Raw genomic sequence first — 236,707 nt, 5'->3', positions numbered from 1 at the left:
GTTTTTCTTTGATTTTGCAGAAAATGAGATTGCGGATGGAAAAAACCAAAATATAAAAAATATGAAGTGAAAGTGGGTTCTTCTTCTTCTCCTTCAAGTCTTTAGTATATAGAGGTGTGAATTTAGCTTGCTAAAAGTTGCGAGTTTGCAAAGGCCAAAGATGACCGAATGTTCAGTAGCGTCGGGATACACAATTTTAAATTCGATAAATAAATAATTTGCTTTATTGTCAACAAATTTTGTAGCCAAAGCTAGTAAAGTACTAAAAAACAAACAAAATATAATAATTAAAACCTGTGAGCGTCATTTAAATAATTTTATAATTTTTAATACGTTAAATAAATTCAAAATAGCCAAAATAATCAAAATAAATCATAAAAATAGAATAAACACCTTGTAAAACAACTGGGCGCTTAGGCGACTCCAAAGTAGAGATGGTGACGTGTAGACCTGAAATAATAAAAGTAACCTGAGCACACTTATTCCCGTAAAATTAATTAATTAAAAAGAAGTTAAGCAAAACTCATTAATATGAATTAATATGTTTTAAACTTGCTCAGTGATTTTACTTTTACGATAACCATTTAATTGATGTTCACCAACATTTAACCACTTAACTTAAATATCCCAAAATTCATTATTTACCAATTTATTATTTTTATCCGATTGTTAAATGTCCCAGTAACGACAACGTACTGATATGCCAAAACGCCCAATCGTTCAATATGCCAAAACGTGAGCATTACATTACTCACAAACCGTAGCCAAAATGCTACCAAAAACATTATCATAAAACATGAGATTGAAACAGCAATCTCCGATCTAGCTCTCCTGACGATTACACACTTTGTACTGAGGGGTGCAATGGACACCAAAACGCGAGGGTCCTCTCCAAATACAAAGCCTTGTTAAATACAACGAGCTGTGCAATGGTCCCAGACCAGCTCAGTATCTTAACAAGAAACAATAAACAATCGTCACAACAACACAAGCAAGACAATCAACAATCGGTTATTAAAATATTTCATTAAACACATTTTTAATTAAAAAGGTAAAACATCGGTGTAATCAATAAGATAGAAATAAGCATACTCTGTGAGAACACTCACCCTTTCTTGTAGTAAAACACTACACCAAACCAACACAGATTATTTCACGCCGCAACACCCTTTATTGTTTTTATTAAATAACTTCACTCTTTACTGACCAAAACTCAAATGAATTTTATAAACCAAATATTTATCTCAGACTCTTTTATCGAAACCTATAGAAATAATTCCCGAGGGGAAACGCTAAGTGTAAACCGTATTTGGTTACTTACGGTACCGCTGAGCTAGCTTTAGTTTTGTAAATATCCTGGACCTCTTTTCGGTCAGACCGATAAATTTCATCTTAATATTTCAATTCTTCAAAAGAAAAATATTTCAATTCTTTAGAAAATAAACAGGGTCTTACAAAAAATCACATCAAATAAAATATAAATACATACTATACATTTTTCTACAATGAAGTACAAAATCCCAATTCTGTGTACATAAAATTTTTTTCGCCCCTGTATATGATATGAAAAAAATTTAAGCTAAAAAGCTATATTTGTGTTCTGTGGTAAAAAGTGTTTGTTTGGAAATACTAATTTTAATTGACAATATTGGTAAATATACAAGGTGACCCAAATTCGACCCTCATCATTGGGACCTCGGAAACCGTAAGGGATACAAGGTCGGTTAAATCATGGCAAAGTTGATAAATTTGATACTTAACAAAATGACGTTTCAAAATTTAAAAAAATTTGAATAGTTCCGAAGATATCCGGAAAAAAACCGAAATCTGGAAAAATCTTTTTTATTTTTTTATGACGTTATTTAAAATCGTATGATAAAATTAATAAAATAAAGCGTACTATTGCATTGAGGATAATTGATTGAAATAAGTAACTTTGAGAAATAAGTGACTTTCAAATAAGTTAATAGATAGGGGAGAGGGGGGTAAAATGATCCCTGTGGGTTGAAATGATCCCGCAATTTAAAAGTTCCCATTTTATGCAAAATAAGCGTAATATTGGCAACAATGTTTTATGCGAAGAGGTTATAAATAGACCACAATCGGAATTGCGATTTAGTTCGAATCCAACAATCATAGATAATGTATTAATAACTAGAATTGCCAACAATTGGTACGTGAACTTGTGTTTTTTACGTTTATAATATAAGGTAAGGTATTTGTTTTGTTTTATTTAATTTTTTAACAATGTGACTGATCCATCTTCTTCTTACGTTGTTTTGTTGAGGAAGGGATGCTGAGTTGATTTGTGGTTTTTGTTTTCAATTAATATATGTCAATTAATTTTCATTTAACAAATGGTACTGCATGTCACCTTGGGGTAAAACGATCCTCTAAGCGTGGGGCAAAACGATCCCGTTTTAAAAAGGGGATCATTTTACCCCCTAGTTCTTACCAAATTGTTGTAAATCCTAATTTTTATTTACAAACTAATTTTACGTCGTATTGTTACAGGATGCCACGAACATATAAGCGAATAACCAATAGGCAAATATGGGATGCTGAGCACATGAAAAATGCAATAGCAGAAGTTAAGCAAGGAATGCCTGTGAAAACCGCTGCCCGAATCTTTAACGTACCAAGAATATCGCTTAAACGGCGTGACGACGAATTGACGAAACAGTGGGCTGCCAAGGCAGTTGTGCATATAGGTCTCCTGATGGACCCGTTATGCCCCACCGGGGGTTACCAGAGCACAACGGCCTTAGAGAAACCGATAAGGCTCTCTGGTATGAAGGACTTAAAGTTGCTCGGTACACTGAAAGTGTTACCCAAGTATTTGAAACTGGCGCGCGTGAGTGCTGGGCACTCCCCGACTACATGGTCAACGGTTTCATCCTCCTCACAGCACCATCGGCATTCCGGGTTGTCCGCAATACCGATAGTATGGAGATGGCTTCTTAAGTGCCAGTGACCGGTTAAAAGACCTGTCACTAGCCGAATTTCGCGTCTTTTTAGGCGTAGTAGATTTTTGGTGAGACAGGCAGAAGGTCTACCTATGTGCGCTTTGGCCTGTCTCGTACCAGGGGACTCTCTCAGTCTATCTTCGGTGGGTCCACTTGTCCAGCAGACCCTTCATTGACGCGACCGCAACGCATTTGGCGATACTAACTATGGGTTCCGGCTCCATCGGCACATTCGCGGATCCCAGTCTGGCAAGAGAGTCCGCTTCCTCATTACCTGCATGGCCTGCGTGGCCAGGTATCCAGGCGAGCTGGACCCTGCATCTAACCTGTACCAGTTTTTTCAGGACTTTTATGCACTCTAGTACCAGCTTGGAGCTTACCTTTGCGGCCGTGTTAGCCTTAATGGCAGCTCTGCTGTCCGAGCATATTGATACAACTGTATTGCGGTGTCCGCAGCTTAGGATTTTCTGTCCGCATTTTAATACAGCGAATACTTCGGCCTAGAAGACAGTGGCGTGCTCCCCCAGCGAGTATGTGCCCTACTGGTATGTGGGATCCGGCATTAAACGGCGTGTAATGGACAAAAATAAGGTAACAAAGCTAGAGATAAAGTCACTTTGGAGCTGCCACATTGTATTTTCGCCGGACAACTAGCTTATCAACTTGCTGAAAAGAACAAAATTCCCCACAAGTTTTCTCATGTAGAAAAAGCTGCTGGTAAAGATTGGTTAAGCGGTTTTAGGTGAAGACATCCAGAGATTTCCTTGAGGTGTCCTGAAGCGACGTCAGCTGCTAGGGCAAGAGCCTTTATTAAACCAGTTGTGACAAAGTTCTTCAATTTGTTGAAAGAGATTTACTCTAAAAATAATTATGCGCCTCACCGAATTTTTAACGTAGACGAGACTTCGATTTCTACTATTCCTGGGCGAAACTGAAGAATATTGGCACGAAAAGGTTCCAAACAAGTGGCAAGGGTAACATCAGCGGAGCGTGGGGTTTCAACAACAGCGGTGCTTTGTGTATCAGCTGCTGGAAGTTTTGTCCCACCGATGCTTATTTTTAGTAGAAAGCGAATGAAGGCCAAACTAACAGATGGAGCTCCTCCGGGTACCATTTTTGCGTGTAATGAAAGTGGTTGGATGCGTACCGAAGTTTTTAAGCAGTGGTTTACTCGCTTCGTATCTTTCGTCAAGCCGAGTAAGGATGCGCCAGTGTTACTTATATTAGATGGACATTTATCGCATACAAGAAATCGCGATGTTATTTTAAGTGCCAGAGAAAACTTTGTAACCATCTTGTATTTACCTCCACACTGTACTCACAGGCTGCAGCCGTTAGACGTTGCTGTTATGGGTCTCCTTAGTGTTTATTTAGACCAAGCATTGGAAAAATGGTTAAACCATCATCCTGGTAGAACCGTGACGGTGTTTCAAATAAGTCAAATATTTTGCGAAGGCTACTTAAAGGCTTGCATACCATCAAATGGGATAAACGGGTTTCGTAAAACTGGCATATTTCCATTTGACCCAGAGGTTTTTTCAGATGTTGGCTTTTTGGCCGCTAAAGTAACTGATCAAATACCTAGTGAGACTGATGAAACTGTAGAAGATGTGGCACCAGGTTCCAATCCACGTAACCCATTGTCCAATATAGCTTCTGATAATGACGCTAGTGATTCAAACGATCCGTACTTAAATCCTGAGCCTGGGCCCAGCTCAAGACGAAATGAACAAAACAAAAAAAATCATCTTTTTCAGTGACACCACAAGAATGTCAACTATTTCCAAAAATTCAAGGCAAGAGAAACACAGGAAAGAAAAAGTCTTGTGGAAGTGCAGTCTTCACCAGCACGCCATACAAAACTGCGCTTGAAGAAAGTATCAAGAAAAAGGAAGTAAAAGAAAACACAATTAAAACAAAAAAGAGAAATGACAAGAAGACACTAAAGCAGAAGACGCCGAAAAGTGGAAATAAAATAAAAGAAAGCCTTTCCAACTCTTCGGATTCGGAAGACGAGACAAATCTAACTCCACTGCTGTGAAGAATATTTTACATCAGTGGATGGTTGGATTCAATGCAAAAAGTGTTTAGAATGGGCTCACGAATTATGTGCGGGTGTTGAAGAAAATGAGGATGAATTTATTTCCGAACATTGCTCCGATGTTCCTTTAGCACTAGCAAAAGTTCAGAGAAACCTTAGGTTTTAAATACAATTTATCTCGGTATTATACTGTCAGAGTATTTTTTTTTAAGTTTTTTGTTGAAGGGATCGTTTTACCCCCAATACGCGGGTAAAATGATCCCTTTGCGACTCTTATGATTTTGTTAAATTTTTAATAAGTAAATAATTTTTTTTTGTTAATAGTGTGGCTTTATTAAGAGAAATTACTCTTTTATAGGCCTATTCTATCAAACAAGTTTAAAGAAAATATTTTCCCATTTTAAAGTATTTTTTTCTCAGGGGGATCATTTAACCCCCCTCTCCCCTAGTGGTTGATACTCTGAGATTTCTGAGCCTTTTTAAAATATTTAGTGTTAATGTATAATGATTTTTTTAAATATGTTTATTTATAGTCCTATGATTGGAACCTTTGGTGTGATGCTCAAATTACGAGACAGTTTTACTACTAACCAAAGCTCTTTATTTTTAATCTCGACACGTGTTTCGCTACCGACGTTCTGATAAGTTGAGTTCAGTTTTAATCTTCTCCTTACAACTTACAACTGAATTCAGTTTTAATCTTCTCCCGAAAATGCTAACATAGTTTGCGGAACACGTGTCGAGATTTGGTTAGTGGTAAAACTGTCGCGTAATTTATGTTTTTTTTATGTTAATTTTAAGTATTTTGCCCCACTTGGTATTTAATACTTTTTTATTTTAAGATGTAAGTATGTTTTATCAATGAAAATTTATATTTTTTGGCTGAATAAAGCACTTTCGACTTTGATTATATATTTTTTATTTAGAATTAAATAAATAGTAAAAATTTGGCAAAATAGGCAGGCCGTTCCATTTTAAAAAATTTATTTGACAATGAAAACCATTCACCAATACTGTCAACAAAATTATCATTTCCAAACAAACACTTTTTATCCTAACTTTTTCTTCATATTCTACACAGGGGCGAAAAAATCATGTGTAAATAGAGTTGGGGCACCCTATATAGCAAAAAGTAAAAACATTTAAATAAAATAACATTTACAACCTTAAATAAAATTATTTAACGTTGAGTGCATATAAGGCTCTATACACCAAATGTGAATTAAAAGACTTGCGAAATGGGGAAAAACATTATACATGAGTACATTATAGAGCTTTTAACTAATTCTGACCGTGGGGTTGGTAGATACGGATCATGCGCCCCATTCCTAAGTGGGTCATTTTGAGAAAGCATTTTTGGAATTGCTGATACGTGCTTGCAAATTAAGCAAACGGATTGAAATATGAATAAGGATAGAAGAGTTAATATTTATATACATCTGGTATGAGGCAGGCTAAGCCACACATACATAGGCTGTCATCTGCCTGTCTCACCACACATTTACCGCACCTTAATAGACGTAAAATCCCGCTAATGACTGGTCTTTTAACTGGGCACTGGTACTTAAGACGCTGACCATGTCATTGGGTATCAGTACTCAGTAGAGAATAAAAGGCCTTTCTTGACCTGCTTATTAAAAAGTCTCTCACTATCTAAACTTTTGATTTCCAGGACATTGCTAAATATGTACTTAAATATTTTTATTCCCTCATATACGTTAATACAAGAAAGTTTTTGGAATGGTTAATTCCAAACTTTTTTTCCGAATCTTGTTACCATCGATGGCATTGTTCTACTATTTAGTAATCCTTTGTATTTTTTGTAAACCATATTTGCAGTCATTAAGATAAAAAGTGAAGTAAAATTTAACATTCCTTCGCGAATAAACAGAGGCTCGCAAGTTGCAATTAGGGGCCAGAACAAAAACGGACTGAATCAAATGACTGTGTGCAAAACCCCAAAATTGTATTGCATACGTTAAGTAGGACTCTATTACTTGAAACATTATACCCCAAATTTATTTTTGCTACCCTTACCGCAAAACATGATAATGCCAATTTTTTTTCGCAAGATCTGTATATGGCCATCAAACTTCAACCTACCATCAACCACCAAAAACTTATGTTTCTTTGCTACTTCATTAAGTAGCAAAGTTAGTTGCAAAGTAGCAATGTTTAATTCATTTTAAAGTCAAAGTTCTAGCTAATGTCCAATGGGTGAACTTTGTCAGTTACAGTACATTTAAAGTTTATAATATTAGTTTTCTCAACATTAAAAATCAACCTGCCACCATTCCACTATTGTTTCAATACAGCACAGTTTATAGTATTCCTCAATAAGTCAGTATCAGATCCTAGCCACAGAATTGATGCATCATCGGCAAACAAAGTAAATGATCCATGAATATTGATGGAAGCTAGGTCGTTTATATTATAAAAGAAACAGAAGTGGGCCAAGCATTAAGGAACCCCATGCTCAATGTTGTGCCCTGCCTTTAGGTTATTTAGACACTTCACATATCGTTTCCGATTAGGGTTGCCAGATTTAAAAAATTGAAAAGCGAGAGGTGGGTAATGGCTTTGAGGGAATAATAAATAGAGGCACAGGAAATTTTTTGGGGTGCCACGCCTTAATTATGCCACATTCTAACATAAAAAGCATGAACATATAGTAATAAAACATAACTTTATAAATCTTGAAATAAAGATAATTTCTTTTGAAACTATTAAACAAATCTTGACTAATTTTTCGAGGACAAGGCGATTAAGTAGAAACAAATCAAAACGTAAAAGAATATTTTAGAACCTTAAACTAAACAAAAAAATTAAATAAAACCTTCTTCCTAAAAAGTGGGGCAAATCAAAACATAAATACATTTATGTATGTAATTTAATGACAAAAATAAAATATCACTAAACTTTATCAATATTTTTGTCTAGATTTAACCTTTTTAATAATAATTGCGCCATCCTTTTTTAAAAATTTAGCAAATTCTTGGCAAGATTGAGTAAAATTATGCTTGGCCATTAACTTGGCTTCTAATTTTTTTATGTCCAGTCTGTTTCATTTTTTTCTCCATGCCAATAAAGTGAACCCATTAAATTAAAAATTCTTTCGCTCACAGTATTTGAATGCGGAACGGAGAAAACTAATGAGAAAATAAAAAAAAAACAATTGGAGGGATTATTTCTAATAAGGAAATATATTCTTCAAAAAGTAAATATTCGTCAACTTCCATAGAGTTCACAAATTTAAAAAAAAATCCTAACAACCCAAGAATGAGTTTGGCTCCATTATTCATTATTATTAAACTTTATTCCATTTAATTCTTTAACAGAAGGTTGTTTTCTTCCTCTTGATTTGAATTATTTGTCTCAAATACCGGAAAATATTTTTTCTTGCTCATCATCTTCGTCAACTCTTATTTGCCCAACACAATAATTAATCTAATTACTTAAATCAATGTTGTAGGAAAGATCCATATTATCAACCTCAAGAAAACACACAGTTATAAACTAATAGAAAAAACGTGGATAAAATACCGTACGTATTTTTTTAGTTGCCAAAAGTAAGACTGTGGCCAGTTGAGAGTAACTCCTCGAAAACCGTAATAAGTTTCTGCACCAGTATTCCTCGATTCACACAATCAAATGCCTGGGAGAATTCACAGAACACTGCCGTAGCTTCCTCTCCCCGATTTAGACCAAGATGGTCTTTCAAGAAAATTATACCGCATCAAGAGTATTTCTGTCACTTTGGAATCCAAACTGGCTAATATTTAAGAATCCATATTTTTAAAGAAAAGTCATCATTCTATATTTGACTATGATTTCTATAATTTTAGAAGTGGGAAGAAATGATCATAGGACGATAATAAGGATCTTCAATCACCTTTAAACCGAGGTCTTACCAAAGCTGATTAAGCTATCCAGGAATATATGCTTTTGCCCAATATTTTGAGTCTGTGTATAGCACAGCTGGCTGTTCCGATCATCACATAAATAATAAAGAATGGGGCACCTTTGTTTTCAAAAAAAGGTATGAGAGTGATGTGAAACTTAAACCTAAAAAATCTACCGGCCCTGATGAAATTCCTTCTTATATCTATAAAGGTTGTACTGAACTTTTAACAAAACCCCTAGTGTATCTTTTCAACTTGTCAAATGAACAGGAATTCTTTCCAGATATTTTAAAGTTATCAATGATCTCACCAATTCATAAAAAAGACAAGAAAAATTATATATTAAATTATAGGCCTATCCATCTCTTAAATTGTTTATCTAAAATTTTTGAAAATATTCTCTATGATAATTTATATGAACATGTTAAACATAAAATTAACAATTGTCAGCATGCTTTTGTTAATGATAAATCCACAGTGACAAATCTGTGTATCCTCTCAGACAATTGAGTCTAAGGAGCAGTTAGATTTGCTATACACCGATTGTGAGAAGGCATTTGACAAGGTAGATCACTGTGTGCTTTTAAATAAATTGGTTGGCTCTGGTTTTTCTAAAAAAGCTTGTAATTTCATGAAATCTTATTTATCTGGGAGAAATAACGTGGTTAAGATTGGTAATTGTCTATCAGATCAATATATGTCAACCTCAGGTGTTCCGCAAGATAGAAAGCTTGGTCCCTTGCTTTTTGTTCTTTTTATTAATGACCCTCCTCATCTGTAAGTCTGATGTATCCTGATGATTTTAAACTATATAAAACTATTGCTGTCAAGGAAGATGCTGTAAAATTAAAAAATGACCTATGTTCTGTGGTTGATTGGTTTAAGATTAATAAGATGTCCCTTAATGTTCAAAAATGTGCTGTGGTCACTTTCACTCGTAAAGTTAACTATTTTCTTGAAGACTACTATATTGATAATACCAAAATTCCTAGAAAAAACTTTATTACAGATTTGGGAGTAACTTTTCAGACCAATATGAAATTTAATTGTCACTATAGTGAAATAGTTAATAAGGCTTACCGTTCTTTGGGTTTTGTAACAAGAAACAGTAAAAATTTTAAGTCAGCACTATCATTAGACTTTATAATGTTAGGCCACATATGGAGTATGCCTTTACTATCTGGTCACCTGAAGCATTATCACATTCAGACATGATTGAGAAGGTACAGAAAAGATTTTTAAGATTTCTGTATGTCAGAAAGAACGAAGAATACTAATATGTCACACCGGGGGTTGGGCCAGTGTAGGACAAGGCCGTGTGACGGTTACATGTATGTAACTGTGACCTTAACCCATTTATGGCCAGTGATGCGTATACGCAACACTGCACTAATGATTTATTTACAAAAAAATAGTGCTTTTTTCGCCTGAAATATGGGCTGGTACCATTTACGCAAGGTTGAACAAAAGTGACAGAATTAAATTTGAACCATTTTTTTCATTTGCTTTCTTGTACGAATTTTTTAAAAAGCCAGATTTTTTCATATATGTGGCCGCACATTTTTAAAAATCATATACTCCTATTTAATGTTTTTATTTTCAAAGTTTTGTATTTTTTTAACACTATAATTATATAATTATTATAATTACATTCCAAACTACACCATAAAATTGAAAATCGGGGCCTAGTTGAACCAGGGTTTTCCTAATTAGGTCATAAATTATGCTGTTGCGTTCTCGCATCACCGGCCGAATAACTGAAATTGCCTGTCACAAGTGTGTCTAGACAAGTCTAGCAATTAGTACCCATTATCATGTAGAACCTCTTACTTCTGCTAAAAGATATAATAGAAAATCGAAAAAAGAAGTGTCAATACGGCAACCAGCTGTAATTTCAAGATATAATAAATACATGGGAGTAGATTTGCATGATAATGGCGTGGCAAATTATAGAATCGGTGTGATGGGTAAGAAATGGTGGTGGCCACTATTTAAAAATACAATAGACAGTACTCTTGTCAATTCCTGGAAACTCTACAACACGGGGAATCACAATAATATGTCACAACTGAATTTTAAATCATTCATCGCCGTACGCTTATTAAAAACAAAGAACTTTGTCGCTAGACCACTTCCATTAGAACCACCCAGTGAAGTGAGGGTTGATCACCTATCACCTATCATGAACATGTAATCAGTAGGACTGACTCCCGAAGAAGATGTCGTGTATGTAGAAGGCAAACAATTTATATGTGAGCGTTGCACTATTTATTTACACGCTGACTCTTTTCGGCAATATCACTTAACACTATAGGCCGTTGATGCGTTTACACAACACTACTTATTTCAGAAATTAGCAGATTTATTTCTTTTTTGATTTCACATATGTGTTTTCATAATTAAAATATAAAATTTAAAAATTTTAAGTTTTATTTTTTTGTTTTTTTATATTGTGCTTTAGCATTGAAACAAAATATATAGTTCACTAAATACCTTGTATTAACAGCAAAATATAATTATAACGATTTAAGTGGAGTTACCCAAATAAAAGAGCTAATTTGACAAGAGATAAACTAAGATCGACATAATAGGATTAATAATTTAAGTACATAGGAATATGTAGCGAATTCTATAATTCAAGTGAAAGTAATGTTACGTAACTTAATAAAGTGACAATGATTGTGATCTTCTTCGATATAATAAAATGTTGTACTTACATTATTATTCTTGGAGCAAACATTTTACAAAGCTTTCTTGCACTGCTTTCGGTCACTTCCTCTTGCCCGAGGCCCGGTCGTATATATGGTGTCATATAGGGCATTGTTAAAAACGTTTGACTTCCAGATGCTCTGTACCAGAAGGCAGAATCGGGCAGTCATTTTTATATATTTCATTGTAAATAATGTTAAATACTTGAGTTGTGATCTAATTGAATACATTTCTTTTAAGATACCAAAGACTAGATTAAGAATAACTAATAAAGACCTTTTTTATATAAATAATTTTAATACTACATCTCCAATCAATAATATGTTAAGGATTTGTAACAATGTCTTTGAAGATGAAGATATATTTAATATCAGGCTTAAGGAAATTAGGAGGTTGCTTGAGCATCGGGACATAGTTTAGGAATCATGTTTTACTTTTTTCTTATCTTTTTTTTTCTCTTAGGTTTAGTGTTATTATTGTGAAATTATTTTAATATGTTTTTTTTTCCTGTTATAGGCTTTACATGTAATTACTATTACCCGATTTATAGTGTTTGTAAAGTTTTTTCAATAAATAAATAAAGATCTTTAACACACACTCTGACAACCTCATAAATATTTGACTAAAACTTCGTCAATTTCTGATTTGTCTAAATATGGTTTTAATTTCATTAATACGTATGAAATAAGCTTAAGGAATCAGACACTGAAGAATCTTTTAACCCTTTCTTTACCGGTCATAAATGTCATTGCAGTGGCCTCATTCCCAGACTTTTGAAAATGCCTTGAGCCCCACTGATGTATTTATACGACACTCTAAAAATGAGACAAAAAGTTTTACGAAGGACTTTATTTCAAATAATTTACAAAAAATTAACAAAAAATTCTAAAAAATATTTAAGAAAATTTTTTAATCGTTTTTTTTAGAAATCCTTCATTGTGTGGTATTCAAAACAGGGAGCGACACACAATCCCACGTTGCATTCGTTGCACATATATCTGGAATCTCGTCGCTTCTTTTTCTCCAGAATTTTGGATTGTGAACAAACAATGCATCTTCGAACTTTGTTGTTTGGTATGATAGCAGGAAAATGACGCCCCGTAAGACGTTGATGACTTGGTGCAGCCCTTACTGACATAGTTTTTGGAGCAACATATCTAAAAAAAAAATAGTTGAAAATAATATGCTAAATATGCACAACGTGAAAAAAGAGTTTCTTGTACCATTTTAAAGTTTTTCTTACGCATTCTGTCGAACTTAGCATCATATCAGTCCTATCAACTGCTCCCATATTTTGGTTGTACTCCACCACACATGCTGGTTTTTTTACAAATTCCCGCGTTTTTCTATCTTTTTTAGTCAACTGGGTCATTTAATCCCTGTGGAAAGTTGTCAACATGTTAACGTCTCTTCGATCCTTCCATCTGACAGCTAAAATATTATCACTAGACATGGATTTTGTTTGACCCTTGTCCAATCTTCCTGATAGATCCGGCATTTGCTTTTTGGTACTCCTAACTGTACCACATGTGTTTGTTTTTTTTTTAAATAAATAGGTGGAAAGAGCTGGTGAGGTATACCAATTGTCAGTATAGAGGGAATGACCTTTGTTCAAATAAGATTCCATTAAGGTTGTTACAACCGACCCTGTTATGCTAAGATCTTGATATAACTCAATTTCGGTTTTTGAGCCTATATATATGATAAAATTTAGGACGTAGCCTGTCTCACAATCACACAGGAGGAATAGTTTTATGCCAAAACGATGTCGTTTTGTTCGTATCAACTGCTTGAATAGCAGACGTTCTTTAAAAAGCATTAGGTAAACTCTCATCAATCACCAAGTTCTGGAATGCAACAAATTTCTGGGCAAACGTAGTTTTAATTTTGTCAAAAATCTCTCGAACTTTGTGGAATGAGTCACCTTTAATTTGTTCGCCATTGTCTGCAAAATGAAGCATGCGTAATATTATTCGAAAGCGGTTTCTGGACATCACTTTTCCAAATATCGGAGTGTATAGTATTTCATCGGTGGCCCAATTCTCTACTAATTTGTTTTTTCTATGGCGAGCAGCAAGAAAAAGTACAGCAATAAAAGTGAGGAAATCTTCTTTAGTAAGTGGTGTCCAAATTATTTTTTTATTTATTTCTTTTTGTTCTAAGGCATATTTATTTGTTTGAGTGATTATCATATCTATCACTTCATCATTCAAAAGTAAAAGAAAATAATCTAATTCTGTCAAAGTATTTGTCATATTTTCCACACAAGCGCCAGAATTTGAAGCGTCAAAGTCATGGTTTAAAGGAATAAATTTGCGGTTAGACCATTTTATAGAAAAATCTTCATATAAAGCGTTCTTTACCTCTCGCCTTTCTCTATTTTCCTGTAAATTATAGCCCTGTTCCTCAATTATTTCATTGTCACTTTCACTTGGGGTATATCAATTTCCTCATCACTACTTGCCTCACTATGTGTTGGTACATACTTACTTCCACTGTCAGCGTACGGATCCTCAACAGAATCCAGACACCCTAGAATATTATTTATTTCATCCTCTGCAAGGCCGCAAAAACGATTATTTTCTTTTTCGCGATGTATTCGGCTCACTCGACGCCATTTTATATTCAGACTGCCGTACCTACTACGAGCAATACCGGAATAGACTAAAAATCAAATTACCTTACCAGATCGATGACAAACAATGCGATAGGACATTTTTGGGTATTTTCGCTAATGCCGAATATATGCGACACTGGTTCTAGTGCCACTTGTATTTGAACGAAATAATACAATGGGTTTAGAAGCACCTCAAGGCTTACGTATGAATGTGGCGGTGGGTCTACAAATACTCAATTAATTAATGCCTCATCGGACTTTTCCGATTGACGTGCGGTAACCATCGATGAGGCATGTCAAATCCATCAAAAGACCTATACGTCCAACAGACCCCCTTTGCTGCTCACCTTCACCAAAATTCGATTCAGTCATTTAAAAAATATAATAACAGAAATAAAACACATTTTTATAAATCCACAATTTATTGAACAAATAATGTACAACAACACTGGCAATAAACTGTGGTTTAGTAACTTAAAAACTCTAGAATTTTAGCCTATGTGGGTATTGGCTCGACCTCAGTCCAAACATAGAAGCGAGATATCCCACAAGAAGTTTCCTGGAAAAAAGATCAAATTAAAAAGAAATTCGATCAAGATTAAATAAAAAAAGTACAAGAAGTAATTGATTATTTTAATTGTAACAAACTTTATTTATGAATTTCTCATATGTATATTGGGAAACTCATGGTAAAAGCTGTTTTGATTTAGTCCTCAAGCGAAACTATAAGCTTTTGACGAACATCTTATAGCATTAGTAAGGACTATAATGTCATATTAAAAATAAACATACCTGTCGGCATGTTTCTTGATGGCTGCAATCACTTGTTTGTCAACTTCCTTCTGGTCAGCCTTCCTGGTGTCACTTACTTTGTATCCCTGAAAAGGATTTACTTAATCATTTACACCAAACCAGAATTTTTTAAAAATAATCAAAATTAAAATATAAACTCAGTCCCACTATCGGTTTGTTTCATGGTACATCTAAAGGTGTCCTAAGATAAGTCATCATGGTTTTTACCAGCTAAATTATATAATATACACTTGAAGAAATTAAAACTTACTTCCTTCTTCTTCTGGAAAATATCTCCTTCCTCTTTCTTTGCCCTCTTTTGCCTTTGCCTTCTGAAGTATTCATCATTGATAGTCTCTGGGATTTTGACACCGCTAATGTCAATTTTGGTTTCTGTCCCAATGACATACCTTTGACTGATACGTCTCAGAGGGCAGGCATTGATACCAAAAGGTCCTTAAAGAAAAATGACTATTATAAAGATGCAATATTTGATAAATAAAAAGTATATATTTATGATAATAACTTCAGATAATAATGATTCATATCATGGTACATCTTAAGGTGTCCTAAGTATACTCATCATGTTAAGAACTTAGTTAAGCCCTACAATGATAAAGTTGTGGTAAGACTTACCAGTAACTAAAAGTAGACCGGAACTCAATTGTTTAAGGAAAACAACCCTTTTTCCTTTGTGTCCACCAGCCAGCAAAATTAAGACAGTTCCGGGGGTGATTGAGGGCCTCAAGTACCTTTGGTGGTTTTTGAATAGTTGTTTAGCTGGCCTCTTTGCAATCCTGAAATAATTTTATATGGTCACATATCTTGACTAGAATATTATCAAGGCAAAAAAGATTAAATTGGATATTACAACCATGATAGAAAAATGTAAGATATTCTTAAAAGAATCTCTGATTAGTTTACTTATGTTGAAAGTTAATTATAGTAAATTATACAATGTAGAAAATTTGTTTACAGATATTCCATGGGTAGGGAAAATCCATGGTAAAATTCTCAATGATCTTGTCCTTAAGCGAAACTCTAAAATGTTTAAATCATTTTACAGCATTAGAAAGGACTATACTTTTCAACTACACCTTACAAGGGTTATACTCCGTAGTAATAAAAAGTGCCTTTTCTTTGCATTATTTAATCTTTGGTTTATACATTATAACATTAATGTTTTACTTACTTTTATTGTATTAATAACAGGAGGATTAATTAGTGACACATATTGAATCATGTTTTACTCAGAAAAATATTTAAACAGCAGCTTTAATTTTTTTGATAATAAATTTAGGATAATATATTGAAATTGTATACTTTGCTGAATAGAATCAAAATATTTATACATTGTTTTTATTAATTTGAAGACATTTTAATTTTTGAATAAGTATCTATTCTTAACTAGATTTAGATTTACTGAAACCATAAAATTAGTTGAAAAAGTTTGTTACTTTTTTTTTAGAAATTAGAATTCTCTTTAATGAAACTTACTTAAACATTTATTATTAACAGCAATAGTACAGTACTAACAATATTCAGTGTTCTAGTGATTTATTTAATCAGCTACTTTACCCTCATACAGTTTTTTTTAATGAACTTGAAAGGGTGACACTTCACATGTGCAAAAAGTTTTGTCCAAAACTACCTTCTCTCAAAATTTAAGTGCACTTGAGCAGAGTTCTGTAACACTGAAATTGTGTGTGGAATAAAGAATGTTATGAAATTTAAGATTACCAACCTAGCAAACAGTACATACAACAATATGGCCTTAATATCAGCTCAAAGAAAAACCAAATAACCATCACCAAAAGACATATAAATGGAGATTCTCTTATATGTTGACAGAAACCTTGAAATCATCATAAATGAACAATGGGAGAGTGCACAAAAAATAAAATGTATATGAAAAGCAAGGACAATATTTCACAAAATGAGTGCCATCTTCAAAAGCCACAACATTAAAAATGAAAGTAAGGCACTTTACATGCTGTCTTTTTTTTGTTTTGTATGGAGTAGAATCCTGGATAGTCGCAGAAGGCACCACTAAAATGAAAGCATTTGAGATGTGATCATTAGAGAAAGAAAGATCGATACTCCATACTACAAACCACATTACAACCAGAGGTATAAAAAAAGGCCTGGAAGAACATCTTGGTTGCAGAACCTACAGCTTTGGTTTTGGAAAAGCTCAGTAGAACTGTTTCAAGCTGTTACAAGGTGTAATTTCCAACATTCAAAACAAATAGGTACTTAAAACTAGCGAGAATAAGAAACTGTTGAAGCTATTTTAGAAAGTACAAAAAACAAGCACTAAACAAACTTTTAACACTAAAGAATATTATTTTTCTTTTACAAACAAGTCTGATTCAGGTCATCAATTAACTGATTAGCACAGTCACATATTTCTGTTACTTTCATATAGGTTATTAATTGAAATGATGACAAGCAACTAAAGTTCTTAAAATAGGAGCCTATCATTAGAACCTTTCGTGTGACACTCAATCACAAAACAGCTTAACCACCAACCAAAACTCTATTTGAATCTTAACACAATCATTAGTGAAATGTGCCAAGAATTAAAAAAAGATTTTTTTAGTGGTATAGGGTCAAGTGGGGTAATTGTAAAAGGCGTGTTTGTCAAATAGGCGCGGGCTTTAGGCTATAATGTCCATGATCAGGTTGCATTTGTATTTCGTGGGATGAGGTTTTAACGCACGTGTTTTTGAAATGTGTCGAAAACACCAAAAAATGGTTTTATAAACGTTGAATGTTTTTGTAAAAATTTTGAGTGTGTATTGATTAATACTTATTCTAAATATTTTTAAAAGGTAAGTTAGCCATCTTAGTATCTGACTAGCAACAATTGTGTCTTTTTGACAAAAGGGTTTTTGTATATTTTTGATAATTTACAATTACCCCAAAAAAATTAGTATTGTAAATAACTGTTTGCTTCTCAGAAATGCCTCGCAAATATACGAAGAAGCGCCAGGGACCTCAATATAGCAGAGAAGATCTAAGAAGAGCTGCGGAGGATGTTCTCAATAAAAACAAGACATATCAACAAGCTGAAAACTTTTACGGTGTTCCCAAATCCTGTATTTTTCATCAAATTAAAGGACGCAATATCTCTGTAGATAAAATAGGTGCTAGGCGTCCATCAGTGTTGTCAAAAGAAGAAAAAGAAAAGTTGGTACAGTGTATTAAACCTCGTGCTAGGATGGATTATCCCTGTGACAAAGAAGAAATTAAGAATAATGAGGCTCAATATGTCAAGATTTCTCAAATTAAAAATTCCTTTAAAGATGGTATACCCGAAGACAATTGGTACTACGGGTTTTTAAAACAGAATCCCTCAATTTCATTTAAAAAACCTGAACTACTAGAAAAATCAAGAAAAGATGCCAGAGACCCTGAAGTTGTTTACGATTTTTATAATGAACTTTCGCAGCTTGTAAAGGATTATAATTTGGAAGAAAAACCATCATTTATTTTTAACACAGATGAAAGTGGATTTGGTACTGATCCACACAAACAAAAAGACATTAGGAGAAAAAGGAAAATGTAAGTTTCCTTAATTTTAACATTGTATTACCTTCCTTTTTGGTTTTAGCTTTAGTACATGTCACAGGAGGATCAGGCAGAGAATCCATTTCAGTGTTGGCAACAATTTGTGCAGATGGTTCATATTTGCCCCCCTATATACTATTTAAAGGAGCAGCAGTTTAACCAAGAAGGATTTCAGGAAAAGCTTACCCAGGGACCCTATACACTACTTCATCCAATGGTTGGATGGAGGAACCCCAGTTTTTTGAATGGTTTTCTACAGCTTTTGTGCAAGAGGTTCAGAATAAAAGAAGGACATGGGGAACACCAAATCAAACAGCTCTTTTAATGTATGATGGGCATAGTTCTCACATAAGCTGTGGCATTGTAAATGCAGCACTTGATAACAACATTCAAGTTTACAAATTTCCGAGTCATTTGACTGATAACATCCAACCATTGGATAAATGTGTCTTCGGTCCAGTGAAAACTGCTTGGACAAAAAAACTAATAACCTTCACGAAAAAACAAATTGGTAAAGGTAACATAAGGTTATCAAAATCCCAATTTGTTGAGTTATTAGGAGAGGTTTGAAGAGATTCTATGAAACATGATAACATCATTAAAGGTTTTATTTCTACTGGCACATTTCCAGTTGATTCAACAAAATTTCCTGAGGCAGATGTTAATCCTGTTTTGTTAAGAAGGTATCAAGAAAATCAGGTAAAATCTAAAAACTCATCCACACCATGCACTAAGAAAGAATGAAAGAAAATGTGCTATATTATGTAAGACAACAAAATTTTGTGTACAAGCATCCTAAAAACTAAAAAATTCCAAATTCACTTTAAATTTCAAATTTCAAACAAACATAACATCTAAAACACTTTACCATAAAATTTACACACATTACCAAAATTAATCATAACAAAACAGATTGAGAAAAAAAAAGCATCTTTTTGATAAATTTCATTAAAAAATAAGTAAAGCTATCAATAAAACAGAATTTAGAAGAAGTAAAATAAATTATTTAACAGGAAACAAAACTAAAACACTAAAATGATGTCAGAGCACAGGTTAAAAGGTATCATTAAAAAAATCGTCAAGGCTATAATATGTCCTGAATAATAAAAGTGATTTTAATTCCTTTTTGAATCTCTTAACTTCTTCTGAGACTCCGTATATGGTCCTCAAACTTAAGCTCCTTGTCAATCACCAGACCCAAAAACTTATTGTTAGAATAAGGCGGGACAGGGCAGTTAGCAATAAGAATATTATCAAGACTACGGTTATTTGTAAAACAAATTAGTTTGGTCTTCTCTGGATTTAATGATAGTAAATTTGCCCTGAACCACTCATATATAAGTTGAAGATCAGCCAACATGGCTATTCTCAAAGAGTCGGTATCATACCCATGCCAAAGAATGGTGGTGTCGTCAGCAAAGAGTGTGAATTTTCCCTGGATATTAAGTCAGATGAGGTCATTAATATATAGGAGAAAAAGTATTGGTCCCAGTACCAACCCCTGAGGTACTCCCCAGGCAACAGATTGATATCAGAATACTCTGACCCCACACACACTCTCTGATGACGACCCTTCAGATATGAAGAAAACCAACTCACCACCAAGCCCCTAAAACCATAGTGGAAGAGCTTCAGCAGCAGAACCTCTTGACTGACACAGTCGAAGGCTTTTGACAAGTCACAAAACACAGCAGCAGAAACTCCACCACCGTTAATCTGGCAGTAGACATCACTCATAAAGTTAAACATTGCGTCATTTGTGTTTTTATTTTCTTGAAAGCCAAATTGAGAACCACTAAGAATAATCTTTGATTTTAAATAAGACATCACACGTTTTTTAACCAATTTTTCAATAATCTTTGAAAGTGTGGACAGAAGGGATATTGGTCTAAAGTTTGATGGTTCAGCAAGGCATTGAACAAGCATTGAAGGCATTGAACAAGTATCTATAGATGAGGGGGAAATCTGTCAATTGTTTTGGAAGAGAAGATAAATATTCTACTGTTTTTGCTGCTCGAGAAGAACCAACTACAGAGATTGAGTTCAGCTCAATAGTAGCAATTTTACCAGACCCCAAAATTAAGTTGGAAAAAAGAAAATTGCTGTATATTTTTCCTGGCTATGTTAGTGTATTTGAAAAATAGACCATAATTGGGCAAAAACTGAGTTAACTAGAGTTAAGTTTTTTATTTTTCTTTATGTTTTTTTAAGAAGTGGCTTTGTAGGCTTTTTTTCTTTAATAAAAACTACTTTCAAATGTTTAGTATTATTTAATGGTGTATTTATAAACGTTGCACATGGGGTAATTGTAAATGACAGATCTTGATATAAAATTAGTCAAGGAAAAATTATTATTGGCCCATTTGTTTCCAATTACCCTTTGTTTTGAAACATCACCCATATTTAGACTAAAATTAATTTACCCCAAATATCAGAGGAAATTGTAAATGAACCATAACTCCATAAAACTGCAAATAACTTGATGGAAACCATCTTAGATGGAGGATGGTGGATAGGAAGGTTATAATATATCCTATGATTTTTTAATTATTTAGAAATATATTTAAAAATATTTACATTTACAATTACCCCACTTAACCCTACCTGTTTTTTGATACCACTAAAACAAATTTTTTGGACCAAAATAGGATATTAACAAGTATTTTGGAAAATGATTGGTAACAACTAAGGTGTTTATTTAACTTTTTTTAAATTGAACTGTATGTATTTTTTGCTTCCTTATCCACTATCTTGTTACCCATTAATCCTGAGTGACTATTATTTTGTTATATAGACTAAGAGACTAAACAGTGGCTTTAATTTTGAAAATTAATGGATGGTTAAAGCTATGTTTAATACCTAGAGTTTATATGACTGATCTAGAGTGCGATAGAATTAAATAATAGAGGAGGCGTTAGCATTGTTTACAAAATTGAAGCATTTTCTTATTTATTTTCCTCTATATGCTGATGAATATGCTTAGTATTTATGTAGGCTTCCACTTATAGAGTGTTTTTGATGATCCAATATTTGACTATTAAATTGGATATTCCAAATCTATGGATTTTTTTAACAAGGTTTATCAATAAAATACATTAATTTGATATAAACTCAATCCCAGATGTGTTAATTTTAACATTTTATTCCCCCCATTAATGGGACACTGCTGTCTGAATTATGGTGAAAATTTTAAGCTATAATATGTAGAATAAACAAGGGTACAGAGACTCTTTTTTCTCAGTTTTTCATTTTACCTTAACCTACAATCCTCTACAAGTATGGACTATTTTTTCACTAATAAAACACATGGTTATAATTCCTATATTGCCCTCGTATTTTTCAATAGTTTTAATTGGTGAAAAATTAGTGGTAATAGCAAAAAACATAGAAACAACCATTAAATGAATTTATTTCAATTCTTAAAGATCACACATCTGATAAAATGAATGCTCTAGTTACAATGCATAAACTCTAAAGGCAAAAAGCTTAATAGGGTTGAAGGTGTATCTGGATCTAAGCTTAATGGAAATGGGGCGTATAAGTGTGAATGTTACAATGTGCTTCGTAAACTCCCATGTGGTCATATTTAATTCAATAAATTTCACAATAAAACATGATGAAGTTTAAATTCACTTACTTGTCTTGTGTTGGATACACGGCCCTACGTTTTTGCACCAAAACGAAACGTTTCCCTCCATTTTTCTCACCTCCGATTTGCTTTTCAACAACCCTTGGTTTGGCAGGCTTCTTCTGAGCAGCAACTTTTTTACCAACAAACTTGTAAAGGGCCTTTTTGTGGTAAACTTTTGACCTGGAGAATCTGACGATTCCGTTACCCAGGTCGTAGTTCCTTGGGTTCGATTTCTTCTTTGCGGCGGGTGCCATCTGAAATAGAAACACCATGCATGTTATTAAAATTTAGAATCAGATGTTTGTATAAGATATATTATAATGAAAAATTCATCAGTTTTGAATAAAATCGACATAGAACTTTCAGCGGTGTCCTAAGGTTTGAATATCATCATGAAAATTTGAAAATCTTTACCGGAAAGAGGGAATAAGCAATGAAACTTAAGAATCACAAATAGAAAGATCTAACCTAAGTATGAATCAAATTTTTTAAGATTTTTAGATAAAATAAATGAAATTCGGAAAAAATACTTGCTAGAACTAGAAACTAGGAGCTTACACAATAAAAACCATTATTTAGGATATGGAAAAACTGTGAGATGATTTAAATTTTACCAGATTCTTCGCTTGCTAAAATGAAACAACTCACCTTTCTGAAATGTTTATGGCGAAAGGATGACAATGACGTGAAGCGGATGCCATTTTGATTTTATGACAAATGACAACACACGGACGACTTTGACAAATGACAAGTATTACGCAGCGCTGCCAATAGTAAAGTTTTTTTGTTCCTGAGATGTAATTTACCGAAAACAAAGAAAATTGGTAGAAGGGTTTCCTACTTAAAGTAGATATATAGACAGATAATAGCGATGTATATATTAATATATTAAATACAAATCTGCCTGGCATACTTTAATACAGAACTACACATAAGTTAATCCAACTTGCAGTTAAAGGCGCCTACACATGATCCAATGTGCAGGGAAGCTGTATATTGTGTTCTGTTAAACTTGGGTACACCTTTTACACGACACAAGTTTTCAGTAAGATATTATATAAGTAAGGTATAAAGGGTGTTTTTTTGAGAGGTATACAAGTTTGAAGTGAAATAAAACTATAAAAAAAAAATTACTGACATGGTATTGGTTTTATTTAAAAGATATTGTTATGCCATTAGTGCTTAAAAATGATTTCGGGCATATGAGCGCCACGTCTGGTTCGAATGTAGCGTAATCACAGAATAAACGATCTCAGAGTTCTTCTGAGATCGTTTATTCTGTGGCGTAATCGGGAAGTCCAATTTTCGACCACATTTTCAAGCATCTGGGGCCGTATCTCGGCAATAACGCGGCGAATGTTTGCTTCCAAGTGATCCAACGTCTGTGGTTTATCTTTGAAGACATGTGACTTCACATATCCCCAAAGAAAGTAATCCAGGGGTGTGAGCAGTGGCGGCTCCTTCTTAGGGTCAATTGGTCAATGACCCCCCTTAAATAATCTCATAAAAATACCAATTTTATTATAAATATCTTTTATCTAAAACTTCATTGTGAATTATAAAATTCTCTAAGCAGTCTGCATTAGCAAAACAAATATATTATTAACGTCGCGTTTCGCGCGCATCACAAGCCCGTGGCTGGGCCGTATTTTAAATTGTCCCTATACAGTTCTTACGGCTTATGAAGAAATGCATGTAAAATAGAACAAAGAAGGCAGATTAGAATTTCGTGAGCGGGAGTGAGAGTCACCTTTCAGTCCTATATCGCCAACGTAGTCGACGGCCCGACTGGATGAATGTTTTCAGTTTTGTTTTAGATAGTTACTGTTTCCCGCCCGCACGAAATAATTGCCTTAAAATCTGCTGGAACATTAAGTTATGATGTTCCAGCAGATTTTAATTTAAATAATTATGACGGCTTGAGAAAAAGGAAAGTGGTTGACCAAAACCAAATATGAATTTAAAACAAACAACAAAGGATAGGGGTAAAGATATTCAAAAATATTTTAAAGAATCAATGTACAATTTGTGTGATTGGATTTGTGGCTGCAGTCTTCGAATGACGCTGTATGGGCGAAAAACGGAGTAATTGACATTAAGCATTTAAAAGTGAAAATTACAAAGCTTGCTTCTTCCACTACTCATATAAATTCATCAATGAGTTACGCAAGTTTAGGACGTGTTAACACAGTCTAACAGTTGAAAACTATATACTTTGGTGTTAACATATGACAGAAACTTGATAGTGTATATCGTAAATCTGTGCATGACTTTAATAAATCGGTTTCTAAAAATAGGTATATTTTAAACAAACTAATCGGCTGTATAAAATTTTGCGGAGTTTTCGAAATTGCATTGCGCGGTCATGACGAAAGTATCAGCTCCAATAATCCTGGAATTTTTCTGGGCCTTATCGATTTTGTTTCTGAACTGGATTTAATGTTTAAAGAACATATTGAAAAAAGTACAGTATTTAAAGGCACATCAAAAACAATTCAGAACGATATTTTAGAATCAATGTTAGCCATTGTACATACTCATATAATTAAGGAGATTGGCCAGACAAATTTTGTGGCAATTCAAGTAGATGAGATCACAGACAGCTTCAATAAAACGCAGATGATTGTCATATTGCGATATGTATTAACTGATATTGTACATGAAAGATTTTGGAAATTTGTTAACCCTTCAGGTGCCACAGCACAACATTTAACTAATGTAATATTGGAAGAACTTCAATTATCAAAAATTAATCAAGCACCTGAAAAATGAATTGCCCAAAGTTACGATGGTGCATCAGTCATGAGCGGTAAACTGGGAGGAGTACAAACAAAAATTAAAGAAATATACCCAAATGCACACTTTATTCACTGCTATGCCCATCAACTTAATCTTATCCTGCAAAAAGCGGCGAGTCAACATAAACCGATAAAAATATTTTTTGTAAATTTATACGCATTTTCGGCCGATCTCCAAAACGTACGATGGTTCTGGGTAGAGTGGTTGCGATAACCTGTTTATACCCTTTTTCTTATATTTTAAAATATTTACTCTAATAAAAAGGCAAAGTTAATTTTCGGAAAACGATTTAAGCATTTAAAGTTATTTTTACCCGCTTAATAGGGTAAATATCTCGGTAAATATTATTGAGTTTTATCTAAGTCTGTATTTTTTATCTAAAATATAAATGCTAAAAGATCTTTCAATTACTTTAAAAAATCAATAGTTTGATTTGTTTTTTTTCTATTAGAGTAAACTATACGTTTTCAAACCAAAATGACCCCCCTGAAGATTGACCCACGAGCCGCCACTGGGTGTGAGATCACACGATCGTGGAGGCCAGTTCACAGGTCCATTGCGTGAAATTATGCGATCATGGAATGTTTCCCGCAATAAATTGATAGTGTCACGCGCTGTGTGGCATGTTGCACCATCTTGTTGAAACCAAAGCTCTGCCACATCAAGTCGGTTCAACTGAGCAACAAAAAAGTCGGCAATTATGGCTCTATAACGTTCTCCATTGACTGTAACAATCTGGTCGTTATCATCTTTAAAAAAATATGGGCCTCCTGATATATTCCTCCTGACCATAAAGCGCACCAAACTGTGACTTTTAATGGATGTAAGGGCGTCTCAACAAAAGCTTCTGGATTTTCTCCATTCCAAATTCGGCAATTTTGCTCATTCACGAAGTCGCTCAACCAAAAATGAGCCTCATTGCTGAGCAAAATTTTGGATTGAAAAAATGGGTCAAGCTGAATACTATTTTCCGCCCATTCACCGAAGGTACGGCGCGCATAATGGTCACGCGGTTTCAGTTCTTGCACAAGTTGGATCTTGTAAGCTCGCAAGCCAAGATCTTGCCGCAAAATCTTCCACAAAGTGGATGGGCACAGCCCCAATTGTTGTGCACGATGGCGAATCGTCTCATTCGGGTCCTCTTCAACACTATGCTCCACAGCAGCAATAACTTCTTCTGTGCGCACTGTATGGCGTCTTTGTGGATGCGTATTATCAACTAGAGTATGCGTGGTACGAAAACGATCCATTTTTCCATCAAGAAAATTGGCTTCTTATTAGATATATCTAACCTGCTAATATAACTATTTAACACCGTTCTGGAATACGCTTTTGGGATTTTTGAATGGAGCAGCAAGAGTTTAAATATAGGGCTCTTGGGTTTAAATACTTAAGCTGCATATGGTAGGCTTGGGCATTTATTTACGAGTAATCTCCCAATGTGTCGAAAGCGAAAGGATTTTAATTAATACAGTTGATCGGTTATGACCTATAACGCTAAAACCTTAACTCTGCTAAGAAACCTAGAATAACACCACGCAATTGGAAAGATCAAAGCTCGGTGTGTCACTTCGGGACCACGTTAGAAATGAGGATTTACGGACGAGAACATGAGTCACGGATATTATGTACCAGGTGGCTCAAGTAGAACTGGATCGGACATGTTGCCCATATGGTAGATGGACAATGGATAACCAAGAGCTGACAAGAGAAACATGGAAAGACCTCCCACGATGGATGCAAAGAGCTAATTGATCATGATGCTGGCATTTCAAAATTAAAAAAAAAACTACAGAAAAAAATGTAATATTAATTTAGTGTGTTGTATAGCAATTTTTGATAATGGAAAGTTCTTATTTAATACAACAAATGAAGAATACATTTAATATTTTTTGCGCTGGCGAGTTTGTACTTTTATTAAAATATTTTTTTGCAACATAAATATAAAATCTAAATAATCACGTGAAAAAATTATTAAAAAAATATACAGCACGTTACATAACGTTATGTCTTGCAATATACTGTTTTTGTTATTCTTGATATATTTGTGTGCAACTCGTAATTAATATACAGAGATGATACTAATCCTGTTACAAAGATAACAAATAGTATGATCATAAGCCTTGTAATTAACAGGGTATTACAAGGCAAGTAGTAAGTACGATATGTATTTTTCTTTATAACTAATAGTTTTTTATGTAGTGTTTCTTTGCAGCTATAATGGATAAGCTAACCGAAGTATTGTATTTGAAATGGTTCTAAGAAGTATTATCGGATATTGAATTTCAGTCGAATTAGGCTTCCGACTTATCTGATGCCGTTTCTGAGCATAGAGTTCACGATACTTCACTTAGTCGTATTGAACAATCTAGTAATGAATGGATAGCATAGCGTCAACCTGTAGTTTGGCTGAAACATAAACCGACTCATAAATCAGGTAAAATAAATTCTCATGGACGCCCTCGGTACTGTTTGTTGTCAGATGTAGAGAAAATGATAGCTTTTTTCGGTTTTGTTTACATGGCTGGCATTAAAAGGGAGCAACATTTGAAAACTCACGAGTTTTGGGTGCAGGACGGAACTGCTCCAGATTATTTTCTATCTACCATGTCGGAAAGACGCTTTTAGGGAAATACCCATTAGATTTGAAGACTTTAGTGACCGCGCAAAGATTGAACAATATTAGATAACTTGACTCTAATTCGCTTTCATTCCAAGCTTTTATAGAAAAGTGTTGTAACTACTGTACTCCAAGTCAGTATTTTGACGAAATGTTTGACGCTCTATGTGGTAAATGTCGTTTCCATCAATACACAGCACATAAGCCGGCCAAATACGAACGATTCCCCAACCTTTTTCGTGTAAAACATAGGGGCATATCTACAGGACAACAATCGACTGGACCTTTTCAAGTTCTCAATGATGCTCTAAGTGTTGGCAAACGTTTGATAATGTCCATTGACAATTTCGGATGAAATATCACTAATGCTTTCAACTTTCCACGACCATAACAGTATCGAGCCTGAATCCCTACAGGTAGAACCAGAGGTTACATTTTAAACAATGGAAATTTGCATAAAAAATAAGGCACGGCGACCGTCACTGGCTATTAAGTTCACCCAACCGCGTGAAATTGTTCAGGTACCCGATAAAATTTACAAATTAACCCTTGACACTAGCCTAAACATAATGTAATATGCAAGAAGCCTTTAAATTGTGTACTTCATCAGGTTGCCACTGAAAGGGGGTTGTGCCTTATGTCGAAATAGATTTATGTATGAGTTCAAAGCATAATGAAAATAGTGCAGCGAAATAGAGAACTATACCGAGGCTACGAGATTCCAGAAAGCTGTCAATAAAGACTCATATCAGGAAATAAGCAAGCTAGGGGGAGGATAGCACATTCACTATTAACCACCAAAAAAGCACTCAGCATTACGGAGGACCGGATAGAGGTACCTTACTTTTCCTTAGATGCGGATTGGCTACTTGTTGGTCGGTATAATACATGAGGAAAAACTTTAAATCCCCAGGAGCTGAAGGCATCTATCTAGCACTATTTCAGTGGGGCCTGAAACAGTTATTTTCAAATCTAGTGGAGATGTTCAAATCGTCCATAGCGCTAAGATACGTAAATATACCTCTAAGGCATAAAAAGAAGTTAGAGTTGTGTTTCTTTCGAAACCAGGAAGACTGGACTATAATAGTCCCAAAGCTTATCGCCCTATTGGCCTATCGTATTTTTGCTTGAAATCTATGGAAATCTTTGGCTCTGCGAAAGATATATAAGGAAGCAAATCCTGATGACTAACCTACTTCATCCTAACCAACACCCATACACTCCAGGGAAATCAGGAATGATGACCCGAGGCTGTCTGCAGGGAGGGGTACTGTTCATCCGCCTAATTAGTGACTATCACCACATAATAGGAATGCATTTCTATCCGTTAGCCTATGTAGAAGTCTTTGTCATTCTGCAAACGGGTAAATTTGAGCAATCGCTTTGCGAACGAAAGCAAGCGGCTCTTCAAATTGTGTAGGGAATATTCCCTATCCATTAACCACACCGAGATGGTGTTATCTATTCAAAAGAGAATAATAATATCCCTTCTAGCACCAAAACTATCAGGCACCTCACTAAAGTTATACTTCAGAAGTAAAGTACCTCGATAGCAAACTAAATTAAAACTTTTACGGTTCAAAGAGACTACAGAAAGCATATATCTCTTATGACCAGACATGTGGGACACTTTGACTTTGATTAATAGATATGACGTCTTCGCTAAGTTCAATGTTGTCCGAAATGGCTTAATTAAATGAAAGAGAAAAAATTGCATTAACAAGCTTTAGCGGTTATAGAGATCGTGTTGGACCGTACGAAGAGATCGCTAATTTATTTCAAAATCGAAATCCAATTACTTTATCAACTTCTCAGAAAATAGTAAAGAAGTTCGAGTTTCAGGAAACTGGCAGCATTTAAGAGAGGGCTACATCTAGTCAGCCAAAATCCTCAATAAAAGATGAAAGAAATTTAGAAGTTTTACAATGTTCCGTTGAAAATCCCTACAGTTCGTTGCGAAAAACCGCTTAAGAAATTGGTATGCCTCAACCATCAGCTGCAGTAATATTAGAACATAATAAATTCCGTCCTTATAAAATTCACTTGGTGCAAACTTTTGGAACCTGATTTTAACAGGCGGGTCAAATTTTGTGAAACAATCATGGTAAAACTACACTTTAATGAGGGAAACCTGACTTTCGTAAAGTATTTAGAAATGCTTAAAAACCGCATGGTTCCTGAAATTAGATATTTGTTCGGTCCAAGTTACAGCCAAGTATGGTTTCAACGAGATGGCGTACATTTTTAAATTTTACTTGTTCAAATAGATGGATAGGCAGGAGGGGACCATAGAATGGCCAACTAGGTCCCGAGAGCTGTCCCCCTTAGATTACTTTCTTTGGGGCGATTTGAAAAATAGAGTATTTGTCACTAAACCTGAAAATATAGAGGACTTAAAACAACGAATAACAAATGAAGCTGGTCAAATTACGCAAGAAATGATTCAAAATGTTATTGACAAATTTGATTACAACGTATCGTCATGAAGTGCAAGGAAAGCATTTTGAAAATTTGTTGTTCTTGTTCAATTGATGGCTCTGCTACGATGCAATCTGCCAGCACGATTTGGGATAACTGTCGGGTATGTACCTTGTTCCCCGAATCGACACTTTCTATATTAAATCATCAATCACAATACAAAATTTTTCAATGCACGATGTCGTTTTCCCCACGATCCATCCGGCCTGGTTATCGGCGTGAATAGGATCAACTGCCACCGGTAAGGGGTAGGGAAGGGTCTGGGAAAGGGATTTAAAGGATAGGAAGGATGAACAACCACGTGTTGATGGGATGACGGATAACGCGGAAGTGGGATAGAAACTTTCACAAAGTTTAATTCTGAAATGCACGTTGTAACTAACGGCAAGGGTTAGAAAGGGGTCAAGGAAAAGAATCCGTAGGATAGGAAAGGACGAGAACAACCACGTGTTGACTGGGTGAAGGATGACGCGGAAGTCTTGATTTTGAACATTTAATTACATAGTAACCTTTAACTAAAAATTTGTTTTTTTTATTTAAGCTTCAGTTAAATCTAAAGTTATTGTTAAACGATAGCTTCTGAAAAACTAAGATAGAAAATTTCAACTCTTATTTCTCCTAGTTAAATCATTTAGATTTTAAAAGCTGGTAAAGTTTTTCAAAAATTTTGATTTTCAGTTGTTGATATTTCGAAAACAGTTTACGAAAAGCCAACAAAATTGGTATAGAGTGTTATTCATGAAAGGTGTTTAGACTTGATCATAGAATCCAACAATACATTGATGGGGTGTTCCATTTAAAATAATGTTGACAGCTGCCCAGTCTTCTGGATGCACCCTCTATTTATTTCAGAAATCTGAAAGCATGCAAGAAAATAATACAGAATTAACGTGTTTCAGCGTTTTCCAACAAAGTAATTCGTTTGCCTGTAAAAGGTATTTTTCAGACTTTCTGAACACACTATATATCAAGCATCACTCTACTCACAATGACGCGGTTTCGCTCTACTGGCGTGAATATAAATGTAGGAATAGGTCTGTAAAGAGCTCGCCTCTGGCAAGAGTCAACACATTCGCTTCCTCTAAATGAGGCTCGGGTTGGCCTTACCTTACCAATCTTTACATTCAACGTAAAGTGCATTGGTATCAGTAGCAACGTTAGCGACTGCAGAAAGGTTGTTCTTGCGCTGTCAAGACCATGCCTCACATCAGAATTAATGCAATTATGCCCTCACACCATCGTGGAAGCTTCTTTCAAAAATATAGTGGAATTCAGCTGGATCAAGAGGCAAGAGGAATCGGGCTATTGCTCTTCCACCTGGATGGGTCTGATCATAGAAAACATCAAAGAACTAATAAAATTATACTCTCACACGTTTTTTAAAAAGCGGCGGCATGGTACTTAAGGCTGCAATTTTTCTAAGGAGCTTTTCAACTACTCATACCAACTGGAGGCAATCGGCAAATTATCTGACTACGGTAAGGGAAAGCTACGTCTTACAACAGGCATTCTTACTTTAATCTGTCGATTAAATGGCTTTTAAAAATTAAATTAGGGAGAAGTCTATGATGTAGAGCTTGCAACCATAGAGACAATGGAGCATATACTTTGCGATTACTCTGCTCTTTTGTCAACATGCAGCAGAATTCTCGGCCTATCCCTTAGGAGATCGGGAGGTCCCTTGGCGATGTTGTCGCTCTCTTTGGGCAGGACGACGAGCTGAAGGGAAGCTTTCCTACTCCTTCATTTTTGTACCACTCTCTACAGATTATCATTAGATTATCACATATCATCCTTGCCAGTATTATCAATTTTCTGGTGCTCACTTTGTAAAATACGAAATTAAAGTTAATTCTCTAATAATAGTATGATCCAAATTTCTTGTTTAAAAAACCGAAAAATATTTAAAGCAATTTGTTGGGTTTGCACGTTTAAATCCTTAATGTATAAAGAAGTTAAGTAAAATAAAATTAAATTTAAATATACACTTGTCTTGAACAATGCCAATTTTGTTGGTGAGCCTCGTTCAGACCGGAAGGAGAATTGAAAGTCGTGTAATGATCATAATAAACTAATAGAAAACAATTTAAATCGGTTTATTACTAATATATACTTCTGTCGCTAATCACATTATTGAAGTTGGACATAAGTTTGAATCTAAAGCGAATACTGAAGTGATGCATTTTTGTCGGTATGGGTTGGATCTCTTTGTACTTCTGAAAATTAATAAGGCAACATAGAGAAATGAATATTAAATATACATGCTTTTAATTACTCTATGTAAGGCAATAAAATCACCTGTTTATGTTTTCTGCTGAATTATTAGTTTCTCTTTATTTATTTGTAGTTCTAGTCTTTAATTATGACTATGCTCTTTGTAGACTTTAAATCGTGTACTATTTTAAATATATAAATATATTTTAGAGACCGATGAATCAGTGGCGACGCCAGAGGGGGCCGGGGCACCCTCTGAATTTCAGCCGGCCCTCCCTGAATAGAAAGCTAGATTTCCTGTTAGATCTCTTTCGAAAATATAAAAAAATTAAAGATAATGAAAGCCATAAAAAAAAACCTACATCACAAATTATACGAAAATTCGACTGCTGATCACATGGTCAATTCTTGCGAAAATAAGATCTAAGCGTTTTTAGGGGAATCACCGGACTGGCACAACATTGGCGATTGGCGTCTTGGCGATCACTCGAAACGGGCTTGAAGGACACGTGCACTTTGCGCTTCGGCCGCTTCACAGAAACGTTTTTTGTCTGTTTTAGGTTTTAGTCATCAGCTATTACTAAGTGGTTGCGTACGTTAATACCACGACAAGTAAACAATTTTTGTGTGCTTTTTTTAGCTTTTCGTTTTCCATGATTTTTCTGAGAATTAATAGTATAACACCTGATTCAGTTTTATTTTTAAACTACAGGTGAGTTTTTTTTTATTTAATAACTAAAAATGCATACGAAATTGTATTTTAGAAACCAAAATGGGCAGTAAGGGTTCAATAAAAGATTACTTTTCAATAAGAAGCAAATCACCATCACCAGACCACAATAAAAGAAAAAATGAAAATGGTGAAGTAGCTGAGTTAGGCAAAAAAAGAAAAACCGAAAATAATGAGCAGATTGAAAGAGAGAAACTTGAACTAGATGAAAATGGTCCAGAAAGCGCGGATAGATCGAATGAAGATATCAATGAGGCCTCAACGTCAAGTTGCAATGTGGAACGAGAAGAAAATAATTGGAGTCAATTTTCTTTCCCCCTAGATTTGTCAAAAAGTCCTTATGAAAAGCCCTCACAACCAATTTTACGAGAATACCCAGGAACAAAAATAGGAGATCGTTTAAGAGCTTTTAACAAAAATGGTTTAAAACATTTCCTTGGCTAGAATATTCTGTTATAGAAAACAAAGCTTTTTGTTTCTACTGCAGATTCTTCTGCAAATAAGATATGGAAAAATCATTTATTACTGGGTATAATAGGTGGAAAAAGGCTATGAAAACTAATAGCGGAATTACTGCACGCAGCAACTCATTAGCACATAAAGAACGTTTGCTAAAATATAATGAATTTAAAAGATCTTCTTCGATGGCGTAGAAAATTTAATTAAAAATAAAAACAAATAACTTATTGAAAAAAATCGGTATTACATTAAAACACTAGCCGAAATTCTTCTATTAACTTGTAAGTTAGAAATTGCACAAAGGGGCCACAATGAATCCACTGAGAGTGCAAATAAAGGAAACTTTTTGGAATTAACGGAGTTTGTCGCTAATCACGATCCTATGTTTAAAAAAAAGCCTCAAGTGCTGCAGGTAATGCAAAATACCTTCATTCTAGTATACAAAATGAGTTACTGCAAATACTTTCTAATGAAGTTCTGCAATCTGCAAGAGATGAAAAAACTAAAAATACCCTATTAAAAAACGGTATTTTCTTGGAAAACTGCGTAGGACAAGCATACGATGGCGCTAGTGTAATGAGTGGCCATCTGAATGGTGTTCAAGCGTTATTTAAAAAAGAAGTTCCCAGTGCAGTTTACGTACACTGCTACAATCATGTCTTAAACTTAGCAGTCGTAGATTGTTGTAAAGGTATACCAGAATTCTCACAACTTTTTAATATGACAGAACAGTTATATATATTTTCCATTCATCTATACACACGGAATTTTTAAATGTGCAAAAAAGAATTTATCCTGGCAAACAATCCAAAGAACTAAAACGCCTACAACAAACAAGATGGTCCATTCAGTACAAAATGTGTAGCGTGCTTGAAGATACATTTGAATCTCTATATGTTACTTTATATTTACTATCTTCTCGTAAAGTGACAGAGGGCTAGAGGCCAAAGGACTATTGCATTCCTTAACCAAAACATTTATCACTTACATAGTATGTTTTAAAGATTCTCAACATAATATCTTCCTTATCTGACTATTTGCAATCAAAAGATATGGACTATGCCCGAGCAAATATTTTGGTAGAAGAGACCCTTCAGCAACTACAATTAATGAGAGTTGAAAACTCATATTGGGATGCCATTTGAGAAAGAGTGAATATATTATGGTCGCTAACTGACGGTGGCGATTCGTCAGAAGCAATCCCCAAACGTAAAAAACAACTACCCGCTCGTTTTAAAATGTTTTTTACAGAGCTTGAGGCCGAAAATGAATTGGATACATCGAAAAAAGGTCTAAAGATTGGCGTTTTTTTCCAGTTTTGGATAAAATAATAACTGAACTTCAAGCTCGCTTTTCAAATAATAAAAAGCTATTTAATGGATTAAGTTCATTGCAGCCAGGACACGAAAACTTTTTAAAGCTATCAGACCTTTTGTTAATTGCTGGTTCGTATACCAATATCTGCTCAGATTGGGACGAAGAAGCATTAAAAGCTGAATGCATCCTTTTAAAGAGATTAATGGTTAAAAAATCGAAAATCAAACACTGAGAGAATTATTGAAACTGCTGGAAGAATATTATTCAGCTTTTGAAAATATCTATGTTTTAACAAAAATAGCTATGACAATACCTGCCTCAACTGCTTCTTCAGAGAGATCATTCTCTTGTTTAAGTAATGAGGAAATGTAAGCAATGAGCAAATCTATGCTTTGCTACAACGTACTAGCCAAGATGTACAGGACATTAAGGAAGAGTTTGCTGCTTACAAAGAAAAAATAAACCACCTGGAAAACGTCACGCAACAGCTTCAAACGGAAAACAGTAACTTGAAGAAAAAAATCACATTTCAAGAGGAGCAACTAAACCGAAGAAATATTTTAATATTTGGTCTGGCAGAGGCAGAGGAAAAGTCGTTCGAAGATATTTTGTTAGTTTTTTTAAATAAAAAGTTAGATATTAAAATATTACCTGGCGACTTGGACAATTTTTATAGGATTGGCGGGCAAAACAGGACTAGACCCGTTTTAGTCAAATTTGTTAGAGAAATCTCTGTGCAACAGGTGCTTCGAAACGCCAGGAAATTAAGGGGCAGTGGAATCAGTGTCACCCAAGACTTACCTCAAGAAAAACGACAAGAAAAGAAGGTTCTGTATGATTATTTGAAAGTGACCAGAGAGAAAAAATTTACTGCCAAAATACAAAGGAATAGACTATTTGTAAACAACGAAGAATATACGGCAGAAAAGCTTAAAACAATAGGTCAAGATACATTTTTGGAGCCAATCGTAAATAAATCAACTCTATTTCCGAACAACAGCGCACCTCCAACGCCCACGATTGAAACTACAGAACAAGAAAGCTCAGAAGACGAACACAGCATCAGGGTCTTTAGGGACATACAGACTGGAGAGGAAGAGTCTTCCGAGGCCCAAGAGCAACAGGAGACATCCAAGGCGACAAAGAATAAGGGAAGAAAGAGAATATCGACCGTTGCAGATATTCATACTCCAATGGCATCTGGACGAACTAGAGCAGCACTGGCAGGCTACAATCAACAAATACTAAGAAGAGCAACACAGAAAAAGTAAAAGAGAGAATAGGTATCATATTACTTGGAGAGGAAAAAGAAAAATATATATTTGATTTTTTTTTCTCTTATAGCGTTTGATTATCTAAACACAATGGCAGAACACGGATATGTGTCATTAATAAATGATTCTACTCGAATACAGAGGGAGTCAAATTCATGCATTGATCACATATTTCTTAAAGGCAACATAGAACGACATCCGAAATCATTTATTTTAAAAAATGACATTACAGACCATTTTCCTATAATATCTTGCTTGGATATCAAAAAATCGGCAAAACCGATAAGGGATAAAAGTGTGAATTATTACGAAAATACAAAGCAAAAATTATACCAGGAAACTAAAAAATTCCCCAACGACATCGAAAAAATCAATACATATAAAGAATACAAGAAATATTTGGAAAAACTTATTTATAAACCGAAAATAGAGTACTATAAATCTCAAATTACAGATTCAAATAATGTCCCTAAGAAGTTATGGAAAGTAGTTAATTCATATGTAGGTAAACCCGATATGAAACAAGAAATTACTCAGATTTGTTCCGAAGGAAAAATAATTTCAAATAAACTCGAAACTACTAATGAATTTAACACCTACTTTTCAAAATTAGGCCAGGATCTGGCATCTAAGATACAAAAACCTTTAAATTCTCCCAGAAAGTGTAAAATTAATAATAACAAGATATTTCTAAAATCCCCGAAAGATGCGGATGTAGTAAATGTAATAAAGCAGCTTAAGCCTAATAAAGCTCCTGGGAAAGACGGTATAACAACACACCACATAAAACTCGTCAGCTCTTATATTAATAAGCCGCCACCTTTTTAACCAAATTATTTTAACAGGAAATTATCCACAGGATCTTAAATTGGGTATAATTAAGCCACTGCACAAAAAAGGAGACAAAACAATTGTATCTAACTATAGGCAATTACTCTAATTTCAAATATTTCAAAGATTAGTTGAAATTATTGAAAGAACAAATATCCTCCTTCTTGGAAAAATTTAATATTTTATCTCCTAAGCAATATGAATTTAGATCAAAAATATCAACAGAAGACGCGATTGTATATCTTACTAATAAAATTCATTCAGGTTTAGATAAAAACAAAAAAATAATATGCATATTTTTAAACCTAGCGCGTGCCTTTGACACTGTAGACCACAAAATAATGCTGCAGGTATTAGAAGCAAACGGATTTAGAGGTAAAGTTCTGGATATTTTTAAGTCATACCTTTCCAATAGAAGGCAACAAGTGCAAATAGATGATTTCTTAAGTAGAGAAACCAAGCTTGAATTTGGTTTACCCCACGGCACAGTTCTTGGACCAATCTTATTTTCTATCTATTTTAACGGACTATTGCAGGGTAATTACGAAGGGCAAATCTCTTCCTTTGCGGATGATACAGTCGTGTTTTATGAAGGGAATTCCTGGGGTGATGTGAAGGCAACAGCGGAGCGTGATATGTTCTACATTAAGGATTGGTTTGATGAAATGTATTTAACCATAAATTTTGAAAAAACGAAATGTCTTGCATTTAGTTGTCGCAAGAAAAATGGACCCGGATTTTCAAGCTTACATATAAATCAACATCAACTGAATATTGAGGAAGCTCAATCCATTAAATATCTGGGTGTGTATATTGATAATTTATTAAAATGGAATATACATATCGAGAAAGTCATAAAAAAACTTAGAGTAATTATATTTAAATTTAAACAAATTAAGCAAATACTAGATACGTTTCAAATAAAGGTAATATATTACTCATTAGTATATTCTCATATTAAGTATGGAATTTTGGGTTGGGGTGGGGCCTATGATGTACATCTAAAGAAGTTGGAGATAATGCAGAAACTTTTTCTAAAAATAATGTTTGGCAAGGAAAGGCGATATCCAAGCGATTTACTGTACAAAGAAAACCGCTTATTAGATAATCACCAAATCTTTCGTTTTAAGATGCTAACAAGGCAACACAAAAAGAGGACCGAACTGCAAAACATTACACACGATCACAATACTAGACATAAAAATAATAAGATAAATAAAACTGACAGGACATATAAAAGAATTGGGCAAAGATCTGTACAATTCTTGGGACCACATGTATACCGCTTCATTCCACAGAACTTACGAAATATTTTATATATTCCATCTTTTACAACAGGCCTAAAAAAATTACTGGAGCAAGGTAGAACAGCTTGCATAAAGTATATAAACTTATATAGATTCTAAACCTAATTAACAAAAATAATCAAGACAATTTTGAAGTTAGATAATAGTGAATATTGGGATCAATGCGTGAGAATTCGTTCATTGTATTACTGGGGTAAGGAAGGAAAAGGGAAAAAAAGGAGGGAAGGAAGGAAGAGGAACTACAATAAAATTTTGATATATAGACTTAACGCTAACATAAACATTAATTAAATGGGATAGATTAAAACAGGAAAAATAATCCCTAATATAATGGGGCACTCATTTATTATTAATATAAAGTTTGCTTATTGTTGTATATATTAATGCTATTATTAGGTATTGGGTAAATTTAAGTTATAAATCTAAACCCACGCACAAACCACTGGTTTCAGTGGGGTTTACTTATTATTTATTTCTTTACACGCTTTAGAATTAAGGAAAGTAATATAGGTTAAATTGTAATTTGGAAATAAATAAATTAATAAATAATTTTTTTTTTTTTGGGTCTTGGAGAAATTCTTTATGAACACTGGTTACGCGGCGCCGCCCCCAGTAGTGTGGGACTCAGTGTCGAGTCTGTTTCGTCCTATACCCACTAAAACTCCACCGCTGGGTGGTGCCTTGTGGCTCCCTACACTGCGGTCTGCTAAGAAGCAGTCCTATTGTGTCTCATATGTTTAGTCCCACAGGTTCAATTCTGTAGCTTCAAGGAAGTCCAGGATTGTGCCCAGTGGTAGATTTCTTCTACCCTCTGGTGAGGGTTTCTCTTCCCCCAGGCATGTTGCCCTGGTTTGATTAAATGCTTCACAGAAGCACAGTATGTGAAGAGTTGTTTCGTTGTCGTCCTCCTCATTGCATCCCCTACATAGCGAGGTAACTGATTTCCCTAGCGTATGCAGGTGTTTCCTGCTGGGTGCATGGCCTGTAAGTAGCCCTGCGACCCTTCGCAGTTGTTGTCTGGAGAGGCCCAGTATGTTCTCACCCTTCTTGAAGGGTGGGCTGCCTATAAGTTGTTTGGATTGTTCCATCTTTGGCAGCTGCTCCCAGTAGAATTTGTTCTGGTTTGTTAGCCAGTTGCCGATTTCCCTCTTCCAGGTCTTATCGCTGACACAACATGTTGGTTCAGGGCCTACCAGGCTGTTGCTGGCTCCCTGGGTTGCAAGTTGCAAGCCCTTCTTGCAGCCTTATTGTTGCCCATATTCTCTGCTAGGATTATCTCTGGCCTATTTTGCGCTTCGGCGAGGTTCCTGAGATCCTCCCAGCAGCTTTGCACAATCCTTGACTTAGTCTCGAACTGTTGTAGTGCAAGTGTTGCAGCCTGGTCTCCTGTGAAAATTGCGAAGGTTTTGCCTCTTGGCAGCCCTTCTCTCATCAGTTCGACACAGGTTTGTATTCCTATTATGCTTGCCTGTAAATTTGTTGTTTCGAGGCCCAGGTTTAGCATAAGTTGTCTGCCCTGTTGTTCGTCCTCCACCATGCCCACAGCTACCCCGATCTTGGATCGTTTGGTTGCCGTGTGCCATACTGAGTAACCTCTTTGCCTGAGCCTGTTCGCTTCTGCGTCCAGTGGTCCCCTTTTCTCTTTGATGACAAAAAGTTTGTCTAGGTATGTGACCTTGGTTCTGTCTGTTCTTAGGGCCAGGCGCCCAAGGTCCTGTATCTTGTCAAATAAGGCATTGTGCCCATCTTTCGATAGGATTGTTGCGCCATTTGACAGCAGTCTTTTCGCCCCCGTTATAGCTTCAGCCCGTACCACTAAGTGTAGCGGGCTTAGTCCTATCAGGTTCTCTAGAGTAGCAGTCGGCATTGTTGACATCGCTCCTGTTATGCCCAGACATGCTATTCGTTGTGTTTTGTTGAGTATCTGTATTACAGTCCTCTTTTCTGCCACATGCCACCATATAGGTGCTGCGTATGTAATGATGGGTCTAACCATTGTCGTGTACATCCATGTACCATTTTTGGTGACAGTCCCCATGATCTACCGAACATTCTCTTACAGTACATAAGAGTTTTCGTGGCTTTATTTGTAGCCTGGATTACATGTTTCTTGAAGCTGAGTTTTTTATCCAGGGTTATACCTAGATATTTGACCTCGTCTTCAAGTCGCAAATTTTCTCCATAAAATTTTATGTTTCTAATGGGCTCTAGTTTCCTTCTTTTGGTAAAGGAAACCAGAGTAGTTTTTGTGGGATTTACCCTTAGTTGTTCTTCCTCACACCAGTGCTCGACAGTAGTCAGGGCTCTTTGCATTTTTTCGAATACATGAGCCTGACTACCCCCTCGTGTAAGGATGACTATATCGTCAGCATATCCTATAGCGAGGATAAGCTGCCTCTCCAGTCGTGTCAGCAAGCTGTCCGATACAAGGTTCCACAGCAGCGGTGACAGTACGTGACAGTACCCCCTTGCGGTGTTCCCCTGCACACTTTGGCCTAAACCGTTGTGCTGTTGAGATTTGCTGCTACTTTCCTATGATTTAGCATTTGGGTTATCCAGCCGCCAATCATGGGATGTATTCCTCGTGCTGCTATCGCACGGTTGATTGAGTCATATGATGTATTGTCGAATGCTCCCTCAATGTCTAAGAAAGCTCCTAGGGCGATCTCTTTGTTGTTTAGAGATTGTTCGACCCTCTGGGTTATCTCGTGAATCGCTGATTCGCAAGATTTACCTGTTTGGTAGGCATACTGGTGTCGATGTAGAGGGTTGACCCGTAATACATTGTCCCTGATATGCCTTTCTATCAGCTTTTCCTCTGTTTTTAGGAGGAATGATGTAAGGCAGATTGGTCGGAAGGATTTAGGTTTCGCATAAGAGTCGCGTCCCGTCTTTGGTAGAAATACTACTTTTGCTTCCCTCCAACTCTCTGGTATATGCGCCGTGGCTAGACTTGCCCGCATTATTTTACATAGTGCAGGCAGCAGCAGTTCGCTACCCCGCTGTAACATGACTGGCATTATGCCATCCATTCCGGGAGATTTAAATGGTTTGAAGAAATTTATCGCCCATTTAACCTTCTCGTAGGTTACTACCTTTTTTGCTAGTTCCCAGTGTTCCCTGTTCGGAATGATAGGAGTTGGGTCCTGGGTATGTTCTGGTTGGTGGAGAATTTTCGATCCCGGAAAGTGCGTGTTCAGCATTAAGCCAAGCGTTTCTTCCTCGGTTGTCGTATATTCTCCATCGGGTTTTAGACAAGAGCCTAGGGTTTGTCGTGGCCCTTTGGATATTGCCTTGTGGAGTCTAGCATATGCTGGTGTCTCTGTTAGGTCCCGGCATAGTTTCCTCCACCCTTCTTTCTTTGCTCTTTTTATAGCATCATTGTACCTGGTTAAGTGTTGTCTGTATAGATTCCACTCGCCAGTTCTTTTGGCTCTGTTAAAAAGCTTTCTTACTGTCTTCCTTAGCTCGCCCAATTCTTGGTTCCACCATGAGTTGTTCCCTGCTTGACGCGGTTTTCTTAGTGGACATGAATTTTCAAAAGCAACTTTAATAGCCTCAGTGTAAATAAATAAATTAAGTAGAGTAAAAACTTATTCAAGGACTACAATGCTGAATAAAAGACTTCCCTCAGTTTCTATTTTAAGCATTGAAAAAGATCGGATTAAAAACATTGATCTCAATAATATTGCGGATACGTTTGCGAAGAATCATAACAGAAGAATCTTACTGCTTTAAATAACGAATTGCTATACGTTATAAGTTTGGACATTTCACGTTTTTTGTATCTTTTAATTGTAAATAAAATTTGTGTTTATAACCTTTCTTTCTGCGTATAATTATTTTAAATATTACCATACAACGCTATTTCAACGTAAGTTAAATTAAACGTAGGTAAGTACCACAGCAAAATGTAAAAGTAAGTGCCCCTCCTAAGTTTTTCTGGCCCTGTCTGGCTCCCCCTACCAGAAAACCCTGGCCTCGCCACTGCCGATGATGAGTTTTTCCATCGGAATCATTGCATCACTCTTAAAACGAGATTGGCATTTTATTTTGTGAAGAAAAGACTTCCTTCTAAAAAAGTATCTTCCGTATTAATTATTCACTCCCCTTCCAAAATAGACTTCTTTAATAAAATATATCTACTTAGTAGTTATTTCCATTAGGTCTTAATATTGCTAAATTAATTTTAAAATGCCCATTACCTTTTGTACCAGCGTTTGTAAGAAATATATTTAGGTTAAAATTTAAACCCAAAAAACTTTTAAGCGTAATACAGGCAATTTATTACATAAACGTGGAATGAATCTCATAAACCTAACATAAACATTATATAATTTAAAATATAAAATACTTCTACGCTATAAGGTGAATAACATTACTATGATAATATATAAATACCACAATAGCACGTACAGGTAATGTAAATATTATTCAAGAATGGTTTTATCGAAACTATTTTCCGAGTTTAACACTTTATAATCTTAACTATTACAAAATTGCCTAATTCTTGCATATCATATCATAAGCTTGGAATACATAGGGAGCCACCTCGACTGACCTCGATTTCAAGCTAAGCGTAGCGTAATTTAATCCTGGGGTGAGTTTTAACTCGAGCAATACCCAAATGTTATTGGTCAGTTTTAGGGATTGATACAACATATCTTGACCCTCCACGTTTCTTTTCGCAATAGTGAAAATGTTGTTTAGGGTCATTTTGTTAGACACTGAATCTGTAGTTCCTTTTACGTCGTTTAAGGTGTACTGGACCTAAGGATAAATGAAATAAGACAAAATTAAGTTTTAAATATTGCTTTAGTATAAGTACTTCATTAGCGGATGGGATATCCCTCCAAGTAGTCAAGAATACTCTTTTGTCCAACGTTCCATCTTCAATAAATAGGATTTGAATGGGTATTTGACAAGCATAGTAAAAAACATCAACGTTATTCTTTATGGCCACCTACATCAAAAAACACAATTTTAATGAAAAAGTACAATTTAAATTACTAATCTCTTACCTGTAAAGTAGTTAAAGGTTCCATCCTTTGTACAGGGCCCGTGGTATTTAATGGTAAACTATATTCGAGACATTGTCCAGGTTGCAGAGAAGTTATATTCATCGGAGCAGCCGGTGACAATCCGAAACTGTTTTTGTTAAACTGAATGGCGAAACCTGTCATAGCCTAAAAAAATCCTCTAACTAATAACGTTTCTGATATAAAGTCACTTTTCCATACCTGCATAGCTTTATTCGTTAACGTCATTTCCATGTAACTTTGCCCGGCTCTCCTAGAAAAGGTTCCTTGAATTTCTAAACCTTTACCCTTATCGGCTGGCAGCCAAAGAGACTGGAATTAAAATGATAAGTAGTAAAATACCAATAGTAAAATAGTAAATAACCTAAATAATATAAACACGACTTTACTTTTGGTGGAGTATACATGGTGGGAGCGGTGGTAATTCCAAATATGTCCCCAAGAAGTCCCGTGGTAGACGGTGCTGCTCCCCCGCTAATCTCCGGACCTCCACCTAACTATAAATATATTTTTAAGTCACATAAACACAAAAACAAAAAAACAAAAGACGCAGTTTGGTAAATTATTGAGTTAAAAATTTACCAAAACATCTAGGCCACCGCCCAACAAGTCCACATTGCTGGTGGGCGCAGCGACCGGAGCCGGAGTGGGAACAGTAGGTCCACCCAGGTCCATAGACAATAAATCGCCAATGAGACTTTCTTGATTTGGAATAACTGTGGCCTCTTGACTTGGAGCCTCTTCTAAACCTTGACGAGCTGGAAGAGATTTCCTGATACCTAAAAAGCCGAACGTTTCACTAAGATTAACAAAGAACTAAAGACAATATCTTTACCGGCACTTCTACCCTCAACAAAAGCCGTCGGTGGTTTATGATAGACACTAGCAAGTGAGGAGATATGACAGATAAGTTCGTCTAATAGAGTGGGTTCTAACAAATCAGTTTCTTCAGATATTAATGGCTTGTCGGCCAATACAACTTCTTTTGCTGCTGCTGGATCGGTACTTAATAATCTGGTCAACAAAAATATTATGATTTCTGAAAAAAATAGGTGTTATATTTTCTAACAATACCTCCAGTAAATAAAGCCTCTATCCCTCAAATCTGGATTGTCGGAGTCTTGAGTGGCCAAGCTCAAAACATGTTGTACCAGTCCTTGAGTGTGTTGAGGCCTCTTTAAAAATAGTTTCACGACTGCTGTTAGTAGTTGCAGCTGAACTTGGGCGTTTTCATCAGCAAAACCTAATAAAAACAGTTTGTATAGCTATCACTATAGAACTCTCCAATATGGTAAATATTGAACAGTTCAATTTATGACAAACCTTCCAAAAAGCTATCCAAAAGTTCGTCAGCATTATCGATTCTTTCGGCATACTCTCCGATAATCCATACCATAGAGGCTCTGGCCTCTGGCTCGTCCAGGGTGTCTAAGTTTTCACACAACGTACTGATGATGCTTTCGTATTTATTAGGGTATTTTCTAGTAAATACATAAGGAAATCATTATTATTTGGAAATTTTATCCAGAGTTTAATTATTTAGTAAAAGTCAAAATACGCTTTCCTTGTCCACAAAATTAATTGTTTTTGACAAATCTAAGAAAATAAAGTATAGATATGTTAAAATGCTCAAAGTCGCATAAATCCACACTAAAATACTAAGATTAAAGCATACTGTACATAAATTATAAAATATAAATAATAACATTTACGTTATTGAATACATCATCATCTCGAGCCACTGTTGAACCTCTGAAGGTTGCTGTTTAAGCCTTTATCAAATTCCGCCACATATTTTGATCTTGTGCTAGATTGGAATCAGTTCCTACAATTCGTTTTATATTATCTGCTAGCCTGTGGATGGTTTGCCTGTACTTCTAAAATCTTCTATCATGGTTGCCAATCCCTACTCTTTTTCGTTCATCTAACATCTATCATTCTGGCCATTTGAAGAATTCACGCCATTTCAGATGATGAATAGTTTCAACAGCGTCTCGTACTCCTGTTTTGTATGGTGTGATTAGGCATTTTATCAAAAAGCTGGATTCCTAGCACTGCTCTTTCCATTTTTCGTTGCATCACCTGTATTTTGTGAACATTCTTCTTCATTTTCGTTAGCGTTTTCGCGTAACGCACTTGGACTTTAGTACTGTGCTTAACTTGCCAAAAGCCGCTCACGTTGAGAATATTTTTTGTCGAATCTTGTGTGTTTGGTTGGCTTGTTCGATGTTAATTTAGTGTTCTAAATATTTATATATGTATGTTTGTTCTAGACTTTAATTTTTAATGTGTTAGGACCAGATAATTTAGTTTTCCAGATTTCTAAATTATGTTCTAATTTATTTAAACTCGATGAGTCTATTCATCCATATCTCGTCAGTCTATTCGTTTGTCTATCTCTCTGTGCGTTTATTTAGTATAAATACGATTTGGTACCGGATTTAAGTGAACCATGTCTAACTCTATAGAGACACCTCGACGAAAGAATCTACTTTCAGCAGAATGGTGCATCTCGCCACTAGGCGGCCTATGTATATATCATTTTTTACAAAATAAATTAATTGGACAATGGAGTGGCAGGAAAGACTGCCTGATTTAACTCTATTACATTATTATATTTGGGGTTTCCTCAAAAAGCAAAGTGTATTTTAAACAAACATTACATGTTGTTTTTAATTTAAAAACTGGTTTTGCTCTAATATGCACATATTTTTTCTAAATATAACCTTTTCTTTATCTCTAATAATTAGCGAGATATATTGTCATGAATTTTGAACAGAGTGTCCCAAATTCGAGGGTAAATATTGGAATCTCGGAAACCGTAAGAGTTACAGAGTCGGTTAAATGGAGGCAAAATTGCGCAATTTAGAGCTTAATAAAATGACGTTTACAAAATTTTAAAATTCTGCATACTTCGTCGTTTTTACCTTCTACCGACTCCGGATATCTCCGGAAGTATCCGGAATTTTACAATTTTTTAAACGTCATTTTATTAAGCTCTAAATTGCGCAACTTTGCCTCCATTTAACCGACCCTGTAACTCTTACGATTTCCGGGACACCCTGTACACCTTAAATTTCAACCTCCTGCCTCATGCTTAATTCGAATATTCCGCGTTTTTCTTCATATGACTCGGTCAGTGTTGTAACTACCTGCAATATCAATTATTCATATTTATTTTTCAAGTAGTTCCAATGGCTGCGAAAGGTGCGCTCTAGTCGCGTTGTAAACGTGAGGGTATATCTGGTATAAATGCGATTAAATCCTCTTAAAATAAAAGGTGGAGGTGTATTAATTTACATTAGAGACTTTATTAATGCCAAAAAACTTAGATTACAGTACAATTCAGTTGAGCAATTGTTTTTAGCTTGTAATGTGGGCGGGAGTAGTTTTGTAATTGGAGGGGTGTATATCCCACCTAGGTCCAATACGGATTCTTATGAGGGACATTGTCAGTCAGTTGATATTCTCAGACAACAATTTTTAAACTCTGACTTTGCTGATGCTCTTTGGGAAAATGATGACTTTGGAACTGTTGTTAGATGCCCACCTAACTCATGTGGATTAATACTTGGGGAGTTTTATTCTTACCTTAACTCTTTTCAAAGGAATTTTATGCCAAATGATAGAAATACCTTTCTTGATCTCACTTTTACAAATAGGAATGATCTAGTGGTGAGTGAAGCTGCTGTGACTGTGTTTTTGATGAATCTGTCTATCATAAGCCTTATCATTTTGAATTAACTTTTAACAATGGTAAAGAAAAAACTTTAAATTTTGTACAGTTCTTCTATGACTTTAGAAATGCAAATTATTTGGGTGTTAATAGTTATTTGTGTGGAGTTGATTGGGACTATGTTTTGAATGTAATTAATATTGATGATGCGGTTTCAGAGTTCTATCATATATTGAATATGGCTATAGCTTTGTTTGTGCCTCTTAAAAGATTCAAAACCTCGTCTTTTCCCAGTTGGTTTTCAGGGGAGTTAAAGTACTTGATCCAGCAAAAGAAAATTTCACATACAAAAGATCAGTCTAGTCATACTGTTGCAGACTACGAAGTCTTTTCAGATCTTAGAGCTAGGTGCAAAACTCTAACGGAGACTTGTTACCAGAACTTTATTTCAAATTTGGACCAGTTACTTTATACAAACACCAAAAGTTTTTGGTTTTGATTTTGATAAAAGGTTCGGTGTGAATAAGTAAAACAAAACATTAGAGAAGAAATATGTTTATTCAATTTTATTATACACTTACTTCTTATCTTATTTTCTTAGTTGTACAGGGTGTTCCTTAAAGGCATTATACATAGAGTGGGTGATTTTGGGACGAGTTTCAAGAATTTTTTTTGCATGAACGTGTGTTCTTCCTAATTATTTTTGAGATAAAGACATGTTTATGAAATGTGGAACATATTTTCTATAAATAAATATGCATTTTTGTTTAATTTAAAAATTAGATTGACATGGTATAGTTTCGTAAGTGTCGATACCTTACTTAAAATTAATGAATGACAAAAATTAACCATTATATCACAGATTTAACTAGCTAACGCAATTGCGTTAAATCTATAATAAATCTGTGATTATATAAATTAGATAAATTAAAGACTTCCAAAAGTGTTGAAATCACTTTAGAACTCATTTCGTATAAAAGGATTTTATCTTTATTATCTCAATCCTTTATCTTTGTATCACTTTTTGACATTTCCTAAGAAAAAAAGACTTTGTTCAAAGAAGGAAAATTAGGCATTATAACAGAAACGTCTTTATTAAATATTATTATACAGTATTAGCTTTTTTTATGTATCTTTTTTTGCCATTTTCAAACTTTAATAACGCCATTTTTTTGATAGGATCAACATTTGTTGGATTTTTTTTTAGAAACCGTGCAAATTTTTCATCCTTGCCCTTAGCAATAACATTTACTCTTTTACTCCAAAAGAACAACGTATATATCGACCAATTCTCGTTTTCCTATTTGAAATTTCTGGAATAATACAATCGACTTCAGGATATAATGGCATTACGCCAGGTATTATTTATCCTGTTATAAAACACCTTAGAGTATCTAACGCCCCTTGGGTTTGATCCTCCTCGCAATTTGAGTTTGGTGATCGTGACGACAAAAAATTACTAACTATTAATGCTTTAAATGATTTTTTAAAAAGAGATACAGAGGCATTGATATTTCTTATACCATGTGCCCTAACTAAGCCAAAAAAAATTTCCAATGGATCTTGGTTAATTTCCCTCAAACACAGAAAAAACTTAGGATTGTCCTTCAAAATTATTTTTTTTACCTGAATAAAACTTTGTAAAGTGAAAATAAGATTAGTTAATGATGTACAGTAACTAATTTATTATTCTTTTTATCATGATACCTCATACTTTTAAGAAGGCTTATTTTTTCTAGCCAATATTTCTCGTGCACTGATAAAGCCGTGAGAGCCCCTTAAGGGGTTTGCTGGACGGGGCTACCTTGCAGTGAGAGTTGCAGCTGTCAAACAGCTGATCCAATAAAAGGATAAGTTCTGCAGTATCCATGGCCTTTCTTGGCAAACCTTGAGCATCTTTTATATCTGTAAGACATTAATTGTTGTTATTAAATACATATAACAAATATAGTTAAACAAAAACTTACCCCACTTAGCAATCCTATACATTAAATATCCTACTTTATTGCTAAAGACTTGGGTGCAATGGGACACCTTCATTTTGTTCATCTTTTCAGGAAGGACATGTGCAGCTGACAATGTGGGACATATTCTGTTTTCTTCATCCAAGTCCAACAAATAGAATTGAACAATGTGTTCCCACTTGGCCACTTTCCTCTTACCCTCAACTTCAAAAATTAGGTCTTTCGTCAAAAGATTATTGCGAATTCCTTTAAATAAGTGGGGAATGTCGTAGACATGGACAATTTTATCTCCGTTGGAGATATAATTATATATAATATATCTCCGATGGCGATTATCAACATTGTGTTTAATACATTCTTCTGCTGTATCTTTCAAAAGTGAATTGATGGCAGCCCGATTATTTTGACCTTGGTCACAAATCGAACAAATAACCTTAAAGCCAACTCTCCGGCATTCTCTAATTACATCAACCAGCAATTTTTTAAGCTCTAATCCTTTGCTCGGCCCATTAGAAAATGAATATCACAGAACAGAAGGTCTTTGCAATAAAAATTTATTTGGTCATAAATAAGACTGTCTAGAAGTTTTGGGATGGCAAACTGTACACACACTCCTGTAATTGATCATTTCATTAGCAGCACCACATTTAAAAATAGGCGTAATAAAACTGAGTTTCCACTGGGATGGAAAAACTGTCAAGTCTAAAGACCTACTGAATAAAATAAAGAGGGGGTAATAGAGGGCACATACACATTTTCTCAAAAAATAATTGGGTATACCATCAGGGCCAGCACTAAGTTTAAGGGGTAATCGAAAGATCTTATCAAAAATGAATCCAATAGATAATTTAGGATTTGGAATAACCATGTTTACACCAGCCTGCCGAGAAGGTAAGACATTATTATCTCTATTATAGACAGTAGAAAAAAACCTGGCAAACCCCTCTGCAATTTGTTCACAACCTGCAAACTCCCCATCATTATAGGTCATCAAATCAGGAAGCCTATTCGTTGCTCTCCTGTTATTAAACTTATATTTATATAAGTTATATGTGTTCAAAAGATAAATTGCTTTCATACGAAATAATTTAACGTGCTTTGAACACTTTTAGACTTTCTTGAAAACAAGAATTTCGAAAATAGTAAGTGCAATACAGGATTTAATAAATTCGAATTTCCCGCCATTTCAAGTTAGTTACGGGCCCACACACTAGCGGAGCTGTAACTTATTTCCAACCTTTACACGTGAGAAACTTCTCTATTGGTGGTTGCTTTGTGAAATTGATTAAACACAGCGAGCGCGGACTATAAATAGGTTGCGACCGGCATATGCTGCGTTCTCGATTTTGCTTGCTGGATATCGATCGGACGCTAACTTCACACACATCAAATATTTGTGTTTCGTAATTGTCAATGTCAAAGTCAAGCGTCGTTACAGCCACTGGGACCGGGTAACCCAATTTTTCCATTTTATAGCAAAAAAATAATATGATATAATCCAAATATTTATACAAAAACCCATAAAACTACTAAGCAAACATTTTCAGCTTATTGGCATATAATAAAATTCAATAGCCTATTAAAATTATTGCCTAACATTCCACATCAGCAGGTTCCACCCTATCCAGCACAAGCATCCTCTGTTTAAAATGCCTTCCCGAAAAGCCCCCATTGACGAAGCTCTGCTAGCACAAAGATTAGCTGAATTTACTCCTGAGCCACTGGTGAAATACCACAGTCAAAAATCGAAACATGAAATTGAAATCCCAGGTATTGTGGAAGATGATAACACCATTGACTTAGCAAAAACTAACTTTTTAAATATTTTAAATAATGAGGATATTAAAAAGAGGTGTGAAGCAACTATAAGGAAGTATGGTGTTGGTACATGTGGACCGAGAGCCTTTTATGGTAAGTAATTCTATCTTTAATTATTGATATGAGATATTTAATCATCACTACCAACTAACTCTTCCTGTGTTCGAGAACAAGAGTTTAATAGAATAGAATTTATTAATAGAATAGAATTAATAGAATTTGTTATAGCATTAAGGTAAAGGTCTAGTTTTGCAACTTTTGTGAAAATTGGACCTAAAATTATAAGAAAACATTTAAAATGTCTGGAAAGTTCACAATTTCATGTAGACATTTTTTGCCAAAAAAAAAAAAACAAGAACATTTTGACATTTAATCACATCTGATCTGACAATTATAGGAATAGGGTTAAAATGTGTGTAATTCCAATTTAATCACCCAACCTGACTAAAAAACCATTGAAATAGTTTTAGTTTTGACCTTTGTTGTGCAGAAAATTCTGATGATATGATCTATGAGGAATATTTTTATGATTTTGGTAAGGGAGATTACATAGCAATTAATGATTGTCTTGCTGGGATAGACTGGAATCAATTGTTTTTGGGAGAGACATCTATTGATGTCATAGTTTCAATTTTCTATAATGTGATCTATTCTTCAATGGAAAGGTTTATTCCTCTAAAGAGGTACAAGAGTTCTTCTTTTCTATGTTGGTTTTCTTCAGAGCTTCGCAGTTTGATCATAGAAAGAAACAAATTCACAAAAAGTTTAAAATTCTGCAATTAACTTATATGAAAGTCACTGCCATACTGTTGACATTCTCAGGCAAGAATATTCAAGCTGTGATTTTTATATTTTTGGTGATTTTAATGTACCTGATTCAAGTTGGGGGAATGACGACAATGGTGTGGTGGTGACTTGTCCTTTAAACTCGGCGGGTCTAGTTTTAGGTCAGCATTATGCTTATTTGAGTTTTTATCAGAATATTACAATTACATCAGAATATTACAATATTTAGAACTAATTTTTTCAAGCAAGCAAACTCTTGCTGTAATGGAAGCAGTTGATTGTCTTTTTGATGGATCATTAAATCACAAAGGGTATAATTTTGAAATAGATTTTAGTTGTGAAACTCAGTCGAATTTAAACTATGTAGAGTTTTATTATGATTTTAAAATGGGTGATTATATTGGTATTAATAATTACTTATGTGGAATTAATTGGGACTTGGTTTTAAGCTCAGCAGACATTAATATAGCAGTCTCACATTTTTATCATATACTGGATATGGCTATAGCTCTTTTTGTTCCCCTAAAGAGATACAAAACTTCAAAGTTTCCTAGTTGGTTTTCAGCTGAATTAAGATATTTAGTTAGGCAAAAGAAAATTGCACACAAATGCTACAGGGTCAGTCATAATGTGGCAGATTATATTACTTTTTCAAACATTAGGTCTAGATGTAAAACTTTGACTGATATTTGTTATGATAATTATATTTTAAACTTAGACCAACTACTCTACACTAACCCTAAAAGTTTTTGGTATAACATAAACAATAAAAGATCAATTAATAAACTTCCTAATTTAATGTATTATAATGATAATGAGTTCGTTGGCTGTGAACAGATAGCTGAAGGTTTTGCCCAGTTTTTTTCAACAGTCTAAAGTCCTATTAATAATATAAACAATAATGGTGCTTTTATCAATCAGCAAGCAAAGTTAAATATGACCATTCCTAATCCCACCCTTTCCGTTGGGTTGATTTTTGATAAAATTACCAAGTTGCCACCCAAAGTTAGTTCAGGACCCGATGGCATTCCGAATTATTTTCTAATAATGTGTGTATGTACTATTTCATACCCTCTTTTTATAATTTTTAAAAGATCTTTAGATTCTGCAATTTTTCCAACCTTGTGGAAACATAGTTTTGTAATGCCAATTTTTAAATCTGGCGACAATAGCAAAATCAAGAATTACAGAAGTGTTTGTATACAATCAGCCATTCCGAAGCTCCTGGACAGTCTTATCTATGATCAATTATATTTTTATAGTAAAGAGTTGTTACTTAGCGAACAACATGGATTTATTTCTGGAAAGTCTACTGTGACTAATTGGTTAGTGTTTCAGCAGAATCTGTTGAATGCCTTGGAGAGGGGATGTCAGATGGATGTAATCTACACCGACTTCTCCAAGGCGTTCGACAGAGTTGACCATGGTATTTTGGCAAAAAAATTGGATATTTTTGGATTTTCTAATCTTATGGTGAATTGGTTTGTAAATTTCCTGTCAGGGAGGACCCAGCAGGCACGAATAGGTAATGCAAGATCAAGCTATATTAATGTCACTTCAGGTGTTCCACAAGGTGGGCACTGTTCACCTTTGCTCTTTAATATTTTTGTGAATGATATTGGTGCCTGTTTTGAGAACAGTGACTTCCTTTTATTTGCTGATGATTTGAAGTTTTTTAGAGAGATTTTATCAATACTTGATCAGATTTTGTTGCAAAGTGATTTGGATAGATTGAATGAGTGGTGTGTTAACAACAATTTGTTTTTGAATGTAAGCAAATGCAATTATATAAGTTTTCTCAAGTGAACTAAAAAGGTTGTCACTTCAAATAACATTCAAGGAAGTACACTTCAATATTGCAGCATAGTTAAAGATCTTGGTATCTCGTTTGATGTTCATTTAAACTTTAATGCACACATAAACAATATTGTTCTCAAATCCTCTAAGAATCTGGGTTTTGTACTAAGGAACTGTAAAGAATTTTCTATAGAGACCTGTAAGAGGTTATACATGTCATTGGTTGTTTCATTGCTGGAATATGGCTCAGTTATATGGTCGCCCTTTTACATGAATAATTGCTTGTCCTTGGAAAGAGTTCAGAACAAATTTATTAGGTTTTGTCTCTATAAACTTCGAATAAGAATTCCGGATGATCATGTTTATGATATTGTTTTAGAAATGCTTGATATGAAGACATTGAGACAAAGACGGATATATGCAGATTTAATTTTTTTGTATAAATTATTGAATGGTCAGATAATTTGTCCAGAACTTCTGATGACAATACAATTTAATATTCCATCTAGGAATTTAAGGCAGTATCGTGTCTTTTCATTACCATTTCATAGCGCCAATTATGCATTACATGCTCCTATTGAAAGAACTCTAAGAATTGTCAATACTAGGGAGGTTGAAATTTTGGGCATTTCCTTATCTAGATTTAAGAGTCAAATAAGAGAAATTGTTTAATTTTTTTTTTTTAGTGCAATACTGAATATTATACTTTAGTAGGGTATGTTTTTAGTATTTTTAGAATTCTGTTATATTGATTTAAGTTATAAAACTATTTTCGGTATTTTACTGTTAAGTATGGTTAGGTTCAATTGATTTTGTATTTAACTTACTGTTGTAATGGGGTTGATCCCGTAAAATAAATAAATAAAAATTAGTGGTCAACAGCAGGAATATGATGAATTTGTATTTTTGAGACATCAATGTGAGTACTTAAGAGAGTTGTGCCATCAACAATATATTAATAATATGGAAATGAATCTCGCTAGCAATCCGAGGTACTTCTGGTCATATATTCATAATAAAAGAACTGGTTTTAGCCTTCCCTCCAGAATGACATACAATAACAGGATTAGTATGAATATCTCAGATACTGCGGATATGTTTGCAGAATACTTTATCCTTCTATTCGGATGAGCAAGTCAATGACATTCCATCTTTTGATTTTGATAAATCAATTTGTCTGAGCAATTTAACTCTGTCAACGCAGGATGTTTATGAGGTTATTACTTCCTCTAAGAATAAGCTCTGCTCTGGACCAGATGAGATTCTGGCATTCTTCCTAAAGAAATGTGTTTGTGTTCTTACGAAACCAATACTGTTCATTTTTAACAAATCTCTAGGTACTGGTTCTTATTCCACTCTCTGGAAGAGAAGTTTTCTAAAACCCATTTTTAAATCTGGTAGTAGAAATGAAATTTCCAATTATCGGGCTGTGTAAAACCAATCTGAGTTGCCAAAGCTGCTTGACTGCCTGGTCAGTCATAGGATTGCCTGGAGTTTTAAATCTTTATTTAATCCTGAGCAATTTGGATTTATAAAAGGCAGATCTACTGATGCTAATTTGGTGCTGTATGTCAACTACCTCTACCGCTGCTTGGAGAGGGGACTTTAGGTTGACTCAATATATACAGATTTTTCCAAGGCTTTTGATAGGGTTAACCATGGGGTACTTTTGCAGAAGCTTAGGGCTTTAGGTATTGTGGGGCCTCTTCTTCAGTGGATCTCGGGATTCATCAGAGGTAGAACCCAGATTGTTAATCTTGGAGGTACATGTTCCTCTGAAATTTTGGTGCCATCTGGGGTGCCACAGGGCTCTCACTCAGGCCCTGTTTTGTTTTGCCTCTTTTTGATTGATTTAGTTTGGAAACTTGAAAATTGTCATGAGCTAATATTTGCTGATGATGTGAAGCTATTTAGGCCTATCACATCCCTTTCCGATGCTGTGCTCCTGCAAAAAGACCTTAATTTGTTCTTTGATTGGTGCCACTTGAATCCCTTAATATCAATAAGTGCCGTAAGATTACTTTTTCTAAGCACAGAAACTCTATTGCTTTTCTTTATAAAATAAATAATGTAGCAATTGGTGTCAAAACAGATGTTTCTGACTTAGGAATATTTATTGACTCCAGGTTGCCTTTCAAAAGTCCCATCAATCAGGTGACTGGTAGGGCAATGAAAATGCTGGGTTTTATTCAACGGTCTACAACTGATTGTCTGTGAACTGATTTGTCTTTGTTCACTTTTAGATTACTTTATTGCTCTCTTGTTAGGCCCATCTTGGAGTATGGCTCAATTGTGTGGTCCCTGTCATATAACTGCTACATTGAGCAGATTGAAAAAACTCAAAATAAATTTTTAAGGGTGGCTGCTTTTAGATGTGGTTACAGGAGACAGGAGTATTACTATCAGTGGGTCAGAGATAACCTGAACTTACCCACATTAGTCACGAAGAACATTACTCAACTTATGTTTTATGCATAAGGTTTTAAATGCTACTATAGATTGTCCCGAGTTATTGTCTCTTTTTAAACTTAGGTGCCTTCCAGACTGAATAGACAATATTTTCAGTCCCATTCCACGTATTAATGAGCCAATTATATAAATGGCTCGAAGTGCTAATGGTCTGTCAGGACAGATAAGCTTTTTTTGATTCTAGGATTACATCTTTTAAGGGGCAGTTAAAGAATATTATTTCATAGAGGCTTTAATTAATTAACTCATCTACACCTTTCATTGATTTATAGATAGTTTTGTATCTGAATATATACATATGGGTATGCTATGTAACACTTTTGTAAATGGATTCCGTAAATAAATAAATAATTTTTTCGAGAGAATTACTCATTATCGTAAAACTATAGTATAGGAATGTTTCCTCACATCTTAAAACTAGACCCTACTTTTCCATACTTTTAAGTGTGGGTTTTAGAAAAGTTGGTATGGGTTGGATTATTGTTCCAGGTACAATTAAACAGTGCAAATGTCAAAATTAATTATATTTTTGAAAAAATCTAATTGAAAATTTGCTAATCCTTCATCAGAATATTGTCCAGTAAAATTAAACACATTTCAAGCCTTTGCCCATAATTTTAAGTGTAATTTTTTAGAAAAGTTGCTATACTACATCTTTACCAGCATTAATGAGTTTTTCTTTATATAGTTTTATGATAGTATAGTGGTATAAGTAAAATCTGTATTGTTGTGATGAATTAATAATGAGTTACATATTTTGTGGTTTTTCCTAGATAGTTTATCAAAGTCTTATATATTTATTTAAACATTTAACACATAAAATATTAAAAATATTATATGATGTAATTAAACGTTTATTTTTTTATATTTCCAGGTACAACCGATGTACACCTTGAACTTGAAGAGCACATTGCAAAATTTTTAGGAATGCAAGAATCAATAGTTTATTCCTACGGTTTTGTCACCATATCAAGTTCCATTGCCGCATATTGCAAAAAAAGCGATATTGTGTTTACAGACAAAAATTGCAATGTACCAATACAGCAAGGGTTACAAATGGCCAGAAGCAGAGTACGTATTTTCAAACGTTTTTTTGAAAGAAAATAATATTTAAATATGACTTAGGTAATATACTTTGATCATCAAGATCCAAAATCATTCTCTGATGCAGTAGGAAAGGTTGTTCAACAAGAAAATGAAATGAAAAAGAAATTCAGAAAATTTCTAGTTGTCGAAGGTGTATCCTGGAAAACTGGACAAGTACTCCAATTACCTGAGTTTCTAAAGGTCTGTGAGGATAACAAAATAAGGGTGTTTTTAGAGGAAACTTATTCTATTGGGGTTTATGGAGAAAATGGGAGAGGTTTAATGGAACATTTTAATATTGAGCCTTGGAGATTAGATATGGTTATTGCCACTTTGGAGGCAGCCATTGGATCTATTGGTGGATTTTGTGCAGGTACGGAACATGCAAAATAATTTTTAGTTTCATAATTTTCTTTATTCTTGGAAAATTGTTCGTTAATTTTAATATGAGTTAAGGGAACTTTATATATCCTATTAACCAGTTTAATTTAATTTAATTAAAAGGAAACGTTTCCTTTTTTTTCAGGATCTCATACTACAATAGAACACCAACGTCTCTCGGGTAGCGGCTATATTTTCTCAGCCTCATTACCAACTTTCCTAGTACAGGCTTGTATTGAGTCAATAAACCTACTTGAAGCTAAACCACACCACAAATTAAGAAAACTGGCACAAAACACACATGATATGCTTCTTGACATTGGTTTTGAAGTGCAAAGTGATCCTATATGTCCTTTTAAGGTATTTAATGTGCCTGTTGATAAACCAGAAAGTAGAAAACTGAAGGAACAAATGATTCATGAATATTGCAAGCATAATGGCCTACATTTTATTTTAAACGATGACAGTTTGGTGATTAATTTAAATGTGGTTCTGTTTGAGGATAAACAGAGATATGGAAAAATCGAAGACATTTTGAAAAAAGCATATGGAAAAGTGATGGAAGGTTAGGTGATATTATATCTTTAAATCATGTTGAAAAATGCACAATCAGCACATTCCTTAAAAACTAAAATGTTTAAGCCAAAAATATGAGCTGTTAAGTAGTATTTATATGTTATATAGTATTATGTATGTCAATCAGCTTGCAAATGACTAGTTATACAACATTTTTAACAGTTGTTGGGTATTATGGTAAAAGTAAAGTTTATTTATGCTTTTTAACGTATTTCATTTACCAAAACTCCTTTTCCTGTCTTTCTTATATTGTGTCCTTGGAATAGGAGAAAAAGTATTTAGATTGTTAAAAATAATCAAATATACCCAAGGGAGAAGTCAATATTCAAGTAACGGAATTTAGGAAACATACTCTTTATATTTCTTGGTGTCACGCCAGGAAATGTGTTTACTATTCATACAAAAAATAGTGTTGAAACGTGCCAGAAATTAATAGTAATTACCATTATAATAAGGAGAAAACTTAACCTCTGAATTAAAATTTCAAATGCATCGTCTATTTGTCGGGTTACATGTTTTTTCCGGCATAATCAGACCTAATCTAAATTAAAATTTAGCATCCTAATTTAATATTAAAACTATGTACCTAATGGCTAAACATCACTTTTACAGGCAACATTTACCTCATTAAAATTAAATGACACACACTAAACCTAACCACCTACGTAAATATACGGGGTGTTTCAGAACTATGGGATCAAACTTCTGAGGGTTGTTCAGTGCAACAGAAGAATCCATTTGAGTATGGGAACCCATGTCCGGAAATGCGTCACTACGACCCTAAGACGCGTTAAAATTTATAAAAAACATTAATTACCTAATTAGGATCTGCTGCATTTATTTCTACCTTTTGTACATGATAGCATAACAACAATTGTTAAAAATCAACGCTTATCAATGTCAATTCTCAATGTCATGTTTAAAAATTTTATAGCTTACAATTTTTAAACATTTATTGCTAATGGAAAACTTTACAAATCAAGAATTGGCGGATATGCATTTGGCATACGGAGCAGCAAACTGCAATGCATGAGCAGCATCGCGGTGGTATCATGAACGTTATCTCGAACGACAGCATCCTGGATACAAAAAGTTTATTGCGGTTCATCGGCGGCTCGCTGAGACAGGTATATTTAAGACCAAGATGCATGATACTGGTGTTGCTCGAACCGTAAGAACGGTCGAAGTTGCCGATGAACCATCAAATAGCACACGTGACGTCGCTAAGAATATGAATACGAGTAACGCTTCTGTCTGGCGGGTACTACACGAGCAACAACTCCATCCTTACCACTTCCAGAAAGTTCAAGGTATGACTGCAGCCGATTATCATCCTAGAGTTCAATTTTGTCGATGGCTTCTGGATCACATCATTGCACAACCAAATTTTTTACGATATGTTTTGTGGACCGATAAAGCCTCTTTCACAAGAGACGGTATTTTTAATAGTAGGAATAGCCATGTTTGGGACGAAGAAAATCCTTATGCAATTTTTCCAAGAAAACATCAGAATCGTTAGTCTGTCAACGTATGGGCAGGCAATGTTGATGATTATTTAATTGGGCCATACCTTCTACCGGAACGGTTAACAGGACCTATTTTTCTGGGTTTCTTGGAGGAAGTTCTCCCAGAACTCCTTGAAAATGTGCCACTAAACGTTAGACACCAAATGTGGTTTCAGCATGATGGAGCGCCGGCTGACTTTGCTGTACAAGTACGCGAGTATTTGGCTCAGCGGTTTGGGCACCGTTGGATTGCCACAGGTGGAGCAGTTTCTTGGCCTTCTAGGTCACCCGATTTAACGTCGCTCGATTTTTTCTTGTGGGGACATGTAAAGTCTTTGGTCTACGAAACTCCAGTAGAATCAGAGCTAGACTTAATTGGACGAATAACAGCAGCATTTGAAATCATTCAAAACGAGGATCAAATTTTTAGTGTAGTCCGCCGAAATCATGTGCGGCGTTTAAATCGGTGTATTGAGGTTGGAGGAAGACATTTTGAACAATTGTTGTGATGGTATCATATACAAAAGGTAAAAATAAATGCATCAGATCCTATTTAGGTAATTAATATTTTTTCTAAATTTAAACGCGTCTCAGGGCCGTAGTGGCGTAGTGACACATTTCTGGACATGGGTTCCTATCCTCAAATGGATTCTACTGTTGCACTGAACAACCCCTAGAAGTTTGATCCCATAGTTCTGAAGCACCCTGTTAAGGTAAGAATAAAAATGTACAACATCGTGCATCGATATTACTAAAATCTGATACATTTCTGTCATATAATGTCTACAAAAAATATATTAACATGATATAACAAAATATAAGAAATAATTTTTTTGCTAAATTAAACGGAAATCGAACCTGGGACATTCGGATCTAAACTCAACATTTCAATGAAATCACTAACCCGGTGGCCAGATAAGGTTGTTAAAAAATATTGAAATGTTGCATGTATTTATGAGAAATATTATATTTACGAAATTAGGCGACAAAGCTTATGGAACATGAAAAAAGCTTCCTGGAACAAGAAGTTATTTCAAAATTGGAGGAAATTCATAACTGAAACAAGGACATTACAGATCTAAATGGTTGGGGAGGAAGATGATTTCTACCATTCATCTATCTTTGTTTTTCTAATATCAATGGCTCTTCTGGATTGGCGGATGATTTTTTATTTCCGGTCTCTCGACACAGTCCGTATGAATTTGTCTTTTCAGTAGGTACCACATATGTCAAGGTCTCTGAAGTATACAGTAAAGTTTTTGATTTCAAAAGTGCTGATTTTGTATCGTTAAATAATTTTCTTGCATCTATGGATAGGTCCTTTCTTTATAAACAACACTTTTGTTATAAATATTTCCCTAAATAACTTTTATGACCTTTTGTATGAAGGAATCAGGTATTTTCTGCCTATTAAGTCCTACAATACTAATAGCTTTCCTTTAATGTTACAAAGCGATTACTTGATTTTTTCTGGGCTTTGGCAATCGTGCGGTCTATTGAGCCGTCAGTGTTGCCGCGACTATATTTTTCGTACCGAGAATAATCTTTTGTTAAATCCTAGGGTATTCCTTGAAATATGAAAGCAATGTTAAAAAGTCAAATAATATTCCCTAACATATGTTTTTGAATGATGAAACTAGTTAGGAGGGTAGAGACACGGTTAATTTATTTCGACTGTTTACTACCAATACCTTCTATATGCAAAAACCAGAATTTTACAGGAGGAAAAAAAACGTTTAAAAAAATAATTTAATAATTTTTAAGTGCAAAGTTATTAGAACATTATTGATTAGGAATTTATTTACTTTAAGTGAAACAATTTTTATGTAATTTGTAGGAAAAAATTCGTTTTTAAGGTGTTTTTGTAACATAGGAGTTATTGGCATAGCTTTTATTGAAGATAGGAGGATTTAAATGAAATATGGATACAAACCTTAAGTTTTTATTTTAAATTAGGCGTAATTAAACAAATATTAATTAAAAATAATTAGTGCTTTACATATGAATAATTAGTCTTCTTTACATGGCAGAGTATCATAAAAACTGTGACAGTCATCCGGTATCACATTTTTAAGTTCCTGTAAATGTTTATATTTTGATTTCTTTATCGGAATGTTGGATTTGTTAAGCTGTGGATAATTAAGTATTACTTCGGATATTTTCTTAGGCCTTAAGGGTAGTGTTTTGCACTCATCATCAAATAGCAATTTGTATTGAATTGTTCCATCTAATTTGTAATGTAAAGCACGAATATCCGTGACTGTAGGACCGATCATTGGCTTTCCTACCTGATCGAATATTTGTATACTTCAAAAAAGAAGTTTTTGAATAGTCTTTAAAAAGTCATACCACAAATCAATATAATAGTCTTTAAAAAGTCATTTCACAACTTCGTATGGGAATGGTTTAATTCTTGCTTTTCTGCTGGCTGAAATATAGTCACTTGGCAGGTGAATATCTCTGTTTTTGAGCTTCCGCTCAATGTGAACGGAGTCCCACTCCATTTGAATGTGACCCCGTTCAAGAAATTTTTGAGTTACAGGAATCTTATTTTTAATGGAATAATTAAGCAATGCATTGGCCAAGACTTTGTTCCGGTTTTGATAGGTGCAACCGTCTGAATATATAATAACCGGTAATTTTTTGTTGGTGCAGTGTCTGTCTAAATAATCAATAATGCATGAGGTAAACGCAGAAGCTACCAACTCGCAATCATCGCATTCAGTGAACCAATAACATGTACTATGATGGCTAGTAATATCGTACACCGTAAAATTGTGGCCACATAATTTAGTCTTGAAAAACACACTGCTTGCTTGAACATTCGGACAAATTTTAACCGCCTGGAGGTCCATACTAAGAACAATGCAGTTTTGTTCCTGAGCTGAAGCTTTATCATTTTGCTTTTCTGTTCGTGCTCTATCTTTTTTTTGAATGTGAATTAAGTGCTGATCATCACGAATATTCCCAACAGTATGACCGACGCAAATATCACACTGGTTCTTTTTTCGGTTGACATATTGCCAAATTACTATCATTGAATTGACAGTAAAATATTTTGTTTGAAAGGTGTTTTCTATCTGCATTTTTACACGTTTCACAATATAATTGATAAAGCCGGCTTAATGATTTAAAAACAGGCTCCAAATAAAGTTTTGAAGAGTTGACCCTATTGTAATGTGAAGGCAATTTTGGTAACTGGAAAACTGTAACTAAAAACTGGTAACTGTAAACAAAAAAAATTCTTTAGGAACTTAATATCTATTTGATAAGGGTTGTTTTTCATGCGACTTAAATTTTGTGCTTCCTTGCACTTATGCATAGAATGGATACTATTTTTTGTCCAGCTCTGCACAGCAAAGGGTTCTTACCCAAGGGTATTCAGAAACATCTTTCTGCAGACTAGATATTTATTATTACTGAAAGTGAGCGTATAATATAAGGTTTCACTTCTGCGAGAGCTACCGACCTTTGTTTTCCGTCTTGGAACAACCCTGGTAACGTGACTAACTACAAAGATTTTTCTTTGGTCCCAGTTAAGCTCAGTCCAAAATTTATCACTGCCTTTCTTTTTCAGTAAATCTTTTACACATTCTTTTCCTTTGATTTTGCACAAACCGAAGAAGTACAAGTAGGTTTTATGGATCTGGGTGGTCTTATTTCATTTTGTTCCATTTTTTTCCTTTTGGTTTTGTATACCCCAAGTATTCCTTCCCTTCCATTCTTAGTTTCTTATTCTGATTTTTCTTCCATTTATTTTTGTCTGCCTTGTGTCTTCTTTTTCTCCCCACGTTCATGTTTCCGTATTCTGCAATATCTTCGTCGACAATATTTAGTTCATCATTTAGCTGGTTTTCAGTTTGCTCTACAATACTATCTTCATTATTAGCATCAGCTGACTGTTCATCAGAAATCAATCTGGGATCAGTATTTAGAAGAACAAGAATTTCATTATTAAGTTCAATTTCATGTGGCTCACAACCAACATACGAGATCTCGACATTGTTGTCAGCACCATAATTATTTAGCGTATCTTGGCAATCGAAATTATTACAGTCCTGAAGGAATTCCAGCGAATTTTCTTGTGTAACTAACACAAAATAGCTTGAGAAGGCGTCAATGGAATAGATTGGTCTTCAAGAGATGCATCTTCTGTCTCTTTTCTTACCATGCGAATAATTTTGTCTTTTCTCGTAGACATTTTGATCTAAAATAAAATACAACAAACTCTAAGTATGCCAATGGATTCTACTAAAAAAGTTGCCTATAGAATATTTTCAGAATTTTGAATTATCTTGAACAATAAACAAAATTTAAAAAACATATTTTTTATCAACATTTTTCAATACACCCACTTGTCCTTTATAAGTAACTTGATGCCCCTTGTATATCTTTATATTATTAATAATTTATTATTGTTTTTTTTAGTTACAAAAATATTATGGTATCAATAATAATAATAATTCACCCATATTAGGCTTGCTATGTATCCACAAAACCTCCTAACTGCAGCAAGTGTGCAAAATATGGGAATGGAAATAACTCTTATCTGCATACTGCTTTATTTTAGAGGTTTTTGTGAATAAAATATTATGTCTTTTAAACAATTACAACAGAAAATTTAAGTTCTTGGTTAACTAGAATACTTTATAGTAAGAAAAATTCCTCGAAAACATTTATTAAAACATTATAAATTTAAATAAAACTTACCAGCTAATTTACGCGTGGTGCTGTCCAACGCAATGCGAGATAAGAGGTATTTCTTCCACAATATTTGGCTTGTGCAGATTGGTGATAATGACAGTTGAAAATACGCGGGAACTTTAAAATATTTATACTTAGGAGGTGTTTCTATTCGATAGATTTAAAAATAAACAATTTAGTCAAGTAAAAATCTTATATTAGGAAAATGTGGTAGATAGGAGGTATTGGTAGTAAACAGTCGATTTGTCAAACGTATATTCTGATAAGGCATTTAAAATATCTGAATATTACATGACAGGCCTTGTAGATCAATTTGGTGTCAAATATATCGATTTATCTTTAGTAAAGGTTTTTGACGTTTTCCAGTGCAAGACATGCGTATGTACTATGCGGAAGCCTTTATCCAATCTGTCTTTAAAGTCGGGAGTATTTCCCTCTTTTTGAAAGAATTCGTATATTACACCGATATTTTGAGTTTGGTAATACTTGTAATTATCGGGGAGTTAGTTATACAGCCAATCTTCCCTAAACTTTTGAATGAACTTGTAACCCAGCAATTGTCATGGCAATGTAAAAGCCTTATTATTAAGAATCAACAGGGTTTTCAAAAAAGGCGTTCCACCGTTACTAACTTAATATGTTATGAAGATTATCTATCTCAGTTTAATGCTTTTGGTAAAGGTTCACAAGTTGATGCTATTTATACAGATTTTCGAAGGCGTTCGACAGAGTTAATCATGCGATTCTACTAACAAAGCTTCAAGCTTTGGGTTTTGGATCAAGTTCCAAAGTGTTATTCAATAATTTCTAGAAGGATTCGCAGCCTTACATTGTTTGATTATATTATAGATTCCACTACTTTAAAAAGGGTAGCGGAAGTTAGGGAGTAATTTTTGATTCTAAGTTGACATTTGTGTCTCATACTGAAAAGTTAGTTCAGAAAGCGTATACAAATCTAGGATTTATAACTAGATGCAGTCAACACTTCTCATTCTCTGTCTTTAAAATTCTTTACTGTTCGTTAGTCTGTTCTAGTTTGGAGTATGCTAGTTCTGTATGTCTCCATTTTATAAATCGCATATTGAAAATATTGGAGAAAGTCCATAATTAATTCTTAAGAAATTGTTCTTTTAAACTTAAGGTTCCATTAGCTAATGGCCACACTGATTACAATTCGGTCAAGACACTTCTCTCCTTGGACCCACTTGAGTTACGGCGTAATGATTCAGACTTGTGTTTTATTTTTAAATTAGTATCTGGCATGAGTGATTAAGGTTATCTTTTAAATAGGCTGAATTTTCGAGCACAAAAATTGATTAAGAGTTAAAAAAACTCTTCTATAGTATTTTTTATGGGCAGCACATCCTATAACTAGAATGCAACACTCTTCAATAGGTATAGTCTTGACTTGCACGTTTCTTCGAGGAGTTCTCTCAGATTCATTAGTGACTTTAACATATTTCTTGAAATTAATTTGTAACATTGATTTATGCCTTAGTATTATCTAGCTTAAGTTGTATATTATTATTTAGCTTAATTAGTATCTTTTGTATTGTATTTTTGTAAACTTGGTGGATACTGTTAATAAATAAATTAAAAAAAAACATTTAAAAACATCTACTGAGATCGCTTTATTAAAAATTTATCTAAAATCCCACATGAAAAAGGTATTTCCAAACTCTGACTCATATAATAAAGCTGCTGATATAGAAAGATGTAAGTTTCAGCCGCAAATACTACTGAGATGGCACGGCACAGTAGTATTTGAGAAGCTTATTCTACAAATTAAGTGAAGCAAGAGGTAACACAACTCTTGCCAATCGTAACTTTAGGTGAATAATCTGTTTATAGTTTTTATCTTTTAACGATCCAAATTTTGTCAATTGTCTGGTAAGATTTTGGGTTTCGGGATCAGTGAAATAAAAGTCCAGTTCAAGTTAAAATAGCCGACGTTTTGCAAAATATATTTGCTTCCTCAGAGCGATTTTAAAATTCTGAACCTAGTCATAAAAATGAATATAAACATAGACGGAAAAAACATTTAGGTATAAGGGGCAAAACATGGATATTTGTTTACACAAGACAATACACGTACACAATACAATTCGTATAAATCATATTTTGTATGTTTTCAGAAAAAAAGGAATTAAAAAGTATGAATAGAAAATTGAAATCAGTGGTTTTTTCTTTTTTTAGTAGAATAAGTTTTAGAGGCTTTTAAATTTATATAAGCAGCAATTTTCAAAACCGCGTATCTTAGAAACAGTTAAAGTATGGCATGTGATACATCAAAATGTTTATAATTTTGTGTAGCATCCAAAAATGTAATCATATACAGGGTGTTCCATTAAAAAAAACATTTGTTGAAAAAATGCGCAACCAAAAATATTAATGGACATGTGCGAGCGTTTTTTCGAACCCGCTCTTAGTTCTTGTTACTTGTTTATTTCTTTTTCCTTGTTAATTAACTAGCTTCAAAAATAGTAATCTTTTATTTTTGACAACTTCGCCGTATATTTAACGAGTAGGATCTTTAATTAGTTACTTGCATTGATTATTATGAATCCTGGATTTTTTAGCGTCTGCACATTCAGCCGGCATCAAGAGATGAAATCTATCAGAGGCATTGTGACAGCGTAGAAGATCTAAAAGATTCATACCGGAAGATAAGATGATCATTGTTAGTGATTACCATCTATCCTAGGCCAAGTGCTGTATGGATGAGTTCAGTCTTAGTGTGGACTATCCGGAGACATCGGTAGTCAAAATTGTGGCAAGTAGTTATGCCTTTATGGCTCTTTTACAATATAATATCTTTGATAGTAGAAGAATACCGTTAGTTTTTAGTGATTTTGAGAGAATATTCTTAGCAGAACCTAGTGATAATATCTTTTAAAATAGTTTTCATCATAATGCAATTGTTCTTGATATATGTTTGTCTCAACCATTTCAAAAAATGTATTTGTGTCAAGCATGCTTACGATTTTAGGAATAATAATTTTATGTTTATTACGGCTTAGCATGTATAAATTGGCATGAATTATTTAAAGGTGCAAGTGTTGACGACGCGTGCTGCAATTGCAATGATATTTTAAATAACTTGGTTTGTTTGTATGTGAAATGAGACTCAAACTTTCTTTTTTTCCAAGGTGGTTTGATGCACACATGAAACACCTTATTTTCAAGAAAAAGATTGCTCATAATAGATATGTCGTAGCCAGATTACAGAACCTGTTGTTTTATAAACGGCGGCGGCCAGATTGTTAAATATTAATTGTCAGCTCATTATTTTGCTATCTGGCTAGCCATTTTATAAAACGGCTAGGCGTTTTATAAAACTACGCTGACTGCTTGGCCCGATTATTAAACGCTATAAAGAAATTTCATCGTTTGATATTATGACATTGTGACGAGTGATGCATTTTAGTCTTTTAAAAAACGGCGGCCAGTATTATCCAGATACTCAAATTTGATCCATAATTTCAGTTTTGCTTAGTTCGTTTAGTTACAACTCTTCTTGGTTTGTTTAAGTACTCTAAAAATATGGCTCCTGTTAAAGTAGCAGCGGCGGGAGTAGATAAAAACTACTTTTATTCCCAGTTAGAAGAGTTTTATAAGGGTAAGTATGTAACATGATACAATAACACATTAATAATAATTATAATAGTATAGTTTAATTAATAATTATTTATGAAAATTTCATAAATAATTATTAGTGTCCAATCGATGTTCATCTTTTAAGCTTTGTTTGGTGTGGATTTTCAGGTTGGGCTTTATTCAAGTAGCTTACAGCATGAAACAGTTAAAAGCATTTCGATATAAGAGGATTTAGAAGATATGATGAAGGAAAATTCAGTAAACAGCTTCGAGGAAAGCGACATTATCGTAAAAAATATTCCAAATGAGACAGAACCAGATTCAGAGATCTTTAACATTGATGTTGTGAGAGAAGAAGGTCCTTGTAATGGGCATCAAAGTATTTCCGAAGTGGTAGTAATGGATCAGGACAATGTCGAAGAGAATAATTATATGGATGGTAATATTATTTTACAGACAACGCATGAAATAAATCAGGTTGAAGAATTTTCAAGTTTTTTGGGTAATGGGTTAACTTCGGCGTTAACGATTAACAACTGTATAACTGAAAATGAAAATGTCTTAATAAAGAAAATGGGGCAAAACGAAAACTGTGCTTATCCTGTGATGAAAGCGAAGCGATATGCAATCTTTGTGAAAAAGAAGAATTAATAAAAACACAGAGAACACAATGTACAATTGGCCAAAAACGTGCAGCTGACCAAATGGCCCAAATAACTAAAATAAAATTCAAGGATTTGCAAGTGGGGTAGCATATATCTGTAGAAGTTCCGAAATTTGATAGGGGTCCCATTGACCCAAAAGGGGTACTAGGAAATATTTTGGATATACAAAATGGGGTATACCAGATAGGTACAGAGCATGGTCGCCTTAATCGATGGTTTTCCAGAGACGAATTAAATCCAATTGGCAATTCCAACTTTAATCCGTTTGTCACACCAGGGAAGCAGTTTCTAAGGTTTCGCAATTTGGAGGACAAGGTTTTACGAAATGTCACCGCTAACCTAGTAAACTGCAATGCTGCACTAAGAGATGCCTTTGTTTTAAGGTTCGCGAAAAATGTACCACTAGGTGCCATTTTAGTGGTCCATGTTCCAATAAATGAACTTTTTTTTCATCAACGCTTATTTTGTTTTTTTTTTATTTAAGTATGCTTATGTATACATAATAAGAATATTAAATGTTTATTTATTTGTTTTATTCATAAAATAAAGCGGTGAAAACATTACCGTTTGACATTCTGGTAAAGCTGTCATAGTCGTTTTATAAAACGCCTAGTCGTTTTATAAAATGGCTAGCCAGATAGCAAAATAATGAGTTGACAATTAATATTTGACAATCTGGCCGCCGTTTATAAAACGACTAGGCGTTTTATAAAACGACAGCTTTTATAATCTGGCTACGACAGATACAAAAGTCACAAGTCAGATGTGTTGTATAGAGAATTCTCTGACCTAAGGCAGCAATGTAAGGTCTATCGACAGGAGCGTTACCAGAGGTATCTTAGCCGACTGCAGGTAAATTTTTATGAAAACCCGAGATACTTGTGGTCTTTTGCCCGTGAGCACCAGTCTGGCAATGATGTCCTAGAATCAGTGTTCTTTAAGGATACTTAAGCTATTGAGAAGACGGTGAATATTTTTTCCACATATTTCTCCTCCGTCTATGCACCAAATACTGCAGTTCAGATACCGGCTTACAATCTCCAAAATAAACTAGATTATGCAATACTTATCATATTGAGTTGGCCAAGCTTTTTGATGCAATTTTTAAGCTCCCAAACAAGTACAGTTCTGGTCCGGATGATATTCCCGACATTCTTTAAAAAAACTGTGTCTGCACCATAGTTAAGACACTTTACATGTTGTTTAACATGTCTGTTTGTTGAAACCAATTCACTCAATTAAAACCAATCCATTTTCCCTATGTATTGGAAATCTAGCTATTTAAAACCTGCCTTTAAAAGTGGCCGAAGAGAATAAGTGGAGAACTACAGGGCGGTTTCTATGCAATCTGATATTCCCAAGCTGTTAGATTCTTTAATTAGTCATAAGTTAAAAAGGTAGTCACAAGATAGCTCACATAACAGACGCTGTTCTATTAGCGGAATGAAAAGATAAAAAAAGATGAAATCATAATCATTTACTTAATTGTTTTTCAAGAATTACCGGCAACTTTTGCTAGTAGTGGAGTGCTTTGTCAATTAAAAGAAAAGCTCGTTGCAGCTTTTTCTCTGCGAGAAAATGTATTTTCCGAAAATAACACTTATCAATAAAAACAATGTGTGTGGCAAATAAGATTTTTCAAAAACAAGAATGGAGCTAAAATATGCAAGCTCTGAGGTGAGTGATCTTTGTAAACAGGCCCGGATTTACAAAAAATGCCGCCCTGGGCACTGTGAAAAATGCCGTCCTTTTTTTTAGGTGATTTTAGCTTGCGAAGTTAGGGTAGGTAAAATCGTATGATGAGGTTTGTTATTTGTTGCTGGTCAATTTCAATATTAGATTGCATATTATCTAAAACTATTATATTGAAATACTAGTAAAATCCTTATTTTAAAAATTAATTTGTATCCAATTAAATATAATTTGCTTTCGTCTTTTTTTATCACGAAGGGAGGTTAAGACAAAAAATATATAAAATAACAAGAGAAAAATACTTTTTATTAAGAATTGAAAGATGTAAAATGTTCTGTCATTTAATGCAATTGCAAAATGTGAGTAACATTTAATAATAATGTAAATGAAATAATATTTCACTTTTTTAGATTTTACTGTGTAGCTGTAATATAAGTGTTGTCATTATCTATTTATTAAGTTAGAATAAGTTATACCTATAGGAATTTTGAATATTATATGTTATTTTAAACCTTTTATTAATCGATGCTGGACTCCATCATTTTTAAATTGCCTTCAAGCTCCTTTTTCGCATGTAAATAACAATAGGATATGTCACTCAACATTATCAATTACTTTAGATTCTACATTGTATTAATGCAAATAAAATATATTATTATTATTATTAAAATTGCGCGATTGTATCTCAGACTCAATTAAAGTTTCCTCTGTTTTCCACAGGGGTCTCATTCAGGACCAATTTTATTTACTACAGGTTAAATGATATTTCTCTCTCAAGACGAGTCAAAGTTAAGGATTTGCTCTAACTCTTGATTCCAAACTTTCTTTTACACCACACTTCCACAATTTTACTTATGGGGAATTTTTGTCCATACTCAAGCTAAACTCATTGGAACATAAGTGGGATTTGCTGGACATGTGTTTTCTTCTACATGGTGTGCTCAGTTCTCATATAGATTGTCCTGAGATTCTGGGCAACATAAAGTTTAATGTTACGACCAGGCAAAATCGTCACACTTGCATCTTCAATATCCCCTTCCTTTCAACAAATTAAGGGCAAAATGAGTCCCTCCCTTACAAGGATTCCGCATAAAACAAATAACATAACTTTAGAAAATAAGTGTTGCCTTTTTGATTCCCCCATTTGCCGTCGTAGGTGTATATTAAAAAATTACTTTTGATGTTTTCCATTTTGTTTGCTATTTGGCCTCTTCTCTTAATATAGGTATTTTAGGATTTTATTTAAAGCGTATGTGATGTTTTAGGATTTTAAATATACTTGTATGTATACAGGATGTTTTATAATGATCTCATAATTATTACTAATTTGTAGCGTCCATGCGGGCTAGAACCTAGTGAGCTCTTCAAAAAAAATTGTACGCCAGTGCTGTTTTCTTCAAATAAAAAATATTTTTCAAATTCTCATTTAATTTAGAGTAAATTTTATTTCCTAGCTTTGTTCTCTCCGATATACCGTTTTTGCATAAAAAAATTAAATCCATTGTTCGAAATTTATTTCTCGCTAAAATTTAAATTTTTAGTTTTATTCGTTTGGTAATATTTACGGTAGGTATTCATTAGAAAAGAGATAGCAATGCAATTCTTAGATTTTTAGGTTTTATAAATATCTACTATGAGATATTCTATATTTACTAGATATCAAATTCTTAAAAAAAAAAACATTAATTTTTCTGATAGCTTTTACGAGGTACGTCCAAAAAGTAAGTGCCATTTGGTAATAAAAATAAATTGTGCACAGATACCGGAAAAAATATTTATTGCACAAAAATCTGTCACCTTTGCAGTGTGTGGTCGTGCATTGTCGTAAAGAAAAACAGCACCTTTTGAAAGAAATCCTCGGCGTTTATTCAGTATTGCGCCACAGAATACACGATCTCGTTTGTTCTGTGATTGCGCGGCGCAATTTGCTAAGTGTCTCGTAGTAAACATCTGCATTGATTGTTTGACCTCGCGGTAATCAATCAGAAAGATGCCTTTTCTGTTCCAAAAAATCGTGCGCTCAAATATTGAAAAGAAGAAGAAAATAAGTTTGTCCAAGTCCCTCTAAGTTTATCCCACTAATTATATCCCACTAATTATGAAACACCTTGTATATTTATAATTTTAGTTTAGATATAAGCTAGCTACTTTTGATCACTTTGTATTGAAAATGGATGAACCGTAAATGAATAAATAAATTAAATATTCTATATTTGAATAGAAGTCCATATTTTGTAGGAGAATGTGTATATAAAGATTACAAAATGGGGAAGTCTTTATCTCCAAGAAAAATGCATGTAGGTCACTTTGGTAAATGTATTATGCATTTCGGCTGTGTAAACAGCCATCATCAGATACAGAACATTACAAAAAACATATACGTTCACCAAATAAAACAAAAATTATCCGTTATCGGGAATAAAAACAACAATTGTTGTTTTTAACAACAACAATAATGTTCTGTATCTGATGATGGCTGTTTACACAGCCGAAATGCATTTTGTAATCTTTAAATATTCTATTCTTATGCTTGTCTATCGGCTTTCACACTTGCAGCAGCTAAACATAATTAATCTTATAGTAATTTGCATTGTTATTATTCCAGACAGGTTATGTTAGAAAATGAGGTTGATAGAGAAAGTCTGGATAACATGAACATTAGTATGTTTTAAGAAGCTCTAAGATTTTATAATAAATTATTAATAAAAGATCATTTATAGTCTGTAGAATTCTTAAATAAGTAAGTATTATATATATTTTTTAATTAATATTGTATATTCCTTGATTAATGGAATAGACAAAGGGAAATTGATCGAAGCCAGTTATGGCAAGGAGACGGAGTTCCTACGAAACAAATATTGGCTCGTATAATAAGGAAAGAACTAAAAAATAATGAAAAGAAAAGGTGATTTTGTTTAACATAGTATATATAAGTACTTTTATTTCAATGAAATTTTGGATTTCAGGATCACAAGCTGTAGGTTTGTGTAATTAGCCAATAAATTATATTTTTCCACAAAAAATCAAGATATTTATCATAAGCCTCATGTAAATAAAAAAGATAACTTGCCTAAATTATTTCATCACTATAGCCAAATTAGAACACTACAAGAGAATTGGAATATTAACAAATAATATAACAAATAACAATATTTGACGTGAATGTCGTGAATCTGTTGAAAAATCTAGCGTAGTTTTATAAGATTTTTCTTCCCAGCTAATAAATAAATAGTTGAATTTTCAAGCAATTTGTAAATATTATATGTATGTACTAAAATATTTTTTCTAGACCGTGATGACTATGATTGAAATGAATTTGTCTTGTGGCTCCGGAATAATAATGAACCGTTTCCAAAAGTCCACAAATATTGGGCAGAGATATATGAGTATGTAATAATAAAATAATAAGTATTGTAGAGCAGTTATTTAAAAAAAAATTAAAATTTATATTTTCAAAATCGGAGTACATCAATGTTTTTTGCAAATAAAAAACTAAATTAAAGATCGTTTAAAACTAGAGGCAAAAAAGAGAGCAAAAAAAAAGGAAAAACTGTTACATTTTGTGAAGTATAATTGTTTTTTAACAGCAATTTATATATTTTTGTTAAATTCTATAGCTATAGAAAATATTTGTAAATGTTAAGGATTTCCTATAATATAATTTAGGTATAAGGGATGAAAAAAAAACCCAAACTTGACCGTAATAAAATGTGATCTAAAACAGATGCCTAAATGTAGCATTGGTTCTTTATCTTTTCTTAAAGCTTTCGTTTTTTTGTATGTTGTCACGTTTAGGGAAAACCTTTGCAGAACCATCAACATCTGGGGGTATAAGGGTTTTTTTAGCAAGGGACGCATCTGCGATGCCTCCTTAAATTTAGTCGTTTTATAGCTTTTGTCAAGAACAGTTTGAGCTTTATTTTGTAAACTCACAACTTGTTTTTTTTCTGGTTTATTAATAAATACATTTTTCGTTTTGGAAGTGCTCTGTGTTTTTTTTATTTGTTGAACATCAACAATATAATCAATAATTTTATTTCGTTAGTGCCCGACAAATAGTAACCATTTGATGTCTAGAGCGTAGCAAAAAAATGTTAAACAGATTTTCCTAGAAGAATATGTTACAAATAGTAAACTTTCTTTTACATAAAATGTGGCATCAAACTCTACAATTTTATTAGAAATTTTTCTACTTTTCGTATGATCCATGATTATTCAATTTTGTACCAGTATCTCCTATATATCAAATTTTTCGATAAATTGTATGTAATTTGTTATCAAATTGCAATACTTCAAATCACAATTTTATAAAGATATTATAATAAGTAAAGAAATGCATCCTTTACTTAGTTTTTAATATATTTCTTTTTTTTTTGGATGAGAACATTATTAATATGGAATGCATTACTTACCTGAAAATATCTTTGATAACCACAATAGCCTCTTGCACCACATAATTCACTTTGGTCTGAATCAAATCGAGCAAAGTAGATACGCATCGTTCAGCAGAAGGTTCGACTTTAATAGCGCATCGACCAATCGCTCTCACGGCTTTTCTTACAAAATCAACGTCAACCTAAGAACAATTGGATATTATTTGTCAAATTCCCAGTTACTACAAATCAAGATTTACCTCAGTTGCATATTCCTTTAGTTCACTCAGTACTTGGGCAATGTTAGCTTGGGAAGCCAGCCGAATCATAATGTCCAGTTTTTCCAGTTTCACATAAATAGGATCATTGTATTTGACGAAAAATACCTAGAAATTACGAAATTATACGGGGAAAGTTATCAAAAGTTAGGTCTTAACCTTCATTTCGTGTTTCAATATATCAGGCTTCTTTTGTACAATCAGATTTATATTTCTCAAAGCCACATATTGAACCTAAAAGAAAATCCATTAAATTTAGACGTTATATTATTTTTTATGCTTTACCTCTGGTTCTGAGCTAAGCAAAGTTACTAGGGGAGGAGCAAGTTTCTTGCTCAATGTGTTGCAAAACTCAACGTCGCCCTAAAATAATAAAAAAAGTGACGTTCTTAAGTTCATGAGAATTAAAAAAAACTTCTTCACCTGCAAAATTTCCATCATTTTAATTAGGACCTTCACAGCAGATAGAACGACAGCGGCATTTGCATGAGCCAATCTAGGTGTGATTCTCTCACAAATACTCTGAGCTTCTCTGTCGTCTCTCGGTGTGTAATTGGAGAGGGAATCCAAAATGAAAACTTGGCCCCATTCAGTGCACTCATTTAAAGCGGTAAGTAATTTGTTTATTGTTGAAGTGCTTAGTTCTGTAAAAAATAAGAGGTGCCTATGAAGTTAATTGCAAAAAATATCAATATCTATTAAGGGTACTTCCGGAAGTGGCTGCTTAGCTTATAGATAGCAATTGTTTGAAAAATATTATTAAGGCTAAAGCTATGAACTTTCAAAAAGCTACATTGCCTAATATTAGTTTGGCAGCCATCAACAGTGAACGTGCTGAGTAGATTCAAGCAAAAATGGTTTTTATGCAAAGCTCTATTTCAATTTTGTATTATTTATTTATTTATTTATTTATTCATCGGTCAACGTATACAAAATTTCTAGTACATATTAGTAGCTAACAGTAATCTTCAGTAATAACTACTTCTAATAAACAATACTTAGCTAAGCTTAACCTAAAGAGTAAGGGCTAGGGTACTATCCCAAAATAATAGCCTTAGCTGAAGACTTAAATGTAATTAAAGAAGTACCGAAAAAGTCAAGATCTCTCCCAAATCTACTCACTGTAGAAGCTATTCTGTTAATAGGACTATTTAGTAGATAGTATGTTCTGCAAAAGGAAATATGGAAAGACTCCTGACCTCGTAAGAGGATACCTGTATAGAGAAAAGGTACAGACACTTTGGACTTCTAACAATACCATTCAGGACTTTAAATGCAAAGTAAACATCAAAGAACTGCCTTTTGGTTGATAAAGAGTTAATACTTAACATAAATTGACAAGGATCATGCGTTTGTCGAAACGGTTAAGATACTTTATACAGATATGATCATTCTAACTTCGCCTATAGAAATTATATATCGCGGTAGGTCTGGCAACGTTGTGACAACATACTCCCAGCAGCGGACCCCGCCGAAGCCCGAAACCCTTTCAGTATTCTTAAGGCGTTCAAGCGGGGATGCACTGCTCTGTGCCAAATTAAAAAAAAAATTGTTTGAGTCTTTGCTGCTGCCTGTCCTAACAGCAAAAAATATACTAAAAACCGACTGCAATAATGTTGTAAATATAAACTAACTAAATATTGGAAAGGAAATAAAAAAAATAATTCAAAATAAAGCAAAAAATCAAGTTCATTCGTGCCTATAAATTTGTTCTTTTAGGTATCCCCAAAGAAAAAAATCATTGAGGGCTAAATCGAGGCTTCTGGCGGGCCATTTAATAGTACCGTTTCCACTGATTGTTCGATTAGGGAAAGATATTTCGAGAAATTGACGTACCACTAATGTGTTATGAGCGGGACAACCATCCTGTTGAAACCAAACTTGTTCTAAATTGATATTGAGCCCTCGAGTAGCAGGAAGAACTTCATCCCTCAAAAGATTAAGGTATTTGTTGGCATTAAGGTTTCGATCGATAAAAAAAGGGCCTATAATTGAATTATCTAAAATGCGAGCCCATACATTAACCTTTTGAGTGTATTGTGTACGTGTTGGTATGCTTATGTGCTTATTTTCCCTCGAATAACCCACTGTAATGGACGGATTATGTTTACCACAAATAGAGAAAGAGGACTCGTCTGAAAACAAAATGTTACTAATAAACATTTCGTCCCGATTTGCCCTTTCCAATACTTCATGACAAAATTCTATCCATCTCTCATGTTCCTGTGGAAGAATTTTTTTTTGGTTTTTTTGCAACTTATAGCATTTATTTCTTTGTAAAATTCTTCTAACCCTTAAAGGCTCAATATCCGTTTCTTTGGCAATGGTTGTACTATTGCAAGGAAAGTTGATTTCAGCAACAGCACAAACATTAACCTCTCGAAGCTCCCTTTTTTTGCCAAGTGGTCTAACAACAGGTGGTTGCTCATTTGCGTAGCATTTCCTGCAATTTTGCAAGCACCCAAAGGTTTCAAACCTATGGATAATTGCAAAAATTGTGCTGCGTATGGAAATGGGCCGATTTTCGAACGTGAATGCAATTCTGCCTGATATTTCATCGACAGAACTGCCGGCCTAATACCGCTTAATAATTTGCTTTTTTTTCCTCAAGAGAACACATTTTACAAGAAAATAGCGAGCGGTTTTAAATTTAATCTTTGCTGATTAAGCAGGAAGCTAGGAATAAAAATAACGTTAAACGTTTAAAATGCAATCTCATATTGGCGGAGCAGTGTGGTGGGGATAAGAATAGTCTCGTTTTTCGATGAGCGAGCGGAGAGCCGTGCGGCAGAAATATCAGTGTTGCCAAAAGTATTAATTTGGAAGCGGCATGTATTGTTCCCTCTGTCTGTCTTATGCGTACTCCGTAATATGTCCCCACTCGCTTACGCTCATAGACTATTTCCTATAGGCGAAGTTTGAATGATTATATCTGTATATAATCAGAGTTCAAAATAAAGGCTTTTACTGCTTTTTTAAACTTTGCTCTAAAGTGCATTATTTTCTTTATATCGGTAGAAGGTAAATTAAATATTTTAGGTGTCATTTAAAAAATGTACTTTTTTAAATTGCACCTATTAGATTTTTTGATATTTCAGCTGCTATTTGTCTTATCTGTCTAGTTTCGTACATCTTTTTGTTAAACAATTTTTATTTTGTTAAGGGTACTTTGAAACATAGCATAAGAGACTGTTTGTATTAAGTTGCCCTACCCTAAGAACATTAAACTCTTGAAATAATAAATCTGTAGGGTACATGCGGTTTTTATTTAAAATGATTTTTATACATCATTTCTGTGCTTTTTCCACGCTACTTAATGCAGTTTCATAACTGCTTCCCCATGCTTTTATGCCATATTGAAGAATAGACTCAAATAAGCTCTAGTATATACTCAATATAGTCTTTAAAATACTTTTGTATTTCATATAAGACCTTAATTTCTTTAAAATAAATATGATTTTCTGTAGTTTGGTACTTATATATTTTTATTTTGATTGCGGCTAAAAAGAGTTTATGTACACATGAAATTGGTATCCCACTTGTTGATGTGGATATTTATCAGATCTATTTGACTTTTACACATACCATCTCCATCTCCACTTCAAGCCTATTTAAGCCATTGTGAATCCGTTGAACATGTATATAGTAGATATTCAAGTAGTTTGTTTGTCTTGGCAGGTGTTTACAATTTACCACATGCTAGATGGGAGAATGATGATCTTGGTTTGGTGGTTGTCTGAAGAATGACAGAGAGTCTGTGCTTTCTCTGGCCAATGCTTTAGCTTCTATAACTTTTTTCATGTAAATGGGGTTTTAAATACCAACGGGGTTGCCTTGGATCTTGTATTTAGTAGCTCAGATTTAATTAGTGTCGAACGTGCAATAGACAAGATTTTTGAGAATAGTTGCACCGTACAGCAATTAGTTTTGACCTTTGCTGTACAGAAAATTCTTATGATATGATATATGAGGAATATTTTTATGGTTTTGGTAAGGGAGATTACATAGCAATTAACGATTGTCTTGCTGGGATAGACTGGAATCAATTGTTTTTTGGGAGAGACATCTATTGATGTCATAGTTTCAATTTTCTATAATGTGATCTACTCCTCAATGGAAAGGTTTATTCCTCTAAAGAAGTACAAAAGTTCTTCTTTTCCATGTTGGTTTTCTTCAGAGCTTCGAAGTTTGATCATAAGAAAGAAACAAATTCACAAAAAGTTTAAAATTAGTGGTCGACAGCAGGAATATGATGAATTTGTATTTTTGAGACATCAATGTGAGTACTTAAGAGAGTTGTGCTATCAACAATATATTAATAAGGTGGAAATGAATCTCGCTAGCAATCCGAGGAACTTCTGGTCATATATTCGAAATAAAAGAACTGGTTTTAGCCTTCCCTCCAGAGTCCAGAATGACATACAATAACAGGATTAGTATGAATATCTCGGATACTGCGGATATGTTTGCAAAATACTTTTCATCCGTCTATTCGGATGAGCAAGTCAATGACATACCATCTTTTGATTTTGATAAATCAATTTGTCTGAGCAATTTAACTCTGTCAACGCAGGATGTTTATGAGGTTATTACTTCCTCTAAGAATAAGCTCTGCACTGGACCACATGGGATTCCGGCATTCTTCCTAAAGAAATGTGTTTGTGTTCTTACGAAACCAATACTGTTTATTTTTAACAAATCTCTAGGTACTGGTTCTTATCCCACTCTCTGGACGAGAAGTTTTCTAAAATCCATTTTTAAATCTGGTAGTAGACATGAAATTTCCAATTATCGGGGTGTGTGTAACCAATCTGAGTTGCCAAAGCTGCTTAACTGCCTGGTCAGTCATAGGATTGCCTGGAGTTTTAAATCTTTATTTAATCCTGAGCAATTTGGATTTATAAAAGGCAGATCTACTGATGCTAATTTGGTGCTGTATGTCAACTACCTCTACCTTTGCTTGGAGAAGGGACTTCAGGTTGACTCAATATATACAGATTTTTCTAAGGCTTTTGATAGGGTTAACCATGGGGTACTCTTGCAGAAGCTTAGGGCTTTAGGTATTTTGTTTTTGGCTTTGTTTACTTTTAGATTACTTTATTGCTCTCTTGTTAGGCCGATCTTGGAGTATGGCTCAATTGTGTGGTCCCCGTCATATAACTGCTACATTGAGCAGATTGAAACAACTCAAAATAAATTTTTAAGGGTGGCTGCTTTTAGATGTGGTTACAGGAGACAGGAGTATTACTATCAGTGGGTCAGGGATAACCTGAACTTACCTACATTAGAGTCACGAAGAACATTACTTGACTTATGTTTTATGCATAAGGTTTTAAATGCTACTATAGATTGTCCCGAGTTATTGTCTCTTTTTAAGCTTAGGGTGCCTTCCAGATTGAATAGACAATCAGAAATATTTTCAGTCCCATTCCACCATACCAATTATGGTATTAATAAGCCAATTACACGAATAGCTCGAAGTACTAATGGTCAGTCAGGACAGATAAGCTTTTTTGACTCTAGGATTACATCTTTTAAGGGGCAGTTAAAGAATATTATTTCATAGGGGCTTTAATTAATTAACTCATCTACACCTTTCATTGATTTATAGTTTAGTATCTGAATATATATGTTTGTATGGGTATGCTATGTAACACTTTTGTAAATGGATTCCGTAAATAAATAAATAAATTTCCTGTGTGGTATTAAAAATGCATTTGGCCTTTTTAATAATAAAACCAAAATATTTTATTTTCTGGACCATTTCAACGTAATTAACGCATTTGCATGGTAGCGTTTTTATACAAGCATCTTCATGTACTATTATTAAGTTTCCCAACTGGGGTTTTGATCAAGAATCTATGTGGAATGGTAGGACTTTTAATTTCCAGTTAGACTTAAGACATTCAGGTCTAAGCAATTTTTAATCCATTTTGAGGTCTTTTGGAATTTAATCTTAAATTTTTCCCAAGGGTTGCCATATATGAGACACACACTGTCGTCTGCAAAAGAAACAATTTCAAAATCCTCCTAATGATCCAGAAAATCATTCAAGGACAGAATGAACAACAGCGGACCTAAAACAGTTGCTTGGAGGACTTCATATTCCACAATACTTTGTGAGTTTTCACTAGTACCAATAGTAACTCTTTGGTTACGATCTTTAAGGTAACTCAACAGCTGTAATACTATATGGAGCGGAATCTTGGACTATAAAGGCAAACAAGATTGCCTTCTTGGGAAATGCCAATTGGGAGAAAACAGATGTTGTGGGCAAGGAACATCAGACAATTAGGTCCGGTCAACTGAGGTCCGGTCCACCTAAGGCGATAAAAGAGCGTATCAGTATGATAAGAAACAGAAATCAATTCCAACATATAGTTGCCAACATCATAGCCTTCTACTTATTTTAAGACAGTGTCTGATTCCACAGTTGAGTGACTCCGATGTCCAGCTTTCTTACGAACGTTTTGGAGGTCTTCCTGGTGGTCTGCGATTGGTTGGTTTCTCTTCTTTTGCGACTTTAGCTAGTCGATTGTAAGGCATCTTGTCGACATGATCTCTCCAGGCTCTTTTTCTTGTTCTAGACCATCTTATAACATCTTGTATGCCACATTGGGATCTGATGTCGCTGTTTCTTACTCTGTTTCTAAGAGTCTTTTCTATAATTGACCTTGGTGTCTTCATTTCCGTTGTTCTGAGCAGTTGCTTAGTCGCGGCTGTTTCTGCTCGTGTTTCTGTAGCGTAGGTCATGAATAGGTCGTACACATGTCTTGACAAGACATGACATTGACACAAGTCTTGCTTCTGATACTTATACATTTATTCCTGCATATTAGATATCGGAGGTATCCTGATACCCTAGCTGCCGCCATTATGGTTTGTGCTCGAACTTCTTCCTTCAGGTTTCTATTACTTGTGATATTAACACGTAGGTATTTAAAGGGCATGATCTGTTCTACGCTTATATTGTAGATTGCTAACTTGCACCTTCTCGGTTCTCTTGATATTGTCAAAGACTTCGTTTTCTGGACAGAAATCACCATGTTTACTTCCTTTGCGATTGTTTCGAATCTATAAAGTAATCTTTGCAAATTGTCGTCATCTTCTGATATTATCACTGCGTCGTCAACGCAGCAGCAAATTATTTTAAATTCTTTCATACCGATTTTCTATCCTAATATTAATAATAATAATAATAATAATAATATACTTTATTTACCAACAAAATCGTATCAAGGACGACAAAGCAACGTCATACAAAGGAGGATCTAGCTCCCATAGGATACATTAATTTTGCTTATCTAGAACTCATAGAGGCACTAGCCTTATATAAATAAAGTAACAAAATTCAAAATAAATATTCTAAATATCTAACATAAGTTACAATTATTATCTAAAAGTAAAATTATAAAAACATTTAACCTGCAACCAGTGGTAAACAGCTTTTTTAAATTGGACTGTAATAAATTGAAGGCGGAGATCGCTTCTATGTCGTGTAATCATAGTCACATCCTCAGCGTACATTGCCCTATTCTCAACAAACAAATGATTGTCTTTTTTAACGAATAACACCAAGGAATAAAAGTATAAGGAGGGAAGGGTGAGTATTTTTAGTTTGCTGAAGTAAGGTCTACAGGAAGTTCTGTAGGTCAGGCCCAATAAACAACGAATGATACGCTTTTGCATTCTAAATATATCTAGAGCTCCTCATGCTGATTCCTAGAAACAAATACCATATTGTAAGATCGACTGTACCTGTCCGAAATAAAATAGGCGAAGAGATACCTCAGACACTACATCCCTTAATCTTCTAATTAATCCGCACAAGCTAGCTAGTCTGGAATAAAGGTTTTTAGTATGTTTCTCCTAATTTAAATTGGGGTCAATGTGTATTCCTAAGAATTTAATACTATTGGCTGCAGGAATTGACTGCCCACCAGACCACACAAGTAGAGATTCTGAGACAACAGTGGCCTTCGAAAAATTAATCAACCCCGTTTTACTCGAGTTCAAAAACAACTTACTGTCCAGGCACGAGGTCCTCATGCGCTCCACTGCGGTTGTGCAGCCCCGTGAAAGATCTGCCACTGTCCTCCTGGCAACTATAACTGATGTGTCGTCGGCGAATTGACAAATCATATCAGAAGGGAACAGCTCAGGCAAACCATTGACATATAATAGGAAGAGCACAGGTTCCAAGATTGAACCCTGAGGCACACCTTTTCCTATAATTTGAGGGCGGGAAAACGTTGGTGAGCCGGAATGTGTCACACAAACTATTTGTTCTCTTTGCTCTAGATATGAACTGAGTAATTTAGATGCTGCACCCCTGATGCCATACCGTTCCAGGATGTCCAGCAGTAAAGAATGGTCAATCGTGTCAAACGCCTTAGACAAATCGAAGTACAGTCCAGCTACACTGGCCCTTCTCTCAAGATTCTCCATGATATATTGTATTGCACTATGAACGAATCCGTATTGGTGTTTATTTATTATTTGATGGTGAGTTAAATAATTCTAATATTAATAAATAGTGGTTATTTGAAAAATATTATAAAGACTGAAGCTATGAACCTTAAGTTTGAAGTTTCAAAAAGCAATGTTGCCTAGTATTAGTTTGGTATTTAAGTCAAGTATAAATAATAAGACTGTCAAAACGCTAACAAGTATATATTTCTATGTATCTATGCTACTTTTAATTTTCTCCCGAAGATGCTAAGATATACACTGTTGGTGAAACACCTGTCGAGAGTAAAAATAAAGAGTTTTGGTTAGTGGTAAAACTGTCTCATAATTTAAATTAAAAATGAAATTTAAAGATAAGGAAGCTTTGAATTTTCTGAATTGGTGACTATATCTAGACTCCTCTTTTCACAATACAATCCAATTAGTTCAGGATATAAAATAATTTGTAAATCTAGCTTTACTAAAACTTTAGTTAAATTATCATTATCTTCATTTTTTATAAAATCCTTTTTAAAAATGTAAACCCAATTCAATTTTTACATACACGAATCATAAAGAATCTATTGTCAATTACCCAAATTCTAAATTGTAAGTACTTGAATCCAAATTAAATAAATTTAAGAAAACTAGTTTTAATTTGTGCGTTTTTTTTTCTTTTATTAAATTTCATTATATTTGTTTAACCAATTTAAAAAATATGTCTTAATTTTTAATATACAAATTAACTTTTATGGTTACATTTAATGACCTAAAGAAACTATAATATATTGGACAAAATGGTGGCCAATCTAAAGAAATCTAGACTTTTGTATTTATTGATCTCTAAACACATTGAATCAACCACTTTGACTGCAAAAACATAAATATTCCACTTACCAACCAAAGGTTGCCCTGTTGGGCTGCTCTCATTAATTTCTGACAAAGCGGCCACCGCATTTGCCACTACCATTGGGTTTGAGTCACTTAGCAGTTCCTTAAGTTGCTCTAAAAATCCTTGATCCTCAACTAGACCTGTAATATATAATTATGATTACAGAAATACTGCAACACTGATAATCACATACCTGAGGAAATGTCATACAACTTTGCCACACAAACTGCAGCAGTTTTTCTAACATAAGGATCCTCATCTTTTAGGCATTTTCTCAGAGGTTCACATAAATATTCTGTGATTTTATCAACTCTGATACAACCCATTGTTCTTACTGCTAAAGCTCTGATTAATGGGTTTGGATCTTCACAGTCCTAAAAAATACATAGTAACTGCTAGAATCCACATGAAACTTGCAAAATTGTATAGTTTGCATATATAATAATGGATGTAATATAAATCTAAATTTATTTATTTCACAAGCAATTTCAAAAAAACTATATAGCCTATTTTGTATACATTATACCTGGTAATGTGATAGAGAAAAGAAAATCAACTAAAAGGTTTAAGGTAATTTTATTCAAAAGTCTTGAGTAAAATGATATGGAGGAGAATTGCTTTAAATCATCTTATGAGATATTAATTATCAATTTGTAAAGCATTGATTAAAAGGTAGTTAAAAATAAAATTTTGGGCCATTGATTGCCCTCTTCCCTACAAGATATCCAGAGATAATGTATTTTTATTTATAACATTATGGAAATCCCCATTTTAGTTAAAGAATATCTTTAACTAAATCAGTAACTGAGAATCAGTAACACATGAAGCATTGCTCAGTACAGAAAAACATTACACGTAAGAATTAATTATTAAAAAAAAAATTTTTTTAAAAAGCTTCACATTCAAGTGTTATCATCCTAACCAACAAAGTTTAGATTTGAACAAAATTGTTGACCCTATAGTTTACTCTACTTTCCTTTTTTTATGTCAAGAAGATCTTTGAAAAATATAACTTATTTTTGTAGTTTTTCAATTGGATAATTACATACATATATAGCCAAGCAACCTCAAAAAATCAAAACCACCCAGTAGGTTTTTATGAACTTATAATTATTCTAACTCTTAGTGTATGAATTTTTTTATCCTTTTCAGTCTTCAAAGATATGCGCAAGTAATAGCTAAGTTGGGATACTGTGAGTGTTGTCAGCAGGCTTTTGTAAAATTTTTGGAATCTTAACATTTTCCTCTGTATATCCTGCAGTGTCTTGTGTGTGCCAGAGATAATCTCTCATTGTCCACTAATAATAGTAATCACAATTATCAGACCAGGCATGGGAATGATATATTGCCTAACTTTCATCGGCTCTTGAGAACCAGGCTTGAGAGGAGGCACCAGTTAACTACTGCTTTAAGTTCTTTAATGTGCTTTTTTATCACATTAGGTGTTTAATTTGTTTGATTATCCTGACATTCTTCGTTATCTCCCCTTTGCCATTAACAGATTAAATTCTCATAATTCCAGAATATTTTACTTAGGGTATCCACATACAAACCTTTACAAAAACTCCATATATAAACTGCTATTATTTTAATTTATACTCTTCAGATATAGATATTGATTCACCTAGCCTCAATTAATTTAGAACACTCGTCACAAATAAACTTAAATCCACATAACAACTTGTTTCTCTGGTTTTTGTCTCTTAAACATGCAATTCTAATCATTGTTACCTTATTATTTTGTTATGTAGATGTCAGATATGACTTAGTTGGTACTTTAGTGTTTGGTGTTTTTTTCTATTAACTTAGTTATACTTTATATTACTTAGTATTTAGGTTGGTATCTATAAGTAGCTTTTGGCTGTTGATACTGTGATTAAATAAATAAATAAATAAATAAATGAAGCAAAATTTAAGGCTACTTTAAAAAAATACCTAATAATAAAGAGCTTCTATTATATTCAGGAATACCTACGCAATGATTTTATTATGTAGATGATTTTGATATGTAGTTGTGATATATTGTGTGAACTATTTCTTTCTGTATTTTATCTCTGGTAATTTGCATCAGTTTTGTGATATTGAAATTTGCATACCTACTGCCTTTTTTTAAAATTTTATTGTAATTTAAGAAAAAATTTGTTACTCTTTGACATGTAAAAGCACATTATTGTGTAATATTACTTGAATTTAGCAATACTTCTAACAAAAAAAACTTTTAATAGCCAATATAACTATAAAAAGATAGACTTTTTAAAACTTTACAGATTGTTTGTAAATGTAAACTGGGAAGAGCAAAAAGCAGTTCTGATGTAAACCAAGTAACAAATATTTTTTACAAAAAAATATATGATATTTTGGATAAATGTGAACCAATGGCACGTGAATGTAGAAAGGATAACCTACCGTGGTTTACTAAAGAAATAATTTTAAATTTAAAAAAGAAAGGAAAGATTGAGAAAAAAATACAACAAATCTAATAGTCTTGCAGATAGAGCAAATTTCATTTATATCAGAAGTAAAGTAAGAAGTGACATTCAAATTGCATATTAAAAATACATAGAGGAGGTAGAAACAAAAATAGCTAGCGACCCTAGTAACTTCTGGAGGTACACAAGTTCAACAAAGTCAGGTACTTATTCATCCAATACACCAATGTTATACAGAGACCAGGAAATAATCGAGAACAGGGATATCGCTGATGCTTTTGCCTCGCATTTTTCTAGTATTGTTCAATCAGATCCCTCTGGCTACAACCTGGATTTTACTCCGGCGGTTCCTCTGACAAATGCGACTTTGTGTGTAAAGGGCATTATTATGGAAGATATTAGTGTCACCGTAAAAAAATTAAAACCTAAAAAATCGGTCGGGCCAGATAGATAAGATACCACCCTATATCTTTAAAGCATGTATTGATTTTCTAATTGAGCCCTTATTAATAATATTTAACCTAATATTGGAAAAAAAATGTATCCAGATTTATGGAAAACCTCAAAAATAGCTCCTATATTTAAAAGTGGTGACAAGGTTGATATTTATATAACAAAATTTATAATCATATAATCTGTGTTATCACTGAAAAACAGCACGGTTTTATGAATAAGAGGTCAACAGTCACAAATTTAACCACATTTTTGCAGAAGCTGAATGGCGTGGTTGACTCTAACGGACAGCACCGAACATAAACTAGAATAGAAGGATCACTCTAAGCGCCGCCCAAAATGTTGTCTTTCTCACTCGCTTTCTGATGCTACTCTTTTTTGCTGCCCGGTGGCGAATTTAGGTCTCATTCGGCCCGTCGATGTTTATTCGTGTTCGCGTACAGGCTTACTTATCGCATAAAACTTTTGGTGGTTAGTATACAGGGGCGTCTTCAATATTAGAACTATAATAGCGTTGTACGGAAATTTTGGACTTTAAAAATTACATAATTTACTGCTGTGACTAATGCATATTATTTAGTTTATGATTAAATAATAGAGTACTGTTGGATAAAAATAAATATTTTTTTCATTGGTTCTTAAAACTCGAGCTATGAAATATTAAATATATGGTGTCATATATTTTATTATGACACCATAACTCTTCTATATTTAGAGTGTCCGCCGCCTTTTTTTATTGGAAAGACTACCCGACTCAATACAGTGAATAGTAAAAACAATACGAAGTCTCAACTCAGAGCTAATCACAATTCTCTTGTTGGTACAGGCTGAAATATCACTAAACATTGTGTTCAAGATAAGAATAAACATCATGGGAATCTCTGTAATGGCAAATAATACCAGGTTATATAAATGGAGGAAAGTCTATATACAATTTTTTTAAATAAAAATGGATGAGTTCACAGAAAAAAATACACGCTTTTCTTCAGTATTTCTTAAATATCTCGGAAAATTAAGATCCTACAAAAAAATCTAATAAACAAAAGTTGGTTTAAAAATAAAAGATTGGCTTTTGTTTGATTTATCTAGGTGCTATAGGCGCCGAGATACAACTGTGTGAACATAACCCCTTTTTTTAGATAACAAAATATAATGACGTAAAATAATAACTTGAAATAATTTTAAAAAATCACGTTTTTTAGACAAATATCTAGCACGTTTTTTCAAGTATGTACTATCAAAAACTTTAAAAATAAACTTGATTGTAAGTCATTAGCATAAAAATTAAAAAAGTTAGGAATAAAACAAAAATAATTGCAGTTTTTAAAAAAAATTTCATAAAAAATTATATATTTATTTCAAAAATTAAAGCGTAGCCTTCTACAATGGACTTATATATAGGTACCAATAATATGTTCAAAAAGTATTAGCGATTTAGAGTACATATTTTTTTTAAATCGTGATTTTAATCTAAAAAAATGCAAAATTTTTGGTAATATTCTGTTATTAGTGGTGGTTTTTAATAGTGAAAGCTATCCGATTTATTAATAGTTGCATTGCAATCATTTAAAAGATATAAATTTTAGCCACTTAACTGTCTAACCATACTTAAAACTGCATTTCTTTCGTCATTAAGGGTGATTTTTAAGGGTTTAAGTTTCAAAATATTGATGTGTACTATAATCCCCAATGTAAAACTATATTTATTTTGCATATTTATATGAATTCTAGGTTGTAAAACACGTATTTTCGTTTTATTTTAATTTTAGTGGTTTGTTCTTTCATCCCCTATTTTAAAAGCAAATAATTAGGCATTTAATAATAATTTTTTTTCAATTTTGTGGGTTTGTTGGTTCACCTCCTAATTTAAAAGCAAATAATTTAATTAGTTTAATTTAATTAGTAAAGGCATTTAATAAGTTTTTTTTATTTAACTGCCTTTTTATATTTCACTGTTACCGAGTTCCATATGCTGAGTGTTGTTATCACATTATTATGTAAATTTTATTAAATATTTAAAAAATGGGTATATTAACGAAGTTATTATTAATCAAGTGTATGTAATATTAGGTAGGTAGTTTTTTGGTCAGTTGAGAAAAGAGCGTGAAAGGAACGTAAAGCTAAGATTCGGTTGTGTACATTCTAATAAACTTAATTTTAAAGCTATCTACAAAGTGTTTTTTATACAGTTATTTGTTCAAAAGATATACTTAATAATATTCTTTCAATTTCATTTTAACAATAATACAAAGTGCCTTTAATTTCAAAAAATTCCATATATTACACGCCGCCCGCCGCGATGTACGAAAATATTCCTTATTAAAAATGTTTCAAACACCCCCCGTATCGTAAAGGATTGCCGCCGAAACTAAATAATGATTTACGACCGCGTAAAAAAAGTCGGCACTGTTTAGAAGTCCCTACTTCAAACGGCCGCAAGAGAGTGAACCTACTGTCTTGTTCTTTATACTTTGCGGACAGGTAGATGTTATATATACCAATTTTTTTAAAGCATTCGATAGAGTCAACCACAACATTTTGTTAAGAAAGCTAGATTGGTTTGATCTTCTTCAGTTGCTTGCTTCATTCTTGCAATCAAGGATACAGTATGTAGTATATAGAGGGTGTACATCTCGAAGTTTTGTCACTTTGTCAAGGGTGCCTCAGGGGTCTAACTTAGTCTAACTAAGTCTTATCAACGATCTACCATTGTGCGTAAAATATTGTGATGGTGAAATATTTGCCGATGATTTTAAATTTTATAGAGCAATTAATAGTATTAAGGACTGAGAACTCCTTCAGCATGACCTGAATAGAGTAATACTTTGGGCAAAACAAAACAAATCATCTTTTAATGTTGAAAAGTGTATTACAGTAAATTTTACCAGAAAAAAAGTGCCAATTAATTACAATAATTATAAAATGGGTACTAATATCTTAAAATGTAAAACAGAAATAAAAGACTTGGGAGTAGTTTTCGACAATAAGTTGCATTTCAATGCTCATATTAACACAGTTGTTAATAAGGCATTTAAGATTTTAGGATTTATAATTCATTTTGCCTGTAATAAACTAATTTAAAGACCATTACTACTCTTTATAATGTCTATGTTTGCAGCATATTGGAATATGCCTCGATTGTTTGGTGTCCATTCTATTTGGTTTATGAACAAATGTTGGAAAAAGTTCAAAAAAGGTTTTTGCGGAATTTGTACTATAAAAAACATGGTGTGTATCTGATGGATATATCTTATGAAAATCTTTTGACAGAATTTCATTTAAAAAACTTACTTCCAGAGGAACTGCTGCCTGCTGGTTGTTTACACATAAAATCCTTCATAATAATATAGATTGTTCATTTCTTCTTGAAAAACTGCGGTTAACAGTAAATATTCGTAATAATAGAGATTTAGGAACTTTTTATATAAAAAAAAGAAATACCTATTTAGGTAAAAAGTCTCCAATTTTTTGAATGTCCAGAATTGCCGCCAACCTACTATTTCATATTGACATATTTTACGAATGATTTGGGAAGTTTAAAAAAAATATATCTAATCAAGAATATTTTTAAGTTTTTTCTTAAGTTACCAAATGGATTTGGTTATGGTTATGGTTTGATTTTATTATGGATTTGATGAGACCGTGACTTTGTGATTTTACCTTTGTTTTGTTACCAATTGTGTTATCTGGGGGGCAAAGAATCTATTTTTTTTAAATTTTGTAATATGTAGTGCTTATTAGTCATTAAGGACCAATTATTGCAATCATTTAATAGACTTTGTGTCTGTAGATTTCATAAATAAATATTATAAGTAAATATTTGATTTAAGACTGCTGGTAAGTGATTTATTCATCTGTGACTTTTATAAGATTATTACTTCAGGTTTATATATCATCACGTGTGACCAATGTAGTAATTCTAGCCACATTGGTAATGCAGTATTTCTAAACCTTAAGTTGTAGACACTAATAGATATACATTATAAGCACCTATAACTACATGGTGCGTCAGTAATATTGTATTCAAAAACTTACCTTCACAAATGTGTTAACTGCCATAATAGCCATATCAGGTTGAGATTTTGCATAGTTCATTAGATACAAGTAGACTAGCTTTTTCAGTTCCAAATTATCAGTTTGCATACAATTTACAACATCAGGAAATAGAGCAGAGACATCTTTCCCCACAGTCATCGAGGCAATCACCTAAGGAAATGAAAATGTAAGTTTCCAATTAACTCAAACAAACATGAATGAGAGGTAGATCTGATATTCTTACCTTTTTAACAGCCTCCTTTTTCTTCTCTTTTTTGTCATTATTAAGCTCAGATTTTAGTTCAAAAATCTCTCCTTTTTTAGTGGTGGTGAAATACTTTGAGTCAGTCATTTTGGACTACCTAAAATTATCAAGAGATAGTGACATCAGTATTATTATTCTCTATAGGTCCTGCTTAAACACAAATCTTACCGTATTTTCGGATATTTTTTTAAAATAATAATGTACTGTTACAGGATAACAGGAAAACCGCCTCCCAAAAATATTTTGGTTTTCGGGAATTTTTGACGTTTATATGTGTCAAAACGTCAAGATGACGTTTACAAAAGGCAAGCGGTAAATGGCGACATCTAGAGATCTTTACACAAATCAACCAACAACAATGACAACTAATGACTCTAGAAAAAGCGAAAGAGAGTAAAAAATAAAAATGATAAGACCAATATAAAACCAGAGAAAAAAAATTAATAAATGAATTTACCAAGATAAACAAAATTTTAACGTTAAATCTATAACGATACTATGTACTTTCAACGTTAAGTCTTTGATAATCGATTTAATCTTCGTTATCAAAAATAATATAAGAAAGTAGACATTAAGACATTAATATCATAAACAACAAAACAAGTATTTCATCACGGTAGTCTCTACTCTGCAGTCTTTATAAAATTCATAATATGAGCAAGGCATATAATATTATATGCCTTTATGGTCGCACCATCTATCGTACAAAAATGTACGATAATTTCGAATAATATCCCAGACAATAATTCTTGACGGGTCATCTGGCAACACTGTTGGTATCCTTGCATTAAGTTTACATTGACAGATGACAGACAGGATCGCGACAACTTCGGGCCAGTGTTTATTTATGGCTGTCATAATATAGAGTGGTTGAGTAATTTGTGTAATCGTTATTTGTTTATAAAAATGGCAAAAGACTGTGTAAAAATCTAAGAATGGGTGCAAAAGATTCAAAAAGGAGTTGTTTAAGCTATGAGGATGCAGTCAAACGGAGTAAGTGGCTTTTAATCACAGAAAGTGTACAGTGGCCGTCCAATATTCCCTATCACATGATTGATAAATGCAAAGGTTTGCCAGAACATAAATACCATTATGATAATTCGTAATGTGTATAATGTTATTTAAATGTCCCCGGGCGACGGAAATAATTGAATTCCACCGTTTATAACAATTTCCGTCTTATTGGTAGGTTTATTAAAGAACAAAATTCCCTGTTAATTTCTCATTAGGTCACCTTATTATTTAATTTAATTGATGTATAACATTGGTTTATGCTTGATAATGCTCTTATTACTTAAGTGCTGTTACGCTCTTTCATGTGCGTATTACGGAGCGCAATAATACACATTTTATAAATTCCTTTAATGACTTTTTATGTCAAGCTTGTTGGTTGCTGTAAGGAGGCAATTTTTCATGAAAGGCATGTTAATCGCACAGTAATGGGTACTTATTTTTTCATTGTCAGGTTATTAATGAATTGAAATGTAATAATACATTAGTATTTCATCCATTAGTAATTAATTACCTTGCAAATAAACAGATGAGATATTGAATTTTATTTTAATATTTTTAAACTTTAGATAATTATATAAGTTGCTTTTAAACGAGATTTAAATTTTTAGTAAAATTATTTGGATAAGGTGCATATGGATGTACTATAATTCTTGACACCAAAAATGAGTGCAATTTTTGTCAGCATTACTTCCTGTATTACACATAGAATAACAAAAATGTTCAGGCTTAAAACATTCAAATACATATTATATCTTTTTATTATTTACTAAGTTGGTACAATCAAAAGTGTTTGTCTATTTTGAAATAAAGGAAAGTTTAAAAACAATAAATGACAAAGATGAATTATTATTATTACACAGAAATTTTCTTTAAAATATTTTGAAATATGGTACCATTTTATTGTTCTTGTAGCATCACGAGCCTTCATGTTTCGTTTATTCAAAGCATCTTAAACAAAAAAAATTTAATTGTAGTGTATAAGGCCCTTGTTGAACCATTGCTTAGGTATGGTATGTTGGTGTGGGGTGGTATGTACAGTATGAATATGGAACAGTTAAGGGTTATACAAAATTACATAATTAAAATCATTTTTAAAAAACCAAAACTCTACCCTCCTTACATGTTATACTCAAAAGAAATATCTAATATTAGAACACTATATGTAATAGAAGTTTGTAATTATGTCCATTTAAATAATAAATTTAGTTGCAACATCATATCACATAACTATCCTACAAGAGGTAGATCAGACCAACTACATAACTCTATCTTATGTAAAAATACTATGGAACAACATATTGTAGATTATTTAGGGCCGAAACTTTACAATTTGTTACCTCACAATATAAGAACTATAGAAATCATGGGTACATTTAAGAAGAAATCTAAAGAATACATCTTATGTAACATCTTAAATTTTTTAGAAAATTTTTCAATAATAATTAAAAACAATGTACCATAAATCAAAATTAAGTTTATCTTATATTTTTTAATTTATTAATTTATTAAGCGTGTTAGAAGTAACTAGAGCGTTTAGAAAATGAGGTAATTGTTGTAATTTTTAGAGTATTTGTTGTATTTTTCAAGCACATACAGGTACTGCATACCTAGGTGCTAATATTTATATAGATTTTATATTTTGTTAAAATTGTGAATTACTTTATGTTTCTGTTTAAATATTAAATAAAAATTAAAAAAATCTAAGCATCTATTTATAAAACAGGACAAGTTCCACTTAGTTAAAATCAGTTATTACCCCTATTTACAAATTAGGACTAAAACATGTTATTGGCAATTACTGGCATGTTTTGCTGAAAGTTTTAAAAAAACCAATAATTAGGCATAATATATTAGATAAAAAATATGGGTTTTTACCAGCTCATAGTACTTCATGTGCTTTATGCAAACATATTTTAACTTTAACCTTTATTGCTTTATTAAGTACAGTCTATAATTAAAATTTAAAAGAAAAGTTACTATAACAAAAAACACAATATAATTATTAATTAAAATCAGTCTTATATGCCAAAAAGTAAACTAAGTAAAACATTTTAACATTATACATATCACAATAAAATTCTAAAAGATGCACAGTTACAAACCACAAATTTAAAAAGCTGCACTACACAATGTTCAGAATGACAGGAAAGCCCCAAAGAATTTGCCAAGAGAATAGTAGACATTATCAAACAACATTTGCAGCGACCTTTTCAACTGTCTTAAATATTCTTATGGATTTTCTGGGTGCATATAGACTGTTTCAGAAACTCTGTTGACCAGATTCTGTAACCAAAATGTTGTTTGGCAGAAAGGGACATGGAAAAGTAAATGATTTTAGGTTGACTAAGGCAGAACATGGATTGAGATGAGAGCAATGCAGTCAGAACATCTTATTCCATTCTGAACCTTCAAAGCAAAACATAAATAATAAATCTCACCTTGACAAATTTGTGCTGCACATTTTCAAATCTATTGATATTTATTTGATAGTTTGGGGAACAAATTACATTAGAAAACTGAAGATTAGATCTGAGCAGAATTTTTACAAAGATTTAGATGCAGGAATACTACTGAAATCCGTACATGATCTCCTTACAATGCCCACTACTCTTTGCCTTATACTTCCTTTACTTAATCAATGTGCTTTAAAGTTGTGTTATTAATAGAGTATTCTACAGGATACAGGCTCCTTTTTTTGTTAAAGCAACATTTATTAATGTTAAGAGACATGCTATATAATAAAATAATAAAAGCTTTTGGTATCACCTCAACAGTAGGAAGGCAGTAAATAAAATTCCAAATTCAATGTATTATGGTGATAATGAATTTTCTGATTGCGAACAGATAGCAGAGGGTTTTGCCCAGTTTTTTTCAACTATCTACAACAATTATTATATGGGTCAACAGGTGGGAGAAAATATGACAATTCCTAATCCCCAACTGTCTGAAAGAAAGAAAGAAAGAAAATGTCCTATATTACGTAAGAATAATCTTGTGTACAAGCATCCTACGAAAAACATCCTAAGAAAACAAAACAAAAATACAATTTCAAAAATTGACAAAACAATGAACAAAATTAAACACAAGAAGACAAAACTTTTTGAACATACTTGAATTAAAGATAACTAAATAAAGCAATCAATTACCAAATAAAGGTAAACTTGTTGACAAAACTAGAGAAAAAAACTTTCCAACATGTCCAAGGTTAAAACCTATCATTAAAAAAGTCATCCAGGTTATAATATGCCTTAGCCAATAAAAGCGTCTTTAATTCTCTTTTAAATTTCTTAACATCCGATATATGTCTAACACATAGAGGAACATGATTGTAAATTTTTTTACTTATGTAAATTAATGAGTTTTTGGTAAGGGAAGATGTAGGAATAGGTAGGGGAACATTATTTACACGACGAGTCAAATGGCCAGTGTCAAAGGGTAGTTTGGGAATTTTGTGAATAAGAGCAGCTGTTTCTAGATAAAGAGTGAAAAAAGAGTTAGGATTTTTTCATAAATGAAGAGGGGTTTGCAAGAATCTCTTAACTTAGCAGAACACAGGTATCTAACTGCTTTTTTTTGAATAACAAAGACAATGTTAGGTAGCCCCTTATTGGTTAAACCCTAAAAAGGCAAGCCATACCGAATATGAGATTCAATAAGTGAGAAGTACACTGAACGTGCAACCACCCCTCCCAGCTCTTGTTTTGCCATTCTTACTGCAAAACATCCAGAAGACAATTTCCCAGCTAAATGTAAAATATGATCTTCAAACCGAAGGCGACCATCAATGGTAATTCCTAGGAACTTGCAGCACTCTTTATTCTGCAAGAGGGAATTTTCGTCAAACATCAGACCCTGAACATCGCACTTAAACCCCATAATAGACGTCCTTCTTACATTACATGATTTTTGATAAAATTTTAAAATTAAAAGCCAAAGTTAGTTCAGGTCCTGATGGGATACCAAACTATTTTTTATAAAAATGTGTCTGTACTCTTTCTCGCCCTCTATTCTTCCTTTTTCAGAAATCCCTTGGCTCAGCACTCTTTCCGTCATTATGAAAGCATAGTTTTGTGGTACCAATATTTAAATCAGATGATAATGACCAAATAGGCAACTACAGGGGCGTTTGTAACCAGTCAGCCATTCCAAAACTGTTGGACAGTCTTATCTACGACCAAATTTATTTCTATTGCAAGAAGCTGTTGCTCAATTAGCAGCATGGGTTTAGTTCGGGCAGATCTATGATCACTAAATTCTTGATCTATCAGCAGGATCTGGTGGATGTCTTGGAGAGGGGATGTCAGATGGATGTGATTTATACAGACTTCTCCAAGGCTTTTGATAGAGTTGATCACAGAATCTTGCAGGAGAAACTTAGAGTGTTTGGTTTCTCCAATCATATAGTTGTCTGGTTCACAAGCTTCTTGTCAGGCCGGACTCAGCAGGTTAGATTGGGTAGTGCTAGATCCAGCAATATCAATGTATGTTCTGGTGTACCTCAGGGTGGACACTGCTCACCATTGCTCTTTAACATTTTCATTAATGTTATAGCTAGCTACATGTTTTGAAAATAGTGCCTTTTTATTGTTTGCAGATGACCTGAAATTTTATAGAGTAATCCAGACTCCCAAAGACTAAATGTTGGTAACAGAATGACCTGAATAGGCTAAATGATTGGTGTGTCAACAATATCTTATTCTTAAACATAAAGAAATGTAATTATATTAGTTTTCACAAAAGAAGTAAAAAAGTTGTAACATCATACAATATAGAGGGAAGCCCCGTTCAGTATTCTGATACAATCAAGGATCTTGGCATTTATTTTGATGATCATTTAAATTTTAATATACACATAAATAATATAGTGGTTAGGTCCTCCAGGGTTCTGGGTTTTGTTCTGCGTAACTGTAGAGAGCTATCAGTCGAGATCTGTAAGAGAGTGTACATGTCTTTAGTGGTTTCTTTATTGGAGTATGGCTCAATGATATGGTCCCCCTATTACATGAACAGCTGTCTGGCCCTTAAAAGAATTCAAAATAAGTTTTTAAGATTTTGTCTATGAGACTGAACAACCAAAAACAATTTTTTCCGGCAACGAGCAAAGCTGACTTGATTTATTTCCATAATTTTTAGAGATGCATTTTATGCATAAAAGACGTTTTTTTAATTAACGATTACACCCAAACGGTAAGATTTACGGCAAAAGTCATGGGGGAATTTTTTGTTTATAATTGATTGATAAGATAAAATCATAATTTTTTTCGTAAGTCAATGGCGTAGTATTTTTTTTGTAAAATTGTATTAAAAATTCATCATAGCTACGCCACTGGTTGCTAAAAAAAAGTAGGTGAACATCTAAAAAATGTGTTTTTATGCCATAATATCGTGTGCCAAAATTCAGTTCAATATTTTAAACCGTATTTGAAAAATTTATTAAAAACTAAAAAAAAATAAAACTTTAACACCCTGTATCTTAAAAACTAAGCATTTTAGGACCCATGTTTATATGAACTTTTCGACCTTAAATCGGTACAGGAATGTCCCTTTTAAATTATGACATACCTTTAAGTAACACCCTGTATATACCAGTTAACATAAATAAACCCAATTATATACCTAAATTTGCCTGTATACAAGTGTTTTTATTGTAGATAAAGCATATTTCGTCTTGTTTTTTTCTGTGAAATAAAGGCTCGATTTGCATCTATGTTTCTACCTGAGTACAGCAAAATAGAGAACATTGAGATGTTCGAAATTTAAATATTTTGCCATATTTTTAAGGCATGATAGGCAGTGTTGATGTTCCTGTAAACACCCACCAAATGCTCTGTCCAATCAAGGTTCTGGTCAAAATCATATGATTTTAATAGTCTATTTTAATGTGTGTGAATCAAATGTTTTAATTTTTGGATGTTTTAGTAGTTGCTGTAACTAAGATTTATACATGAGATTACTTCTATTCTCATTAAATATAATAAAATTTATGTCTTTTTAAAAAGGAAGACTAAAGTTTTAGTTTATCCTGTAGCTATAAACTAAAATGTCAACAATACTGTACTAGTAAGGTTGAACATTATAAGCAATAACCTAAACTCTACTAAAAATATTAGAATTTGCTCTATAATTGCATTCGTCATTTCAAAGATACCAGAATGCCAAAGAATGCTTTTTTAAAGAATAATTAGGGTAGGGGAGGTTGAGAAACATCAGCTATTATGAGAAATACTCCTCTGCCCTTGTGCATTATTTATTATTTCTGTAATACAGAAAATAGAGTATTGGTAAATTGAAACAAATTTAAGTTGAAGAAAGTAATAGTTAATCTTATAATTTCTCAATAATTCACAGTTTTTTTAATTCATTATTTTTCTTGTAAGTTAATTAAAAACATGATGTTTCATTAACACGCTAAATTTAGTTAAATCTGTAAATCAGTTATGAGCCAATAAAAACCTCTGTAATTTTAGAAATTTGGATTGAAATCTTTGTTTTTTTTTTTAATTTTATAGGTGTTCTAACTAAACTACTTTTTGTTAAACTCTTTAATCTAAAAGTCTAGAATCAATAAAATTTAATTGTTTGTAAAAAAATGTGATTTATCAGATATTTAAATGTTGATTCAATATTTATATTTGAAGTAAATATAAATAAACCATCTTAAATGTAGGTTAAGACTTTCATTTATAGAGTGACAAATCATCAATTTGCTGCAATAAAAACAATGGAAATTTACAACATTATTGATTGCATTCAATGAAAATATTCCTAGGTACATCTTATCATAGGTGATTTTTAAATTGTTGATTACAGTATTTAACCTAATCTGCTAAACAAATAAAATTATAAGTTGAACATATTGCATATTTCTGTTTTGGCAAACAAAGTGCTTTAAGTGTTAAAAAGATTACCTCCTTGCAGTTAGTTATCATTTAATAAAAGTGTAAACTTTGTTATTATCAGAAATAAAATTAAATGTTTCAGGTTTTGCAAGTTTAATATCATAATTATTGCTAAGAATATTATGTGTATGTAACCATTTGCTGAACTCGCTGAGTTTCAGAGAATGTGTTATCAAGGTGCAAAGTAGTTCTAGCAAATTGTTATTTAAATAATTATTGATGATTACATTAGATCTTATCACTATCTTAATTCATGAAAAAAAACTTAATTGTCATATCATCCCTCAAATTTACAATTTTATAGTTGTAAAATTATGAAATTACCAGAGTTGGTATTCTGTATTCTCTATATATAGGCCTGGCAGTTCAAGGCTGAAAATAAAATTATTGTTTATGTAAGCAAAAGCTAGCTATATTGGGAAGTAGACAATGGCAGTATTTACTTAAAATTTAGCCTTATCATGCATTCTAGCCCTAATATACTTGACTGCTTAATTTATAAATTCTGAGTATTTACAAGTATTTGATAAGGTACAATAATTATCTGTTAATGGTTATTAAGTGCGGCACCAAAGGTGTGTGATTAAACAATAAAAATGTTGCTATAAAAGTTTGTAATTGTCTGACCTAAAAATAGAGGCAAACTTTTTATTGTTTAATTAATTGCGGGAGTCAGCGTTTATATGTGTTGGTTATTAATTGAAAGTGTTAATGCTTAAACAATAAAATTTGTTTATACAATAGAAATGAAGATGCAGTCATATTCAAATTTGACTTAAAGAAATCTCATATAAAGGGATTATTAATGCATTCAAGGAATTCAACCCATGTCACAATCTAAATTTTATAAGGCGCCAATATAAGATCCAGACCTATAAATAAATTTATCAAATTTTTAGGGCCAAAGTCTGTAAGACTAGTCATTTATCACCCTTCCTACTGGAGCAGTTCTCCTTTCATATTGTGATTGTCCTATTAAAAATATAAAATTCTATTCTTATTGTGTAGGTAAAAGCGCTCGAGTATCGAGTTTGAGCCAAAAATTGTTTATAAAGCACCATTATGTCAGGCAGTTGCAAAATAATTGAAACAACTGCAACAGAGCTGATGTTGCTGAAGTTAAAAGTAACCTTCATTTAGTGGCCGACTTAGTAATACAGTTTAAGAGTCAGTCTTGCTGCACAGCCTGTAAGTGTGAATAGCAGTGAGTTGGTATCGAATTAGATGGTTGAATGAGTAAAAAGGTTATGTAACCTAATGGTCTTAATAACTTTCCCGAGAAGAGAGAAAAGGAGGACAAAACTGAGACTCCATTGTTCTTGTCCCAACTAACCAAATTGTCCATTGGAAATCAATGATGTTACCAGCATTGGCAGAAACTTACAGGAGCTCCTTCAGACCTGTTGGCCTACTTCCAAAATGTGAGAGGAGTCCATATCATACCTTTAATGCCTCATATTCTCATTACAACATAATTGTACTTACACCAAATTTTTCTGATAAAGAATTGCGCCTACATGAGTACAAAATTTACAGGAAGGATAAGTTTCCCAGTACCAGTTCACCTTCTAGGGAAGGCAGAATACTCATTGCAGTACATATGAGCCTCAAAAATAAGCATTTAACCTGAGATCCTCATGTTGAACAACTATTTGTATTGATTGGCTCTAAGGCAAAACAGTGCATTTTATGAAAAGCATCTTTTCCTTGTCCCACAATGACATCGTGAATAACTATTTCACTGTGAAATTTGCGGTGACTTTAACCTGTCTCACTGCACCTGGACAAAGCATAAAAATGGACCTGCGGTTGAAACTTTGCCGGTTCTGACGACTATGCTCTCTTATCATAACCTCTATCAAATCAGTAACATTGTTAATGATCCTGACTCTCAGCTAGATCTGGCGATGTTATGACTCCCTCTCCAGTCGCAATTTATTGATGGAAAGTTTGTCTTTGCTCCTGCTTGTGCTACTGAGTTAAATCTTCTATTATTTACTGGATTTCTGGCCAATTCCCTGGAAGAAGGTTTCCAGGTCCATGCCTTGTACACAGACTTCTCTAAGGCCTTTCGACAAGGTCAATCACCAAATGATACTATATAAAATAAAGAGAACCTTTTGTACGAGAAACAATAGTCTGTAACACTCTTACAAATTATGTAAAAAATTTTTTACACCTGTGAAATTTCGGGAATTTCATGATACCAACGCGTCAAATTTGAAGTTGTCACATCGACCTTTAATATCTAAATTTTAGTATTTTCTGAGACACTTTTTCAATTAATATTGCCAAAATTACCAGTACAGTATGGGGGACGGTGTCACCAGAAAACTGATTATACCCAAAGGGGTTCTGGAGGAAGGAAATAACGTTATCGACATACCGGAGTCTTGCGAGGAATCGCGAGTACTAATAGCTAAATTACAGGCCAAATTGGCCAACCGTCCCCCGAAGACTACAGACATCAAATTCGAACGTAGAATCAACGATCAAGTTGTGGGTATGGGCTTGCAACCCTTAAGTCCTGTAAAAGAGGAGCGCCATAACTACAACTACAGTTTGAGCCAATATGGACAATCAGCGCCCTCCCCATATGTAAGCTATCAGCCATCTTATTTTAGCGAAGATTCTTCAATGAATTCTACCGGATTCTCCGGAAAGTTTGGGGTTTGTCCCAGTTCTACACCGGTTCCTCAAACCCCTTTCGAATATGGTAGTCCTAGAACAAGTCCTGTTAGATTGGGCAGAGATATATTTGCTCCAGAAGCGTCTGCGTATAGATCCGCGTTTACCCCATCACCACGTTCGTTAAGTCCAGTAAGACCAGCACCAAGTAGTCCTTCTCCAAAAAAACCACCACCAAAAAGAAACCTGTTTCCAGCAGTTGCTAGACCTCCGGTCCCCAAACAACCCAATAGTCAAGATATCAGTTGTTCTTTTGGTGATTTAAGTGACTTAATGGAATCAAGTAGAGGTCAATCGATGTCGGCACGGGGCACCTCCGGAATATCCGGAATCGCTCCTTTGGATGACGATTCGATTCCCGAGGAGCTAGATAATAGCGCGATCAATGAATCGCTGGAACTGCTGGAATATGTAGAGCTGGATGAGCTGAGAAAGGTGCAGGACAAAATGAGGAAGTTTCAGGACGCGCGGAGGGAACTGATGATCAGTGTCTTGTGTTTGCATGAGGTGGATCCAAATCAGGATTGTTCATGTGGTAGTAATTAATTTTTTTGGTGGAAATATACTGTCTAACGTTGAATATACTGTAGTATGTAGTTTTATCGCATTTTAATTATTATGACTCTCTGTACAGGCCTTGTCTAACTGCTGTCTATAAAATTCAAAAAGTACAAAATGCGTGCTGTAGGGTTTTATATGAAATACGTAAATGGGACCATGTCTCTCATTTGATCTCTGAATGTAACTGGCTGAATATGGAAAACCGAAGAACTTTAAATTTTGTTCATAAATTGCTCACTGAACCGGAAGGAATCTTAACTTCTTAAATTCAAATTTTTACCACGCACAGCGATTCACAATGTTAACGTTAGATCACGACATGCTTTTACTGGACCACAACATAAAACAGCCATGTTTCAGAGATCTTTTATTTTTAACGCATATACAATCTCATACCAGACAATTTTAAAGATATAAATAAATTTAAATTTAAATCTGGACAATTTCTAACGAACAGATAGGTGTGAACATGCAAGGAAATGCTGGGTGATGACCTGCGGTGGGCGCAGGGTGCCTCGATGCTTTTGCTGCAACTGAGGAGGGTCGAGTGTCTATTTATAACATGGGTATAGTCATGAACCGACAGGGTATTTTTTTTTAAATTTTGTTGTAAATTGTAATAGTTATGCAAAATATGTCAAGAATAGCGCGTATTTAAATATTTTCTTTGGTGAACCTTAAATGGTTTGAGTGACAAAAGCAGCTTGCTAAATTTCGCTCTTTAAGTTTACACAAACTTTTTCTTTGTTTCCATTGTACTTAGGTATCTTTTTTTTTTTAACTTAAAGATTAATCAAAGTCGTTTTTATTCTTTATTTATTTATTGTATTTGTTTCTCTTATTATAATAGTCATTCACCTAATGGTTCATATTCTTGTAATTTTTCCATACTGATATAAACACGCTTGTTTTAAATAAAAATTACAATATGACGTTATTTGCTTAAACCGAATTCTTCGTCATAATTGGATTATTTTCACACTTCAAAAAGTGTAAAAGATATCTGTAGTATACACAATTATTTAAACAAATACACAATAGATTCCGTGTATCAATAAAATATATTTCTTGTCGCTTTAGTAAATTATTATTTAGTAATTCCAGAATAAAAATAAGTCATGTCGATGATGACAATATAAACTGCTAGCAATTCAATCTATACTTCATTATTTTTTGTTTAGATTGTTTTTTAAACTGTTTACTCATAGTATGTCTTTAAATTTAGAATAATGTTGGTTAAAAAGATTTGTATAAAACGACATTAATATATGGAATATACAGGGTGTATGTAAAAAATCTTTGAAAAAACTCGTTACATAGTCTTCAGAACAAAATTAAAGTATTTAAGTTAACTTACTATCAGTCCATGGGCATAGAATATGGGTTTTTTAATAGTTGCTTGTTTAATATGGGTTCTAAGTAAATAAATAAAAACGCCTTTATTTTTAACTTGTTGCCGTAAAGTGATGATGATCTTGGTCCACAATGCCACTGATGTATTAGAATAGTAAAAAATTAGTGGGTCAGATCAGGATAATAAGGATCTCTACTTTTTCAAAGAAGCCGAAATGACGTCAATGCTCTTCAAACATAAGTTCTTTATCTAAATTTAGTCTCAAGATTTTAATCTTATCAGGATTGTTTATATCTTCTAGGTACTTTAATGCACCTATCAAAAAGGTCTAGGGGACAAAGGTATTAAAAGACAATTCAATGAAAATTTGGAAAATATTGAATTTAAACAAACACACACTGAATTTATTTTGGCAACATTGCTGAATATTAATTTATCGAATACAAACATTCATTGTAATATACTGGGACAATTTAAAGGCGTCAAATATTCAAAATTCAGAAAAGGTTAAAAAAAGAGTTGTTAATTTGTTATTAGTGTATCACCAACCCTATTGTTAACTATAGTTCGACATCCGTTTGACATGCTCCTAATTAAATTGTCAATGTTGTTTTGCTCAATTTATAGCCGTTGCTCTTGCATTCGATTCAGGAACTCTTCCCTTGTCTGTGGACAGTATTTCTTGATTTAAAACACGCTTTTTAATATATTCCAAACCTGCTTAAGAGTATCTAAGTCAGGGGATTGCGCAGGCTATGACAATACCTGAGTATGGTGCTACTCCAAAGTTTCTAGCGGTTCTTACATCATACTGACGTGAATTATCGTACATAACATTTTTACCAAATTCTGTAGCTCCTGGATAAACAAGAATAAAGGCAGAAATTGATTTGTTCGTTCGCTGTTAAAAACTCTTCAATGACAACCAGATTAGGCCGAAAAACTATTGAAACTCCAGCCCAAAATCCTCTGACCCCTTCAAAGTTCTGCTTCAAAACGGGATAGGGATATAGGTACAGGGTGGTGCGATTTCGACTGTTTTAACAGAAAACTCGTATTTTCCGAACAGATAGAAAAAAATTGACTTATATGTTATGAGCTCAAATTTTGTAAAAAAAATTTAAAGTTATCAAAATTTTACTATGTGAAATTGTTTGGCCGCTAGGGGGCATTTCTTGAATTTGGTCGATTTCGGTAATTAGCCATAACTTTTTTGCTATTAAAGATAATTGACTTCTGAAAACACTTTCTCAAAGTACTTTTTAATGATAAATATTTTTATCTTATATATTTTTATACAGGGTGTTTCATAAAGTTGATATTCCAAAAATTACACATATTATTTTCTGTCTCTATTATTTCTATCTATTTTATTTCTATCATCTGAACACATATTATTTTTTTTATAAATTCTTAAAGCCCTTGAAATCCTCTTTTCAAAAATATGTAACACCATATATCTCATTTTAGCTGTTTCCGATATTACATTGTCATTTTTCCATTTTCCAAGTCTTTTAATTTTTATAGAAGTAGGCTTTGGTAAAAAACAGCACATGTCATATGTGACAGCCAGATAGAAAATTGTTTATTTCTGCTGTCAGTAACTTTGCTGTATTTAGAGCTATATAGTGCTTAAATATTTAGAGAATTAAAAAAAAAAATTATGAAAATTACGAAGAAGTTGACATAAAGTGCTGCTATTTTCTGTCCAATGAAAATTCCGAGGCAGCCAGTGAATTATATTTAAATACCTTTCCTGAACGTCGTCAACCAGATAAAAGAATATTTCCAGTGTTAAAATTAAATCTTATGAGGCACGGAAGTTTTAAAAAGCCAAGACCCAAAACTTATGCTGTTGATGTTGAAGCTGAAATTCAGGAACTTAATATAATAGGTGAGGTTTTAGATCATCCTAACAAGTCTCATTGAGCAGTAGCAGAGGAAATAGGTGTTGAGAAAACCAGAGTTTTAAAAACGCTTAAAAAGCACACATTTAAACCCTACAGGGTTAGGAAAGTTCATCACCTTCAGGATGGCGACTTTCAGAGAAGAATTGCATTTTGTGATTGGTATGTCAATAAGTGCAGTTTGGACGAGAACGATAATAACACATTATTTGGACAGATGAAAGCCGAATAGACACTTCAGGAATATATAATAGGTATAATTCTTATTACTGGACTACAGAAAACCCACATGTTGTATGCGCGAACAGACAGGGACGGCTGGGCTTCAATATTTGGGTTGGAATTTTTCGAGGTAGATTTTTGGGTCCTCATTTTTTTAATGAAATGTTGACTGCCCAAGATTATGTAAATATTTTAAAAACATATGTTGCACCATTCTTGGAAAATTTACCATTAGCGAGAGTTCGAAACACGTATTATCAGCAAGACGGTTGTCCTTCGCACAACGCACGAATTACGACTGATTTTTTAAATCAGGAATCATTGGATTGGTACTAGGGGACCTATATTGTGGCCTGCTAGGTCTTGCGACCTAACGCCGTTAGATTTTTTTTTATGGGGGAGATTCAAGGATTTAGTTTTTAAAGGAAGAACTATTGAAACACAGGAAGAGTTGCAAGTAGCGACTAGGCAAGCTTTTCGTGCTATAAGACCTCTTGAACGCTTGTAAATCAGTTAGAAAAAGGTGTTTATTATGTATTCGAGAAGGAGGTGTTTAGTTTGAACACCTACTTTTAAAAAAATGGTTCTAGTTTGTAATATTAGTTTATAATTATTATTAAAATCTGTAAATATGCCTAGAAATTATTGTTAATTGCTTTATTTTTTTTTATAATATGTCGAAAAATATTAAGTTTATAATCTAAGTGAAGTTAATTTTTCCATAGCCTACTTCTATAAAAATTAAAAGACTTAATTTTTTATCAGATTCTTACGATTTTGCCATCAGTTTTTAGATACATTTGTTGTGATTTTTTAATTTCAAAAGACCCTGTAGGAAAATTAAGGTGGATAATTCTGTTTACATACTGTTCCTTGTAATCTTTGATGTATTCTAAACATTTCGATTTTTGATTCATTCCATTATCTAATTTCTGCTGCGAGCTGCAAATTTTTTATTAAAACGCTAAATTGAAGCGTATTTTTATTAGGAGAAACAAACACTAGGTATATCATAAAGTTAATTAAAAAAAAAAACAATTTTAATAGCGTGTATTTCCTCCTCTCGCAGCAATAACAGCTTTCAGTCTTCGCGGCATCGAATGAATAAGGTTCCTTATTCTTTCTTGAGGAATAGCCTCATATTCTTCGATCAGCGCTAGTCGTAAGTCTTGCAAGGTTTGTGGTTGTACAGGACGACGACGAACGGCCCTTTTAAGTTGATCCCAAAGATGTTCTATTGGGTTGAGATCCGGGCTACATGCGGGCCATTCCAATCTTGGGAGTCCAACTTCATCCAGATATTCGCTCACTACATGTGCAACGTAAGGTCTAGCATTATCATGCATTAATGTATAAATTGGTTCCCAATAAATGGAGCAAATGGGACAACAACTTCTTGAAGGATTTCCTCAATGTAACGGTGGGCGGTTAGAGCTCCGTTTTCAATAAATACAAGATTAGTGCGTGCTTTGGTAGAAATACCCGCCCAAATCATGACTGAACCGCCACGATATGAGATTTGTTCTGAAATGGTGCAGTCAGCATATCTTTCATTTCTACGTCTGTATACCCGCTCATGACCATCCGGCGTCCTTAAACAAACCCTGGATTCATCTGTAAATAGTACGTTTGCCCACTGTTCTAGAGTCCACTCAAAATGCGATCTTGCAAACCTCAGTTGGTGTTGTCGATGCCGAGGAACTAATTGTGGACATCTTGCTGGCCTTCGTGAATAAAGTCCAGCTTCTGCTAATCTTCTACGTATCGTTCCTTCACTTACACTTACTCCATGAAGTATTCGCAAGTCATTTTTTAGACATACAGCAGTAGATCTTCGATCTCTTAAAGAATTAATGGTGACAAAGTGATCATCAGCTGCAGTGGTCATTCTCCTTCTGCCAGAGCCTTGTCATCTAGTAAAAATTCCCGTCTGTAAATACCAATCCCAGGCATCTCGAACTGTAGACCGCGGAAATCTCAGAGTACCGGCGACATAACTTTTGCTACGGCCATCCTCTATTAACGCAACAATTCTACCCACGTCTGCTGGAGTTAATACCATATTGACACACAACAAATTATAATAGTTTCACTGTCAAACTTTATGTCACATTAATTGCGTTTTTAGCCAACGTCGATAATTTTTAATCGAAAACTTGACATTAATTATCTAAAAATAAGCTTCAAATCAGCGTTTTAATAAAAAATTTGCAGCTCGCAGCAGAAATGAGATAATGGAATGAATCAAAAATCGAAATGTTTAGAATACATCAAAGATTACAAGGAACAGTATGTAAACAGAATTATCCACCTTAATTTTCCTACAGGGTCTTTTGCAATTACGAGAAAAAAACAGTTTCTTTTACTCCTGTATAATATAGCCTAATCGAAAAATGCTACTTTACAAAATGCTTTTAAAAAATCACAACAAATGTATCTAAAAACTGATGGCAAAATCGTGAGAATCTGATAAAAAATTTATAAAACATCAAACTTGGCCAATATTTCAGGGTGGCGGAATTTTGTGCCGGCGAGTATATTTTTGAAAAGAGGATTTCAAGGGCTTTAAGAATTTATAAAAAAATAATATGTGTTCCATAAGAAAAAAAAATTTTTGGAATATCAACTTTATGAAACACCCTGTATAAAAATATATAACATAAAAATATTTATCATTAAAAAGTACTTTAAGAAAGTGTTTTCAGATTATCTTTAATAGCAAAAAAGTTATGACTAATTACCGAAATTGACCAAATTCGAAAAATACGAGTTTTCTGTTAAAACAGTCGAAATGGCACCACCCTGTACATATAAATGAGAATTCAACTTTTTCCTTTATCTGCTATATCATGCTTTGGTTTTATTAATATTGTCTGGATCGTCTTGGAAACAGTGTTTTTCAGGTTTAATTGGTCCAATTATAAAAGAAAATATCACTTTAGTCCCAACCCCTTCCAATTTTCAAAATGAGATAGGGTTATACAAATGAAGGGTCGGGGGAAAAAAGGAGGTAAGTCAATTCTTCACGAAACTGAGAAAAACAATTTAATGTTAAAAACGCTACAAAATCAGTATGAGAGCTTATCAAAAGACAAAAGAAGGTAAAAAGCGAGTTTCCATGATGTCGGTTGTATCCAGATTGATCCAGACCTGAAAAAAAAACCACATCAATGTAAGGTGACTGTAATAAATTATATTTTAACTTGCATTAAATTAGTCATGGGGTAGATTGAGAAAGAACTTGACAGCAGAGGGGCTACAAAACTTCATTAAACTTTGCAAATCGTTGAATTTGGCTCTGGAAATTGGCAGGAGGCCTAAAAAAATAAGATTTTGTTAAAACTAAGTAATATTTATTTATCTAGCTAGTTTGAAAAGTAATATTTTTCCACGCGATGTTTGTAAAAAAATATATTTAATAGAACATACCATTGTAAGCTGGAGAGGGAAGCTCAAACTACCCCTTTGGCAATGATTGACTGTGCCGCGGTGCTCTAATAATGTCTGTCAGCATTTCTCCAAAGTACGTCGTGCGATATTGTAACAAACGGCTATGGCTAGAAGAAGCTTGTATGACTTTGATAGGCTGCGTTTTAAAAGGGCATTTAGCGGCATACTTTGATAGCATTATTGTCTTCCAATCCAATACAATTCTTTTAGTAACACTGACCACAGTAAAACGGGATTGTTTCGATCGTGATAATTTCACCATTTCTTCGAAATCTTTTGGTATTTCCATTGGTGCTTTTATGTTCCATAGACCAACATTTTTATCGCACTCCAAGTATGAGTGTCCACGTATAGGAAATGTAATTTTAATGTCTGTGAAACCATGGATTCGATTGTTCGTTAAGTAATGAATGAATCTAAATATCGTGTAGTTTTTGTTCTGCCCTCCTTCAGAATCACAGAAAATTTCCAATTCCTGAACTTCATCATCCAAATAGTTCATAATAAAATGAAAAGGGAATGAGGCCACTTCGTTCGGTCCTTTTTTGGCAACACTTTCATCGTACACGTAAAAAATGGACTCATCAGTTGCAAGAACGTGGACATCGAAGGAGTACATAGAAAGTTGACGTTTATAATATACATCGTTGGTAGCTATCTGCGGCAGGGAGACATTTTTAGCGAAATCTATGCAAATAGCTTCTTTCTTTTTATTTTTTCTTGCCTGGATTTTGGCTTTCTTCTTATGGTTGTAAAAACATTCCGCCCTCTTCTTATGAAGAATATTGTTTGTTGTTAGCTGTTGAATTTGTTGTTTATCAGTTTCCGCAGATAAAGCTTTAACTTTTGCTGTATATTCATCACACAAGTGTCCGTGCGGGGATACCCAAAAAAATATTAAATTTCATGTTCAAAATCATCCGGCAGGTATCGTAAGATACCACTGCTGCAGGGTGTAATTCTTGGAATAGTTCATACATTTTCTTTATGTTTAGACTTTCTGGCAAATAAGTTTTACCTGAATCTTTAAGGCTATAATGACTCTGGCGACTTTTAAAACTTTTGATATGGTTCTCAACCAGAGCTGCAGTGACCCTATTTAGCTGTCTGTGTTCCTTAGAATGCTTACCCCTTCTATCCTTAGGTGCACAACCCATTGATTTTAAACTTTTCTGCACATAGTAAATCTTATTTTTGCTAATGCCATGTAATGAGCAAAATGCCTTTGCACATACAGTAATATCAACCTTATTTCCCGCCTCGTCGGTGACTCGAACTCTATATGAAAAACTAGCATCACGCAACTTCGCCTCCTCTTCTTGGCAAGGGGGACCAGCTTCATGTGTCGCAAGTCTTAATTTTTTATTTACATCAGACATCCGACGATTTTCTTCCTTTTTTTTGGCTCACTACGAAGTTTATCACTTTCGACCGAGCTTGACATTACATTACAAACACAAAGCTAAATAGATGATACAAAACTAACGAAACAATAGTAAACGAAAAAGAATCTAACGGCTTTAAATGCTGTTGACACACTAATAATGCGGTAGCAGGAACCGTGCCAGGTGGCAATGGCGGCGGCGGCGTTTCGTAATAATTACTGACTAGCCTGGTTTTTTCCTCTTTTCGCTTGACTTACTTGCTTTTTTCTCTTATAGTACAACTTTAAAGCCGTATATCGGCTGACTGGCCTGCTTTTTATCCAGTTTAAGTATTTCTAAAGATACTTACGCTAATTCTGAACTGAATGCTCCCAATATCTCAATATATCAAAAAAATTGACTTACCTGCTTTTTTCCCCTAACCCTTCAAATGAGAATTCAACTTTTCTTGAAATCTTTGCCATAACAATCTATTCCTGTGGATAGTTGGTATCCTGTACCGGGTGGCCAAATAAGCGGCTGTATCTCAGGACCTGTACATCTGGCAACAATGGAATTTTTTTTATTATTATAAAAGTGGCGATGAGAAAATTCTGGAAATTATTTTTAAGTTCCGTATTTCACCGCAAGAGAGCGTAACTAAAAATTTAATAAGAGAAATCTCTTTTTCTGTGAAAACTTAAACATTAACTTATACTTTGAATTTTTGGAGCAAAATGAAAAAACTGGAATTATTACAAATTGCTCCTTCTGGCGGTTTTATTAGGAACTATAGGGTAGTGATGAGATTAGACTTCTAAAGCAGCTACATTTATCTTGCAAATAAATTTTGCTAGAGATTGTCACAGAGATAACATGGAGAGTTTTTTCGAAAACATTAAGCATAACACAGTTGGTTCTATTTCCTTCCTAAAAATAACTAATCAGTTGTCTAGATAATTAACTAAATTCGTCTTTGGTGTGTGAACACCTTTAGTGTCAAACCTTGTATAACCAACCCCATTCTTTATTTCCAGTGTCAGAAGCAGAATTGAGGCGAGTATGTGAAGCTTTTAAGCGGCTAACTAATGGAGGCACCCTCCTAGGCCAATCTGTGTTCGCCCAACATGTCCTAGGAGATGGAGTGCCTCCTCCGATAGTCGAGAGGTTATACATAGCGTGTGGCGGAGGTCCAAGAGGAATCGGTCTTAGAGATCTTATATGCGGTTTAGTATTGCTTACTAAAGGCTATCAAGATGAAAAGATCAAGTTAGTAGTATCTAGTATTGTGATATCGTAAATTATATCTCGTTTTTTTATTATTCCAGGTTTCTTTGGACTCTTTACTGTAATGACTCCGGAACGTACATTACAAGGAGTGAGTTCCACGCGGCCCTCCAGATTGAGGGAACGCTACCGCCCTCTGATGGCGGCACAATTAAACCAAATATTAGCTGGGACAGGACTATTATGTCCCTTTTTGGAGTGGGACAGGATAAGGTTGGATTTGAGGATTTTAAAGCATGGATCAAGTATAATAAGGACTCGACTATTTTGTCTAAATGGTGAGTGTCTACAAGATTAATATTACTTGACGCCATTATCCGCCGTTTCTTTTTAAAGATACGACCTGCGTCGTAACAAAAACCAATTTTTACCTTTCTAACAATGAACAGGCAATTTTGTAAATAAAAAGTAAAGTGTATACCTGTTGATAACAAATGAAGTACATGAACTTAAATTTTAAGTTTAGGACATATTATCTACTTTTAAAATGCAAATAAATGATTTTATTTAAAAAATAAAGAAAATATAAAATACCGATAATTAAATAGGCTCAAAATAAAGGTTATCAATATCACACTCATTAAAAATTTGGTCAATTGCAATGCGACAAAAATAAATAATATCATGGTATACATCGGCTAATTTAAACATAGAGATAAAATGTTTTTTACAATCGAATAATAATCCGTAGCTAATTATACTGATTATTTAATAAGAGCCATAATTCCCTAGCATAAACTATAGACAATTAAAAATTATTTTTTAGGTGTCTAATCAATGGTTAAGAAAACTAATTCAGTCAACTTTATGAAGTATTTAATTTGTAGACAGGTCAGAGCCATATTGCTCAGAATTAGATAAATAATTAAAAAAGTTATAATATCTAGGATATTCCATTTAAGAAATCAAAGTTCTTGCTACTTTTTGCAATAAGCGCAACAATATAACGCTGGTAGCCAAATTAAAAAAAAACTATTCCTTTTTTCCATCGGTCACCCTGTAAAAAATATTTTTTTCTCATAGTTTTTACTACTAGAACCACCAAATATTTAATTTTTTTTCCAAAGCAGTTCATTTTATCGAAAATGAACAGGTGCCTTTTCTTTAGTTTAAGGTTCAGGCTATCCATATTTATTATTTCAGAGTATCATACCGGGTGCTAAAAATTTAACCAATATAATATACTATCGTGCCGAAAAAAAACTGGGACAGCAAAATCTCCTAAATCTCTTGGTCTATTAGAATAATATATTTTGATGTCAAAATTAATTTAATTTTGTGACAGCCGCGTTAACAAAATCGTTCTTTCAAAATGCCTGCAATATCTCCTCAACAAAAAGCGATAATATACACTCGTCTGATAGATGGAGTTCCTATAAGAAGAATTGGGCATTAGTAAAAATTCCGTTTCCTTAGCTAAGGCAAAATTGTAGAATATGGAGCTATTGTAAGAAATCCAGGTTCTGGTCGACCAAAAATTTCAAACGACTTTCAAGATAGAGAGTTAGTTGGCTTTCTAGGAAACAATCCGTTTGAAACAGCAATAAAGGCGAAAGAAGACACGCATTTTCCTGGTTCTGCTAATACAGCTGCTAATGAAGCAAATAAACAGGGAAGCTTAGAATTTGCCGATCAATATGCACACTAAAACAACATATGGGAAATTCTAATACCTTCTAATACCAGATGTGTTGAAAGATATACACATAAGACTAATCAAAGTGGACGTTTTAGTATAAACGTTAATTAGTTTATTCTAACCTGAATTAGTTTTAGGGCCGGTTGTATAAACACTTTTAACTGTAGTTTATTGTTGAACTGCAGTTCAAAGTAAAAAAGTTGTTGTATCAATAATATTTGACACTGATCTAAGTTCAAATTCGAAGTTCAAGTGAACGCCCACTTGTCGCTGTTCAAGAAGCCGAACTTTCGTTCAAGTGATTTTCTAACCTCACATTCACAAGTTTTGTGCTTTGTTTATCTCCTTCTCATTATTATTGGGTTTATAAAAATGAATGAATTTAACGACGAAGTTATTACTGATGATGAAGATTTTTTGGGTCTTGTGAATGCTGTAATGAATCCTAGAATGCCACGGACATTCAGAGAACGTCCTGATCATTTTACTAAATGGATAGATAATGAATTTTTACAAAGATTTCGCTTGACGAAAAAGACAGTTGCTTACATTAGTGAATGTGTTTCTCCCACAGTCTCTTTCACAACCAGAAGGTAAAATTAGTATATTTTTATTTATTTTACTACGTATTATGATATAGGTACTTATTATATTTTTAAGGAATCACGCTCTATCGGCTTCAGAAATGGTACTCCTAACTTTAAGGTTTTTTGCAAGCAGCTGGAGATTTTTCTGGTGTAGACAAATCTACAGCAAGCAGAGTTATTAATAAAGTGTCCCGGGCAATTGCACATATGCATGAAACCTGTATATCACTACCCGATGAAGAAATAAATAATGTCCGACAGGGTTTTTTCAACATTAGCAGATTCCCAAGATGTATTGGGGCTTTGGATTGTACCCACGTAAAAATCCAATCTCCTGGTGGAGAAGAAGAATTTTTGGAAACCGAAAAGGTTATTTTTCTTTTAAAATACAAGCAATATGCGACTCACAACTAAAAATTTGGGACAATGTGTGCAGATGGCCTGGGTCTGCTCATGACGCAAATATATTTAGGAACTCAACAGTACGAGCTCGATTTGAAAATGGTGATTTTGGCGAAAATTTATTAGTGGGTGATAGTGGATATGGTAACAAACCATACCTGATTACACCACTTTCTAACCTAACCACTCCTGTAAAACATTTATTCAACGAAGCACAAATGAGAACGAGAACGTGATGAAGATGCTTTGGTGTATTAAAACGTCGATTCCCAATATTGGCATTAGGAATTAAATTAAATGTGCAAAAAGTGGAAGCAATATTTGTCTCCTGTGCAGTGCTTCATAATATTGCATGCATGTTGAGAGATGACGTTCCCCTTGTAAATGAAGAAGTTGAACCGACTGTTGAATTAGGAAATATCCCTATACCTGTGGTACAACCAGGTGTTGAGAATATAGCCCTAAATAATGTGGTTCGGCAAGCTTTGATAACTGAGTATTTTCAGCCTTTGTTAGATAATGTAGCACATGAGTAGAACTCAAAATTGCAATAAAAACTTTTTTTTACGGTCTTTATTACTTTGACACCCACCACCCACCACAAAAACATTTTTAATTTTGCATTTCCATACATAAAATTAACAAGAATTGGTTAAATTTTAAACACATTTTTTTATTTTATAAATAAAATACAACTTATTTTACATATACATATTTTTAAATTTTTAAAACAGACATCATTTATTAGCAGATAGCAGCTGATCTTTTTTTCAGTTGAAGGATCTCCAGCTCTAGTTCAGCTTTCTTAGCTTGAATAAGAATTCTTTCATCACTCTCCTTTGTTTCTAGTGCCATTTGATGTTTGTGGCGTTCCTTCATCATTTCTACTCTCAAAAGATGTTCTTTTTCAGGATATTCTGTCTCCTTGGAGACTAATTCAGCTTTATTTGCAGCCCAGGAAATAATTTTATTTGACAGAACATTTTTATTTTCTTAAAATTAAAATAAATTTAAATAATTTGAAATATAATAATTATTACAAAATTTACCCTTATTAGCACAAGCCTTCTTCAAAATGGTTTTCCATGGCTTCGATTTTGGAGTGTGAAGCTTTTCTGGGGTTATTTTGTTCCAGTTGGTAGGTAAAGCAGCTAAAATAAGAATAGTCAGAATAGAAGAAAGTGTCATCTAAACATATTGTTTATTAATACTAATAATTGAAACATAAGTATAGGGATAGCGTTTACCTATACCTGACAATAAACTATCTTTCTCATTAGAATCTTTGCCATCTTCCTCCATTTGCTCTATGTCTTCATTAGGTAACTCTATTGAAAAAAAAATCATTGATAGACGCTATTAATTAAAAACAACGATAAAGTCTTACCTGAATCAGAAATATTAAAACGAGATCCCTCAGGAGTTTCCATCTGCATGTTGCCATATTCTGAAACAAATACAAATTTTAATTGAATTATTATTAATTTTTCTAAAACTTACTACTATCTCCATCAAATTCTGAATCAAAGCCTGTCATCTGAGTACCTATAATTTCTTTAACTTGTTTGTCGATATCGTCAATTATCTTAGGTTTTACAGGCCCTCCTCCAGTTCCTCGTAGGTATGTTTTTTCATCAGCAAATTTTTGTTTTGACCTTTTTTTTTGATTTTTATACTTGCCACGAAGAACTTTTGCATCTCTGAAAGGATCTCCACAAATGCTATTAAATTCATTTGATAGACGCTCCCAAGCTTTCTGCTTTAAATCGTTGTTCATTTTGTCAGTCTTTCGACATTCGATTGTGCCCTTATATTTTAGTACAAGGCTCATTAATATGCCAACCTCCTTTTTACTGAAATTAATAGTTCTTTTCTTACAAGGATCCATTTATAAAATATTCCACCACCAAACAAGAATTTAAATTTTAAATAATAAATACAAAAACTAAACACTGTACCCAATAAAATAAAAGCAATACTTACTACAATAAAATTTCGAAAGTATTTAACGGCTTGCAAAAATATCAATTTCTACTTACCTATAGGTATATAAAATCAAGTTTAATTAGTAGTACCAGCCACACCAAGTAGAAAATACACTTTTTATAAACTTCTACTTTTTTTTACTTGCAAGCAACCCAGCCTGCCAAATCAAACAAAAACAAAACAAACCTCTCCTTTTAGGTTATGTTAAATGTCAAAAATAAAAATAAACCAAAAGTAACTAAATATTTGTAGTGCCAACCTAAACTAACCTGAGTTCAGCTGAACTAAAGTTCAGTTTACATTGAACAACAGAATATCGAATGAACGCAGTTCACATTTTGATCGGCGTTCCGTTGAACCTAAGATCAAAATTGATTTATACAACCGGCCCTTAGAGGACCAGGCGTTTGTCAAATAGTGCAGGGAAGGCTTAATGCCTTAGGATTTTGCAATGTTCTTAACAATGTTATGATGCCATCGGTTGGTATAGTCTATGGGCAAGATTTTATCTTCTACATGATAATGCTTCTAAACATACTATTCAAAACTATCTAGATGAAAGACGAATTCAAGCTTTACCGTGGCCCTTGAAAAGCCCTGATATTAACCTAATTGGAAACGTTTGGGGTTAAAATGGCAAAATATATGTATGAAGATAACTTTAGGCCTAGAAATCAGAATGAATTACGCCTAAAGAAAGATGACGCATGGGACCAAATAACCGAAGAATATACCAGAAACTTCATGTTAAGTATGCCTCGAAGTTTGCAAGCTGTAACTGATAACCACGGTGCGCTTACTAATTTTTTATTACATATTATCAAAAAAGATTAATTTTTAAGCAAGTAATCACGGAAAAATAGTTTTCATTAGCTTCGTTAGCATTTTATGACTTAAATCGTTTACACGCCTATTTACAATGTCCAAACTATTAATTTTGGCATTTACTTTATTTTTTTAAATAGCACATTATTGGGAACAACCACTAGTTAGTTTTGGTTTATTTATAAAATGTGTTCTAAATAAAAATAAATATCGAAAAATAAAAATGTTTTGTATCAATATTATTATTTAAATATGTAATTATTAAGACTCCAAAAATTCATAATGCGTAAATATACATACCATACCCAAGGAATGCGATTTACTACAATAGACTAGGAGACAATTCCGGGATACCCTGTATATAATTTTGCTATTAATTCATTAATTTTTTGTAGCAGATATGGTTTAGAATCTTTGCAAAAACTTTTTTTTTGCTCTATTTGTTTAAAGTAGACATTCGCTCACGTTTTATATACCTGATGTGAATGAATCGACAAATACATTCACCCATGTAACATATAATATACACTCGCCGGCCCAAAATTCCGCCACCCTAAAATACTGGCCAAGTTTGATGTTTTATAAATTTTTTATTTTTTATCAGATTCTCACGATTTTGCCATCAGTTTTTAGATACATTTGTTGTGATTTTTTAAAATCATTTTGTAAAGTAGCATTTTTCGATTAGGCTATATTATACAGGAGTAAAACAAACTGTTGTTTTTTCTCGTAATTTCAAAAGAACCTGTAGGAAAATTAAGGTGGATAATTCTGTTTACATACTGTTTCATCACATCTTTGATGTATTCTAAACATTTCGATTTTTGATTCATTCCATTATCTCATTTCTGCTGCGAGCTGCAAATTTTTTATTAAAACGCTGATTTGAAGCGTATTTTTATTAGGAGAAACATACACTAGGTATATCATAAAGTTAATTAAAAAAAAACAATTTTAATAACGTGTATTTCCTCCTCTCGCAGCAATAATAGCTTGCAGTCTTCGCGGCATCGAATGAATAAGGTTTCTTATTCTTTCTTGAGGAATAGCCTCATATTCTTCGATCAGCGCTAGTCGTAAGTCTTGCAAGGTTTGTGGTTGTACAGGACGACGACGAACGGCCCTTTTAAGTTGATCCCAAAGATGTTATATTGGGTTGAGATCCGGGCTACATGCGGGCCATTCCAATCTTGGGAGTCCAACTTCATCCAGATATTCACTCACTACATGTGCAACGTCAGGTCTAGCATTATCATGCATTAATGTAAATTGGTTCCCAATGAATGGAGCAAATGGGACAACAACTTCTTGAAGGATTTCCTCAATGTAACGGTGGGCGGTTAGAGCTCCATTTTCAATAAATACAAGATTGGTACGTGCTTCGGTAGAAATACCCGCCCATATCATGACTGAACCGCCACGATATGAGATTTGTTCTGAAATGGTGCAGTCGGCATATCTTTCATTTCTACGTCTGTATACCCGCTCACGACCATACGGCGTCCTTAAACAAACCCTGGATTCATCTGTGAATAGTACGTTTGCCCACTGTACTAGAGTCCACTCAAAATGCGATCTTGCAAACCTCAGTCGGTGTTGTCGATGCCGAGGAAGTAATTGTGGACATCTTGCTGGCCTTCGTGAATAAAGTCCAGCTTCTGCTAATCTTCTACGTATCGTTCTTTCACTTACACTTACTCCATGAAGTATTCGCAAGTCATTTTTTAGACACACAGCAGTAGATCTTCGATCTCTTAAAGAACTAATGGTGACAAAGTGATCATCAGCTGCAGTGGTCATTCTCCTTCTGCCAGAGCCTTGTCGTCTAGTAAAAATTCCCGTCTGTAAATACCTATTCCAGGCATCTCGAACTGTATACCGCGGAAATCTCAAGAGTACGGGCGACATAACTTTTGCTACGGCCATCCTCTATTAACGCAACCATTCTACTCACGTCTGCTGGAGTTAATACCATATTGACACACAACAAATTATAATAGTGACACTGTCAAACTTTATGTCACATTAATTGCGTCCTTAGCCAACGTCGATAATTTTTAACCGAAAACTTGAAATTAATTATATAAAAATAAGCTTCAAATCAGCGTTTTAATAAAAAAATTGCAGCTCGCAGCAGAAATGAGATAATGTAATGAATCAAAAATCAAAATGCTTAGAATACATCAAAGATTACAAGGAACAGTATGTAAACAGAATTATCCACCTTAATTTTCCTACAGGGCCTTTTGAAATTACGAGAAAAAACAACAGTTTGTTTTACTCCTGTATAATATAGCCTAATCGAAAAATGCTGCTTTACAAAATGATTTTAAAAAATCACAACAAATGTATCTAAAAACTGATGGCAAAATCATGAGAATCTGATAAAAAATAAAAAAATTATAAAACATCAAACTTGGCCAATATTTCAGGGTGGCGGAATTTTGTGCCGGCGAGTATATAAAACTTACAATAATATTCGTAATAGAATAGACATGTAATTGTGAAAACAGTGGGCTGCCAGAGGCAGTTGTGCATATAGGTCTCCTGATAGACCCGTCAGTGAATTTACAATTCCTCTACCATTACAGTCACGAGGGTGACTGAATTAGGGTAGTTTTTGTTTGCAGAATATTAGTTACATATTCTATTCCACTACGGGTACAGAAATTAACTGTATTGGTGTATGATTTGTAAGCGAAATTTTTGATTACATATTGAGTAAATATCTACACTGTTTCAGTCATGTATGTAAAACTAATGAAATACGCACATAAATTAATTTATTGGACTTTTATGTACACAATGTTCGCGTCCGGTTATAAATGTACCGCCCCTTTAACTTTTTTGTTTGACGTTTTCGGTAAATAGAAATTTAAATTTTATTTGATTTTTGGATTCTCCTTAAAATTCTCAACATTTAGGCAAATACATAACTTATAATAATGTACAGTTAAAAAAACTTTTGATTAAAGTACAATATTTATATTTCAAATCCTTATGGAAATGCTTATCAAATGGGGTAATTCAAGAAAATTGTTGCACACTCAAAGACATAAGAACTAAAAACATAAGAACTAATGTTATTAAGAACCTAAGAACTAAAAAATCTCTGTAACATGGGTATTTATTAATATTACTTACTAAATTATTGAACTGAGTTAAGTTAGTGTTTTTTTGCACTAGACTCGTTTTTTTCTATGCTTAAACTAATGTTGTGAGGTTTCTTCTTCTTTTTTTCCAGAGTGGTTGGTCTTCCAGACTGTATACGATTTTGACCTTTTAGTCCCCTTTCCTTTCTTCGAGCTATAGCTGTAGGTTGTACTAGAATTTTTCGGTTCCTGGAAAATCGAGTCGTGTGAGAAAACATAGATACTATTTGTGACGAAGTCTGCATTTTCTCCAATGTTGTCACAAATTTTTTTAGCACTGTGATATTCGAAGGACATTGATCTTTTTTTAATATATCCGAAAGTCTTATAAATTCGGCTTGCATTCTATCAATAGTTTCGTTGTATTCTTGATTGAGTATTTCGGTAATTGGCAAATCAAACGAAATGTTAGTTTCAGATTGATGTGATTGAAAAATAATATTATTTTCTGGGTAACACGTTTCATTACTTTGTTCGGGATGGCAGTGTTATACTAAGTATTAATAATTTTTTATTCCATATTATCAAAAAAGATATTAGTTAGTTTTGGTTTATTTATAAAATGTGTTCCAAATAAAAATAAATATCGAAAAATAAAAATGTTTTGTATCAATATTATTATTGAAATATGTAATCATTAAGACTCCAAAAATTCATAATGCGTAAATATGCATACCATACAAGACTAGGAGACAATTCCCTCCTTCAAAAGTTATTCAAGAAAAACCGATTACAGCGGCCTCTTTTTTTACTTCATAGGGAAGGTCTATACTAAATTTTTTAATAGGAAATTTCCATATTATTTTTTTTATTTTCTACCTGAATCCGAGAGATTTCCCACATTTTCCGGGATACCCTGTATATAATTTTGCTATTAATTCATTAATTTTTTGTAGCAGATATGGTTTAGAATCTTTACAAAAACATTTTTCTTTGCTCTATTTGCTTAAAGTAGATATTCGCTCACGTTTTATATACCTAATGTGAATGAATCGACAAATACATTTACCCATGTAACATACAGTGGTGGCCAAAAGTATGGAAACTTTAAACTTTTTCAAAAAATGCAGAAAATATCGCAATGCGAAAACTCTCAAAAATATAAATAAACAGCTTATCAGCAAATAAAGAAATTCCAATGGAGGTAAAGCAAAAGAATGTTGTTTATTAGTTTTGATGAAAGAGGAGTTCATCATTGTTGGAAAAGTTCTTTGTGGCCAAATGTTTGGAAACCTTTAATAAAATCATAATAATTGTTTACTACAAGCTGTTTAACGGTACGATTTTGTTTGAGTGAAGACAGGCATCATGCCTAAGTGTAAATACTTATCTAGTGATTTAAAAAGTAAAATAGTTGAACTATACCAGAAGGGTTATAAACAAATTGAAATAAGTAAAAATTTAAACATTTTAAAAGGCACTGTTTCAAAAATAATTAAATAATTTGAAGAGAGAGGAAATGTTTCGGTAGCCCACAAGCAAGGAAGACCAAGAAGGTTGTCTCAAAAGGGCTATGACGGTAATGAAAAGAATATCGATGAACGACCCAAAGAAAACTTCTATAGATATTTCTGGAGAAATGAGTGAAATGGGGATTTCTGTGTCTGCTCGCACGGTGAGAAGAAGACTAAATGAAGTGGGGTTTTTTGGAAGAGTTGCTGTAAAGAAACCACTAATATCAAAGAAAAATAGAAAGGATCGCTTGAAATGTGCATGAGATCATCTTACCTGGTCTCACCAAAATTGGAATACTGTATTGTTTAGTGACGAAAGTAAGTTTCAATTATTTGGGTGTGACGGGAGACGTTATGTCCGGCGACCAAAAGGTACAAGGTACAGCCACAAATACCAAATGCCTACGGTAAAACATGGTGGTGGAAGCGTAATGGTGTGGGGTTGTTTCTCCCGATCAGGTGTTAGCCCCCTGGTTAAAATTGATGGAATAATGGACCGTTTTCTATACAAAGACATATTGGAGAACAACATGTTGCCTTATGCTGAGGAGGAAATGCCCTTGAGATGGTTGTTTCAGCAAGAGAACGACCCTAAACACAAGTCCCAATTTGTGAAACACTGGTTAAATGAACAGAGCATTGCTTTAATGGATTGGCCTTCACAGTCCCCAGATCTGATTACCATAGAGAATTTATGGGATCATTTGGACAGGAAGATTCGAAACCATTCGATTTCAAACAAGGCTCAACTGTGGGAAATACTGCAAACTGAGTGGGCTGCCATTTCCAGTGAAGACTGTGCAAGACTTGTCGATTCTATGCCACGAAGATGTAGAGAAGTAATAAATTCGGAGGGATATGCCACAAAATATTAGCAGATTTTGATTTAGATGTAATTTATATGAATAACTTTCTTCAGTTTCCAAACTTTTGGCCAAGAAAATATTAATTTTATTTCATTTTCTTTTTATAATACGTTTAATTTCAAATTAATATGTTAAGTTAGGTAATATATTATATATACTTTATCACAATATGAGTAACTTTATTATAGTGCCTGGTTTCTTAAAAAAAATACAAATTAAAAAAGTTTCCATACTTTTGGCCACCACTGTATAATAAAACTATAATAGACTTACAATAATATTCATAATAGATAGACATGAAATTGTGAAAACAGTGGGCTGCCAGAGGCAGTTGTGCATATAGGCCTCCTGACAGACCCGTCATGCCCCACCGGGGTTACCAGAGCCCAATTGCCTTAGAAAAACCGATAAGGCTCTTTGGTCTGAAGGACTTAAAGTCACTCGTTGCACTGAAGGTATTACCCAAGTATTTGAACCTGGCGCGCGTGAGTGCTGGGTACTCCCGATTACATGGTCAACGGTTTCATCCTCCTCCCAGCATCACCGGCATTCGGTTTCACCGGTTTCAATCACCGGTTGTTTGCAATACTGATGGTATGGAGATGGCTTCTTAAGTGCCAGTGTCCGGTCCAAAGATCTGTCACTAGCCAAATTTCGCGTCTTTTTAGGCGTAGTAGATTTTTGTGAGACAGGCAGAGGGCCTACCTACACTACCGGTCAAAAGTATTTGCCCACATATGACTGTTTTCACTAAAAATAATAAACCCATCAGTTATCTTTATGAAATGGTTTATTTATAACAAAATGAATATAAACAATACATTTTTCAATTAATTCAATTTAAGAAAATCAAATTTTGGATTCATCTACATGTCTGCCTCGATTTTTAATAACAGCTTCACAGCGTTTCGGTAGTCTTCTAATTAATTCGTCCAAAGTTTCCTGAGGTATCTTGTGCCACTCTTCTTGGATGTTCCTCCACAAGTCTTCTTTTGATGTGGGGCATGATTTTCGCACTTGTCTATCCAGTTCATCCCACAGTAATTCGATAGGATTGAGGTCCGATGATTGTGGGGGCCAAACCATAACTTTCAGAAGATGTTGCCTTTGTAATTGACCTAAATATTGCTTGCACAATTTCGACGTGTGCTTGGGGTCATTGTCATGTTGAAAGATAAATTTTTCCCCAATTATTCGAGTACCAGAAGGAAGTACATTGTCACTTAAAATTGTTTTGTAACCCTCTTTTCGAAAAATTCCCTCTGTTCTAATTAGATCGCCCACTGCAGATCCTCCGAAACAACCCCACACAATCACTGAACCACCACCGTGTTTAACTGAGGCCACCGTACAGTTCTTAGCGACCCTTTTATTGGCATAACGGCGAACAAAAACTCGCTTCTTCGTTCCAAAAACCTCGAGTTTCGACTCGTCACTCTAGAGAACTTTCTTCCAGTTATCAATAGACCATTCTTTGTGTGATTGGGCCCACTCAAGTCTTTTCTTCTTATTAACATCCTTCAGTAGCGGTTTTGATACAGCTAAACGTCCTTTAAGACCAGCATTATAAAGTCGTCGTTTTACTCTCGAAACACTGACCGCTTTTTTACGCCCCTTGTTGATTTTTGCTGTGATTTCAGGGGCGGAAGGTGTCTATTGCGTTTTCTTGTAATTGTAATATTTAAATCCTTCTTTGAACTTGTTGCCTTTGGCCTTCCCGATCGAGGTTTGTTGCTAATAGTTCCTTCTCTGGTGAATTTCCTAACATTATAATTGACAGTCCGCCTTAGAATTCCAAATCCGTCGAAATTTGACAGTTAGTCTTTCCAGCCTTATGAAGTCCAATGATAATACCTTTTGTTTCTACCGATAACTCTTTTGATTTAGCCATTTTAAAGAATGTTGAAAAACCAGCGAAGAAACGGTGACAATCGTCAATAAGCAAGCGAAATTATTTACCAATGTTACACAAAATCAATTCTTCAAGACTAAACACCTTTAAATGTTTCAAATTTCATTGGAAATGAGCTGTAAACAGATTAGTTTTTTAGAAGAAGTGCATATTTTCACTACATTGTTTGTTATTTGCAAGACTATTTTTAAATACTCAGTGTTTTTCAACGAACCATAGTTGATAGGTATGCTGTTTAAGCATATATGCAATTTACAAAAGAGATACAATCTAAATATAGGTATAAAGATAAGATTTTTGTATCTATTTTAAAATATTAAAAAGAATACATGGTGGGCAAATACTTTTGAGCGGTAGTGTATGTGCGCTTTGGCCTGTCTCATAGCAGGGGACTCAGTCCATCTTTGGTGGAACCACTTGTCCCGCAGACCCTTCATTGACGCGACCTTCATTACGCATTTGGCGATAATGAAGGGCATAACGATTAAGCGGACGCAATGGGTTCTGGCCCCATTGCGTCCGCTTAATCGTTACCTGCGTGGCCAGGTATCTAGACGAGCTGGACCCTGCAGCCAACCTGCACCAGTTTTTCCTCGACTTTTGTGCACTCTTACAGGCTTGAAGCTTACTTTTTCGCCCGTGATAGCCTTAATGGCAGCTCTGTTGTCCGAGCATATTGGTACGACTGTATTGCGGTGTCCACAGCTTAGGATTTTCTGTCCGCATTTTAATACAGCGAATACTTTGGCCTGGAAGACAGTGGCGTGCTGTAGAATAGACATATTTAGAACCAATAACATTAAGTTTTTAGCAACTGTAATAGCTTTACTTTAGCATACAGTCGGGTTTTCTTATTGTTAAGTACTTTAACATTTTATAATTCTGTTAAGTGCAACTAATAAATATTTTTTTTGTAGGCTATTGTCGAATCCTTGCGTGTCCCTCAGTTCCGAAGTGGAAACCCCTACTTTCTACCAAACATTGGCGGGAGTAACTCATCTGGAAGAGCAAGATATTTGTGAGTTAGAAAAATGTTTCTGGCAGATCCAGAGTTCCTCGGTAACTGGACATTTGGATTTTAATTGTTTGCTCTCGCTAGTTTGTCCTCCGGTGCCTCCTAAAGCCTGTCGTGGGTAAGTCTAGCAATAAATGTATTCATTGATTTACCGACGCAAATTTTGTAAATAATAATAAATAACGTCAAAAAAAGTCAACGAACGATTATAAAACTGTGACGTGCTTCTCGTGTCTTATGTTTACAATTTAACTATAGTAAGCGTGATTAGAGGCTTAATTTTTAGTTTGTTTTTGGGGCTTGACGTTAACCGAGATGAACACATCGACTTTAAAGAACTATGTTGTGGAATATCAGCGGCATGTCGAGGCCCGATGGCCGAACGGATGAAATGTAAGTCAATATTACTTTTAAAAGAATGCTAATTAATTCAGTTTAAAAGAATGTCTGTAAGAATAGATATTTTTAAAACAATGTCTTGATCTAAGAATAATTAATAATTACTGACATACTAACAGTTAATAACTTCAAGAATATCGTAATCTAAATCCTCGAATCAACAATATATATTTTAAAAGAGGATTTATGATTTAAAGTACACAAGTCTGGTCAACTGAGATCTTGGGTGCGGAAATCAATGTATCAACTTGTCAAATAAAAAACGCGTTTCTCTAGCGTTTCTCCTATTCCCCTCTACTAATTAGTGTTCTACTCAATGAATTTCTAACTCCATCCATGAATTTCTACTCCAAATTGAAAGTAGAAAAGGCCGAGACTTTTCCTCTATCGGTACTCAAGTGAGGACTCGGTAAATCATGTTTCTTCTCTCTTTGACTAAAGACTTTAGCGATTATTGCAAGTAAATGCATGAGTATTTTGGCATCCAAGAAGTTACTCAGGCCTGAATAACTAGAATTTAATACGTTTTTAATAATAATAAATGCCTTTATCTACAACTATTAAAGAAGGATATTTTTAGTTTGCTTTAAAATCTTCGATATGGACCGAGATTTATATTTGAACTCAGAAGAACTGGAAAATATGAAACAAACGTTGCTGTTTATCGCGAACGAAAATAAGCTGACTTATGCTCCCCAGTTTTTCATCGATCAGCCTCATACTAGCGAAAGTGATCCGAATCATACTAAGGCTTTGGATGCTTTGAATAAAAAAGTAAGTCAGTTTTTTCTTTAAATATATTTTATATATATGTGTACATTTATGATACCAATGACTTGAATAATGACCAATAACTTAAACTTGTCAATTAATTTTAAATATTTTAAATGTTCTACCAAATTTATTTAGGTATGAGGTACAAAAACGTTTGCTTCACATCTGAAAATTATTTGTTCACTATATTTCACTTCGTTATTATCATTCAATATCTACTTTGCCTTTGATTAATGAAACTATTAACAGATTCACAATAATAAATCAATCACAAAATGTTACAAAATAACAACACAACATTTACTATAAAATTGACGAAAAACAAAGAAAAACACAAAGTCACGGTCTCACAACATGTAATTAAACGGGCTACACGTGTTTCGCTCTAGTTAGAGCATCATCAGGCCTAAAATAAAAATACTACTTAAACAAAACTAAAAACTTACATAAAACAATTAAAAAAAAACTATTTACAATTAAAAAAAAACTATTGTTTTATGAAAGTTTTTAGTTTTGTTTAAGTAGTATTTTTATTTTAGGCCTGATGATGCTCTAACTAGAGCGAAACACGTGTAGCCCGTTTAATTACATGTTGTGAGACCGTGACTTTGTGTTTTTCTTTGTTTTTCGTCAATTTTGTATGTTGGTCTCTTAGAGAATAATGGATGAGATTTTTACATTTACTATAATTTGAAAATCACTTTTTTCTTGTTTCATTTTATTCCAAGAAATTGGAATTCGGATAATAAAACCAATTTTTATTAATCAAAATCAAGTTCTTTGTGAGAAAAATGAGGATTCCAAGCCCGTTATAATAAGTAAATTTTAATAATACGTTTCATATCATAAAGTTTCATCGTTTACTTAATGTAACTTTCTTTAAATTTCAATGTTCTTCTCTTTTAATCTTCATAAACTTTGAATGGAATTTTTTGGATGAGATCTACTTTTTTAAACCTTAACTTATTCAAATTTAGCTCTCAAGCTAAATTAGTTGCTCAACACTATCTATAAACTCTAATTCTGAGCCCCAGAGGATGAACATTTTGTGTTTGAAAAAAACAACACACTGGTACATTTATATATATACAGGGTGTTTTTTTATATATTGCGACAAAATTCAGGAACGTTTCCTAAGAACTTTGGACAAAAATTCGCAAAAAAGTGCCTATAAACATGGGTCCTAAACCTTTTAGATTTTCAGCTACAGGGTGGTAAAGTTTTAACAAAAAAATTATTTTTTTCGATAACTTAAATACCCCTGTAGATATTTGTACAAAGATTGGTATGCAGGGTCTATGTATCCAGAGCCATTTACCAACATACTTTTAACATTTTTATGTTCTCCAGTGGCGTGTGTGCGGGTTTTCCGCTGAATACTTTTATAAAGAAAAATGGTACGCCACTGGTTTTTCTTGTATTAAAAAATATTTTTAAATTCCCCGTTTTATTTGCAACATTTTTGATCCCTTGGACTTTGCCCGTTAGATGCACGGTTTTCGCACAAAAAATTAAAAACCATGGACATGTTGCTCATATTTGATTAGACTTTCTTTATTCTAGTAATTATTCGTTTTTTTTAGTTTATTGCAATTTTAATAATAAAATTTTTATTAATTAATTTAGTACAAAAGCCAGCCCAATTTAATAAAATTATAATTGAGGATTTAAAACTTTTGCTTCTACAATCTTTAATTTAAAATACAAGTTTTTAAGTGATAAAAAAATATTTCATTTTTTATTATTTATTTAAGTAATATTATTATTTTTACAAAAGTGTGCTCCTCCGACATCAATACAAGCATCTAATCGACGTCGCATTGATTAGCGGACACGTTCAAAAATTCCTGGTGTCTGCCGAATTATGTCACAAGACGTTATAATGCGATTACGCAATTCCTCCACATTATCAATTGGATTTCTATAAACCAGTGATTTAAGGTGGCCCCACAAAAAAAAAATCCTGCGGATTTAAGTCGGGAGACCGTGGGGGCCAAGGGTGAAACATTAAAGCTTAGCAAAAGCCAATGATAAACTGTAAACGGGCAATAAAGCAGGTGCGCAGGGATGAGTACTTTTAAAATTACAGACATTCATAGAAAACCGAAAAAATGTACCCCCCTGTTGATCTTTTTAGTACTGTGGTTACACATTTTTGAATTTCTTAATATTTTTTTTAATGTAATCCCAAATAACCCTTCGATATAACTAAATTCAAACGCAACTGTTCACATTTTTACTCAGATTTTTGCTCAACTTATTGTAGGGAATATTAGATAGAGAAATAATTTTTCCCTTTTGTCAAAACCGTTGATTCTATAAGAATTAAGTTGAATAAATAAAATGGTTGTTTTCATTGTTGTATTTAAGAATTGAAAATGTAATACGTGGCGCCCTCTGTTAGTGATATCAAATTTATCAAAAAATTTAAATTTAGCACCTTAGAAAACCTATAGGGGTTTATCCTGGGTATATCTTATATTGGCTATATTCCTATAGAAACTATAGGGATATACCCAATTTCATTATTCTCGTTTACTTTCAAATTATTTATAACAATTGAAAGAGGAATTAAAATTTCAGCATAGGTTTATAAAAAGTTTTTTCAATATTTTAACCCAAGGAATATTATTATTTTTTATTATTTGGTAAGTACAGTAACCCTGTATCTACCCCATTTATTATCTAAGTATATAATATACATACAAAAGAAAAAAAATTAAAGCTTAACTAAACTAATATATCCAAAGTGTTTATCCCAATCAAAAAATTTACTATTAAATATGTAATACCCAGATAAGTTTACAATATTCCAAACTAATAAATAACAGCGACTCTCCTAGATGACTTAACACCTGTATGTGTCGTACTGTCATCCAATACACAATAAATAAAATAAAATTATAAGAAATATCACAATTTCCAATAAAAATTTAAATAAAATTTCTAATAGTATACCTAAGTTATATAAAAATAATTTCTAAAACTGCTAGACTTTGAATTTGCATACCTACCTTATTAACACTTGCAAACTTAAAGTTACATCTAAAAGAGTTTTTTGAAACTTTCTATGTTTTCAAAAATATGTGATCGACATTTTTTCTTAAAAGCATTGATTTTTTGGCAATTTTTAATTTCAAGGAAAATAAGATTATTTATTTTGGGTGCAAAATTATTAACAAATCTCAAATTTGCATTAGTATTACTTTTAGGTAATTCTAGCTTTTATTTCTTGTTTCATACTTATGATTTACATATTTTTTCATTTCACAATTTCTTTATACAAACATTCTTATCTCCAAGATGTATAAAGACCGTACATCAAAAATAGTCTTAGAGTATAACAACCTCGAAGGGTATTTTTCTATAAATTACTTTAAGTAAATAATTTTGTACAACATTCAACGAACTAAATGAACTCTACATACAGTATCGGACAAAATTAGAGAGACTCGACTACTTACGTCTTTTATGTAAGATAAAAATGATTAAATTCCTCTTTTTGTGCTGAAGGATGTTATGTTTTGAAGTAGTTTAAAAAGGCACTAAAATAAATAAAAAAAAAAAAAACATTTCTCAAGATTTATTAGGAAAAATAAGAAAATGCAAAAAATTCTGTGCGACAAAATTAGAGAGACTTATCCTTAAAGTACATTTGTACCCTATACTAATAAAACTAACCTAATACTTTGTCCAGTACCCTTTATTCTGGATAACTTTTTCACATCTATTCGGCATCGATCCAATGAGATTCGAAATTACAGCCGGATCCATTGATTTCCAGGCATTCTCGATTTCTTCAAATAATTGAGCACGATTCCCGATGTTTTTAGTGCGAATCTTTTTCTCTATAATCTCCCAAAGATTTTCAATTGGGTTCAAGTCCGGCGATTGCGGTGGCCATTTTAAAACTTGAATTTTGTTAGCCAAAAACCATTCCTTCACAAGTTTGGCCGTATGTTTGGGGTCGTTATCGTGTTGGAACGTGAATCTTAGCGGCATTTCCCATTCGGCGTAAGGCAACATTACATCTTCCAGTATAGTCCGATACATAAATCTATCCATAGTGCCCTCAATTTTGTGGATAGGACCCATTCCATAACCCGAAAAACAACCCCAAACCATTAAATTGCCACCTCCGTGCTTCACAGTACCAGAAACATATTTTGGATCAAGCCTTTTGTTTGCTGGGCGATGTACGAACTGCGCTCCATCACTTCCAAAAATATTATATTTAGACTCGTCACTAAACAAAACCTTATTCCAGTCCTTAGCTGTCCAGTAACGGTGACGTGTTGCAAATAACATTCTAGCAGCTACATTTTTTTTTTTGATAGATGGGGTTTTTTTGCTGGTCTCCTTCCAGGAAGCCCCGCCTCCACTAATCTCCGCTGCACAGTCCTGGATGAAACCCCAGGCGCCTCCAATTCAGCCAAAATCTGTGTTGAAGATAGACGCGGATTATAGAAAAAAAAATAAAAAAAAACACGTCAAATTAGATATACAGGGGGACGTTTAATTATGCATTTACTGAAGTTCTGTCAATCACCTCCTCACCTCCAGCTAACCTCACTTTAATATGTCAAATGGGCACCCCCATCGTGTGATATATCATAGTAAGGAGCGTAAAATTCTCTATTCAACGGTACCAAAAAAAAATGAAATCGGTAAATGTGTAAGCAAATAGTTAGCGAAGTTGTCTAGAAATAATGAATGTTTTATTTACGCCAAACTTTGGTATGACAAATGGCTACCCCATGGTGTGATACATTATTTTAAAGAGCATTCATTATGCTATCAATGGTTGTAAAAAAAAAAAATGATTGACCAAGAAGCAATTAAAGTGTAAATCGGTAGGGTAGAAAAACAAATTTAGTTAGTTTAACAAATGTATTTTATTAAATGTTCAAAATGCGCGCCGTTATTAGCAAGACAATAAAAAAGCCTATTTTCAAACTCCTTACGAACATTGGCAAGGGTCTGCCCGCTAATTTCTCTGCATTCTTGAAATATTCTATTTTTTAAATTCTCAATACTCTCAGGTGGGGTTTTATAAACTTTGCTTTTTAAGTAGCCCCAAAGAAAAAAGTCTAGTGGGGTTAGGTCCGGAGACCGCACAGGCCATTCAATCCACTTTTCTCGAAAATTTTCATCAAGCCACTCTCGAACTACCAAAGTGTAGTGCGCGGGAGCTTCATCCTGCTGAAAATGTATATTATTTTCATTCAATAATATAGCACCATCTTGATCTACTTGATTTTCCATAGATTGGATGATGGAAGGCTATATTGCATTTTCTAAAAGGTTTAAATAAATTTCGCCAGTCAAATTTTCTTCCAAAAAAAATGGCCCGATTATTTCATTCCCATAAATTCCTGCCCAAACATTAATTTTTTGGGGATATTGGGTATGGCCTTCCCGAAAAACATGCGGATTTTCATTATCCCATATCTTCAATAAATGGGGATCGTCGTCATTTCGCTGGCACATCACTTCACAAAATTGAATTCTCCTATCAAAATCATCTTCTCCGAGTTCATGAAGAATATTAATTTTAAAAGGAAAGAACTTATTTTTTGTTAAAACTTTATGTACGGAACCAGTCGAAATATTTGTTAGTTTTGCGGCCTTTGGTATAGACAAAGTTGGATCCATAGCAAATTGTCCTAGTACTTCAACTTGGCATGCTTCATCGACAACTCTATTTTCATATTTTTTCTTATTGCAAATCGATTCCGTCTCTTCAAATTTTCGTATCAATTCTAATACGTATTTATGGCTCACGTTTTTATCTTGATACCTTTCATTAAATGCTCTCGCGGTTCTGCGAGCACACCGATCTTGACCTCCATAAAGGAAAATTATTTCTATTCTTTTGGCTAGCGTATACACCATTTTATTAACTCACTGTTTTAACTAAAATTGAAAAATTTCACGCGTCAAACTGACAGTTTTAACAATATTAAATCGCCTGATTTTTAAACGCCTTAAAAATGTAAGGTATTGCAGTGTTTTTTTGTACCTATTAGGTAGGTTTCGCAAAAAATATAAGTGAAATAAATACACATACAAAGTTATAAGACTGCAAAGATTTTTGCAAAAAATTTGAAGACTCTTTTTTCTCGCAAATAACGGTCCCCATTCTTTACTTAAAAAAATAAATAATTTGCTTGAACTAAATGTACTGTTTGTTACCACACATTTTAACTTCTTAATTGCTTGTATTTTTTTTTTGATGATCTATTATAAAAAATGTGAGAATTTTAAAATGATGTAGGTACCACACTAAAAGTATTCATTTAAAATACCAAAGTTTGGCGTAAATAAAATATTCATTATTTCTAGACATTTTCGCTAACTATTTACTTACACATTTACCGATTTAATTTTTTTTTGGTACCGTTGAATAGAGAATTTTACGCTGCTTACTATGATGTATCACACGATGGGGGTTCCCATTTGACATATTAAAGTGAGGTTAGCTGGAGGTGAGGAGGTGATTGACAGAACTTCAGTAAATGCATAATTAAACGTCCCCCTGTATATCTAACTTGCCGTGTTTTTTTTTTTTTTTTAAGAAAGTTATTAAGGGTGGATTGTTTTGAAATGAAAGCACTGTATACAGATAACAAAAGGTTTTTATTTAAAATGTTTCTTAAGACATAAAATTTATATACAGGGTGTTTAAGAACTATGGGGTCAAACTTGTAGGGGTTATTCAGTGCAACAGTAGAAAACATTTGAGTATAGAGACCCATATCCGGAAAAGTATCACTACGGCACTATGGCCCTAAGAAGCGTGAAAATTTAGAAAGACAATGAATTGTTTAAATAGGATTTAATCCATTTAATTTCTGCCTTTTGTACATGATATCATCATAACAATTGTTTAAAATGTGAACGTCAATCTCAATGTTTAAAAATTTTATAGCTGGAGATTTTAAACAATTTACCAGCACTTGTGTGTTGTTATCTTTAAAAACGATAACAGTGGAGCAGTTTCTTGGCTTCCTAGGTCACCCGATTTAATGTCGCTAGATTTTTTCCTGTGGGGAAATGTAAAGTTTTTGGTCTACGAAACTCCATTAGAAACAGAACAAGGCTTTAAGAAGTATTATAGAAGCTATTTGGAATAATTCAAAACAAGTATCAAATTTTTAGTTATTTTAAATTTTAAGTCCGCCAAAATCATGTGCGACGGAAATCGGTATATTCAGATTGGAGGACGACATTTTGAACAATTATTATGATAATACATTTACAAAAGGCAAAAATGAAATGCATAAGATCCTAGGGTAAGCACCCCAGTAAAAGCCAACTTAAGACTTTGAAAATGTGTTGTGAACAGCAAACTTAATTAGTTATTCACTTATTATTTTTTCCAATAAAATGGTATGTTGCTAAACAAAAGCCATAGACAGATCGGCTAAAAACATTTTTTTTAAATCTAAATTAATTTTGAAAAAATGCTACTTTTCAGCAGTAGCTGCCAATTTTATCCAGTAGTCACCCTATTAAAAACCAATAATTGCCAATAGTTATGTTTACATAATTTTATTTAGAAAAAAAAATAAAAAAAACTACAGAAACATGTAAAGATCTTACATCTAAATTTTCTACCATGTTGTATTTTATTTTAAATTTTTTGTACGGAATTTTAATTTGTCTTAAGACTAATTAAAATTAATGTCAACTTTTTGGGGCCAGTTAAAACTGTTTTCGGATGATTCTTTTAAGTACTTAATTTTTAATCTAGTTATATAAGAAAATAGGTTCATATAACATTCTATTAGATAATTTATCGTCTTTTTAAATTTTAAAGAATCTTATGACCATTTTCCGGACATGGTTTGCTATACTCAAATGTTTTCTACTATTGCATTGAATAACCCCTAAAAGTTTGATCCCATAGTTCTGAAACACCCTGTATAAGTTATTTTTCTAATATGATGAATCAAGTTTTTCTACTTGATTTTCCCATTACAGATATCCAAGTATCCATAATGATGCCCGAGTATTTTATTTTTAAAAGCTCTTTCATTTCTTGCTTTGAGCTTTTCACTTCTATGCTGTCAAAATCCGGACGGTTTGCTAATGTTATAGAGAATGCCATGTAATTTGTCTTGTTTAGATTTAAAGTCAATTTAAAAATATTTAACCAATTTTATGCCCTTAAATTTTTTTGCAATAATAATGACTCACCCTGTATAGTATTATAAAAGTGATACGATTGAATCGCGGGAGCAGACATTTAATGTCCATTGCTTTCTAACTATATTAATCATAATGTATACTTTTGTTTTGAAAAATTAAAAATGACATTTTTATTGTATCCATGTTCCCAAATTTCAAATATTTTTCTATTCAAAGTTTTATTTATAATCCATTGGCGGAATTCTCGGAGAATCTTATAGGCATAGCGCCTACTCCCTTAAAGAACTAGCAATTGTTGTACGCTATGTTTAAATATATTTTGACAAATTGAGACAGTGATCCAATAACATTTTGTTTAGAATAACAATCAAGAATAAAATCTAAAACCCTCGATATTTAATAAAATATGTTGACTTATTAAGGTGGACAAAAAAAGTGGCCTGACCCAGGAGGACTTCTTAATGTGGGCAGTGGAAGACAACAGCTTAGTAGCCCCTTTACTCGAATTGCTGTTTCAAGTATGCCACGTCTCTTTAGGGCTGAAACCGTATTGCAGACATAACGAATACGAAATCGGTTAGTTTTTTTTTTAATCTAAAATTAAATATTTAATTTTTACTTGTTAAAATTTTAGTGATGGGCTGGTTGAGTCGAGAGGAGCGCAGAGGGTACCACGTTGGCCAATTTTGGTACTTGGTTTCATCCGAGTGGTGGCAAAAGTGGCACGACTATACCACAGCTCAAAGGTAAATTTTCAAATTATCTTAGGTAAAAACTCTAAGAAAAATTCGATTTAGGACGAATATGGATCATTGTCAGTGCCGTACTGAGCCAAGAGGCATGATTGAGGAGGGTATTGTTTGCGATGAGAGTTTGGTCAGCAATACTACCGATTATACTTCTCACAGTAACGAGTTTAATTCAAACAGTATGGAATCTATGGGGGATTTGTTGAGTCGGGGAGACAGGTTAGTTTTTAGAATTTTATAGACAGGCCCTTAGACTAGTTATTAGATAGGGTGTTAGGTTTACCCACGTACATCTGAAAAATGCTTGAGTTGAGGGAACTCTGAACTATTTAACCATTTAACTATCATACAAAATGTTAGTTATTTCAAGATACATATCATCATAGTTTCAGGCCTTAACACGTTAACTGCCACGTGAATCAAGTGTGTCTCACAGGTAGCATATTAGTTTATGCCACGTGAATCAGCCGTGATTCACAGGAAAGCTATTGTAATTATGCCTGTAGCTCGCCGGGGATTCTCAGTAGCCATATAAATCAATGGTAATTTAAAAAGCGTGGCCTGGCGTATAAAATGTAATAATTAGCACACGAAATGTTTGTATAAATGGCGTTAAATGCAAGGTTTTTTAATTTTTGTCGAACAAAAATAAAGTTTATTTTTGAAGATATTTTTATTAGGAAAAATTAAAGACATTTTAGAAGCTCAAAGTACAGATTAGGTATACAAGGTACACAGTTTTCAAAATCATAAAAATTATTATTCTTTTAAGCAGATATGACACCCGGTGAAACAAGTCACGCAGTAGTACTTATTGCACTAAATGCATTCCATCTAGTTTGTGCAGAATTTTTAGCTGGCACAGACCTGCCCTTTTCTTGGGATATTTTGGAATAACAAGAGCAGCATCTTCGCCGCTTAGCAGTACCGACGTCTTCCAAAATGTTTCACTCGATTTGCATTTATTTGTGAATCTCTTCGCTCATTTTGATTTTCTTGGGAAAGATGTAAAAGGGATGTAGCAACTTCTTCTCTAAATGCTGTTATTGTCATTTTTTGTCCAGTTACTACCCTAAACAATATGTACGCATTTACCATAGCCGCTCCCAAAAGCAATTCCACTGCAATTTTTCGGTACCATTTAATTCCCTTTCTTAGAGCTCAGGAATATGCTTTGATTTAGTCAGATAAATCGATAAAAGCTTTACATGTATTATAGTCAGCAACGACATCTGGCTTCTCTATATCCGCATTACGCCGTGTTGATACTTTGATCATTTGACCAGTATGCTTGGTAGATAAAGTAAGAACATCCCATTTGTCTTGCCATTTTGTAATTAAAACTCCTGTATTACTCTCTTGACTATATGCTTCGCCTTTCTTTAGCTTTTTTTATAAGATCTTTTGGATTATTTTTACGATTTTTTTCTAAGCGTACCTACTAAATGAGTTTTTCTTTCTAGTAACTTGTGTGCCAGCTCCATACTTGTGTAGTAGTTATCTACGTAAATGCACCGCCCACAGTCCAAAAGTGGTTCGCAAAGGTTCATAACAACGTTTTTTGCACGCTTGATCCATGTATTTTTTCCTTGCGACAATATATTTTCAGATCATAAGTATATCCTCCTTCAAGACATAATTTTTATTATAACTTCACGCCGAACCTATGTTTATTCTTGATGTACTGCATAAAAGCCAGTCTTCCACGAAAAGGGACAAGCGTTTCGTCAACGCATATTTGCTTTTTGGGAATATAGAACTTTTGAAAATTCCCTTTCAGCTGGTCCAAAAGGGGTCCAAGTTTGTATAATCTATTGGAACTATCAGCATTTTCATTATCTTGAAAATGCCAATTTGCCAACAATAACTCAAACCTATTGCGTGACATCACATTTGAAATTTGGTTTACATAAATTTGCTTTTTGGACTAATAGTCTGCCAATTTAGGTGCACGAAGTAACCCCATCCAAATTTGAAGACCGATAAAAGTTATAATCTCCTCAGGATTAGTATCTTTCCATTTATTTATACGGGACCATTTTAAAAGTGTTGATTCTTTTTTCTGCTCAGCGAAACGATTAGTTTCCGTCACAATGTTACTTACAACATTCACCATCAGCTTTAAAAAAAAACAGGAGGCATCAATGTGTTGAAATAAGTTATTTACAATACCACTTTCAGGAATATCAACTGGAAATTTCTTTAGGTATTATCCAGTCACTTCTTGTCACATCAATCTTGGAACAAGTTCCTCATCATCTGAACTATCTAACTGAAACTGCTGAATAACTGCCTCTATGGCCTCCGAAATTGCGTCATTTTTATTTACGTTTTGGAAAAATGGTGGATCATCAGCTCTGTTAAGAAGTTGCGTACTGGAACCTTCTCCACCAACATCTGTAAATCCTAATGAAGTGCGCATGTTTATTGTTTTCTTCTTTTTTACTAATGGCTCGTTGCTATTTTCCGAACTACATAAAGATGATTAAGGCGAACTATCAGGTTCATATTCATCTGAGGATTCTCCGAAAGGATCGGGCTCTTCATCAGAAAATATCTCGTTCATCAGCTTTTGAAGACGCTGCTGTTCTTTATTATAACTATCCATCTTTTCAAAAAAAAATCTAAAATTAGTTAAAAAAATTAGTCTAAAGTTAGTCAATAATAAAGACCGCTAATAAACAAATATCAAAACACTTTTTTTTAAAACACACATTATTTCAAAACACAAGTTTTTGTTCTTTACTGTTTGATCACACATAAATGACGATAAACAACAAGAATAGGCTAGTTTTGTTTTGAATCAAGTATGATTCACGTGGCCTACTGTGCAATTTTCGTCAGCCAGGCCTTATGAGACACACTTGATTCATGTTCAAAAACACAATTTTTGACAGGTATTGATAAGTAATTAATTGTGGCTCATCATTTTTATTATTTTGGCAGTGAAACAAATAAAAAATAGCTTTTGGCTCGTGGGGTAAAAAAAATTGTATTGTGGCAGTTAACGTGTTAAATAAACTCAACACTGCGCGCAAATTAAATAAAATGTGTAAATAAAAAAATCGTCAAGATTAATGTTTGCTTTTTTGAATGATGTAATAATAGTCACAAAGTTAAGGTTGCAACATTGTAAACAGAGAACCGGTATGCCCACGCGCCTATAGTGTGATGTCATATTTAGATATTAATTAAGTTTTCTTCACAAAAATTGTCAATTCATAAAGAGAGAATGTTGAAACATAAAATAGTGGGCGCATTTTATATTTTTATTATTGTTAAATGTTTAATTATTGTTAATTAAAAGGAATGTATACTTTTTATACAGGGTATCAATTTAAACACTTTTTATGCGAATATCTCTCAAATTAAAAAAGTTAGAAAAATCAAATTTAGTACAAATGTTTTATAGGTAGAAGAAAGAAGAACTACTCATATTCAACTCATGGGATGCAGTTATTTTGGGCTAAACAAAAATACTACTAAATCTATTAGAAAAAATACTAAATATATTTAGAAATACTGTTTTTGCAATAGATGTACATTCTGTTATAATTAGTTGCCGAAAATTATCAATGGAATAGGGTTGTGTTTTAAACACCACTGTTTTTAAGTGACCCCAGAGAAAAAATCGAGGGTTGTTAGATCTGATGATCTTGGCGGCCATTCTATTGGACCTCTTCTTCCAAACCTATAATATAGCGTTTACTTCCAGACCAAGTCATTTTCAATTTCATCAGCTTGGAAATATGCTTTTCTTCTACCAATACCTAAAGTTTCTTTACCTCTTGTGCACGCAGACTCTAAGGTTTTGACGAAGGTGATGGAATCTCAAATGCGACTTCATATACAAAGGTACCAGTCTGGCTTTCGTTAAGGTTTTGCAGGTTTAACAGCAATGGCAGCGGTAGTTGGCAACTTACTAAAGTCATTGGACCAGAGTCTTCTCTCTATGGTTGGGTCTTCATCACTATGCAATGCATCACTGGTGCAAGGTTTAATTTTTCAGTTCTGTTAAAATCCGTCGACTTTGCTATCTCCTGGGTCATGTCAATAAGAACAGTCAGTTTCACAAACAAAATATTTTCTGGCTGAAAAAATTGTACTTTATACCCAGGGCCCAATACTGTAGCAATGGCATAATTTTTATTCAGGTGAATTAACTGAAATATTTTTTCAATCTCTAGTGGTTCACACAAATAAAGTAGCGTAAGTAGCAAAAAAACCCGTTTTAAACTAGCAATTATAGGAAAAACATCTGAAATTATTTTTTATTGGTGCTTATTTTTGTTACTTCTTGAAAGCGTCGCATAAGTCTTATAATGGAGTTATGTAATTCTCACTGGCTGCTGGTAAAAATGTTAAAGCGAAGATTTTCTTGTTCGGAGCAATAAATTATGATGGACCTTTTCAATCTTTTCACCATCCAAAATATATAATTCCACAGAGTCGGGACATCCTGTATACCTTTCTTGATGGAAAAACCATGCTCTTCTTGATTTTTTCAACTCGTTACAAGCTTATGAGAAATTACTAAAATGGGTAGCTGTTTGTTTTGCAACTGCAATTAAGTCAGTTCCATTAAATGAATATTTTATGTTTTTATATGCAAAGTATTTATAACGTCAAATTTTGTCAATTACAACTCCTGGAAATGAATAGTTCAATATGAAATGTTCCTTATCCCAATTGTCGCAGTACCACCGAATATCAGATGTCAGGGGGAGCCATAAATTGTTTTCTTTGGTTTGAGGATTTTTTCACATATTTTTTAATATATTGATCAATATCAGAAAATATTGATATATTGGTATTGTCAGAAACTTTTTTTTTGGATGAACATGAGGTAAGTCTCTTTGATCTATGACTTCTAGCAATACTTAAAAAATGAGCGCACCCATAATTTAGATATTTTTATAGGCGATATAAACATCAATCTTTTAAGCGATTCTTCTTTAAAAACAAATGAATATTTAAATTTAATGAACGAGAGTGGTTTTTGTTCCAGCTTGAATAAAGCTACAAGAGTTACTTGAGATTCTTCGAGTTGTATAGATCATATATTTGTCCGCTACAGTAAACAAATTATGCCTAAACTCTCTTATAAATAAAAAAATTATTTATAAAAAAATAGATTACAAAATATTAAAATGGCATCTATCTCGAGAGACTTGGGAACCTTGTACAAGTCAAAGCGATGCTCAGGCTGCTTATCAAGAATTTATGGTTGTCCTAGAAAATTACTTAAATTTGTCTACCAAATCTTTTATTGTTGAACAAAAATATACTAGGATTAAACCTTGGATTTCTTTAGGGTTAATTAAATCCATTAAACATAGGAATAGCCCAAAACAGCAACTACTAAAAATTTTTTCAGCGGAAAGGGAGGCGCAGTACAAGAAATATAGAAACGTATTACAAAAACTAATTAAAAAAACTAAATATAATTACTACAAAGATAAAATTAACGTAGCAGGCAGGAACTATAAAAAAATATGGGAAGTTATTAATCAATCTATAAACACAACCAATGATAAAAATGAAATAATAATAAAAGACGAAACAGGTGCGATTATAAAAAATAAAGAAAAAACATCTTCACTTTTTAATAACTTTTTTGCCAAAGCTGGAAAAATAGGTGCCAAATTAATAAAATCAATACATACCTGTATTTTAAAGCCTTTAGTACATATAATTAATTTAACTTTTAGTTCTTTAAAAATGCCCGTAGAATGGAAAATTGCTATAGTTATTCCAGTCTTCAAAAGTGGCGACCCATATCAAATGACAAACTATAGACCAATCTCACTTCTAAGTAACTTTTCCAAATTATGGGAAAAATGTGTTAAAGCCCGCCTCGTGGAGCTTTATCTCATTTATAGTAAACAGTTTGGGTTCAGACAAAAAAAAAATACTGAGAATGCTGTATTTTGTTGGTACCGGGATATACTATCTAAAATGCAGCAAAATAAATTTGGAGAATCGTATCCAAAAAGTACGATGTAATTATACATTAAGTAGCGGGACGGTCATTGTTTGACAGTTTTATTTTTAGTTTATATTAATGAATTGGGACAATTGCTGAAGAATGATTGCATTATTTGCTTTGCCGATGACACTGCAGTGACATTTACAAACAACAATTGGGAAAATGTATTTTTGAAAGCTGAACAAGGCGTTAGCGTTTTACAAAAATAGATAAGTAGCAATAAAATAATCCTACACGTTGTAAAAACTAAATTTGTAGCATTTTCATTAACGGCTGCCGATCAACCCGAACAATCTGAGATTAAAATTCATGCCACAACCTGTAGTTTATTAAATACTACTTGTAACTGTCCAAATATAAAGAAAACATATAAAATTAAATATTTAGGCTTTAACAGATCGTGTTATCGTGAGCTACGTATTACCCAAAATAATGGCAACACCGCTTGGTTGCGGCTTGCAGGCGGCGGAATTTTTCGTTTTTATTTTTTGAACCGGGAATCAGCAGACCTCACTTTGCTGTGTTACTGCACGTTGCATCAATAATTTTTGAGCGTTATTTTCGTGTTTTTTTCACTATGGCTGTTTATACCCCTTCCCAAAGAGTTCAACTAATTAAATGGTTTTATGGAGGCAATTCGGCAGTACAATGTAGAGATTTGTTTTCAGTGACATTTGAGAATAGACCGATTCCTTGTGCAAAAACGGTTTTAAATATGGTTACAAATTTTGAGACATCTTTTTGTCTTCAAGATTGTAAAAAATGCCACACAAAACGTCAAGAACCACCTGTTGAAGTGGTCCAGGATATAGAACGGCGGGAAGAAATGGTTTGCAGTACCCTAGAACTTGATTCGACACGGTCCACTAGTGTTGGAGAGGAACTGGGAATGAGCAATTAAACTGTTGCTCGTATCTGGAAAAAATATGGGTACAAATGTTTCAAGTTTTCAAAAACTCAGGAAATATTTCCTGAAGACCAGTGGCAAATGAAAACGAATATTTTTTAAAAAATATTTTGTTTTCTGATGAATCTTTTTTTTCATTACATGGCAAACACAATCCTTCCATTGTTCGTTATTGGTCTCAGGAAAACGAGCACAGAAGTTTTCAGTTTCGTACCCAGTATCCTCAGAAATTGAATGTTTGGGCAGGTATTTTGGGCGATAATGTTATAGGGCCATTTTTTATTGATGGCACTTTAAACGCCCAAAAGTACCTTGAGTTGCTGCAAAACCAAGTTCTTCCTGCCATTCAAATCCTACCTGATGTAGACCTGGGATCGGTTTATTTTCAGCAAGATGGCTGTCCTGCTCATAACGCGGCTAGGTTAAATGAATTTTTAACAAATACTTTACCTAACCGCCTTATTAGTGGGACTGGCGATATTAAATGGCTTCCTAGATCTCCAGATTTGTCTCCAAATGACTTTTATCTATGGGGTTACCTTAAGCAGACCATTTACAAGCATGAATTTAGTAGGCGAACAAATTTAGAAGAGTTGCGAAATAACTAAGGCGGTTTATTTGAGCCTTTTATTTAAAAAATTATATGTTAAGTTTGTTTATTAGAGTTTTATTTCTGATTTTTTATTATATTTTTATCAGAGTTGATATTTTATTTTTTATTATAATAACGCTTTAATTTTCATTATGCAAAACACAGCTTATTAAACATTTTAAGATTACAATTCTATGTGGGTTTTACACATTGTCATGTCTGTAAAACCCGCATTAGAATAAATATTTTAAAAATGCCTGGATTTTTTTGGAAGTCAGATGTGTACTAATCCCGTCCTCGGGCCGGCCGGGGCGGTGCTCTGTCGCAGGCACTCGTACAGACGTGACGTTGCAAAATTTCGCCTCTATGCGGTTTCCTATAAGTAACGAACGAAAACACGATCTGTATATTGATCAACATCTTCGCTGGAATGAGCACGCTATCGAAACGGCAAAAAAACTTCGAAAACTATATTACAAATTTTACCAGCTTTGAAACATCCTAAATGGAAAAAACAGTTTTAAATTAATAAAAATAGTTTATAATTCCCTCGTAGAGTCTATTTTAAGATACTGTTTACCAGTTTGGGGTGGTCTTCGCGAAACTCCATTGCAGATTTTAAAGGTGTTCCAAAACAAAATCATAAAGATAATTCTATATAAAAATAGTCTGTATCCTACAATTAATCTTTATTCTAAATTTAATGTTTTAAACCTAAGAGGATTATTTGTAAGTACAAGTCTGTATTTCTACAAAACTAACACAGTTTATTACACGAAATTATAATAGTTTTAAAAAGTTATTGATGAAGTAATTTAAAGTGCATTTGTTAATTATTTTTGATTATCAGTTTACGTACTTGCCATTTGTCATAAAATATAATTCCCTGAAAGTCGATTCACTTGTTTTGCAATTTTATTTGAATTTTTAATTTCCTCCTAGTTACTACTTGTGCCTCCTCCGCTCCTTATAGTAGAATAACATATTTATTTACTTACTGTTAAAAGTTCAATATTCAGATGTTCTGCATCTTTTCCCTTTTATCGAGAATTCGTAACCAAAACACATGGCCCATGCCATTAAGGGTGGTCTTTTATCTTTATGGCCATGATAAATTATTTTTGGTGTCATGGCTTGGGTTCTTCTTGTGAGAACTTATTTTACTTTTCAGTCTTTTGTAAGGTTTTGTTAACACCACACCATATTTTATTTCAAATAAATAATATTCACTTTTTCTACAAACGTCGCGTTTTAATTGCTAGTCCGCTTGTTACTACCCTGCAACCTCGGTCGTTTCTCTTTTTTATATTCCAACACTTACAAAGAAAACAAAAACTTTTTTTTTGTATTTGTATCAATGTTGGAAATGAAAAATTTTGAACACAGGCCTAATTTGTGGTCTAGTAAAATTTTTCGTTTCATTCTAATGGATTCATTGTTTAATTGAGATAATATGAAAAATAACAATCTCATTAATTTTTATTAATTTTAGTGAAAATATCTATAGTTAGTACTATGAATTATATTATAACTTTTAAGTTGTGTTTATAAATTGGATTGTGTATTTGTGAAAATTTCCGTAATATTGTAATATTGTTGGTTAAAAAATATATCTGTTTTAATATATCTGGTAAAGTATTGTTTCGAAAAAAAAATGCGAGATTTCATTTTATATTAGGGCGAAAGTTCACTTAAACGGACAATCAAATTTGCGTTCATCATCTGTGGTCAACAAAATCTCGCTTGGATGAGATATCTTTAAATGTCTCAATAATCAGACCTTCAGCGACAAGAAGTCGAAACACATTTTCCTTCAGCTTCACAAGAACACTTATTTTTACATAACATGCACTCGGCCAAACATTTATTTTCTTTACATATTTCCAAAAAAAAGCTCACTCTATACTTTTATTACTTAACATTTATAATACATTAATAAAAAAGTTTTTAAAATAAAATAAGCCTCTAGATACCTTAGTTCAATTCACCTGTAAGTTCAGAGTTCGGTAATTCCGCAAAACATGAGTCCATTCCATCTATAATTATAAGCCTTGTCATAATTGAATAACAGGAAAATTAGAGGTTGAAATCTTTTTCAAACAAAAGTTACTTGTACTTTTCATAAAACAAAATTTATTAAAAAATAGCAAAGTTATTCTTAAAAGCATGTTTTAAGTATTTTTCTTTTATTTTTGTTTCTTGAATCATATCAAAAATTACCGGTTTAATGTTTTGACTTTATGAAAAAAATACTTTTATTTTCGTAAATTGCTTATCCCTGTAAACTATAAATATTCTTTACGTTACGTCGCTAAATCCTCTTTTTCTTATAGCTGTAGCATAGCGTCAAGTTCCGGGGTATCCAGCAGTTCAGGTACCGCATCAAAAAGGGGATTGTGCCCACCCGGTCCCATCGACAATAGCAATTTAGTCGCAGAAAGTACACTTAAAGTGCCCACTTTAACGGGGGAAGGTATATTATAATTAAGATATTTAGGTTTCCTTAAAATATTATAATTATTTTATTTATAGGTGGCCGTTTAAAAAAGGATACTCCGTTAGTTCAGCACAGAGACTTTGAACTTATTCCAGATTCTTTATGGAAAGCATTATCGATGTGGTACGGAGGGCCGCTACCTTTACCACGTCAGGTGAAATTATTTTTAAACATGTCTGGATAAGATATTAAATGTTTAATTTTGTTAGGTGATCAAACCTCCAGGTAGCTCGGAGGTGGAGTTAGAGCTGTATCCGCTCAATTTGAGAATATTGAGGCACCAAATACAGCAACCGATTAGTAATGCTTCGACTTGGAGCAGTGTTGTTGGAGGGTAAGTAGAAAAACGTTAATAAAAAATAATATTTACTAAAACCACACCTGCAAATCATAAAAATTAATTATTTATAATATTTAATTTCAATTTCTACAATATGAAGTTTATTAACATTGTCAAGACAGATTTAAATTTAAATAGTAGCTGTATTGTCTTAAACATAGTTGTTGACAAGGCCTTACTTAACATAGGTAAGCAAAACTTAAAACCACTATAAAATAAATAAATAAATAAAACAAAAAAATATATATACAGTGACCGCCTAAAGTTCCGCATAAATTCGATAAAAATTAGAGACATGATTTTTTGAGAAAACGCTCGGGCCCGTCGATTTTTAGTAAGTAAGTAAGTTGTAAGTAAGTAAGTAAGTTGCGCATTATTTCACATAAATTTTTGTATACAGGGTGGAACAAAAAAAAGATATGACGTCATCGGTCATTTTTTTAAATGGAATGCTATATTTTTTATTGCATTTATTCTTATATATTTTATATTGCAAGTTTCGTATAACACACCTTATCTCAAAACTCAACTGTTTCCGAAATATTTACATTTAAATAACAAGAAAACAAATAAGTACGTCTATTTACAAATTAAGGTAAAATCGAGGATATAAATAATGTTAAAAACACTGCCAATTGTTTCTATTTCCATGGTTGCACTTATAAAGAATCTCCATTTTCAAATGTCACTGTCAGTTCGAAAATTAATAGTTTTTATCAGAATAAATTATGGCTAATTTAATGGAAACCCAACGAATTGAAATTTTGATGATGCTAGGATACGGGGATCGAGTGCGCACGCAAAAAGAAGTAAGTGAACTGTTTAATGCCAAATACCCAAACCGTCCTATTTCTCAGTCAACAGTTAGTAGAATAGGTGGTCCAAAAATTTCTGAACAAATAAAATTAAAGGTTCTGCTCTCCGTCGAAGAAAATCCAAACAATGCAACTTCACAAATTTCAGTTGATAATGATATAGCCGGAACGTCAGTAAGAAACGCATCTTAAAAGCAAATGAATACCACCCTTATAAAATTAGACTAATACACGAATTAAATAAGGACGATCCTGATCGAAGAAACCAATTTTGCGAGCAAATGATGAACGTTTGCAATAATAACCGTCAGTTTGTGTTACGAGTTTTGTTTTACGGATGAAGCAACTTTTTGTTTAAACGGTGTCGTAAATCGGCAAAATTGTCGGTACTGGTCAGCGTCAAATCCACACTGGGCAACTGAGGCTCATACACAGTACCGTAAATCTATTAATATTTGGGCTGGTATCGTGGAAAATAAAGTAATAGGGCCATACTTTTTCGAAGAAAATTTAACAGGACAACGCTATTTGAATTTTCTTCAAGAAGATCTCATCCCTGCCTTGGCTGCCCTATAGCCAGACGAACAAGACCCTGCTGTCCCGACAGATAATTTGTGGTTTCAGCAAGACGGCGCACCGCCACATTTCATTCGAGATGTCCGTAATTACTTGGATACAGTGTTCCCAGGAAGATGGATAGGACGAAGAGGGCCAATAAAGTGGCCGGCCAGGTCACCAGACCTAAATCCCTGCGACTATTTTCTATGGGGGTACCTGAAAAGTAAAGTTTATGTTGAGAAGATAAACAACGTAAAAGATTTGAAAGATAGAATTAGATATGAAATTAGACGTATATCACACGAAATAATTGATAGTGTTTTACATGAGTTTGTAAACCGTCTTGCTTTCTTGTTGGTTAAATGTAAATATTTCTGAAACAGTTGAGTTTTGAGATAATAGGTGTATTATACGAAACTTGCTTGGAATATCTCTTATATTTGATAAATGCAATAAAAAACATAGCATTTCATTTAAAAAAATGACCGATGACGTCATATCTTTTTTTTTGTTCCACCCTGTATACAAAAATGTATGTCAAATAATGCGCAACTTAAAATAAAAATCGACGTGTCCAAGCGTTTTCTCAAAAAATCACGTCTCTAATTTTTATCGAATTTATGCTGAACTTTAGGCGGTCACTGTACATATTTGGTAATCACGATGGTCATCATTAAAAAAACTCGTCTAGAGTATGATATACTTTCCTGAGCAAAATTAAAGTGTTTCCTAAATCTAATAAAACTCATCCATACAATTTATAGACAAAGCAATTTATTACTTGCTCTGTATGTAGAAGAAGCAACCGAATGGTGTATGCACGACGAGTTATAAGATTCCCAGTTTAGGTTATTATAAATCAATTATAGTCTTAAATTAATAACTGTAAATATTTATCATTGTGTGTGGACATACAGTAGTGGCCAAAATTATAGCAACAAATCTGAATTTTACTAATATTTAATAATAACTATTATATGTATGTTTTAATCGTAAAAGTACGCCACTGGTTTAGATGGCCTCTTAATATTTAAACAAAATTTCTCATTCAAATAAAAAAAAGCCTACCTGTTTTTTTGCTGACAATAAATATTTGTAATTGCAAATATTTCACCTGGTCATAATTATAGCAACATTTGAAATTTAGTGCTCTTTCAATCTGTTGAAGTGCAATATTGAAACAATTTATATTGTGATTTCTTGGTAGTTATTAACTTATTTAAATAACAGTATGAGTCGTGGTAAAACCGTGTCTGTTGAAGTGAGGCAACTTATAATTAATCAGTATAAGTCAGGCATCAAACAGTCATCCATTGCAAAAAATTTTGCTCTTCACAGATCAGTTGTATCACGTATAGTGAAAAGATACAATAACACAGGGCTGGTAGTACCCAAAAAAAATTCGGGACGTCCCCGGAAAACTTCAAAAAAAAGTGACAAGATGATTGTTCGGATTTCCAGGCAAAACCCATTTTTGTCCTCTTCAAAAAATAAAGGGCTTTTGGATGGCAGTGGGTGTTCCGATCTTAGTGAACGATCCATAAGGCGGCGTCTATTTGAAAATAAGTTGTTTGGACGCAGACCAGCAAAAAAGCCTCTTCTTTCCAAGAAGAACGTGAAGGCCCGACTTGAATTTGCTCGAGAACACCAGAGCTGGACTATTGATCAGTGGCGCAGAGTTATTTTTAGCGATGAATCAAAATTCAATTTATTTAAAAGTGATGGTGCTGCATACGTTCGACGTCCTGTAGGCAAAAGATTTAATCCTCGGTACACTTCTCCTACAGTTAAGCATGGTGGTGGTTCAGTTTTAGTGTGGGGCTGTTTTTCGGGGTATGGTATGGGACCTCTTCACAGAATACAAGGGATTATGGATCGATTTATGTACAAGGATATATTAAAGAATGTTATGTTACCCTATTCTGAAGAAAATATGCCGCTGTTATATCAATTTCAATATGACAATGATCCAAAACATTCTTCAAGGCTAATAAAAGAGTTTCTCCATGATGAAAAAATTAATGTTATGAAGTGGCCCTCCCAATCTCCGGATTTAAATCCAATAGAAAATCTTTGGGAAATTGTGGATAACAGGTGTAGAACCAGGAATTTCAAAAATGCTGGAGAACTTTTTGAAGCTCTTCAGGATACTTGGTTGTCAATCGATCATGATGTTATAAACAAACTTATTTTATCCATGCCAAAAAGATGCATTGCTGTTATAAGGGCTAAAGGGTACTATACTAAATACTGAAGAATATTATTGTATTGTAATCTTATTTTGACTTTGGAGAATAAATAAATTGATATTTCTAAAATGTGTTGCTATAATTTTGTCCAACCCGTTTCCTAAAAAAAATTCCCATTTTTTATTTCTTTCATAAAGTAACAAAAAAATAAACATAAATAAAAAGCTTTGTAAAAAATACATCATAATATATACCAGTTTTTTTTCTAATCTACCACATCATATAATTTGAAGGAAAAATGTACTTGTTGCTATAATTATGGCCACTACTGTAGGTTTGGTTTATTTATATGTAATAATATTTGATAAATTGACTTGCATATACTTAATTTTAGAATATCATTATATGATTTTTTTGCGTTTAAAAAAAAAATTAAAAATACTCTGTTGGGTTTATTAGAGAGGATATTTAATAATAATCATAGTAATAGTTATAATAATAATAATAAATCGTCTTTTAGTAATCATGAATATACAGTACATAGATATAAAGTCCAGTGCAACGATATATTAGAATGGTCACCCGTCAAAACACCAGCATTCCACCTGTCAAACAATGTCATCCACCTTCTATTTACATTGTTTGAGAAGTAAAATGCTGGTGTTTTGACGGGTGACCATTCTAATATATCGTTGCACTGGACTTTAAATCTGTTTACATAGGTATATACATAAAGCTTAAAAAAATACCAATGGCGAAGTTTAGCCATAGGCTACCCTTACACTTCTACATCATTCCTATTCTAAATCAAAGAAAAGCTGAGAAGTTTACATAAATCATAAAAGTATTTTGCAAATTAAGCCGATAAGTTTTAAACTCAGACCTAAAAACTTTTGAACTGATATTTTTAACATAGAGATCCAAGGAATTATATAAAGATATTGCATTATAGGTAAAACCTCTCTGAAATAGTGCTGCTGTTCCGGCATAGTCAGATGATTTCCATAACGATGTTCACGGTTATGAATGGATGTTCGATGTTTGTATAACTTTCAGTCGATTTTTTGTAACTAAATCTAAACAGGGGTAGTAAACTATATCACAATAATAAAAAATTAGTAAAACTAGACATTCATAGAGTTTTTCCTAATCTTAAATTCTAAAATCAATCTGTTAGCATAAAGAACTTTCATTTTCATATAGCTTTTTTGAACTAACCTCCTCGCATGATCCCTGAACCTTAAGTCCGTATCAATAACAAGTCCAAAGTTCTTCGCATATGTAGAAAATCCCAAATTTGTAGCACCCAGTTTTAAGGCAACCTATCTTCTAGCAGGTTTCTTCGTTTACCTGCGCAAAATAGAAGTACCTCTGTTTTGTCAGGATTTAATCATTTATAGATTTAAGATCCTCATTAAGAGATGCTTCAGTGGTCCAATTATAGACCCTTGAGGTACACCAGATATTACTGTCTCAGCAGAAGAAAAATTATTACCAATTTGTAAGCACTGTTGTCTATCTGTCAGGTAGCACCTGAACAAGGAGACAAAGTTTCATGAAAGCCCAGATATTTTTATTTAGTACACAGTAAATCATGGTCTATCAGATAAAAAGCCCTAGAGTAATCTTGCAATGTCTTTGTCTAATGCCCTTATTATGTTGTCAGTTAAGCTCAAAAGAGCAGTAGTAGTACTATGACCAGACCTAAAGACTGATGAACTGGAAGTAAATTATTAAGATTTAAATAACTTAATATTAATGTGTGCACAGTTCTTTGGAGAATTTTAGATAGGTCAGGCAAGAGGCTTGCAAGACGAAGTTCATTCACAGCAGTTCAATTGAATCGCTCATTTCAAAAACCACATAAGTCAATTTTTTCCAATATGTCGTTTTTGCCATGAAACGGCTTGTCATGTGTTCCTACACGTTATAGGCAGAAACCACGCAAGTCAAATAAACCGATATAGAAATGAACCGACTCCAATTTCAGAATTCACTGCAAAAACCACATTAGTCAATGACTTATGTTGTTTTTGCAACGATTATCTTATCAAGAGTGGGGGCGTCATCATGACGTTTCTTCTGTGTGGCTTTCTTAGTTGTTTACATTCTCAGTTTGTCGTTGAATGTTAGTCGTCGTAACGTAATTTGTTATTTTGGTACGTAAATATCGTCGAAAAATGTCCGATAGTTCAAGTAGTGAAATAGAAGATCGACCAGAACCTCTGAAAAAGAGGCAACGGCGACCAGAATCATACAAAAGGAATATTATCAAGAAATCAAAAGTTAAGGGGCTTGAACATATCAACTGGAAAGGAAAAGTTTTGCCGCCACGTGCTACCGGACCCCGTTGCACGTAAGTTTTTCGTTCTAATTGGCATGCATTATTAGTGAGATATTTTAATATATTTTAGATGTAAAATGGCATGCTTTGAAAATCTTACTCAAGATGATTTGGCATTTTGTATTAGTAAAATCAATTCTTTTCAAACTAAGAATAAACAGGATATTTTTATGCAACAGCTTATTGAAAAAAAAACAGTGAAGACCCACCGACCACGTAAAGAAGGAGCTGTACCTAGAGATTATGCTTTCAAATATTTCATCGTTACAAAATTGAAAAATAAAGTCGTATGCAAGAAACCTTTTATCTCCATTTTTGGCATAACAGAAAACCGAGTAAGACGCCTATGCGACCTACTTGTTAGATCGGAAACTCCTCATGACAAACGAGGCCAACATCCCAAGGCCAATACTACACGGCCTGAAATTTTAAAAGAAATACACGATCATATTATGGATTTTCCTCGAAAGAGAACTCATTACTCAGGCAAAGATATTGAATATTTAGATGCAAGATTGGATGTTAAAACCATGCATGATTTGTTCAGAAGAAAACATCTGAATTTAAAAGTTACCTATGCGTTCTACGCCAACTATTTCAAAAACACTTTTTCTTTACGGTTTGGAAGACCACAGGTCGACACATGCATTACTTGTGAAGAATTAGGGGTCGAAATCAGGAGCCCCACTTTAGGACATATTGCGAAAATGGCAGCCGACGCAGAGCTCGCGGTTCATAAAAGACGAGCGAAAAAATTTCATAACAAGATTGCAGCTGTAAAAGAAATTTGTCAGAATCGAGAAGATCTGGCTGCTTTAACTGATTATATGCAAAATTTGCCACTCCCAAATATACCAATACAGGAGATATTTTACCTTAGACAACTATGGGTCAACTGTTTTGGGATCAAGAATCTCAAAACTAATGAATCCGTATTTTACGTTTACCATGAAGGAGTGGCAAATAAAGGTGCCAACGAGGTTTGTTCCATGATCCATCACTATTTGGATAATTTTTTGGGGGAAAATATCCAAGAACTTCACCTTTTCTCAGACAACTGTCCAGGTCAAAATAAGAATAATACAATGATAAGATTCTTATTATCTCTAACTGACACAAAACGTTTTTCGAAAATAACACATTATTTTCCCATACGCGGTCATTCATTTCTTCCCAATGACCAAGACTTTGGCGTTATGAAGAGAAAAATAAAGAAATGTGACAGTATATATGTCCCTGGAGAGTATTATGACATAATGTCAAAGGCAAACCCAAGCTTTTCCGTATTTTTGTTGTCAACGCGTGAAGTCATGAATTTTTCAAAATGGTGGCCTACCTACTATAAGAGAACATGCCTATCAGATGAGAGTTTTGGAAGACACGTTCCAAAAGAAAATAAGCAGTCATTTTCTCCAGCCACGTATATGTCCTTTAAATATGATAGGAATAAAAAAGGAGCCATTGTTACCAGACAGTTCATTGATGGCTTAAGTAGACATACGTTCCAGTTGGTTAGAAACAAAGCTATGGAAATATCTTTACCAGACAAGCAGGCTTATCCATTGGGCCACGTTCCCATAAATCCCAAAAAAATTGAAAACATCAAACAAGTCAGAAATAGCATACTTCAACAGCATATGCCATTTTATGAGGAAATTTTTCGATGGCCAACAGGAGAAGAGCAAGATTTCCAAGAGAATGTCGAGAATGACGAAGATTTTGACTATGTACCCTAAATATTTTAACCTATTTAACCTACCTGTTTTTTTTTGTTTGAATTTATAATTATTTTTGAATAAATATTTTGAACATGTAATTTTTAGTTTATATCTTCCTAAAAATGCAAAAAAGAATTTAACAAATTTTCTCCGTGCAAAAACAACGTAAGTCGAAATTTTTATTTAATTTTTTTTAACAACAAATTCTAGTTTTTTGGAATATTTCTCGATGCGTTTGCTTTTGGTAACTATCAATCAATTGGATCAAAATCACTTCAAATAAAAAATATTTATTTCTACTAAAAAACATACTTTTTTTAAATAATCAGTTTTTTATGTTTCCCGAAAATTATACTTTTTTGACTTACGTGGTTTTTGAAATGAATGATTCAATTAAATATGTGTGTCAAACGAGGTAGGATAGCAGGAAGGCTTCCTTTTCCAGTTTTATCATAAAAAGTGTCAAATTGTCATGGCCAGATTTAATAGAATAAATATTTTTTTGTACTGAATTGGAATCTATCATATTAAATTGAAAGGGCAAATTATCCTTAACTTTATTTGTATTATAGATAGCTCATTTGTCATATTTATTTGATTTTTTAAATACACTCAAAAAGTTAGTCATTTGCGTGATCAGGCCTAATAGAGTCAAGTGGAAATTCCCTATTAGAGATTTTTTTAACTTATATTTACATTCATATTCTTAATATTTCTCCAAAGCAACTTGTTGTTCTTTTGCTGTAATTTAAATAACCCTTTTTTCCCCTTGGAATAAAAATAAGAGCAAAGTTTCGAGTCTGATTATAAGCTTTGAGATCAGCTGATTTTGATTTTTTATATTTTAAGTTAGCCTTGTTACGTTATTTCAGAGCTACAGCATGTGTAAGCCAAGGTGCCCGCGTTACGCGGACGGTTTTTATCGGATTTGATTTGATTTCTGATTTACTCTTTATCGAAAAATATTTACAATTATTTAGACACTTTGTTTTTTCTATTAATATTTTTGAGAAATATCCAACCATGAATACTAGATCACGTTTCTAAACTGTTTTATTTGACAAATTCGATATTTTCAGATCGAAAGAAGCGAAACTATTTATATTGTTTGTAGATTCAGTAGGCTCTATATATTCAGTAGGTATAGCACTTCAATAGGCTGAAAATAAAACTTCACGGTCCAGTTGTAAGAAATCTTGGATCTCTTTTTCAAAAGTTTCACTGTCCAATGATTTTTGCAATCTAATATTAACGTTGCATTGCAAATCAATTTGAAATTGCTGCACACTTGGCTTTGCATTGTGTTCATACCTATTTTTTATTACAGAAAATAAATTCTGCTTAGTAAAAATATATTCACAGTCAAAGAGTGTCAAATATTCAAATAAAACAAGGGCTAAATTAAGGGTCCGAATAAATTCGTTAATGATCCAATGGTCCAAATAAATTCGACAGCATTTGATCGGAGCCATCTTTAGTACCAATCGAACGCACTTTTCATATGTTTGAATTTATAATCGACTAAGAAATGTTTATTTTAGATATGGAACTCTGACTACGGCTGGTCTACCACCGTCCTCCCCGGTAACGTCGATACGTCGCAGTTTGGCACACGTGGCCGCGTTTTCTCGCCTCGCCACTGTCCAACAAGTTGCCGATTTTTTGACCGAACATTTGGGCATTAAAAGCGATGACGCGCGGCTTTGGCTGTTCAGGGATCATCAGCAGCCGTTTCTTTTAGAGGACGAGAGAGCTCATTTACAGGACTTGGGAATCAAGTAAGTTATCTCTATTTAAACAAACCCTTATTAAAGGCAAGTAGTTTAAAAGTCTAGATATAGAATATTTATTATTTGTGGAATGGGATATTGTTAAGGGAAAGAAAATAAAGAATCAAAATCTCCTTTATTAGGTGAAAACTTTAATTAGATCGACACGTTTCGGCTGTAACTGTTGTCAAGAGCAGCTTTGTCTCTATCTAAAAGTGTTATAAATAAAGATATTACATAATATACTAAAAGGGCACAAGTTATGTCACTCTGATAATACAAAAGACAATAGGAGAACTTTCATTTAATTAAAACGCATACGTCAACAGCAATAATTATAAAATACAATACAAAATTCTTGATTAATATAAACAATGTTACTTATCTATTACTTAATAATACTAATAAGTAAAATTAATAAGACTCTCAAGTAGAAAAATATTTCCTCCAATTTCCCACCGATTTTCATGAAAGTTGAAATTATGGAAAGGGTTTTCCATTTAAAACGTGTATCTATAAAAATTTTGAATATTTTCAGAGTAAAAAATTTAATATGAAAAAATGTGTAAAATTAATTAGATTCCCAAGTAGAAAAACAGGAATAATTCCCCAAATTTCCCACCGATTTTCATGAAAGTTTGCTTTATGGAAAGGGTTTTTAATTTAGAACAATAAGTGTATCTATAAAAAATTTGATAAACTGAATATTTTGAGAGTAAAAAAATAAATATGGAAAAATGTGTAAAGTTAATAAGACTGCCAAGTAGAAAACAGGAATAATTCCCCCAATTTCCCACCGATTTTCATGAAAGTTGGATTTATGGAAAGGGGTTTTAATTTAGAACAATAAGTGTATCTATAAAAAATGTGAAAAACTAAACAGTTTCAGGGTAAAAAATTACTAAATTTTAGGAAAAAATACATCAATGAATCCTTAAGTTATGGGCTACTTTGCTACATTCTGCTTAAATAATATAATCTTTATTTATGAAAAATAAAGTACAAAAGAGAAAAATTTAAATAGAATTTTTATACTATCAACTAAATTTAAAATAAGAGAAAGGAAAAAAACACTACAAAAAAGAAAGTACCGAAAATATAAAGTAAATAATAGACATAGATAACTAGATAAATTGAATTAACTTAAAAGTAAAAGATAATAATTTATAAGTAGTATCCAATATCGATCCAATTTAACATCGCAACATAGAAACGCAACTGGAAGACTTAGAAAGAAAATATTTGTTGGCTATGATCCAGGTAGAAATTTTATTTAAATAACTAGAATTTAGTCTAAGAAAACTTTTTAGTTGTATTGGCAAGAGGTTGTAAATTCTTGATCCAATGAACATGTCTTTGTGAGGATGTAAAGTATGCCAGTGGCGTCACCAAATTACCCCTGTTGTCTTGTCGCAAAAAAAACGACCAACGTCGCAATAAAACCGATCTTGTCGCAACTCTATGTAAAATTGATTGTTTTTTTTTCTGTTCTTTCTATAACTTTGATAGATTGTCATTACAATAAATGGTTTGATTTGTACCTGCCATTTCGCAATGAGCATTTTTTTTATGACATCACTTCTTTTTATGGACGAGACTTTAATGCCTTTTTCATATTCGGTGTAACCAGTTGAGAAATATTTGATCCTTCTTCTACTTCGTTAATCTATAACGACAACGACAACCATTGGCCTCTCTTTTTGCTTTCTCTTGCAGAAATCTACGGTCTTCAATTTCTTTATTTCCTTTTTCATGGTTTGATTATCCGTTTTTAACTCAGCTAATTTGTTTTTTAAATAAAATAAAGTTTTTGTTTATTTATTTATTTTTTGTTGGGTGTATTACGGAAACATTTTCAGGTTCCTTTATATTTGCTTTTTTGAGCATTTTTTTTTCTTTAATTACTGTTAACTATAAGTTAAGACTACATTATTTAAAGTGCGTTTCAAGTGCCATAATTATTTGGCACATGTGTGTTATTTAGCATTTATTGAAATCTGTTAGAGGGTTGAGTTTGAATAGCCCTAGGCTAGACTTCGCCAACTGATAGGTTAAGAAACATATTATAATACAAATATTATGTAATGAATTTTTGCAAATAAAAGTCGTTTATTATTATTATTATTATTATTATTATTATTATTAAATTCACTGTTGTTAATTTTCTGCTCCTCAAATTATTCTTTGACCGAGTCACAAACCTCCAAACTCAGATCTCTTCTAGATGCCACCAAATCGTCATACGACTGATGTTCTAACGAGTTTTTTCTTGCTTCCTAAGTTTCATGTTGCATGTTTTCTTGCTGCGACCTAGTTTGAGTTTCTACCCTGGCTTTGCATGGTGGGCAAACCCAGTTATTACTTACTTTTTTCGTCACTTCCGTTAATCCAGTGCTTTTCAAATGATGCCAGAGTTTGCATTCTCAATTTGTAATATTTTTCTTGCAGATCAGGCACGGTTTTGGTGGCATATGATATTACTTAATTAAATTCAGATGTAGATATTCATATTCATTTATACATTAAAAATTTCTTTACTTACTAACGCAAAAGAGTAATGCGGAAGTATACGGAAACAAATTCTTAAATTCTACTAAATACTTACTTTTAATCAACACAATAATTTTTCGTTTTTATACCATTAAGCAAGTCAGATTTGGGGCTCAACAGTATTAAAATTCAGAATTCTTTACGTAAAATCACTTAAATGAATCACTAAAAAAATTTAATGAAAATCGTTTTTGTCTAGCTCTTATAAAATTAGAAAATTTTACAAAGGAGATTAGAACGCCCCACGCCCTCAAATTTAATGACATACTTATAATTCTTTAATAACTTCCTCATATTTGGTAATATCTTTCTAAATCCCTATATATTGGGAAACCCATTTTAAATTAGGTTGGAAGCATTAATTGATTTCATTCAAAACAATTATTAGGGATGCCGATCAAATACTCTTAGAAGTGCGAAATAAAGATTTAACATGGCCGGAAGAGTTGGGCCAATTAGCGGCAGGTAGTAACAACGAGACGGCCTTAGCAGAAAGGCGACCAACCATATATTTGCCACCAGGTAATGAAGTGTAATTTCGAAATTTCAAGCTAATTTTTAATAATCGTGACTCTAGGCGCAACGGGTTTGCATAACTTGGGAAACACGTGTTTCATGAATGCCGCCGTACAAGCCGTCTCTAACACTAGACCCTTAACGCAGTATTTTCAATTGGACAGTCAACTTTCGGAGCTCAACTCAAATAATCCGGACAGTACTAAAGGGACGGTGGCCAAAAAATATGCTGAGCTTTGCAGGTCCGAAAAGTGTTTTTTTTTTTTTTGCTGTCGTATTAATTTGTTTTCATTTAGGGAATTATGGGCTGGTAGTACCAGGAGCGTTGCCCCGCTTAAATTACGGTACTGCGTCACGAAATATGCTCAGCATTTGAGTGGAGGAGGTCAGCATGATGCACAGGTATATATTATTATGAAAATGTAAATACGTTAATTATTCTCCTAGTTTTTGTACTATTTTATTCGGGATCCGGTAAAGTTAAAGGGACGTCTAAAAACAGATTGTGTTTGCAAAATTTTTAAATAGAATGTTGAGTTTGAACATTTTATTGATAAAAAAGTGAGGATGAAGTAAAAAAATGCAAAATTTTAAAAATTACAACCGGCTTCACTACACTCTATTTGCAAGTAGCCATCACGTTGATCACGATATATGCTATTAATTTAAATTTAAAGCCTTAAGTAATCAAATTATGTAGCTTATAAGGATTTACATCACTTCTTTAGGTCATAAACACAAATTTCCACACGCAAATCAGGAATATCAAATATGTAAATACGGATTAATTCATTTTTTATTTAAAAAAGATTGACAAATGTCACCTACGTCAATAAATATTATTTTATTATTTATTGGGAGTGGCTACTGTACTAGTACGATTATTGGAATTTTCTGTCGTGTCTCCTTATAAGTAAGTATTTGTTTATTTATATAATCATAATATATGCACATGGAACTAGGCGGTAGGCCCGTGTGCGTACATGTGGAGTTGGGATTGCAAAAAGGGATTGGAACCTTGGGTTGGCGCTAAATAGTGGGTTAGGTAGTCGTTAAGCCCTATTTAGGGAATAGGATAATAGCTAGGAAATGATAATTATAGACGTGCTACCCCATTGTATATGCGTGTGTACATACAAGCGTACGCTCCATGTGCATGTCAACATGCTGGAGGTAGCCCTGTTAATTATTAGATTATAGTTTTGGATATAAGTTCTTATGGTTGTGCTTAGTTATTTATGTCAATGTTTTATTAATAAAGATATTTATTGTTTTGACTATAAGTTAATTTACATTAAACCTCATCGTTATTATTTACCTTTTAATAATTAAATATTTTAAATTGTTTTTTTTTCTCAAAATTTATACTTATTATATATTAAATTACATAAAATATCAAATAATTTAAATAAATAATAACTATTTTTGAACACCTGATAAATGTGTTTTGTTCATGTAATATAAAATCTAACTATATTATGCCTTTATTATCTAAAATTGAATTCACAGCCAACCCATCCAACTAAAAAGTGTTCCAGACAAAACCAAATAATACTACTGGGGACATAGTGAAGCCACTCCCATTTTCGCCAATAAGGTTGTTTTATTTTTCGTATGTGTAAATTACAAAATATGTAATTATAGGGGTACAAAGCGATAAAAAATCCTATATATTTACAATTTTAGCCCCCAAAAAGTTCCAAAATTGCTTTAATATATATGTTACGGTTAAAACCCGAAATTGAATAAAACTAGTTTTACCCGGGTAGCTTGAGTTTTATCCAATTTAGCTGGATAAAACGCAAATCAGTGCAATGACTTCTTACTTTATCGGGATAGTTCTAGATTTATCCAAGGGAAGATGGATAAAACGCTTAAATTCAGATCTGGATAAAAAATACTACATGCCACATTAAAAATCAAAGAAATTATTGATGAAAAACATGTATCTTAAACTAACTGGGTAACTTGAACTTAAACTAACTATAGGTAACTTGAACTTGAACGCGAGCTTGAACGTAAAGTTGAAAATATTTAGTTTTACTTGGATTTACTCTTACTTATTTGAGCAGGATAAGCTCGAGTGACATTTAGAGTTACATAGTACTTCTGAAGACTTACAACGACATTTTAGTGTAATACATTTTGTTTTACAATGACATGTTTCGGATGTCAATATCAAGGAGTTGATTGTCATATACTGTAAAGTGGTTTTTTGAGAACATTTCTTCAATTGTTCCACTCTCATTTCCTACAAACAGGATTATTCGATAAATAAGAATATAAGTTTAACAGGTACCGATAGCTTACCGAAACGATACATGCCTTCTCCATTTGTTTCTACTACTACCATTAAAACGTTTCTAAAGTCGCCTCTTCCCCTATCTACATCGGGTATCCCCCACATTACATGGAGGGAATTTAATTGCCGATATTCTTTTCATGTTTTCAGCTTGGATTTCCAAGTTTCTTTTAGTTACCTTTCGAATTGAAAGAATTTGTTTATTTCTGTCACAAAATGTACAGATTCCATCGACTAATGGGCTTTGTTTACTGCAAACTGAGCAAGCATTAAGTACATTGTCCTGACTTGTACTTGGAGCATTTTCATTTTCTCCGATGGTCTCCTCTTCATGGCAAAATTCATTAATGATTTTTTCCAAGTCCTCTTCGGTTTCAAGATCTTTTATAACCTATTAAAATAAACATTTTTATGGAACATATCCTATAACATCTATAATCGCACAAAAAACTGGTTTACCTTTTTTATATTCGTGTAATTTAATTTAAAAATAATAAGAAATATTTGATAAATAATTTTTAGTATCTAATTATAAAATATGTTTTACCTCTTGCGTTAGCGAGGAAGATTTAAGTCCAACTTTGATTTCAGATCCAAACATTGCCTTATATGGTGACAGTATAATTACGTCATGATATGCCCGAATCTTCATGAGTTGGACGAATCTTAACACTTCTGACCAATTAGTAGTATTTTGGTCACTCATCCAGGTCATAAGCTTATTTTGGATGTCTTGATTTGCTCGCTCAACACTTCCTTGGGATTGACTATGCCTAGGCTTTCTATGTACTATTTTAAGTCCATCCCACATCAAACACAACTCCTCAATAATACGATTAGCAAATTCTCGGCCTAGTTAAAAAAAAATTACTTTAATATTTATGCCAATTAATAGTTTCAAAAACGTTAAAATAGAAAAGTAAGAACTATTGTTGTCATCAATGATCCTGTATAAGGAATTTTTTTATAGTATCTACTCACCGTTATCTGATTGTAAAATCGACGGTGCCCCAAACATACAAAATATGCCCAATAAATTTTTGGCAACTCTCTTTTTAACAACTCGGCTGTTTTTGATTGTACGGGCCTAATTTGTACAAATTTTGTTAGGTGGTCTTGGTAGACCATTATAAACTTATAACCTCGATCTGGATTCGACTGCATGTCTATTAAATCCACTTGGCATCGACTATTCATTTTCGAAAGCACCATGCGTTTGACGACAATACCTTTTTTCGCAGATTTCTGTTTCTTTTAACATGCCATACAAAGTTTTAGGTATGTCATGATGATTTCCTGTGTTATGTTTTTATACTTTTTATTTATCTCATTCAACATGCGATGCTTTCCGCCATGACCGATAGCCAAGTGAGTCTCATGTGGAATATCAAAAATTTCATCAATTTTGATGAAATACCTTATATTTGTTTCACCTTCGGCAATAGGAGCAATAAGCCTTTCAACACTACCAACTACACAGACATCAAGTCTTTTTAAGCGACGATATTGTAATGTCGATTTAGATTTAGCATTTTTTGCCACTTTTACCGATTCCAAAATATCACTATATTGTGTAGCATTCATACAAGACATATTTAAGTCTTTACGTGACACCAAATCACAAAGCATTTCATTAAATCGCGCCTTAAAACGTGAAAATGACTCTAAATCACTCATTTTCTTACGCTGTCGGAAAGGTAACTAAATAATACTTATTGCATCATTCACATGCAGCATTATCCAAAAGCAGTTGGAGAAAACTACTATTAACCGGATAAAACTAAAATTCAACGAAATTTCGGATTTTATCCACTTTGTTTGGATGATTCGAGCTTTATCCGGGTAATTCTAGAATTATCTAATATTCGGGTTTTATCCGTAACGTATATATTTTTTAATTATAGCAAAATCAAGAGCTAAAAAAACCTTCGGCAATAATTCCGTATTTAACGTAGGTAGAAAAATCTTCATAATTTCCAAAGTTTTGTATTTTTTTCAATTACCCTCACGGTAATTCTGCAGTTTAGCGGCTTTTGTCAAAACTAACGAAAAATGGTCGGGTTTTTTGCAAAATGGGTAGATTTGGATATATATTTTTCATTAAGAGTGGCGGAAAGCCAAATTTTATCACGAAAAGGGTATTATCACGCACTAAATCACTCACTATAGGACGCGATTAATCATTAGAATATTCACTTTTTTACAATATTTTGACCACACTCAACATTCTTTGTAAAAATTTTCAAAAAAAATCGGTTTTTAGACGTCGCTTTAATTTTACCGGACCCTTTATTCGTATTCTGTAGTTAAAGTTGATTCGTAGGGTTTCTTTAGGGTTCTACTTACGTTTGGTTTAATATTTTCATCATAGTGTCCAGTTTTTAAGTAGTTCATCTTGTTTGAGGGCCCCATTCTGGCCCCAATTTAGGTTATATTATTGTAAATCCTTGTAATTTAAATTTTTTAGAATTTATTTACTTGCATGCTTTGACTGTCAGTGTTCTCCTAAAATTATTGGTCTCTTTCGGCAAAAACAATAAAGAAATTCTAAATATTTCGAAACTGTTCCATCGGGCTTTAAAAAGGACGCTCTTCCTGATATTTTATTTAGTTTTAATGGTTTAGTCAGTTTTTACCTTTGAAACAATTAAACGACAGTCAAGGTGAGTTAGGTTAGTATTTTTGACGTTGCCCATAAAAGTGTGTTCCCGAATTTCGTTACAATATTATATATAAATTTATATTTTATTGATAATTAATATTTTTTCGTTTAGGAATTGCTTGCTTGGTTGCTGGACGCCCTTCACGAAGACCTCAACAGGGTACCTAAAAAGCAATATATTGAACAGAAAGATAGCGATGGTCGACCTGATGAGGTTGTAGCAGACGAAGCTTGGCAGTACCATATGAAAAGGGAAAATTCAATTGTGACCGATTTGTTTCACGGGCAACTTAAAAGCAAGGTAACTTAATAGACTTTTCAAATGTTAACTTATCTATGAAAAAATCGTCCATAATTCTCAAAGAGATTTTATATATTCAACAAGGTGACGCGTGTTTCGCCGTCTTGCACGGAATTCTCAGACCTAAATAAAAATACAGTTGCAAAAGGTATTTATAACGGTGTCGCTTTGGGTACTACCAACAAACTTTATTATAAATTCTTAGAGAAATAGAACTTTCGTAAAATAAATAGAAAATGTAGAAATGTTAGTTCAGGCCCTGGTTGAATAGAAGGTAGTAGGACTTCTTGTTGAAGCTTTTGGGAGAGATGAAAGTTTCCAACAAGTTTGGCGAGTCGTTTAGATTGTTTACTAATTTTTATAAAAACTGCAGATCATCTGATTTACGTCAGTCATTAAGCGATTATATGGAAAATCTGTTGAGTAAAATTTGGTTGAACGTTCATGAATCGCATTCGCATTAAATTATAACGAATGCCCAACGATTTACGTAGGCCAATCTGCAATGAGAGTTTCTACTAGGGTTCGTGAGTAGTAGACAAATTGAAAAATTCAGATATCGTTGAAATCAAGTCTGACTTCCCGACACTTTTGTTCTATTGAGATAATAACAAATAATCTATAAAATCGTTTAATGTAGCAAATTTGTTGCTACGTGGGGTATTGGAATAATTATATTACATTGTCTGTATATTTCAAACTCGATTTCTTAAGCTTTAAGTTTTTATTGATAACTTGTATCAAAAGATCCTTAATAAGTAATTTTAATACCAACCTGCATTCATAAGATTTGTCATTTTTAAAATTTGCCAACTCTCTTCACAATAAAATTGACTTTACTCTTGAAATAATTATCTTTTCTAGACCTCTTGTTAACAAGAAAAAATAATAAAATCGAGTTTGAAATATACAGGAAGCTCTCTTCTACAGACAATGTAATTCAATTTAATTCCAATACTCCTCATAGCAACAAATTCGCCAGTTTTAACTCCCTTATTTATACATTATTTACCATAGCTTTATCTCGCCAAGCATTTAATAGATTAAAGCAATCGGTTCGTAAATAAGTACAAGATATATTTTAATATGAGTTATTCGGATAAACATATAGATCCCCTTCAAGAATCTTGGCATTGTTCATGTGTGCTTTCTTAACAACAAGTACCATAAAAGAACACTTAGAAAAAATTAAAGATAAAATGAGCCTTTTTCTATCTTCCGGGGTATGTGAAAGTAAATGCCCAGCTTGCCCTGAAGTTTATGTAGGTTATAAGACAGAAAAATTTTGTAATGGTATATTTCGTAAATGGCTAACAACCATTTAGCGCACATTTCATTTTTTACAAACTAGTTGAGTTAGCTTTTTTATTAGCATAGACACCCTTTTTTTTACATAACTGATTATGTGTTTTTATGAGTATATTGTAGATATCTCGTTCGCAAACTGTATTAGATATTGCCTATCTTATAAGGTAAACTGCTACCATTGTACCGGGTGGCCAACTAAGAATGGACGTCGGCGATATCTCAGGCCCTAATAGTGGTAGCCTCTTGAAAAAAAAATTTTGTGATAAAAGTGGCCAAAAAAAAATGCTGGAAATTATTTTGAAGTTCATTGGTCAACCGCTAGAGGGCGCGACAGCTTCTTTAAATCTTAAAATTGCATTTTTGCCAAAAAACCTCCAATAACGTACACCTCAAAATATTATATTAATATTCTAGGAAGATTTCCTCATAAAAAAGTTTCTACAAAAATTTCTGTCAGTTGTCAAATAAAGTGGTAGGGGGCGTTTTTAGCGTGTTTCACCAGTTTCTTTGGTTTTCTTCCCCGCTTTTAATGACGTAAAAAAATATATATAGTTGCATTTGAGTTTTTTGAAATAATCCGTCAGAAAGGGTTAGTCACAAGTCAACGCCCTAGCGGATTTTAGGAAAAGTAATTTGAATTATTTTTTTGGTTGAAAAAATAAGGCAACAATAGACTTTAAAAAAAAATATGTTTAAAAAAAATCGGTCCAGTCACAGCTGATTTTCAGCTGTTTTCTTTATTCAAGCTAAAAACGCCCCCCACCACTTTATTTGACAACTGACAGAAATTTTTGTAGAAACTTTTTTGTGAGGAAATCTTCCTAGAATATTAATATAATATTTTGAGGTGTACGTTATTGGAGGTTTTTTGGCAAAAATGCAATTTTAAGATTTAAAGAAGCTGTCGCGCCCTCTAGCGATTGACCAATGAACTTCAAAATAATTTCCAGCATTTTTTTTTGGTCACTTTTATTACAAATTTTTTTTTTCAAGGCGCTACGACTATTAGGGCCTGAGATATTGCCGACGTCCATTCTTAGTTGGCCACCCGGTACATATAGTTTGTTTAAGCTTTATGAGGTATTACTTTATGTATCTATTTACAGATGTTACCAATAAATATATTTGGTTAAAAATTCAGGGCTTGGAGGGATACAAAGTCAAAAGTCTCAGATTATGTTTATTTTTTAAAAAACTAAACAAATACAAACTCTCCTATAATTTAATCCATAACACCGGCATTAAAAATTTTAGATTTCATTGCCTCACTTATTTTGGTATTATCTCTTCCCGATTGGCTAAATTTTTTAAAAACTATAATTTACAAATAGCATTCAAAAACTTCCAACACATTATTTAAGAAGCTCGTAAACATTGAAGATAAAAGAGAACCCTTAACCCAATCGGGAGTTTACTCACTTAACTGCGGAGACTGTAGTGCCATTTACATTGGTCAGTCTGGAGGAAAAAAAATAATATCGTGATTGCAGGAAAACTTAAGAGAATATAACAAACAGAAAGATACCGAAATCACCGACACTAAATCGGCTTTTACAAGCCATTTATTGTCTTCAAAATACTTTCCTTCCATCCCGGAAAATGTAAAAATCCTTTATGAGTGCCCCAAGGGAAAGAAGCTTGACTTATTAGAAAAGATGGAGATCACAAGGACAAAAAGGAGTCCTGTACTGTCTTGTGTGGATGATGTTTTTACCTTTAAACCGCATTTAATTTTTAACAATATAGTCCTGGATAGCACGTAGGTTCAATTCTTGACCAAGTCATATTTCACTTTTTATTTCTATTTTTTGCTTTATTTCCGTTCTCCCGTTCAACTTAACCTCATTCTGCTTGTTTTGTTTACTTTTATTTTATTTAGTTTTGTTAATGTGAACGTCAGCAATATTTTTTATGTATTTATTTTTTGTTTTAACTTAAATGTTTGCGATGTTAAATGAATATTTTTACCGGTAAGTCGGTTGTTTTTTATACTAGGGTTGCTTTCTACTTTTAGATCTGATGATGCCTTAGGGCGAAACATGTGTATTATAAAATGTGTGCGTTTTAAAAAATAAACATAATCTGAGACCATTGACTTTGTGTCCCTCTAATTTCTGAATTTTTATTATTAAGAGGTCTCTTTGAGAAAAATGGACTACTTTTTTGAATATTTGTTTAAAGTTAAATATTTACAAACTTCGATAGTCATGGAGTGTTCGTTGTTTTATTGCTTGCTAAGTGTTTTTATTTTAGTTCTAATGTATACGGGATATTTGAGGTTTCCCTTTTCAATTTATTATAGGTCTGATGATGCCTTTAAATCATGTTTCGATTTCAAAATCAAATCAAATATGCTTTATCTTCACATAACATAAAAATGTTGCTGACTTAAATATAGAGTAAACAAACATACAATAACAGAAACAAATGGGAACACATAACAAATAAACTGATCAGTAAAATTAAAATATCAGAATTTATAAAATATTTAAATGTCACATAACAAAACATAATAAAAACCTTTAAAATAGTAGTAACTAAAATTGGTCAAAATCTGTGTCGTAATTATTAATCATGCAATACTGTAGAAACCACCTTAACCCTTTTAAGGCATATTTTTAAATTTTGAAGCTATTTCATTTAAAGTTGAAAAAAATGAAGTGATAAGATCTCAAAAACATTAAAAATAACCCAGATAATTTTTCCATTTGGAGAAAAAGCAATTAGTAGGTGGTATCACCATGATACCACCAAGCACTAAAATTATACAATGCAGATATGTCTGAAACATATATGAAACATATATTTAATTAAGATAATGTTACAAAAAGGAGTTTAAACTAAAAATATACATCTTATTTGCTATGATATTTTTCAAAGCAATTTTTTTTGTCAGTGAGACACAAACCGACATTGCAAGTACTGCACGACCATCGTGTACGGTGTTGTTCCGCTTATGTGCTGCAAAATGCACATCTTCTCGAAGACGAATGTTTTGCATCTTGGTCTATGCGCTTTTCGAGAGGAATATTTACTTTAAATTTGTTAGAGGGCATCTCAGTACTTGGTCTACCTCTTCGGGGATTTTTAGAAGCTGCACCAACCAACCCACTTGTTAAACACAAACGAAAACTTTTCAAATCTAAGGATTTTTCCTTACACCTTTCAGTGTATAGAATATATGCATTGACTATGGTGACATCAACAAAATGCCGCATAATTCTGTGCCACCATTTTCGACTTTTTCTAACCAGTTCATAGGTTGATTTTAGCATATCAGCTTTATCAACATATCCTATATTTGCATTGTAGTCCTTTATAATGACAGGACATGCAATCGTTTCTCTCTCTCCATCCTTTTTCTTTCACTCAACGGTCTCTATTCTTCCCGGCATGTGAAAATGACTTGCCATTGCAACTACTCTTTTATCCTTCCATTTCCAAAATGTGATCCCATCATCTCGAAAGTCACTCTCGCCTCGTTTCAATGCTTTGTCTTCTTTCACATCCCTTGGTATTCCTACACGATTTTGCCTAATTGTTCCGCATATATTTTATTTAATTTTAGTTGCCGCAAAAGCACTAAAGAGGTAAAATAGTTATCAAAAAAGACAAAATTATGACCATTCACTAATGATCTTGTAAGGTCAGTTACCACCCTGGCACCCAAATGTTTTTCTGCATTTTCTCCAATTTTTTCCCGTATAAATTTGAAAATGATCTACATATCTACTCTCTGACGCTCTAACCCACACTTTATACCCACGCTTGATCGGTTTATTCGGCATATACTGGCACAGGGAAGATCGACCTTTGAATCTAATAATTGATTCGTCGATGGAAACGTTTTTCGTTGGTTTATAATTTTTCGCATAATATTCTGATAGAATCTGTATAACTTATCGTATTGGGGATCTCCGCGTTTGGGCATTAGGTTATCATTCAAATGGACGTTTCCTAACAACCAATCAAATCTTGTTCTGGGTATAAGACTTCAAATATAGTTATCCCGAAGCTCAATCTGCGTCGAGCAGAAGTCCCGATAAGAGGGTAGACGCTTTATTCCCATGAGTTTATTTATCGCAAAAAATATCTTCATTTCCATAGCATTCGTGGGTGTGAAAAGTTTTCCGGAACGGGCGCTTGCTTGTGTTGCGTACAGGTTGTAGGTATATACAAATATAGAGTAAGCAAACATTCAATAATAGAAACAAATGGGAACACAAAAAATAAACTGATCAATAAAATTAAAATATCAGAATTTATAAAACATTTAAATGTCACATAACAAAGCATAATAAAAACCTTTGAAATAGTAGTAACCAAAATTTTTCAAAATCTGTGTCATAATTATTAATCATGCAATACTGTAAAAACCACCTTAAATCAACCTTTTTTTAAATTAATTATTAAACCTGAACCTCTAAGTAAGTCAATAAAATCAAATAAACTTAAAAATGTCTTCTATAGTGTAGTAGCCTTTTACAACTAACATCTTTCTTACTTCTCTCTTAAATAACTTATAAGAAACTGTCTTACGAAGAGGCCGTGGAAGATGGTTAAATATTTTTTTACTTTGGTAAAAAATCGATTTTTTGGTTAAGGAAGATAAAGATGTAGGGATGGGTAAATATATATTATGTGAGGACCTAGTATTATTCACATTGCCCGATTTCCATTTGATTAAGTTTTATTAAATGTACTGTGATACTATGGATTTTGTGTTTTTGTTTTGTTTAATGTTATAACTTATTCAAAAATATTTTAATTTTTTAGGTGACGTGTCAAACGTGCGGCCACGAATCCGTGAAATTCGACCCGTTCAACCACCTCAGTTTACCATTACCGATGGAAAGCTATACTTTATGTGAAGTGATCGTGGTCCGATTGAACGGTGAGTGCCCGATAAAATACGGACTTAGACTGAACTCCGACGCGAAATACGGCGAACTGAAGGAAAAACTACGCGAATTATGCGACATTGAGGATAAACGGTTGCTACTAGCCGAAGTTGCCAGTTGTCAGGTAAATCCATCGGTTTAAAAATGTTATTAGGATTGAATTAATTGGCATAAAATGTTTATTTGTTTTTCAGGTAAGATCGTTACTGCCAGACGAAACAAAAATAAATCCTTCCACTGCTCAAGAGCTATATGCCTATGAATTGCCACCCGATTTCCCTGCTATTGATCATGAAAATAATCGAGACGAATGTGAAGGAGGTGATGTCGAGACAGGTAATAAAAACAGAGAATTGTTGTAAATATAGTGTGTGAAAAAAGTCCCGGAATGATTTTAGGCTTACCTAATTTGTAAATGCGCCTTTTTATCAAAAATTTTCCCAAATAAAAATATCTTTACATGTGCAGTGGTCATCACAACACAGATATAGAAGTTACCTTTTTTTTAATGAAAAGATATTTTTTTTAACTCGAATTAAATAGTAATAAATTAAACTCGAAGTCACAGATCTCCAATATAAGGTCAAAGGATTACCCGTGTTTCGCCTGTACCAGGCATAATCAGATCTACTGTAAGAAAGAAACAGGAATCATAAGCTTTACAAACACCTATTAATTAAACCTGGTTTACACTAAAATTACAAACTAATAATTTTATAGCTTGCGCATTCACTAATAAAAAAGCAAAAAAAAATCACTACATGAACTACACAAGTCAAGGCTAGAAATTAAAAGTTAAAATAGGACGGAGACTAGTTACCAAAAAAATTAAAGTTACTAAAGAACTAAAGAATTAAATAGAGAATATATAAAAAAAGGTTGGTGGAATCATTAGGAATCGAACCGCGTACCTCTGTGTTACTAGTTAAGCCTTGCGTTAAATTGGCTTGGTGTAGTGCATTTGTTTTATTTAAGGAGAATCTGAAGGTAAGGTAAAATTGTTGAAAACCACGTTCACAGTTGAGCACTGGATTTTTCGTGGTTTTTGTTACTTCCACTTTTTCTAGAAGGTCCCACTTTTTACCTCTAGAATGTTCATGTAATACTTTGAGTCCGGGAGGCAACGACATAAATTTCCGGGTCATTTTCTCCCGCTTTATTTTTTGAGCACGAGTTATTAATATAATATGTAACTATAATATATACGTTTTCCGTTGCACCCTTACGACATGTGGTCGCAGGGGGGTTGCGATTTCCGCCGAAAATTATTTAAAAAAAGTCATAGCCTCTTGCCTGAAACTTTTTTTGAATTTAAAATGCAAAAAAAATATCGTCTTCCATCTGAATTCCACAATAAACTACGTCTTCCACCCACATCAATACACTCAAAAAAATGAAGTTATACAAAAAAATTAAGAAATTATAGCTTGAAAGATATTAATAATAATCTTCCACTTGTAAACTACAACAAAGGGCGTCTTCCAAGCCGATAAAGATGCACTCGATACGCGGCATAAGCCAGCGCCGCGGCTACACCGCTGCGTCTTTACCTGTTTGAAAGATGAGAATTGAAGTTAAAAATTGTTAAAATAGCAGCACAACGTTATTATTTATATTATAAATTATTCATTCAATCGACTTTAAGTTTAGATAATAGCTGTACGGAAAATGTATACATGAAAATGAAAACTATATAAGTAAATCGGTGGAATGTGATAAATGCTGTTTAATAAAAACGTATATTGAATAAATTAAATTTTCTACGATATATTTAGGCGATTATTTTAAATTGTGGAGCATTTAAAATTTTGTTAATAAAGGTCAGTAAATTAAAACACACATACATATATATGTATTGTATATATATATTTTTTAAATTTATTTATTTAGGAAGCTAAACATTGATTTTAACTAACGAATTTCAGATTTATTATTTACATTTGTTCAGTCTTCGCTATCGTATTGGTCGGTTAAGTCGTTGGTTTCATCAATTACAAACTTGAAATTCTCAATGTCAGAATTGCGGGGTTTTATCTTCTTCGTCTAACTGATCTTCATCGTCTTTATTGTTTTCTTTATCTGTAAATATAAAAATATAATAATTTATAAATCTTCACGTAATTATTTTTAGATACTTGTTCCTTGATCATACCTTGGTTTCCTTCTGAGTTAATTGCAATTCCGTCAATCGATTTTGGCAGTTGATCTCCATCGAACCATTGAAAAATTAACTTATTATCTAATTCCTCCCAACCATAGTCGGTAGGGGAAAATTCTGTAGGTTGCGGGAGGTAAGCATGCCTCCAAAGATGAGAAATAAATGCTGTTCTTTTAATATGTTTGTGGAGCTCGGCTTTGCAGGGTGGTAGAATTGCTCCGTCGACATTTTTCGCATTTGTTGTAAATATTTCATTACCGTCATTGATTTTATAATTTTTCATAAACACGGCCACACGAGCCTCATCGACATAATTTTTTTTAAGCCGTACATTCTGCATACAAACTCTTTTAATACGGCATGGACTTCAGGGGTGTTACCTGTGTTTAAGCAACACCCACTCAAAGACAAGGCCTTAGTGCTTGGCGCGTGACGTCATCGATGTGGGCCACCGATTTTTAAAAACCAAGGGATTTCATATGCTTATATCTCAATATTTGGCTTATTTTAAAAAATGCTAGGAATAGAATAGAGTTCAGGAAACATTCAAAGGTATGTTTTAGTTCTGGTTGAATGTCAGGTTAAATATTATGGTGTAATATTTAATGCAGACTCCCAACTCCCCCACATCTGCACCAAAATTCAACATTTGTATTTAGGTATTTATAATAATTTTTTTATACCATCAAGTAGTAAAAAATGTTATAATATACACATAAATACATATATTGACTTTAAAAGCTTAAAAAGCTTATCATACTCCAGTTCATGTAATTTTTTAATTGCAGAAAAAGAAGCACATTTTTTCTTCGAAGTGTCAAAATCAGGAAAATAAAATTTTTGGTCTGGTTTAGAGTTAAGCCAATTATTAAATACACATTTAAGTCAGTATACTGTGTCAAATAGGTAAAATAATGGTCTCTGGATTATCTATGGGATGAGGAAAAACAATGCTAAGTTGGTCTGCAGTTGACTCATGGCTTTCTCATTAATGGCATTATTATCACTTATAACACAAAAAACTATGTACCCAATCTCCTCTAAATTTTCAATAATTGTCTTAATAAAATTATGAAGTATGTCTGATGTAATTTTGGAGATGGGAGCTATGTGAACTACTTCCTTAAAGCTGGAACACACACTTGTAATCATAAAAGTAAATTCCGAGGAAGCTAGAGACTTATTATTGACTGATGTTCCAGTGATATTACCGCCTTTATAGTCCATGTAAGGATCAATATGAATTTCATCAAAAAGTAGTGTCACAAATCTCTCATGATCCTTTAGTAAACTAAACACATTTCGGGCATAAGTTAAGAACATTTTTTTTTTATCTATGTGGGGATCGGTCATGTGTTTGTTACAAATACCCATTATAGTTTGAGGATGTGGTAAAATTAGGGATCCATAATCTCTTAAATATTTGTATACATGAGGACTAATAGTATAGATTAAAGAAGTCAAAATTATTGTACTACATACTTGAATATCTGTACCTTTCCTTTGCAGTTGTAAGCAAAGCTAATTGTTCACAAATAAAATCTAAAGCATGCACTATTTTGTTGTCTTCAAGGTTTTTAAAACTTTTTAGTATGTTTGACACAAAATCGAACACACATTTTATTTTATTTATGTCATCTGATGGTTTGACATGATCGAGAATAGTATTGCCAAGGGTATTGGTAAAGTCCAGTCATGTCATCCACCTTCTATTTACATTGTTTGACAAGTAAAATGCTGGTGTTTTGACGGGTGACCATTCTAATATATCGTTGCACTGGACTTTACCAGTCTCGGTAGCAGAATTTAGATTTAAGTCACAGTCAGGGTTGTCATTATTGGTAACATTTTCCTCCAAAGGCAGGGTAATAATAGTAAGGTCTATTGCTTTAAGTATTGCATATAAATCATCTAAACTATGGGAAGTATATGGAGTTTTTAATTTTGATGTTAAAACACAAACTGGCTCGCTATATAAAAAAGTTTCAACATTTAAATTAAAATTAAAAACAATTGCCCAATTAATGCATGGACCAGGTGTGTATTCAATTTTAAAAATTGTTAGCTTTTTGCTGTCTTGAGTATCACTGTGAGCAGTAAACCAATCTTTCGGTAGTTTAAAAGCAGAAAATTTTTCAATAAACTCTTCAAAACTGTCAAAATTATTTTGTTTCTCATGCTTGCCAACGTCAATTTTGCTTAATTCAAGGGCTTTTGCTAACTTCAACTTGTCAATATTTTTAAACCTTTCATCTTTACTTGGCTTTACCCATTTTCGCCTTAGATTTATATCCTTAGGAAAACCGAAGACATGCACTTTAGGTCCGTTTTTATAGTGTCCGTTACAACCCGGAACACAACACTTTTGAGGCATACTTACACTCTGGTATTAACTACAAGCCGAACTAGGAGAAAAACATTAAATTAAACACGAACTAAAGTATTAAAGTCTGATATAAACAAATAAATCCGCGGCGCGCCGGAGAACCGGTTTTTCCGAGGATTTTTCTAGTTCGAAAATACGATTTTGCGATTTAAAAGTACGCGAAGACTACATAAATATTAACATACACGTTTCGCGGAAATAAACAGTTCCGATTTTAGAAAAAAACGCAATAATGAGCTAATGTTTACTGCGGATCTCGTCAGAAATACCGGCAACCACAGAACATAAATATAAACAACCTAACCTCTCGTTTCATCAGGTGGCACAACTAGTAGATGCGCCGTTGTCAGATTTATATAGAAAGAACTCCTATTGGCAAGTAACAAGGTATTAAGTAGATAAATGATAAAATTTGAAAAAATGGAAGTTTAAAATATAAAAAGAGAAATAAGGATGCACTCTTTTTTTTAACTAAATTGTAAAGTAAGAGCAGTTAAAGATATAGATTTAATTATTTTAAGATAGTAATAGAGCATCCTAACGTTCACGTCACTCTTGAATTTATTAATATGGCCCAACAATATAATCAGGATGTCAGTATCAGAGCATCGTACGACCACATTTGATTCATAATCAATATTATGTGATATGTTATTTCCGTATCAGCCTCTTCGTGTTGGGGACACGTCAAAATATCGTCAATCTCTTTGGTAACAATATTATTAATAACATTGTATTTATAGCATTGCTCATAATTCAAAAAGATTACTTTATTATTTATGAACGGCGCTACGGAAAAAATTAATATTTTTTAATTCAGCAAAAAAATCTGCTGGTCTTTGATCCGGACCATGTATATGAAAAGGACGATCTTCTCTTGACCCTCTTAATACGTGTTCATTATCTTTTATCGATGGCGTGATATACTGATCAAATGTAACTTTTATTGTTCTTGCTCCCTCGGTGATACACATTTTCAAAAATTTTTGATTTGAGATATTCCAGCAAACGTGAGAGGAATATCTTTCATGAGGTGTAGTAAAAAAAAACCATCATGGATCATGTTACGCGGATGATCTTTATCTGTGACTTTTTCTAATAATTTGAATAATGCTGATTTATCAGTTTTACAAATTGATCCATCAGCATGACACAGCGAAAAAGGCATTGAAGTTAATGGATACGTCAATACTTTGTCGATATCCAAAGTTTTTTCCAGTGAAATTCGTAGAAGAAGTCCGAATAAGTCTCTCTGCATGCGCAATTCTGCGACTTTTCCGGCGACAGGTACATTTTTTTACCTTCTTTTTTGTATCGAGTGCATCTTTAGTGGCTTGGAAGACGACCTTTGTTGTACTTTACAAGTGGAAGATTATTATTTGTATCTTTCAAACTATAAAAATAAGCATCACACTTAGTTTCACTTGAGAGGCTATGATTTTTTTTCTCATTTTTTTGAGCGTATTCATGTGGGTGGAAGACTCGGTGAAAGACGTAGTTTATTGTTGAATTCAGATGGAAGACGATATTTTGTACGCATTTTAAGTTCAAAATAATGAGTAGAGCCAGTTTCGTGCAAGAGGCTATAAGTTTTTTTTATTAATTTTCGGCGGGAATCGCAACCCTCCTGCAACTCCATGTTGTACAACTGAAATGGAAGACGATGATTTTATTGTTGGATATCATTTGAATATTTTATGCTCAAAAAATAAAATGAGAGGAAATGGTGTAGTGAAATTTGTCGCTGCCTCCCAGACTATTTCACATTCTCATGTATGTAGAATGTCCGACAGATGTTATGGTTAACAAAAGTTGATTTTCTTGATTTGTTATACAGACTTGAGTGTTCCAATATCCTATTGTGAATGTGAGATGGAGGAAAAATAAATAGATTGTTTGAATTTTATGACTTATGTTAATGAACATCATACTGACAGAGCTCACGTTAGAGAAAGAAAACCAAAAGAAACTCGTCTTCATAGATTTAATACTCATTATAAAAAATGAAAAACTTTCCTTCGAAATGTACAGGGTGTCCCATTTTAGGTACTTTTGCGGGGTATCTCTGTTATTTTTAACATTAGCGTGATGCGGTTTTCGCGACAGTGCTACTTTTTCGTGGAAATAACGATGCCGTTAACAAAAATTCCAAAGCCCTCTTAGTTTTTAAGATATAGGCCATTTTTTGAAAATTCGACATTTTGGGACCCCCCTTGTATTTCGGTTATTCGTTAACTTATGGAAACTGTAAAAAAACAGTTTTATTGATTTTTTTCCGTAGAATGCAGTGGCGTAGATTTTTTTTTTATATTTACTGTTTTTGAGTTATAAGCCAAACTTATGTTTTTTTAGTGGAACACCCAGTATATATATATGCAATAATAAATTTGTCTTCTTTTTACCTTTTCAAAAATATATAATGGTATGCACTTTTTTTTAAGAAACATACAAATAAATGACAATTTTCTAAAATTAAGGACTATAAAGCAATAATATAAATATAGCTGGTCAGAAGTAGTCTAGATATTTATAAAATAAAATTAGTATAGTATTGCTTCTCTTTAACTCAAGGTGCAACATGCCACGCGGAATTAGATTCTCTCTTGATTTAAGACAACGCATTATTAATGCATATCGCGCGGGTGATCGTCAAATTGATATTGCTCGTAGATTTGATGTTAAAAGAAAAGCTGTTTGGGCAATTATCAAAAGATATGAAAGGACAGGATCATTACAGCCAAAAAATAAATCTGGTCGACCAAAAAAATGGTCATTAGAGCTGTACGCAAACAAATTAGCCAGAATAACACAACAAATTAGCCAGAGTAACCCTTTCATGACTTCTCGTCAAATTCAGATATAATTACAGGCTTTAGGGGATTTGTAATGTGTCCTCAAGGACTGTAAGACGAAGGTTGGTAGAAGAGAATCTATTTGCACGTAGGCCAGCAAAAAAACCATTGCTTTCAAAAAAGAATCGCTTAGCCCGATTGGAATTTGCCCGTCAGCATATATACTGGACAAAGCATCAATGGAAACGTGTTTGCTGGAGCGACGAATCGAAGTTTAATTTGTTCCAATGGAATTCAATATGTTAGACTTGTTATCCTTCTGGTCAGCGTTTAAATCCCAAGTACACAAAACCTACAGTTAAGCATGGAGGTGGATCAGTGATGGTTTGGGGTTGCTTCTCAGGTTATGGAATGGGCCTGTTACATCGCATAGAGGGCATAATGGATAGGTTTATGTACAGGGATATTCTCAGAGATGTTATGTTGCCCTATGTCGAAGACAATTTACCATTCAGATTCCAATTCCAGCAAGATAATGACCCGAAGCATTCTTCCAAAATTATGAAGCAATTTTTCGAAGAAGAAAAAATACCAGTTTTAAAATGGCCATCCCAGTCACCCGATTTTAATCCCATCAAAAATGTATGGGAAATTATAGATCGTGATATTAGGGATACAAACTATTCAAATAAAGGTGAATTATTCGAAGGGTTGCAACGGAAATGGAAAAATATTGGTTTTAAACTCATAGACAATCTTATTGAATCAATGCCACGTAGATGTTATGCTGTAATAGACAATAATGGGTATTTTACAAAATACTAATATTGTAGATGATTTAGTTTGTAATTTAAAAAAAATACTTCGAAAAAAAAAGTATTGATTATTTTTTAAATTTATCTATCTACTTTTGTCCAGCATATAATTAGTTATTTCTTATTATTTACCAAATTAGGTAATTGTTTCTAAAGAATGTTTTATTATTTTTATACATGTTTATGTTGCCCATAATATTCTTAAATATCTTTATTATAGAATTTTTATTTCCTTTGATTTTTTTAAAAAACCATTTGTCTATCTACTTTTGGCCATTACTGTATAAATAAATACATATGTATAAATAATATCTTAGGGTAATTTTAACAACTCTTAAAATACATCACTTCAGGCTTTACCATTAATAGATTTAGTTTTCATCCTCAACAATAACTCAGTTAGTATTGTTCCCAACGGTAGCCCTATTTTAGAGTTTTTCCAAGCTTCATTTTTTTTTCGAAAATATTGTTTATTTTTTCTATTTATCCGACACAAAGTTCATAACTTAAAAAATTGGCCAAATGTCATTTTAAAAAATTTTATACATATTCCAAGAATAATTTCATTAGACACCTATTTTAGAGTTTTTTCGAAATTTCAAAAAAGAATTTGAGAAAAAAATATTTTTTAAAAATATTGATTTTTTCTATTTTTTCGACACAAAGTTCATAACTCAAAAAATTGACCAGATGTCATTTTGAAAGTTTGTACACATAATCCATGGATAATTTGGTTAGACACCTATTTTAGATTTTTTGCAAATTCGTACCAGAATTTGAGAATTTTTTTTTGAAAATATTGATTTTTTTTCTATTTATTCGATACAAAGCTCATAATTAAAAAAATTGACCAGATGTCACTTTGAAAGTATGTACACAAATTTCCATGAACAATTTCGTTGGAGACCTATTTTAGAGTTTTTCCAAATTTATACAAGGATTTGATAAAAAAAAACATTTTTCTAAAGTATTGATTTTTTTCTATTTATTCGACACAAAGTTCATAACTTAAAAAATTGACCAGATGTCATTTTGAAAATTTGTACACATATAATTTTATTGTAACCATAACCTAAACAATAACTTTAATGAAAATGCTCATATTCTTGATAACTTAATTAATAAAGACGAACCTCTATCAAATAACCAACACATAAACCTGTAATTATTTATTGTTTATTTTCACAGATTTAAACAAATGTTTTGGATGGGAGGTTCCCCTGTATGTTTTTTCTTTTTTCAGTAGAATATTTATTATTACATTTTTAAATTATTGTTTTTTTTTAATTTTTATTTTTTGGCCTCAACAGAATTTAGGGAGCCTTTTCTGTAAGGGATATCTCTGTAAATCTGCATATTATGGCCTGTTGGTCACCTTGCATTATTAGCTTTTTTATTTAGTTACAAATTCTTCGATTTTTTTTTGTTATTGGTAAATGATGAAATACTCAATACTTAGTGAAATTTTGTAAAAGTTAGTAAACTATTAGTATTCTTGTTTAATTGCTGTAATTTCTTGGTGACTAATAAACGTCTTATTATTATTATTAAATAAGTAGCCCTGTAAAAAACATGTTTTATTCATTTAACCTAATGCATATTAATCAACTGATAAGAATGATGGATTAGGTTTTTTTAACATTCCCATGTGAAAATGTACCTACATTGTTTAACAGTTTCGGCAGAACTGTCTGATCATAGTCATCAAAATGTTTTACATTATCCACTTCTATCAATAAAAGCTAAGAAACCTGGAATATATTTTTTTTAACAAGGGCTCTTTGAAACAGTTCCATCACCTTTTAATAATAGAAAAATTAACTATCAATAATTTCTTTTCCATTTTAAAAAGCATTTTTCATCTGGGTGTAGCTACACTACCGCTCAAAAGTATTTGCCCACATATGACTGTTTTAAAGTTATAACTAAAAATTAACCCATCAGTTATAACAAAATGAATATAAAAAATACATTTTTCAATTAATTAAATTTAAGAAAATCAAATTTTGGATTCATCTACATGTCCGCCTCGATTTTTAATAACAGCTTCACAGAGTTTCGGTAGTCTTTTAATTAATTTGTCTAAAGTTCCTGAGGTATCTTGTGCCACTCTTCTTGGATGATCCTCCACAAGTCTTCTTTTGATGTCGGGCATGATTTTCGCACTTGTCTATCCAGTTCATCCCACAGTAATTCGATAGGATTGAGGTCCGGTGATTGTGGGGGTCATACCATAACTTTCAGAAGATGTTGCCTTTGTAATTGACTTAAATATTGCTTGCACAATTTCGACGTGTGCTTGGGGTCATTGTCATGTTGAAAATGAAGTTTTCCCCAAGTATTCGAGTACCAGAAGGAAGTACATTGTCACTTAAAATTGTTTTGTAACCCTCTTTTCGAAGAATTCCCTCTATTCTAATTAAATCGCCCACTGCAGATCCTCCGAAACAACCCCACACCATCCCCGAACCACCACCGTATTTAACTGAGGCCATCGTACAATGGCGAACAAAAACTCGCCTCTTCGTTCCAAAAACCTCGAATTTCGACTCGTCACTCCAGAGAAATTTCTTCCAGTCATCAATGGTCCATTCTTTGTGTGATTGGGCCCACTCAAGTCCTTTCTTCTTATTAACATCCTTCAGTAGCGGCTTTGATACAGCTAAACGTCCTTTAAGACCAGCATTATAAAGTCGCCGTTTTACTGTCGAAACACTGACCGCTTTTTTACGCTCCTTGTTGATTTTTGCTGTGATTTCAAGGGCGGTAAGGCGTCTATTGCGTATATAATTATAATATTTAAATCCTCCTTTGAACTTGTTGCTTTTGGCCTTCCCGATCGAGGGTTATTGCTAATAGTCCCTTCTCTGGTAAATTTCCTAACATTATAATCGACAGTCCGCCTTGGAATTCCCAAATCCGTCGAAATTTGACGGTTAGTCTTTCCAGCCTTATGAAGTCCAATGATAATACCTTTTGCTTCTTCCGATAACTCTTTTGTTTTAGCCATTTTAAAGAATGTTGAAGAACCAGCAAAGAAACGGTGACAATCGTCAATAAGCAAGCGAAATTATTTACCAATGTTACACAAAATCAATTCTTGAAGACTATAAACACCTTTAAATGTTCAAATTTAATCGGAAACGAGCTGTAAACAGATTAGTTTTTTAGAAGAAGTGCATATTTTCACTACATTGTTTGTTATTTGCAAGACTATTTTTAAATACTCGGTGTTTTTCAACGAACCATGGTTGATAGGTATGCTGTTTAAGCATATGTGCAATTTACAAAAGAGATACAATCTAAATATAGGTATAAAGATAAGATTTTTGTATCTACTTTAAAATATTAAAAAGAATACATGGTGGGCAAATACTTTTGAGCGGTAGTGTAGTTGTCTTTATTTGTAGAGTTGCAAATTATTAAGTTTTTCCGGAACTTTTTGCACACACTATATATATATATATATATCATATTCATTAATAATCGTTTTTTTATAACATTTAGAAGCGTCTACAGGCGCGACCGACAGCCCCCTCGCTCGCAGTCCAGAGGTAAGGAGTGGTTCGGCCATTTGCATGCCCAACATTCTATGCTTTAAGGTATGCACGGCCTAGGCCTAGTGTATTTTAGTTTTTTTATGTCATTTTTATTTATGTCAAAAAGGTAACAGACATTTTAAATCTACGAATTTCAAAGCGGACAGAAGATGTTGGGAATGGATCAAAATAAGGTTAAACCTTATCAAAAATCATTAATAAAGAATTTTTGAATTTTTTAAGTAGATACTTTTAGTAGATTCCAATGTTATCAGAATTAACTCCGAGGTATGTGACCTATAGGGTGAATTTATTATTTTTAACTGCATTTTTTTATTAGAAAAATTTAGTTATTTAGTTTTTTTAGTAGCTATTGTAGTGTGGAAATAATAATGAGTCTTCGAACTATTAGGTGAAATTGAAGGGAAATATGAGGTTTTGTATATTAGATACAAAATAAAGATGCAAAAAAATCCGCTCTAGTCACTGTGTGTCGTTATAATGCCAACATTGCACTTTGTTTATGGTATTTTAAAAGATATTGGAGATGTATAAATCTTGCTAGAGACAAATTTGAATAATTTGAGTTCTGGTTGATCGATTATTTTATGTTCCATCCTAATAACCCAGCAACTAATTTTTTCCTTCAGATTAAAATAACTTTTATGCTTCTTGCTAAGTGAGTTGGATCGGGGTTCAAATAAAACTCAGGCTTTAGATTTTAATACTGCCGACGTTTCAGCCTATATTAGGCCACCCTCAGGGCGCTACAATGGATGTAATTGGTGCTTATTTTAAATTATAAAATAATTACTGTTTTTTTTCTTGAACTTTAAAATATTATAAAATAAAACTTAATATAGACAACAAGATACATTATTAATACGATTGGACTATGGATAAACTGCTACTTTTCAGTTCCTCTAACCTGCCATGTTTCTACCCGTAATATATACCCAATAAGTAAGAAACATACGGATACAGCAAAGTAAAGTAGACAAACCAAAGCGGTAGTTTTTCCTTTTCATTGGTCGAATAATGACCTTGTACAACTCTCTTGATATAGTTTCACATATAACAAATACATTTTTGAGTGGAGTTTATATTTGAAAGAACATTAATTATAATTCTGATCGATCATGGTAAAAATCATGTCATACGTTACAAAGCATATATTACCGAATTTATCCGAAATTGATTTAAGTGTCCGAATTCACTAATTTTATTTAATACTAATTTCTTCTGCGCAAAGAAGTTCAGGATCTGTCTTAAAAAGGAATGCGAGGATTTCTATGCGCGATTAGCACTCGCTAACCTTTTCTCTATGTCACTCGGCATCGTTCGGCTTTAGACATTCTTATTCAATTCATTATTATACAATACATACAATTCATTTCTTAATCAATATTTTTATAGCTAATGGGATTATTTAAATATATTTACTATTAAATTTATAATTTAGGGGAGGATGGGGCAAGTGAGACACCTTAAGGCTCTGCGGCGTATAACTTACTAAGTTTTAGAAATAAAAAAACTTTCATCATTTGTAACACGAGTTTAATTGGTTTCAAACTAACATAACCTTAAAAATAAACTAAACATTAACTCTTTGGAAAAATATGAAACTTAATACAAAAAAAGGAAAATGACTCTCTTGTCCCAAGTTATAGGGGTAAGTGAGTCACCCACATGGGGCAAGTGAGTCCGAATGCTAATTAATCAACGACAATTGTCACAAACATAATTATTAGTACCTGGCTCATTATCGGAACAATCCTCATGTAACCAGGCACCACATTGCATGCACATTATCCATTCTTCATAACAAGTGTGTGTAACATAACAAATGTGTTTTTCTCTTCGTCCGGCATAGCGTTTATGTTGTGTTATTTCTCTTCTGCTCTTGACGTGGCACTTTGCTTCTTTTGCTTAGAAATTCCTTCTTTTAATTTTTTTCCATTACTAGTACTTGTCCCTGCTTTGTCGTCTAGTTTCTTTTTTACTTGCTTAGCTTTCACTGGTTTTAATTTTTCTTCCAATTGAACTTTGTAAGGAGAACTGGTTATTATTTTAGATCCTTCTATGCGCCTAGATTTGGATTTGGCATTTTCTTTCTTTTGAGACGGTTTTGGAACTGGGCTTAAAGTTGAAACTGAAACATAACTACTATGATGGTTGCTCTTGTTCAAAATTGTTTACTAATTCTTTAGTAGTACTCTGGATATCATCTTTTCTCAACAAGACTTCATCACTTATTACGGGACCCTCGACGGGATTCATGTTTTCTGTCCTACATTCCTTTTGAAGAATGTTCTCGGCTGGCGCAAAGTCACTCTCTTGAAACACATCTGGATTATATGGGTAGATTCCTGTTTTTTCAAAACCCTTAATAATATTTATAGATGTAAAAGCCTTAATAAGCGCATTTTTAATAATGTGATCCATTTCTCCTGCCAGATAGGTTTTAAATGGTCCAAACACACTTACGTCTAGCAACTTATTTTATGTGTGAGGAGGTAAGGTTATAATAGAAACTGATTTTCTAGCCAGGTTTACTAAATTAATAAACTTATGACTTGAATGTCCATCTAGTATCAGTAGACTTGGACAATCTGTTGTTGTTTTGGTGCAGCCTATAAAATAATTTAAAAATTTGATAAATAGGTCAGCATCCGTCCAGCCTGAGAAATGAACCGCTCAAAAAACCAGGATTCATTCGAACACGAGGGAAGACCATAAATGGTGGAATAAACCTACCTGTAGCGCTGACACAAGCTAATAAAGTAGTGTTTTTTCCTCTCTCTAAAGAAGTTAATCTTCCCACTTGCTTTCTTTCCTTTTCAGCTAAAATTTTTCCCGGTTTTTGAACGCAGGTACGGGGATTACCTACGTTCTACTCATCACAGTTAAAAATCCGATGCGGCGGAAACTTAAACTTATCCAAGGTCTTTTTTAAGTTTTGAAAAAAATCATTAACCCTAGATTTGGAAAATCCTGTTACTCTTGTAATGCTGGTTGCTTCAGGTCTTCGAATGGAAAGGATTTTCTTACGATTTAAAAATGAGCTCACCCAGTCTTTTGCTGCAAGTTTTCGATCTTCATTAAAAGGATGACTTATTTGATTGGCTTCAGCAAATTGAAATGCAATCCTTCGAAGATCTGTGGTCGAAAGTCCATAAAACAGTTTTTCCAACAAAATATGTGTTCACATAATTCCTTTTCCATTTTTTCAGTGAATACGGGTTTGAACCTGCCGTTTACAAGTGGAGTGGGCTGTCGACGCTTTAATCGTGATTGTAAGGTGGTTCTCGGAATACTAAAAACCACACTAGCTTTTTTAATTGACATCTCCTCTGCTCATTTTTCCTCTGCAATATATAATAATTATTTATAAATATATTTACAAGAACTTTTTATACTACAGTGGGGTAAGTGAGTCAGACATGACAATCGTTCTTAAAATATAAAAATCTAAATCTTGAAAAGACAGATAAATGTGGCAACATTCTAAGCATAACGCGGTATTAAGCAAATATAAGGTTATGGTATGCACTTCATACAATATTAAAAAACTGCCTTTAAATTGGGGAAAATCTTTATTGATTTCGCTTAAAATATTATAAAACAACACGCAAAATTTAAAAAATGTTAATATTTACCTTAATTTTAGTAATTTTCAGCTAAATGCTTAAGGACACAATACGCGCTAATAGACATATACACTACACTGATCATTGTCGTGCTATGATGCCGGTTGCTCGACATATTTCTAGAAACGCACTTGCCCCACTCTCCCCTAATATTTGTCTTAAAATATAGATTTAAGATAATAATATTATTAATTTTGCCTTAGAAATGGAAGAGAAAGAACAAACGATTGAATTAAAGATAAAAGGATTATATATATATATAGTATTTTCAAAGTTTGTGAAGAGTAATAAAACCTATTTTATTCCCTTCTGTGGAATCACTGGGAATTTCCCAATTTCGGGGCGTAAATAAGCGTGGATAAACTATGTCACCTTGAATATGAATTTCATAAACTTAATGATCGTTTTAAACCTGAAAAAAGTAGTTAGGGGAGAGGGGGGGTAAAATGATCCCCCTAAGAAAAAAATACTTTAAAATGGGAAAATATTTTCTTTAAACTTCAGTTTGATAGAATATGCCTATAAAAGAGTAATAATTTCTCTTAATAAAACCACACTTTAAACAAAAAAAAATTATTTACTTTTTAAAAATGTAACAAAATCATAAAAGTCGCAAAGGGGTCATTTTACCCGCGTACTGGGGGTAAAACGATCCCTTTTACAAAAAACTAAAAAAAAATACTCTGACAGTATAATGCCGAGATAAACTGTATTTAAAACCTAAGCTTTCTCTGAACTTTTGCTAGTGCTAAAGAAACATCGGAGCAATGTTCGCAAATAAATTCATCCTCATCTTCTTCAACACCCGCACACAATTTGTGAGTCCATTCTAAACACTTTTTGCATTGAATCCAACCATCAACTGATGTAAAATATTCTTCACAGCAGTAAAGACAAGTTGGATTTGTCTCGTCTTCCGAATCCGAAGAGTTGGAAAGGCTTTCTTTTATTTTATTTCCACTTTTCGGCGTCTTCTGCTTTAGTGTCTTCTCGTCATTTCTCTTTTTTGTTTTAATTGTGTTTTCTTTTACTTCCTTTTTCTTGATACTTTCTTCAAGCGCAGTTTTGTATGGCGTGCTGGTCAAGACTGCACTTCCACAAGACTTTCTCTTTCTTGTGTTTCTCTTGCCTTAAATTTTTGGAAATGGTTGACATTCTTGTGGTGTCACTGAAAAAGATAAATTTATTTGTTCATCTCGTTTTGAGCTGGGCCCAGGCTCAGGATTCAAGTACGGATCGTTTGAATCACTAGCATCATTATCAGAAGCTATATTGGATATATCTGTCAATGGGTTACATGGATTGGAACCTGGTGCCACATCTTCTACAGTTTCATCAGTCTCACTAGGTATTTGATCGGTTACTTCAGCGGCCAAAAAGTCAACATCTGAAAAAACCTCTGAGTCAAATGGAAATATGCCAGTTTTACGAAACCAGTTTATCCCATTTGATGGTATACAAGCCTTTAAGTAGCCTTCGCAAAATATTTGACTTATTTGAAACACCGTCACGGTTCTACCAGGATGATAGTTTAACCATTTTTCCAATGCTTGGTTTAAATAAATACTAAGGGAACCCATAACAGCAACGTCCAACGGCTGCAGCTTGTGAGTACAGTGTGGAGGTAAACACAAGATGGTTACAAAGTTTTCTCTGGCACTTAAAATAACATCGAGATTTCTTGTGTGCGATAAATGTCCATCTAATATAAGTAACACTGACGCATCCTTACTCGGCTTGACGAAAGATACGAAGTGAGTAAACCACTGCTTAAAAACTTCGGTACGCATCCAACCACTTTCATTACACGCAAAAATGGTACCCAGAGGAGCTCCATCTGTTAGTTCGACCTTCATTCGCTTTCTACTAAAAATAAGCATCGGTGGGACAAAACTTCCAGCAGCTGATACACAAACCACCGCTGTTGTCGAAACCCCACGCTCCGCTGATGTTACCCTTGCCACTTGTTTGGAACCTTTTCGTGCCAATATTCTTGAGTTTCGCCCAGGAACAGTAGAAATCGAAGTCTCGTCTACGTTAAAAATTCGGTGAGGCGCATGATTATTTTTAGAGTAAATTTCTTTCAACAAATTGAAGAACTTTGTCACAACTGGTTTATTAAAGGCTCTTGCCCTAGCAGCTGACGTCGCTTCAGGACATCTCAAGGAAATCTCTGGATGTCTTCTTCTAAAACCGCTTAACCAATCTTTACCAGCAGCTTTTTCTACATGAGAAAACTTGTGGGGAATTTTGTTCTTTTCAGCAAGTTGATAAGCTAGTTGTCGCAAATCACGAGTTGTGAGTCCATACATCCTGCTTTCAAAATCTAGGATATGAGTTACTAACTCTTGTTCTTGTTCCGGCGAAAATACAGGGTGGCAGCTCCCAAGTGACTTTATCTCTAGCTTTGCTACCTTATTTCTGTCCATTACACGCCGTTTAAGCGACATTCTTGGTACGTTAAAGATTCGGGCAGCGGTTTTCACAGGCATTCCTTGCTTAACTTCTGCTATAGCATTTTTCATGTGCTCAGCATCCCAATTTTGCCTATTGGTTATTCGCTTATATGTTCGTGGCATTCTGTAACAATACGACGTAAAATGAGTTTGTAAATAAAAATTAGGATTTACAACAATTTGGTAAGAACTAGGGAGTAAAATTTAAAACGAGATCGTTTTGCCCCACGCTTAGAGGATCGTTTTACCCCAAAGTGACATGCAGTACCATTTGTTAAATGAAAATTAATTGACATATATTAATTGAAAACAAAAACCACAAATCAACTCAGCATCCCTTCCCCAACAAAACAACGTAAGAAGAAGATGGATCAGTCACATTGTTAAAAAAATAAATAAAACAAAACAAATACCTTACCTTATATTATAAACGTAAAAAACACAAGTTCACGTAGCAATTGTTGGATTCGAACTGAATCGCAATTCCGATTGTGGTCTATTTATAACCTCTTCGCCTAGAACATTGTTGCCAATATTACGCTTATTTTGCATAAAATGGGAACTTTTAAATTGCGGAATCATTTCAACCCGCAGGGATCATTTTACCCCCCTCTCCCCTAACAAATTATAGTTCACTCAAAGATATACCGTTGATGTTTTGACCGCAATAAAACCCTAATTATCTGTTGTAACCAAATGATTTAAGTAAGTTATTTTTTTTGTGGACTTTTATGGTTTAACATTTTCTAATAAAATACTATTCTTTATTTAATTAGTAAGTTTCATCTAGAATCACTTTCAAGCCGACCCTATTCTCTTTATCACTTTTTAAAAACGTTGGTCCTTGCACAATGGGGCTTAATGGTCTAATATGAGAATATGAGAATTCGTTGATTTTCAAATTTGCTACAAAAACATCCCCACAACAAAGATAAATACATGTTTTTTTCAATGTACTAAAAAGAGACGAAAGCAAGACCATACAACCTCTTTCTATATTTCCAGCTTTAATTTGAAGTTCAAAGTATGAGGTATTTTGCGAAGTTTCTTTTATATTGATGATAAAAGTTAATTTTAAAAAAAAACTGCAAATCATACATTTTTAAATCGCAAGTTACTATATAAAAAGAAAAACCTTAATAAAAACTAAAATTGAATTATAACGATCATACTTTCAGTAATCCTATCCACATTTACAATGTTTGAAAATAGCTAGCTAAATAACTATATTTTATAAATATTTTGACTCATGCAATAAACCTGATAAAGATTACATTGTCAGATTACTCGGCATCCAAATTTATTAAATTGTCATCTTGTCCCAAGGCAATCAGAACCAAAGCCAACTGTCATTTTTATTACATCGTTGCTTACCTGTATACTAGTATTTAAAATATGCGAAAAAAAATTGTTGAATGTTATATGTTTGTAAAAAAAAATTTTTTTTCACAAACATATAACATAAACTCGTATAAATTAATATTACAGTGCAGGTACATTTACTTTTGTAGCATATTATATTAACAAGAAAATTACTTTTGATTAATTTCTAAGCTACGATAGTAAAAAAGATATATTCTCATTTTTAACAAATACCAGAGCTAACCTAGACCTGAGCTTTAATTGAGCTCCCTAGATCACTGACAAATATTATTTTCGTAAAATTTATTGGATAAAACTAATAAAATATGACATTAATTCCATAATCATTTTTATTATTTGCACAAAGTTAATAGAAACATAAGATTAAAAAAAAAAGAAGTTACTATTAGAGGATAAATCTTATCGAACCAAGGCTAGTTTTGAAGACTCATTATTTCAGAATGACATATTTTGAAAAGACTTATTTTGAGTATGGAATCTTGGGTATGTTTTCAGTTTTCAGTAGTATATGTAAAACTTGAACTTTTATCACACAACTATAAAAATTGATCATAAAGGCGCCGTTATTATTCTAGAAAAAGGAACCAACTCTAAACAGATCTGTACCCCTAAGAAGCTCCCGGATATCATTAAATTCCACATCATCAAGCAGCGGTATGTTTATGCAATAAAACTCTACCTAAAGATGATTTTATTTTTATTTGTTTAAAGGCGCTTTTGATGCTTCGAATTTGAAAAAGCCCCCTTCTTACCTCATAGCGGTACACCGAAAATGCGTACGTCAAGACACGTATTTCTTATCGCAGCAAAAAAGTAAACCGAGCCTGTTCGGAATGCCGCTTTTGCTCGGTTGTTGTTCCAGTAGCACGTGTCGAGATCTGTACGATTTGGTGTGGGGTCAAGTAACGAGGCTTCTGAGTCCGTTGCCGCAGAGTGACCAAACCAACCATGCAACAGATTGGTAAGTTTTTTACTAATCAATTAAACGGTTTGGTATGATAAAACTTAAAAAATATAATTTCTTTTTAAAAAGAAGCACTAATGCAGAAACTAGCATAGTGGTCGTCAACGATAATATATTTTCTTTGATCCAAGAGGAATACTTACGGGCGTTTATGTACTGTATAGTTAGCATGTATTAATATTTTTTATGGAACACATCCAGTCTATCTATATAACCACTTTTAAACAACAAATATTTTCTTTCGTTTAAAATGTGTTCATAATATTTAATATAACTTACTAACTTATTATATTAATTAACTAACTACAACTCGTCAAAAATACGATGATACTTGGTAAAAAAAAATCTGCGTAGAGCCCAAAGCGAGAACGCATTCGGAGTAACGAGGATGCATATATCTAGCCGTACACGGTGCCTACGCTCGCGTAAGTACAGGGTGGCCAAATAAGAATGCGAGGTACTGTATCTGGGAAACTATTCATCGTAGAAGCTTGCGATAAAAAAATTTATTACTAAAATGGACAAGAGAATGACCTGGAAAATATTTTCAAGTTTCTAAAATGGCCGCTAGGGGGCGCAACTGCAATCTTGAATCTAGAAAACTGATGTTTCTGTAAATTTTGCTTAATTAACCTATCAAAAGAATAGCTGATTATTAAAGTAGAGACTAATCCGAACCTTTTTTATTTGAATAGTTTTGCTGTATCTCTAATAATAAAGTGGTGGGGGGTGTTCAAAAGTTGGGTTAAAACACACCCTGTATACTAAAAACGCATTAGCCGATTTTATCAAACTTGGGCTAGTTGAAAAGAGCTATTATTAAGCTACGAATATTATTATATTTCATGTTTTTTTAGTTTTACATCTCGCCGCTAGAGGGCTTTTTTCGGCTTTCTGACACAAATGACTAATTTTCTCAAAAAACTTAAATGCGTTGATATGATTTTTTTTTCATAGAAAAATAGCTAAATGATGTCTAAATAATCTTGCGAAAACCGCAACTCGATATCTTGTTCCTAACCTAAAATATAGGCCAAAGAATATTTTATACCCTTAAATTTTAATTTTTTTATACTAACTATTTTGGAATTTTTTAAAATTCACTACTTTTGAAAACAAAATTTACCATTTTTGAAAATATTACCTAATATCACTAAAAGGTAAGTATTAATAATGCTTATATCAAAAATCAGACCTATTTTATGTTATATATTCACTATGGATATAATACGAAAAAAATAATTATTAGAAAGCAGGCCATGGAATGCAACGAAACAAATGTCTACTCAAATTATAAACATTCCTCAAATTGTCAATAGTAAGTTGTCAAAAGTTTTACGTTACTTGAGCATTTTTTGTTTTTGCAAAATGCGGTTTACGAACGATGAAGCTGTTGATATGCTTGCGGTTTATTTTGAATGTCTTCAAAATGCTGCAGTAGCAAAAAGAGTTTATGCTGCTCGATATCCAAATCGAAGTCCTTGCGATATTAGATTTTTTCCCCGATTAGTGGCGAACTTACGAGCCAATGGTAGTTTTCGGCCTAGGTTTCAACGGCCAAAAATTAGAAGAAATGTGGACAATATTAACAGCGTACTGGGATATATTGAAGTCCTCATGTTAGCACAAGAGCATTATCCCTTGAATTAGGCATATCAAGAACAACGATTAAAAATATTTTGAAGGACAATAGGTAAATTTTAATAGCCATCGCCATATATGGATTTATTTAAGTTCAGCTTTTTTTTAATATATTTATAGAATGCACCCATATCATGTTAATTTACATCAGGCATTGGAAGAAGCAGACTTTGACCGTAGGTTGGACTATTGCCATTGGATATTAGGCATGATACGCGAGGACAGAAATTTTTTATTTAAAATTCTTTGGACCGATGAAGCCACATTTAATAGTGACGGTAGAGTCAACCTGCATAACATGCATTATTGGTCTGCAGAAAATCCGTTGGTTGCGTGAAGTTCAGCACCAAGGGCGCTGGAGTTTAAATGTGTGGTGTGGTATACTTGGAGGCAACATTATTGGACCATATTTTTTTGAGCAATCTCTAAATGGCAATGTTTTTTTCGACTTTTTGGTAAATCAATTACCGTTGTTGCTGGAAGATGTGCTACTGGAAGTCCGGCAAAATTTGTTTTTGCAGTTGGATGGTTGTCCAGCACATTTTGCTAGGAATGTGCGAGAGCATATTAATAACATTTTTCAACAGCGGTGGATTGGAAGAGGAAGCCTGTTTCCATGGCCTCCGCGATCCCCAGACTTAACCTGTCTTGATTTCTATTTATGGGGGCGGTTAAAGGACATTGTATTTCAGACTCAGCCTACGACTAGAGAAGATATGAAAAACCGCATTCGTAATGCAATACATACCATACCGAGAGCCGAAATTGAAGCTGCAGTTTTATCTACCCATGAGAGGCTTCAGCAATGCATAGAGCGTGATGGTCAGCATTTCGAGCATTTACGGGGGCATTAAGACCCTTTCTTTTTAAAATCGGTCCTTTATAGGGCCACAACTTACATTATAAAAGAAATTCGAAATAAATTATTTTGTAGTTTTTATAAATATTAAGGGATTTCCATATAAAATTTTCTTTGGCCTAAATTTTAGGTTAGGATGAAGATATTAAGATGCGGTTTTCGCAAGCATATTTAGGCGTCATTAAGCTATTTTTTTGTATAAAAAAATTTATACCATTGCATTAAAGTTTTTTGAGAAAATTAGTCATTTGTGTCAGAAAGCCGAAAAAAGCCCTCTAGCGGCGAGATGTAAAACTAAAAAAACATGAAATATAATAATATTCGTAGCTTAATAATAGCTCTTTTCAACTAGCCCAAGTTTGATAAAATCGGCTAAGGTATTTTTAGTATACAGGGTGTGTTTTAAGCCAACTTTTGAACACTCTATTTTTCCTCCACTTTATTTTTAGAGATACAGCAAAACTATTCAAATAAAAAAGGTTCGGATTAGTCTCTACTTTAATAATCAGCTATTTTTTTGTTAGCTATTTTTTTGTTAGGTTAATTCAGCAAAATTTACAGCAACATCAGTTTTCTAGATTCAAGATTGCAGTTGCGCTCCCTAGCGGCCATTTTAAAAACTTGAAAATATTTTCCAGGTCATTCTCTTGGCCATTTTAGTAATAAATTTTTTTATCGCGAGCTTCTACGATGAATAGTTTCCCAGATACAGTACCTCGCATTCTTATTTGGCCAGCCTGTACATTCCGCGTAACATATTATTGCCACAAAAACTTCGCTTTGGGTCTAAACTTAAGTATTATACGCTCGTAAATTATTATTATTAATAAAATTATTAGTTTTAATTTATTCTAATAGATAGATAGTTAATACCTACTATTATATCATGTTAGAGTATCTATACCCACTTATAAATAGTACAGAATAGAAAATATACACTTTTTTAATAACTAAATTTTATAATACGATCGCCTAATAAACGTAAAGAAATGTTGTTTTATGTAATTTTGTTATGTCCCATTGATGTTGATGGGCACATACATATTATATTTCAAGAAGTATTACTTGTAGGCCTGTATACCTATTAAAAAGACTAAAAATTTTGAATAAAATTAAAATGGAATACTTATGAAATTTTGCAACGGCTTTATATTATAATTATTATCTTAACTTAAAAAGGGCAAATAAAGAAAAAACAAAAAAATTGTTGAGACTATTTTATTCTTAGCTTAATTACTTAAATTAAATAAGAACACTAAGAATTTTGGTTAATGAAGTCATGAAACTTCTCTAGAGATGAAGAGTATGGTTCATTAAGCTCACAATAATCAGAAGAATTATACCTAGTTAATAGATTTTCGAGTTGAGACCACCTACTTAATTTTAATTCGAAAGGTAAAAGATTTTAACATGTAGGTTGCTACCTATTGATATTTGATTAATAATATTTATACAAGTATCATCCAAGTTTAAAGGATAGAAATATAGTTTTGTATCTGCAACAATTTTTACATTCCACAGGTCAGATATTAGAATTTTTTGGGAATAATTAAAAAATCAAGTTGCTTGAAGGCTTCATTGGCAAGTTCATTACGTTTTTGTTGTTCATTATTTCTTTCGTCTGGACTTTCTCTAGGAAGAGGCACTGTTTTTGTTAAATATGCAGGTTATTTTGGAAAAATTTGAGACACTGCTGAGTAAACTAATCTTGCTTTAACTCTAATCTTAGTAAGTGTGCCATCAGGTAAAAGATTATTATCTTCACGGACAATATCATTCGGCTCAAAATGCTTGGCACCTCAAATATAAAACAAAAGCTACATTTATGATGTGAATAAAGCATTAACCTTGGCTCTTAGACATAAGTTTCTAGTTTTAGTGGAACACAAGATATTCACAAAAAATCCCAAATCACACAGATAAGAGCACAACACAAAAATCTTAAAAGTGATATGTAAAATAAACTTAAAAATCGACAAACAGCACAATGACTCACTTAAAAAAGCCGGCCACACCTGTTTCTATTTACAAACAAGGTGTTTACCTTTATAACCATTTATCACTGTTTTATAGTATATAACACACCGACACTGGCTGGGAGATGTTACTAAGACTTAGTAAGCTCTTAATAATAACTACATTCACTTTTTTTTCCGAAATTTTACTTAAAAACTCAAATTTAAAGGAGGAATTTAAACGATCGTTATTAAGTGCCATGAGAACTGAAATGAAAACGGATCTGAAAGCCATGTTGCCGATGTTATTATTTCGCGACTTGAGTAAAGTCGGCTGCGCTTAAACTAACAGTAGTACAAATTTCGAAAGTTTTGGTTGAATCCGTAATTAGTTGTGACCCACCCTGTACATATAAAACTATTTTTAGTTTGTAAATTTTTGGGCAACCCTACAACTTTGCTATGAAACTTTTTGCTCTGCTTCGTTATAATTTAGGCGCTATCAAAGTATATTTAGTATTTTTTTTTTTTTTTTTTTGATAATATAAACTGTAAAATTTCTTAAATTTTTAAAAAGAGTACTAATTATCTCATATTTTTGCAATTATTTACATTTATTTTTACGATTGTAAAATATTACGAATTGGTGTTGATGAATTAGTCCATCTTGTAGTGTATGAATTATGATTGTATGATTATCAAAATAGTTTGTTTCAACTAATATCTATAAACATAGCTAGACGGATGACGATTGTTGCCATTAATTTAATTGTAGTTGTAAGTTTTTGTAACTGTAAGACTCATTTGATTAAGCAAATTTTGATTTCACGTTGATCCAACATTGATAAAGGTGTACTAACTCGAGGATGGACATATTTATGTCCGAAACTAGTGGGTTCATTATTTAAATATTAATAAACGAGTAAAAGATGATTGAATTATAAAAGCTTTTTATAATGTTTTCTTGACAAACCTGATTTACATTTAAATTTACCATACTTATTTTAATTTTTCAGTGATGATTCGTTGGGCTATGAGTTTCCCTTCACTCTAAAAGCTGTGCTGGCCGGTGGTCAAATCTGCGCCATTTGTCATTGGACCAAGTTTTGTAGAGGTTGCCCTCTCCCGTGCACCGACGAGCCTTTACTGCATAAGGTGGGTGGACCTACCAATGCACAGGCCATGCATATCGCTATCGACTGGGATCCGACCGCTTTGCATTTAAGATATCAAAGTAGTAGAGAAAAGGTAAGAACTTTTATTATTTATTTAAAACAAAGATAGCACGGAGAGTCAATAGCAAAAGAATGGGTTTATCGGGATACTCCTTAAGACGGGAAGGAGAATAAGAAAACATGGCACCTGCCGACACGTTTTCTGCTTATTCTTTATTTTCTTTGGAAACTATAGAAAGTAGAAATTCACATTTATTTTAATTTTAAATTTTACTGCAAAAATTTATTATGTAATGATTTTTTAATCTGTAAAAAGTAAAAATTTTCAGGAAAGTCGAGAAATGAAAATAATTTAGTTAATTTTTAGTTATATATGCAACATTTTCAATGTTGTGGTGCATATAATAACATTAAAAATGCCTTATTATGAAGTTAAATGTGCGTTACTTTAAATAGTACGTATTCTACTACTATTTGTCTAAAATATGTCTTAAAGTCAATCAATTAATCTTTATTAATGCTAATAGATAATAAAATGTTTACATATGTCATAAAAATAGAAATGTATAATAAAATTTCATATAATAAAATAAAATTTATAATAAAATAAAATATAATAAAATTTCAACAGTAGTATAACTTATAGACAGTACAAGGTTAAAAACACTAGATTTGCAAGGTATTAAACAAAAGGTTCATTTCTTAAATTCATGGGAAGAGCATTAAAAAATCGTATAGCCCAATATCTTGGTTCATCATAATATCGCTTTGTTTCATATACAGGGTGTCCCGTAAATAGTGGTCCAAATGAAAACTCCTAATAGATTGGACTATTTCCAATCAGAATAATCCAACATAGCTCTAACGAAAGTGTTACGGTTTTCGAGATATTTTGATTTTTGCGAAATTTTAAGAAATACCTGCCTGTAATCAGTTTTTTTATGGTGTGTCACTAAATGAAAAAAAAATCACAATTTCTTCGGTTGGATATTATTTGCCGATAGATGCGCTTTATGATGCGTATTAGAGGTTTTCAGTTATGCAAATATTTTTCACGGGAAAAATTTTTGAAATTGCAATATCGGATTTTTTTTTCTTTTCAAAAAGTTTGAAGTCCTATGACGCAATAAAATAATAATAGAATCTTGGTGCCCATTAGCGTAAAAACTTATTTATCCCATGCCGTATTAAAGACAAAAACTTTTAGATTTTTTTGTTAACCTCAAAAAAAAATGATTGTTTTAATGCCGAAAGAACTATTTTGTAAAAAAAAAATCATTTTTTTTTCGATGTAAATTAATTCGGTTTATTTGTGTTTTGCAATTTTACAAAGGGTGTTTAAAATGGCCACCACCTGCTGCTATACACGCCCTACACCTTCTTATAAAAAATCGCTTAATCCGTTGAGTGTCGCCAGCTCTATTTATCTTTTGAGCAGCAGTTTGGATGCGCTCGCGCAGATTTTCAATATTTTGTATGGGTCTCCTGTATACAATTTCTTTGAGGCATCCCCAGTAAAAAAAATCAAGAGGATTTAGGTCAGGTGACCGTGGGGGCCACAGTATAGGTCATAAACGTCCGATCCATCGGTTAGGGTAGGATTCATTTAAAAAATTTCTAACTTGCACACCGTAGTGCGCAGGACATCCGTCGTGTTGCAGCCACATATTTCTGCGAATGTCTAAAGGATCATTTTTCAAAAGGATGGGGAGAATATTTTGCAAAAAATTGAGATAATATTCAGCATTGAGATTTTGCGGCAACTGAAACGGTCCTATAATTTCACCATTAACCCTAACCGATGGATCGGACGTCTAGGACCTAGTGGCCCACACGGTCACCTGACCTAAATCCTCTTGATTTTTTTTACTGGGGATGCCTCAAAGAAATTGTATACAGGAGACCCATACAAAACATTGAAAATCTGCGCGAGCGCATCCAAACTGCTGCTCAAGAGATAAATAGAGCTGGCCACGCTTAACGGATTAAGCGATCCTTTATAAGAAGGTGTAGGGCGTGTATAGCAGCAGGTGGTAGCCATTTTAAACACCTTTTGTAAAATTGCAAAACACAAATAAACCGAATTAACTTGCATCGAAAAAAAAAACGATTTTTTTTCACAAAATAGTTCTTTCGGCATTAAAACAACCATTTTTTTTTGAGGTTAACAAAAAATTCAAAAAATTTTTGTCTTTAATACGACATGGAATAAATAAGTTTTTACGCTAATGGGCACCAAGATTCTATTATTATTTTATTGCGTCATAGGACTTCAAACTTTTTGAAAAGAAAAAAAAAATCCGATATTGCAATTTCAAAAATTTTTCCTGTGAAAAATATTTGCATAACTGAAAAATTTTAATACGCATCATAAAGCGCATCTATCGGCAAATAATATCCAACTGAAGAAATTGTGATTTTTTTTTTCATTTAGTGACATACCATAAAAAAACTGATTACAGGTAGGTATTTCTTAAAATTTCGCAAAAATCAAAATATCTCGAAAACCGTAACACTTTCGTTAGAGCTATGTTGGATTATTCTGATTGGAAATACTCCAATCTATTAGGAGTTTTCATTTGGACCACTATTTACGGGACACCCCCTGATACGAGCATTCGTCACTATTCCTTCACTATGTCATTAATTTATAAGGAAGTTAAGTGCTACAACGTTCTGCTGAGTAGTTTAAAAGAACAAATAAAATTCTATGATCCTGCTGAAATCAATAGAATCGTAGTTTTTCTTTTATTTCGTGAATCAATCGTTAAGTTTAGCTATTTTTAACTATATAATTTTCTATGTCTTTTTTCTCATGCGTTAATTGTATCTTTACTTATCTATCCGTCGATCTCCGATTTTGTAACATATATTATAACTTATTTAATTAAAGGTTATGGCCTTATTTTTTTTATTAACGATTAAAATAAGGTTATATGGTTTGTAGTACTGTTGGATTTAAGGATCAATAAAATAAAAGTCCAATCCTATTTAAACTAACCGACGTCTCGCAAAATATATTTGCATCTTCAATCATCAAGAAGTGTTTGTATAATTTTAGGTACATTAAAATTTAATTATAATTGATATTAGAACAAATAAAATTGATTTTTATATTAAATTCTAGTACAACCAACGTTAGATTCACATTTATAATACAAACGAGGAAAAAACAGATATTAGAACAATATAACAATGTGAAAAATAAATACTTTAAAAATAAAAATAAACAGATGTAAAATGAAAATTTATACAAAAAACTTTACGGGACCTCAGGCAATACTACTAAAACACTTCTTATAGTAGATAACTGTCGTTTAGGTTTTTTTTAATATGGTATTATTCGAGCTGCATAGAGGATTTTTTGCACTGTCGACATTTATTGCAGTTTTTCTATTATATAAAAATTGGCAGAATTAATATTAAAATAGGATTGGACTTTTATTTTATTGATCCCTAAACCCAACAATATTACAAACCCAATGTCCTTATTATTCTCTTTTTTTCAATGAGTGGTTAGGTATAAGAGTAGTTTTTGCATAAACTTTCTTAACTGTACTTTTTGAGCCATGTAAACGCACCCCATATATTATACTTGATTTTTAAATGATTTTGTTCATGATGATAAAAAATGATGATAAAAAATTCGCCTCTTACAGCTTATCAAAGAAGACGATTCAGTAGGTAGGTGTAGAAGGTTACATACTGAACCCATAGATCTAGATTATTGCCTAAAGGCGTTCACTTCCGAGGAAAAATTACAAGAAAAATACCACTGTAGCAGGTGCAACGATAAACAACCAGCTACCAAAAAGTTACAGATATGGAGGTTACCACCCATATTGGTATGATTGAAAAAAAAATGTAAATACAATATAACCATGTTTTGTGATATTTTAGATTATCCACTTAAAACGTTTCGATTGCGTCAACAACAAATGGGTCAAGACACAAAAAGTGGTAAATTTCCCTTTTAAAGACTTCGATCCGACCGCGTACCTCGCTTCCGTACCTCAAGAAACGATCCTCAGGCACCGGCAGCTATTGCAAGAAAAACGAAGAAAAGAGGAAGAAGAGGAGGAAGAAGGTCGGCATGATAACAGTACGTAGATTATACTGTTAGTTTTATTGGTAATAAAAGGTAATAAATACGTTCTAGGTAATAAAATCTTGGAGGACTTGAGCGAAACTTCCTTATCGAGCACTAGAAGTAGCATTCAGGAGAACGCAAACCTTTTAAGCTCGAGCAAAGATGATAGGAGCAAGCAACAATGTGATAAATTAATTAGTAGTAATAGCGTTAAACAGACTGATGTGAATATAGTTATTGATAAGCAATATGAAGGAAGCAATAATGCAAAAGAGTGCAACGGCGAACAGTGCAACTTGTTGGCTTGCGGAAAAGAAAGCAATGAAAGCTGCACTAACAGTGGAAAAGACGAGGTAGACAGGGTAAGTGTAATTCCATTAGTTGTTACATTCAAAAAGAATAATTTTAACATGAAAACTTTAAGATCTCTAAAATATAATTGGTCGAAAATTATTGCTTTACAATAAATAATATGGGTAATTTTTTTAAACCTATTTTGCTGGATATTGCGTTACTATTTAGTTAAATTATTTAGATCTCATACGCTCAATTATTGAGAATAAGTAGAAAATAGATTTATTCACGTATTTTAGAAGAAACATGAACTTAAAGCTTTAGCGATACTTTTCATTATATTTATTCAATCTTAGTCCGATAATTCGTAAATACAATAATTTACTTGAGGTATAAAAGATTTTTTTTATATTATCAGATCCTATAAATAGCCTAACTAACTTAATTTTTTATTAAAATTGAAAAGAAAGAAAAGCTTACTAAAACAATTTTTGATGAACTGTTTCAAAAAGTAACACCGAAAATACAAATCTTACTTTTGTAATATGTTAAAGGGTGTTATCCTAATATAATTTAATAATATCACCTATGTAAACAATAAGGACCAGAAATTTTGTATATTACATTTTTATTTAATTCATTCTCATTAAAAGGTTTACTTTTTGTTAATACATATCTAAGGCTATTTTGCAATTTAAAAAAAATCCTTGTATTAAATTTTTTAGCAATTCTTTTAATAACTGAATTGAACCACTTTCACCAATTTCTGGAATAATAGTTTGATATTGTAATTATACACGTTTGGCGAGTTGCATCTTACGGATTGAGTTTTAATGTATTAGACCTAATAGATAGAGTAGACAGAGAACGACTGCATCGGTAACCTCCCACCGATAGCGACGCCGATTCTTCGTACCGCTCGCAATGTGAATTTAATTTCGGCTTGCCCGCAGTGATGTTTAGCAAGCGCTTGGAGATGGGTAGTTTAGCCTCGAATCAAGTATTGGAACTTTACACGCGAACACGAAAGACAAAAATTTATGTTGTTTTTTAACGTGCTCATAATCACAAGTCAAAAAAACAACTTTAATATGCTGAAATCTTAAAAACCTTTGGTGAAAACTAAATACAATATTCTAAAATAAAATAAAAAATAACTCTTAAACAAAATAATAATTCATAATAATAAGTCTCATAAATCAAGCGAAAATGCGTAACCTAAAATAGACGCTTGATTTATGAGACTTAGACTTTGAGTTTACTTTCTCCCTCCTTTGTTCATATACTTAAGTCTCTTTAAGAGTAATGGATGATTATTTTGAACCATAAGAAGTCGTCGCAAGGCGTCAGATCTGGAGTTCGCGGGGGCCATGGTATGGTACCTCTTGTGGAAATAAGCTGTTCAGGAAAAGTGTTTGTTAAATAGTCCTGCACTTGTCTAGCGTTGTAAGCGGGACATCCGTCTTGTTAAAACCAAATTTCCTCAAAATTAACATCCAAGTTTCGTACAGCGGGTATAATATTTTGTTGCAATAAAAGTAAAAATATCTCTCAGAGTTTAAGATACCATCAATAAAAAAAGACCCTACAATGTGATTGGCTAAAATACCAGCCCAAACATTTACTTTTTGCGGGTATTGAGTTCGTAATGGCACACTCAAATGTAGATTTTCCCGAGACCAATATCTCACGACTGAAGAATTATGTCGACCTAGAAGAGAAAAAGATGACTCGTCTGTAAATAAAATATTACTTGTGAAGTCGTCATTTTGATCAAATTTTTTCTCTTAAGATTTCACAAAACTCCAAGCGTTTTATTTGATCTTCTGGAAAAATTTCTTGAGTGTTTTTAATTTTATAGGCTTTGTGCTTATTTCTTTTTAAAATATCATGCACCGTACGACTTGGAATATCAAGTTCTTCAAAAATTTGGGAGCTAGAACAAGGTTCACTTACTTCCACAAAAGCACACACCTTGACCTTCTCTTCAATCCTAGCGTCAGGTTCGATAGCGATCAGGTTCCTGATCGCCACTAGAACTTTTTGCACACCGATTTACACATCCCGACTGCTCAAACTTGCAGCCGGAACCGGAACTGGAATTGCAACCGAACTTTAACCGGACTGATAAGCGCAACGACACGACGACGCGATAGCCGCCCAGGGTGGAGCCAAGTTTCTTCTCGCTCTACTCCGTCTCCTTACACATTACGCAAAAATCATATTCCAAATTTTTCAACCGCCGAACGTGTATATTATTGTGTGTTCATTTTTTATTTTATCAAATTCAACATAACGTAGGCATGTTTTTGACCCAGAACTTATAATTAAATTTCCATGTAGTCGCAGTCTTAAATATTCACATTAACGATTTTTGAACAGGTAACAACAATAAAACAAAGGCCAGAAAGGATAAACAAAGCAAGATCAAGGCTCATATCAACTAGCTTGATCAAAACACCCATCCTTGACGAAAACCTTAAGGATTATCACGAGCACAAACTGATTGAGGGTCAAGATCCTTTCGATCTTAAATATCAGTTATATGCCGTTGTGGTAAGTCTTCAATAATACGCGTTTGAGAAAAATACCTAAATAATGTTTGCTATCTTCTAACTACTCTTTTTCATTGCAATTCTATCCAATTCTAATGTGTTTAGAGTCACTCTGGTCTCTTAAATGGGGGCCATTATATTTCCTACGCTTGCAACCCAAATGGAAACTGGTACTGTTACAATGATAGTTCATGTAGGGAGGTGATGGCTGAACCAGATCCAGTGTCTAGGTCCAGTTTGTCCATAAGTAGTAAGGGATCATCCTCAGGTTGCACCCCTTTAGGCAGAAGAAAAAATCCGCCTGGGAATCAACAAAGAAAAGGTAATTTCACTTAAAAATCGATTCAGATCGGTTATTATGCTTTATTATCTGAAAACACGTTAATATATTTCAGTTTTTAAGCAAAAGCTTGAAAATCTAGTAATAATTAAACAAAAATTTTGTAAGTACTAACAGGGAAAAATAATGGTTTGAAACTTTCACGAGTAAAGGTATTAAGGCAAAATTGAAATTTTAAATCATTAAAAAAATTCAGTTAATATGTAATATTATAAAAGAATAATGTCAGACAAGTTATGTACGTTATTATCCCCCTACAATGTTCCTTTGTCGTTTAAAATCGGTTCAATTTTATAAAAAACAAAATATTATTAAGAAATATTTAGTTTAAATAAAGACTTGAATTAAAGTGTTATCTGTCCTGCAGTCTATGTAAGATATTAAAATAGTAAAATAACCTCTAATACAAAAATAAATGTCAATTTAACAAACATATATCTTTTTGGAATCAAAATTAGCTTATCTTTTAATTTTATGAAATCATAACTTTTTCGACCTTTCGAGGATATAAATTAGAGTTCACGCATATAAAATGGGTTGAAATGGGCTTCGGTTTGTGGCTCGGTTATTATACAGAATTGAAAAAAAAAACTTTAAATATAAACGTGGTAGAGTTTACCTTAAAATACAATACAGGGGTATCGCATTGTTAATAAAAAATACAAAGTTTGTATTTTTTAAATGGAACACCTTATATATTTGTCTATTAAATGAAAGACCTTTTTCTTCTTCATTCAAAAAGATATGATATAGTAAAATGAAAATCTGAAAATCCTACAGTCTCCCTCCACTTATTTATTAAGCATTCAGTTATTGAAAATTCCCGACATGTTTCGGACACAGTGGTGTTCATCATCAGGGGATAAAAGGTTTAAAATTGGTATTAGATATACGGCCCAGTGTTTAATTGTCAAAAAACCATCTATTTATTATTCTTGTTTTTTTCTTATTGTATTATTTTTATTTTATTTGTTTACATTCTGTTGTTTACAAGGACCGAACACTATGCTAAAAATCTTTTTTAGCATTACAACAGAATGTAAAGAAACAAAATTAAAAAAAAAACAATAATAATAAATAGAGGATTTTTTGACATGGAATCAAACCCTGGGGCGTATATCTGATACCAATTTTAAACCTTTTATCCCCTGATAATAGACACCACTGTGTCCGAAACATGTCGGAAATTTTAAATAACGGATTGTTTAATAAATAAGTGGAGGGAGACTGTAGGATTTTCATTTTACCTTAATCTACGACTCCACTGCAAGTATGGACCATTTCTTCACAATATATGATATGTTAATGTTTGGTTTAGCTGTTCTCCAAATATTCAAATTAAAAAAAAAAAGAAATATATAACTAAATCCTCCTGACTAAGACGTTATTCGGTAAATTAATTATTTGTCAGCTTCTCGCCGTTAATATTTTTTCTATATCTTTTAAATATGGGTTATACGAAAGAAGATCACCAGCAAAAATTTACAGAAAAAAAAATGCACAGTTTCACCTAATATAAGGATCCTTACAAAATGCTGCTGGTACGAAAATTAACAGATTACAGTAGAACCTCGATTATTCATTAACTTCTGCTATTCGTCACCCCCACCTTGTAGTTGAAATCCGGAGAATTTAATTCGCAGTCCGGCGGCAACGATTTAACAGAGCCCGACCGCGCGATCCGCGACCCACTGATTTGTTTTAACTTGCATGCACTACGAACGCATCGTGCAAATTACCTTCCAATATCGGTTTCAATATTTAAGGTATAGGGTGGATAGTTGTACACGGTTTGTACAGGGCCGTCTCTAGCGCCGGGGCAGCCTGCTTCTTAGGGGCGGAAAAATGCTTGACAAGAATTTCGAAATGTTTGCAGTTGCTGAATAATAAATGAAAAAAAAATCATTCTCAATCAATAAAAATTCCTTTTTCCCTATTATTTCTGTAGTAATTATAATTTGATATTTTTTCTTTGCGGCGGAATTGCCACATAGTAATGCCTCCTGATATTGCCGCTCCATGACCGTGCGCTTCACATCCTGGCCTAAATTAGGCGAAATTAAATTTGGATATTTATAAATTGCGAGGACAAAGCTATGACAACGCAGCCAATATGAAAGGCAAAATAAAGGAGTGCAGCGCCAAATATTAAATATAAATCCTCGAGCTTTTTATGTGCCCTGCACTGCACATTCTTTAAACCTTTTGGTAAACGATACTGCTCGATCGACTTTTGAAACAACAACCTTTTTTGATTTAGTCCAAGAACTATATGTATTTTTCTCTTCTTCCACCAACCGTTGGGATATTTTTAAAAAACATTGTAAAGGACTGACACTAAAAGCTTTATCAGATACTAGGTGGTCAAGTAGAATAGATGCCTTAAAACCACTCAGGCAGTGTTTTGAAGATGTGTGTAACGCTTTGGAAGATTTGAGAGATGACGCAAGTAAGGATATGTCTGCGAGGAATCAAGCAAAAAATATCTTAGAAAAAATAATAAGTTACAAATTTATATGCTCGCTGGCAATGTGATATAAAATACTTGAAAGGGTCAACGTTGTCAGTAAGGTTTCGCAAGATCCAGAATAAAAATTGCCCAGAGTTAAAGAATATTTGACAAATCTTTTGGAATTTTTACAAAGTAACAGACGTGATGAAAAGTTCAACGATCTATTAGATGAAGCAAAGAAAATTGCCCAAGATGTTAAAGCGGAAACAGAATTTCATATAACCCGAATTGGAAGGAAACGTCAACAATTTAGTTACGAAGTTGCAGACGAAAATGTCGTCGATCCAACAGACAATTTCAAAATTAATTTTTATTTTTATATGCTAGACGTTTCCATTAATTCAATCAAAGACAGATTCGATTTGATGAACAAAGATAATGAACCATTTTCATTTTTTAACTCTCTATTTGACTTAGAGCTTTATCCGGATCAATTGTTGATGAAATGCTGCCAAGATCTACACCTACTTCTCACGGATGAGGCAAGAGATGAAAAAGACATAAATGGTGACGACTTATTCAGTGAAATCCAAGTGATACACACTTTCATAAAATCGGAGGCTAGCGCGGAAAAATTACTTAAATGTTTGGTAGTTGACGGCTTGGCTTCAAATTTTCCAAACCTGACCATAGCTCTCAGAATATATTTAACGTTACCAGTGTCAGTGGCAGAAGGAGAGAGATCCTTCAGCAAACTTAAGTTGATAAAGAACCATCTGAGATCCACGATGTCAAATGAGAGACTAAATAATTTATCAACAATTTCGATTGAACACGAAATTCTTGAGAGTGTGGATATTCAGTTGTTAATTAAACTTTTTCCGAAGCGAAAGCCAGAAAATATATTTAGTTGCAATCATTTACAGTTCCCCTTGTTATATAAATTAACGTAATTTATTAATATTTCATACTTGTAACATATTACTTGTTACTTGCTACTTTTGTGTTTTTCTTTTTACTGGCCATAGACTTTATGTTTTTCGTATATTTCTAATGACATTGTTAGGTAACTTTTGTGGTGTTAGGTGGGGAGGTGGTAGTAAAGCGCGGGGAGGGGGGCTTGGGTTTTGGGTCCACAAATCCACCCTTGTCAGGGGCGGTGCGGCCCTGACAACACTACTTGCCCCGGGGCGCCTCATACCTTAGAGACGGCACTGTGTTTGTGTATGTAATATATAAACACTATATAAAATATGCACTATATAAAATTTATAATGTTCCGCTAAGTAAAATTAATGATTTAAAAAAGCATGGAGATTGTTTTCAATGATAGAAAACCATATCAGCAAAATGGAATCAACAGATGGTGATGTTACTCATCGAAAAACGATGAAATTAGCTACCCACAATGAATTAGATGAGGTTGTTTTTACTGGTTTGCCCAGCAGCGAAGTCAAGGAATACCTATATCTATAAAAAATTGCTAAATACCGACCCGCCTCTTAAAGCAAGCACAGGATGGTTGGACAAATTTAAAATTCGACACGGAATAAGGCAGTTATATATTGAAGGTGAAAAATTAAGTGCTAATAGTGTTAGTGTGGTAGATTAACAAGCTTCGGGAGGAAATTAAAAAGCGTGGTCTACAAAGAAATAAAGTTTAAAACAGGCTTAAATTGGAAGACACTTCCTCAAACGACATTAGCTTCTTCATCTTCTGAGACGTCAGCACCTAGATATAAAGTTCAAAAGGAACACATAACGATTATGGTTTGTGCAAATGCTAGCGGTGATCATAGGCTTCCGCTTGTGGACATTGGAAAAGCAAAAAACCTCGTGCCTTTAAAAACATGGATTTAGGATTATTGCCTGTGAAATATAGAACCCAAAAAAGTGCATGGATGAGTCAAGAGATATTCATTGATTGGTTTAGAACGTGTTTTCTCCCTGAAGTTAAAAAATACTTACGTGAAAATAACCTTCCCGAAGAAGCTATGCTTTTAATGGATAATGCGCCAACTCATCCTATTGAAGAGAAGTCCGAAGATGGTAAAATAACTTGTCACTTTTTGCCTGCAAATACGACATCCTTGATTCAGCCTATGGACCAAGAGGTTATTGAAAGTTTCAAGAAAAGTTATCGAAAGGCTTTTATTCAAGGACTTATTTCCGAGACAGATCCGGACTTAAAACAATATTGGAAAATATTTTCCATAAAAGATGGCATATATATTGCCGCAGAAGCTTGGAACAATATACCCGCAAAAACCTTGAATAAAAATTGGAACAAATTGTTGCTTACCGAAAATACAGTCTCGATCAGAATGAAAATCCAACACCTAATATTTCATCCATAAAGCAAACATTTTCAAATCTTCCTGGATTCGAAGACATCTCAGAAAATGACGTTTCTAATTGGTTAGATAGATATTGACAAACAGGATGTAGGATATGATATTTTACCAGACGACGAATTAATTAACCACGTTTTAAAACCTTTAGAAGCCACTGATCATGAAGATTGTGAAGATGACTTACCAGGTAATCCGGAAGATAGCATTAGCCATGTGGAAGCTATGGAGGTAGATATGGAGAAACTATATGATAACAAAAATTATACAATGGTATGAAAATCAAGAAGAAGCAGAACTAGTTCAACTAGTGTTATTGAGGAAAATTCGCCACCTTGCAAGAAAGAAACGCTTCCAAAATCACAGATTTTTTTAAAAAAACATAATGTTTATGAATGTTTTATGTTTTTCCGTCTTTTTCTCATATCCGTCGCACCCTGGTCCCGACCCCTGACGGATAATCGAGGTTTACCTGTAACCATGAAATAAACGACTGGACGAATCCGTGTTTACCACTGCAGTTATGTCACCACAAAATCCTCACACTTGTGAGGATGTCGAAACAAAAAACCAGGGTATGATGCCAAATAGCCCCAATCTGACTTCAGTAGACAGTTTGTTTTCTATGGGCATATCTAGAAAATACGTTTATAAAGAACGACCTGACAATTTGAAGGATTTTAGGGAAACAATCCACAATCCAAAGGAGTATAAAGTACTTAATCCTGAGATTATTTTCAATGATTTGTTGAAATTATACAAAGATTATAGAAATTGTATTAAAAATACCGACGTTTGTGAATTTTTGAAGCAAAAAAAAGTTTCACGGCAATTAAGATTTTTTTCTAAAAAATGTAAATATTTCAAAAAACGTAAACTAAATATTAACATTTTATATATTTTTTATACCAGAAGAAAAATATTGTTCACTCATTATACAAATCTTGGTGTTCAATTTAAGAAAACACAAACTTTATATTTTTTATAAACTTCGCGATCTATTATATTTCAGAACTTTTCTTGACGATTTCAGGTAAACTCTAGAACTTTTATATTTAAAGTCTTTTTCCACCCCGTATAATGACCGAGCTAAGCTTTGTCTAAATGTAAGGAACAACCATGTACACTCTTTTTCTTATAAAAAAAAAATATGAATGATCAATTATTTTATCAGGCAGTACCGGTTCCACCGATTCAGAACGTACAGCTCCTTTGGCAACAGTCGATACATCTATAGGATCTTCGACCAGCGTTTTAGACAGCGGAAACGCTTCCGATAACGGTGATCGTACGTCGACGAACGGACAGAAAACGACCAATTCGCCCTGTCCGGGCAGAATTTCTAACAGTGGAAGCACGACTAGTATGAATAGTGGTGCCGCTAATGGATATCGGTAAGTGATAACATCACAGTAATAAATTCCTTTAGTACCACATCAGGTCATATATCAGGACATTAGGGTCGGTAATTACTAATTTTAATACAGAGGTCTTTTATTAGTATTAACATAGGGTAGAGTTGGGACAGATGACGCACCTTTTTTTGTTGCGTGATAAAGTTTATAGTTCTAACATTAGGAGACAGACAGTAAATAAAAACCACATTTAAATGTTTAAGTTTATATGTGAAAAATGTATTATTTGGATCTAAGCAACCAACACATTTATTCTCTTCAAAAATCTCGTCATCGGTGGAATCATTAATTGAAAAATCATCATCATTATCTGATGATGACGACTGACTTTCAACTAATTTGTGTTTGGCAGAATTAAGAGCACTCACGCGAGAAAGTGAGAGTGCTTTTTCTTTTTGTTGGTTTTGCTTCTGTTTTTCTAATTTTTTGGCTTCAAGCTCTAGTTTTTTGAGTCTCTTCCCTTTTTTTTCCAAAATGTTGATAGGACTAATTAGGTCTTGGGCAGACTGTTTTCTTCTTTTTGGATTCTTTGAAGCTACGATCTTGGGAACAGGAGAAAGATCTTCTAAAATCTTTGAAGGCGTCCAATCTGATGTACAAGCGACAGGCACTGCAGAATGATTATCCAATGTCTTAAGAGGGGAAGAGTTTGAACTTGTCAATACTACATTGGGTGTTAATGTGGATTGAGGAGGACCAGGTTCTGAGCATTCATTTGGTAAATGTTGAGAAAGTAGTTCATTTTCTTCGACAGAGAGAAAAGCATGATCTGGGATAGCAGATTGTTTCAAGGGGTAAATTCCTGTAGCACGAAATCCTGATATTCCAATCTCAGTTGTTGCTGCACGTGTCCAAGAATCAGCAAGAAGTTTCCCAAAATGTCTGCGTTCAATACGTTTGCCTGGGTTTGCCCTTATAAATTCATCACATGCACGTTTAAAGTAACTTTTCAGTGGCTTAAAAAAAGAGCGATCAAGGGGTTGTAAAAATGGGTAGTATGGCTGGGCAGGCACAATAATAAAATGTCATTTTCCAGGGCAGTTTCTAGCATTTCATAGGAGTTCATATGAGAACCATGACTATCTAAAATCAGGAGACACTTTCCAGCTGGCTTCCTGGGTATGAAGTGATTTGTTAGCCAATCCATGAACAGCTCTTCACAAATATAAGCAGACTTTTTTCTCATTTTAATTATGGCTCCGGGCGGCATATTTTCTTCACAAGAGTTATAGTCTCACCTCTTTCTTGACCTTTAATAACATGAATATCTTTACTTCCTTTTGCAGCAATAACTTTTCCAGGATAATTTTTAAGCTGCAAGCCACTTTCATCCATATTAAAAATATTGAAAGGCTTATTCAGCAAATCATTATCTGTTAACATTTTTGATAATAATTGAAAATAATTATTAACCTCTTGAGCTCTTGCTAAAGAGACGCCCTCTGCTTTTCTTATAGAAAGGCTCTTATTTCGATTTAAATAAAGTTTCAACTAATCTTTTCCGGCCATATGGGCTTGTGTATTGAACCTACTTTTGATACCCAACGATTTTGCTAAATTGTAGGCTAAAATTCTAACAGTTGTTCTTGTTGGTGCAAATCCAGAATTTTGTAGCTTTTTAATATGCTCACAAAGATCCTCCCCCAAAAGTCATTTTCCACCCTTCTTAAAATCGTTTTTGTGCATTCTAAATCTTAGCGTTCTTTCAGGAATATTATTTTCTCTTGCAGCCTGTCTTATTGAAACGTTTCTGACTCTTACAGCTTCTACAGCTTTTAGCAGTTCTTCTTCTGTCCATTTGCCCCTTGAACTTTTTCTAGGACCGTAAAATGTTAGCATTTTGAAGGATCTGAAAATAAACATTGGCTTAAAAAAGTAAACAAATTTTTATAAATTATGCGTCATCTATCCCAGATGTGTGGGAGAGATGACGCACCTATATTATTCTATATGTTATGAAGTAAACGCACTCGCCTTAATATAAGCACGTTACTAACATAACCTAGTTTTTGCTACGTCAAGTATTTTTTTGGTTATTTACGAACTTTGGTTAAAATAACATATTTTTTAACATGTTCCGAAACTTCGTGGTACTTACCAATTAGAAAAATTATACTGCATCTATATTTTAACGCCTTTTTATATGAAAAAACAAGAGAAACCGAAAACAGTACCAGCTCTACCACATGGCGTGCACGACTAATAAATTGGATACGGTTACACCGTAATTTTGGCTCTGCGTCATCTGTCCCGGCACGTCATCTCTCCCGATTTTACCCTAAATCAAGTGAGAAGTTAAATACTATAACATAAATAGACTAAAATTAATTAAATGGTAAATACTAACATTACAGCACAAAAATACTAATAAACAAACATTTTTGACGGGTTAGAATTATAAAATTTGAGAACACACTAGACAAAAACGTGGATAAGCCTTACAGCTAAGAGAAAAAGAACATAATCATAAAAAAAAGAAATATCAGAAGATTATTTAAGCAAAGTATTTCTTAATATTATAAAATGAGTTGTCAGTTAAGAATATTTTAAGTTTGCTCTTGTACTGGTTAAACATTTTCAGTTCTCTAATCACCATTGGTATACCGTAAAACGGGGTTACTTTGCACCATTTTTTTTTAGTTTTGTTTTATTAGTTAGGATGCAACGTCACTCGAAAGAAGATCTGAACTTTTTATTATAAATATCAATTGAGCAGGTTGTAATATAACTCTGATTATAGCTATTTGTTACGTATATTGCCTAATCAAGAGAACAACCTAGTTTTATTAGTGGTGCAAAGTATACCCCAAAAAAGTCATACTTTGCACCAATTAAATGCGAAAAAATGTTCGTGGGCCAAGTTTTGTGAATTTAAGTCTACCTACCTACATATATTTATGAAACAAGCATAAAAGTAAAGAAAATTGCTACAATTTAAATTAACAAACTTTATTATAACATTATAATAGTAAAAATACAACGTTTGAAACTAATCCCACCCCAATTTGTCGCATTCTGGGACAATGTACAATCCTCGTTTGGACATTTTCTTGGGAGGGCTAATGGCGCCAATTACGTTGTCTCACGAATACCATATCTCGTCACGTCTTTCTGGCCATTTCCAAAACTTTATCGATCTGGCCATAGCATTGATCATCGTTCCATCGTTTTCTATTGCTGTTATCACTCCAGGATAAACATGATCTTCATAGGAAAATAAAACGTACTTACCAACAACTTTTTTTAACATCATCTAATCTAGAGTTTTTGACTTTTTCGACAATATTTGTTCCAAGAGAACCTGAGACGAGTTTTTCATTAAATTCTTTTTCTTCTTCCATCTCTTGCATCTCATTTATTTCATCATCTGATGAATCCCTGGCTAGTGGAAAATGGTCGTCCAAAACAATGTCCTCCTCTGAATCATCTACGATTTCTGGTTCAACAGCTTGAAGAGGTGTAGATGTAGATGCTCCAGTTAGATCTGTTAAACTAATTTCAGAATGGGCAATACTGTATCCTGCTGAAACCGTTATTTTCTTCTTCCTACGGGGCCAAAACTGTGTGGCTTCCTGTCTTTTATCTTCTAAATACTTAATGAAAGTGTTTTCGATATCCGACGAACTTGATTTATTTGTGTCGCTAGCAGTTGTCATATTAGATTGCTTAGTTGTTGTTAACCGCTCCAAGAGCGGTGTTACAAGAGACGATACCGCATTTCCTAAATCCCAACTGTAATAATCATATCAATAATCAATATCTCAGCGCTATTCTTTTGAATTTTTTCCATTAATGATCGTAAAAGCATTGGAAAATGCTGTTTCTCAAGTACATTTGATCTACTCCCTACATGAGTTTCCTTATATTGAGATAAAATGTCTCTCCAGGCTCTTTTCATGGGGGCAAATAATGCGACATCTAGCGGTTGTGTAACGGTGCTGTTCGGAGGCAAACGTACAAAATCAATGTCGTGTCTTCGACATAAATCGAGGACTTCATCATTAATATGAGAAGACGAATTGTCTCCTAAAACGACCTTCTTTCCCTGATTTTTTTTAAGCCTGGGCAATAGAAGAGTGCTGAACCAATTTGCAAATGTCTGTGATTCCAACCAACCAGATGCAGTATTTGCATAACGCGTACCAGGGGGACCATTCTCAGTCCAGGTGTCCCACAAATGCTTGGATTTGTACACCACATAAGGAGGTAGAAGCTCACCAGCTGCATTTCCACAAATCATAGGAGAAATGCTACTCTTTGAGGAATTACAAATTCGTTCGGGATACTGAACACCACGTTTAGTTAATATATTTTTTTGACCGGGGTCATCGGTTAAGTTTTTCTCGTCATAATTAAAAATAGCATGCGGCTCTACACCAGTTAATGTTTGTTTTAGATTTTCTATGTATTCAGTCATTTGGTTTGCATTGAGTGCTGCTCTACTTCTTTTTATGTTCGAGGCTATCCTTGCAGTAAGGTCTATATGACGAGTTAAAAATGATTTGACCCAATCGATACCTGGAGTATTATCCCTAAAACGAGTTATTTTTTTTTCCTTTGCGATTTAAATAGCATCTTGATTATTTGTCGCAATTCCATTCCAGTAACAGGAAAACCAGAATCACTAAGGCTATGAATGCATTGTACGAAACATCTTTCCTCTTCATAAGAGAATATTGATGGGTATCCAGGTTTTCTAGCGTGTGTTCCTTTTAATTTGTAAAAAATAGTTCTCCTTGGAATGTTAAAGGATTCAGCGGCAACTCTTGTGCTCATGCCATCTTGTATTGCTGACAAACATGCCTTCAAATCTTCTTCTGAGTAGTCTGCATATCTGCGAGATCCCAGTTTCCCTTTATAACGTCTGGGCATTTTCTGAAAACCATTTACCTATTTAACTTTTACTCTTGCGAATGAAAATAGTTTGGACGTGACAAGTAGGGGATACTTTGCACCACTTGCAAGTTGGGGATATTTTGCACCACTTGAGCGGTGCAAAGTATACCCAATTCCACGTGATAAGTGCACATGTAAACAATGTTTTTTTATTGCTATCCTTGTTTAAACCCGTTATTTTAACAACTACAAATCGCAATCGGTTATAGTATAAGCCTTTAGACGTGTACTTACCAATTTTTGTACTCTGGGACTTTCTGCACAGTATGATTTTGCAAAGCCAGAAAATGATCAGGAGAGTGAGAATTTCTAGGTTAATATTCGGACGGTTGCTGATAAACAACTGGCGACTAGGAGGATATTCGCGAGCGTGTTGGTGATGTATTGCGATGTTGCCTATGTGTTCTAGAGGTAGTAGAAATATCTGAACAAAATTATGAGGAGGATTACAGAAAATATAATTTTACATGTTCGGTGCAAAGTTTCCCTGCTCAGTGCAAAGTAACCCCGTTTTACGGTAGTCCTACGGGTGAAACATTTGGTGTCACACTCAAATCACAAAACAGTTTTACCACTAACCAAAACTATTTAGTTCTCGACACGTGTTTCGCATTCGCTTCGGGAGAAGGTCAAAAAACTAGTTTAATTAGAGATTGTATGCTCTTTGAAAACTTCACGACAGGGTTCTATTTTAAATCATACAGCAGTTGAATAATTATTTTTTAGGATACAAATACTTTCTCTACTTTTATGGCTTGTCCCTAAAATATTGTAAGTAGCTATAAGCCATCCCATAATAAACATGAAGTAAAATAGAAGAAGGTACAACATTTTTATTTTAAAAGGGCAATAGTGTTTTTCTGTCTTGTTTTTTTATTCTAGTACTGTTCTAATTATTAAACTGAGACAATCATATGAAAATGAGAATCCAGCTTTTCAGCTCACCCTATATCATGGTGGAAATAGTATTTTTCTGGCGTGGTTTTTCAGATGAAACCAGAAAAATATCACTTTATTCCAATACTCCTCAAATTATTAAACTGAAACCAGGATATATTAATGATAACCTAGCTTTTCAACTCATTTCCTATACCGGGTGGTGCGTCGCCGAGCGGAACATATGAAATCCCATGTAAATATAAAGGGGGTCAATTATTGGCTTCCCTGCACATTTTACAGAAAAAATGTAAGATAACTTTTTGAAGAGACCAGTATGGCAAATCCTTGTGCAAAGTATAAAAAAAATTTAATAGGCGAATCTTGAATTATTAAAAATTTACCTAAGTGGCACAAAAAAAAATTTCTTCTTATTTATAACAAAAAAACATAAAAACTAATTCAAGGTGCTCTAAAATAAAACATAACATTGAGAAATATCAAATTTTTTACTTTTTTCTTTAAAAAACCCATGGTACATATTTTGACCCACCATACCACTGCCTAAAGTTATTTTGTACGATAGGACTGAAAACAAGACTTGTTCTTTCCCAAACATACGTGTTTCCTAATACATATTTCCTAAACATACGTGTAAACTCAGTTTACACTTGATAACGGTTGGAGATACTTACCAACCGAAACGTCGTGTTACATTAAATAAATAAGACAATGCAAGTCCGACAAGATGTTTTCACTGTACCATTGTCTACCACCTTCAAAAACACATAGGGGAACTTGACACACGCTGCAGGTCCAGTTTGTGCGTATTTCAAATTCCTTGGGACTACAGACTGCACATCTTCGTCTACTGGTTCGTACTGGCTGATGTGTAGTTTAACAGACGAAAAACAATGAAAAACACAAAGTCACGGTCTCACAACATTTACTTAAAGCTACACGTGTTTCGCTCTATTCAGAGCATCATCAGGCCTAAAACAATAATAATTAGTATTGAAAGAAAAAAAGAGGACATTCAAAAGGCTAAAACCTTAAAAAGCCACTAACGTTGGCAAAACAGTAAATAAACATACATTTAAGGTTAGGATGACTACAGTTATTTAGAACCAAAAAATAAAAAATAAAAAATTGCAAAATAATATCACACCTATTGGGAATCGAACCCGCGACAACAAGCTTACAAGCCAGAGACTATAACCTATGGGCTACCGGAACACTGAGAAGAAGTTCAAAACATTTGTTGTTAAGCCAAGGCATTTTAAGACAATATTAAACTTATTTCAGTTGGAAGAGATTATGTAAATATAAAATTGATTAAATAAGATTATTAAAAATAAGGTTGGGTTCAAAATTAAATACGTCGTTAACACAGACAAGAACAGGACTCTTCTTGGCTTTAGTAATTTCCATCCTCTCCAGAAGGTCAAGCTTTTTCCCTTTAGGGCATTCATGAAGTATTTCAGCTCCGACCTCTGGAGAAAAGTGATGTGTGGAAGCTAACAGGTGATTCGCAAACGCTGACTTTGTATCAGGGACGTCTGTATTTTTAAATTTCTCAAACAACGCTACATGTTCTTTAACGCGTGTAGAAATTTTTTTTCCAGATTGGCCAATATACACAGCGTCACAATCCCCACATTTCAAAGAGAAAACCCCTGATTTCGAAAAGACATTTGCCTTGTTTATCACGCTCACTAACTGTTTTTTTTAATTATTCGCGGTTTTGAAAGCGATTTTGATATTAGAGGTCTTAAAAAATGTAGCTAAATTTAATGAAATTGAGCCGAAAAATGACAAAGATCTAAAGGACTTTTTGTGGTCTTTCTCATGAAGAAGATTGTAAGTCAACCTGTATTTATTTAAGAACTTAAAGTATAATTTGTTAATTAAGTAAAGTGGGAATCCATTATTAAAAGCAATATGTTGTATAATATTAAGCTCTTTAGCAAACGCTTCCTTTGACAGGGCGATGTTAAAAAGTCTGTAAAAGAAAGAATTGAAGGAGGCAAATTTGTATAGATAGGGAGAAATAGACGCGTATTGAATGACATTATCAGTAGTTGTGGGCTTACGATATATTTCAAGTATTAGTTTATTATTGAGTCTTTCTATAAGGAGGTCTAGGAATGGCAGTTTACCATTTTGTTCTTCCTCAATGGTAAAAGAAATCTTTGGGTGCAAAGAATTCACAAAACGAAGAAAATTTGTCAAATCTTCTTTCTGGCCATTCCAGACAATGAAAATATCGTCAACGTACCTCTTATATTCAATGAGAAACTCCCCAAACCTACCCTTAACAATCCTTTCTTCTAGGTTGCTCATAAAAATTTCACTTAACAGTGGGGAAAGGCATGAACCCATAGCCAATCCAGAGACTTGTTTGAAAATTTTATTATTGAATTGAAAGAAATTTTGATTCACAACAAGGCTGAGCAAGTCCAAGAGGTTATCAACTATAACTCGACTAAGGGAAGATTTTAATAATAGAGTTCTTACCAGATCTATACATTCTGTAGGGGGAATGCTAGGAAAAAGATTTTTTACATCCAAAGAAATAAGTATAGATCCGTCAGGTATGTAAAGATTTTTCAGACTATTTGACAAATCCACTTAATTTTTAGTTGAATAAACACTCCTAAACTTAGTCACCTCCCTCAAAACTGTGTTTAACCAAGCTGATAAATGGTAGCTGATAAAAGAAACCACTGGTCTTATGGGAACATTGTTTTTGTGAATTTTTGGAAGACCGTAGAGAATTGGATTTCTGGGATTCATAGGATACAGCTTTTCTTTCTTTGTGTTAAAGAACTCAAGAGTTAAACTGCACTTGTCCAGCATTTGCTTAACTTTAGTAAAATACGAGTTGGTGGGGTCTCTATTGACTGTAACAAAGTCCTCTGAATCCAAGAAATCCAACACTTTCTGAATGTAATCATTCCTCTTTAGAATAACCAAACAATTTTTTAAAGAAGTTAAATGTTTTTTGTTAAAAATAGTATCATTAAGATTATCTGAGCCAAAACTAGAATTTAAGAAATTTATTATTTTAGCACGTAAAATGATGTGTAGTTTGAGTAAGTCTAATTGTTTCTGGTTGGGAAGGTTTCCTTTTTTTGATGGGAGTTGGTAATGGTTTTTTGGTACCCTGTAATGATGTTACCAATTTGTCAGCAACTAGATGTTCTATAATATTCAAACGAAATTCTTTTATGTTCATTTAAGGCCCTTCAGATAACTTGTAAAGCACGTAAGCATCAACAACAGCAGCATCAATAAAGAAAAACATGATTCTATGCCACCTCATTGCCACAACATTTTTTGCTTTTTCGGTCGAGGTCATTTGGTCAAATTTATCTACTGAGTTCATATGTTTATTGTAATCAGTCAGCGCTATTGGGCAAGGTATGCTTTCTACACTGCCGTCTTTCGCTTTCCTTTTGACCTCAGTTTTGTAATCTGGGTTGTGATAATTTGAAAGAAGGTGAACTGTTCTTTTATCGCGCCATTTAAATGCTGAAAGTCCTGTAGAATTCAGGTAGCAGTCAGAGTCGCCTCTGTGCATTGCTTTATCTTCCAGAAATTGGGGCATATTTTTTCTGGTATGTCTAACAGTACCACAGGCATATAACTTTTCTTGATACAGTTGATTCATTAGGGCTACATTTGTGAAAAAGTTATCAAAGAAAATTTTATGATACCTGTGTTTTAAATTTTGTGTCATCTGAAGCACTACTTTGGTACCCAAACATTTTTCTGCAACAGGACTGGTTTTGCCACAATATATTTCAAAATCTCAGCAATATCCAGTGCTATCAGCTATCATCCACACTTTATAGCCTCTCTTTACTGGCTTTGCAGGCATGTATTGTTTGATCGTAGATCGGCCTTTAAACTTTATCATAGACTCGTCGACTGATAAAAATTCGTGAGGATGCAGGCAGGCTTGAAAATTGGATATCAACATTTCTAAAAATGGTCTTACCTTATATAATTTATCAAAATTATCGGAATTTCGGTTGGGCATGAAGTTGTTGTCATTCAGATGTACATTACTTAGGAACCAACCAAAGCGATGGACAGTTATTAGTCTACTAATATAGGGATCATGTAAAATTGGATCTGTACTCCAGTAATCCCGATATGACGGCAGCTTTTTGATACTTATTAGTAAGTTATACCAATAAATGTACGCATTTCTACACTATCGGTGGGCTTATAACTTTTGCCGGAATTGTGAAAAGTTTGCTCTGCGTAGAGGTTTGTTTGAAACACCATATGTTCGACAATTTTGTCTGAAATCAGAAGTTTAAAAATATTATTTGGTGTCACCCTATCTAGTTCCTTTATGACTTGGGCTAGTCCTGAATATTCCATAAATTGGACAGGTGGAACCGTTTTATTATTCTTACTCCACTGTATTTTAAATAATGTTTTTAATTCGCTCAGTGGAATAAGGTCTTCGGGGTTCCATTTCTCCGGTTCTTCATCAGATGATGAGATTACCATATTATCCGGTTCTGAATTATTATTTGTGATTTCTGGCTCGTCTACATCATTTCCATTACAACTATCATTATCCGAGTCGATATCTGATGGAATGCCTAGAAATTCACTGTCCGAATTTTCAATATTCTCAATTTCATTATAAGGATCCTTTTCGGTCAAACCAATAAGCTTAAAAGGTAATGGTTCTGGAAATCGGTCACTTGCCATATTTTGCTCCTACCTAAAAAAAAAAAACCTTACTTGTATAGTGGGACAAAATTTAACCCATAGTTAAAAATACAGAATATAGAAGTAAGTAACTCAATAATTTCAAGTTATTTAGTATAAAACAGTTATATAAAAAGTATATCAAATATTTTTAACAAAAAAAACAATAAAACTTAAAAAAAAACAAAAATATCTTACCCTTTTTAGAACGAAACGTGCAACAACAAAACATAAACAAACAAATAACCACTTGAATCACTAGGCATAATCTAGCGACATCTGCACTTTATACGCTTAATCTCTAAGGCTTATATGATCATATAGTCAGACGGTTTAATAAATAAACCGACGTACATTACTGGGAAAAAAACAATTGTAGGTGGGTTAAATTTTGTCCCTATACTACGAGACGGAAATATTTGTCAGTGACATCACAAACGACCAACAAGCAACACAACTAGAGTGGCTAAAAATAATGTTTAATTCCCACTATACAAAATCTATTGATAGCTTGCAAAATGTGACTTACTCTAATGGTGTGACCTAGCTGATCTGGTCGAACGTTGTACTTAGTAAAACTTTGCGCGGCGCGCCGGTGCCAAGTTTATTACTTGTCTTTTTCTCTCGCGGTAAATCTATAATTGCGGTAAATGGAGCAGCAATCCGACCAGCCTTTAATTTTAGCAGAATGGCAACGCCTAGCCAACATACCTGCATTTGTTGCTCTTTCATTCCATAGACGTGTTTGGGGGTTTATTCTAATAAATATTTTGAGTAATTTGTAATAAATAGGTATTTTAAGTAAAATAATTTTTTTATAAAATGGAAGACGAAGCTTCGTCAAGTTCTGGTCCGCCTGCTAAAAAAGCAAAAAGGAAATATTTGACTTCTGGCGAACATCAATTAGTGAAAACTGTATATGAAAGTGTTCGTGCTAGAAATCCAGATTTGTCTGTTGAGGACGCGGCATAATTATGCGGGAATTTAACAAAATTAAGTTCCAGGACAGTTTTTAGATGTCTTAAAGCAAAAGAAGAAAAGCAAGTGGAGACAAGAGGCAGAAAAAAGATTGTGCTAGATGATTACATAAAATATGCCATTCGCTGGAAAGTGCACAGTTTTTTCTTTAGGAACGAGATACCAACAATAAAGAAAATTAAGACAGAACTTACTGCTGATAATTCTTTACCCAAAATATCTTTTGGTGTTTTAAAGCGAACATTGCATGAGTTGAATTTTCGATATTTAAAAAGGAACCGCAAAAGTTTTTTAATAGAAAAAAATGAAATCGTATTGTGGCGAAGGATATATTTAAAAGAAATTCGTGAACATCGGCGCGCAGGAAGAAAAATTTATTACACCGATGAAACATGGCTGAATGAAGGACACACCTGTGCAAAAGTATGGCAGGACTTAAATGTCACAAATTCGCGGCAAGCCTTTTTGGATGGGCTTTCCACGGGTTTGAAAGCTCCTTCTGGCAAGGGCCGTCGCCTAATTATTACACATATAGGTAGTGATTCTGGATTTCTGGAAGGTAATCTGAACGTTTTTGAATAAAAGAAAACTGGTGACTACCACGAAGATATGAACGCAGAGGTTTTTGAAAAGTGGTTTTCGTCGGTATTGGTGCAAGTAGACCCCGGTTCAGTTATCGTCATAGATAATGCGCCTTATCATAGTCGGCGAGTGGAAAAAATACCAACGATTGCTTGGCGAAAAGGAGACATAAGAGACTAGTTAAAATCAAAAGGGGACATACGATTCGACGAAGATATGCTCAAGGTACAATTGCTCGATATTGTTCGTATCCACAAAAACCAGTACATTAAATATGTTGTTGATGAAATGGTGCGAGAACGTGGTGTTAAAATATTGCGTTTACCGCCGTACGAACTAAACCCTATAGAACTTATATGGGCACAAATAAAAGGTGAAGTTGCTAGTAAAAATAAAACGTTTAAATTGAATGACGTAAAAGTTTTATTAAACGAAGCTATTGGTGGCGTAACAGCAACTAACTGGCAAAAGTGCATCGGACATGTGATCAAGGAAGAACAAAAAATGTGGGATTTGGATATTTAAGTTGAAGTTGTAGTTGAACCACTTATTATAACTCCTGGTTCCGCAAACAGTGATAGTGATACTGACAATAATTCTTCTTTAAATTCTTATGAAACCTCAGATAGCGAATGACAAATTTAAAAAATAATGTCCAGTCAATAATAAATCATCTTGTCATATCTTGTTTAGTCAATTTTAAAACACCCTGTAGATTAAATTTATTTTTAAAAGTGCCTCTTGTCTTTCCCATTCACATTAGTTGTTATAGACTAATAAACCTTAGAAACTATACCTCTAATTTTGTCTTTTTTCTATTAGTATTTTTTGCAATAGAAAAAGCCGCCATGTATGTGTTCCAATTATATGGCCGATAATTTATAAGAACCCAAGTGCTAAATTGAGCAAAATATCAGGGATATTTTATGCAAAATTACTTATACTAGAAACAAAATTTTTAATTTTTTATAAACGTTCTATTAATTACCTAAACTCGACCTAAATAGTAGGTATATTCATTTTTAAAAAATGCATACGCCGCCGCTGGAATCCACTCCTCTCGCCCCTAAAACGTCTTGGCGGCCCTAATGCTAACAATGAGTCACTGACAATTATTTCCGTCTCGTAGTATAAGTACTTCAAAGAGTTAAATGTAACTGCAAAATTACCAAATTTTCGGTTCAGGTAAAACCAGACACCAGCCACCAGCAAACAATTTGTTATAAGGCTTTGTGAAATCTGACGTACAGCCGAATACAAGAAATGTTTTTTTTTTTGGCTTGGTGGTGAAATAAACTGAAAACATTTCAGATATTGCTCTAAAACTGTTTCCCGCATAATGCCACTTAATTAGGGCTATTTTTTCGTCGATTGAATAATTGGACATAGTTATGCATAACGCGACCAAGCGCCAAATTCATTTTTTTGGTATTATTGTGTCATCTGACGGCCAAATACCACGTTTATCTACGAAAAAAATCTCGAGCGTTAGAAATCTATAGTTAAGGATATATTTTAAATTAAACTAAGCGCCAAACGGTTGATAACACTAGTTGAATTTTGCATAAAACGACTAAATGCCACGAAATTGCGTAGGTCAATTAAACGCCATGATACTGGGCGCTTGGCTTAGTAATGCAAATAGCAGTTAAGTTCGGTCACGTGATCTGGCACCGAAAAATAGGTAATATATATCGCGTGATATTTGTCAAATTTGGATCATTTTTCTCGCAGATGCATTTACCGAACTTTTCTTGAGTAATTTAATTTAAATTTTCAAAAAATCCTGACTGCTATTTTACTAAATCGCGCATATGAAATAAATTTAGAGGTAAGTAGATACCAAACTATCTAGTGCTACTATGAAATGGGACAGTAATAGAACTTTTTAGATAATCGTTAGTTGTTACAAAGAAACTCTAGTTTTATTTGAAGTTTTTCAAGGTATACTATAGCTATGCAGTTGTAATTTGCTTAGCTTATTATGTTAGTAAATAAAATGGTTTAGTTTTACTGTAATTTTGTTGTTTCTTTTACTTTAAAAGAAAAAGTGCTTTTACAGGATTTTCTAAAAGATCTGTAAGGGTTTTAAATAGTCACATTTCATTTTAAGTCGGTGTTTCTAACAGAATTTTCAGCTGTTCATAAACTACCTTAATGAAAAATAGGGCTGTCAGTCGAAATATATAGTCTAAAAAGAAAAACATGGCATTGCATAAACATGCGATGCGACAAGTTTGGCGTGTGGTTCAATTTTGTAAAATAAAAAACCTAATAACAAGTAAAAAAGCATAACCAGACTAGGTAAAAATTTTTATCATAACTCCTAAACTTTATTATTTTTTGCTAAAAGCCTACATAGTATAATTTAAAATAGTGTCTTGGATATAGCTTGCAAAAATTAGATCTGTATTAGACTTTATCGATTTTTAAGGGCATTCGAAACTTAATTGTGTTTTCCTACAATTGTCATTCTGGCGCTTGATCGCATTATGCATAACTACGTCCAATTCATACTTGTTTTTAAATATCGACTGTCACTGATTTATTGACACTTCTCTTCACGTCAGTGACATTATTCATTTTACTGGTGCCCATTTGGTTTTATCTGAACCGAAAATTTGTTAATTTTGCAGTTACATTTAATTGAATAATTCAAGATTCGCTTATTAAAATTTTTTGAAACTTTGCACAAGGGTTTGCCAGATTGGTCTTTTCAAAAAGTAATCTTACATTTTTTATGTAAAATGTACAGAGAAGCAATAATAATTGATCCCCTTAAAATTTACATGAGATTTCCTATGTTCCGCTCGGCGACGCACCACCCGGTATAATCGTTTCATTTAGTTAATAGCGTCTGGCATTCGGAAACATGTTAGCCTGACATCATGAAAATCAATCAAATTGTCAACAACAGGAAATAATTTTGGGCGAACATTAAGAATTTGCATGCGAGCAAAGTGCCTAGATAAGTTATGAATAAAATAAACAGAAGGGAGTCCAAACGGGACACCTGGAGAGCTATTCAGTTCAGCAGGACATCAGACAGACCATAATAAAAAGTTTTGTCATCAACAAGGCATGGCTGACTTTGTCAAATGCCTTGCTACAGTCGGTGTATTTTTCATGAGATTCATGACTCTTTTCAAAGTTCGTATCGGCAATATTTACTAACATAACACATTGCTCAAATATTTTTGGAATTACTGATTAAATACGTATAGGCCTATAGTTATTGACTTTGATTATCTTTTCATTTTTATGAGAATGCCAGATTGTGAGGACTAGTTAAATATGAGATATTCTTATTGTGGATATTGTCTGCTATTTCTTTTAATTCTTCCATATATTTCAGATGTTCCTACAACAATGCGAAGATCCCTCGTATAGACACAAGTTCGGCCTACATATTGTTTTACGAACGATCCGGTCTGGAATATAAACCGTACCTGCCGAGAATGGTGCCATCTAGTGATAATAATCAGTCCGGGACAGACGACCTGGACGAATGCGAGAACGAGCTACGTAAGCAGAATTGTTCAATACAATAATGTGTTAATTTATTGTGGTTAGTTTGTTTGTTTTAACGTTTTCTTTTGTTATTTAGTATGCATCAATGAAATTGAAATCATTTTAAATGCATATACTTTGTGGATCGATTTTGTTATGCCATGTATTTTGTTTGAGCCAGAGCTACGTTTTGGTGTCCTAAATAACTAAATGTCGACGCCGTCACGACAAAAAGGCGTAAGTGCCAACCAGCAAATTTTACAGGAGATTAAAATTAATACTGCTTGTTCTAAATGCTTGGATAAGTTTTATTGTTTACAAACTGATAAAGTGGTGTTTAAAATGAAGAATTTTATTTTAAAAAATGTAAAAAACATTTTAGTTTTCTATTATAAATATTGTTTTGTCGTTTACGCCTTTTCTAATAAAATCTTTTCTATCATTACGGTCTTTACGCCTTTCTAATTGGACTTACGCCTTCTCTAAAAAATGTGTATAGTTTAAAAATGGTAGTTAGACTGTAGATACGCCCTTGCCCATTTTATTAAAAAAAGTTCTTGGCGCTTAGATGAAAATTTAAAAAAATAAAAAACAATAATAAATAATCGTTTTTATTAAAAATATTTTAAAAAAATTACAAATAAGTAACATAAACATTTATAAAACAAAAATAAAATCAAATTCTTTCTAAAAGGAAGTAAAATATCTAAATAGAAAATAGCAAAACACTAAAAAATTATTATTTTTTCATAAAAAAATATTTTATAAAAAAAAAACAAAACATTCTTTGGAAACTAAACTTAAAAAAAGCGAAATAGAAAAAGTATGTAAATCTGAATAAGCTATTAATCTTTGCTGTTATCTTCCATATCGGTTTCAGGTAGCACATCAGGTACTTTGTTATTACAAGTAAGGGAAAAGTATTCGGAATGATAATGCTTTTTAATAGACAATTTTTTTAATAAATTTGTCAGATCTTGATATTTTAATTTATTAATTGGTAATTCATTTGTATACGTGCGGCAAGGTAATTTTCGATAACTCCAATCAACTTTATAAAATTGTAATTCTCAATCATAACTTGTGGAAATCTCAATGCAAGTTAAATCTAATTTGGAAAGCTTTGCCTTTTTTATATATGTTATTTTAATTTCGGTACCATCTGTTGCCTTAATCTTTTTTAAAGAACTTACTGCTTTCCAATCCAAAAAGTCAGAAAAATTAATTTGAACTACCTCATATGGCTTAGGCCGCTTTCTAGCATTCCTAATGACAGACGCCACTAAAAAGCACCCGATTCCCGTCACCATTCGGCTATCTCCGACTGTCCCATTCGGATATTTAAATATTATGTGAATGGCGGGCAACTAACAAAAGAGCAATGTTTGCTGCTAGAAGCAGCGGTTTCTGGCAATAAGAATTAATGTAAATAATAATTAATGGAATAATAATTTAATTAAAATAAAAAATAACCTTTCTGGAATAATACTTTTTTAAATTTATTTATAAAATAATTTTATAAATGCTGCAAAGACATGTATATGACTGATTTCAAAAGAAACTTAATTATTTTATGCTAAAATATTAATTTACAATTCGCAGTTTCGATTAATACTCATAAAAAGAAACTGCAAAAAACTTATGAGATAGGTAATGTTTCTACAAATATTTGCCTAAAACTTACATAAAAAATTATAATACACATATACATATATACTTAAACCTATAAAAATATTCCTACTATTATATAAAGAAAATACTGATAAATAGAAAAAAATATACAATTTATTATTTTTATTTACTGCTCCTTCTTCTTCTTCTTCTTCTTTGATGGAAAATAAACTTTTTTGTCCATTTTTAGTTTACCTGTATTTGTATTATTTACCTGTTCCATCATTGATGTCAGTTGTCTCATGCACCTAGACATTTACAGGTATATGTTAATATATCTTATATAATTTTATAAAAAGATAACTTACATATCATAAGTTTCATCATTTAAAGATCTTAAAAAGTTTGATACACTTTCAATTTCTCTTGTTGATTGCTTGTTCAATTGTTGTACTGCTACTTCTTGATTTTCAGTAATCTTCTCATTAACAAACATTTCAATTTCTAGACTATGGCTAGCTTCAATATTATTGGAAGAACATTCCCCAAGGAGTTCACCTAAAACAGAATCGCTTCCCTTCCTTTGCTCACACACCATAATGAACATTTCAAATTGCTACAAATTACCTCTAAAATCACTTCGATTGCAACAATATACTTTTTCAATCTTGTCTTCAATTTTCCTTGTGCGAACAAGTGCATAGTTTGTGCCTATTTTATGCTCTCTTAACTATTCCTCAAATCTTTCTTCTCTGGAAAAATGGAAAGTTGAGGACTCTATTTTGTTATCATGACTTGTAAATGAGCTGTAAATGAGCTTCAAGTCTTTGATAAGTCTCACAAGAATACTTAGTCTCTTTGCATAAGGAACAAGAAATGTGTGACTTTGAGTTATCTGGGAGCTGCTGCTTATGAATAACTTTAATACGTTTGTTCTTAGCTGAAATGGAAGAAAACATTTTACTGCATAAGTGGCACATATTTTTGTTGATAGTTTGGTCCTGATTCTGATGGTTTTGAGTAGGGCTGGTAGGGCAGTCTATCTTTACAGCTAAAATCGCTGAATTGGAATTAATACAGCTTTTCAGGTATTATTTTAAACCACTATAAACAACAATATGGTCAATATTTCACAAAGAAACAAGTTCAGTATAATCGCAATAATTGATCAAATTAGTTGGAGCTTTTTTACGAAAGTAAACAACCAACAAACGCAAAAAAAGCGGGAACATTCCTGTCGTTATTCTTGTCATTCACGTCAAACGATCGAATTTTTCTCTGAACATACACGATCACCGGCGGGAATCGGGTGCTTTTTAGTGGCGTCTCCTAATGACAGTAGGCCATTCTGAGGGTGCTTGAATGTTCATGGATGCAGTATATTTTTCAATAACGGCGTGAACACTATCTACTGGCATATAGGTATGCCCCGCTACTAAATAAGTTATTGAAATATCGGTTACATGCAGTGAATTTTGTAAAAAGTATGACAACATATTTAGCATGAATTTGTTTTTGTTTTGCCCTGGGCAATTATCGCAAAATAAGGACAGTGATTGAAACTTACCACCTCGATCAACTTGAAGTAAGTAGGTGTATAAATTAGTGCAAATATCATTAACACCGCACTTTCCGTTCTTTTCGCCCCATAGTTAACATATTCCGTCTTTTGATTTACTTTCATAAACTGTAAAATTGTAAACAGCATACTTCCTTGAAAAACCGAAAATCATACTTGGGCCATGTGGTGTAGAAAGAACTTTTTGTAGGTCAAACGACACGACAAGAAACCCGTCTTTCGAAGATTTTTCCTGCTCTGCAAGAAAAATCCGTTTTGCTTCATCTTTTTCTTTGGTGTGTTTTAAGTTGTCATGTTTTACGGAATCAGTTTTTTCAACATCTGGAATATTTTTGTATTTTTCACATTTCAGACACTTTTTTAGGTCTTTGTATTCCAATATTTTTCTTTAAAAATTTTTCTAAACGCTGAGAGTTTAATCGGTTTATTTCCATGACTCTTTACTACCGATTCGTACATTCTAAACAGATTTTGTACATCTCTAATTTCGCTTGAAAGATACAACCTATTACTTGAGGCACGGCAATAATGTGAGGGCACTCTCGGCAGACTTTTTATAAAATTGTCAAACTCATTTATTTGATCTTCATTCATTTTGTGCTTGGGCGTATGTTTTCCTCTATGGTCCCTATTTTCTTTTAGTTTTCCTTGAATGGAGTTTCTAATTATTTTTTGTGTAATGTTTAAAGTGTTAATTACAAACTGTTGACAAACTCGAACTTGCATCCCTTCCTTCATGAAATAATATTGGTATGTAAGGCCCCTCCTTGACGATTCCTTTTTAGTCCTCTTACGTTTTATTGGTACTACATTAACACATCCATTCAAAAAACTTTTTTTTCCACTGAACTCTCCATACTCCAATAAAGCGAGAAAAGTTCTATCTCTCCTCCTCCGTAAAAGCATTGCAGTTGTTTACACATTTTTTATTCAAACAGGGATTTGGTAAAATAGACTTGGCCTTTACTGTTTCATTTTTATAATTTAAATGAGATAAACCTGAATTTCGCAGTCTTTTGTTTCTAAGGCACTTACTTTCTGCCTTTTTTTCTTCCTTCCTATTAAATAATTGCTGCTAGAGGTAGATTCGGCACTAGATTGGTTACTGTCATCAGAAAAAGACATGCTAGTAGAAGATAATACGTCAGAGTCACAAGGACTGTTGTTTTCGGTTGATGGGCCTGCTGCATCCTTTTTTTTTTTGTTGATTATTTTCATCTTCCGGTATTTTGTCACTAAATTGCTCTGGATACAGCGCATCTTCATTGTTTGAGTCTGAATAGTCTACTAAACGTGATCTTACACTACTACAAGTTTCAGTCACAGTTTCGTCAGTTTCAAGTAAAACATCAGTCTCACATTTTTCAGTCTTATCGGAAATACATTGTAACGAAGTAAAAGAAATATCTTGGTCACCTAAGATATAGTTAACAATATTTACAGGACCTTCTCCTTGTTCCCCAAAGAGAATGTCATGTTGCAAAGCTTCATTAAATATGATAATATTGGTTCTTGTATCAGCTAAAGCCTTATTTGGTGATTCTGGTGCAATTACTACTTGTTCTTGCGCCATTTTAACATTTTTCGACTTCGAGACATCTGAAAAAAAACTTATTATTATAACATAGGGGGGTTATTATTATTATTTTTTTTTTTGTTAAATAACACAAAAAACTATACTGTATAAAACTCTCTTAAAAAATCTTTCATGACACAGGTGTAACTAAATAAAAATTATTTATTTTTTATAGCTACTTTGTTTTTCAAACAATCATAACAGTTTATTATTTAAATTAAGTATATTTTTTTATTACTTTAAAATATAACTAATAATAATTATTATACACAATAGTACTATTATTAATTTCTTATTACTAAATTTAATGATTTTACATTTTGGTTTCTTAAGGCGTAAGCGACACATCTTCACTTAATTTTAAAGTTAAATTATGTACCTATTTTTTGCACAACATTAGCGTGCATTATGTAATTATTAAAATTAATATTGCATTAATTAAAATAAGCAATAATTTACAACGGAAGTTTAACTTTTGTAGCAGATAGACTAATCTAAACTTTGTGTTACTTGCTTATGGGAGAATGGCGGTTTGTAAATGTTTAAAAATTGTAGTTTCAAAAGGCGTAACCGCCAAAAACACAATTAAGGGCTTTTTTACCTATATTAAAAACAAATGTTCATTTCAATATGACAATTCACCTTATAAAGTTAAATCCAGTCAAAATAACCCATAAATACTAATTATTTATACTTACCTTGATATAAAATTTGCACCGGGCGTAAGAGCACCTTTCACCGTGGGAGTTAAACGATCACTAATGGAAAATCGGCATAAAGTGGCGCTTACAAATCTTTAGGGTCAAATTAGAGCGAATATAATTTTTTGTCGCTTGCGTTCAATACACCAAAAGATGAGTCGTTTAAAGAGGAATTCGTTTCAATTAAAATCTCAATTTTGATTTTTTGGCACTTACGCCTTTTTGTCGTGACGGCGTCGATGTGTTTTTAAATAACCAAATTGAAAAAGAAAAATTACCTTTTAATTTTCAGAAAACTCGAGATCGTTACCGGAGCGATCTCCAGTCCTAAAATGGATCCGGGATAAATTCACCACATAACAACTCATAAGGCTCCCCAAGCAGTTGAATTTGTTTCATACAGACTGATTTGTTTATTAAAGTAGTAAGGCTTTAAAGGCATTTAAAAAGTATGAGATAATATTAAATATTAAAAGGTCATTTTAACTAGGAAGTGACAATAAATTAAAACGCACTTTCCTCTACTGTGGAATCTTTTTGCGATCTGTATTTACCTTATTGAAATTAATTTACGAAATTATTTTAATTAGGTAGATGTTAATTTGTTTTATATGAATGTTAATAAGGAAAGAAAATTACCAAGAAACGTATTTGTTACTTTTTCAGCTTTTCCGTATGTTATATATAAAAAAATAAAATGGGTTATTAAGTTAGAAAAATGTGGAACTCGCAGTTCTGAAATGTTCAACGTTGTTGTATTTTTAGATCTTGTTAAATTTACGTAAAGGCTTAAGGCGGTCTAACGTGAGGCAATTATGGACAAAAAACTCTGTGTCTATTTGCAGCATGCGATTTGGAGCAAACGCTACAGAATACGACCTACTATCTCTAATTACTACCGACTTACTATCTCTAATTTCGTCAAATGTTTAAACTAATTTATTGTATTCCGAGATGTTATTGAAAACGGTTGATTTTTGTCATTGAAAAAGACAAAAAAAGCAAGATATAGTGTAGAGTTGTAGGTGAATTCTCATGAAAATCGAGATTCCAGTTTTAAAAAACTTATTGCTGGTGACAGAACCTATTCAGACATTTTATACGCATGAGTAAAGATTTTGATAATTTCTTAATTCTGTAGCTCTTATAAGTTCGCAGAAGCAGTGAAATTGAAATCCTATTTTTTGCAATTTATCGATCTTCGCAATATTTCGCTAATGTATCTTTTTTGACGTCATACGTCATTCTATGGTTGCCTGGGTAAGAGTACCGTCACTCAAAGCTATGTAACTTGTGAACTAATGTATGGACTGTTATAAGAAAAAATTCATCTAAGAGATTGCACGCGACGGAAGAAAAAGGACATAAAGCCTCGGGATTTATTGACCAATGTGTTATTTACTATTTACTATTCAAGGAGATAATGGTATGTGAATCTTCAAAGATTCCCTAAAAGACCTGCAAAAAGTGCGAAGACTGTTAGAGAGGAGTTTAAAGGCGGCATAATTATTCTTGGCAGGATAATTACCTTTGGAATTGGTAATACTTTTAAAAATACGAGAATAAATTTAAAAATCGAGAACATGATTAGAAGTGAGAACTTAGAACTAAGGATTCGGTTTAAATTATGTTTTTAAGTTGAATCGGTGAGTTCGATAACCATACATGTCCAAAATCCGCGTTTCGAGAAAATCGATAAAAACCTTTTAAAGCTAAAACTACTTAGCATAGACTATCGGCATGCATAGAAAAGTTGTAGATCTCATGGTTGGCAATGTGTTTTTAAGGGTAGTTTTTCAGAAAAAAAATTACCTACCAATGACAGATCAAAAGGGGGACGGACTTGTACGGTTTTTGAACTCAATTCTATATATAAAAAGATATAGGTAAACATTTATTGATTTTTTATATATTTATTCAATACAGAGGAAAAATGCAACTTGAAAACTAATAGCTCAATCATTTTAATTATCATTTTCAGCTTTTGTAGTTTTCCATGAAGTGATGTGGTAATAAAATTCCAATGCTTCACCTTGGGTATAAGTCATTACCTTCTTGATGTCCAGAATTTTTTTTTCAATAATCGGAACAGGTTCTTTATATGCCTTATTATTGGGCAGAGGTGGGCTGTTCTTATGTTCTTTGAGCAATTTAAAAGTTTGGGAGTGTAAATTATCTATATATTCCCACGTTTTAACATATCCTGGATTTGAACTTTCATACAGGAACTGCCTATAGTTTGACACAGCAACCGTTTCCTTCTTAGCACCGGTACCTCGAGTACTACATGTTTTTTTATAGTAATCAGGCCACCAGTTCTTAAAATTAGTAATATCAGTGTATCGGATCTGCTTCACAGTAAATGGCTGCTTGTTCCTGGAGGTCAATATTAAGTTCTCATATTCTTCTGGAATATAAATTTGATCATGTTTTTTAAAATTCCGTTTTGCACAGCCAAAATTCCGGTCACACGGCAAAAACGAATGGCCTTTTACTGGAAAATAATTTTGTTAAATCTCTTGGTTGCCTGTAATTCTAAGAGGAAACGAACCATTGTTTGGTTTCGGTTCTGCCCTGCACATCCATCGGAAAATAAATGCAGTTCAGTGATTTCAGGGGGTATATGTTTCATTATGTAATCATTAAGAAATGAGACACTTCATTAGGTCCATTTTGACCTTGACCTTCATGGTAAGTATAAAAATGGCAAGTATTATCCCTAAGGTTGTGTATTTGGAATGCGAATACCCAGAGCTGCCTAAAATAAAATATTTCCTGGACCGGAATATGCGGGAGTGGCATGTTTTGCATATAATCAAAGGCTAGTCCCATCACTTCTGGTCGTTCAGTACAAAGGGTTTGCACTTCTTTAATTTTGTTATAAAACTTTTTCGCCCGCCTTTTATGAACTATTAGTTCAGCTGCAACCACTCTCTTTGCGTTATCGTTAAGATTAACATCTTTAAGCCTCGTTCCATGTCTTTCGCATTCCGAACATACATCAACCTGGGGTCTTCCGAACTTCAAATTGAAGTTTTCGTTGAAATACTTTAAATAGAATTCGTATTTAACTAAGTTTTCCAACTCTGGATATTTTTCGACAAAAAGGCTATGCATTTTCTTTACAGTCAAAGATGCATCTAAATAACGTACGGTTTTGGAGGAATAATGTGAAACTTTGACCGGAAACGCCTGAATATGCTCTTTAATTTTTTGAGTACATCGCATAATGTACGAGGTCTATTATTATGCCTACCTCTAAGATCGTTTGGTGATTTACCTGCCAAAAGTAGGGTGTTCAGACGCTGAACTTGCCAGTGCGATATGACTTAATAAATGCCTGTTTGCCTACGTTCTATTTGAGCCTTTTAAGACAAAGTACGAAAAGTTTGATTTTCTTTCTTGTTTGTTTTCCGCACTTTTCACGCGATTTCTCTCGATTTGTTTAGTTTCCATTAGTCCTTGGAAATAAGTATCTTGTTCATTTTTTGTCGTACGACTGAGTAGATTAGTTAACACACTTTTTCTTTCTTCCTCAGTAAACTGTTCCATGCATTTCTTTGTACAACTAAAAAATAAAACAGCTATTTCCTCTAACGAACTGCTTCATTTTACAAGTCCCTGTAAATGGGATCATCTGTTGATCTACAGCAACCACTTTCTCTCTCGGTAGCTGCAAACACCCCTGCCATACTGCTTTTATAATAGGACTTACTTTCCAAAATTTGTCAGACCTGCGTACCTCTTCAGCGATGCTGCCATCAATTGACTTAAAATGACGATTTTAAGGTTACTTCTTATAGCAAAAGATCTATATCGAGTCATTGTATCTGCAATAGCTGAAACTTTAGTGGTTTTTGCCCAGTACATTTTGATTTTGGGATATTTTAGACAGGACATCAAACAAACTGTTACTATTAAGAGTCAATTTAAGAGATACTCTTTTAAGTTCAACGTACCTTGCATTTGTGCAATCACACACTTTTTGGAATAACTCATCTTCAAAGTACATGACTAAATACGATTTTGCAGTCCAATCATAACAGAGCTCTGCGCTGCATTCACTAGAGGGCCTTCAAAATTTGGAGGTGCAAAAGTATCATCTCTTCTCCAAGACTTTCGCTTTAAAGGATCTACAGATTGCTTGGCCATTTTTAAGTTTTCTCTCAGGACACTAAGAAGAATTCTATCTTCTTCCTCCTCACTGCTGCTTACTACTTCTTAATTAATTATTTCTTCTTCTCTCCCCATTAAATTATCCATAGTTGAATTTCTTCAATAGTGAATTTCTTCTTCATTATCACACATTTCAATGTCAGAGTCATCATTTCCAATGATTTTTAGTATTTGCTCCAATTTTTCGTCATCTTCCCCTGGCCGAAGCACTCTTTGATTGCCAAAAATTCCTAAAATAACTTTAAAGAGTTAATTTAAAATGTGCATGAGATAGACCCAATGTTCATTTAAATGGACACGAATAACTTATGGTAATACAAAACGTATTTAATTTTTTTATTATTGTAATGTTATTTAAATTTGTCTATTAAACATTTGCAAATAAAAACTTTCACAAAAATCATTACAAAACGTTAAAAAATAGGCTACATACCATCATAACGAGAACCACGTGCAGCCGCCATCACAACAGAAAACAAACAACTGATTCCCAGCACATGTGCACAATTAAAGTCGACTGAATCGGACTGAGCGGCAGCACCGAAGTGTCCAACGTAGTGGATGCGAGGTCTAAGCTGCTTAAATAATAAATTAACGAAACTGGAAACATAAAACTGGCATGTCCATTTAAACGGACGCTAGATCCCAGGAGGATAATATGAAAAGATCATTTTTCATGCACTAAAAACTCCTTGTGCGTGGCTAGAGGCCTCGCACCATTATGTATTTCTGTAGATTACAACTTCTTTGTTTAATTGAATACAGCTGAGAACTTCTTAATGATGCGAGGCCTCTGGACACGCATAATGTGTCGTTTAGTACAAATTTAAAATAAAATTCTTGAGAATTAACAAATTTGTACTAATCATTAAGAATTTGTGAACTGCAGAAAAGCATGATGTAATATAATTAGACCTACATAACGTTTATCTTAAACCTTGTTATTTCCTAATTTCCCCGCAGCCTATGTTAAAGTTGACACCTACTTACTTCAAAAACATGGTCCTCACCTGTTGACATACTTTCTTTTGGCACGTCTGCCTTTAGAAGGAACGAGAGTGAAACAAAATGCACCCACGGCTCGGTTCTACCAGATCCGGACTGTTTTCTATGCCGATGTAACTTATTCGCAGACTTTTTCCTTCAAATCCGTGGCCGAGAATTAATATTTTTTTAGATAGTTCTTTAAACTTTATTTTCTCTAGATTCCAAACCATCTAAGTCATCAGCAACTAAGTCTAGAGTAACTTGAAGAGGGAATGTAATGATTATTATCGCGCGACTTTTGAAATAAATAGAGCAACTGCAGCATGTGAATTAATTGCCTCAATGTAAGGCCACCTTTAGACTTTATGTGAATCTTTTATAAAAATCTTTTTGTTATTTTACTCCTTAAATCTTTATTGTTATATTATGTATATTTAATTTCTATGTGCCGAAAAGATAGTTTTAAAAAAATCTAGTTTCTATTAGTTATTTATTTTTAGTATTATTCAGCGTAAGAAAGGTTTGGTTTTTATTGAAAAATGTTTTATTTAATTTAGCTGTTATGTATCGTAGATACATCATTTTTTTAAATGTAGAATACGCGTATTTTAATTTACTCCGAAGGAGAATAAAGAACGTCATTCTAAGCATTTGTTTTTGCCTAAATTAAGAAACCAAAGATATTGTGCGATTTTGTTTAATTGAGAAAAAATTAATACTATTTTAACCTTGTATATGGTTATGAAACCCATTTGAAAATATTCCACCTAGTCTGATATTCTTATAATCTAATATGTAAGATATTTTATTTTCACATGCTGATGTATAGAACATCCTAATTAAGTAATGTTATTGTAATATTATTATGGTGCCATTATATTATGAATAAAGCTTGTATATTGTTTAAGGATTTGTTTATATTTTTAAGCCACTAGACTCTCGCTGTTAGACCAATAAATTATTTTAATCCAGATGCGAAAATTTCGGCTCGAATGTGTATCTCGGTCCTAGTCGCGTCCCTACTACTGTTAGGACCAAAGCATCCCATAGTTAAGCATCAAATTTAAATATGTTTTATTGTTTTCAACAAAAGATTGTTACGAACAAATTTTACGTACAGTGCTT

At 33.2% G+C, this 236,707-nt stretch overlaps 7 protein-coding genes and 1 non-coding gene across 11 annotated transcripts in view; 3 read left to right on the top strand and 5 right to left on the bottom strand.

The window, feature by feature from the left end:
* LOC126745028 (glucose-induced degradation protein 4 homolog) overlaps window positions 1-77 on the bottom strand; it is a 1,256-nt gene extending 1,179 nt beyond the window's left edge. Inside the window, exon 1 of the mRNA XM_050452679.1 lies at window positions 1-77. This exon is cut by the window's left edge and continues 211 nt beyond it. The gene's annotated coding sequence lies outside the window, so the exon portion shown is untranslated.
* Window positions 78-14,638: 14,561 nt separating this feature from the next.
* Window positions 14,639-22,933, bottom strand: LOC126745027 (60S ribosomal protein L6). 2 transcript variants are annotated; one of them, XM_050452677.1, is made up of 6 exons: window positions 22,880-22,933; window positions 22,238-22,485; window positions 15,664-15,824; window positions 15,299-15,483; window positions 15,028-15,113; window positions 14,639-14,794 (listed from the first exon to the last, which is right to left on the bottom strand). In XM_050452677.1, exons 2-6 carry the CDS (start codon window positions 22,483-22,485, stop codon window positions 14,719-14,721), a joined length of 756 nt encoding a protein of 251 aa, XP_050308634.1. In that variant the 5' UTR covers window positions 22,880-22,933; the 3' UTR covers window positions 14,639-14,718. The 2 variants fall into 2 exon arrangements, with proteins under 2 accessions (XP_050308634.1, XP_050308635.1); XM_050452678.1 differs by lacking the exon at window positions 22,880-22,933 and adding an exon at window positions 22,846-22,875.
* On the bottom strand, window positions 15,181-15,251 carry LOC126745428 (small nucleolar RNA SNORD58). The gene has a single exon (XR_007663543.1). It is a non-coding gene; the product is annotated as a small nucleolar RNA SNORD58 (small nucleolar RNA).
* A 19,589-nt stretch (window positions 22,934-42,522) lies between the features above and the next one.
* LOC126745019 (AP-1 complex subunit beta-1) lies at window positions 42,523-91,491 on the bottom strand. Its single transcript, XM_050452669.1, has 19 exons — window positions 91,357-91,491; window positions 91,168-91,285; window positions 90,924-91,094; window positions 84,200-84,380; window positions 84,012-84,146; window positions 75,090-75,310; window positions 74,952-75,029; window positions 74,826-74,900; window positions 74,649-74,774; window positions 74,428-74,591; window positions 44,623-44,780; window positions 44,374-44,542; window positions 44,135-44,313; window positions 43,882-44,078; window positions 43,689-43,796; window positions 43,501-43,611; window positions 43,282-43,446; window positions 43,089-43,223; window positions 42,523-43,030 (listed from the first exon to the last, which is right to left on the bottom strand). Exons 2-19 carry the CDS (start codon window positions 91,273-91,275, stop codon window positions 42,764-42,766), a joined length of 2,748 nt encoding a protein of 915 aa, XP_050308626.1. The 5' UTR covers window positions 91,276-91,285; window positions 91,357-91,491; the 3' UTR covers window positions 42,523-42,763.
* On the top strand, window positions 50,350-58,054 carry LOC126745025 (serine palmitoyltransferase 1). Its single transcript, XM_050452675.1, has 4 exons — window positions 50,350-50,850; window positions 56,684-56,880; window positions 56,935-57,268; window positions 57,422-58,054. Exons 1-4 carry the CDS (start codon window positions 50,589-50,591, stop codon window positions 57,844-57,846), a joined length of 1,218 nt encoding a protein of 405 aa, XP_050308632.1. The 5' UTR covers window positions 50,350-50,588; the 3' UTR covers window positions 57,847-58,054.
* Window positions 91,492-92,023: 532 nt separating the features above from the next.
* LOC126745283 (ubiquitin carboxyl-terminal hydrolase 32) lies at window positions 92,024-236,489 on the top strand. Of its 3 annotated transcripts, none has more exons than XM_050453050.1 (31): window positions 92,024-92,181; window positions 111,685-111,916; window positions 111,976-112,212; window positions 125,675-125,890; window positions 126,059-126,165; window positions 126,752-126,945; window positions 135,522-135,675; window positions 135,734-135,845; window positions 135,897-136,067; window positions 145,670-145,809; window positions 145,869-145,987; window positions 146,043-146,167; window positions 155,339-155,575; window positions 158,505-158,638; window positions 158,694-158,874; window positions 158,929-159,034; window positions 163,709-163,897; window positions 169,982-170,230; window positions 170,301-170,442; window positions 181,765-181,811; window positions 189,861-189,939; window positions 189,997-190,246; window positions 195,721-195,952; window positions 199,539-199,724; window positions 199,780-199,981; window positions 200,039-200,331; window positions 202,646-202,819; window positions 202,924-203,140; window positions 209,136-209,355; window positions 224,798-224,967; window positions 230,712-236,489. In XM_050453050.1, exons 1-31 carry the CDS (start codon window positions 92,124-92,126, stop codon window positions 230,777-230,779), a joined length of 5,241 nt encoding a protein of 1,746 aa, XP_050309007.1. In that variant the 5' UTR covers window positions 92,024-92,123; the 3' UTR covers window positions 230,780-236,489. The 3 variants fall into 3 exon arrangements, with proteins under 3 accessions (XP_050309007.1, XP_050309005.1, XP_050309006.1); XM_050453048.1 differs by having other exon boundaries at window positions 181,765-181,859; XM_050453049.1 differs by having other exon boundaries at window positions 181,765-181,859; window positions 224,798-225,010.
* LOC126745286 (myb/SANT-like DNA-binding domain-containing protein 3) lies at window positions 115,215-116,559 on the bottom strand. Its single transcript, XM_050453052.1, has 5 exons — window positions 116,063-116,559; window positions 115,950-116,009; window positions 115,816-115,890; window positions 115,612-115,713; window positions 115,215-115,554 (listed from the first exon to the last, which is right to left on the bottom strand). Exons 1-5 carry the CDS (start codon window positions 116,448-116,450, stop codon window positions 115,307-115,309), a joined length of 873 nt encoding a protein of 290 aa, XP_050309009.1. The 5' UTR covers window positions 116,451-116,559; the 3' UTR covers window positions 115,215-115,306.
* LOC126745284 (uncharacterized) lies at window positions 151,893-153,816 on the top strand. The gene is made up of 2 exons (XM_050453051.1): window positions 151,893-152,091; window positions 152,150-153,816. The coding sequence occupies exons 1-2, from the start codon at window positions 151,916-151,918 to the stop codon at window positions 153,813-153,815; spliced, it is 1,842 nt and encodes a 613-aa protein (XP_050309008.1). The 5' UTR covers window positions 151,893-151,915; the 3' UTR covers window position 153,816.
* Window positions 236,490-236,707: the final 218 nt, after the last annotated feature.

The sequence above is a fragment of the Anthonomus grandis genome, chromosome 15 (assembly GCF_022605725.1).
Source record: "Anthonomus grandis grandis chromosome 15, icAntGran1.3, whole genome shotgun sequence".
Taxonomy (NCBI): domain Eukaryota; kingdom Metazoa; phylum Arthropoda; class Insecta; order Coleoptera; family Curculionidae; genus Anthonomus; species Anthonomus grandis.
This window is presented reverse-complemented; position numbering and strand designations above follow the sequence as displayed.

Bases quoted from the DNA above. Each gene is read 5' to 3' on its own strand.
- LOC126745019 (XM_050452669.1), bottom strand. From the start codon at position 91,275: ATGACTGACTCAAAGTATTTCACCACCACTAAAAAAGGAGAGATTTTT. The intron at 74,901-74,951 runs GTAAAGCATAAA...ATTTTCTTTTAG, and splicing joins TGCTTAGCTCAGAACCAGAG to GTTCAATATGTGGCTTTGAG. The intron at 43,031-43,088 runs GTACTTATACTA...ATTTATCCTTAG, and splicing joins ATATCCCATCCGCTAATGAA to GTCCAGTACACCTTAAACGA.
- LOC126745025 (XM_050452675.1), top strand. From the start codon at position 50,589: ATGCCTTCCCGAAAAGCCCCCATTGACGAAGCTCTGCTAGCACAAAGA. The intron at 50,851-56,683 runs GTAAGTAATTCT...TTATATTTCCAG, and splicing joins TGGACCGAGAGCCTTTTATG to GTACAACCGATGTACACCTT. The intron at 56,881-56,934 runs GTACGTATTTTC...AATATGACTTAG, and splicing joins TACAAATGGCCAGAAGCAGA to GTAATATACTTTGATCATCA.
- LOC126745286 (XM_050453052.1), bottom strand. From the start codon at position 116,450: ATGGATCCTTGTAAGAAAAGAACTATTAATTTCAGTAAAAAGGAGGTT. The intron at 116,010-116,062 runs GTAAGTTTTAGA...TATTTGTTTCAG, and splicing joins AGAATTTGATGGAGATAGTA to AATATGGCAACATGCAGATG. The intron at 115,891-115,949 runs GTAAGACTTTAT...TTTTTTCAATAG, and splicing joins TTTTAATATTTCTGATTCAG to AGTTACCTAATGAAGACATA.
- LOC126745027 (XM_050452677.1), bottom strand. From the start codon at position 22,485: ATGGCACCCGCCGCAAAGAAGAAATCGAACCCAAGGAACTACGACCTG. The intron at 15,825-22,237 runs GTAAGTGAATTT...AAATTATTTCAG, and splicing joins GTGTATCCAACACAAGACAA to GATTGCAAAGAGGCCAGCTA. The intron at 15,484-15,663 runs GTAAGTCTTACC...TTTTTCTTTAAG, and splicing joins CGGTCTACTTTTAGTTACTG to GACCTTTTGGTATCAATGCC.
- LOC126745283 (XM_050453048.1), top strand. From the start codon at position 92,124: ATGGGTGCAAAAGATTCAAAAAGGAGTTGTTTAAGCTATGAGGATGCA. The intron at 155,576-158,504 runs GTAAGTTATCTC...AACAATTATTAG, and splicing joins TTACAGGACTTGGGAATCAA to GGATGCCGATCAAATACTCT. The intron at 203,141-209,135 runs GTAATTTCACTT...TTATTTTATCAG, and splicing joins TGGGAATCAACAAAGAAAAG to GCAGTACCGGTTCCACCGAT.
- LOC126745284 (XM_050453051.1), top strand. From the start codon at position 151,916: ATGTCCGATAGTTCAAGTAGTGAAATAGAAGATCGACCAGAACCTCTG. The intron at 152,092-152,149 runs GTAAGTTTTTCG...AATATATTTTAG, and splicing joins GCTACCGGACCCCGTTGCAC to ATGTAAAATGGCATGCTTTG.